Source organism: Pyrus communis, chromosome 13 (assembly GCF_041283825.1).
Source record: "Pyrus communis isolate YQ-2024b chromosome 13, ASM4128382v1, whole genome shotgun sequence".
NCBI classification, from domain to species: Eukaryota; Viridiplantae; Streptophyta; class Magnoliopsida; order Rosales; family Rosaceae; genus Pyrus; species Pyrus communis.
In genome coordinates, this window is record NC_142577.1 from 26,125,678 (window position 1) to 26,405,435 (window position 279,758).

The 279,758-nt window shown below is 36.5% G+C and overlaps 34 protein-coding genes, 1 long non-coding RNA gene, 2 other non-coding genes and 5 pseudogenes across 52 annotated transcripts; 17 read left to right on the forward strand and 25 right to left on the reverse strand.

The window, feature by feature from the left end:
• Positions 1–2,260: 2,260 nt before the first annotated feature.
• LOC137738217 (putative alpha,alpha-trehalose-phosphate synthase [UDP-forming] 10) lies at positions 2,261–7,195 on the forward strand. 2 transcript variants are annotated; one of them, XM_068477851.2, is made up of 5 exons: positions 2,261–2,441; positions 2,783–2,856; positions 3,984–6,056; positions 6,153–6,426; positions 6,533–7,195. In XM_068477851.2, exons 3-5 carry the CDS (start codon positions 4,072–4,074, stop codon positions 6,854–6,856), a joined length of 2,583 nt encoding a protein of 860 aa, XP_068333952.2. In that variant the 5' UTR covers positions 2,261–2,441; positions 2,783–2,856; positions 3,984–4,071; the 3' UTR covers positions 6,857–7,195. The 2 variants fall into 2 exon arrangements, with proteins under 2 accessions (XP_068333952.2, XP_068333953.2); XM_068477852.2 differs by having other exon boundaries at positions 2,268–2,690.
• A 3,053-nt stretch (positions 7,196–10,248) lies between these two features.
• LOC137737931 (uncharacterized) lies at positions 10,249–13,799 on the forward strand. Its single transcript, XM_068477518.2, has 7 exons — positions 10,249–10,678; positions 10,832–10,912; positions 11,024–11,200; positions 11,683–11,853; positions 12,185–12,397; positions 12,479–12,567; positions 12,914–13,799. Exons 1-7 carry the CDS (start codon positions 10,546–10,548, stop codon positions 13,580–13,582), a joined length of 1,533 nt encoding a protein of 510 aa, XP_068333619.2. The 5' UTR covers positions 10,249–10,545; the 3' UTR covers positions 13,583–13,799.
• Positions 13,800–14,127: 328 nt separating this feature from the next.
• Positions 14,128–16,180, reverse strand: LOC137737603 (NHL domain-containing protein). Of its 2 annotated transcripts, none has more exons than XM_068477139.2 (6): positions 15,892–16,180; positions 15,618–15,794; positions 15,366–15,527; positions 15,066–15,263; positions 14,884–14,981; positions 14,128–14,792 (listed from the first exon to the last, which is right to left on the reverse strand). In XM_068477139.2, the coding sequence occupies exons 1-6, from the start codon at positions 15,959–15,961 to the stop codon at positions 14,679–14,681; spliced, it is 819 nt and encodes a 272-aa protein (XP_068333240.2). In that variant the 5' UTR covers positions 15,962–16,180; the 3' UTR covers positions 14,128–14,678. The 2 variants fall into 2 exon arrangements, with proteins under 2 accessions (XP_068333240.2, XP_068333239.2); XM_068477138.2 differs by having other exon boundaries at positions 14,128–14,788; positions 15,892–16,040.
• Positions 16,181–16,831: 651 nt separating this feature from the next.
• On the forward strand, positions 16,832–27,769 carry LOC137737230 (AP-1 complex subunit gamma-2). The gene is made up of 18 exons (XM_068476655.2): positions 16,832–17,163; positions 18,821–19,123; positions 19,294–19,435; positions 20,354–20,527; positions 21,049–21,228; positions 21,742–21,896; positions 22,261–22,351; positions 22,491–22,654; positions 22,895–22,949; positions 23,154–23,276; positions 23,387–23,482; positions 24,215–24,342; positions 24,482–24,586; positions 24,717–24,976; positions 25,614–25,859; positions 25,944–26,119; positions 26,537–26,641; positions 27,195–27,769. Exons 1-18 carry the CDS (start codon positions 17,132–17,134, stop codon positions 27,288–27,290), a joined length of 2,631 nt encoding a protein of 876 aa, XP_068332756.2. The 5' UTR covers positions 16,832–17,131; the 3' UTR covers positions 27,291–27,769.
• A 5,172-nt stretch (positions 27,770–32,941) lies between these two features.
• Positions 32,942–34,645, reverse strand: LOC137738053 (RING-H2 finger protein ATL46). The gene is made up of 2 exons (XM_088682295.1): positions 34,494–34,645; positions 32,942–33,871 (listed from the first exon to the last, which is right to left on the reverse strand). The coding sequence occupies exon 2, from the start codon at positions 33,859–33,861 to the stop codon at positions 33,004–33,006; it is 858 nt and encodes a 285-aa protein (XP_088538421.1). The 5' UTR covers positions 33,862–33,871; positions 34,494–34,645; the 3' UTR covers positions 32,942–33,003.
• A 4,002-nt stretch (positions 34,646–38,647) lies between these two features.
• Positions 38,648–39,294, reverse strand: LOC148692014 (uncharacterized). Its single transcript, XM_088683209.1, has 2 exons — positions 39,142–39,294; positions 38,648–39,049 (listed from the first exon to the last, which is right to left on the reverse strand). Exon 2 carries the CDS (start codon positions 39,047–39,049, stop codon positions 38,828–38,830), a length of 222 nt encoding a protein of 73 aa, XP_088539335.1. The 5' UTR covers positions 39,142–39,294; the 3' UTR covers positions 38,648–38,827.
• Positions 39,295–49,598: 10,304 nt separating this feature from the next.
• LOC137735340 (uncharacterized) lies at positions 49,599–56,511 on the reverse strand. 2 transcript variants are annotated; one of them, XM_088682231.1, is made up of 14 exons: positions 56,419–56,511; positions 56,074–56,221; positions 55,914–56,002; positions 53,786–54,265; positions 53,607–53,651; positions 53,174–53,259; positions 52,506–52,709; positions 52,087–52,215; positions 51,467–51,747; positions 51,006–51,244; positions 50,661–50,879; positions 50,448–50,546; positions 50,283–50,363; positions 49,599–50,180 (listed from the first exon to the last, which is right to left on the reverse strand). In XM_088682231.1, the coding sequence occupies exons 13-14, from the start codon at positions 50,334–50,336 to the stop codon at positions 49,716–49,718; spliced, it is 519 nt and encodes a 172-aa protein (XP_088538357.1). In that variant the 5' UTR covers positions 50,337–50,363; positions 50,448–50,546; positions 50,661–50,879; positions 51,006–51,244; positions 51,467–51,747; positions 52,087–52,215; positions 52,506–52,709; positions 53,174–53,259; positions 53,607–53,651; positions 53,786–54,265; positions 55,914–56,002; positions 56,074–56,221; positions 56,419–56,511; the 3' UTR covers positions 49,599–49,715. The 2 variants fall into 2 exon arrangements, 1 of the variants encoding a protein (XP_088538357.1); XR_015954590.1 differs by lacking the exons at positions 49,599–50,180; positions 50,283–50,363; positions 50,448–50,546; ... (4 more) ...; positions 56,074–56,221; positions 56,419–56,511 and having other exon boundaries at positions 51,624–51,747; positions 53,786–53,956.
• A 6,754-nt stretch (positions 56,512–63,265) lies between these two features.
• LOC137737126 (threonine--tRNA ligase, mitochondrial 1) lies at positions 63,266–71,411 on the forward strand. The gene is made up of 20 exons (XM_068476512.2): positions 63,266–63,628; positions 63,706–63,943; positions 64,025–64,084; positions 64,559–64,648; positions 64,861–64,935; positions 65,059–65,187; positions 65,285–65,374; positions 65,633–65,721; positions 65,810–65,906; positions 65,984–66,070; positions 66,437–66,521; positions 68,107–68,201; positions 68,479–68,511; positions 68,626–68,712; positions 68,822–68,914; positions 69,506–69,598; positions 69,705–69,929; positions 70,561–70,632; positions 70,846–70,917; positions 71,135–71,411. The coding sequence occupies exons 1-20, from the start codon at positions 63,360–63,362 to the stop codon at positions 71,228–71,230; spliced, it is 2,175 nt and encodes a 724-aa protein (XP_068332613.2). The 5' UTR covers positions 63,266–63,359; the 3' UTR covers positions 71,231–71,411.
• Positions 71,412–71,667: 256 nt separating this feature from the next.
• Positions 71,668–74,055, reverse strand: LOC137737127 (protein RICE SALT SENSITIVE 3). Its single transcript, XM_068476513.2, has 7 exons — positions 73,836–74,055; positions 73,652–73,702; positions 73,365–73,565; positions 73,090–73,195; positions 72,835–72,876; positions 72,670–72,726; positions 71,668–72,453 (listed from the first exon to the last, which is right to left on the reverse strand). Exons 1-7 carry the CDS (start codon positions 73,970–73,972, stop codon positions 71,860–71,862), a joined length of 1,188 nt encoding a protein of 395 aa, XP_068332614.2. The 5' UTR covers positions 73,973–74,055; the 3' UTR covers positions 71,668–71,859.
• A 26,307-nt stretch (positions 74,056–100,362) lies between these two features.
• Positions 100,363–101,084, forward strand: LOC148692015 (WAT1-related protein At3g28070-like). The gene is made up of 2 exons (XM_088682708.1): positions 100,363–100,454; positions 100,687–101,084. The coding sequence occupies exons 1-2, from the start codon at positions 100,378–100,380 to the stop codon at positions 100,844–100,846; spliced, it is 237 nt and encodes a 78-aa protein (XP_088538834.1). The 5' UTR covers positions 100,363–100,377; the 3' UTR covers positions 100,847–101,084.
• Positions 101,085–106,223: 5,139 nt separating this feature from the next.
• LOC137738020 (WAT1-related protein At5g40240) lies at positions 106,224–109,260 on the forward strand. Of its 4 annotated transcripts, none has more exons than XM_068477622.2 (7): positions 106,224–106,599; positions 106,883–106,945; positions 107,032–107,145; positions 107,855–108,092; positions 108,211–108,369; positions 108,530–108,681; positions 108,886–109,260. In XM_068477622.2, the coding sequence occupies exons 1-7, from the start codon at positions 106,415–106,417 to the stop codon at positions 109,043–109,045; spliced, it is 1,071 nt and encodes a 356-aa protein (XP_068333723.2). In that variant the 5' UTR covers positions 106,224–106,414; the 3' UTR covers positions 109,046–109,260. The 4 variants fall into 4 exon arrangements, with proteins under 4 accessions (XP_068333723.2, XP_088538832.1, XP_088538833.1 ...); XM_088682706.1 differs by having other exon boundaries at positions 106,269–106,599; positions 106,880–106,945; positions 108,873–109,260; XM_088682707.1 differs by having other exon boundaries at positions 106,273–106,599; positions 108,873–109,260.
• Positions 109,261–110,294: 1,034 nt separating this feature from the next.
• LOC137737056 (WAT1-related protein At5g40240) lies at positions 110,295–114,076 on the forward strand. The gene is made up of 8 exons (XM_068476407.2): positions 110,295–111,124; positions 111,287–111,349; positions 111,490–111,603; positions 112,043–112,286; positions 112,380–112,538; positions 112,631–112,782; positions 112,919–113,125; positions 113,815–114,076. The coding sequence occupies exons 1-7, from the start codon at positions 110,946–110,948 to the stop codon at positions 113,070–113,072; spliced, it is 1,065 nt and encodes a 354-aa protein (XP_068332508.2). The 5' UTR covers positions 110,295–110,945; the 3' UTR covers positions 113,073–113,125; positions 113,815–114,076.
• A 1,120-nt stretch (positions 114,077–115,196) lies between these two features.
• On the forward strand, positions 115,197–117,897 carry LOC137736297 (WAT1-related protein At1g70260-like; annotated as a pseudogene).
• Positions 117,898–118,233: 336 nt separating this feature from the next.
• On the reverse strand, positions 118,234–121,204 carry LOC148692016 (putative LRR receptor-like serine/threonine-protein kinase At3g47570; annotated as a pseudogene). Its single transcript, XR_015954838.1, has 2 exons — positions 118,794–121,204; positions 118,234–118,676 (listed from the first exon to the last, which is right to left on the reverse strand). The product of XR_015954838.1 is annotated as a putative LRR receptor-like serine/threonine-protein kinase At3g47570 (transcript).
• A 3,357-nt stretch (positions 121,205–124,561) lies between these two features.
• Positions 124,562–125,509, reverse strand: LOC137738074 (MLP-like protein 423). Its single transcript, XM_068477677.2, has 2 exons — positions 125,174–125,509; positions 124,562–125,051 (listed from the first exon to the last, which is right to left on the reverse strand). The coding sequence occupies exons 1-2, from the start codon at positions 125,361–125,363 to the stop codon at positions 124,780–124,782; spliced, it is 462 nt and encodes a 153-aa protein (XP_068333778.2). The 5' UTR covers positions 125,364–125,509; the 3' UTR covers positions 124,562–124,779.
• A 1,560-nt stretch (positions 125,510–127,069) lies between these two features.
• On the forward strand, positions 127,070–129,682 carry LOC137737469 (putative serine/threonine-protein kinase PBL28). Its single transcript, XM_068476958.2, has 7 exons — positions 127,070–127,393; positions 127,495–127,685; positions 127,778–127,976; positions 128,102–128,265; positions 128,364–128,468; positions 128,802–128,924; positions 129,016–129,682. The coding sequence occupies exons 1-7, from the start codon at positions 127,324–127,326 to the stop codon at positions 129,253–129,255; spliced, it is 1,092 nt and encodes a 363-aa protein (XP_068333059.1). The 5' UTR covers positions 127,070–127,323; the 3' UTR covers positions 129,256–129,682.
• Positions 128,672–131,573, reverse strand: LOC137737470 (GCN5-related N-acetyltransferase 5, chloroplastic). Of its 3 annotated transcripts, none has more exons than XR_015954796.1 (4): positions 130,649–131,573; positions 130,080–130,385; positions 129,859–129,988; positions 128,672–129,341 (listed from the first exon to the last, which is right to left on the reverse strand). XR_015954796.1 is itself a non-coding variant. In XM_088682581.1 (2 exons), exons 1-2 carry the CDS (start codon positions 131,458–131,460, stop codon positions 130,115–130,117), a joined length of 1,083 nt encoding a protein of 360 aa, XP_088538707.1. In that variant the 5' UTR covers positions 131,461–131,566; the 3' UTR covers positions 130,006–130,114. The 3 variants fall into 3 exon arrangements, 1 of the variants encoding a protein (XP_088538707.1); XR_015954797.1 differs by having other exon boundaries at positions 129,859–129,983; positions 130,649–131,567; XM_088682581.1 differs by lacking the exons at positions 128,672–129,341; positions 129,859–129,988 and having other exon boundaries at positions 130,006–130,385; positions 130,649–131,566.
• A 1,075-nt stretch (positions 131,574–132,648) lies between these two features.
• LOC137737661 (xyloglucan O-acetyltransferase 1-like) lies at positions 132,649–135,218 on the reverse strand. The gene is made up of 2 exons (XM_068477204.2): positions 134,446–135,218; positions 132,649–134,300 (listed from the first exon to the last, which is right to left on the reverse strand). The coding sequence occupies exons 1-2, from the start codon at positions 134,690–134,692 to the stop codon at positions 133,207–133,209; spliced, it is 1,341 nt and encodes a 446-aa protein (XP_068333305.2). The 5' UTR covers positions 134,693–135,218; the 3' UTR covers positions 132,649–133,206.
• Positions 135,219–139,731: 4,513 nt separating this feature from the next.
• On the forward strand, positions 139,732–142,154 carry LOC137737664 (uncharacterized). 2 transcript variants are annotated; one of them, XR_011068834.2, is made up of 6 exons: positions 139,732–139,902; positions 140,021–140,181; positions 140,261–140,341; positions 140,797–140,920; positions 141,029–141,144; positions 141,803–142,154. XR_011068834.2 is itself a non-coding variant. In XM_068477207.2 (5 exons), the coding sequence occupies exons 1-5, from the start codon at positions 139,774–139,776 to the stop codon at positions 141,074–141,076; spliced, it is 543 nt and encodes a 180-aa protein (XP_068333308.1). In that variant the 5' UTR covers positions 139,732–139,773; the 3' UTR covers positions 141,077–141,247. The 2 variants fall into 2 exon arrangements, 1 of the variants encoding a protein (XP_068333308.1); XM_068477207.2 differs by lacking the exon at positions 141,803–142,154 and having other exon boundaries at positions 141,029–141,247.
• Positions 142,155–144,859: 2,705 nt separating this feature from the next.
• On the forward strand, positions 144,860–150,029 carry LOC137737491 (nucleobase-ascorbate transporter 6). 2 transcript variants are annotated; one of them, XM_088682962.1, is made up of 15 exons: positions 144,860–145,498; positions 146,286–146,423; positions 146,764–146,861; positions 146,983–147,159; positions 147,254–147,354; positions 147,655–147,730; positions 147,846–147,905; positions 148,024–148,208; positions 148,303–148,399; positions 148,547–148,633; positions 148,735–148,793; positions 148,896–148,987; positions 149,061–149,138; positions 149,230–149,390; positions 149,512–150,029. In XM_088682962.1, exons 2-15 carry the CDS (start codon positions 146,312–146,314, stop codon positions 149,728–149,730), a joined length of 1,602 nt encoding a protein of 533 aa, XP_088539088.1. In that variant the 5' UTR covers positions 144,860–145,498; positions 146,286–146,311; the 3' UTR covers positions 149,731–150,029. The 2 variants fall into 2 exon arrangements, with proteins under 2 accessions (XP_088539088.1, XP_068333087.2); XM_068476986.2 differs by lacking the exon at positions 144,860–145,498 and adding an exon at positions 145,578–146,068.
• Positions 150,030–157,109: 7,080 nt separating this feature from the next.
• On the forward strand, positions 157,110–158,421 carry LOC137738174 (uncharacterized). The gene is made up of 3 exons (XM_068477799.2): positions 157,110–157,629; positions 157,724–157,869; positions 157,966–158,421. The coding sequence occupies exons 1-3, from the start codon at positions 157,341–157,343 to the stop codon at positions 158,089–158,091; spliced, it is 561 nt and encodes a 186-aa protein (XP_068333900.2). The 5' UTR covers positions 157,110–157,340; the 3' UTR covers positions 158,092–158,421.
• On the reverse strand, positions 158,277–161,110 carry LOC137738175 (protein PLASTID REDOX INSENSITIVE 2, chloroplastic). Its single transcript, XM_068477800.2, has 3 exons — positions 160,855–161,110; positions 160,666–160,764; positions 158,277–158,618 (listed from the first exon to the last, which is right to left on the reverse strand). The coding sequence occupies exons 1-3, from the start codon at positions 161,065–161,067 to the stop codon at positions 158,424–158,426; spliced, it is 507 nt and encodes a 168-aa protein (XP_068333901.2). The 5' UTR covers positions 161,068–161,110; the 3' UTR covers positions 158,277–158,423.
• Positions 161,111–167,688: 6,578 nt separating this feature from the next.
• On the reverse strand, positions 167,689–171,345 carry LOC137737818 (cyclin-D1-1). The gene is made up of 6 exons (XM_068477385.2): positions 170,755–171,345; positions 170,324–170,410; positions 169,740–169,838; positions 169,374–169,575; positions 169,086–169,216; positions 167,689–168,972 (listed from the first exon to the last, which is right to left on the reverse strand). The coding sequence occupies exons 1-6, from the start codon at positions 170,998–171,000 to the stop codon at positions 168,718–168,720; spliced, it is 1,020 nt and encodes a 339-aa protein (XP_068333486.2). The 5' UTR covers positions 171,001–171,345; the 3' UTR covers positions 167,689–168,717.
• A 10,239-nt stretch (positions 171,346–181,584) lies between these two features.
• Positions 181,585–181,658, reverse strand: TRNAV-AAC (transfer RNA valine (anticodon AAC)). Its single transcript has one exon. It is a non-coding gene; the product is annotated as a tRNA-Val (tRNA).
• Positions 181,659–181,783: 125 nt separating this feature from the next.
• On the forward strand, positions 181,784–183,340 carry LOC137736300 (uncharacterized; annotated as a pseudogene).
• Positions 183,341–185,817: 2,477 nt separating this feature from the next.
• LOC137737400 (uncharacterized) lies at positions 185,818–188,241 on the forward strand. Its single transcript, XM_068476859.2, has 3 exons — positions 185,818–186,204; positions 186,331–186,498; positions 187,879–188,241. The coding sequence occupies exons 1-3, from the start codon at positions 185,916–185,918 to the stop codon at positions 188,100–188,102; spliced, it is 681 nt and encodes a 226-aa protein (XP_068332960.2). The 5' UTR covers positions 185,818–185,915; the 3' UTR covers positions 188,103–188,241.
• A 354-nt stretch (positions 188,242–188,595) lies between these two features.
• Positions 188,596–188,711, reverse strand: LOC137738508 (U5 spliceosomal RNA). The gene has a single exon (XR_011068954.2). It is a non-coding gene; the product is annotated as a U5 spliceosomal RNA (small nuclear RNA).
• Positions 188,712–189,004: 293 nt separating this feature from the next.
• LOC137737401 (uncharacterized) lies at positions 189,005–189,678 on the reverse strand. Its single transcript, XR_015954788.1, has 2 exons — positions 189,418–189,678; positions 189,005–189,350 (listed from the first exon to the last, which is right to left on the reverse strand). It is a non-coding gene; the product is annotated as an uncharacterized LOC137737401 (long non-coding RNA).
• Positions 189,679–190,076: 398 nt separating this feature from the next.
• Positions 190,077–193,514, forward strand: EMB3108 (DEA(D/H)-box RNA helicase family protein). Of its 2 annotated transcripts, none has more exons than XM_068476860.2 (9): positions 190,077–190,768; positions 190,942–191,232; positions 191,391–191,504; positions 191,599–192,020; positions 192,217–192,535; positions 192,629–192,781; positions 192,963–193,014; positions 193,211–193,276; positions 193,381–193,514. In XM_068476860.2, exons 1-8 carry the CDS (start codon positions 190,487–190,489, stop codon positions 193,264–193,266), a joined length of 1,689 nt encoding a protein of 562 aa, XP_068332961.2. In that variant the 5' UTR covers positions 190,077–190,486; the 3' UTR covers positions 193,267–193,276; positions 193,381–193,514. The 2 variants fall into 2 exon arrangements, with proteins under 2 accessions (XP_068332961.2, XP_068332962.2); XM_068476861.2 differs by having other exon boundaries at positions 190,321–190,768; positions 193,384–193,514.
• A 109-nt stretch (positions 193,515–193,623) lies between these two features.
• On the reverse strand, positions 193,624–194,013 carry LOC137736301 (UDP-glycosyltransferase 74E1 pseudogene; annotated as a pseudogene).
• Positions 194,014–194,439: 426 nt separating this feature from the next.
• LOC137737403 (cypmaclein) lies at positions 194,440–195,688 on the reverse strand. Its single transcript, XM_068476862.2, has 3 exons — positions 195,343–195,688; positions 195,167–195,209; positions 194,440–194,807 (listed from the first exon to the last, which is right to left on the reverse strand). The coding sequence occupies exons 1-3, from the start codon at positions 195,439–195,441 to the stop codon at positions 194,623–194,625; spliced, it is 327 nt and encodes a 108-aa protein (XP_068332963.2). The 5' UTR covers positions 195,442–195,688; the 3' UTR covers positions 194,440–194,622.
• Positions 195,689–197,360: 1,672 nt separating this feature from the next.
• Positions 197,361–202,923, reverse strand: LOC137737405 (uncharacterized). Its single transcript, XM_068476863.2, has 18 exons — positions 202,695–202,923; positions 202,344–202,611; positions 201,741–201,953; positions 201,304–201,362; positions 201,015–201,152; positions 200,817–200,891; positions 200,604–200,687; positions 200,442–200,503; positions 200,226–200,295; positions 199,764–199,839; positions 199,548–199,678; positions 199,018–199,077; positions 198,836–198,910; positions 198,641–198,745; positions 198,457–198,552; positions 198,285–198,365; positions 198,098–198,199; positions 197,361–198,004 (listed from the first exon to the last, which is right to left on the reverse strand). The coding sequence occupies exons 1-18, from the start codon at positions 202,734–202,736 to the stop codon at positions 197,936–197,938; spliced, it is 1,806 nt and encodes a 601-aa protein (XP_068332964.2). The 5' UTR covers positions 202,737–202,923; the 3' UTR covers positions 197,361–197,935.
• A 1,917-nt stretch (positions 202,924–204,840) lies between these two features.
• LOC137737406 (IAA-amino acid hydrolase ILR1-like 4) lies at positions 204,841–207,400 on the reverse strand. The gene is made up of 5 exons (XM_068476864.2): positions 206,635–207,400; positions 206,255–206,380; positions 205,792–206,106; positions 205,562–205,690; positions 204,841–205,382 (listed from the first exon to the last, which is right to left on the reverse strand). The coding sequence occupies exons 1-5, from the start codon at positions 207,019–207,021 to the stop codon at positions 205,005–205,007; spliced, it is 1,335 nt and encodes a 444-aa protein (XP_068332965.2). The 5' UTR covers positions 207,022–207,400; the 3' UTR covers positions 204,841–205,004.
• Positions 207,401–211,340: 3,940 nt separating this feature from the next.
• On the forward strand, positions 211,341–212,651 carry LOC137737408 (peroxidase 65). The gene has a single exon (XM_068476867.2). The coding sequence runs from the start codon at positions 211,484–211,486 to the stop codon at positions 212,483–212,485; it is 1,002 nt and encodes a 333-aa protein (XP_068332968.2). The 5' UTR covers positions 211,341–211,483; the 3' UTR covers positions 212,486–212,651.
• Positions 212,652–212,765: 114 nt separating this feature from the next.
• Positions 212,766–216,994, reverse strand: LOC137737407 (chaperone protein dnaJ 16). The gene is made up of 12 exons (XM_068476865.2): positions 216,403–216,994; positions 215,654–215,777; positions 215,384–215,466; positions 215,170–215,281; positions 214,984–215,088; positions 214,825–214,875; positions 214,204–214,293; positions 213,967–214,075; positions 213,706–213,854; positions 213,574–213,627; positions 213,213–213,436; positions 212,766–213,116 (listed from the first exon to the last, which is right to left on the reverse strand). The coding sequence occupies exons 1-11, from the start codon at positions 216,537–216,539 to the stop codon at positions 213,218–213,220; spliced, it is 1,233 nt and encodes a 410-aa protein (XP_068332966.2). The 5' UTR covers positions 216,540–216,994; the 3' UTR covers positions 212,766–213,116; positions 213,213–213,217.
• A 5,377-nt stretch (positions 216,995–222,371) lies between these two features.
• LOC137736543 (uncharacterized) lies at positions 222,372–223,563 on the reverse strand. Its single transcript, XM_068475794.2, has one exon. It carries the CDS (start codon positions 223,440–223,442, stop codon positions 222,651–222,653), a length of 792 nt encoding a protein of 263 aa, XP_068331895.2. The 5' UTR covers positions 223,443–223,563; the 3' UTR covers positions 222,372–222,650.
• A 4,190-nt stretch (positions 223,564–227,753) lies between these two features.
• Positions 227,754–231,855, reverse strand: LOC137737251 (uncharacterized). 3 transcript variants are annotated; one of them, XM_068476681.2, is made up of 7 exons: positions 231,417–231,855; positions 230,996–231,132; positions 230,680–230,696; positions 229,993–230,552; positions 228,907–228,987; positions 228,455–228,517; positions 227,754–228,091 (listed from the first exon to the last, which is right to left on the reverse strand). In XM_068476681.2, the coding sequence occupies exons 1-7, from the start codon at positions 231,468–231,470 to the stop codon at positions 228,020–228,022; spliced, it is 984 nt and encodes a 327-aa protein (XP_068332782.2). In that variant the 5' UTR covers positions 231,471–231,855; the 3' UTR covers positions 227,754–228,019. The 3 variants fall into 3 exon arrangements, with proteins under 3 accessions (XP_068332782.2, XP_068332781.2, XP_088539285.1); XM_068476680.2 differs by having other exon boundaries at positions 230,647–230,696; XM_088683159.1 differs by lacking the exon at positions 228,907–228,987 and having other exon boundaries at positions 230,647–230,696.
• Positions 231,856–240,360: 8,505 nt separating this feature from the next.
• LOC137738307 (protein JINGUBANG-like) lies at positions 240,361–242,100 on the reverse strand. Its single transcript, XM_068477945.2, has one exon. The coding sequence runs from the start codon at positions 241,836–241,838 to the stop codon at positions 240,531–240,533; it is 1,308 nt and encodes a 435-aa protein (XP_068334046.2). The 5' UTR covers positions 241,839–242,100; the 3' UTR covers positions 240,361–240,530.
• A 5,149-nt stretch (positions 242,101–247,249) lies between these two features.
• Positions 247,250–248,680, reverse strand: LOC137738187 (metalloendoproteinase 2-MMP-like). Its single transcript, XM_068477816.2, has one exon. The coding sequence runs from the start codon at positions 248,577–248,579 to the stop codon at positions 247,449–247,451; it is 1,131 nt and encodes a 376-aa protein (XP_068333917.2). The 5' UTR covers positions 248,580–248,680; the 3' UTR covers positions 247,250–247,448.
• A 6,040-nt stretch (positions 248,681–254,720) lies between these two features.
• Positions 254,721–258,441, reverse strand: LOC137737012 (uncharacterized). Its single transcript, XM_068476354.2, has 7 exons — positions 257,764–258,441; positions 257,422–257,562; positions 256,971–257,336; positions 256,088–256,330; positions 255,738–255,830; positions 255,328–255,528; positions 254,721–255,219 (listed from the first exon to the last, which is right to left on the reverse strand). Exons 1-7 carry the CDS (start codon positions 258,085–258,087, stop codon positions 255,007–255,009), a joined length of 1,581 nt encoding a protein of 526 aa, XP_068332455.2. The 5' UTR covers positions 258,088–258,441; the 3' UTR covers positions 254,721–255,006.
• A 163-nt stretch (positions 258,442–258,604) lies between these two features.
• LOC137736302 (uncharacterized) lies at positions 258,605–261,890 on the reverse strand (annotated as a pseudogene). The gene is made up of 11 exons (XR_015955160.1): positions 261,789–261,890; positions 260,880–260,993; positions 260,673–260,777; positions 260,534–260,580; positions 260,332–260,432; positions 260,004–260,091; positions 259,773–259,872; positions 259,428–259,599; positions 259,240–259,311; positions 259,033–259,146; positions 258,605–258,939 (listed from the first exon to the last, which is right to left on the reverse strand). The product of XR_015955160.1 is annotated as an uncharacterized LOC137736302 (transcript).
• A 14,779-nt stretch (positions 261,891–276,669) lies between these two features.
• Positions 276,670–278,063, forward strand: LOC137737681 (two-component response regulator ARR5). The gene is made up of 4 exons (XM_068477224.2): positions 276,670–277,018; positions 277,105–277,184; positions 277,272–277,420; positions 277,548–278,063. The coding sequence occupies exons 1-4, from the start codon at positions 276,862–276,864 to the stop codon at positions 277,870–277,872; spliced, it is 711 nt and encodes a 236-aa protein (XP_068333325.1). The 5' UTR covers positions 276,670–276,861; the 3' UTR covers positions 277,873–278,063.
• The last annotated feature ends 1,695 nt before the right edge of the window (positions 278,064–279,758 follow it).

The window sequence follows — 279,758 nt, forward strand, 5'->3', positions numbered from 1 at the left end:
TTTAACGACGGCATTGCTTCAAGACTCTTAGGATTTGGTTCATTGAGTTTCGGTGACATGGACTTTCAATTTTTGTACGGATTTTGTTTGTTTTGGTTTATTAGGTTTATTGTTGGAGTTTTTCTAATGAATTTGCTATTGGGGCTTTTGAATCTTAATGTTGAAAGAATATTAAAATTTAATAAAAACTTGATGTTAGATTAAATATTGATTTTAATCTTTTAATACGTACTTAATTCAAATTTATATTATAAAACAAAAACAGATATCTTATTTAATATCATTACATTAAATTTTAAATTTATTCTTATACACATTTTTATTCATTAATTTTATTTAACTTCCTATAATTAGTGTACCTAAACGTCTGTATCATAATGTATTTTACTAAAGGGAAGTGTTACTGCCACTTCAAAAATCTCATTATACACTCCTTACAGGTGTATTTTTGTTCCTAAATATAGAAAGTTTGGAGTGTAGAATGAGGAATTTGGAGTGTCAATAACAATTTCCTTACTAAATTAGTGTACCGATATGTCCATACCTAAATATATTGTAGTGAATTAGTGGCACATAAGAAATATGTAAAACCATAAGTGTACCAAAAATTATGCACCTAAATATATGATACTAAACTAGTGTACTGAAATGTTGGTACCTAAATATATTATACTAAACTAGTGTACCGAAATGTCTGTACCTAAACATATTATACTAATCTAGTGTACCGAAATGTCTTTACCTAAACATATTATACTAATCTAGTGTACCACAATGTTCTTACCTAAATATATTGTAATGAATTAGTGGCGCATAAGAAATATTGAAAAATATAAATGTACCGAAAAATCTCTATGAAAATATTTTCTTATATAAGATACTTACCATGATGAGAATTAAAATTTACAATATCTTCATAAAATTTAATTTATGAACACCATAAAATTATAAATAAAAAGGAGAGAAATTGAATATAGATGCTGGCATTAAATAGAGTTTTGGGACTAAAATCAATTTTTAATCTTGTATAAGATATATATTTTTCTAAACTTCATTTTATTTAAGAATTAAAATATAGTTCTCTGTTTACTATTTTGGATAAAATAAAAACTTTTGATCAATTCATTCATTTTATTTGTTCCACATTTTATTTTTCAAATTTTCTTTTGTCTTTACTAAAGTCATAGCCTGGTAGTTGTCCATCCATAGTCACATAATGAGTCAGACAAATGCGACAAATTTCTTATATATACAAGTAATATTAATGAGGAGAGAATCGATCATAAGATCTAAGGTGAAGAGGCAATGTTTTTAAACTTACAAGTCATTTATGAACATACAAAAAATGTGCGAAAAAGGTTTGAAAATAATAAGTAGATAAATTAATTATTACGAATGCCAATTAAAATTATGTTCCAATTCTATATTTTTCCTTATTTAGCTCGATTGTATAATGGGTGGAGTCGTGTGGCTCCACTCTCATTTTCAACAAGGTACAAATCCCATAACGAAAATAAAATGAAGATAAGATATGGAGGATTTTTGTGCTTTAAATGTTGTGTGATTTATTCTGTTCATAATAAATTGTAGATTGAAAAGTGTATATATCCTTATCCACAACATTAAAACATGTGACCTTTCCTGTACAAAATGGTACGTCTCAATAAAATACAAGAAATGCTTAATGATTACGATAAATAAGTCTCGTATTCAGCATGACACGTTTTAAACTTTGACTTTGGGTGTTGATAAACCACAAAATGAAAGTTAAGGGAAGCTAAAATACTTCTATAAATCTTCCTATCCTCCTAATAATGGACCGCCGTGATCAAGCCACAATTTTATTATTTTTTTTCAAAAAGAAAACGTTACCAAAAAACAAGAAAAACGCCAATTAGCTTCGTACTAGCATAAAACTTTTTTTAAAAACTAGTATATCATTCGTAACGCACTCCTCACGAACTTTTTCAGTTTTTATTCAAATTTAAGAAATGCTTTATTCGCAGGAAGTCCTACCGAATACCTTCCCGCAATCAGAAGAAGAAAACCAAAACTAACACAAACTGAAACAGTACTAACCAGTATCCAGGGGCATTATGGTCATTTAATAGTTTTAATTCTCAACGCTATCCAAATTAAAAATCCAACCCAACCCAATAGTTAAAATAATCTAACCGCGGTAAAAAAAAAAAAAAAAAAAAACTCACATGGACCCCAATCCCCTCTCTCCCTCTCTCCCTCTCTCCCTCTCCTCTCCATCATCTCTCTCTTTCTCTCTCTAAAAACTTTCTTACCTTGTTTATATAACATTCCGATCTTTATCTCATTCTTTATTGCAAGTTTGTAACGCCCAGCGCAGCCTCTCTCCTCCCAACGTTTAAAACCATTTCGCCGTTCTCCGATATCCAACGGACCCCCGTCGCCGGACTCTCACCGGAAAGGTGAGCTCTCGCCTTCCCTCTCTGATCTCCCGCTTTCTCATTACGAGTCGGCCTCTTGAATTTTCCTTGCGGTCTGTTCGGTTCCCGAGAATTTGTGTGAGAAAACCATGGCAAGTACGAGTCTTGATCTCAGTTTCCTGAATTCTCGCTCTTCACTTGTCTTCACACCACTACTAGCGGCCGTTTCCCGTTACGCACGAGCTTTTTATTTTCTCTAACAGTTTTATTTTCTCGGGAACCAAACAGACGGTATAAAGGCTTTAATCCGAAACGTTTTTTTTTTTTTTGTTCCGGCCGTTTGGTTTATTGAAATTTTGCATTTTTCTGTGTGATTTTTACAGATTTCGGGAGGAAGTTGTTGATTGAAGCTTCTTACGGGACTCTTAATTTCACATGTAAATTTCATTGGATTCGGGTAATGCTCACCTTTTTTTTCGTATTACTTTTTATATTTTTTTTTTTTCACTGCCATCTTCGTTTACTTGTTACTATAGCATAAAGCTTTCACAGCGTACTGTATGTGTTATTTTTGGTTAATAAATTAGCATTTTCAGGCTTCGAAAACAAGAAAGATTAGAATTTGAAGCATTGGTGTTTGTTTTGGTAGAAAAGCTCATTTTAGGGATTTAGAATATAGGTAGGTTACTGCCGTTGCTGAATTCGAAGGCCGGGGTTTTATCTGTTAGATTTGTGAACTATGATTGATCATTGATCTTCTTTTCGGTCGCCAAAGTTGATAGTAGTGATAAAATTTTGGATGCGTATTGTTTACTTTTGTAATATGGAATAAATTGACTTGGTTGGATGTTGCTGCCACTCCGAAAAGGAACGAAGAAAGAAATTTCTTCTTGTATACTCGTGTGTTTTGTTTATCGTTGGTCAATTTTCGGCATCAGATTCAAGTAATACGTGGAGAAAGAATTCGGGGTAGGACAATGGTCAGTGTCTGATGGTACAAGGGGCATTGTAGAGGCCTATAATTATTCTTTTTGTATGTCTGTATAACTCTCTTTGCTTTATTAGAAAAAAAAATCTTTGCGGTGTAAATTTCTTTTTTGCTATATCGGGATGCTAATGTGCCAGCTGTTGCAACTTCCTCTCGCCTTATTTATGCCGAAAAGGCATTTGTGCATTGGATGCTTGGTTACATAGTTATGTTCTACCTGTTTGCGTCGGTACTTTTTATTTTAAGATAAAGAAAGAATCGAAACTGGTGTATACAAACATGGGTTTCAATTTTCATAGCATGAGATAGATGTTCGAACATGGAAGTAAATTGACCATGCTTGTTAGTTGACTTCCATTTTTAGTATGTTTTCTAGTGAATAAAATTTCTGTATTTCTTATGTCGCAACATAAAATGTGAGAATTAGTGAGCCTAAGCATGCTCTATGGATCATCATTATTTTGATTCTGTTAACCAGCAATAAAACTGGAGTATGACTAGTTTTAATGCTTTTAACTGTTGTAAGCGTGAAAATGGATTTGTTCAGTGGCAGCTATTTACTGATATGATCACTCTTTCATTTTTGTTTTGCGAAGGTTTGTAGACTTCTCTGACCGTAGTCCAAAATCTTTTCCTGTACTGTGTTGTTCTGTATGATTCAAGTAAAAAGAAATTCTAGCAGTCATGGCGTCAAGATCTTGCAAAAACCTTTTTGATTGGGCATCTGGAGGCCTTTTGGATATTCCTTGTACTCCAAGGGCTCTTCCAAGGGTTATGACTGTTCCTGGTATTATATCAGATGTGGATAGTTATAGCAATGATGATGATTCGGATTCTAATTCATCCGCATGTCGTGAGAGGAAAATTGTTGTGGCAAATATGTTACCATTACATGCTAAAAGGGATCCAGAAACGAAGAAATGGCGTTTCAGTTTGGATGAGGATTCAATTTTGTTACAGTTAAGGGATGGGTTTTCATCTGAAAGTGAGGTTGTTTATGTGGGGTCTCTCAAGGCTGAAATAGATGCCAGCGAACAAGAAGAAGTTGCGCAGAAACTGCTGGAGGAATTCAATTGCGTGCCAACTTTTCTGCCTAGTGATCTCCAGAAGAAGTTTTATTTGGGGTTCTGTAAGCAGCAATTGTGGCCCCTTTTTCATTACATGCTGCCCATGTGTCCAGACCACGGAGATCGCTTTGACCGCTCACTGTGGCAGGCCTATGTATCTGCCAACAAAATATTTGCGGACAAGGTGATGGAAGTTATTAATCCTGAGGACGATTGTGTCTGGGTTCATGATTATCACTTAATGGTTCTCCCAACATTTTTGAGGAAGCGGTACTACCGAGTAAAGCTTGGGTTCTTCCTTCACAGCCCGTTTCCATCTTCAGAAATTTATCGAACTTTGCCTGTCCGAGATGAAATTTTGAGGGGTTTGCTAAATTGTGATCTAATTGGGTTTCATACATTTGATTATGCGCGTCACTTCCTCTCATGCTGCAGTAGAATGCTGGGGCTGGACTATGAATCAAAGCGAGGGCATATTGGGCTTGATTATTTTGGCCGCACAGTGTACATTAAAATTCTGCCTGTAGGTGTTCATATGGGTCGGCTTGAATTTGTGTTGAATCTTCCTGATACAACTGCCAAAATTAAAGAGATTCAAGAGCAGTATAAGGGGAAAAAACTGATTCTTGGCATTGATGACATGGATATATTTAAAGGAATCAGCTTAAAGTTTCTAGCTTTGGAACAACTCTTACAGCAGAATCGGGAGTTGCAGGGCAACATAGTACTTGTTCAAATTATAAATCCCGCAAGGGGATCAGGGAAAGATGTACAGGAAGCAAAGAGTGAGACATACTTGACTGCCAGAAGGATAAATGAGGCTTATGGTTTACCTAATTATGAGCCAGTGGTTCTGATTGATCGTCATGTTCCTCAGTACGAGAAGACAGCGTATTATGCTGTAGCAGAATGTTGTATAGTGAATGCTGTGAGGGATGGAATGAACTTAGTTCCTTACAAGTATATTGTTTGCAGGCAGGGAACACCGCCCATGAATGAAGCTTTAGGCGTGACAACAGATTCTCCTCAGACAAGCATGCTTGTCGTGTCTGAATTTATTGGTTGCTCACCTTCTTTAAGTGGAGCAATCAGGGTTAACCCTTGGGACATTGATGCTGTGGCTGATGCCTTGAACTCGGCAATCACCATGTCTGAATCAGAGAAACAGTTACGTCATGAGAAACACTATCGTTATGTTAGTTCTCATGATGTGGCTTATTGGGCGCGAAGCTTTGCACAGGATTTGGATAGAGCATGCCAAGATCATTATAGTAAACGATGCTGGGGCATTGGATTGGGCTTGAGGTTTAGAGTGGTTTCCCTTTCGCCAAACTTTAGAAAGTTGTCTATAGATCATATTGTTTCGGCATACAAAAGAACAAGCAGAAGGGCCATATTTCTGGACTATGATGGGACTGTTATTCCTGAAGCTTCCATTATTAAGGCCCCTAGCCCAGAAGTCCTTGCTCTTATGAATTCCCTGTGTAAGGATCCGAAGAACACTGTGTTCATTGTTAGTGGGAGGGGACGGACTTCTTTGAGTGATTGGTTTGCCTCATGTGAGACGCTTGGAATTGCTGCTGAACATGGGTACTTCTTAAGGTATGTTTGTAATATATGTTTTGAATGTTCAGTTAGCCCTTTTGATGTTTTTTTTTAAAACTGAACTAAGGTATCTTGTTCTGTTCTTTGGTGTAGGTGGAATAGAAGTTCCGAGTGGGAAACCAGTCCTGTTGGTGCCGATCTGGATTGGAAAGAAATTGTGGAGCCTGTGATGAGATTGTATACAGAGGCAACGGATGGCTCCAACATAGAAAGTAAAGAGAGCGCTTTGGTATGGCATCACCAAGATGCAGACCCCGACTTTGGATCCTGTCAAGCCAAGGAATTGTTGGATCATCTGGAAAATGTTCTTTCGAACGAACCAGCAGTTGTTAAGAGGGGCCAGCATATTGTTGAAGTTAAGCCACAGGTAAAACTGCTTTCACACAGTCCCTCTCCTCGCATGTGCATGTACACTTACACAAACACAATCTCAGTTGTGTAATTTGTTTCACTAATGCCTCTGATACATGCAGGGAGTAAGCAAAGGATTGGTTACTGAAAAAATTCTTTCGAGAATGGTCAACGATGGAAAGGCACCCGATTTTGTGATGTGCATTGGGGATGACAGATCTGATGAGGACATGTTCGAGAGCATATTAAGAACAGTTTCTTGTCCATCTTTGCCTTCTCCTCCCGAGATATTTGCCTGCACAGTCGGAAGAAAGCCAAGCAAGGCCAAGTACTATCTCGATGATGCCAGTGACGTGGTGAAACTACTTCAAGGCCTTGCTACTGCTTCGAGTCCAAAGCCAAGGCATCTCCCCCATGTCCAGGTTTCTTTCGAAAGCGTCTATTGATTTGAACGGTCACTGTATACTTGAAGTCCAGGAGGAAGTTTGGGATTCTCTTTAACCTCACAAGTGGTTCGATGTGAACGTGAAGAAGGTAACTTTTCAGTACGTGTCGGGACCGCGGGCTTGCCATTCTTGTTTTGTACATGGGGACATCAATATGGTATTTATCGGTGCCCAGGTAAAAAAGAGTAACCAGATGTTTACTGTTTTTTTTTATCGTTCGCGGGCACCATTTAACTTGCATAAATACAATGCTCTTTGTCGCAATAGGTAATGTCTGGTTCGATCCATCCTAATTGTTAACTTCAGTTTCAGGTATATCAAAATGTCAACGTTTTCGTATGGTGTGTGTGTATATTGGTGAACCGGTTGAATATACGCTCAAGAATTTATGAATTTTTTGACTCGGTATAGTGTACGTTCAAGAATTTAGAGAGATTTAAAGGTCCATCGGAGCCACCTAAGTGCAATTTGTATATAAAATGGAACACGCGTTGGACGTAGTTAGGTTCTCAAACAGTGACAAACTCTAAAGACAGGAAGAGGACAATCCAGCCTGTATCCATCATGAAGGTATCTGCCAATATTCAAAGTCAATGGTGGAAAAGTTAGGTGGTCCACGGTGACTTTAAGAGAAGCTTAGGGTTCGGAACTTTCTAGATCGACTGGAATTAGTAAGATCACGTGAGACATTATTTAAGATTCGAACACCCAACCTTGAGAGACTCGAATGGCTGGAGATGTCTCTGACGATCCAACCCAACCTTCATTTTTTAAGAGTCGAACACAAGACCTCCTTAACAGTCTATCGCACTCCTTTGTTTTCTCAAAGACACATCGAACTTCAAATTCAAATACTAAGATAAATGTTACTAAATATTTAAACTATAAATCTTTAAATTTTTAACCCTACGTTTGGTGGGCTGGCTAGTCCTGGACCTCCCAATAGTAGTGGGACTGTAGGATGCAAGCACTAGCCTGGGTAGGTGAAGATTGACATTTGCCAATCTAACATCGTTGGGCCTGGAAATGGGCCTCATGTTTCGTGACTGGGCCAAGGCCATAACTCACTTATCACTTCCTACACTTTTTGTTTAAATTTTGTCTCTAATGTGAACAACTATAAATGTTTTCCATGGGCTTGCTTTTAAGCAACAAGTTGGGTTGTGATGCTATTTCATTTGTCTTTCTTGTGATTTCATTTAAATGACCGTCTCGATTCACCTATTTCAAATCAAGACGCAAATTTAAATTAGAAAAGTAATTACTCTTCTCAATAAATTCATTATCAAAAACTGTCCATTTATAAAAGTTTAGGTGGCAACCGACTAAAAGTAAAGCTTATGGGAGAAATTGGCTAAACTAGAAGTTCATAAGAGAAATTAACAGCTCCTTACAAGTTCGTCAGAGGAAATATTCTATTATTTAGTGCATTTGAGTTTGATATGTTTTATTTTATTATCTTAAAGTTGGACGCTTGCGAATTTGTACCACGAGAATTTCACTGCTCTAAAATAAAGTTGGTGATTCATGTTAGGTGTTTTCAGCCAAAATAATTTATGATATTGGTATAACCTTTTATTTTGGTTCTTAGGATTTAAAATCGATAGAAATGCTTTATGAGTTCATCCACCGTCAATCATTTTTGTCACTTCATGAACAATCTCCGTTAAATAAGACCAAAATAATTAGAATATTCTTAAATTTTGTCAAATCATTTTTGCCCATTGTTTGTCAATTTGAGGTATTTTTGTTATTTTGATTCTTATTTAACAAAGATTTTTTATGAAATAACTAAAATAATTGATGGTAGACAAACTCAAGGACTATTTTATCAATTTTAAATCTCAAGAACTAAAGTCACTTAGTCCTACGGTCTGATGGTATTCCTCTTTACTTATAAGTGAGAGATCTTAAGTTCGAATTCCGTAGATAACGAATTTGATATTGAATTAAGCTGTCAATTGTATGCATGTGTTAGATATGACACTTTTACGTTATGGGTAACAGCTTCATCCTCAAATTGTCTCTTTCACTTTAATAGGTTGCAATTTGCATCGGAATTGCAACCCGTCAAAATGGTAGCTCTAGTACGGTCAAACTGTTGAAACAAAGTTGACAAAAATGAGCTGGATTCTACAATAAAATACCGTTGTATTGGACAAGCGGGCAGCTGATCCACTGGGACAATAATACAGATGAGGATTATCTTCGGATTCTTAGGGATTTTAGAGATCCTTATATTCTAACAATTTATCGTATATTGTATGTTCAGTTTTCGTTAGATACTATTTATATTTAATTTTAAATAAAAAATTCAAAATGATTTTTGACCTTACGATGTACGATAAATAGTTAGGATGTGAGGATTCCCATAATTTGGATCAGAATGAAATCCGAATCCCAATAATCGGACCCAAATCCCAATAATACTAGTTACACATCTTTTTTAAGTAATAATGTTAAATTATAATTAGGGAAAAAATTGTTCTTAAGCTTTAATTCAATTGGAGTACTAACTCATCTGCTAAAACTCCATGACTATTATTCTCTTAAATCATCAAAATGTGTAGCTATTGTTCTTTTTGTCAATTCCGTCAGAATTCCATAAAAAAGACTCATGTTGGAATGACTATTGCTACAAATAGGTTAAAGTTAATGAACAATTGCTCCAATTGTGTTAAATTTTGAGGGACCGTTGCTACAATTTTTTTCATTTGGTTTTCCATATTTGTCTCTTGATTCAGCCTCATGTACGTGACATGTGACTTATTTTGTCGAAAATTTTAACGGAATTGACGAAAAGGATCATAGTTGCATGTTTTGATGAATTAAAGGGACCACTAGTCCTAGAATTTAAAGTAAGAGATTATTGTTCCAATTAAGTTAAAGTTGAGAGACCATTACTTTAATTGAGTTAAAATTGAAGGATCATTGAAATAATTTTATCTATAATTACAACCATAAACAAACATTAATAATAACAAGTAAAAAACAAACAACGACAACAGCATGTTGAAAGTTGGATCGGATTAATAAAAAATTTATTCCAAAAAGGGCACATGCTGAGAATTTGGGTGGAGAATAACTGTTGCATGCTAGGTTGGATTCATACAAAGAAAAAAAATTACTTACACGCTACGTGAATTATGGATGTTAAAATAACGGTATTTTAAAATAATCAAACGTTAGTATATAAGAAAATTATACGTAATATGTTTTTTGTTATAGAAAATATGCGTAATATGTTGAGGACACCTCTCGACACTTCCGTTTCATTTGAGTTTTTACGATAATATCTCACCTATTGTCATATAAATTATAAATTAGAGTAATTTAAAATATATTACGAAAAGATAATCTAGTAAATAAAATTTCATGACACAATCACTCTTACAGAGAATATGATTCTTTCACACTCTCGCCATTCACTCTCGAGTCCCCACCGAGGCATTTGAGCTCTCTGCTTTTTCATCTCTTCTTCCCCCTTTGCCTTTTTCCTCTCTCCTTTTTCATCCTTTGTCTCTTTCATCTTTTCACACACAGTGGCTTTTGCACTCGGGAGGAGCACACTGTGTTTTTTTCCAAACCCAGAAATTATTTGAGGAAAAAAGCATCTCTCGCTTCTTACCACCCACATTTTGCAAAAACCCATATAGGATTTAGGGGTTCTCTCAATGCTGGCAGCTTGAATGTTTCAGCTTTTTGGTGTTGTGGTCTCCATTGGAAGAAAAGGAGTAATGGGTCGGAGTTTCTGGGCGGCGGCTCTCATCGTTTTGGTTATGTTTGGCGGCGTCTCGTCAGCTGCCCCTACTGCCCCAGCAAGTGAGCACTTGACTCTTGAATTTATGTATAGTTGTTTATATATATGTATATATGTGACTGAGCTCAGCTTCTGCATGATCTGCTTTTGGTTGTGGAATTTTGGTTTTTTTATTATTAAAAAATAGCTTTTTTTTGTTTGCTTTTTTTTTTCAGAGATTGTTGGTGGGTTTTTCTCAAATGCTGCGTCTGCATTCATGAAATGGCTGTGGTCGCTCAAAGCAACTACCAAAACAGGTCTAGATCTCTGAAGCCACCCACATTTTATTGTTATTTTCTTCTGAATTTTTGAGGGTTTGTTGTGTTGTAATCTGGAATGTTGGGGATTTATGAAATTTCTGTGTGCAGCGGTTTCGGGCCGTCCGGTGATGAAGTTTGAGAGTGGGTTCAATGTGGAGACGGTGTTTGATGGAAGCAAGCTTGGTGTTGAGCCTTACTCTGTGGAGGTTTTGCCAAGTGGGGAGCTTCTGATTTTGGATTCTGCTAATAGCAACCTCTATAGGATCTCTTCCTCTCTATCTCTCTGTAAGTTGCTTTTGTTTTGTGCAATGCCTTGGTAAGTTGGTTTTTTGGTTTTAATTGAACTTGCAATCTATGAAGTATGATTTGCGCAATGTGCTGCTTGGCCAAGTTACTGAGGGACTCACGTTTTCTTGAGTTTTGTATATATACTTTAGTCGATCTTTCGAGCCAGATGTCTTGATTAGCAAGTTTTAGCTTGTAGTTCGAATGCGGTTTTTCTTTGTTATGTTTGGATTTTTCTTCAAAATTCCTGGTTGTGCTTCCATGTGCAATACTATTTGTGCAATGAATCTCGTATTCCCTAAACTGGAAATTTCCTTTATCTTCATTAGAAGCATGCTATATTGTGTTGATGTCTTCAGTCTACTGCGTGATACAAACACTACTAGAAAATTGACTCTTGTATTCTTGTTTTGGATACATTGAACTTCTTAGAGCTTGCATATCTCCAATATTTTTAATCTAATTTTATTGGAACACTGCAGACAGCAGACCAAAGCTGGTTGCAGGATCTTCTGATGGATACCCGGGACATGTAGATGGGAGGACCAGAGAGGCAAGAATGAACCACCCAAAGGGGCTTACAGTTGATGACAGTGGAAATATTTATGTTGCAGACACAATGAATATGGCAATCAGGAAGATAAGCGATGCTGGTAATTGCTTTATTAGATTTCTTTGAGGAATTGGTTTATTTATTGATGTTCAGCATATCAATGAAGCAAATTTGCTTCTTCTTTCTTCATTGTTTCACTTTGACACGTACTAGTATGTAGCATATCCCACTATATATTTGTATGTGTAGCATATCCCACTGTATATTTGTATGTGTGTATATATGAATATACACATTTACGCTTGTTCTGTCAAGAATCATTACAATAGTTTGTTATTTAGTACCTGCCACCACCAACGTTATAAGATTTTTTCCAATTAAGTTGGTAGGAAGGCGTTTAATTTTGATGTCATTGAAATTTGTACTGTTAGGGGTTACAACAATAGCAGGAGGGAAATTGGGCCGTGGGGGAAGCCATGTGGATGGACCAAGTGAAGATGCAAAGTTTTCGGACGATTTTGATGTGGTTTACATTGGAAGCAGCTGCTCTTTACTTGTTATAGACAGAGGAAATCAAGCAATCAGGGAGATCCAACTACATTTCGATGACTGTGCTTATCAATATAGAAGTGGTTTCCCTCTTGGTAACTTATTTTACCCCAATGTTTTCTCTTGAATGGTGTAAATATTTAGAAATACATAGATACTGATTTTCATCATTGCAGGAATTGCAATGCTTGTTGGGGCTGGCTTCTTTGGTTATATGTTAGCATTGCTACAATGTAGAGTTGGTACAATTGTCTCTTCACAAAATGTGAGTACTCAGTTTTTTCTTCTGCCTACTTTATCGACATCTGTTTGTGGGGTAGATGTTGGCTTCTGTGAGGTTTGCGCCCGTTGTTCTCGCAGGAACTATTTGAAGTTGCTTTTGCCTTTGGTTTGTGAATAGGACGAGTGGATCCCGTAAATGTACGCTGACTTCAGATTTTGTAATTGTGTAGTATTGATACCCGAGAGAAAACTCTTTATGAAAAAGTACCTTGATTAAATATTATGCGCTACCTTTCTGACATTGCAACCTCAAATCATAAATCAAGATTTGTAGTATCTTATATGATAGCATGAAGCATTCTTATGCCTTTTATATTGCATTTTTGAAGGATCAAGAGCCAATGAAGACGAGCATTCCTCCAAGTTCATACCAGAAGCCTCTGAAACCAGTCAGGCCACCTTTGATTCCAACTGAAGATGAGCAGGAGAAGCATGAAGAAGGCTTCTTTGGATCCCTTGGGAAGCTTTTGGTCAATGCCGGGGCATCTGGTATGGAAATTCTTGGGGCAATATTTCCCGGTTTCAGGAAAAAGCATCTGAACTATCAATACCAAAGTCAGCAGCAACAGAAGTACTCAAATTCCTGGCCTGTGCAAGATAGCTATGTGATACCAGATGAAGATGAGCCACCTTCCATTGAAACCCGAACTCCCACCCCTCGCAAAACCTACCCATTCATGGCCAAGGATGCTGAAACAATCCATCAGTTGCGGCAAAGTCGAGTTTTCTCTAATGGGTGGGATAATCTTCAGCAGCAGCAGCAAAAACAACCGCAGCAGCATTATCATCGGTACCAATCATCAACCCCAAATACTATCTATCAGCAGAGTAGCGAAAATACCACCGAGGTTGTGTTTGGTGCAGTTCAGGAGCAGGATGGGAAGGGTGAAGCTGTGGTCATTAAGCCTATTGATTATGGAGCTCCATTGTTCAATCACCACAGTTTCAGGTCCCGAATCAATCCGAACGGCTATAGTTATACCCATGGATATTATTGATCATACACGTAATAAAGATGCATAGTTTTGACCTTATTATATCCTTCATATAAATCCTTCAAATTTTAGGTTATAGGCAGTAGCAACCATTCCTGGTAAGTTGTATGTGGAAGGTTTTCAGCCCTTTTGCAATGTGAGGTATCTCACTCTGGTCAAAATATACAAGGTTTTTGTTCAATAATATTGGTCCCCTAATATGATTTCTTTCTTTGTTCAAGGAATGTGGTGTTCTTTTTTTTATTTTTTATTTTGAGTGGGAGGAAGATTTAAACTTGGGTGCAGAAGAGTAAGACACTGCTCTAATAAACTTGGCTGCACTTTTAAAAGTGATACTCTTTGATGCTTTACTAAGGCCTTCCACAGTACGTCGAAAAAAGTGTGATACAAATAAACTGAACTCATAGAAATCGTACTTTATAGTGGGTTGGAACATTTGAGTGTGATGCCAATTTATTGAACTCACGAGTTCATGAGTTCGATATATCAAACTTATTAGTGTGGTATCAATATATTGAACTCACACTAGTGGTGTTACAAAAATTGAATTCAAGATGACAGATACCATTCACCTGAGTGTGGTATCAACATATTTATAACTGACAAAACATATTCAAAAAGTTCACAATCCTCACTACTGGAAATAAACTATATATACAACAGACGTCTTCTTGTTTTTTCACTTCATCTCCTTTTAACTAAACCCGAATTACCGCCCAAAACCCCATCCACCAGACTCGTTTCTTTAGCTCCCTCCACAAATCCCATAATATTACTGTCTATCAGACCCTCTATTCTTCCATGGGAGCTAGATAACACATCGCTCGTCCCATCACTACCGTCTCCTTCCTTCATGCTGCACAGTTCCAGGCTTCCATCGAAACCCGCCAAATCCTTAAGCTGATCCGCATACTTGGACGACGACTCTGTTATCTCAAAACAACTACTACTACTGTTATCAACATCGGAATCAAGCAAAGACACACACTCCTTGGGCGGAATCTGGGAATCCTCTACGTAGTTAATCCTAAACATAAGAGAAATATGAGAGATGCCCAACAGATACAGCTGCCTCAACAACGACAAAACAGGGCCATAGCTAGCAGTTGAGCCTCTGACGGCGAAGCAAAGTGTCTGTACTACTTGCTTCCCCAGAATGATTCAGCAGCGCTTCCATGTCGTGCGGGAGACGAGCCGCTTGCAGCCCTCCTCTCTAACAAATCCCAGTTAACAACATTAGACACATTGCGTTAAAGTTGTGATCTTGGCACTCAAAGCATCACAAACATCAATCAAACACTTACATTGGAGAATATGTAAGGCCGCATCACAAATCCAACAACAATTCCGAAAACACACGACAAGCCGAGACCCAAAATCCAAATCGAAGCTGCTCCAAATTCTGCAAATTGCATATTGCATGATGCAAAAGTTGAATTTCACAACTAAATTGCACGAAACTATTGCATTTGCAGGAAAAACTCACTGGACGGATAACTCCTGGCGCAGTCCTCCGGCTTGAGATTAATCAACCGGACCAACTGATTCCCGCGATCGGAGACAAGCAGCGCGCACTGATCGGCAGCAAAAGCGAGCTCAATGTCCGGTGAAAACGTTGCGTTTTGAGCAGGGCCGTCCTCGCGCCCAGGCTTCACCGAGTACCCTCCGGCAATCGTGCTCACACCTATCCATCCAATGCAGCAAAAACACAGAGATGAGTGAGTGACTATTTACGATTATGCCACGCTAGCTAAAACCCTAGAAGAAAGAGAGTCTCTCAGGTCACCTGAAGCGCTTATCTTCCGAATGACGTTATTGCCCTTATCGGCTACGAAGACGTTTCCTTTCGGACTCACGGCGAAGCTCCGGGGCTTCTTGAACCGGGCCGAACCCGACTCCCCATCCGAATATCCGTCGCCGTTGCCGGATAACCGTTTAATCACACTCTCTGAAACGTTACGACTCGTAGCTAAGCGTAAAAGTACGGTTCGGACTTCGGAACTCAGAAGTAAGATAGTTTTACTGTTTTGGAATTTACCTTGGGATCCGGGCGTGGGAAATGGTACGGCGTAGAAGGCGCTACCGGAAGAGTCGAGGAAGAGCAGATCGGACGATCCAGGGGGAGCGAGCACCGCGTAGGGGTTCACGCCGAGTTTGTGGCCGTCGATCACCGTCGTGAATGTGTACCCGTCTTCCAGCACCACGTCGGCGGAGACTGAACGGAAATAAAAGGAAACCGAGGGAGTGAAACGCAAATATAAATATGTCCATGTCATTTCAGGGCTTTTTATTTGAGAAAATTACGGTTTTACCTCGAGGTGGGGCGACGCTGAGGAGGAAGACGAAGAGAGCAACGGCGGAGGACTGGAAGCGCAACGCCATTGAATCGTGACAGCGACGGCAGTGGAAGCAGAAACTTTCTATTGAGAGACTTTACTGAACCAGGCAGGCGAATAGAGGACAACTTCTCATCTGGACCGTCGGATGATTAGGCACGGATTCACGCCACGTCACCACGGGTTCCACAGTTAATTCGCGCCAATCGAATCCACTGAGAAAAGGGATAATTATACTTTGCGCCCCCTTGGTTTTGAATCTAGTAACAATTTGATCCATGTTTTTCAAAACTTAGCAAAAACCACCTTTCTAAATTTGCAAAGTTGTTAATTTGTTGAGATGTTCAAATTATTCAATGCTACATGAATTACTCTCTATCATGTTGAGGAGCCTTTCGATCGCGAGGGGAGGATCTTTTGGCTTTATTAGGGTCGTGTGAAATTTAACTTGTTGAAATAATTACGTGATAATTCAAGTTCGAAATAGAGGTAGGAATTGGGAAAAACTACAATGAGGCTCACGTGATGATGCAATTGCAAAGTGAATATAATATCCTTCCTAAGACAAACGAGGAACGAGTGATCACAAGCTCTGCTAAAATGCTCAACCAACCAAACAAATGTAGACTTTAAACTACCTGTAATGAAATTTACCCAAAAAAATATAAAGGATTAAAGAATATACCAATGGCAAGGGTGGACCCATCCAACTCACAACAGCGGGTAACTCAATCACCACTCATAGAGAATTTATGTGCCGATTTTGTAGGAGGCAGTGCGCTCGTGTTTGGGTGTCATTTTTATCTTCTCATATTTTATGTGATTACAGTTGTATCATATAAATATTTTATATTAATTTTTTTATAGAGATAATTATTTTGGATGCATATTTTTCATTTTATTTTATTATTTTTCTGTTTTACAAAGACCAAAAAGGAGCATTTTCATCGTAAATGGAAGGAAGGGACCCTGAAACAAAAGAAAAGAGAGAAACTCAAAACACAATACTCTCTCTCAGATCCAAATCTCTCCTCTCTCTCTCTCTCTACACTTTCTAACCCAGATCTCTCCGGTAACGTATTCGGATCTCGGATTCCGAATTCGAACCATCCAATTTGCCGCCCGAATCAGTTGATTGATCGCCGCTGCTGCTAGGTTTGCCTCCCATTTGCGGATCCGATTGAGCTTTCGCGGAGCTTCAACCACGGACCCAATCATGAATCCCTTCTCGTCCGGTACGCGCCTGAGGTAACAATCCACAAAACCCTTGCTCATTTCCCAATTGTCAGATTACTTGTTGAAATTCATATGTGAATACGTACGTATTTTAATTTTGTAAAATTTGGTTTGTTTTCATTGCTATTTTTTGAGATTCGGGAAGATTTTCCGTCGCCGCAGTGTAATTGTGTAGTTAGGAGTGCATTGTAGTTGAAATTACTGGTTTATGATTCGATTCTATGATCTATCAGTTTTAGTACGTTTGGTCCAAGTAGTTGGAGCTGCTTTTATTGCGAAATGCGTGTCGGGTTTCGTTGCTTCATCAGGGGGTGGTAGTTTAATTTACCTAAGTAAACGTTGGAATGTGTGGGCTTGTACAGTACGTAGCTAATTGCATTGTTCTTTAGGTGTGTAATTGGTTTGCGGCATCATAGGCTGGTGTTTGCTTCTATGGAAGGAGAATACCTAATCTATAGTTCTTAAGAATTCCTCAGAAGGTGTAGAAGTGTCGGGTTTGTTATTGTCAAGATTCTTAGAAAGGAGCAAAGGTGTTGACAAGGCGATTGTCCGAGTTGGTTTAGTGAAAACTCTATGTCAGGGAAGCATAGTTCTACTCTTGAGTATGATTGGGATATATGTACATTCAAGGTGTTTGGCATTGTGGCTGTAGGTTCTTCTTGCGGAGTGGTGTGTTTTGGCTCTCTGCTTTGTCAGTGCATAGATATGACTTTTGAGTAAAAGGATACATCGGGCAGATCAAGGTTTTTGTATTTTGAGACAATCTTGAACATTTCACAGCTCAGCTAAGTTCTAAGACTTTTACCTTTTTGTCATTTCTGCCGCTTAGAAAGAGTGAACCTGATTTTTATGTTGGAAGTTCACATTATTAGCAAACTGTGGTACCTCTTAACATGGTCAGAGACTCATGAAGCATGATGTACCTTGATAGAGGGATTCCCTGGTATTCTGATGGTTCAATTTAGTGTCACCATAGTGGGTTTGTGATTTTGAATGCTTGCCAAGTGCTTGGAAGGGTGATTAGCTGCCACTAGGGAACTATTTACTGTTCTGAATTAGGTTTGCAATCCTAAAGTAATGTCAATAGTATTAGCTAAGCAAGTTGGCACATATTAGCCGTTGAAGTTTCTACATGATCTTTGAAAGATTCTAGGAAAAAAAAAAGACAAATTGCGATGTCAGAGTTCAAACGTATGTCAGATTCCATCTTATCTTTCTTTACTAAACAATAGTCATTATGATCTTACTTTCATTATAGATTAGTTCAATAGAAAGCTTGAAAGAATTGGAACCTAACAGTCAGCTGAAGTTAATGGCCCTTAGGCCATGAAGGCACAATGTTGAAGTATGTAATTTACAATGTGTCAAATCTTCTCATTCCTCTTAGAAACTGGGATTGGATGGAAAATGAAGTGATTTCAAATATTCAAGTCACTTTTGGGATTTCACAACCTATATAGTTTCCAAATCATAGCATTTATTTTTCTAGTTTTGAATATTTTTCCATGAATTTTGTTAAAGGCACTTCATATTGTTAGGAATGATGTACCTGAGTAAATTCTAAATAGTTATCACCTTGTTAGTATATTTTCTTTCACCCAAGATGATTGACATGCATAATTGTTGACCTAATCACACGTGTAATATGTTATGTATTGTTTATATGCAGGGACATGATTCGGGCTATACGTGCTTGCAAAACTGCGGCAGAGGAACGTGCTGTTGTAAGAAAAGAGTGTGCTGCTATTCGTGCATCCATAAACGAAAATGATCATGACTACAGACATCGTAACCTTGCTAAACTCATGTTCATCCACATGCTGGGTTATCCCACACATTTTGGTCAAATGGAGTGCCTGAAATTGATTGCATCTGTTGGTTTTCCTGAGAAGAGAATAGGGTATCTTGGCCTCATGCTGCTTCTTGATGAAAGACAAGAAGTTCTGATGTTGGTCACAAACTCATTGAAACAGTATCCACCTCTTAGATGACTATTTCATTAGAAAAAGCATTGCTCACTCTGATCTGCTTTTCCCCTGCTTTAATATCAATTAATAAGTTTGTCAAAGATACAATACTTTCACAAGCACACAAGATAGTGTAAATTTATGTTTCCTTGTAGCAACCTTAACTTATATGCAGAGATCTCAATCACACCAACCAATATATTGTGGGACTTGCTCTTTGTGCTCTGGGAAATATTTGTTCAGCCGAAATGGCTCGTGATCTTGCACCAGAAGTGGAAAGGTTGCTGCAATTTCGAGATCCAAATATCCGAAAAAAGGTGAGTTTTACTAATATATTTTCATCCGGCCAAGATTTTGTTGTTTTTGGAACTTGCGTATGGCATCATATGTTAATCTCACAAGATTGGAAAATATGGAAGGGAGAAGGAAGAGCTATAATTATTTTAAGCCTTGAGAGTTGAGATTAATTTTACCATTCCGGAAAGTGTTGACAATGACCTTCTTTGAGTGTCCTTTTTATTAAACTTTCTTTTATAAAAATGTATAGTTAATGGGTACTGGCCTGGAAACCATGACATGGTTTCCTTATCAAATTATTTCATAACTAGACGCAAAAAATATATCATATGATTTAATCTTCAAAGTTCATTCCTTGAACAATGCCAAGATTCTGCACTGTTTATTATACACATGGCTAAATTTCTTACATATTGTTTTGTTCAGGAATAAAACTAAATGTCCTCTTATGAATATCTGCTACATATTTAGTTAATGTCTTATAGTAGTTGTTATGGTCCGCAAACACTTGAGCTATCTGGTCATTGAGTTTCTGCACAAACCAACCTTTTTGTTGCATTGGTCTGCTTTTGGAACATGTTTTGACAAATTTTTGGTCCGTCTCTTTGCACCTAAAATGGAATTGTCTGAAGCTGTATTAATACTTATATGTAAGTTAGAATTTCTCATGCAGTTTGATTCCTAATTGCCAATGTTAAATTTGTTGTACATATCATCTTTTTCTGGTGGCTTCCCTTTCATTGTGAAGAGCAAAAACCGTCAAAGTGTAGAAATTTGACATTTGATCTTGTTGGGGAAAAATTACACTTGTTTTTTTTCCCTCAAATTGTGTTTGGTAATTTGGCATTTTTTCTTCTTATTTCTTTCCTGGATTCCTTATGTTTCATTTATCAGTTTTTTCTCTTATTTTGAACTGACTACCCTCCTGTTAAATGTAGGCAGCATTGTGCTCTATAAGGATTATAAAGAAAGTCCCTGAGCTGGCTGAAAATTTCATTAATCCTGCTGCTACGTTACTTAAAGAAAAGCATCATGGTGTTTTAATAACAGGGGTTCAACTTTGTACAGATCTTTGTAAAGTCAGTGAAGAAGCCCTTGAATATTTCAGAAAGGTAACTTGACTACCCTTGAATATTTCAGAAAGGTAACTTGACTATGGCCTATAATGGATCTTCTATACAACTTAAAAAGAGACAACTCAGAAATGGTGTTCTTATGCAATATGATTGTTATAATTGGGATTAATTTTGCTATGTTAACTAATAGGCTGTTTCTCATGCCTTATTGTAAGTTGTACAGTGTTCATACTGGCTAGTATGCATACAACTACAAATATCGTTTTCATGTTGATTCCTTGAGCAAGATAATTTAGCTTTACAATTGACCAGTTCTTATTGCGCTACAGTACTGGTTCTACTTTCAGGATTATTGTAGCAGATCTAAATTTTGTATGATGAACTATGGTTAATCTAGAACATATGGACTTTAGCACTTTATGTGTAATGGATGCTCCTATATAGAGTTGTTTATTATTTTAATTTGAAAGTGTTGTTTTAAGGAACTTTTGAAAAGTTAACCTGAAAAGGGGAAAAATGTGTTGTTTTCTAATAACTTGAACTAATTGTTAATGCAGAAGTGCACCGAGGGCTTGGTTAAGACACTTAAGGATGTAGTGAATAGTCCATATGCCCCTGAGTATGACATTGCTGGGATTGCGGATCCTTTCCTACATATTAGATTGCTAAAGCTTTTACGTGTGTTGGGCCAAGGAGATGCAGATGCTAGTGAATGTATGAATGACATACTTGCCCAGGTAAGTTGCTACAGAGTTTATTTCATGCCATCTTTGCTATTAGCCATTGCAAGCTATTAATCTTTAGTTATTACTGCTGTAAAAAGATTTCGTACCTTCAAAAGAAAATTTTCAACCTCTTGTGTTGATGATAATAAAGGATTAAAGGAAAGCAAGAGGAAAAGGGGGGAAAAAAAAAACCCTCACTAGTCACAACTAGCATATCGTAGCTAATTTTTCAGTATTGAATTCGGGCTGTGAGAACTGAGGAAATACTATCACATGCATTTAGTCCATGTTTCTGCAATATCTATTGCCATATAATAAGCTGATGTTTCTGCAATATCTTTTCCATTGTGTAACTATTAATCTGTAGTTATTAATGTTGTAAAAATATTTCAACTTCGACATTACCTACGAAAGAAAAACTCCAACAAGAATATTCCCAAAACTATTAACTTTGTTACCATTGTGTTTCGTAATTTGAATTATTCTGTGATTTTCTTTCTAAAGTTGACTCTCATTTTTTCCTAGGTGGCAACAAAAACCGAGTCAAACAAGAATGCAGGAAATGCAATCCTATATGAATGTGTTGAAACTATCATGAGCATTGAAGATAGTGGTGGCTTACGTGTGCTTGCCATCAATATCTTGGGAAGATTCTTATCAAATCGTGACAACAATATCAGGTCCTTTTATGATACCTTAACTTATGCAAAGCTTTAGTTCTGTCACCATATCAGTTTTTACCCTTCTTATCAAATCATGACAACAATATCAGGTCTTTTGTGATACTTCAACTTGGACAATGTTTTATTGTCTGCTACCATATCAGTGTTGAATTTTTCCAACTTTGGCAATTTTTTAGACATTATACTTTAGTGCATTGGGGTTCTCAACTTGGTTTGTCCAATTAACCCTGAATTGCTTACTGTTTCGGATAAATGTGACAAACCAATACTGAAGCTTTGTGATCATTTGACTTTATTATGTTCTTGCTTAGCTGTTTTCCTGTTTTGTTATTTCATTGAAATTTTATTTTATTCCTTCCAGATATGTTGCATTAAACATGCTGATGAAGGCTATTACAGTTGACGCACAAGCTGTGCAGAGGCATCGGGCAACTATCTTGGAATGTGTAAAGGTATATTGTTTGCTCATGTTTTATGAGAATTAAGAAGGCCTCTTTTTCCAATAATTGTTGACTCAAATGCCTTATTTTTCAACTTTTCTTTAGGACTAATGTACCACTTGAAAATCTTGTGACTTGAATGTTCCTTCAGGATTCAGATGCCTCAATTCGGAAAAGAGCCCTTGAGCTTGTTTATGTGCTTGTGAATGAGAGCAATGTGAAACCTCTAACAAAAGAGCTTATTGACTATTTGGAAGTCAGTGATGAAGAATTCAAGGGAGATCTTACTGCGAAAATTTGCTCCATTGTTACAAAGTAAGATATGCACTTTAGTCAGACAAAATCATAGAAGAAAAACTTATGCAGTTTAAATTTAGAGTGGGTTGTTTTTTCTTTTTAAATTTAGCGAAAGAGCTCATTGACTATTGGGGGAAGGGTAGGGTCGTGATGCTGCTCCGTATTGTAAGATTATTTTACAACGACAAGGTTCAGCATTTTATCGCATTTTTATTTTAGCAACTATTATTTAATGTACATTCACCTCTCATGATTTAGGTTTTCCCCTGAGAAGATTTGGTACATTGACCAGATGCTCAAGGTTCTCTCTGAGGTATAAATCCAAATGAAGTGTTGTCAGTATTAAGTTGTATTTGTGCTGGTCTTGTATCTTGCACATGTTTTTGGCATGTTATACCTAATGTCTGCTTGTTGAATTTCTTCATTTACTTGATGGTCATTTCTACTTTTATTTCTTTAAATACTGAACTGGGATTTTGTTTCAAAGAAGTACTGATCTTTATGTTATGCTTAGTAGGCTGGAAATTTTGTAAAAGATGAAGTATGGCACGCACTTATTGTTGTGATTAGCAATGCTTCTGATCTCCATGGATATACAGTTAGGGCATTATACCGAGCATTCCAATTATCAGCTGAACAGGTGATCATTGTCTTGCTTTGATAGGATTAATTATCAATTTTAAAATCCCTATTATCTCGAGTATCCAGGTTGCATGTCATTGATGTTTTTGAGTGTAATATTTTATACAGGAAAGTCTTGTTCGAGTAGCAATTTGGTGCATTGGAGAATACGGTGACATGTTGGTTAACAATGTTGGCATGCTCGATATAGAGGACCCAATAATAGTGAGTGCACCCTTTCCATGTGTTTCATTCATCTTTTAATTGTATAAAGTTACATGCAGCACCTGCATTTAGCAATTGTTATTTATTTTAACATGAAAAGCATAAAGAATCTGTGCATGCCCTTGTATGCCCAATATATGAGCTTTTAGTAGCGGAGCTGTCTTTTATTTATTTAAAACTTTTCTGAAGTCATCTTTCTTGCATTAGCATAAAATTAATCAAAGACTGCGCTGTTTTCATAAGTTGGAACAGTGGTTCAAGATCTATGATTATATTTAATGTTCTAGCCATCACTTCAAATCAGAAAATGGCTATTAATTTAGATATTTTCTGCAAAGTGTTTGTTTATCTTTTCAAGGCTAGAACATTAAAATATCTAAATGAATATTAGCCATTTTCTGATTTGAAGTTATGGCATAGTGAAACACTTCATATTTGATTGAAGACTCAAATTTTTAGTTGGTAGTAAAAGTTGGTGGTAGGGAATTGGGGTCCTATTAGTTTGCATGCTTTTATGTTTCTTCCAATTGGAGATACCATTGTTTCTGGTACAGAAGTTCCTATAAAAATGGGAAATGCCCTTTTGGTTCTCCCAGAAAAAAAACTTTCATTTTTTGAACCGATTTTTAAAGAACTGAAAAAAAAAAAATTTAAAAATTGCAAAAGAAATGTTTTATAATTCTTGGAATTTTTAACAAAGTTTCCTGACAAATTACTTTATCTGTTAAACAGGTTACAGAGTCTGATGCTGTGGATGTCATAGAAGTTGCAATCAAGCATCATACCTCGGATCTAACTACCAAATCAATGGGTTTGATTGCTCTGTTGAAACTATCTTCACGTTTCCCATCTTGTTCAGAGTATGTTTTTTTTTCTTTATAAAAAATTATGTTCAACTGTTTATCAAATTTCCCAAATGATGTGACATGGCGTTTAATATTTTAATCTTATTTTCCTTTATGACACAAAGCATGATTGTTATCTGAATGACTTATGTAGGAGGATCAAGGAAATAGTTGTTCAATACAAAGGAAGCCTTGTCCTTGAATTGCAGCAAAGATCCATTGAATTGAACTCTATTATTGCAAAGCATCAGAACATTAGGTATCCAGGTTTAAGAAGTTAGAACTATTTTTTGTAACAGCATAATCTATGTTCTGCTCTTTCTCCCTCTTCTCACCATGCTCCAGCAGCCCTTCCGTTAAACATGAAATCTGACAATGAGTTTGTGCAGATCTACACTTGTTGAAAGGATGCCAGTTTTGGATGAGGCAACTTTCATCGGAAAGAAGGCTGGTTCAATGCAATCTACTGTTTCTTCTCCTGTTGGTGCTTCAATCAATCTACCAAATGGAGTTGCCAAACCTTCTGCAGCTCCTCTTGTGGATCTACTTGATCTAGTTTCAGATGATGTGCCAGCACCTAGCTCCTCTGGTGGTGATTTGCTTCATGATCTTCTTGGTGTTGATTTGGCACCAGCTTCTAAACAATCTGGTTAGTTTGGAAAAGATAATGTCACTTTATGGGCCAGAAGTATTTAACTGAACCACTATCCTGATTCGTCATCATTACATGGAGCATCTTATATTATGTTTAGCCAAAATGTTAGCAAGTGGTAAAATATAAAAGGTTTTGGTACATCGGCTAAGTTGGGGTATATGTAAAACCTAAATTTAATCTGATATAATATCCCATAACTAGTTTTGTGGGCATGGGTTAGGTAGTGCTTTCAACTCTCTACTTTGAATCTGAAGTCATATCCCATAACTAGTTATTTTATTTTTGAGCATCGTAGTGCATTGAAATGAAATACTTAATTCTACCAAACCTCTCTCTGGTCCGTGCTTGTCTTTGAAATTTTGATTTAGTCCTATGAATGATGTAAGAAAACCTTATGAACTTATGAAGGGTAGTGCCTCCCAGCAACCCATAGTTAACTGTAATATTCTTCGTCTTAAATTGAATCTGTTTCTTGCTGTGGTGATACAAGGAATAATTTATATGGGACTTCAATTGTTTTGGTGTTGCTTTATATAGATATACCTATAGACAAAAGGGAAAGAAGAAAAAGTATTTGCATTATGTCTCTTTTCTCAATTCTCAATCCATGTATTGCTTGTTATTCTGTTAGGTGTAAATCATTCTCCAAATAATAATGGCACCGATGTTCTACTGGATCTCTTGTCTATTGGTTCGCCTACACAAAGCAGCTCATCTCTGCCAGACATGTTATCCTCCAGTCAAGGAAACAAAACACCTGTTTCACCATTAGGACTAGCATCTCCGTCTTCAAATTCAATACAAGCCACTTCTTCTGCGGGAGCTGCCCCTGTGATTGATTTGTTGGATGGCTTTGCTGCTAGCACCCCAAAACATGGTAAAATTTTATCAACCCGGAAAAGTTTATTTTTTAGATATGATTGGGTTTATTTCGTGATAGTCTTATTTTTTAAATAAGCAGAAAACAATGGCACAGCTTATCCATCTTTAGTGGCATTTGAAAGCAGCAACTTAAGGATGGTTTTCAACTTCTCAAAGCAGCCTGGAAATCCACAAACAACAGTGATTGAGGCTACATTCACGAATTTGTCCGCTAATGTCTATACAGATTTTATTTTTCAGGCAGCTGTTCCAAAGGTGATTTTGGTTACTTAAATCTATGCTGTAACTGTTCTTTCTTTTAGGTTGTCTGTTTTCAATGGGATTTCCCATTCTCATGTAGTTTAGATGCAAAGTTGAATGTCTCTTCTAGAATTCACAGAACTTGAAAACTTGAACCTTGCCTTAAGTGTATCCGAAAATAAAAAAAGAGAAACTCTGTGTGCTAGTAAATTCAGTCATGAATGAAACCCGAGTGGTCCTATATAGATTCCCACATCGTACGCACAAAATTCTTTTGTGCTTTGTTGTTGTACTCCTCTGATGGTATGGTAACCATTGAAAGTTTGCGCACGATTTTTAGTTGAAGCCTTTAATGTTCTCATGGATTCTGTTTATTTGTTGTTAATTTCAACTTGCTGTTCTGATTTTTTTTTATGTGCTTCCAATTTGCAGTTTCTTCAATTGCACTTAGAACCAGCTAGTAGCAATACTTTGCCTGCAAGTGGTAATGGGTCCGTCACACAAACTTTGAGAGTTACCAACAGCCAACATGGAAAGGTATGTTCTGAATTTGACTGCTGCATGTCATGAGAAAGCGAAAGCAATTCATTTCATGTTAATTCTTTTCATTCCTTTCCACCTTTTGAGAGTTACCAGCGGCTACCCAAAATTTTGTTGTTGTTTAGTTGTGCTTTTTCCTTTGTTCCATCCATCCCCTTCCATTCCTTGTATTATGAGATGCATGTACCAGATAGAGCCAGTCATCCGTAGGAGCTGACCATAAATGTAGTACAGCATGACATATAGTAAAAATTGTAGGGATCATGGAGCTGTTTTGACATTAATGGTTGAAATGCAATCATTGAGTAAATCCTTTGCTTACGTTAGGCCCCGTTGGATCACCTCCCTATATTTTGATATCTAGAACACAATGTTGTATGGTTTATATGTATGTTTGGAACCCGTGCTGTATTTTAGTAACCTCAACCCAACAAGTTTAGTCCAACGACACTGAGTTGGGGACGTAGATCCTTAACGTAAGAGCTACGGTTTATTTCTTTTTATCACCTTCATTGTTTGGTGGATGTTAAGAAAATTCACATCTTTTCAGAAATCCCTTGTCATGCGCATACGGATAGCTTACAAGATGAACAACAAAGATGTCTTGGAGGAAGGACAAATCAGTAAATTTCCCCCGGGTTTATGAGGTTGAGTAGTTTGCATAGATGGGTAAAGACAGAGATTCAAACAGACCGTGATGTCGGTGCAGTGTTTCCCTTTTGTTCATTTGCTCTGTTTGGGGTGGCATGTTCTGTGGCAATCGGGAATGATTTTTCTTCGGAGCGGGGTTTTATCGAGTGGCTCGGTACGTCGCCCGTTCCCATCCCCTTGTAGGAGGTTTTATGTACATTAGTACAAATTATTCTTGTACGAAATTGTGGGAATTAAATTTTGCTTTTGATGCACGAGAGGAGGGAGCTATGGTTTCTTACGTCGAGATCTTGAGGTGCTGTTCCTGCTTATATATTTTTTTTGTTAGTTTGGATTTGCTCTCGATTAGCGTTATTGTTTGAGATCATATGTTGCTTTTTAACAACAAAATCAGTTTATATATTCTATATATCGCTTTAAATGTAACAATCTTAAACAGTGTCATTAATGAAAGCTGATTTTGCTTCTTGTTTCTTTTCTATTGTACTCCATTTGTTAAGGTCGGTGTTGTCTACGTACTTGTTTTTACTTCTCACACATCATTCTTAATTTTCGGCTGTCGGGTTGATTGAATTGAAGATGATTCAATAGACATAAATTAACAAAGGTGTTGGAAGGTAAAAAAGAGACGTGTGAATAGCAGTACCATTTGTTAATTTAATCCTTTTATTTCATTTATATTTAAATTGTCAAGAGGAATAATTACCATTCTTCGGTTGATTTCCTAAGTTGGCTAGTAAAGCTATGTAACTAGAGATAAATGCAGGGTTACATACCGCAGTGATATTGAAATGGTCTGTGTGTAGAAGTGTTTTTAAAATAATAAAATAATAAAATAATAAAAAGCTTTTTATCTCAAAAGTGCTTCTGTCTATGTTTACCAAAAATGTTTTTGGTGTTCTAATGGTGCTTTTAGCTTGTGCAGAAGAAAAGGGAGCATTTTTACTCACAATCATAAACTATGTTGTATGTTTATCATACACTTATCATTTGTTACGTGTCATTTCATTTAACTTTAGTTAAATTTTTTCAAAATCCAAAAAATTAACATTTAATAGGAAAGTTAACTAGAGTCAAGTAAAAAACACGATGATTAGATGCATGATGAACATACACTATAATTATAATGGCGTACAAAAATATTCCTTGAAAATGAAGTGTGATTAGATGCAGGTTATGACTTATGGTACAAGTTGCTTTGTTTCTTAGGTTTTAACAACCTTTCGAAAACAGAGTTTCGAGGTGTTGGCATGTTAAGTCGTTTGAAGACGAAAGTTCAGTCTTAACTATCGATGTGATCAAGTGTTGAAATTCTGGGTTTTGAATGATTCAACCTATTGAAAAAATGACGTTGGGCGGGTAAAACAGAAAAGACCTTAAATATAAAAAGCCAAATATTCTCCTCTCCTCATATATATCTTTCTCCTAGACTTGCAGCTGCTGGTTGATCCCATTGACCCACTTTGCATCGGGCACGTGTCATTGTTTACTCAATCCTGGTAATCATAACTTTTGAATAGTGAGGAAACTCGCCGGATCCTTTTGTGAGGATTTCTAGAATTCTCATATTACATCTGATCATCATATATTATGCGATCATAAATTATTATAAATTTTTTATTTAAAATTAAATATAAACAGTATCTGACGAAAATTATTACATAACATATGATAAACAGATTTAATTAAAAGATTCCTAGAATTCTTATTCACAATGAGAATTCGACGAAGATCATCTCTCACTTTTAGTTGAATACTACTTGGTCAAATTAATAGATATTTGGTTAGGGGTGGGCACGGTGCGGTTCGGTGCGGTTCCACCCCTAAATTGGAACCGGAACCGAAATATATTAACGGTTCGATTCGGTGTGGTTCCACTTAAATTTATGACTAGAACATTACGGTTCGGTCTACACCGGTTCCGATTCGGTTCTTGCCGGTTTACGGTTCCTAATAATAAATTATTTGAACACCAAATCATTATGCATTCAAATACATCTTCTAAAACTGATTACATAAAGTTGCATACAACACATCTTTTTTAATGCAGATGTCTTTGGTAGTGGCACCAAGTCAACAAAAAGAGACAACTAAAATACATATGCACTGGTTAATCAGTCAACAAACAAAAAAATGATGAAACAAATTGCAAGTTTTCAGACTTCAGAGAGCAAGCAAGAAGCAGCAGCTCCTGTACACAATTTTTCAACCTATTTTTCAACCTATTATACCATGACATGTGTGTGTATATAATTTATTTATTTATTATTAATAAAACGGTTCGGTTCGGTTCGGCCGGTTCTTGGTCATTCGAAACCGGAACCGGAACCGGTTTGAACGGTTCGGTTCGGTTTTTCACTCAAAGTTGACTTTTCCGGTCAACACGGTTTTTTTCGGTTTTTTTTCTTACGGTTCGATGCGGTTTTGCGGTTTGGCGGTTTTTATGCCCACCCCTATATTTGGTAACGTAAACGTAGCAAAATTGCAATCATAGCAATTATTCAATCATATATTTAGAACCAAACACATGGAAGTGGAAGGGCCTTAATCCCTTGGATTCTTTCAAATCCCCATAAATTTCAAACGCCACCTATGACCTGTTACCTATTACCTATTACCTATTCCCTCACTGAACTGATGACGATATTTATCTGTTCATGTCTGTTGACTTTGTATCTCGTGGAGTTGTTATTATCGGCATCACAAGAAAGATTATCACCGACAACCGATGCCATCATATTCCATTTTTTATGCCCGTTTCGTGGCGCTTTGCAACATCACAAAGTATGCAAATCAAAATCATGAACTTGGGGCTACAATATCATCATCTCTAACCAAACCCACCTTCACATCCAGTGGTTCCCTCTCACTTCAAGGGCTCTACCCTTTATTAATATCAGAGAAATTCTAGTATCTGCTGTCTAGATCATCGGTTTCTTAACGTACACACTTCAGAAAACTCACATGACTCACCCCTCCAAAATTGAGGCTCACCCATGCGCCATTATTTGACTCATCTCTCTCTTTTGGTCTTGTCTGATGTTCCGACGAAAGAGTTTTTCTTAATATCGGGCATTCTATTTTATTAATCCCAAGCTCTTTGTTTACCAAAATAATAGAAAATCACAAGTTCTTTCCTTTTCACCCAACTCAGCTCATTTTCCGCAAGTGGCTCTTTACCACGGTGATGGAAAAGAGTTGAGCTCTTACATAACGATGTGAGTTCGAACTCCGTCGGTTGCTAATCTAACAAAATCTTTCGTTTGACAAAAAAAAAAAAAAAAAAAAAAACTCAGCTCATTTTTCGACAATACAATATTTAAGATTATTCTAATTTATGGGGTTTCAAATTTAAGACTTTTAAGTAGGGGTGGAAAAAATTCCCGAAAATCCCAAATCGAACCGAAAAATTTCCGATCCCAAACCAAAAATTTCCCAAACCGAAATTCCTGAAATTTTCGGGATGCTATCCCGAACCGATCCCGAAATTTCGGTACGGGATTCGGGATTGGCTTCTCAATATTTTGGGAATCCCATACCAAACTGAAAATATATATTATATATATTATTCTTTTATAATTGATGCTAGTAGTTTCTAATTCATGCTTTACAACCTGGAATGCCCTACACCTTGCATATTTTTCATGTTCTGTTTGATATTCATTTGGATTTTATTATTGTTGTTGTCATGGCTGATGATTTCAGAAGGCTTGATTCTTTTGTCTCTCAACAGATTGCCAAAATGGTTTAATTAATTTGAATTTTGACACTGATAAAAACAGTCAGTCATGCCAATGTTCGATTAAATGGTAGTGTGAATGAAATGACATTCCTAGTTCATGAATGTGTTCTTGAATTATATATTTGAAGAATAAATCATAATTTCACATTTTAATTTGGGATTCCCGATTTGTCCCGAAAATATTTCGGGATTCCCGAAAATTTGGTTTGGGATTGGTAATCAAATTCCCGTCTTGAAAATTTTCAGTTTGGGATTCAGGATACTAGTTTCGGTTCGGTATCCCATAACGAACCACCCCTACTTTTAAGAGTAAGGAGGCAGAGGAATTGTGCTAGTCATTTAGTTATCTAATTCATCCTATGTACATTTTAAAAAATTAAGTATTTCCTAGGAAAATACAAGCAATGGTTAAGCCTAAATTGTTGAAAGGAAAACTAATGAAAAATGTTTAAAAACTTTGAGTTTTAACGATAAGGACAAAATAAAGGGTAAAATGAATAGTACCATGATTGACTTTTCAGTATAAAAATATAGTTTTTCTTTAAACTGAACAGTACATTGAACTTTTAATTAAAGTTCCCATTGTTTAATGGTACAAGACTTCCCTAAGGATGGTCACATTGTTAGATTCGTAGAAGGGCACAAGAAAATATTAAGATCAATTGCAACTGTGTGAGTTGATCTTAACCATTCATATTTGTAAAAAACGAAAACCAAGAACGGCCAAGATCAACCCACGAATACGTGTGAACTCGTCTTAGCACATTATGGTTTATGACCCCACCCTTCACTTGTTCTTGTCAACGTTTCAATCCTAGCAGGCACACCTTCATCGGTCATCAAAACCACAAGAGTCCCTCATACCCCTTTTTCACGATCCCACCACCACTACCATCACTATTATATCTATCATCTCGTTTGAAAGTGTTTTTAAAATTATTAATAAAAATATTTTTTGAACCAATTCTTAATAGAAATGCAAGTGATTTTTGAAAAAGTAGTTCAAGTGCTTTTAGAATCCCTTTTTTTTTTTTATTTATTTATAAAAGCAGTTTCAGTCATTATAAAAACACTTCTAAACAAACCATATATCCTTCTTACAAAAAGATTTCACAGCTGGATCTAAAGAAGAGAAAAGAATGGAATTTTCCAAAAAAGAAGGAAAAAGAAATATATTCTAGAGACACCCAAAGCAGCCAAAAACCAACACTTTTGATATGAATTCCCTTTATATTTCCTACAAACCAAGTAATGCATGTAAAAAGGCTTCGGCTTCTTCTTTTTCTGTGTATAGAGACATCGCATGGTTTGATAAGACCCCATACTTTGGAAGAAATGACTGTTTCAAATAGACAAGGATTATCAGCCATCCCACTTCCGGTGCCCTCTCGTGCCCTCTTGTTTGTGTGATCACAGTTAAGCCACGTCAACATTTTATATTACTATTCATTTTTGTCTTATTAGCTCTATAAAAAAAATAATATAAAATATTGACGTGGCTTAACCGTGACCATATAAAACAAAAAGACACCGGAAGTGGAAGGGCAGACAATACTTATCCGTTTCAAATGCATGGAACTTGGAAGGTAGGGTTTCACATTTTTACAATGCATTATCAACGTTACGAGAAATACCTGGCCGTGATAGGAATATAACCCTTCCAGCCGTCACATGATGAGAGTATATATCCCCATCTTTCCATGCGATGAGTGCTACAAGAAAATGCTAAAATGAACCCCAGCGTAAGGCTAAAGTTTAAGGTAAAGTAAAAGAATTTCTCAAAGTCTCACATCTGCATCGAATTTTACTGAAAAGATAAAGTGCTTCTGCAGCAGCACGGCAGTGAAGGCATGAAATTTTGGAAGAAAAGCAAAAGCCAAGACTCCTTTTTTGAACAAAAAAAATGTAAAAGTAGATATTATTGATATATGGAAAAGAAAAATACATATTACAGTGAGAAAGTTCATCATGCACCCTGAGACCTATCACTCCATGGCAAACCCACAGTAACAGAGGAATTACCCACATGGGTTTCTGCAGAATTTGGAAATTTACCCTTCTTGGGCCACATCCAAATCTTAGACACAGAAAAGCTTTCACCTTTACTTGCACTGTTAATTTTCTTCCCTTCAGCATCTCCACCTCCAACACTGTAATTAGTAGAATTCCCATTTTGTCCACCTCTCCCTCTCACAAGCCTCACACTATCACCTGCCCTTTTGGGCCTCAAAGCCACCTGCAACTCCAAATCTGCAACCACATATTGGTACGATCCCATGGAGTAACATCTCCTTGCATCCAAATTGCTGCTGCTGGTTTCTCCCTCTACTCTCTCTCCTCCTCCTCCTCCTCCTCCACCACCACCTCCCTCCTCATTTGTGCTTCTAAATTTCCCTAGTCTCACAGAAAACAACTTCTTCTCACCAGCAATCTCATTCTCTGCAGACTTTTGACCAACCCCATTTCCTCCATTTCCCAAAGAACCATCTTGTTCGATCAGATCATCAAAATCGAAAACCGGATTTTCGATAGCAACCCCTGGCGTGTAGAGGGTTCCTCTACAAAGAGGGCAAGTCGAATTAGACAGCAACCATGTGTCGATGCAATCAATGTGAAAAGCATGACTGCAAGCTGGGAGCAATCTCAGCTGATCCTTCTCACAAAACTCACAGAGACAAACTGGACAATCAAATGGTTCTTTCAAACCCTTTATCTCTTTGTAAAGGAACACAGGGAGAGCATCAATGAAAGCTTGATCTAAGCCGGAATCGTGAAGGTGGAAGAGCTGCTGTAATTGTCTCTGGAAATCTTCAGAGCCAGGCATTTCTGGGTATCTGTTGGATTCAGATATGGATGAAGATCTATGCTTTGTGAGAAATCTAACAAGCAGGTGGATGATTCCGGATACGAAAAATATAACAGCTAGAACAATTATGATAAAAAGAACCGATGGGCTAATTTTACCCCCAGAGGATGATGACGTTGGAGAGGAAAGCAAAGTCCTTTCTCTGATTTGAGCTTGATTCCAAGACATTTTAGGGTAGTGGCATACTAAATTCACCATCAAATTCTAGGATTTTCTCAGAAACCAAACACCCTACACTTTCTCACCTTTTTGTAAAAACCAAGAGAATCAGATTCCTTGCTTGCATTCAGATCAAATCCAACTCATACTTCGAAGTAAGCAACACAACAAGCAACTGGCACACTATTTCTTGTAATATCAACAAACCCAATTCAGATTTAGTCAACAATGTGCAGAAAAATAAAAACTTTGACCCATTCAGAAGTCTACCTACTGCCACTGGTTCTAGAACCACCACCACCTCTGTGTTTTCTCAATTTTCAGTTCAGAAATGCAACCAAAATACTGGAGTTGAAGTTGAAGAACATAAAATATAAAAAAAATAAAAATAAAAAAGAAGCCAGGAGCTGTCCAGTTTGCAGTTTACCGACCTGAAAAACTGGAAAATCTGCCATTAACGGAGCCCATTTGAGTCTTTGACATGTGCTTCTTGTCTTGGACTTGGACAGTGTTGCAGGTGATGAAAAATAAAATAAAAAACCCTAAATAATATGATTTGGGCGCGGGGGGGGGGGGGGTACATTGAGATTTGAGGAGGGGTTTTAATTTATTTATGTTGGAAGGTAGTGTGGTTAGCGGCAACAAAAGGAGCCAGTCCGAGGGTAAAATTGTCAGTTGGAAATATAAGAACAGTGACCTCGTACGTGTCAATCATGGAAGGACCCAGTTTTCTTTAGATTTTTGCCAATTTTCTGGTACATGATATTTGGATTTTGTTGCCGATTTTACTGTGCAAGTTTGGCATCCCTGCCTCTGTGTTGGCTTTTTTACCAACCATTGTGATTGGATGGTGCCCATTTCTTTGTGGGTCCAAAATTATTTGGTCAATGGACTTTTGATAGTCCAATTTGAGGATCTTGCAAGTTGAAATGGGGCTCAAAAGCCCAATCACTAGATGCACCTGCCTATTGTCTGATTTGATTCGAATAAATTTATGTCAAATTCGTTATCTATGGTAGTTGAATGTAAATCACATTGTGTGACTTTAGTTTATACTTCTATTATGATGGAGGTATACAATGAATTGATATTATTCTGATTTTCGACTTCCCTGCACATTAAAACACGTAAAGAAGCAAAAGACATTAGTGGGTGACAAATTAAAATTAGTAATCGAACAATCAAGTATCAGATCAACTAGAAAGACGTAACTAGGTGTCTTTCTAATTAATAGCTTTTTCAATTTGAAATGAACAAAATCATGCATCTAACAAATCAGTGCTTATTGTACAAAACCAAGCAATAAATAAACTGTCTGAAAGATAATATTTAGGTACTAATTAGTGAATTTTTTGCTCTCTAGAAATAGAGTTTTATGTTTTTTTTTTTTTTTTTTTTTTTCATCAATTGTTTCAATGCATCTTTATTTGATCTTTTTCGTAAAGTTTCAAATTTCCAAATGGGTTTTCGAAGACCCAACGTAGCAGAGGCCAATGCTGATGGAAGATTTCCTTATTTGATCTTTTTCGTAAAGCTTGTTTTTCCTCTATAAGAGCTATTAGAGTTTTAGCTGTAATATACATGAGATAAATAAGGAGTGACAGTAAGTTTTAATTATAGGGTGTGAGTTTAATTATAAATTTTAATTTTATTGTTAATTTCATCTTATATTTTATGATAATTATACAATAGAGTAAAAAATATAATTAACGTTTAAAATTTAAGTTGAATAAAGAACAAAGCATATGAATTCAAATAAAATTTCCTTAATATTATTGAACAAAATAAAAAAAGTAAGTACTCAATAATAAATTCTGAAGTATTATTCCGAAGAAATCAAACAAGAGTCTATAGGACCTGGCTGCTAAATCACAATCACTGTCTTCCCTATATATACCTCCAAAACTGACGGGATAAAACAAGCAGAGAAGCCAGCTGTTGCAGACACTTGATAAAATGGCCAATGGGTGTTGTAAGTCAAAGATCTCTTGATATTTCAACCGGCTCCATCTTCTTCAATTGACACCTAATATTGTTTTTGCATGTATATATTTGCCCTATTTTCCATTTTCTGTGCTGTCGAAATTAGCATCTGCGCACTAATTAATCAAATAGACGCAAAATTAAAACCCATACATTTGAGTGCTTGATGATATCTCACATGTAAATGTAGAGAGATATAGAGAGACGCAAATGATTCCTCTTCATTGATGAAATGACAGTTTTTAAGTATGATTTATGTAGTATTAGAAAATCACTTGTGTTATTAAATGTACATCGAGTTTGTTTTTGGTTACTTTCAAGGTTTCGAACCTCGTATCATTTCTTCTCTGAGAATCCGACCTATTCCTCGTAAGGCGCCTACTATTCTTCATGTGATTTGGTCTCTTCCTTGGTTTACTTGGATTTTAACTTAATATAGATGGTTTGTCTAAAGGAAATCTTGGTTCTGTTGCATGTGGAGGAGTTTTCAGGGATTGCCATGGTTAGTTTTTTAGTGGCTTTCGCCAATGCATTGGTGTTCACAACTCTTTTTTTTTGCAGAATTATTACCAATTATTATTGGCGTAGAGATTGCATATGAACAGAGTTGGTATTATCTTTGATTGGAAAGTGATTATTTGAGTGTTATCTCCACTCTCCAATTGATTGATTTTGATCCTCCTTTAGCCATATGTTGATTCACTCATTCATATTATAACACGTGCATTAGTAAAATCACACAGTGATTCGACCGTCACGCCAAAAAAAAATTCTCCATGTGGACCTCATGCAATTATTAGAATCATGTACAAAAGCTCAAGCCTGGTCTACGTTTTATGTCTAACTGAAAGATGAAGTTGCTTGTATATATCTGAAAACCAATGAATTCAGTTCTGTACATATATTGCTGGAAGTTAATGACGAAGCTCGGATGGTAGGCCATGGAATACCACGTTCTTTGGTCTGGCAGTTGTATCTTTTCTGCCAAGCACTTGTTTAACTGGTACAAACCATGAAACTGAGTACTTTATGTGACCTACTGGAACTTTTTTCTTTTCATCTTGAGTTACTTTGTTACACAGATTTTGTAGAGCACATATTCTGCATGAAGAGATTAGATACACACCAAATGGTGTAGAAGTAAAGCTCCTTACAGACATGGCTGGCCACTTTAGGAATGTTTTATTTTCCACCCTAACATACTTTAAATTAATTTGCTTCGATCAGTTAAAAATAGATGTAGATTAGGTTAGTTGCAGTATATTTGGCCTCTTGCATCCAAAGCTTGAAGCCCCTCCTTATAAATTTCATTAAGAATGTTGTGTTAATAGAAAATAATGGGAATTAATTGGCCACATAATCAATTTTCCCATCCTACTTGCTGAAAATGATTAGAGTTCAATCTGTTGTCAAAATTTGTTCGCAATGTCATCAATTTTTTACAACCAGCTCGTTGATATGCGATGAATACGTCGTCTATGTTTGATTTTAATCATTTCAACAATTGAGATTTGATCTCCAATCATTTCAGCCGATGTTCCAAAAAATAATTGACCTTATGGAAGCCAAGTTAGGAATTAATGTAGGAATTGTGGTGGATATTACAACCAAAATAGAGACACTAACTTCCCAACTGCTTTAGAAGTTTCTTTCATAAGATTCGTAAATATAATGCTGGGTTCGTTTACTCTTCTAAGTGACTTGTTGTCTAGGGAACAAAAAATAGCCTCAACATCTCTCTGTCTTTTCATTGCGTTGTTGTTGTGATTTAACCTCAAACTTGTCCAGGTTAGCCAAATCGTAGTAAATAAAAAATCTTACATGTAACACTAAATTTTCACTTATCCAAGCGCTCAAAACGCCCATCGAGTTCCACTCAAAAAATTGCTCAAACTCTTCATAGCAGCAATGATAGTGCAGTATCATTTAAGCCTTCCAAGCATGTAAATTATTAAGTTGATTTGGGGTTCCCATATTATTTTTGAAAGAGAGCTACGAAAAGGATGAAAACAAATATTCAAAAATCGTGGGGTTTCAATCTACTGGAATTCAACTCGGATTCAGTTCAGCCTTATTCGCCGCAGACATAGATTACCTATGGCTTATACTTATTAAATCGCTGCAGATCATCCGTGGGTTCCTCTTTGGTGGTATCAGACGTATTATTCAGGATACAATACAATCGGAATATTCTAACATGTATGATATCTATGCCTATTGAGCAACAAACACAGTGTATATTGAAATGTTGAATTCTGCAGGCTTTGCCAATTTTTCCACTAGTGTACGTTGCATAGGAGAGATTACGCAGTAAATAAGCTGGGGTAGCTAAACTCCCTCCCTTAATGAGAAAATTATATATCTCTCCAAATTTTGATTGAATTGGCCTAAACCTCAAACCTGCAGCATTGCGTGCAGGGAAATCTATGTTAAATTCCAAGCGAGGTGGATCATCAGTTCGTGGTAATTAGAATAAAGTCTCAGGATCTTAAAAAGAAAAACCCTAGCTAGAAATGTTACAAGCTGCGGCCAGCAATAGAACAGAAGAAACGAAATTCGATAATTATCTAGAAAACATCCTAGCTACTTCAAAAAATCAATATATGGAACCAAATGGCATTCGATCAAGACCATACATATATATAACAGGCATGGAGGAAAATTAATATATAGTTATAAGGATTAGGAGAACGAACACAAATTTAATTACCATCATACATAATTTAATAAAACCGATTAAGATCGAAATGCATGGCATCACAAATTCACAAGTAGACTCATCTCATAGCTTGTAAATCTTGGAAAGCGCTTGCAAAACATTAAGTTGCAACCTCAGCTGAAGTATATAATCCGCGGTTTGAAGAAAAAGCCGGTCCGCCTTCAACCCTCTCCCTCCTGGAATCAACATTTGTAGCTTCTTCACCTTCACTTGCACCATCGACATGCCTCCTCTGCCACGACCTCCCACCGCCTGCCTCCGCCTCCTCATCTTCATCGTCTTCATCTTAGATGAAGAAGAATAACCTCTCAGGCCATGAAAATTATTCATAATGTATGGTAGTTTCCAATCTTGCTAGCAAGTACAAATAATGTTACCTGTACAAAGGCAAAGGCAACACAAAAATTGCCAAAGAAACCCAGAGAAAGAATGATTCGTTGAAAGTCTGATACCAGAATTGAGAGGGATGATGAATGATGGGAGAGGGCTGAAGGCTATGCTCTATAAATGAAGGCAACACTAAATAGGACGACGGGGCCATGTGAGCCGAGCAATTCATGCCTTTTTTTTGGACGTGTGTGGGCCGAGGGACACCTTCGAATTTTCTCTCACGAACACAATTTTGTTGTCGTTTGCAGTATGGGGGGACCCCCTTTAGACTTTACCTCCAAAGAGACCCATACACGTGTCTGCCACTCTCTAGCTAGGTTTTCGATATGACTACTATACCGTGTGGAAGAATACAAATTTTTTTATAGTGGTTTATATTCAACTTTTAATTGCATCAAGAATGTTTGTCGTAAAATTTCACGCTTAGTAAAATTTACACACCTATGTAAGTCTTTTTGGTCTCCAGAAATATGGACTGTAGTGACGAAGCCACCAGTTAGTTCATTTTTTAAAGAAAAAAAGTTGGAAACAAATATTTGATTCAACTTTTAAATTTTTAGATGTACTAAGGTTTTTTGTAATAAGATTTCACACCTAGTTCATTGCACATGTAATTAAGTTGGAAACAATATAAGTGTAATTAGTAAAGAGTCGTTGGTTAATCTCTCAAAATTTTGACATCATGTAGCATTAGTTATCCTACTCAAGACTAAAATGGATTGATTTAGTATTAAGAGAATTGTGAATCATGTGGTTGGAACTCCGAAAAAAAATTTGCCCTTCATTTCTTTTTTGGTACTCATCAAGGAAGAACATATGATGTTTTCCATACTCTAGATTAGAATTTTTGTTAGGTTAGTATATCAACAATGTCGTCTTATAACATATAAATTAATAATACTAATTAAGTTAGACCAATGTCGATCACACTCGAAAAAATTTCTTTTGTTCACTCGGACATAAAATTCTCAGACAACGCTCATATAGTGATAAAAAGCCTTACGCTGCTAGAAATTTAGACATACTTGCATGTAATTAGTGATACGAGGGAATTTGAGAATCTCTCTCGCCACACCACTCTAGGTACTACGTATAACCTTTTGATTTCTAAACTTGTACTCGTCCCCGAATCCCGACGGTTGGCATCCCCACACGTGTCCAGATGTAATCCTCCACGTCACCCATTTCTCGAACACCCATATCTTGGGGCTCATAATTCAGCACACTAGAAATTTAGTATTTAGTTTGGAGGTAATGTTAGACAGATTTTTTATTTAAATTTTGTTTTTTTAAATTATATGATGTGATAGTTGGTTGTTGAATTTTTTGTTTAATTATTAAATATATAAATCAACATCAACCGTCATATTATATGATTAACAAAATATGATTAAAAAATATAATCTTCTTAGCATTTTCTTTAGTTCGTTGTCCAAACTAGGTTCCAGGAGAGATCTTAGGTATACACGGGATGTGAAGATTTAGAATAATAAATTAAGGGTAGTGCTATCTATAAACTTATTTTTAATTTCACATCTTTTTTTCAAGTTTTGACAATTGGATCGAACGAATTAAATAAAATTAATAAAATTATGAGAGGTAAAAATAGGCGTATGAATTGCACTATTCTAAATTAATTAATTAATTTGTGCCATAATGTGTTGGCTGGCGAAAATTTGAATTGAAACGTAACCAATGTGAACGGATAATTTATCAAGTGGGTTTTGTAACGTGGTTGGACCCAATAGGGCATGTTTCCTCCTCATTGTGTTCAAATATCCATCTTCTTTTTCAAATGAGTAATACTAGGAAGACTTAATTTGTAAATTAAATAACATGGAAGTTGGTGATTGAATTATTACTTAATTGTTGATAAATGTGTTCATCATTTTGTATTGATAACATTTCATTTGGTTTGCTAATTTAGTCTCCCTAGCATTTTTCTTTCCAAATATATTATGGCAGATGAGAAAACATGTGTTATGTGATGAACACTATTTTTCTTATTTAGGTAAACGATGATTGAAATCAGAAATATGTATGAATGGAAAGAAGGTAGTATGGGCACGATCTTTGCCAACTTGTCCAATGTCCATAATCATCGATGAATAATTATAGCAAACAATAATGTTTCAACATATCACATTTTCATATCACATGATTTGATCAGTGATTTGTACATTATCTTATTAGATCTTGATCGTATATATACACCACTTGCTTCATCACGTGGTATTAAAATATGACACAAAAATGCAGTATGTTTAGTTATGAAAGAACACAACGTGACCTAAACCCTAACGCTATAGTATTACATAACAATTTTATACCACATTTTACTACTTTATTATGTGTAAATGCATATCAATTAATAAACATATCTTATTGAATATTATCTAGCTACATATATCATTTATCACGTTATCTGATATAATTACAATGTGATCACCCTTTGAATCGAAGGCCTTATTAAGGCTAAAATATTTGAACTTGGAGTATACAGATCAACTTGATATTGTTCCACCGGAACTACAACTGGAGTCTAGAGTTTATGCTCAGGGAAACAAAATAACTTGGTTTGGCATTAGTCCATGCAACATTAAAACAAAACAGAGGATTAAGTGATATTAACCTTTTGAAGTAGGAAGATGTGGAATGTGAAACGTCGATCCTCCTATCAGAATGTAGAATACACAAATTCTAACCACGTCTCGTGTATATGAAACTAGCAAGGCCAACCCTAGCAAAAATGTTCGGGTTTAATTGCACCCCTCCAGCTAGCCTATGGACTGCATAAAAACAAATCTCGGTGAAAAGATGAATTAGCACACCAGCTATTTTAGTATATATATATATATATATATATATATATATATATGTATGTATGTATGTATGTATGTATGTATGTATGTATGTATGTATGCCCTAGCGGTCCCCAGGCCGATCGGAAAATTTTCCAGGGCTTAAGAGCGACATTGAACACAAGCATGTGAGGTATGATGATGACATATGTATATATACACTTCATGAATGCATGGGGTTTTAAAATCCATACAGCCAACTCCACTTAGTGAGATAAAACTTGATTGTTGTTGTTGTTATTTGTATATATATACACACATGTGGCTCGTGGGTTGAGTTAATGCAAACAAGTCGGCCGGGGGTTGAAGAAAAGGATGGGATTGAAGAAATCATATGCATTGTCGCAGAGAGAAGCCAATTATTATTTAACATTAAGAAGCATGCTTGCTGGCAATAATCTGGATTTATATTAAATACAGCGTTCGAAAATAGATGTTTGATCGCATTGACATTACTTGACTTTTAGTCTGAACCGACTAAGGAACGGATCCGGTAGGCATGTCATGTCACCTTCCATCTGGTTGCGATAGCCATTTGATGTTGAATGAAGCATATTGCAGGCGACATATGTATTGTGGCAATTTGATCATGTTTAGTTGAGCAAGAATAGAAATTGAGAGATGATATGCACCCTCTTTTTAGCCTCTTACACATCTATGTTTAATTTGGGTAGTTGATTTCGTTTGATTTATTCGTTCTGATTGCCGAAATAAAGATGGATGTGTGAGAAGCTAAAAAGAGTGTGAAAATTACTCTTTGCAATACAAGAATTTGCTTTTTTAAACACAAAATTTTATATATTACAAGAGATATAACAATTCCAAGTTATAATACAAAAGAAAAAAAAAAAAAACTAAAACACAATAGATTAGAAAAAATTATTATCTACTGAGGCAATGCACCACTTGCTACAATGTAGTTAGAAAAAATGGGAGACTTTTAATGCAGTCTCTAGCTATCAATGTTCATTGATTGAAACCTTGTTGGCTTTCAGTTTTTTATCGAAGTCTCTGACATTAATGTAATGATGTATTTCTATGTGAGTTGTTATATTTTTCAAATTAAAAATTGAAATATGAAGTTGTTTATATTAATGAGATTTTAAATAAAACACATAATTTGTGGGATTAAAATTACTAAAGGATAAATTATACTCTCCAATATATTATATGTATAAACATAGGTGCATTCATCAAAATTAACAAAAAAATTATTGTACCAAAACTATTAACAAACTAATAGCTGAGCTGGCATTGCTGATGTAACTAACCACAAAAAAGAAAACATATATTAGGCTTAAGATCATTAAATTTCTTTGATTAAAATTGACATGGATACATTTTCAAATTAATCAAGAAAATAGAATGTACCCATATAAGTCTAAAAAATGGATAGAAAAATATTAAATGGATTTTATTTCAAAAAATGGGTACATTTTATATTAAAAAAATGAGTACATTTTATATTAAAAAATGAGTACATTTTAATATTAAAAAAATGATACATTTTACATATAATAAATTGATATATTTAAGAATGGATACATTTAAGATTAAATTAAAAAAGTTATATGAATGTACATTTAAGATTAAAAAATTAAAAATCTTTTTATTAAAAAATTAATGTGTACAAACTTATTCTAATTTATGTTTTTATTTTGAAAATATTTGGAGTTGAAATTTAATTAGAAGATTAATAAGAGCGTGAGTATTAAAACTCTAAATCAATTACCTATTTTTATTTTAAAAAAATTATGTAACTTACATGCATGTAAATTCATCAACACATTCATGCTAGGAACTTCGATTAAAATCCAAAAACTAATAATGTCTCAGTCAATAAACATTAGTAAATAAGGACCATATTCTAATTTTTCTTAGACATGAAAAATGAATATAAATAAAGGAAAACTAATGAAAATGACTTGAAAACTTTGAGTTTTAACGATAAGGACAAAATAAAGGGTAAAGTGAATAGTACCATGATTGACTTTTTAGTGTAAAAATGTAATTTTTCATTAAAATAAACAGTACCGTGAGTTTTTCGTTAAAACTCCCTATAAATAACTTCATATATCTACATAATACTTGGAATATATATATCCAATGACGGATCTACAGAGGGACCTGGGAGGTCCCAGGACCCCTCAGCGCCCTAAATCGCTGCTAGAAATTTTTCGGGGACCCCTCGTACTCGAACACGAGGTCTGTTCAGGGTGTTCTGTAATTTCTGGGTTTGGTGGTTTTGTTCTTGCGAAGACGAAAGCAGGAAGAAGATGATTAAATGAGTCTTTATCATCCCTTCATTCCCACGTGACCACCCTCAAACTTTCCCATTTAATGTATTTTTTAATTGGTCCAATCACGTTTGGACAGCTAACATCAAGTTGATCTTTCCAAAAAAGAAAATGGGTTGTCAGTCCCTAGGTGTATTTTTGCTAATTGGCATGGCTGCCTCTTTCTGCGTCCAGTGCCTCATTTTACTTTCTACACCCACATATTTAACACACTTATTTGTCTTAAAATTCAATATCAATCAATATGATCTCTAAAAATATTATGTAAATTATTATGAACTTGTAATTATTTGAACTTTTATCTTATACGTTAAATTCGATAAAATACTAAAGGTATATAATAAATTTACTTAAATTCACCTAGTTCGCCTAGATCGCAAGCGGAGAAGAAAGAAAATAGGACCCTTTTTAACAATTGGTATATGTTTTGTGTTTTTTTTTGTTAAATGTGTAGTTTAGAAATAAAAAATATGGAGATATTTTTCAAGCCAAAGACAATAGCACCATCTATTTGTTCATTGAGAAAGATAGTTGAGTGACTTAATTAGTTATTTATATTGAGAAATATGCTTTTTTATGTACTGATAATGAAGCTATCATAGAACATTTTCAGACTATGAAACCCCATCGTGGACGCTCAAATTAGGATTTTATAACTTGTAATGTTGTTTTGCATATGATTTTTGAATGAAATGTATTATATTTAACTTTTCAATGTTAATGTTGTCTATAAAAATTTTTACCTTTATTAATGGGACCCCCCGAATTTAAAATCCTGGATCCGCCACTGTATATATCCACATAATGCACGACTTAAAGCTTTGACATAATTTTTTGGAGGTCAAATTGGTGGCCACTTACATTCTGGATTCCGGAACCGAATCCTTTCTGAATCCCAATAATTTGAGTCCAATAATTATTTGATCCGAACTGTTAAAATTTGATTCAAGGACTAAAATTATTATAACTTTTAGATGAGCCCCTTATTTATAGTTATTGGATCAAATTTTAACAGTTCGGATCGTTTGATTTTTAAGCTTAGATTATTGGAATTCGGATAGGATCCGGTTCCCTGCATTCCATATACATGCACGTGGCATGTCAACTGATCTGTTGTCACTATTGATTCCATATTATGGCCACAAAAGAAGTTGTCAACACTAAACCTAAAACTATGATCATTGACATCATATTTGTTTTAGAAATTTCGCGATAAGTTGTTGCGAACATTCCATCGAGTCAATATAATTAATTGATCAGGTGAAAACCAAGGGAATATAATATATAGAAATCATTTGACTTCTTATACACAGAGAGCAAGTTTTTCGTGTATCTAAATTATCATACCAATTTACTTTTATGATTTTATGAATTAATTACAGACACACACACACTAGATTGTAATTTACACGTAAAAATGAATAAATACATATAACACCTGACAACATTCTATTATATTTCTCTGCTTATTAATCAGCTATTGGTGATGGTTTGGTATAACATAAAGACTGGACCAAGATTCTCTCTGGAACTCGAAGTTTGGAGCCAGTAGACTTAGAGATTTGGGCGTTCAAGGGGAGATAGAGATTCGGACTCTTAATTTGCGTGAGGTTGGCCAATAGGATGGGCTAAGGGGGTAGAGGAGGGCACAAGATTTAAAATGAGTTGTCAAGATCTCGAAGTCCGCGGACTCTGAGTACAGAGATCCGAAGACAATGTCAATTCATAAGGACTAACTGTGTGGTTAGATATAATAATAATCCTACTGTAATGAACAACTGTAGACGCACCACGTTCCATCGAGACAACGTTATGGAAATAGAGAGATCGAGGTACACGAGCTGCAGATCGTCAGGAATAAAAACCAAAAACAAAGTCACATGCACATGCGCAATGTGGTGGGGGACCTCATATAATATGAATTACAAACCCATATGAGACTTGAGTCTAGTAGGGTACCCAATAGTAGTAGTGGTAGATCGATCAAGCTAGTAGCTTTTCGAGATCTAGTGGTTGAGGGATTCAAAGGAGTCTCTTTGTCCACCTGTCTAGCTATATCTAAGCTTAGCTTATCTTAGCGAAGTTGGTGCCTCTAAGCTGGTTGAAAGGTACCCAAAACTCACAAGTGTAATGAATTTGATTAGATAGGACTGTAATTTTGTAATGCCATGGATTACATTTGACTGGAGAAGATAAGGTTGATCAAATCCTATATTTTGTGTTACACATGACTAAGAGGATAGATTGAGTTTGACTTTCATGTGTATATGGTGGCTTCGGCGTACAAAGTTTCTTGAGCTGAATCATAGGCTTTAGGGTTCTCGAGTTGAATCATAGGTTTTAGGGTTCTCGAGTTGAATCATAGGTTTTAGGGTTCTCGAGCTGAATCCTGTACTTGAATCTCATGTATGGTTCCAAGGTTGGAATGGTGGGGTTAGGTCATCCATAATTGATCAAACAGAAAATGTACGTCATTAAACTTTTGCGAGATTGTTCATTATCTTTATTATTCAATTATGGTGTTTATACTTTGAAACGATGACACATCGTGATTAAAAAATGAATGATCGAGGTCATAAACCTAAGAAGTATTTGTCCTTAAACGTATCCAACCACTAGGCTACTACTTGTCTTGTCCACCAAACGAGAAGCTATAACTAGCAGTAGTACAGTGGGCGCCGTTGCAATTTGGTACTTAGCTGGAGTAGCATTTGTGGTGGGAACGGAACGCACATGGTTGTACTTGTGTCCATATTGATGGACTCCGTTGTGATGAAACCCCGTAGTAGACCCACGACAAGACAACTTGGTTTTTTTATTTGGTGCAGGCAATTCCAATGCATGACTTATTTCTTACTACTAACCTGCATTCCCAAAGTTAATTTGTACGATGCCCCACTTCAAATTTTAGCATGCATTTGTTTGTCCTAATTCCACAACTCCATTTAGGTTTTAGCCTTATAATTGCACAAAGGACACTTGAGGAGATTGGTAACACTAGTCGATGTAGAACAGACAGCAGAGCTGATCGAAGAGCACCTCGAAAAATAAAAAAAATACTTTCGGCAGCAGACGAAACTATCAGCGTATATAGCTGCGGTTCCAAAAACCAGATACTCCCCCTTTAGATATATATAATTTTCTCAAAAAGCTCCGAGAAGCACATCCTTATATGTAGGCTATTCTCCCCGAAAATTCCCATAGCCTGTTCTCTTTACAATGAGAAAGTTGATGCGATCCTAACTCATGGTGTTAAAGAGTGATCTATAAAGATCCTCGGTACGGCAACGGGAGATACCGAAATTTAGGAACTCAGTACAAAAGCCCTCGGAGATCAACGCATTATATAAAATCAAACTGAAGGCCAGTGCAGACTCCCGGTTTGTACTTTTTATCGATATTTTTGTTGGCGTTCAGCTTCGTGTGCCCACGAAGAAAGCAATTGGTAAACAATCTCAAGCGCATACCTAAGACGGGGTCTGTTTGTTGATTCTGGGTCACGATAAGCCCAGCGAAGGATATTCAAGATTATGAAATCTGAATAATTCAGCGTCGGTGTATCTAGGTACCAAATCCCATCTAGAGATTACCGAGGTCGAGCATGTCCGGTGGTCGGCTCTGCTAGTGGATGGTCTAGCAACCGGTGGAATCTATTTCAATCTCCAAAATGAAATTGTTTACCGCATTACAGTCTGAAAAAGTCAACTTCGACAAGGGAAATTTTTTAGATTGATTTGTAAGTATTCTACGTATAATAAGGAGGATATTCTTGAAATATTTTGGAATAATGTATACAAAGAAATCAAAACTGAAAACAAATCTAGCAATATTCATAGTAATATAATTAATTTATTGAAATGTAATTATTGTGATCATATACTGCCTGATACTTTGGTAAAATTACAGACTGAAATTGAAAATATTACTTTAAATTGCGATTATCAAAGTCTTTATAAGCACTATCCTGAGTTGATGCGTAAATTAATTGATAAGGAAAAGCAAACTGCTAAGGAATATCTAAAGAGTCAAAATCTATCCGAAAACGATTTTATTTTGATTAATGACTTAGGTCAATATACACTAGAAGCAGTAGTTCTGAATGTACTAGGGAAAGTGTTCAACGGTTTTGATCATTTTTTCGGTTGTTAAGGTTGCTACTATGCTTGAACAGATCCAATCAGCTGTACAGATAGAAACTAGATACAACAAAGTTTATAAAGAAGATGTTAATAATACGATAAAAAGAAATTATGTTATTGCTAAACACTTGTTAAACTTCTTGTGTACGAGAGGTTTGATATCTTATGAAAATATGAAAATTGATGAAGCACCAAAGATAAAAGGTAAGAATTGTTATAAAACGGCATATTGTTATGCGTTGTTCAATTTCGACTTATCCCAACTCGCTCTTAAATTAAATATACCCATGATTTCTATGCCGTTAGCTTGGAATCTAAGTTGTTTCACCTTCAACGTTAGCTGATATGCAAGGGGGGTACTTAAGTGGAATTACGGGATTCTTATATAATAAGTTTCGTTTATTAACTTCACGTGACTATAATAACTTCTATATTAAGTTGAAGGATTCAGTAAGTGTGTGCAATGTTTTGAATAAGCTTCAGTCTCAACCCTTTGAGATAAACAGTAAGGTATTGTTATTTATTTTGAAAAATCGTGATGCCTTAGAAAAAAAAGGTCTTCTTATGAATAGAAAGCTAGCTGAGTTGAATATAAAAAACGCTTTAGACATATTGAGGAATTGTTACTAAAGACAAATTATACTAGTACAAAAAACACTTTGCGCGACGCAGGTCCATCGTCGCGCAAAGTCGAAAACCGTCGCGCAAAACTTAGCTCAACGCACCTTCGTCGCGCACTAACCGTCGCGGCAAGGCAGTGACAGAAGGGGTTTGCGCGACGAATATTCCCCCTACGTCGCGCAAAGTGGCTTTGCGCGACGTATGGGTATGCGTCGCTCAAAGTGGCTTTGCGCGACGTAGGGGCAATGCGTCGCGCAAAGTGGCTTTGAGCGACGCATCCCCTACGTCGCGCAAAAACTTTGTGCGACGAAGATTCTACCTACGTCGCGCCACCCTCTTTGCGCGACGCACGATTTTACGTTGCGCGAAGTGGCTTTGCGCGACGTAGGGTCGTGCGTCGCGCAAAGAGCTTGGCGCGATGAAGATTCTACCTACGTCGCGCAAACCTCTTTTTTTTTGTTTTGGTAAAAAAAATATTTTTTTAATTTTTAATAAATATCTTAATTAAACTCTAAACGATAATTAATTAACCAACGAAAAGTATTTAGTTATAAATATATGAAAATATACATACAAAATGTCCAAACAAAAAAATAAGAAAAAACTACAAGTACTAGTCTTTTAGGTTTGATACATCAAGCTACTAGGTATCGGTAGGGCAAAGTGGCTCAGAAGTCGAAGGTGTAGCAAGATCAGGTACTGGTAGTGAGATTTGGAGGCCAGACATTTGTATGGCTCGTACAAGGTCTCTCATCTGCTCGCCCTGGGCCTTAATCTGCTCGCCCTGGGCCCTCATCTGCTCGTCCCGGGCCCTTATTTGCTCACTCTGGACCGCAAGTTGACCCTTTAGGGTTGTCACTTCCTCCTTCAATGCACTGACCTCTCCTGTGTTTGATCTGGAAGAAGAGGCACCCGTCTCACGAACTCGCGCTTTTCCCATACCCCGAACAACTTTGCCAGGACGACGACCGAAGTTTTGATCCATGACATTAGTCAGGATCTGAAAACCTGCATCCTCGGGTATCGTGGCGTCCTCGATCGAGGTCTCCGGGGGAAGTTGTGATGTTGCTTCTTGGAGAACAGTAGTGCGCTGTTCCACCATAGCATCCTGTAATAATAAAGGAAAAAACATATAATGTTTAATAACATAATATAAATAATATTTGAACGATTCATACATATAAGAATAATAACAATTACATATACTTACATGAAGCTGCTTAGCTATCTCATCACCAGGTCGAACGTAAACGTCCTCGAACATGTCGATCTCTGGGAACTTAGAACCTTCCTGAAGAAACAAACATTAAGAAAATTTTATTAATAAATAATAATAAATAAATTGTATAAAATTTCAAAATTAATATACTTTTACCTGACGTCGTGCCTGAAGCCTATACGAAAAGGGCTTCGAACCAGAATGGTGGAGAAGTGTCTTTGAGTCCCGAGCTATCTTGCCAGCAATAGATTTCTTCTGTTAAACACACAATAAACATGTTAGTGCGATTATTTAAAATAAATTAATAAAGGAAGCTTAAAAAAATAACTAAAACAATAATAAATTATTATTAAAATATTATGTACATACCACAAATTTTGGGTCCGTAAAATGTTTGCAGAGCCACTCCCAATCCTCCGGCCGGTCCTGCAACTCGGTTGGGCAACCATGTAGGCGAGCAAACTCCGGATCATCCCATCGCTTAAAATGCGTGTGAAGATAGTTCTTCCAATGTTTGTACCGATTTGCTAAGGTATCCTCTAAGTAGGCCAAGACCTCAGGGGATATGTCGTCAAGATCAAAATTGACCTACGAATATGAAAAATAATAAAATAATAGTAAGAAATTTAATAATATTAAGATAATATATTTTGGTTTTTAATATTTGTAAACAAAATTAAAAAAATGATAAAGGCTAAAAATTAATATACTAACCGACAAGTTTTCTCGCACTAGTTTCTTCGTCTCCTCGGGAATTTCTGCCTAAGACTCCCACTGCATAGGACAATTTTTTTTAATAACAACACCACAACTACTAGCGACGCTGTTATGCTGCTGTGAGGTAGCCGCTCCACGATGTCGCGGGTCATACTCAATCTTGATCCTGGAGTTGGTCAAACGTACGCTTTGTGCCTCCTTCAACATTCGACTAGGCCCCCTGGTGTTTTTTTTAGCTGGCCAAAAATAATTAAATGGTGAAATCCCTAAGCTTAAATTTACAGAAAATTCGACATAACCTCACCTAATAGTATAGCATTTCCCAAAACCTTAAAATAGTAATTCACAACCCCCATCACATTGTCACATTCCAGCAAATTTTCACCATCATAAAAATAATAATTTTAAAATGATAAAAGAAAAATACAACGTAGTGATCGAGAATTAGAAAAAACTACCTGGCTGGGAGGCCTCACCCTCGACTCTGGATGCCGAGGAAGTGTGATCAGAAGGCTCCGGCTCGCGGCGGCGTCGGTGAGGCCGTCGTGCACTAAGCGGCTGAACTGACACTGATGATGTCGATGAGACGGGCACCTGGGACGCCATAGGAGTAGGCTCAGTAAGGGGTGTAGGCTCCCCAATCAATGGAGCACTCATGCATGGAGCAGTAGATGTTGATAATGCAGGAGGCTCATTGGTCACACTCCGACGACGAGTGATCAACCGCGACATCTATACACTTTTTGAACCATAAAATTATAACATTAGAAACTAATCCTTTCTTGCATTTGAAACTAATCAATTAGCAGCCAAAGTAGTAAGTAGGTTACCAACATTCTTAATTTCAAAACATGAGGAAACTACTTATCCATTTTCATAGCCAACAAAAAAAAAGTGCATCAAGTGAAACAAAAAAAAAAGGGTAATATGACACTAGGATTACCAAACATTGTAATCAATCAAAGGTATCAAAACTTCATTAGACTAAATGATCAAAGTACCGTACAAAAACAATTTACTTCATACAAGTCATTCAACTAGACACATGCCACAACAAATGAAAAGGCAATCTACTTACCCCCACTTGATTTCTGGAATTGGATCCTTTGGTTTTTCTTTGGTGATAACTCTGTCTCTTACTTCTATCAAATTTGGATTTATATGCAGCACTGCTTTGCTTTTTGGCTTGTGCTTCTCCAAATTTACTCTGTACGGAGGTGGGAATTTTTTTTACAAAAGGACAGGTACATAACTCAAAAAATGATCGAATGGGTTAAAGAAGTAAAGGGAAATCTGTTGAAGTGGTTGTGCTTGAGAATGACACAAAAGCATGCAGCCCTAACATATCTTCATTGAATTCGTAAACTAAGGGAAAACTGGGACTATTTTTAGGATTTAGTTGCCTGAATGGAAGACCGTATGCCAAGCATTATACATCAGGTATTATCCAAGTCTAGGCATGATAATAAGTTACCCAAACTGCACAGAATTTTATACCTGTACCACTTCCTCTCCTTTGATGACCCGTCCGAATACAATTAGCTTATCATTTAAATCTGGTATTGGTGCAGTTGTGATAACAAGCTCAAATTCTTTGTTGTCTGGTCTAGCCTTGTAACAAGTCCTTGGGAACCACCCCCTTTGATTATATAGTGCTTGATCACGTGACTGAACGACATCCCCTTGAAGTGTCCCTTTTGACTGCAAAACTAATGCCTTAGAAGTGCCATGAGGGCATAACACACTATTGCCCTTACAACCAACAAAAACCAAGCAAGTCTACTTCTGGATGCTACTGCTACTCAGAATATTGAAATGATTTCTAATCGTCCAAGTTCTAATTTTATTTACATTTAGCCTCGATATAAGTCAACTAGGCATCCATATCACCAAGGCTATATGAACCTTTAACCTCCTGTTGTGTATTTGATAATTTACAAAGGAGTTACGACAAAATATACCCCTTGGCTTATAAGATGATAAAAATATTAAATAATACACCCCTTGGATGCGAGCAATTTTACTAACAGCTATGTACAAAGTCACCCCGTCCCATAATTTTAACTTTATTCTCTTACCCTGTAGAGAAATAGCTTCAAATAGACATGATTTAATATTACTACAGCAAGTATGTATGCAAGATACATGTGATGTCGAATACTCACCATAAGTCAATAAATCTATCCACAACCTCTGGAGAACCATCCTTGAAAAGTTCCACTGTGATAGGACCTTTTGGTGTATTTAGAATCTACAAAATACACAGGGAAGGGGGGAGAAGAAAGAAAGTGAATAACTACAATTGTGGAAAAGCAGATAGGTGACTTACACTCTAAAAATAAAACATCAGCAGAGAGACCAGGAATGAAATAACACCGAAGGAAACCGGTGCAGCAATCCTAATTGTTAAATTTTCCCAACCCAGATACATTCCGAGAAAAGAAGTTTATTGATAAACTTTGCTGCATAACAAATTTAACAGCCGCACCAACACCACAAGGTACACAACCACCCCGCTACGTTAATTCTAGAAGTCGAAAATTGCAGGTTTATGCAATGTGACACCAAATAGAAAGATGGCAGTATGAAGAGACTTACAGCATAACCGGGAAGATCGCCCTTCTTGACAAACCCATCAAAGTCCTAAACAAACAAACAAACAAAAACCCACCTAATTTAACCAACTACGCATTTACGCATAATTATTATGCAAACAAGAAGATTAACTAATTCTTAATTAATTACACAAATGGAAAATACCCATTCCAAATTAATACCTCTCGATTAGATAACTCCGACCCAGATTGGTCTAGCGACCTACGAGGGCAAATTAGCGCGCACAAAATGAGGTCCACCGTCTCGGTCACCACAGCGGTACCAACCACACCATCAAGTACAGTCTCCACAAAATGAGGCGTATGGATAAACATCATTTACAATATTCATAACTTGTTCACTAGGATCCATATTAGATTCAACAGTCTCCACTCGTGTCACATATGAAGACGAAGCTTGGTCTAATCGTTCTCCATGATGATACCAAGTAGTATAGGTCTCCAGCATCCCATTTCTTACTAAATGAAATCGAACATTTTCGAATGTCTCCCACATTAAGTTGTTACACCTCCTACACGGACATCGGATATGAGTTGAACCTTGGCTGTGTCTAATTGCGAATTTAGTGAACTCTTCTATTCCATCCAAGTACTCAACATCACATCTATTATGATTATGTATCCACTGTCTGTCCATTTTGTCTGCAATCCCAATAAAAGTACATGAGTTACAACAACTTCAACTACTGTATTGTCACCTTATTTCTCCGGTAAGGGCCCTATCCCATTTAGGAATGCATAGTTATGTGCCGTAAGTTACGATTGCAATGGATTAAATTTCGACGTGGGCTAATTTCGGCAGCATCTCCTTACAGTCCTTCAAGTGCACGCCGTAGATACATAATATCCACCGTGTACTCGAAGAACAACAGGAAATGTTACCAAAATTTCCACTATCGAAACCTAATCCGTGAACCGCACACTACAACACATAACTATGCATTCCCAAACTGTCCATAAAATGGGACAATTCAAGAATTAATTGGACCGCAGTCATGCTTTTGCATCCATACACGAAATCCAACTAATTCTCAAATGGGAAACTAAGTTTTTCTTGACAAAAGTGTACGAAGTTAAGTAGTATTAATTTCGTACAACACAAAACAATTTTGTACGTGACGTACAAAAATTTGTGCATACAAATAAATTAAATCCCAATAATTACTAAAGCTAAATAAACTAGATAAAATTAATAAAGATCAATTACAAATTCAATCCCAAAAAACTCTAACATGACCTAAAAAGGGCATAGCACACAGGCAAAAGTACACAATAACAAGTATAAGGAATCTGAAGTTAGTTGCTCAAAAATTGGTGTTCATATGTGATCAGGGGAAATAATATAGCTATATAAAATAGGTTAAAAGGAAAACCAAACTCTTCACCGAAATTTTAGATCTTTACAATCTTCCTTAAAATATTGCTTTTGCTTTTATTTTTTTATGGTAATTTAAAAAATTTCCTATCCATGAGGATTAAAAGCTCCTTTGCACCATTAATAGATTCCGTAAATCTTCATAGAGGGCATGATATGATATGCTATAAACTGTAAAGATGAAGGGATTGTTCATAAATTTCGAAAGAGTGTCCTGTTTGTCCACCATTCTTGTTTCATATATCGAAGTAGACAGCTATTTTATAATGTCAGTTTTGATTTATCAGTAGTCCAGTGATCATTTCGTTTAATTCAGATTGTTTGTTCATGTAATGGTATTCGACAGGTACATTTTCTTGTGGGACACTAATATCTGTCATATGTGTGATTTAGAGTGCTTAAGTAAGTCGTATAATGTTTATATCCATTATTTGTGCCTTTTGTGAATAAGCTTTTAGCTGTTTAGTGGTTGCTTAGTTTTATTTGTTTCTGTGCATTATGTGTTCTAGGGCCTTAAGTATGTCATGCTATTGTTTTTTGTTTAATTCAGTTGCGCAAACTCAAAAGAGCCCATTATTTGCAATCACCTTAATTTACCAAACTTTTTCAAATGAATTTAATTTATGATGATTTGAAGTAAACGTCATTTTAATTTCCATTGTTGGTAGATTCGCACAAGACATGTATGCTTGTATTAGGCTATAAAATGAAAAGTTTTCCCTTCGTTCAATTTCACGTTTTTGCTCACATTTTAATCTCTCTTCCTTGCGTTGCCTCTCACGCATCAACCTCTCTTTTCTTTTCATCTCTCACGTTTTTCCATTTCCTTGTTTTATAAACAGAACAATCAAAATATCAGCATATTAATTGCTATATATGCTTTAGAAAAAATTGTTTAGGACTTAAAAATAGAACCTTTCTCCTCAGAATTTCTTGTTTCTCCAGCTCCTTGCGGATCCGCAACTCATGAGCTTCAACTTCTTTAGCGATTCTCACTTCTTCACCTACAAGATGCAACTAGTTAAGTCCTTGGTTGACAAAATATACTATACTAAAGTTAACTAAACAAGTATACCTTGCGTTTCCTCTCAATTCTCAGGATAGAGTCATTAATTTGGCCTTCAGATAATACGTTAGAGTTTTCTAGTGCAGGTGCAACAACATGGGGATCACTAAACTGAGTATTTACCCTCACGTTAGAGAAGGAGTCCCTTTGTGCTACACTGCCATCATCAATAGGAGATCAAAATTTTCAATATATTGGGAATTTACCAAACTGAGTATTTACCCTCAATCATATATGCATGATAAGAACAAAAAAGATCAAAATTTTCAATATATTTGGTAATATTAACAAAAATTTCAATACAATCATATATATAAAAAAAATGGATGAATAACATAGATGTTTTTAAATCACCTGAGTGTGATCAGGTGGCTACGGAGGTCTGCAGGTCAGGAATGGAGGTCTGCAGGTGAGGAAGAGGGGAAGGCAGGTATGGAGTTTTGACTTGGTTTAGAACACTGGAAAGAAAGACAAAAAGGGATATTTTCGTGTTCACTTTGCGCGACGTAGTGAACCTGCGTCGCGCAAAGTTGGAAAAAAGCGGTAAAACATCCATAGTTTGGCGGCAAATCTTGCGCGACGCATACCTACGTCGCGCAAAACAGGTTTGCGCGACGCACTTAAACCTAGGTCGCGCAAAGTTGGAAAAAAGCGGTAAAACATCCATAGTTTGGCGGCAAATCTTGCGTGACGCATACCTACGTCGCGCAAAACAGGTTTGCGCGACGCACTTAAACCTAGGTCGCGCAAAGTCCCTTTTTTTTTTTTTTTTTACCCGTTTTGCTTATAAGTACAAAATAAATAAATTAAAATCTACTTAATAAATACATATACCATTGAATTTGATAGGAAACACATTATCCGAAATTAGTTTCAATGATCCAACCGTCAAACTTGTTTGTATATACTTGGAGATCCCATACGCCAAATATCACAAAAAACAAACATGCAGAGATTAAGTAATGAGACAAACCATTTCGACGGCTATAAACGAAAAATCACGATTTAACGGTTATATTAACTCCGATTTTGATGATTTTTGACGACCTACACTCATTGACCCTACATGAATACAACAAACTGGTTCGATTTTCAATTTAAAATATTTACAAAAGTGGATACCACAAAATATTATGTTATACTTAATGAAAGTTTAAATAAATTCCAAGTGTTAGTGAATCTATTGTTTTGATGAGATACGCATTGTACAAAACTAGTTTCAACGATCCAACCGTCAAACTTGTTTGTATATGCATTGGGATCGCATACGCCAAAAATCGCAAAAAAAAAACTTGTAGAGATCAAATAACGGGACAAACCTTTTCGACGGCTATAAACGAAAAATCATGATTTAACGGTTATATTAACTCCGATTTTGTTGATTTTTTACAGCTACACTCATTGACCCTATACGAATACAACAAACTGATTCGATCGTCCATTTAAAATATTTACACAAGTGGATACCACAAAATATTATGTTATACTTAATGAAAGTTTAAATAAATTCCAAGTGTTAGTGAATCTAATGTTTTGATGGGATACGCATTGTACAAAACTAGTTTCAACGATCCAACCGTCTAACTTGTTTGTATATGCTTTGAGATCGCATATGCCAAAAATTGTAAAAAACAAACGTGTAGAGATTAAACAACGGGACAAACCTTTTCGACGGCTATAAACGAAAAATTACGATTTAACTGTTATATTAACTCCGATTTTGATGATTTTTTACAGCTGCACTGTTTAACCCTATATGAATACAATGAACTGATTCGATCATCAATTTAAAACATTTACACAAGTGGATACCACAAAAGAAAAAGGCAATGCAAGAACCCCAAAAGAAAAGGAAAAGGCAAAAAAAAAAAAAACAGAGGACTTTGCGCGACGTAGGTACAATTACGTCGCGCAAGCCTGTTTTGCGCGACGCAGTTGAACCTACGTCGCGCAAAGTCCTCTGTTTTTTTTTTTTGCCTTTTTTTTTATCCGTTTTGCTTATGAGTACAAAATAACTTAATTAAAATCTACTTAGTAAATACATATACCATTGAATTTGATAGGAATTGCATTGTACCAAACTAATTTCAAAAATCCAACCGTCAAACTTGTTTGTATATACTTGGAGATCCCATACACCAAAAATCAAAAAAAAAAAACATGCAGAGATTAAGTAACAGGACAAACCTTTTCGACGGCTATAAACAAAAAATCACGATTTAACGGTTATATTAACTCTGATTTTCATGATGTTTTACAACAACACTCATTGATTCTGTATAAATACAACAAACTGATTCGATCTTCAATTTAAAATATTTACAAAAGTGGATACCACAAAATATTATGTTATACTTAATCAAAGTATAAATAAACTCCAAGTGTTAGTGAATCTAATGTTTTCATGGGATACGCATTGTACAAAACTAGTTTCAATAATCCAACCGTCAAACTTGTTTGTATATGCTTTGAGATCGTATATGCCAAAAATTGTAATAAACAAATGTGTAGAGATCAAACAACGGGACAAACCATTTCGACGGCTATAAACGAAAAATCACGATTTAACGGTTATATTAACTCTGATTTTGATGATTTTTTACAACTACACTCATTAACCCTATATGAATACAACAAATTGATTCGATCTTCAATTTAAAATATTTACAAAAGTGGATACTACAAAATATTATGTTATACTTAATGAAAGTGTAAATAAACTCCAAGTGTTAGTGAATCTAATGTTTTCAACGATCCAACCGTCAAATTTGTTTGTATATGCTTTGAGATCCTATACGCCAAAAATTGTAAAAAACAAACATGTAGAGATCAAACAACGGGACAAACATTTTCGACGGCTATAAACGAAAAATCATGATTTAACGGTTATATTAGCTCCGATTTTGCTGATTTTTTACAGCTACACTCATTGACCCTATATGAATACAATAAACTGATTCGATCGTCCATTTAAAATATTTACACAAGTGGATACCACAAAATATTATGTTATACTTAATGAAAGTTTAAATAAATTCCAAGTGTTAGTGAATCTAATGTTTTGATGGGATACGCATTGTAAAAAACTAGTTTCAACGATCCAACCGTCATATTTGTTTGTATATGCTTTGAGATCGCATACGCCAAAAATTGTAAAAAACAAACGTGTACAGATCAAACAACGGGACAAACCTTTTCGACGGCTATAAACGAAAAATTACGATTTAACGGTTATATTAACTCCGATTTTGATGATGTTTTTCAGCTGCATTGTTTAACCATATATGAATACAATGAACTGATTCGATCGTCAATTTAAAACATTTATACAAGTGGATACTACAAAAGAAAAAGGCAATGCAAGAAACCCAAAAGAAAAGGAAAAGGCCAAAAAAGAAAAAAAAAATGACTTTGCGCGACGTATAAAACGTCGCGCAAAAGGCATTTGCGCGACGAATCTTTGCGCGACTATATATGGCGTCGCGCAAATGCCTTTTGCGCGACGTTGTGTGTTTTTGGTCGCGCAAACATACTTTGCGCGACGAAAGTTGATCCGTCGCGCAAAATACGGTCGCGCAAACATGTTTTTCTACTAGTGTAAAGCCAAGAAGTGCGTGACCTTCAAGTTTTATTAATGGATTTTATTAAGTGGTTGCAGCAAGCTAGGTGTAAAGACTTCGTAATAACTCTTTCGAGTGCATACTCGGGTTATAAATTTTATCTACCCGCATTCGTGGACTCCCGTGGTAGCATCTACCATGCGGTTGTATTGCATTTTCATGAACGTGACTTGTCAAAAAGTTTAATTGTATTTTCGAGTGATGCAAATATTAACAGAAATGCAGAAAAACACAGAAATGTAGAAAGAGCATGTATCAAAGAAGAAAAGAGAGAAGGGAATAAGAGAGAGAGAAAGTAATTGATTACATCGATACTGAATTAATGTTTACAACTATGAGAATACAGTTTATATAGCCATCATAACTAGCTTGTGTTGAGAATCAATGTCAATTGTAGGTGAAGTAGATGGATGTTTGTAGGTGAAGTAAGTGTGTGAGGTTGGTGAAGTAAGTGTGTGAGGTTGGTGAAGTAAGTGGAGGTTGTAGGTGAAGTAGGTGGATGTTGTAGGTGAAGTAAGTGTGTGATGTAGCTTTCATTTGGTTTGCTATAAATACCCAAGTCCTCAAGCATTGTATATCATCCAAGGAGAAACAAAGCCTAGAGCTAAATAAGAAAAGCTTTGCTAATTAGTTTGTTTTGTGAGCTTTCTTTAAGAGTGTGCTCTATTTTCTTCTTCTTGGGATCATTAGAGTTATCTTGGATACTCTTCTTATTCAACAATTGGTATCAGAGCCAAGTCGGTCAGGGATCGTTCTTGGTAGAGCATTGGTTGTAAAGTCTCTTGAAATTCCGAGTATGCTCTGTGGTTGCAGTTTTGACTGATCTTCCACATCAGAAAAAATTTCTTGAGATTATTGCTGGGGTTATCACAAACCTTGAGAGAGAGCTTCTTTGTGTCGAGAGTAGTGTATTACTCTGCACGGTAGTCACTCAAGCTTGTTCGGTGTAGTCAAAGTCTTGCCGATACGATGGGTGATCTTCAAGTTGTTGGAGGAATCAAGAAGCTCAACAACCAAAACTATAACACGTGGGCAACGTGTATAGAGTCTTACCTTCAAGGTCAAGACTTGTGGGAGGTTGTCGGTGGTAGTGAAGTTACACAACCGGCAGCGGAAGATGTTAACGGCGTCTTGCGGAAGTGGAAAATTAAAGCAGGCAAATCAATGTTTGCCTTAAAGACCACAATAGAAGAAGAAATGTTGGAGCACATTCGAGATGCTAAAACGCCAAAGGAAGCATGAGACACTTTTGTTACACTCTTTTCGAAGAGGAACGATACAAAATTGCAACTTCTCGAGAATGAGCTGCTATCGATGGTACAACGCGACATGACGATTGCCCAGTACTTTCACAAGGTGAAGTCGATATGCCGCGAAATTTCAGAATTAGATCCAACAGCTCCTATTGGGGAAACCAGGATGAAGAGAATGATGAAGAAAATTAGATCCAACAGCTCCTATTGGCGAAATTTCAGAATTAGATCCAACAGCTCCTATAGGTGAAGTAAGTGTGTGAGGTTGGTGAAGTAAGTGGAGGTTGTAGGTGAAGTAGGTGGATGTTGTAGGTGAAGTAAGTGTGTGGTGTAGCTTTCATTTGGTTTGCTATAAATACCCAAGTCCTCAAACATTGTATATCATCCAAGGAGAAACAAAGCCTAGAGCTAAATAAGAAAAGCTTTGCTAATTAGTTTGTTTTGTGAGCTTTCTTTAAGAGTGTGCTCTATTTTCTTCTTCTTGGGATCATTAGAGTTATCTTGGATACTCTTCTTATTCAACAGCTTGCAGCCTAAGTTATTTAACTAACTAATTCGATAACAACTCTAACAACCTTTCGGCACGTGGATATTGCCAACAGAAAAATCACCTGAAAGTAAACTAAGAGAGAAGGAACAATATACTCTAAGAATGAATTTAGCAACGGCTGCGGCATTTAAGTATAAAAAATTCGATTCGGAAGGTGCTGCTCTTGATTGGTATCTAAAGAACTATGAAAAAAATCAGTGAATCGGACGAGTGTTTAACTCTGCACTACAAGCTAGTGATCCATTTCAGTTCATAGCTAAGTTGCTTTGTAACGAAAGAGTTAGTTATACCGAAAGAATTAAAGGATTAAATATGATTCCAGTGACTAAAGATGCTGCTGCTGGTGCTTATCAAATCATAAGTTTCTTATTAGTTAACAAAGAAATAGCTATTCTAACAAATCTTCTTCCTCCTTCTCAAAATGAAGAATCTCTTAAAATACAAGATTTGTATTTGAATTTGAAAGACGAACTTCTGGTGTTCTTGGGTTCAAGATTGGAACATAATAAGTATATCATTGTAAAATCTCTGTTGACGAGAAAGCTCGTCAAAGCGCTATTCATGCCGTTAATATATGCTAAGACTATTAGAACCATGATTCATGATATTCGTGAGGTTTGTGGTTCATTGCTAAGTTATCAGGATTCCGATCAAATGGGTAAGCTTTGCTTAGAATTTTGGAAAAATAAATATCCTGACATAGTCAATTTAATGAATTTGATTAACCTAATTGGGTGGTTTTGTTCAGTATTGGATAAACCAGTGCACTATAGCATACCGTTCTTCACTACAGTGCAGGATTATATGCGTAGCGATACTGCAAAGATCTGGGTGTATGATAGTGCTACCCCGTCTTAGGATGTGCTTGAACCAAAATGCGAAAGACCCCATGTATCATATACTTCTTTCGTCAAAGCATTTGCATGTTTGAAGGTACGCACGTGTTTCTGTTGCATCTTGTCATCTGCATGCATATATTTTGTTCGTGTGTTGAATTACCCTATGAAGTGTCATTCCAGACTCAAAGATCGCCGGAGTTTACAATGAGTTTATGGCAAATAAAAATCTCGAAAATTACACGACCTATTGCCACCCAAAAATAGGGTTGGGCAGATGGGTCTAGGATCCGTTGGGCAGGTACGGGACAGGATTGAAGTTTATAAACTCAAAACGGGATGGGGCGACTCCAAATCTCTGAAAAATTGGTCCCTGGCCCGGATTGTTTTCACCGTCCATCTCCATCATATGGAGATTAAATATGCACTGTTTATTTCTTTAAGATCGGGTTAGGTCCAGTTTTATTTTTAAAAATTAACGACCCGTCCTGTCCACTTCATTTCCAAATGGATCCGGTCCAGTTCCTCCAAATTTAGACCTCGCACGGCCGGTGTCCACCCCTACCCAGAAACGACCAAAAACTAGTGTGGAAAAATCAGGCCTAGTTAAGTCACACAACTTTTCAGCCCATTACATGGAATCGGGATGGGACTGGACTGACCTGGACTCAGTTCAGCACAGCCAATCCATTTCCCTAATCAGCGGACAAAGAAAAAAAACAAGGGAAAGGTCAAAACACTCGGCAACGAATTGCTTGATGTCCACGCTGCCCCTTCCAATTTCAAATCCTCCGTTTGGAGAGATTTTTTAATGTGGCCGACATACGGGATGATACATTATGTATTATTATAAAAATGGTAAGATATGTGTGTTAAAAAATTATTAACTTAAAAAATAAAATTTCCCACCACTTATTTAAAAACATACGATGTATCATTCGTGTTCCCGTTACAATAAAAAATTTCTCCTCCACCATTAGGAGAACATATTCCAAAAGGACCAATCCCGTGAGGCCCAAACTACACATCCATCCCTATGCAGCTGGTCCCCCTTTCTAAAACCTGGCCACCAGCAGCAGCTTTCTCTTTCTTTCTCCGCCGTAACTCCTACTCCCCATTCTCCTCACTCTCCACTTCTCCTCCTCCTCTTCTTCCCCAGCTACCTACGGACAGTGCCGTCATGGCGCCCCACTCGAAAGACGACGCGTATCTCGAGGCCGTAATCCCGAAGCGCATCAAGCTCTTCGAGGCCATCCAGGCTCAGCAGCTCGCCCACCGCCAGTCCCTTCCCTCCGATCCAATCAAGTAAGCACTAAACCCTAAGCCCTAACTCTTCCGGGTTTTGGGTATTTGAATTTTGATTTTTTGTTTGGGTTTTGTAGGATTACTTTGCCGGGCGGACAGGAGAAGGAAGGGAAGAGGTGGGTGACTTCGCCATTTGACATTGCCAAGGATATTTCGAAGAGCTTGGCGTCCAGCGCTGTGATTGCAAAGGTCAATGGGGACCTGTGGGACATGAGCCGTCCTCTGGAAGGGGACTGTGAGCTTAAGCTCTTCAAGTTTGAAGACGATGAAGGGCGTGATACTTTCTGGCATTCTAGTGCTCACATTCTCGGACAGGTATGAAAGTTGTCGAATTTATGGTTTGTTGGATTGCATTTTGAGGGTTTTATAGTGTTTTTGACTTTCGATACGTTGCAGGCACTTGAGGTTGAGTATGGATGCAAGCTCTGCATTGGTCCGTGCACTACTAGAGGAGAGGTTTGATTATGTACCTTTAGCCTTGGATATATTACCATGCTGATTGACTTTGAGTTTTTGAGTTATTAGTTTGTTTATGCTATGTTATCATGTGTTTTCATTTGTATGACTTTTGGATTATGCCAGTTCTGGTTCTTCAAATACTGTGTAAATTTTCTCGTGAAAAGTAATTTAGTCTTGGAGACGATTTCATTAAAACTTTTTATTTTCAAATTTACCATGCAACACGTCTAACCGTGATATAATAGTTGTTTTCTGTTGTCTGTACATGCTTCTGTACTTGTCTACTCCGTGGTTGACATTGCTGTTTGGATGAAACTCTATGTGCTTGTGTTGTTCTTTTCATTTGCAATTTTATCACATGGATATTGAACTTTTGTGCTCCCACTCTTGGAAATGAATTTGTATAGAGTTCCTTAACTGCTATCAGTTTCTGGATTACTCATTTGGCTCGCTTGTGAAATTCAATAACAGGGTTTCTATTACGATGCGTTCTACGGTGATTTGGGCTTGAATGACGAACACTTCAAGGACATTGCCTCAGCGGCAGACAAGGCTGTTAAGGTATTGTTTGCACTCTTGTAGAAAAGTTAATGTACACCTTTCTTATGGAGGAATTGCTTGCTCCTTTACGGGTAGCAAAATCAATAAGTTGTTGTTTCAACATTTTTGTCTTTCTTGTTGAGATTCCTTGATTGATTGCAGATTGTTGCTTCAGTATTTTTATCTGGTTTGTTGAAACTCCTTTGACTGGTTTGTTGCATCTTTATCCCCAGGGTAAACAACCTTTTGAGCGTATTGAAGTCACAAGAGAACAAGCCCTTGAGCTTTTCTCTGATAATCAATTCAAGGTAAGTGAAGCTGCTCAGTTTGTTTCTCATCAGTAACTGATTGTTATCTACTCTTCTTATCTGCATTCCATACTCTCAAATAGCAATATCAGATGTGTTTTTTTCTTCACTAATTTTAATCAGGTTGAAATCATCAATGATCTTCCGGCAGACAAAACTATAACAGTATATAGATGTGGCCCCTTGGTTGACTTGTGTCGTGGGCCCCATATACCAAATACTTCTTTTGTCAAAGCATTTGCATGTTTGAAGGTATGTGTTCTCATGACATTTTAGATCTGTAGAATATGTTTATTCTTGTATGCATGCATTGTATGTGTATGTTTAACTTATGAATGTGTAACTTTAGGCTTCTTCAGCCTACTGGAGGGGAAATAAAGATCGTGAAAGTTTACAGAGAGTCTATGGAATATCATATCCTGATAAGAAAAGTTTGCAGGTGATATTTTATTTTTTTAACCTTTTATGGGGTTTTGGATTTTCTTAGCAGTATCTGAAATCTTTTCTCGTGATGTTCACCTTATATTGAAGTAACAAATACCATATCAAAAGATGTGGCAGGTCTGATGATATTTATAGAAATTGAGAAGTAGTCAGGTTATGAATTGTATTGGATAGGACTAGAACCTATGCCAATATCTTCTATTGGATATTGGTCTTGGATTATTTTACTTACCATCATCAACTTTATCTGCAGCTATATATCCAGAAGCTGGAAGAAGCAAAAAAGTATGACCACAGACTGTTGGGTACAAAGCAGGAGCTCTTTTTTTGTCACCCACTTAGGTATGTATGGAGCTAATACTTCCTCATTCTATAAGTGATCAAGATTCCCCATGATTTCCATTTGATTTTTTCTTCTTGTCAAACTCAGCCCAGGAAGTTGGTTCTTCCTCCCTAATGGAACTCGGATTTATAACAAACTAATGGAGTTTATAAAAAATCAATATAGAGAACGAGGCTATAAAGAGGTGACAATTAATGTTCGGTTTTTACATCATCCTAGTAATCTTAAATAATTTTTACCTAATTTGCTATTCTTTGGTAGGTTATATCACCAAACATGTACAATATGCAACTTTGGGAAACATCTGGTCATGCTGCTAATTACAAAGAGAATATGTTTGTATTTGAGGTGAGTTTTGACATTATAGTATTGTGATCAGTTATATCATCTTTATGCTTAACTTAAAAGAACTGAACTTACGATGACATATTTTATTTTTTCTGGATATGACTAAAGAGTGAATACCAAATTTTGGCTACATACATCTTAATCTGATGATAGCTAATCCTGTGCCACCTAAACTTGTCTGATTGTTTACGGGAACTTTGTATACCTGATGTCATGAAGGGGTCTCTTACATATGATTGAGATTTTCATTGAGTAGTTATTCTGTGTGGCTGAGCAGGACTATGTTTAACTACCAGACCATTACAATATTTGCTGTGGAAATGAGCAATATGTTTAAACTGCTGGATATTGCATTTTCTCTTGCAGATTGAGAAACAAGAATTTGGATTGAAGCCAATGAATTGCCCAGGGCATTGTTTGATGTTTCAGCATAGGGTTCGCTCATATAGAGGTATGCTTTTTAACAAAATTTTCTTTACCTTTTCTTTCGAATTGCTTGATAAGAAAGTCCTCTGTATAAGGAGGTCATTTTATGGATGCCTGCGTGATCTTTTACTTGGATTTGTTTTCTTTTTCTCTAAGGATGTAGTTTAGGGGCCGTTTGATAACCATTTCGTTTTCAGTTTTCAGTTTTTGTATTCATTTTTTTTAAAACTGAAATCTTGTTTGGTAACTACTTTTTGATTTCATTTAAAAAAAAAAAAAAAACTGAAAACTACTTGAGTTTCAAAATTTGGCCTTGAGTTTTCACTTTTCTTTTTTTTTTTTTTTTTTTTTACTGAAAACTGAAACTGAAAGTAGTTGCCCAACAAGTGAAAACTGAAAACCAAAATCTAAAAACTGAAAATGAAATGGTTATCAAACAGCCCCTTAGTTTGGCCTTGTTGGCTTGGACCATCTCCTAAGGAGATGTCAAAAATGCCACATAGACGTATAACAGTAACAATTAACATACCATTTACTCCAACCGAGATGTCAAAGATGACATGGACAAAGAGATGTCAAATTTGAAGCTGCCTTCAAATTTGATTTTGCTATTTCCAAAGGCATTCCACTTTCCTTACCTTAAATGCTAGCATTTTTTTAGTATTTTATTATTATTTTTAAACCGATAACAACCCAACTATTATTAATTTTGTTTAAAAAAAACATAAATAAAGCAATAAATTTTGGCATATTGGGTGGAAGAAAAATCTTGACAATATGTCAAATTGCCAAGTCATCCATCAAATTGAAATTTGATGTTTCCTTTGGAGATGCTCTTAGCAGTTTTCTTGTTTCTCTTTGGTGTAGTTTGGGGGCCGTTTGATAACCATTTCGTTTTCAGTTTTCACTTTTTTTGAAAACTGAAATCTTGTTTGGTAACTATTTTCAGATTTCATTTAAAAAAAAATGAAAACGGAAAACTACTTGAGTTTCAAAATTTGGCCTTGAGTTTTCACCTTTCATCTTTTTTATTGAAAACTGAAACTGAAAGTAGTTGCCCAACAAGATTTCAGTTTTCAGTTTTCAATAAAGTGAAAACTGAAAACTGAAAACCAAAAACTAAAAACTGAAAACGAAACGGTTATCAAACGGCCCTGTAGTTTGGGCCTTGTTGGCTTCTTGAGCAGTTTTCTTGTTTCTTTTTGGATGTTCTTGTCTTTCTTTATTCGGACAGATCTCTTGTACATTTTGTGTTGTACGCTTTTTTAGTCTCTAAAATATTTCCAGTTCAGCAAGAAAGTCATTAGTTTACATGATTGAGTTCAGTATAATTTTGAGTTGTTACTTTTGGCTTGAGTCTCTCGGTATGAGTTGTTTCTATGTTGCATTTTTCTGGTTATTTCTTAATGTAACATGACTATTAAAGTTTTTTTTTGTTACAAAGAAATTTTAAAGTTTTTATTGGGATGCGGGTGCTTGGTATTTTTTTTACCTTATTAAAGTTGTGATAGCCCATGCTTTGCTTCTGAGTACTAGAAATTGCTACTTTATGTGACATTTTTGCACCATACGCATTTTCATCTGTCTTTTTTTTTAAACCTTGATGACAGAACTTCCACTTAGACTGGCTGATTTTGGTGTTTTGCATCGCAATGAGGCCAGTGGTGCACTGACTGGATTAACACGCGTACGGAGATTCCAGCAGGTATACTTTCAATGCCTTGGTTTTAGCTTAACCTAGCTGTTAATTTAGGTGTCTCATGTTCATCCTGAACCTGCTTTGTAAACAAATAAACATTTTAGATTATCCTGGCTTCAGATTTGTTAGTTCATTAGGAATAGGAGTTCATATTTCTTTTATGCTTGCCAGTGCCCCTAATGATGCACTTTATTATCGGAAGATTTATATTTTTCGTCAGTTCTCTTCTATTAATTTTCTGATTATATATACTCTTCTGACATGTTTTAGTAATATCCAACAGGATGATGCCCATATCTTTTGCAGGGAGTCCCAAGTGAGTTGAGCTTAATTAAATTGTACCTACTGTTTACAACTTGACCTTTTTTTTTTAATTTTTTTGTTTTGTTTCGTTCTTAAGACTTTTGGTTTTTGGTGCTTCTGTTGTCAGGTGAAAGATGAAGTAAAGCGTGTCTTAGATTTCATCCAGTATACTTATAACATTTTTGGCTTTTCTTTCGACCTGAAGCTATCAACAGTAAGATTCTTATTACCTGGGCTTAAAGCTTCAAACCTCTTGACTTCATTACTTAAGGATGCAGATTCAAATTTGTTGTGTTGTACAACATCTTGTACTTATGTTGCAGATGCCAGAAAAACACATGGGAGATCTGGCAACATGGGAGAAAGCTGAGGCTGCTCTTGCAGATGCATTAAATGAGTTTGGCAAGCCTTGGCAGGTACTTTTACCTTGTGCTTTAGTCGCTCTCAAACATGGTGGAGGATTCTCTCCCTTTCCCTCCCCTCCTGTTTAAACAGTTATGATTAAGTCACGTCAACATCTTGTATTGATTTTTTTTAGAGACAAAAAAAAAAAAAAAAAAAAAAAAAAAAAAAAAAAAAAAAAAAAACTATGAGAGGAGGGGAGAGAATTTTACTCCCTCAAACATATAGTGAACTCCTCATTTGGCACCTTATGCAGTATGAACATAAAGTTTATACAATCTTCATTGTAGGTGGAGCCAGGGTGGTTATATTTCTTTTTTAGTGCAGTCCAACCTAGTTCAAACCTCATTGCAGCTGAGCAGCATATTTAATAAAGCAAAATTTGTTTCGCTGGAACGTTGTATTGAATGGATAGATTTGACTCATTAAGCCATTTTCTACTCCACCATTTTACCATTGACATAAATTGAACTGAGTACTTTCTGTTATTGCTTAGTTGCCAATCTGGTCCATTATCTGTGCTTTGTTTTCTTTAGCTATGTGTTAATGGCCCCTGAATTTCTTGCCTTTGTCTGAATGCTTACATTGTTAGTCTTGCTACACAGATAAATGAAGGGGATGGTGCATTTTATGGACCAAAAATAGATATCAGTGTATCTGATGCACTGAACAGAAAATACCAGTGCGCAACACTACAGGTACTAATGATCAATTCTTTGATGGTTACACCGCTTTCAGTTTTTCTTCTTGTTGTTCCTCCTATGTAACTATCTAGCTATCATTGAAACAATATTCTGGTTGCAGCTTGATTTTCAGCTTCCACAAAAATTCGAGCTGAATTACTCTGCAGAGGGGGAAGAAGGCAAGTTGGAGAGACCTGTTATGATACACAGAGCTGTTTTAGGCTCCGTTGAGCGTATGTTTGCTATACTGTTGGAGAACTACAAAGGGAAATGGCCCTTCTGGCTTAGTCCACGTCAGGCAATTGTTTGCCCTGTCTCAGACAAATCCCAACCTTATGCTCTGGAGGTAGTATGTTAGTGCTTTTCCGGTTATTGGTTGACCACTATAAGGTTCTATGAACTTTTTTCTGTTCCCCTTCTGGATCTTAGATCTATATAAATGCAGTTGATGATGTATATACACTTGCTGGTTTTGATAGTTGATGAAACTGAGGGCTGGTTTGGTATTGCTGTGCTTTGAAAAAAAGTTGCTTCTGCTGTGCTGTGAGAATAAGCAGCTGTGAAATAAAGCAGCAGAGTGTTTGGTAAACTTTTTTGTAAAAGTGCTTTTGAAAAAAAAAAAGCCAGTATTATAGTGTTTGGTAAACTTTTATGTAAAACAGATGTGAAAAAAAGCCGATTTTTCAAAGCTGGGTTTTGCAGCTTCTTGTTTTTGGCTTTTTTTCATCCAAAAATGTGAAAAAAAACTGAAGCTGAATATTTACCAAACACAAAAACAACTCCCAACTTTTTTTGATACCAGCTTTTTTCAGAATAACCTCAGTACCAAACCAGGCCTGAATATACTGCTCAGTTTTAAGTTCAATTTATCTTTAAATGCATCATGTTATGGGTAGTATAAAATGCTTGAGTGAGATTTACGGCGGTTTAAATTATTTTATATTATATTGTGTAGAAAAACTGTTGCAATTTTGTAGGTTCGGGATCGTATCCATCAAGCTGGTTATTATGTTGATGTTGACACTACTGATAGAACCATTCAGAAAAAGGTAAGAATTCATACTGTTGTCCTCTGCACCAAGCTTGACTTTTTTGGTCTCGTTTTGTTTGTATTTTTACGGGTTATTGGACGTCCGTTGGGCTTATTAGTAGTTCCGTAGTGGGAGCTGGCTCTCTCACATCTCATAAACCCGGCCAACTCTGGTGAAAACAGGATTGGTTCAATGGATTGTTTTTTGTTGCCTGACTGTTTGGCTCTGCAGGTACGAGAAGCTCAGATAGCACAGTACAACTACATTTTAGTTGTGGGCGAGGAAGAAGTCAAGAGTGGACAGGTTCTCTTCATTTCTATTTCTCTAGATTATTTAAGTTATCCTTCGACCGGTCTGTTTTGGTTAATTTACATGATAAACAAAACTGAAAAAATTTACTTCGAGAGCATCAAACAACACGGGTCACGGGTCACCTTAGTATCTGGTTCCTTCTCGTGTTAGTTATGCTGAACTTCTGCTATTCTGTTGAGAAGCTAATCTTTGATTCGTATTGTTCCAGGTGAGCTTACGGGTGAGAGACAAGGGAGATGTCACCGTAATGACTATGGACAATCTACTCCAGCACTTCAAGGCCGAAGTTGAAGCGTTCCATTAGAAAGATTTGCTTTTTAATTTTCTTATTTAAGATTAAGATTGATGGTGGGTGACTTCAGGAATTTAGAATACTATGAATGCGTTTGTTGTTTTACCATTGTTCTAACGATCCTTTCCATCAGCTGTACTGCCCATATTTGTTTTCAATTTTGTATTTATTTATAAAGTTTCTGTTCCCACAACTCAGCTCTCTTCATCAAATGTATACATCCTCTTGCCGTTTGCAGTTGTCCTATTTTCTGCGAGCCTTTGACTCGTCCACAGACGAAGTAATTAAACAAGTGCATTATTCATTGGGTGCATTTTTGCTCATCTCCTCAAGTGGCGATAATGCTTACTACTCTAATTGTAACATTGGATGTGTTTAAGTTTTGAGATTTGTGGCTATCTCTTCTACTGATCTCAAAATTTAAACTCATCTAACGGTGTAAAGTAGGGTGGCGAACTGAAATACTCCCTTATTCATAAGATCAAGATCGCCCTTACATTATAGTGTAATATTAGGATTATATATATGAGAGCTTGCTAATTAACAATGTTAGAAATAATCAATCTGCATTCCTATATATAAATTAAGCTGACGACCAAATAAAAGCAATTAAAAACTACTAATACTTGCTTAATTAATAATTAGTCGTGATGGAAATGCTGTTGCTGTTGACGGGAATAAGCGGACATAGAATTGCTGGTTTCACCGACGTTTTGGTAATCCGACGGCCTATATTCTTCGTTACGGTCATGACTGTCATCATGATCAGTAGTCTCCTGCTTGGCCGCTTTCTGCTTGGTCATTGCCATGAAGTCCACAGGTCCATGAGATAACACAAACTGGGATTGATCGTGCGGCTGTGGATGATGATGATGATGATCGTCATTCGTCGGCACGACGGAGGGAAGCTTAGAGAGGAGGGCTTCAAGGCTGCTCATAGAGGGGGTTATGTTTTTCAGTGGAACTACTTGACTAGGGTTGAGATATTGGGGATGATCATACATGAAGTCATGAGTTGGAGGTGGTGCAAGAGGGTTTGTGCCACCTTGGAAATGCCATGCATGTTGAGGATGATTATGATAATCTGGGGTGGGACCGTATGCATAGCCATGATGACGATCAGGCTTGAAGGGGAAGGATGGAGATGATGGGTGAGGGAGAAGCACTCCGGGGATGCTTTCGATGTAGCTGAACTTCTTTCTTAGCAGAACTACATAGCTCAAGTCTTCAATCACCTGCAGGATTTGCAAACATGCAATAATATTTTGCAGTCTTTGATGTACGGTTAAAGTTTATCTCATGATGTCGTTTTGAATCAATTTATGTACAGTTGCTTTAGTTTAGAGAAAGAATATCGTTTCCTATAAAAAAACAAACATTCAATAGCATTCAATAGTACTTGAGAGAGAGAGAGAGAGAGAGAGAGAGAGAGAGAGAGTCCAGAGCCTCACCTTGTGAACAGCTCCTAACTGAACGACACCTTCTCTAACTGCTATCAGGGCTATGGTCTGCAGGATATTTTAATCAAAATCAAATCAAACATTTAGAAACAAAATTATTATAAAAAGATTTTGGAATTTTTGTGATGTGGGGTTTAAAAATGCTTAATTAAGTACCTTTATGCCAGACTGGAATTGGGCTTCCCATGTTCTAGGTTGCTGAGGCAAAAAAAAAGTAAAAATTAAAAACCTAATGACATGTACAGACAAATTGTATTGAAACAAAACTGGGGATCGAGGGTGTAGTTATATAAAAAATTTGGATGTAATTAATTAGTATATGCCACATGAAATGACAAACTGAATCATATATAGAACCATTGATCAGGAGCAGTTAAATTAATTAATAAATTTCGTATTATATTTATATACCATGTCTGCTGAGTTATGCCATCCTGATAAGAAGTTGATTTCTTGATCATTTGGTTCTTTGTGTATCCACTTATGACCATGATCTGCCGCCACTTTCCCGATCAACCTATATAACAACAATCACCAGTTGATTAATTAGTATTGTCAGAGATCAGTAATCCGGTACACCCAGAGAAAAACAAAATTAAAACCAGTCCAATATTTAATTGGTTAATTAATTAATCATATATATATATATATATATATATATGTTTCTTCATAACTAGGTTAATTACCCTTCTCCATAGTTGTAGATCTCATGGGACATCTTGAAGAAAAGCTCAGGTTGCAGGCCATTGTATTGTTGAAATTGATCGCTTAAGTTGCTATACATTGATGAAGGTCCCGCAGGGCACTGATCAGAACTGGAGTTGATCTGATCATGAGCCGGTGAGGAGGCACCAAAGTTGCAGAATCCATCTTCCCAAACCAATATCCTGCATGTACACATATATAAACCTAGCTATGAGTCTATTTTATACTATCAAACTAAATTAAAAAAATTGATTAAATTAATATATACCAGTTCCTTCTGTTTCCTCTTGACCTATCATAAGCTCCATGACCTTCCCATCTGTTATAAAACCAAAATTATTAACTAAAATATCAATTTTAATATACTAAGTGGGAACTGTAAGAAAAAGTACGAAAAAAACCATTTTTCTGTAATTATTTTGGAAACATTTTCAGTATTTTGGTCTGCTTACTTGGGCGGTGGATAGTTTCTAGGGAGGATCCTCCAGAAGACTGCATAAATCCACTGAGAGTTTTCGTGATTGCACAAGCTTCTCAGGGTGTGTTGAAGCAGATGAGTCACAGCGAAGGGGTTCAGATGTTCTTCCATATCTCTCAAATGTTTTCCTTAATTACCTTCTTCCTTTCTCTCTCCTCTTCCAATCTTTACCTATCTTCAAGAGAAGCAAAACCCCAACGTCCTATCCCCCTTTATATACTCTTCTCTCTCTGAGTAGTGTGAAAGACTGAAGTGAAATAATTTTTTCTTTGGTTACTTTTACCAAAATGTTTCCCTGAGGCCCCACCTTGTATTTCTTCCCGGTTCCCGACGGTCTTGATTTCTACCCCTTGATTCAAAAACTACCATCCCATCTCATGAGCAGTATTAATTATTACCTCATTCAAATTATGATGAACTATTAGAGAAACGACCAAACCTTATTATTCTCATCAAACTACATCATGAGTAGTTTCAGTATCATTTATCTGACTTCTGACACACTTATTTCGAAATGTGAAGCTGAAGGAAGTTTGCATTTTATCGTAAAGGGTGTGCTATCTACACATCCTATTTTTACTTCTCACAAAACTCTTGTTAATTTTTGTCATTTGATTTTCTTCAATTCATCTGATTCAACGACCAAAATTAGAAGGTTTTGTGAGAAGTAAAAAAATGTGTGTGAATATCACACCCCTTGTCGTAAAATAAACTGATCATATGAGTAGTACGTAAATTAGCTATTTATAAGCACATGCAAGGTCTTTCAGTTAATTGACATGAGATTCACACTCTCAACAATGACCTCATCAAATGTGCAATCATTAAAGTCAAACACATGAACAATACATACATACATATATATATATATATATATATATATATATATATATATATATATATATTAGGTGGTGTGAGAGCACATAGGCCATTTGGCTCAACACATGAGTTAACCTTCTTTAACTATTAAGGAAGTTGAAATTCCACAATAACCAACGAGTAGGGAGTGATCCAACTCTTTATAAGCACATACAAAGTTTTTTACTTTTCCGACGTGGGATTCACACTCATTAGGTACATGCATGCTGACTTGTAGCTAGTGTGCTATATATTTATATATATTATTGCTGCTAGAGTCCGATAGAGATATTGTACATGTAGTCAAAACAATGGACGCAAGAGCTATTAGGGTTTGAGTAGGATAAGGATCCTCTCTAGATCTTCTTTGTAGGGATCTGGAAGATCAATCAATCACGACAGTTTATCGTACATCGTGCGGTCAGAAATCATTTTAAATTTAAATTTTAAAATTGAATATAAATAGTATCTAACGAAAACTAACCGCACGATATATGATGAACGGTTGTGATTGATGGATCCCCCGGATCCCCACAAAGAGGATCCACAGAGGATCCTTTTCCGTTCGAGAAACCTTAGTCCATAATACACGTACAGAGTTGCAGCTTGTAACAGTACTTACCTTCCGTTACTTCATAATGTCACTTTTACAATTATTAGAGGGACGGCCATTACCAAGCTTTGCAGATAAGGTGGAAAAGTTGGAACCAGTTTAAGAACAGTACTCGATCTCATCGCTGAGACGAACCATGTTACATAAAAATGTTGACGGTAACAATTTTCGCACTTTTGAGTTTGACGCTTTCAACGTTTCAAATTGAATATTTTATAATTGGCCTAATTGGATTAATAGTTTTTGTGGTGATAAGGTAGTTGAAAGATAACTCCTGTGGTGAAAAAAATTAGGATTTAAGTCCATGTGGTAAAATCTGTTAGAATTTATGCACTAAATTAAAAATTCCGTCAAATTTTTGTTAATTAGTAGCACGTGAGCCGCACATATTAGGCTAAAGCAAAACTCTCCATACACGTATTAGGCTAAAACGGACTTCTCCATTAATTGTTAACGTGTAGGGTTAGCTCACGTGCTAATAATTAACAGAAAGTTGACGAAACTTTCAATTTTAGGCATAAATCCTAACAAACTTTACCACGGGGGCTTAAATCCTATTTTTTTTTACCACATGAGCTATCTTCCAACTACCCTATCACCACGGGGACTATTAATCCAATTAAGCCTTTATAATTTTTTAACTTTAGTAAAGAGTGTTAGATTTTTAAAAAGGAAAACTAATGAAAAGAGTTTGAAAACTTTGAGTTTTAACGATAAGGACAAAGTAAATGGTAAAGTGAATAGTATTAGGATTGACTTTTTAGTGTAAAAATGTGGTTTTTCGTTAAAGTAACTAATATTGGGAGCTTTTCGTTAAAGTTTCTTTTTAAAATTAAATACAAATAGTATCTGACGAAAACAAACCGCACAATGTACGATGAACAGTTAGAATGTGAAAATCTCTAAAATCCCCATAATGTGGATCCGGATAGGATCCTCTTCCTTCCTTCGTAGCTCGATCAGATCAGTCTCAGTTAGTTAGAGAATTCAGATAATAGATTAAAAGAACAAGCGCAGTGCAAAGTTGAAGTGCTTGAGGCTTTGAGCTCCCTCTCTCTCTCTCTCTATCTCTTCCACTGTTTTTGTGTGCAGAACATGATGACCAAAAGGAGCTATCAGTGGTTTTATTTCCCCACCCTGACACAAAGGAAATTTTGACAGAAACATTGTACCGTCCCTTTGACCGCCCTTTTCTTTTTAGTAGAAACCGTCGTCTCATTAACGCCATGCAGTAAATGTCATGTGTAAATTTTAGTTACAGCAAATAGCCAAACATTTGATAGTGACGGACATTGCCATCTCCATAATTTTCTCTGTGGATTCTTGTCACCAAGCCAACCCCTCATGTATGTACTGTCCTCTATGAGAGAGAGAGAGACAGAGAGAGAGAGAGACAGAAGAAGAAGAAGAAGAAGATTATAATTCATAAATGGGTTCTTTTATTGTTATTTTTGGGATCTTATAATGCATGAATTTACGAGTAAATTAATAATTTGGAGACAAAGTCTGATGGTGGTGATGCAAGCAAAAGGAGGGCAACAATTGAATGGAATTTGGATTTTATTGGTGGTAGTAATGGTTTCTTGTCTACACTATATATTTTTGTTCTGTTCAATATTTGAATAGCTCTCTTCCAAAAATTGATATTTGGGTTAGAAGAGATGGTATGGAAGCAAAGAATGGCACAAGATAGTGAGAGTCCTCATGGTCAAGGATAAATTGTCCCATCCCCTTCTCCCATTTTAAGAAGTGGAATCTCTGCTCTTCCCATCCTTTCCACACCTCCCATTTGACATATTTTATATTTTTGGTTGGTGCATACAAATTTTTTTTTGGACAAGATATATGTTCTTTATTAAAAAATAGATTGTTGATATAAAATATTGATAAAACATTTACAATTAGTAGAAAGTATACTAGTAATCAACGTATCAAAGCAAGTGTCCACGTTATCGATACAAAATCCTTTGTTTCTACACAAAATATTTTGGGTAAATTACACTTTACTACATCAGGTTTGAGATCTATTACAATTGCATACAAAATCTTCAAAACATTTGATTTTCATACCTTACCTACTATTTTATTTCAATATAGTACATTCGTTACATTTTACATCCATTGATCCGTTAAGAGCTGACGTGGAAAGAGCTGATGTGGCTGCCATAGTTGTGCCATGTGGCTGCCAAATTTATGCCACGTGACAAAAAATATTTTTTTATTCATTTAAAAATAATTAATTAAAGAAAAGGAAAAAAAAAAAAAAAAAAAAACCCAAAACCCATCTTCTTCCCAGACCCCCCTTCCCTGCAACCTAAACCGTCCATCCCACCCCACCCCACCTCCCCCGCAACCCCCCCACCCCACCCCATCCCCAACTCCCCGCAACCCCCCCACCCCAGCCCACCCCCCTCCACCGCAACCCACCCCACCGAAAACCTTCAAAAAACCCAGCTGAGTTTTTTGGAGCGAGAGTTGCAGAAGACACGCAGAGGTGCCCCCACGGAGACAAGGAGAAGAAGACGGGTCGGGTCTTGTAGCTGTTTTCTCCTTCTCAGTCCACTTCTCTTCACTCACTCTCACTCTCTCTCTCTCTCTCTCTCTCTCTCTCTCTTTCTTCTTTCTCTCTCTAGAATTCCCTTTACTTTGCCCTTCCCAAAACCCCTACTCCCTCATTTCGTCTCGGGAATTCAATTCCCCCTTTTGATTTTGGGGTTTTGGGTGGGGTGGGAGGTGGGGGTGGGGGTTTAGGTTGCAGGGAAGGGGGGGTCTCATGAAGAAGATGGGTTATGGGTTTTTTTTTTTAATAATTTTTTCTTTAATTAAATTTTTTTTGCCACGTGGCATAAATTTGGTAATCATGTGACACACCTATAGTCACGTCAATTCTTAACGGATCAATGGATGAAAAATATAACGGATGTATTATATTGAAATAAAATAGTAGGTGAAGTATGAAAGTAAAATGTTTTGAATATATTATATGCGATTATAATAGATCCCAAATTTAAGATCGTAAAGTGTATTTTACCCAAATATTTTTGTATATATATATATATATATGTGTGTGTGTAGCTTTGTTAATTTGTATGGTGATTATGAGACACTAAGAGACAGTATCTTAGTAATGCATACACTAAAGCGGGCATATGATCTCCCTCTCCCACCACACAACTTCGGTATATATTTAAATTGATTACTTTATGTGAAAGGTTGGTATAGGAGCAGAGAATGGGAGGTGGGGGATCAATGTAATTTGATCTTGTTTGGAATGTTTGATATTGTATTTTATTTTTAGAGGTGATGGGTTATTGCATTGGGTAGATTGCCTATTTTGTCTTAAAATGGCAGAAACATTAACTAGGGCTCAGTTATTTGGTTATTTAGGTTCCCTGTGATTTTTTAATGTCCAAAACTCTAAATTTCAGGTTTTCTTGGAGTGATGAAATGTCTTGTCCATTTAACCAAATGATTTGTTTTCACATTGATTAATAAAATGGAATCCACACTCCCAAAATGCTTGTGTCACAATTCGGTGGTTTTTTTTTTCCAAGAGAAAGTGATGAGTTACGTTCATAAAATAAAAGCATTACTGTCCTGAGAGAAAAAACTTTATTCATCATACCATAAGGAATTAAGTGCATCAATCTACACTAGAAATTGCGACTACTAATACAACCTATATCACTTCTACTCAGAGCAATTGAAAGGAGACACGCTTCCGATGGAACGATATTTGTTTCCCTAAAATATACAAACTTAAGAAAACCCATTTAATTATTTGGGTAATTAACTGTATTTTACATCATAAAATTTGGAATCATTTGCAAAATGAGTTACATTTTTTTTTTTTTTTAAATTTTTGCATAAAACCCCACGTGGTACCACTTTAACCTCTACGTGAATTTTATTGTTTAGTTACGTGCTGATGTGGCATAGACTTAACACATATTTTAAGCACTTGTTGACCGTCAATTTCATAACAGGATTAAAATAGTAAAAGAGTAAAGTACTAAACATTGAAATTGACGGTCAACGAGTGCTTAAAATGTGAGTAAAGTCTATGCCACATCAGCACGTAACGTCTAATTATTAGACGATAAAATTGACAAAGGGGTTAAATGGGTGCAATTCAAAAACCATATGGTGAAAAATGTAAAAATTGAAATCTTGTGGCTTATTTTCCAAATGACCCCAAAACCTTGTGGTGTACAATACAGTTAACCCTAATTATTTATATAGTCATAATCCTCAAGTAAGCATTTAACGGAAAGTTTGGAATTCCTAACTGAAGTCTCTTCATGTCAAGAAACATTCCAAACTGAACTAAACGGTGAGTCATATATATTTCTTTATCTATTTTTTTAGGCTTGGTTGATCTTTAGATCGAAAGGCTTCTTTTTGTTTTGTGCACAACCAATCAACATACATGAAACTATTTCTTTCATTTAGTTAATGCATTCATAGTGTAGGGTGATTAAAATGCGGGAAGAAGATGCCGTAGAATCCAACGAGAAAGAAAGTGTCCAAAACTAGGGTTTTTTTTTTAAATTTTTTTTTATATAGTGTGACAGAAGTTGGTCAAATGCATCAAAACACTTGGAGTTTTTTCCCTTAACAAAGAAAAACTGCAAGGCACCACGTGAAGGCATAACTGGTCACAATTTTGGCGCAGGAAAGCTTTTATGTACACATCCAATAACGAAAAGGAAAAGGGAGAAGATCAAAGAAAGATATCCCTTTTCTGGTAGCTTTTCTAACCTTTTTCATTGCTGTAAAATTGAGTCTGTCTTTCAAAGACGAAATATTCTTGGCTCCCACGCACCCCCAACACCCCCACACAGCCAAGTTTCACATATCATCAATGTAGCAAAAAGCCATCCATATATAGTACCAAAAAAGTGGCTGTAATTCAAACCTGCAATCACAAAATGGAAGATGCCCTTTCGCTCTTGGCCGTCCATCACAGGGGACGAATTAATCTAAGGTGTAGAAATACATGAGAATATTAGGGGAAAATTTTGAAAACTAGTTAAAATTCCTGTTTTTTTAGACTTAACAATTTTAACTACTCGGATGGAGATTCGAGCATTGCTTGAGAGGCGTTGAGATAGCACTCATGGATAAAGTGTGTTAATCACTTCGCCCACTCAAGCTAAACCTGGCTACTAAACTCGCACATATTAGTCCACTAAGAGATTCTAACCCCAAATCCCTATTGAAAAAATTAGGTTGCCCATCTCACAAAAAATTTCTGAGTCTGCTTGAAAGGGATTGCTCGAGCGGCCTTGAAGAAGGCTAAGTTTTTAATCCGATGGTAAAAACGGTTAGTTTTCTAAATTTTCTTATGTTATTTAGACATTTATATATATATCAAGAAATGACTAATACTTCCCCCAATCCATTGTTTTAGGTTCACAGCGTTCTTGCAAATTGAAGGGAAAAAAAATACAAGGGAAGAAAAAAAATTAAAACATGCAAGTGTGTGTGTATGATCGTTTTTGGGGCTGTGAAAGTCAGAGAAAGGATATATTTTTCAGTGTAATGGGAACATAGTCCGGTACATCAAGTGTCATATTACAAATGATTGGTATTTTTTTCAAATATTCAACCACTTGTATTATAATACTTGATATACTAGACCGTATTCACGCTACACACTTGTATTATACTCATTGTTTGCTTTTGTACTTGAAAGAATGGAAAATGATTCATCACACCGTGAAAGTTTGAAGCATGTCAATCTAGTGGACGACCCATAAGAGGATCCACCTACCCTTTATTGTGAATACAGATGTTCTACACAATTTTTAATCAATCTTTGGGGCCTTGTAGAGATTCATCCAAAATCTCCTTCCTTCATCACCATCCCTTTCACTATAAATATCATCATCATCATCATCTCATATCATATCATCCATCAGCATCATGAATAAAGTGACTCGGGACAACCAAGACACAACTAGTATATATTTCTACTGGTCCACTTATAAGCTGTCATCAAATGTGTGACATCCTTAAGGGAGTAGTTAATTAGTTTCATTATCCTCAGTGATTAGCTAGTTAAGGGGCAGTTTGATAATTATTTTATTTTTACATTTCAATTTCAATTTTCACTTTTTTTAGTTAAAAACTAAAAACTTGTTTGATAATGAAAACTAAAATTAAGCCTAAGAATGGACTGATTTTGGAAAGCAAAACTCATTAGAGCTTAATTTGGAGATGACGTGAATATATATGCTTAATTTAATTGATGAAACTTGGAGGTCTCCGGTTTGAAACCCGCTTCTGGTTTGGAAGCCAGACTTGTGGTCATGGGAGGCTAAAATGCCTATGTGAGTCTTTCTAGCCCCTGAAAGGGATGGATAATCGTAGTTTACCACCAGTTGTCTCCGTTAAAAAAAAAGGACAAAAATAACATGCATGCATGCAGAATATTCGAATTAGGTTGACAATTAGAATATGCTAATTAATCGCTGATTAAGGTTAAGTGAGATGCATGGATGGCCATGATTGCACTCATTTTAGTTGCCCCATAGAGCTTAAGTTGGAGATTACAAAAATATGTATACTTTAACTGATGGAAACATGCATGCAGAATGTTTTGGATTAGGTTGACAATTAGATTATGCTAATCATTAATTGATTTAAGGTTAAGTGAGATAGATATGAATGGCCATGATTGCACTCAATTGAGTGGGGTTGAAGGATGATGTGAGCTTCTTTGGCTAACAGAAGACTGAAAGGGACTAACAATCATAGAGAGATGGAATAGCTTAGGGCATCTATATCTCTGCAGTTGAGGACAATATGACTGAGATGTGTGGGGTTACATGGAGAAACAGAGATGGGGACTTGATGATCAAATCACACAGAAACTGCCTCCTCATCCCTTTTCTTCTCAGTTCACTAAAACCCTATTTCTCTCTCTCTTCATCTTCTAGACTGCTTTTAGGGTGTCTTGATTTATGTTCTTAGTATTATTATTGACTCATTGAATCTCTCTCTCTCTCTCTCTCTCTCTCTCTCTCTCTCTCTCTTAGCTGGCATGACACACACACACATAGTTGTATGGCCAAAGTGAAGTGAGATGTTCCTTGTTCTCTACTTTCACAGAGCAAAATATAAATAACATATTGCACATTCAGTACGTACTAGAGGAAAAAGATTTAGGACGTCAGTCTAACGATTAGTTGGATTTTCATACATGTTCACAAAGAAACGGGCTCCATTATGCACTCACCCTTTGTGAGAGTATCCTGACTACTATATATTTTCTCGTAACATATATAGGCATTAGGGTTGAGAAAAAGTACCAGCAAACTGAAGGATCAAACCGAATTTCTAGTTCTGTTCATTTTTTTTTTTAATATACAATTTGACCTATTTGGAGCTGAATGGAACCAAGTTAACCGGTGAAGTTATAGTATCCTTACATGCATCATGTGTATGTGCATAATTTTTGCAAATATAAGTTTAACAAACTAACACAGAAAAACATGATACATGACGTGTAACCGGAAACAGAAAAAGAAAACATGATACATATGTTTGACAATGGTTAGTTGGTTACAAATGTTGATAGGTTCGTGCAGATGCTTATCTAATATCTAGTTAGGCTGTTAACTTTGTACTGTGGGACATGGACCAATCAAAGCAGCTAAAATATGATCCCACATCCTCTCAAATCCCAACAATCCCCATTCAGGATTGTCCAAAGCTATGGCCCCGTTTCTTTGGACTTTATAATGCTGGGGTTGGCAACAGTCAATTCCCATTTTCTGACCGACCCATCGATAGTATGATTTTTCAGAGATACACACACACACACACTCATTACTAGGCAATATGTCCATGAAAAAAAATATAATAATTAGTCATTTTATTTCACCGCAAATTAATCAAAATATTTTGATTGTTTTTGTATGGAAATCCGGTGGATATGCCACTATCAAAGTCTCTTATCAAGGGTCCCTCGTCACTCTCTCTCTGAAGCTTTCTTTTTTTCTTTATTTGCATCAGTCAGTGAAGGAAAGAGAGGGAACGTACTTTGTACTAGTAACCAATGGCTTGCACCAACTTGTCCTTCTCCGTCTCTCTGCTAGTGCTTTCGGGTGGTACATCAACCCTCTTCTTCTAATTCTATAATCGAAATTGATGCAGCACGTTGCGAACAGAAAGATGGTCTTGTGGATTCTTACTATTGAGAATGATCAAGAACTATTGCACAAGGTTTATCTTCAATCTATTGCATTATTAGGGTTAGAAAATCGTTGAAGATGTAAAAATTTTGTAATTAGGTTAGAAAACATGACTGATACAATAAGAGCATTTTTGTCAGGTTTTTGTTTAGTCTAGCTACTGAACGTATGTCAGTCATTTTATTAAACGGCTTATCAATACATCTTCAATAATAAGTTGATATCATTTATTGTAAATAACAAAACGTATTAACTTGTTATTGATACATTGTCAACAATATCAATAGTATATTGAGTCTTTATTAAAGAGCGGACATCTTATTTCTAGTTTACCTAAGGCAGAAGTTTATTGAATAAAAGAGAGTATGTCTTAACCAAGTGAGCACTACCGAAATGTGCTCTTGCCATTTTAATTATCTTGTCTATTTTCTTTTCCAATTCTCAGCAGACAAGAACAACATCAAGGAATTCCTGAATGTTTGGCAATCTTGTATTAGACGGATATAAATTCCAGCTAGGTGGAAAGTAATAAGCTTGAGAAGTCCTAATTGCTCAAGGGGAGTGCCCGGCCTACCTCGCTGATGGAAACAGTACAACAACAACTTTATCTAGTTTGTAAGATTAATACATTAGAGTCAAATTGAGGCATTAATTCATGTAGCTTTTCTTCTCCAAAGTTATGCTCCCTCCAATTATATCAAGTAAGCATTTTTTTTTTTAAATAAAACAGTAATGTCGCTTTCACTCAGCAATCAACATTGTTATCAAGGAAAAGACACTGCTGTGAATATATTGAAGAAGAAAAAATAAATAAAGATATTGAAAAATTGTTAAGGTTCTATTATAAAATCAATTGGTTATGAGGAGTAGCTCAACTTACTTATAAACTCATGCAAAGTCCCTTCTCTGATCAATATGGGACTCATTCTCAAGACGTCCCGCATGTGTGGTGAATTTTAATGTCTAACACGTTAACGACATAAACTGGGTGATGTGGACCACGTGTGGCCATTTGCTTCACGCATGAAACAACCTGCTCCTATACAACAAAGGAAGTTGAGGTTCAACCATAAAAATTGGCAATATGGGGAGAAACCCAACTTACTTTCAAGAACATGTAAGGTCTCTCCTCCCATCAATGTGGGACTGATTTTCCACAGATACAATAAGTTAGTGGGGTCATGAAACATTACTCTAACAAGATGTAGAAAACTAACAAGATGTAGAAAACTATTAAAAACACCAATTAATTAAGACAACTCCTAAGAGAAACGAAACTTTGGAAGACCCAAAATATTACGAGCAAAAGACGCAACTGCACACGGCGGACAAGAATCCCACCAATGAACCCCAACATGATCAACATCAAAATTTGCTAAACAGTCCGCCATTTGAATTCCTTCGCGATAAAATCCGAATATGCATGGAAGAGAGAATGGTACAACAATTTGTCCAATAAACTGATAAACGCCAAGGCACATGAGAAGATCCATTACAAAGAAATGGCACTACCAAAGCAAAATCCCACTCAATCCAAATAGAATGCCAACCCCTCTCCAAAGCCATATAAACAACATGAATAATAGCTTTAAGTTTCGGCTCCAAGGCAGCAACAATGCCAAAACATCCTAGACAATGACCTAAGTGGTCATAGAAAATACCACGAAAACCAGCCATGCCTGGTGAACCACGAGCTGCAACATCAGCGTTAAGTTTAATTTGGAAAGTGCAAGGAGAAAGCCAAAAAACCTCATGAATTATAAGCGCCCTTGAAGGCCTTCTATGCACTACAAGCACTTTGAGAATGCAACGCTCATCAACTGAGTTTAACATAAAACTCATATCCCAAGAATTCACCTCACAAACTTGTGAGTGAATGCCACTAACCAATTCATCAACTGTAAGCATTTTTCCTTCAACATAGATTAAATTTTGAGCTTGCCAAAGTGAGTAAAAACATGCCCCAATTATACTTTACCATATAATAACTGAAGTTCAGTACCAAAACCACGCCTCAATGGATAAAAAAAAAATATATATATATATATATATATATATATATATATATATATATATAAAATATTGGAGAATAACGTAAAAACGTGAAATAAGACAAACTCTACGCCAAGCTGCCAAAGAAAATGAGCATTGACATCACCCTCTCATCATTGCCAAATGGTTACCTCCCCCACCTTGTAAAACTGTGAAAATCCAACATATGGAGATGCACGCACATACGTAACAATTAGGAAGTGTTTTTTTTTTTTTTTCGTGTGAAATGGTTTAGTGCCAAAGCCAAGAATTTACACATAATAATGAATAGAACTCTAGCTATAAGCCTCAGAAGAATCAACACACTTAATATTGAGGTGCTTTTATAAAAAGTGGGTTTAAAAAAAAGCTGAGTTCAAAAAGGTGTTTGGTAAACACTTAAAAACAACTTATTTTTACAATTTTGGGTGAAAAAAAAAAGAAGCTAAAAACGTGAAGCAGCAAAAATGAGCTTATTCTCACAGCGCAGCAGAAACAGTTTTTTTTTCAAAGCACAGCAATACCAAACCAACCCTTAGAGAATATATATGAGCCAAAAGCCCTAGATGCCAAATTTTTGAATCTTCTTTGTAAGATTTACATTCATAATCTATCAATCAATAGAAAGAACACTAGAAACCTCAATGTACCTAAGATGATCTGTGATTTCTTGATACAACCAAATGTGATGCCCGAACAAAATCTATCAATCTTGCAGGATTGTTGGGGCATGTGCATTTAATGACCTCTTGTTACCTTAAGCCATTGGAGTTAGTCTAGTGGTGAGGGTAGGTAGGAAGATGAGAGTAGGAGTAGGCTAAGTCTAGAGTTCAAAACTCTCCAATGTACTAAAAAAATGACCTTATGTTACCTCCGTTATGATAATAATTGCAGGATATGAGTAGCACAATACAAATGGTCAACTCGCCATTGACACCCTGCAACTATGCCGCAAGATTTGTCTCACGTGGGATAATGAAGTATGAAGGCCACATTTGGAAAGTAGGATTGGATTGGATTGTAATAGATAAGTCTCCAATTTCAAGACAAATTGAAGGTAGAAGTAAAATCGTTTCATTTAGAGGGCATTAAAAAGGATTAGACATTAAGAAAACACATTCCTTCTAATCCTACCATTTTAGATAGGATTGAAATGGATAAGTTTTCTTCATGAATAGTCTATTTTCCATCCTCTAGTAGGTCATAATTTTTTTTTATTTCTCCTCTCAACATGCCTTAAAATTAGAAAGTTATTCATTCTAATCCAACCTTAGATACTAAACCAGCCCAAAGTTGCAGAAGTGCCCAATGATGCCCAAACTTGGTCAATTATCATTCATAATATTGGACAACCTTATAAAACAACTGACCTGCTTGAAAGGTTGATAACCATTCATCCTATGCCATGATATATGCTGGCATGCTGCTAGTTACCTGTGGTCTATGGGCTTGGGCCCAAAGTTGCAGAAGTGCCCAATGATGCCCAAACTTGGTCAATTATCATTCATAATATTGGACAATCTTATAAAACAACTGACCTGCTTGAAAGGTTGATAACCATTCATCCTATGCCATGATATATGCTGGCATGCTGCTAGATACCTATGGCCTATGGGCTTGGGCCTTGGGGTTTAAAAATTTTATTTCCTCAGACTCTCAATCCATAGGGGACCTTGTTAGTAGCAGTAAATTTGTGGGCTTAGGATAAAGAAGAAGCTTAAAGAAGTTCGTGGACTTTGTCTCGTAAGTCACTCTGAGTTGAACTGGCTAATTTTAAAGGACCCCAACTTCTTCCTATTTTTTTTTGTTGGGTAAATCTCAGTTTATTACTCTCATATTTCGTGGTTTTCAATATTTAGTACATTAAATTTTTTTCGTCTCAGAGTCATACCTAAAGTGTTAATTTTGGGATAGTCTCATACATCCGTTAGTCAAACAATTAAATATGCCGTTAACTGATGATGCGGTACCCATGTAGACAATGACTGAGCGCCACATGTCATTAAGGGGGCCACGTGGATTTTTTTTTTTTGAGAAGGGGTTCAAAAAAAAAATTCAAAAAAAAAAAAAAAAAAAAGTGGTTCCTAAAACTGCAGCAACCATGGCTTAATCTTCATCATCCCAAACCCCTTCTCCTAAACCCATCTCAATCTTTATCTCCAAAATCCAGAAAAATCAACAACCCTACAAAAATTGAGCTAAAATTTTCAAAACCCAGATCAAATCTTAGCCCCAAATACCCCCTAAACCAAGAAAAAAAAAAAATCAAACAACAAAGAAATCTGGAAAATCCAACAAAACCCAAATCCAAGTTTTCGTCGATCTGCACGCAGAGCCATGAAGATCCGAACTTTGAAGCTCTGAGAGGCCTATAAGCCCACGAGCAGCAGCGGGGGGTCATCGTACTGCTCGGTGCTGTGGGACCAGCAGGCCTACCATGTCGTGACGGCCTCCTCCTCCGACCCCATAATCGCCATCCAAGACTCTTTTATCCTGTCTAACCCTCCCAAGCTCCTCCGCCACCACCATGACGGCGTCACGGCTCTCACTCTCAGCCCCAACTCCACCTACTTCACCTCCATCTCCGTCGACCACTCCGTCAAGCTCTACAAGTTTCCCGGTCAATATGTCTCAACCAAGTAAACAAACAACACCCAGATCTGAATTTCCATCCAAAATCAAATACAACAAATTAGGGTTTCGTAATCTGAGAAATTGGGATATGAGATTTGGGTATAACAAGGAGAAAAATAACAAATTCATAATAAATTTTGAAGCTTTTAAATATACAAATATGCACAAGAATGTAAATGGCAGGTTAATAATACAAGGACCCATATATTCAAATTTTGGATAGAGAAAGAGAGACAGTGAGAGAGGAGAGAGAAGAGATGAGAAAGGAGAGAGAAAACTTACTCAGGTGGGTGTAAACGACTCTTTAGGGTTTTGCCCTTTTAGCGAGAGAGAGAAAGAGGAGAGAGAAATCTGAGAGATAGACAGAAAGAGAGAGAGAGAGAGAGAGAGAGAAACTTATGAGATAGAGAGAGGAAAGAGGAAAGAGGAGAGGAGATAGGAGAAAGTAGAGGGAGCAGTGGAGATGGAAGCTGGCGCGAGCGAGGGGGGCAAGGGGCTTACCGTCGCACCAATGGGGAAGATGAAGGGGGAAGGAAAAAAGGGGGAAGGAATCTCTCCCTTTTTCCAATGGGGAAGATGAAGGGGGAAGGAAAAAAGAGGGTTCTGTTTTTTATTTATTTATTTTATTTTAAGTACTTTTATGTAATTAATTTTTTTTAATGACACGTGGTGCCCAATCATTGTCCATATGGGCGCCACGTCATCAGTTAACGGCAGACTTAACAGTTTGACCAACGGATATATGAGACTGTCCCAAAACTAACACTTTAGGTATGACTCTGGGACAAAAAAAACTTGATGTACTAAATGTTGAAAACCATGAAACTTGAGGGTAGTAAATTGAGATTTACCCTTTTTTATTCTACAAAGCGATATTATCGTATGTGTTAGCCACATACAAATGCAGAATAATAGAATTGAATTATTGTACTTAGAAAGTTTATTTTTATTTTTATAATTCATTTTTGTTCTTGAGGAAGAGAATGTTGGGTTCAGAATCAGTAAGAGTGATGATGATTGTTAGATTAAATGAAAGTAATTCGGAGTTATCTTCGTAATTATTGTGTGTATTATAAAAATGTAATTTTTCGATTGTAATTGGTATGATTTCTACCTAAATAGACATTTACATCACTATATATATTGTAATATTTTACTCACATTAGTACAATGAGTCATATTTCTCCATATTATGAGAGCATGGTGTCTCAGGTGTGAAGCTCAACGGCCACATGTCATCCACATCACTCGTTTTTTTTTTATTATTCCATGTGTTAAACTTGAAAATTCGCCACACATGTGAGGGGGTATGTTGAGAATATGAATCCCACACCGACGAAAGAAGAGATCTTATATATATCCTTGTGTTCTATAGAAGGAAAATAACTACATATTTTTTTAGGCTCTTACACATCCTTGTTTAATTTGGCCGTTGATTCCATGGGATTTATTCAATCCAATAGTAGACATAAATAAAGAAGTGTGTGAGAAGCTAAAAAGTGATGAAAATCACTTTCCTTTATAAAATTAGAGTACAAAAAAATCTTTTTGAAGTACCAATAATTATTTCCTCCTAAACTCTCTATTTTTTTCATTTATCTACAACTCCAAAATAGATTGAACCATAACCTTTCATTTATGGGGGAGAGATGTGATTATAGGTGCTTCATCATCAATAGTAGTATAGTGCTTATGCTAAAGAGTAAAAACATATCTTATTAGTTGTCAAATAATTTGCATGCTTTACAAGTAACATGAAAATTGGAATAAGTCCAACTTTATTTTAAGTGGGGAGCAACCTAGCTACGTGGTACAAGAATAAGGTTCCCCTTCTATTATGGTTTTGGCATATTTCATTTCCCTCTCTCTCGAACAAGAAAATTGGACGGGACCAAAAAAAAAGACACTGGAAAATAAGAAATGAAGTCAGATGATTGTTCCTCTTCTATATGTTTGGTTTTAAATTTTAATTGGTTCTGTATCAAAGAGGTAACCAAAAGATTAATTGGTCCTTATGTATCCTTTGCATTTGTTGAATAAGTACATTATTTGTCACATCCCGGCCCGGGGCGGATCACTTCCCGGGCCCGCTCCACCACCGTAGCACGATATTATCTGCTTTAGGCTTACCATTCCCTCACGGTTTTGTTTTTGGGAACTCACGAGCAACTTCCCAGTGGGTCACCCATCATGGGATTGCTCGTGAGTTCCCAAAAACAAAACCGTGAGGGAATGGTAAGCCCAAAGCGGACAATATCGTGCTACGGTGGTGGAGTGGGCCCGGGAAGCGATTCGCCCCGGGCCGGGATGTGACAATTTGGTATCAGAGCCAATCCCTGGCCGTGATGTGCCGACGAGGACGTCGGGCCCCTAAGGGCGGTGGATTGTGACATCCCACATCGCCCAGGGGAGTGATCCTTAAATGTATATTCCCATCCCTACCTAGCACGAGGCCTTTTGGGAGCTCACTGGCTTCGGGTTCCGTAGGAACTCCGAAGTTAAGCGAGAAGGGGGCTAGAGCAATCCCATGATGGGTGACCCACTGGGAAGTTGCTCGTGAGTTCCCAAAAACAAAACCGTGAGGGAATGGTAAGCCCAAAGCGGACAATATCGTGCTACGGTGGTGGAGTGGGCCCGAGAAGTGATCCGCCCCGGGCCGGGATGTGACATTATTAGGATGTTGGGTCTTCACCTATATGTTCTAAGTAACACTTTTTCATTCAGTAAATTATTGTGATAATTTTAAACCCTCTTCCTTTTTTTTAATAATAATTAAAAAAAAATAAAGCTTCTTATTCTTATCACGAGCAAACAATGTAGTGGGAACAAAGCAGCTTTTAGCATTAAAAAGTGAAATTATCACACATTATTCACCAGCCCATATCTGTTCTCCTAAATTTAGTGTTCAAGAAAATCGTGATTATTTATTATTTAATTTTAATTTACAGTAGGAGGTTATTTAATTTTGTTGTTGTAATTTTATCTTTTGTTGTAAAATTAATATCAAATGGGGTGATCACAATTTTCTAAACTTTAGAGTTTAAAAAAGAAACTCCTTATTCACTAGTAGAAAAAAAAACTTACAATGACCGGAAATAATCATGACAATAAACTCTTATATTCTTTAATAATTACGCTCACAAATTATTATATAAATAATTATGCTCATAAAAATACGTACCTCCTATCCAATAATACACGTTGGACAAGGACATTTCCAAAATGTCATGTCAACCATGCATTTCCTTCACTAGAACAAATTTACAAGTAAAACTGTGAGGATATGCATGTGTACCTCAGTTCCTGTGTTTGTGACTTTATTTTAGAGAGAGAGAGAGAGAGAGAGAGATAGATAGAGAGAGGGGACGAGGATGAGCATGGAGAATTTTCTTCCATTTATTGGAATGGTGACGACGATTGTGGCTCAGACTGGGAATATGGTACTAAACAAAGCAGCTATGTCCAAAGGTACCAACGCATACATCATCGTCGTCTACGCCAACGCCATCGCCGCCCTCATTCTTCTCCCTTCTGCTCTCATCTTCCACAGGTTAATTATTTGATCAAATCAGCTGATTTAGTATATTACTAGAAAATATGCCGCACGTTGCTGCGGGACTTGAATGCATCACCTTTAACTACATGAATAAGACACATTTTACCTGAATAAATTCAATATAATCATGAATGAACAGAGGGATAGATGAGTGAATGGGATCGGTAAGATATGCAACTTCGTTTTTATATACATTCAACTTAGCTGACATGAAAAGATATTTTACAATTAACAGGACGAAATTGAACATTCTGTTTCCCTAATAAACAGAAGAAACAGAAGCAACATCCAGTTCACACAAAACTTGCCCTTGCAGTCAAGGTGGCAAAATATACATCCTGTAGGTTAGACACATATTTTAGCAGTTGTCAAAAAAAAAAAAAAAAAAAAAAAACCTGTTTTGTTCTTATTCTGGCATCTAAGTTTTCAAGCACAAACGTGCAAAGCCAAAAACATGTAGGGCACCTGTTTCCATAAGAAACAGAAGTCTGAGAAGTGTATTTTAGTTTAGAGAACATGCATGTATTTTCTAACAGCGAAAACATGAGCAAATATGATTGGGCAGAAACATGAGAGTAAAAAATCCAAACCTCAAGAATATGATTGTGTCGTACTCGAGGATCAAATGGGGACTTGAGATTTTGGTAACTGTGTAGAAGAAGAAGAACACCAATGGAACATTCCTAGAAACTAACCCTCAAACCCATCCAATTCGGATCAACTAATCAACCAAATTAGCCCAATCAATAACCCTGATAGGATTAAAAGCACACCACAAAGTAGCACACAAATGTCCTATTAATTTTCCTTATTAACAATAATATTTGTCAATTGTAGCATATGAAAATAAGGGTCTTTCCCGCAGAAGATTGTTTTATCTAACTACTTAAAATGTCACAAAAACTGGGCTGTTGTCCCTACTGACTAGCCACCGAAAAATAATTATTAGACCGACTTACACTTATCTAAAGTCTACGAAATTTTATATGCAGATACTAGACACACAGAGCTACACTCACACAAATTTTTGGGATTTTTGGAGTTGATTTGATATTTAAATTAAAGCGAACAAAAACAGAATAGAAACAGATTTTAAATAATAAAAATAGATTGTAGTTCACAAGCTAAGAAAACGAGTTAGGGGAATTGCTATCCACCACCAAATAATCATGCAAACATGTTATGTTTCATTCAAATTCCTTCTATTTCCGAATGAAGATGCTCAAGTTGGCTCAATGTTAGAACTCAACCTATTACTCTTTCTTATGTAGTATGTTAAGAGAATGGTGTTTTCAACTTAACTTAGTCCCTAACATGCAATCTAGAATGGCGTGTTCATAGATTTAACAAGTAGAAATCATTAAGAACGAAAAGAGTTTGAGTCATCACAAGGCATCGTAAGTACTGGCGTTGTCTTACTTATCCTAGAAATTGGTTCACATGTTAATCGCAATTAACAGGTACTACTCTAGAACATATGTAGGTCCTCATTCAACAAGGGCAGACACACACATATTCATAGCATTAGAATCCTAGATATGCTTACTAAGTATGCATCCATAGAAAACATATAAAGAATTCATCAATGAGACAAGTAGTGAACCAATTTTCATCCATTATAAAAGTAATTCAAACGAAATGTCATAACAAACTGGCAATCATATTCGGGGCTTCAAACAGCCCCTAACTACTAAAAATTTAGTCACACAATCCTTAAGTTAAAACAAAAGATAGACATGAGTTTGAGAAAATAGAACCGAAAGAAATCGAATAACTAAGGCTCTCTCCCCTTCCTTCATTCCCCAATGCTACTTTTAAACCAATTCTTGCTACATCATTTTCTTCTCCTTAACTCACCCACTAATAGCCATTTAGTGATGACAATAAGTGAGAGGAAATTGTGAAACAATTGTAACTCCTTGGGTAGCCTTTATGCCAATAACTTCCTCTTAATCCTCATCTTTAATTTCATTTCCTCTATTATTTGAATAGGTGTCAGCTGGTTTGTTCTTGATTGCATCAGTTTTGGCTGCTAAATTTATTGGATTTATTGCTTTCAATGCTTTCTTGTCAGTTACAAACTGCTCAGCTTGTTGGGAACCTTTCAGTGTTAAAATGGCCATAACTTCTTCTAGAAAAATGATATTAACAATCCGCGAAATTTTCCAGAAAATAGACATCCATAGCTTTCCGAGCATATAAGGCTCATTCTCTAATTCGTTCTGAGCTGTCTGCAACTTAATTCCAAAGTCAGCTAACGTGCACAGGCAGTTTTGACGAATTTATTACTTAAAATTCCACTTGTGTTATTTTTCTTTTCTTTACTTGACAAATCCTACAAAACACAAAAACAAAGTAAATAACTCAAAAATATAAGGAACTAAGTAAGAAAAAACAAGTGAATTTGATATCAAAAAATATATAAATATGAGCTTGTCAAATATTCCTAGAAACTAACCCTCAAACCCATCCAATTCGGATCAACTAATCAACCAAATTAGCCCAATCAATAACCCTAAATTTACTCAACCAAATTTGCCCAATCAATAATCCTTAAGGATAAGATTATTTTTAACCAAGTTATGAAATACGAATTTAAAATGTAACTATTTACTGTGTCTATAATGAATCTGTGAAATTAAATAGTTAAACCCTAAAAAGCACCACTGCAAATAGCATAAGAAAATCGAAATTAACCCCAAAGAAATTGGGAGAGAAGATTATGAAAAGGGAATACCTTTCGGCCCTTTGAGCTATTGGAAAAAAACCCAACAGAGCCAAAGCCTCCAACTCAAGACTGTTGTGGGATTTTGAAGAGAGAGAGAGAAAATATCAGAAGAAATAAAGAGAGAAAATACCAAAAGAAATAAAGCAAGAGAGGGCGGGAACCATAAGGGGGAAGAAGAAGAACAAGAAGTAGCAGCAGCAGCAGCAAAAACGAAGCAGAGGAAGAAGAAATAAGGGGAAAAAAAGGACGATTGAAATTAATGCATCAACCGACGATTGAATCGAGAGTTATGGAAGAAATTTGTACTTTACCGACATGTAGATAAGCTCGGATCTTTGAAGCGAAACAAAGACGATGAGTGGGTTGCGGCAGAAGCCGAGTTCACTCGGAGCGGATTCATCGTCGCCCTCCTCCCCAACCTAAGATGCGCTCAAACGTCATAGCGGATAGATGGTTACAGAGAGAGTCGGGAGAGAAAAAGAGGGAACGATTTCGACAATTAAGATGACAAAAGTATCCTCCAAACTTTTAATCCGGACCGTCCGATCTTAACCCTAGATTGGCATTCCCATCATTTGAACACCCAAAGGGCCGATCTCATCAACAATTGAGGTAAGCCCAGCAAACACAGCCCAAAACGAACTAACCCAGCCCCCTTCACTTAGTGGCAATCTTGTAAATAAACTGAAATGTCGATCAAAACACTGTTCATATGAATAGTACCAATTTCCCTCCTACTTTAGACTAAAGTAATTGTACTTCTGGTCCGTTCCTCTCTAAAGTAATCACAGTATTATTGTTAGTGAATTCCACATCTAGAACATGAGAGATTTTATATGTGCTTATAAATAACTTTGGTTACTTCTCGTGTTGTTAATTGATTTTACGGTAAAATTTATCTGTCTTCAATTTTTGTTTTCCTTTTTTGTTTTTCTTCTTGCTTTGATTTTCTGGCCACTAGCAGATCGGAGCGCCCTCCCCTTACATTCTCCATACTTTGCAGAATCTTCTTGCTTGGCCTATGTAAGAAGGATGAAGTTCAAGAGTGTGATCCAAGTGAGGAAGTTATCAATGGTCAAAACAAAGCCACTTGTCAAAAGATTAAATAGGTTGTTATACATATAGTTGGTTAGTTAGAATCTGGTGCTTTGGTTAAAGGGAGTTGGTTGATATAAAGAGGTAGTTAAAGAGGAGTACTTGCTCTGCAAGTTTGGCATTGAAAACTTCTATATACGTGAACAATGCAAATCGTATAGCTTGCTAATGAAGAAAAACATTTCTACTGATACAACTTTCTCTCATCCCCTTTATCTCTCTTTATCTTAAAAAGTTGTTATTGTAGCTATCTTAACATGGTATCAGAGTTTTCCATACTCTTCTGACATTGGATCATCTTTTCTGAGTTTCATGTTGCATTAAAAGCTTGCATTAAAAGCTTTTATTAAAAGCTGTTATTAAGGCATGAAATCATCTCATTTTCAATCATCTTTTCTGAGTTTCATGTTGTTTTCTGATATTGGGGTTCAATACTGTTAGAATAAGTATTTTGTTGATGGTTTGTGGATTTTACTCTCAATTGGGTGATTCTTGCTGTCCTGCTGGTGAAGTTACTCATGGTCCTTGATAATGCAGCTGTTGCTATCATAATTTGTTCTAAATGGGACTTAGTTTCAAGATTATATACCGTAAGTCCTTGAATTTCTGCTATCTCTTCATTGGGTAGGAATTGTTTTGAAGCTTATCTCAGCCTATAATCTCAGAGTCTAACCAGCTTAGTTGTAGCATGTATCTACTAGAAGTCCGGTTGTATGTTTCTTGAAGAGATAAAGTTTGAAGAAGTTGTTGACGGTAAATCCCACGAAGGGTAATCCTGTTTTATGAGTAGGTAAATCCCACAAAGGGTAATCCTACATAGATGTTGATTTTCTGTTGTTGAAATTGTGAAGGCCGATGCATTGTTCAAAGAAGTTGTTTCTAGTAAAATCCACAAAGGGCGAACCCGTGATGCTATAGTTAAGGCCGATGCCACACTATAGTTTGTTAATTTTCCGTTTTTGTAAATATTAAAGACTGAAGCCAATGTTGAATGAGATTGTTGACGATAAATCCCACGAAAGGTAATCCCGTAAGAAGTTGTTATACCGGCATGAGGGTATGCTACAACTACTTTATAGAAGGTTGTTCTTGTGTAAAATTCCCGATAGAGGCAGAGGAATACATGGTGTCTTTATCTGTAAGGCAATGGAAGAAATTTGGACTGACAGACATAGGTTTTTGGTCAACAGCTACAAAGTGGTCATGGGGTACACTTGTTTGATTCAGGGCTTTGGGAAAGCTAGAAGCTTCAGTGACAAGGTTTGAGTATTTTTTGGCATAAGATGATAGGCTTTGTGGGTCACACGCCTCACCGAGTTTAAGTCACTAGGAAAAGTTGCAGTTAGGCTCATCTTTTTTCATGCAACGTCATGTGGGTTCAAATGCAATTGGTCTCTATTGAGATGGGTGTCTGCCTATGGCCACTCAAGGGTGGGAATGGACAAGGCACATAAATTGATATTCATTGCAGCTCATTCGGAGCTTGAAATGTGGGATTTTTCCTGCGACAAAGACAAGGATGCGGAGCTACTTGTCTTAGCAAAAGTCTAGCTCTTGCAGTCTTTATTTGCCTATGTGCGGTTCTTAATTGCCTATGCACTTACTCTCTGTCGTATGGTCGTGTGAAGAAACTAAGGATGAGGATATGGGCTTTCTTGTTTGCAGCAGGCTAATCCAAAGTGGTGACTCTAGTCAAAGTGCTACATATGGACAGATGTTTGGGTATCAATCCAATGGTGGTTTTCCCAAGTCTACACTTTCAGCGCTACCATGTCTCAATTCTTCCAATCTCAAACTGGATTTCCCCAGTTGAGATTAAGGGGGAGTAATAAGGGTACAAGTCATCAATACAGTTAGTAATACAGTTAGCAAGTTTGTTAGTATTTGGTTAGAGTTATTAGGCTTTCTAGTATAAAAACAGAATGTGTAATCTTCATTCTTTGAAGTCAATATACAAATCTCATATTTCTCTCTAAAGTCTCTCTAGTTCATCTTTCTCAGTTACTCCTCAATTTTCTTCGATTCTCAAATATTTCAATGTAGTTAACATGTAGGTTGGTAACATACTTATTAATTACATGTGAATTATAATTTAATTACAATTTTTAAAAATTTAATTAGAGATCATCAAATATGCAGTTGTTCATCGCAAATATTTGGAAATATTGGCATAGGATACAGTTCTCCCACGCTTGGCACGGCCATGCTTAAGCTCATCCCGGCTTTTACTTTCATACTTGCCATCATTTTTAGGTACTAATTTTCCTTCCCCCTTTTCTTGATAGTGGACCAGTACTGATGGCAAGTACTGTTACTGTATGACTAGGACTAAAGATATTAAACTCTCTTCAAAGTTGGTGATGAGAAGTAACGTTTAATATACCTCCTCTATTCCAATTTACTATACTCGAAAATTTGAAGGGGGATTTCATGTTCAAAACTAAGGTGTGGAAAATGACTTATTACGACAACTTTTATTGTAGTTAGTAAAGTACACGACGAGAAAAAAATGAATAGTGTTAGAAAATGAATCTTACATTGATGAGAGGTAGGACTTTGCATGTTTGCATGTGCTTATAAGCAGTTGAGTTACTCTCTATATTGTCAATTGGTTTATGGTGGAATCTCAACTTTCTTCATGGTATCAGAGCAAGTTGGTTCAAGTATGAAGCCCAATGGTCACACGTGCTCCACGTCACCAAATTCGTGTTGTCCACATGTTTGACTTAAAAAATCACCACATGTGCGGGGACGTGTGAGAATGTAAAGGTAAAAGAGTTCCACCTTGGTGAAAGGGCCACACGTGAGGAGGCACGTGAAAATGTGAAGGGTAAAAGAGTTACACCTTGGTGAAAGGGTAAAAGAGTTCCACCTTGGTAAAAGGGCCACACGGGAGGGGGACGTATGAGAATGTGAAGGTAAAAGACTTTTACCTTGGTGAAAAGAAAAACCTTGCAAGGGCTTATAAGAGGTTGAGCTACTCTCCATGTTGCCATTTGGTTTTATGGTAGAACTCTAACTTCTTCATGGTATTAAAGCAGGTGTGGCCGTTGGGCTTCACACGTGGGCCAACCTAGCTCTGATACCGTGGAGAAACTGAGTTTCACCATAAAACTAATTGACAATATGGAGAGTAGCATAACTACTGATAAGCACATGCAAGCTCTCTCGTCTCATTACCATGAAGAAATTGAGGTTCCACCACATATAAAACCAATTGGCAATATGGAAAATAACTCAACTACTTATATACACATACAAGGTCACTCTTCTCATCAATGTGAGATTCATTCTCAACACGCCCCGTGATGTGTGACCATTTTCAAGCCTAACACGTTGACAACATAATTCGGGTGACGTGGAGCACATGTGGCCGTTAGGCTTCACACATGGGACAAGATGTTCTAATATCATGAAGGAAGTTGATGTTCTACCATAAAACCAATTAGCAATATGGGGAGTAGCCTAATTACTTTAAGCACATGCAAGATCCCTCCTTTCATCAAGGTGAGATTCATTTTCAACAAATAGAATAATAATTATGTGAAAGCAAAACACGTAAGAGGTATAATACGTAGTATGTTTGATTTTAATCATGTACTTTTCCGCATCGTTGATATGCGAGTACATAAAAGTATTTTTCAAAAATGTAAATTTGTGCGTATAATTATAAGCTTGTTCTATATAATTAACTTGGGTTTTTATTACTTCCTTTTGGTTGAAACTTTAAAGAGTCAGCTGCCTGCATGGCTGTATGCTCCATTGTTTTACTGATTGGAAGAGAGGATGAAAATGAGTGAATTAGATTAACATTTTATGTTACGTAGAAGTAATTAGCATGCATTGCTCAAAATGGGTATTTAGGAGGAAACTTTAGGTTACATTTTATGTTACGTGGAAGTAATTAATTAGCATGCATTGCTCTAAATGGGTATTTAGGAGGAAACTTTAGGTTTAACATTTTATGTTACGTGAAAGTAATTAATTAGCATGCATTGCTGTAAATGGGTATTTAGGATGGAAATTGTAAACTGGAGAAGCTCAAGCAGCCAAGCAAAAGTTTTTGGAACCATAATATCAATCGGAGGAGCATTTGTTGTAACATTTTACAAAGGTCTAACAATCATACGGCTATCTTCATCACTCCATAATTCAATCAATCAAATCTTTTTCTCATCGGGATCAAACTGGATCCTTGGAGGGCTTTTTCTTGCAGCTGAGGCCTTCTCAGCTTCTTTATGGTACATTCTGCAGGTAATTAGCCCAAATATTTAGTCCTTTATAGAGCTGAAAGAAAAGAACAAGCAAATTATAACAAGGTTTCCTTCTTTTTGTTTTTTTTTTTTTTTTCAAAATTTCGAATGTTTGCATTGCAGGCAACGGTCGTTAAGAAGTACCCCGCAGTTTTGCTCATAGTTTTTTTCCAATGCTTATTCACAACCATTCAATCTGCAGTATTTGCTTTAATTGCAGTTAGAGATGCAGGTGCCTGGGAATTAAGGCTGGATGTGGGGCTGATTGCTGTTTGATACTCTGTAAGCAATTTTTTACACTGCAGCATTTATTCTATATATTTGGAAGTGATCTAGCATATATAAGCACTTAATTTAAATTCTTGCACTTCTTCGGTAATTGTCAATTAATTTTAAGTTGTATGCATATATTCTAGCGTATTTGAGAATACGAGCTGGTCATTATGTTCAAATATTTTTTATCATGATACAGGGAATTATTTCGACAATTCTCCATTTCAGTGTAATGGTCTGGTGTGTTAAGAAGACTGGAGCTTTTTATTGTTCTATGTTTAAGCCACTTGGAGTAATTTTTGGTGTGATCATGGGTGCCATATTTTTGAAAGAGTCAGTCTATCTTGGAAGGTATAAATTAATATTATTCTTCATATCATTTCTTTCATCCCCTTAACTTGTGCAGTTCAAGTATTTGATTTTTCTTTTTCTTTTTCATAGATTTAATCATTGAAAAGTTGGTGAAAGCTACGGCTTGTTGACATAGCCTTTGGTTTGTTAGAAAATCTAGCTCACGAGTCATGATGAAGAAGTAATACAGTCTTATTAGCAAATTAATGATGATTATAGAACAACTTTGCAGTTTGATTGGTGCAGCCATAATTGTTACTGGATTTTATGCCATGATGTGGGGGAAGGCCACAGAAGGGAAGCTGATTGAAATAGAATCACTGGACCAAAATAAGCTCCCTTTGCTACAAAACGGGATACAGGACACAAGCAGCAGTGGTATTACTGCATAATTGTATTAAGATAGTGCTGTTCACATACTCATTTTCACTTTTTACACACCTTTTTAATTTTCTGTCATCAGATTAAATAAATTGAAGAAAATCAATGGCAAAAAATTAATAAGAGTTTGTGGGAAGTAAAAATGAATGTATCAATAGAACTATCTTTGTCTTATGTAAATACACACTTCAACTGTTTTGGCTCCCTGGTTCACAGGATATTATCTTCACTTAACCATTTACATCTAAATTCTAGTGAACTTGAAGTGTTTCATCTTATAAGACTTGGATGCAACACAAACTTTTAACTTATAAAATGCAGATTATTATCATGCTCCTTTAATCTAAGACTTACACATCATGACTTATGCTATATAGAGCCAACCACACCAGCAACATGAGAAGTGGTTAAAACATTATACCATGAAAGAAAGTCGGAATAAAAGTGTGAATCTCTAGTTGGATGCATTTTATGGCTAATAAAAAAAATTAGAAATGAGATGCATTTTATCAAATTCAAAATGTGACATCGAAGAAAAAGTATGAAATTCAGGGAACATTTCTAAATATAGAAAGGGGTTGAATCTCACAATTTAGAAATTTTTTAATATTTTTTTTATCAAGTTGTTCATAAAATTTTAATATTTTTCATAAAAAAGTAAAAGAGTGCAGTTAGACTAAATGATGATGTATCACCATATTAAGAGATTCTCTTATGCAATTAAAATAGGGGATTGTTATTAACACTCCAAAAATCACATTCTATACTTCAAACTTTCTATATTAGGAAAGAAAAATACATTTGTGAGGAGTGTGAAATGAGATTTTTGGAGTACCAATAATACTTCCCTTAAATTATTGTTATTGTGTCATTGTCATTTAACACGTATTCATATAGTGTACTATCGGAAATGGATTATTTCCGGATCCCTTCCATCCAATTCTTCTCATCAAATAATTCGGGCTTTTGAAATTTGATCAAACGGCTAAAAACACGGGCCCACTCTAAAAGTTATAATAACTTTAGCCGTTGGATCAAATTTCAAGGGTCTGGATTGTTTGATAAGGAGGATTAGGTGGAAGGGATCCAGAGAGAATCCATTTCCTGTACTATCTATTTAATAAACAATTATCACGTAATAAAGTGATTACATAAAAAAGTAGTGTTATTCACACACTCATTTTTACCTTCCACACATCTCGGTTAATTTTTGTCATCATTTTCAATTCATTCGATTCGACGAACAAAAATTAAAAAGAGTGTGAAAGGTAAAAAAGCATGTGTGGAAGGTAAAAAAGCGTGTGTGGATAGCATCACCCATAAAAAAAAAGGGTAAAATATGACTTTAAGCCCTCAAACTCAATTTCTTTCATATAAAACCCGACATAACCTTTTTATTCGAATAAAACCCAATGATTAGACTCTACATAAGCAAATTCATTAATTATGTAACATCCCACATCGCCCAGGGAACTGATCCTTAAATGTATATTTCCATCACTACCTAGGACGAGGCCTTTTGGGAGCTCACTGGCTTCGGGTTCCATGGGAACTTCGAAGTTAAGCAAGTAGCGCGCGAAAGCACTCCCAGGATGGGTGATCCATCGGGAAGTTCTCGTGTGAGTTCCCAGAAACAAAACCGTGAGGGCGTGGTAGGGGTCCAAAGAGGACAATATCGTGCTACGGTGGTGGAGCGGGCCCGGGAAGTGATCCGCCCCGAGCCGGGATGTGACAAATTGGTATCAGAGCCAATCCTTGGCCGGAAGTGTGCCGACGAGGACATCGGTCCCCTAAGGGGGGTGGATTGTAACATCTCACATCGCCCAGGGGATTGATCCTTAAATGTATGTTCCCATCCCTACCTAGCACGAGGCCTTTTGGGAGCTCACTGACTTCGGGTTCCGTAGGAACTCCAAAGTGAAGCGAGAAGGGGGCTAGAGCAATCCCATGATGGGTGACCCACTGAGAAGTTGCTCGTGAATTCCCAAAAACAAAACCGTGAGGGAATGGTAAGCCTAAAGCAGACAATATCGTGTTACGGTGGTGGAGCGGGCCCGGGAAGTGATCCTTCCTAGGCCAGGATGTGACAAATTATGTTTGACTTTAAACATTTTAAAATTTTTGAATACCTAAAATACCCCTTTTTGCATGTTTCATGTGCACAATTAAACATATACACATTTTTAGGAGGATTAATGATTTTATAAAAGTAAAAAAATAAAAAAAGCACTAATATTCTAAATGCAATGCATGTTATGTGAGAATTCAAGATTTTCACGTTTTGTAATAATTTGGCTGATTCATTTTTCTCTCACTCCATAAAATTTGCTTCTAATTTGATGTAGGAATTCATTTGGAAAGTTTTCTTAATCTTAATAACAACTTTCAATTTAAATATAACTTTTTAGTGAAATAGTCTATCTTTTGAAATATTTATCAATAAAATAATGTACCTATATACATATATATATATATATATATATATATTTTTTTTTTGCCAACTATAAATTTATACCATAATTTATCCATCGTATCAAATTTGTGGAGTAATAATGTACCTATTATTTAATTTTTACAAAACTAATGCATCTTCAAAAATAATTTACTTATTGTTTAGTTTTAGCAAAAATAATTTACCTACTGTATATAATTTGCGAAGCTAATGATGTATGTAAGATATCCCACATCACCTAGGGGAGTGAGCCTTATATGTATATTCTTATCCCTACCTAGCACGAGGCCTTTTGGGAGCTCACTGGCTTCGGGTTCCGTAGGAACTCCGAAGTTAAGCGAGTAGCGTGCAAGAGCATTCCTAGGATAGGTGACCCATCAGGAAGTTCTCATGTGAGTTCCCAGAAACAAAACTGTGAGGGTGTGCTGGGGGGCCCAAAGCGGACAATATCGTGCTACGGTGGAGTCGGGCCCGGGAAGTGGTTCCACCTGGGTCGGGATGCGACAATTTGGTATCAGAGCCTAACCCTGGTCGTGGTGCGTCGACGAGGACGTCGGGCCCCTAAGGGGGGTGGATTGTAAGATCCCACATCGCCCATGGGAGTGAGCCTTATATGTATATTCTCATCCCTACCTAGCACGAGACCTTTTGGGAGCTCACTGGCTTCGGGTTCCGTAGGAACTCCGGAGTTAAGCGAGTAGCGCGCGATAGCATTCCCAGGATGGGTGACCCATCGGGAAGTTCTCGTGTGAGTTTCCAGAAACAAAACCGTGAGGGTGTGCTAGGGGCCCAAAGCGGACAATATCATACTACAGTGGAGTCAGGCCCAGGAAGTGGTCCCACCTGGGTCGGAATGTGACAATGTACCTACTGTTTAAATTTTGGGATAAAAATTTACCTATTCTTATTTAACAATAATGTATCCACAATTTTATTTTTGTATGAATATAATTTACCTACTTTTTTTTTACAACAGTAGTGTATCTGTAACATCCCACATCGTCCAGGGGAGTGGATCATATAAGCCTTATATGTATATTTTCATCTCTACTTAGCACGAGGCCTTTTGGGAGCTCACTGGCTTTAAGTTCCATTGGAACTCCGAAGTTAAGCAAGAAAGGAGCGAGAGCATTCCCAAGATGGGTGATCCACTGGGAAGTTCTCATCTGAGTTCCCAGAAACAAAACCGTGAGGATGTAGTAGGGGCCCAAAGCAGACAATATCGTGCTACGGCGGAGTCGAGCCTTCCCATCTGAGTTCCCAGAAACAAAACCGTGAGGGTGTGGTAGGGGCCCAAAGCGGACAATATTGTGTTACGACGGAGTCAAGCCCGCCCACTGGGAAGTTTTCATCTGAGTTCCCAGAAACAAAACCTTGAGGGTGTGGTAGGGGCCCAAAGCGGACAATATCGTGCTACGGCGGAGTCAAGTCCGGGATGTGGTGGGGGCCTGGGCTGGGATGTGACAGTATAAACAATTTTTTTTTTGTATGGATATAATTTAGGGAGTTTTAACGAAAAGCCCACGGTATTGTTCACTTTAACGAAAAATCACATTTTTACACTAAAAAGTCAATCATAATACTATTCACTTTACCCTTTATTTTGTCTTTATCATTAAAAATCAAAGTTTTCAAGCCCTTTTCATTAGTTTTCCTTATAATTTACCTACAATTTAACTTTTCAAAAAAATGTATCTTCTATTTTATGTTTTACTATTATATATATGTTTATGTGTTCGCAAGATAATTTATCTAAAGTTATATAGTTAAGAGATATGGTAATGCATTATATTAATTCATTATTAGACTGGTAAAGGAAATTGTTAAAAACGTTAGCAATAATGGTTGGCTAATAATGGTTGTATGAGAATAGTTATAGAAAGTTGTGGCATAAATTGTAAATAACTTATATTAAAAGATTACTTATTTTCTTATGTGGAAATTTATTTAAATTTTGGGTTTTTATTAGATGTTTATTCATAGGTGGGTTTTTATTCGAGGTATATGAGCTGTATGTGCTTATATTTAAACAACCCTAAAAAAATCTCTCCGTAGCATGGGTAACAACATTATTGATTGGTTATTTGTGAAATTTATTCAATCTGATAGTTACAAATAATAAGAAGTGTATAAAAAATTAAAAAAAAAAGTGTAAAAATCATTTTCTTGAAAATTAGAGTACAAAGTAATCTTTTTAAAATACTAATAATTGTTCACTTCTAAGTCTCTCCTTTTCCATTTATCTATAACTCCAAGATTGAACCATAACCTATCATTTATGGAGGGAGAGATGTCGCAGTCGGTGCATCATCATCAATAGTGGTATAGTACTTACGCCAAAGACACAACTTATTAGTTGTCAAAATAACTTGCATGCTTACAAGTCCAGCTTTTATTTTAAGTGGGGAGAAACCTACGTGGTACAAGAATAAGATTCCCCTTATATTATGGTTCGGCATATTTCATTTCTATTTCTCTCTAACAAGAAAATTGAATGGGGAAACTGGAAAATAAGAAATGAAGTCGGATGATTGTTCCCCTTCTTGTTGGAAAAGTATAAATGTATGTGGCTGGTTTTAAATTTTAATTGGTGAACAAACAACAAAGCTTCATATTCTTTTCAAGAATAAACAATGTAGTGGGAACAAAGCAGCTTTCAGATATGTTCTCCCCACATTATCAGACATTATTCATAATTTAAATTTAACTTTATAATAAGTGGTCATTTTAATTTTATTTTTTTTTTCGTATTTTTTCTTTTGCCGTAGAATTAAGATCAAAATGGGGGGATCACAATTTAAAAGACTTACAATGATCGAGATGTCATCGTGACAATAAACTCTTGTATTTTTTAATAATTATGGTCACAAAAATATCGTAAAAATAGTTATGCTCGTAGAATATCTACCTCTTATCCAATCGTACACGTTCGACAAAGAAAGAGATTTTTGCCAAAATGCCCATGCATGTCAACCATGCATTCCTCCACTAGAACAAATTTACAAGTAATAAAATTGGGCTAAAAAAGAAAACTATAAAGTAGATTATCGCAAAATAATTAACAGGGATGTGAGAATATGCATGTGTACCAGTGTTTGTGACTGTGTTTCTCAGAAAGAGAGAGAGGATGAACATGAGCATGAAGATTTTACTTCCCTTTATTGGAATGGTGATGGCGATTATGGCTCAGACTGGGAGTGTGGTAGTAAACAAAGCAGCGATGTCCACAGGGACCAATGCATACATCATCGTCGTCTACGGCAACACCATCGCCGCCCTCATTCTTCTTCCTTCTGCTCTCATCTTCCACAGGTTAATTGTAGATAATCCTTCCTTCTTTCGTGCATACAAATTATTTGATCAAATCAGCTGATTTATTATTTTACTGTACTTCTGCTCCGTCTCTCTCTAAAGTCTTGACAGTATTATTGCTCAGAGCGAATCCCAAATCTGAGGGACTTTGCATGTGCTAATTAGTAAATTGGATTACTCCTCATATTGTCAATTGATTTTATGATGGAATTCCAACTTTCTTTAACCATCCATCCTTTTCTTTTCTTTTTTCTTCTCACTTTGATGTTCTGGTTACTAGCAGATCGGAGCGCCCTCCCCTTACATTCTCCATACTTTGCAGAATCTTCTTGCTTGGCCTGTTTTGGTAGGTAACATTCTAATTAATTACATGTGAATTATAATTTAATTACATTTTTTTAGAAATTTAATCAGAGATCATCATATATGCAGTTGTTCAGCGCAAATATTTGGAAATATTGGCATAGAATACAGCTCTCCCACGCTTAGCACGGCCATGCTTAACCTCATCCCAGCTTTTACTTTCATACTTGCCATCATTTTTAGGTACTAATTTTCTTTAGTGAGAGAATAATAATATTTGTTTGAATTTGGGGGGGACCAGCACTTTATATAGTGCTTCTCAGTAAATATGTAATTAAGTTCTTTTGAACTGATGGCAAGTACTGTTACTGTACGACTATGACTAAAGATATTAGACTCTCTTCAAAGTTGATTTTCTTATAAAATCCAATTAGAACGGGTGTATCCATCTAAACACAGGAGTTGGTGATGAGAAATACTGCTTAAGTACCTCCTTCTCGACTCCAATTGGCTATACTTGAAAAATTTATAATAGATTTCATATTCAAAACTAGAGTGTGGAAAAAGACTTATTACTACAACTTTTATAGTAGTAAGTAAAGTACGGGATGACAAAAAAAATTGAATATAATAATAATTATGTGAAAACACGTAAGAACTTCAATACATAGTACGTTCAATTTTAATCATGTACTTTTCTGCATCGTTGATATACGAGAGCATAAATTATTTTTCAAAAATGTGTATGTGCATCTATATTATAAGCTTTTCCTATATAAATAGGGTTTTTATTACTTCATTTTAGTAGAAACTTCAAAGGGTCAGCTGACTGTATGGGTATGCATGCTCCATTGTTATACTTATTGGAAGAGAAGATGAAAGTGATGGAATTAGATTAACATTTATGTTACGTAGAAGTAATTAGCATGCATTGCTTCAAATGAGTATTTAGGATGGAAACTGTAAACTGGAGAAGCTCAAGCAGCCAGGCAAAAGTTTTTGGAACCGTAATGTCAATCGGAGGAGCATTTGTTGTAACATTTTACAAAGGTCTACCGATCATACGGCTATCTTCATCACTTCCTAATTCACTCTATCAAATCGTTTCCTCATCGAGATCAAACTGGATCCTCGGAGGGCTTTTTCTTGCAGTTCACGCCTTCTCAATTTCTTTATGGTACATTCTGCAGGTAACTACCCCTAATATTCAGTTACCCTTTATAAAGCTGAAAGTAAAGAACAAGAGAATTATAACGAGTTTTCCTTCTATTCGTTTTTCTTTCAAAATTCCAAATGTTTGCATTGCAGGCAACGGTCGTGAAGAAGTACCCCGCAATTTTGCTCTCAGTCTTTTTCCAATGCTTATTCGCAACCATTCAGTCTGCAATATTTGCTTTAATTGCAGTTAGAGATGCAAGTGCCTGGGAAATAAGGCTGGATGTGGGGTTGATTGCTGCTTTATACACTGTAAGCAATTTTTTACGTAGCATTTACTCAATATTTGGAAGTGATCTAGCATAACCCCTTAATTAGAATTATTAATTTTTGAGTTGTATGTACATATTCTAGCATATTTGAGTATACGGATTGATTATAATGTTAAAATATATATTTTATTATCATACAGGGAATTGTTGCGACGGTTCTTTATTTCAGTGTAATTGTCTGGTGCGTAGAGAAGGTTGGAGCTTTTTATTGTTCTATGTTTAAGCCTATTGGCATCATTTTTGGCGTGATCATGGGTGCCATATTTTTGGGAGATTCAGTCTACATCGGAAGGTATAAATTAATATTGTTGTTCATATCATTTGTTTCAACCTCTTGTGTTTGATTTTGTTTGATATTTAATCATTGAAAGTTGGTGAAAGCTAAAGCTTGTTGACAACGTCTTTGGCTTGTTAGAAAATCTAGCTCACGAGTCATGATTAAGAAATAATACATTCTTATTAGCAAATTAATGATGATTATAGAACAACTTTGCAGTTTGGTTGGTGCAGCCATAATCGTTACTGGATTTTATGCCATGATGTGGGGGAAGGCCACAGAAGAGAAGCTGATCGAAATAGAATCACTGGACCAAAATAAGCTCCCTTTGCTACAAAACGGGATACAAGACAAGAGAAACAGTAGTATTGGTGCGTAACTGTCCTACGTAAACACACATCTCAACTCCTGGTTCACAGGGTATTATCTCCACCTTAACCATCTAGGTAAAAAGTCTAATGAACTTTTCATCATATAAAACTTCTGTGCAATTAGGACATAAACTTTCAACTTGTCAAGTGAAAATTATTTTGTAAAGTGTAAATTATTATCTCGCTCTTTTAATCTAAGACTTACACATTGTGACTTATGCTATATCCACCCACTACATCTGCAACATGAAAACTAATTAAAAAATTGTAACATGAAGGAATATGTGTGAATTTCTAGTTGGATGCATTTTATGGCTCATAAAAAATTGGAAATGAGATGCATTTATCAATTCAACATGTTGTGGATTCAAATTTCTTCCTCCTTGATCTTGGACAAAATTGCACCTACAAAACAATTAACATCTTACGGTCAAGGTCAAGAGCCTCACACGCCCACGATGAATTTGGGGGGGGGGGGGGGGGGCTTTGGCCGAAGAACTTTCGATATCAAAGTTAGAATTTAGAGAGAAAAGTGTTTAGAGAGTATTTGGGATTTTTTTTTAAGTGTGTTGGAATCATCTTTTGGTGAAAATGGGAGCCTATTTATAGGGATAGGCCGGTCCTCTTTGGAGAAAGAGTGACCAGCCATTAGGTGGGTTTTTGGGTTGAATTTTGGTTTAATTAGCCAATTTTAATAGGTATTAATTGGCTAATTAAACGTAAGGGGAATGTTTTGGTGGTTACAGAATATTTAGAATAAATAGATAATTAGGTTATATAATAATTAGCTAATTGATTTAGCTAAAAAAGGAAAATTAGGTAAAAGATATATGGGGTGAAATAAATTTTAGGAATTACCTTGTAGAAGGATTTGATGAGATGATTTTTTGAATTGTTACCTTTTTTGGACATTTTTGACTTGGTTGAGGATGATCGCCCGCTACTCGGGCGCAGAAATCCTGATACACCTTAAGGGTATTTTTATCTTTTTTATCCAAAGATCCACTTGTCACCTAATGAATATTTCTGATTCCACACATGTGACATCAAATAAAAGGTATGAAATTCAGTGAAAATCTCAAAAAGGTACATAAAATTTTAATATTTTTTGTAACAAAGTAAAAGAGCGCAGTTAGACAAATAACGATGTGTCACCAAGGGATTCTCTCGTACAATTAAGATTTTGTTACAGTGTCAATGTCGTTCATCACATGTTCAAATAATATCCTATCCATTTAATGAACAATTATCACATGACAAAGTGATTACATAAAAATAGTAAGGGTGTTCGCACAATTTTTTTTTACTTTCCACATATTCCGTTAGGTTTTGTCATTTGATCATTTTTATCTATTCGATCCAACAGTTAAAATTTCAAATAATATGTGAAAGATAAAATGGTATGTAGATAGTACCAACCCTAAAAAAATATCTCGGAAGCTCGTAAATTTGATTCTTCCCATTTAAAATAATTTCTTTTATCTGTTATTTGATACTATGATATAGTGATATTTCTCTTCATTTATAAGTGAGAGGCTCAATTCTATTCAAATACTAATTTGAATCATATTATTACTAACCTATTGTGTAATAATATTATTTGTTAAAAAAATAAATAATTTCTTTAATCTAAACAAAAAAACAAACGATGTTTCGGCTAGATTCATAATGAACCTAACGAGATAATGAACAAAAGAATCATTTCACGTTTTCGACGGCTTCCCACCCACTTGACTACGCCACCATCACCATGCAATTGGGTGCTTAAACAATCAAATTCTAATTAGAGTTGTCTTCACCCCCCACATGATTTGATTGAGCCCCCACTAGACTCGTCCTCTACGAACTCCATGTCTGCAACTTCCTGTAAGAAATTTTGGTTCTGAAATTGAAGAAAAAAACAGAGTTATGGGGAGGATCGCAACACTGCCCATTGTTGGGATGGTGTTGGCTGAGTGCGCACAAGCTGGGCTAATTATAATAAGCAAAATAGCCATGTCGAATGGCATGAGCAACCTCATCTTCCTCTGCTACTCCAACGCCCTCGCCGCCCTCATCCTCCTCCCAATATCTCTAGTCTTCCACAGGTAATTACTTAAATTTCACTCTTACTCAACTACCCAGAAGCCAAAGATGTAGTTTTTCAGTCGGGTTTTTTACTATGATCACAAAGGTAATCAAATAATCTCACTGTTTCTCAACTACCCAGAAACCAAAGATTTGATTTTTCACTGTGGTGTGTTTGTTAGATCTGAGCGTCCTCCTCTCACTATCTCGATAATCGGATGGTTCTTCTTGCTTGGTCTAATTGGGTAAGTTAATAATTTCATCTGTTTGATAAAATCCCATGTTAGAAATTACTGAAGGTTGCATTTTTATTTTGTTTGTGAGTGTGATTAGTGGGATTTTGTTTAGTGGGTTTGATTGATAATTTGATATTGGGGTTTTGCAGATTCACGGCGCAGTTTCTTGGGTATGCTGGGATTAATTATAGTTCTCCTACTCTGAGTACAGCTATGCTCAACCTCATTCCAGCTTTTACCTTTGTACTTGCAGTTATCTTCAGGTTATGTCCTCCTCTTTTTACTCATACTGCAAATTGTGATCACCCTGGTTTTTTCTTTAGACAAGACAATATTTTAAACTACTCTAATGATAATCCATGGGGAGGGGAATTCGAGCTCGGGTGCAAGTGGGGAGGGTATGCTGCTTTGGCCAGCTGACCTTAGAATCCTTGTTTTTCTTTTCTTTGTTCTGAAGTCTGATTTATCACAATTGTCGTATTTTGTTAAGAGTCCTTATCTTAGCAATGTGTAGATCTTCTGTTCTCAGAGGTATTTGTAGAAGAACCAGTGTAAATATTTGATTATCTTGTTTGTTTCCAATGAGAATTTCAGCTGATGAGCTTTCTCTCATTAAAGATACAATAAAATTCTAAGACAGTGGTAGACTGGTAATCTTACACTGTCACCGATTTCTAAATTCGTTGAACTGGGTGATTTCAGAATGGAAAGAATTGACATGAGAAGCTTCAGTAGCCTAGCTAAAACATTGGGAACAATAGTTTCAATTTCAGGGGCTTTCATTGTGACTCTTTACAAGGGACCCCCAATTCTGAAGACATCCTCAACTGTTATGACTGATGTGTTGTCTCATAAACAACTTATCTCAGAACGGTCAAACTGGGTACTTGGAGGAGTGTGTGTAGCGGCTAATTGCGTGTTGGCCTCAGCTTGGATTATCGTACAGGTGAAATCTGTAAAATTTACTTAAACGCTCATGAAAGGGTGGAATTTGGTTAGAAACTAAGACTGCTTCCTATTTCGTTTTTCTGTGTTTCAGGCATCAGTCCTAAAGAAATACCGCGCTGAGCTGATCATGGTCTTTTATTATTGCTTCTTTGTTGCTATTCAATCTGTAGTAGTCTCTTCAATTTTAGAAAGAGACCTGCGTTCGTGGGAATTAACTCCTAAAATCAGGTGGATCGCTGTTCTATACTCGGTAATTAGATAACTAAACCCAGCCTTGATATACCTATCGGATGTAATATTTTCCAACACATGAACCTAAGTTGCTAAGTTATACTATTGCAGGCAGTGTTTGGCTCTGCATTCCAGGTTGGTGTATCTACTTGGTGCCTTAGAAGGACAGGGCCTGTTTTTGTAGCTATGTTCAAGCCTTTGGGGATTATCGTTACAGTTTTCATTGGTGTTACCTTCTTAGGGGATACTTTCTACCTTGGGAGGTAGGGTTTCAATCCTTATTCCCTGTAACTACCTTATCAATATGTCGTCAATTGAGAGGCACCAATTTTGTTCGTGTTGAAAATTGCAAAAAGGACATAATTTAGCTTCTCAATTTACATTTGCTAAATGCTGCAGTTTGATAGGAGCAATTGTTATTGTCATTGGATTTTATTCTGTGATGTGGGGCAAAGCCAACGAAGAGAAGATGGATGAGGATGCAGGGGAAGAGAGCCTGGCATCAATCAAACAGCGGGTCCCTCTATTGCAAGGCCACATTGAAGAAATATAGAAGTTTTTTTTTCAGTTGATCACCCTGTGAGGTCTCTCTTGCCAAACAAAATGGTAATCTCTGTTGCTTTTGTCAGTTCTTTTAGAATGTTACCCTTTCCTTGATCCCCGAAAACTGGGATATGTTATTGTGGGAATTGGTTTGCTCAGGCCGTGACTAGTGAGCATAAGTCACCCTACGTAATGCAGGTGCAATGAAGATCCATTTGTTATTGGAATCATATATGCATTGATTCAAACACAGTGTGTTGGTGTAAACTGAGCATAGCTGCAAATTCGCTGCAAAGGTGAGTTGCCATGAGAAGCATGCCATGCCCATTGGCACTGATACTAACGAAATATTATGACTCCCCTGTTTCAGTTTATATATTGCCCAAGAGAGTAGAAATCTCAAAAGACAATGCAAGCTCATGTATCTTACATTAGCTGTCTCCTCCTGCAATGAGGAGCCAGTTTTCTTGCCTGGCCATTGATCAACCTTTTGAGCTACTAAAGCGTTTGTGAATAATTTGTAGAGTTTCTATGTATTTTCTATTGTCAACGCACTGGTATCGTACTTAAACTTTGACAATTTTCCAATGAGTTGCAGATATGTTTGATGTTTTCCTGCATAGATATTCTTAAGAAAGTTTGCTTGTTAGTTTTGTTAAGTCTTCTTCATAACATGCGCTGATCTGATGGAAAAGGTTTGCGAAAAGAATATTAAACAGGAAATAACAGTTGATTTTCCATGGATAATATAGGGTCATCATGGACATGGGGAGCATAATCACAGATATCAGCAGGAGGAGTTGAACGTTGAGTTTGCAGGGTCAAAGCTGTCTTAAGATAACCACAACATAACGTGCATGTGAAAAGCAGCTCCTTATTTGGAAATGAATAGATGTATGGCAAAGGCCAAAGTTATTGAAGTTCTATATTTGATTGTTTACACTTAATCAAATAAAATATGAAGATTGTATAATCTTATACCATTATTCTGATTAATGACTAGTAGTGTGTGCATAGGCTTTTCGTACTTTCAAATATGATAGCCTGCTAGGTGAGTTCAAATTGAAATGCAGGGTTATCTGGACATAAAAACGTATTCGTGCAGTCCGGAATTCGGTTGTGGAAATTTGCTAATCTGTTGAAATGGGGGTGTGGGATTCAGCTCAAGAATCTGCCATTTTCTTTTAAGAACAAAAATGCAGGAGAAAAGAATCAAGGAAGAGTTACTGCTATTTTCACAGTAAATCCTCCCGAAGCCTGAGCTGGGCTTTAGAGGTTGACATAAAATCACATCCAAAATATTATCAGAAAAAACAAAGCACCGCCATTGATCCTTGTTATAGCTGAGTAATTGGGTGGACTTATTAGCTTTAGTTTAACAACATTTCTTGGCAAGGCTGTTTGAAATTTTGTAAGGAAAATCTCCAGGAGTAGTGCAGGCCAGGACTATTTTTCTAGCAGTGAAAAAGAAAAGAACAGAAAAAAAAAATAGTGGCAATAACACAATATAAACATATTATTAAATTGGAATTGCTCCACTGAAAAGTGAAAACAAATAGACTGAGAGGCAAATGAGTGGCTAGCATGCGTCCTGGTTGGAGAAGATTTTTAGTGTCCACGCTGTATTAATATTATTAGTTCACTTTTATTATAATACGTACTTTTAATCATTAATATTAAATTTAATGTTTATGAAACATTAATCATGTTATCTACTCATATTATCTACTTATATTATAGTACGTAGATTAATAACATTGCATGTCGGTATCATTCTCATACTGATTGGCAATATCATGTGTTAGTATACTCGTTATAATCAAAATAAATATATTTGTGACAATATGAGTAAATTATTAACTTCACCTGTTTGCACTTAAAATAGGTCAATATTTGTAGGAATCCTTTGTCCAAAATAGGTCAGCTTCCCTTGCATTAATAATAATAGTGATAATAAGTATATATCCGAGTAGCTATTTCTCCATTTCAAGTAGCTTCAACTTTTCATTAAGGGTTGCCCCCAGTCGTCATATACATAAATAGAGAGAGAGAGAGAGAGAGAGACCTCTTGTTTTCTTGCTAGCTTTCTAAGGTCGTGCAAAATTAAGAGAGAGTGGGAGTAATAGAAGCAGTGATGTGGATGATGAGTAACCTCAAACTGCAGGAAACTGTGCCGTTTGCAGTGACGGTGTCAATGGAAGGTTGTACCATAATATTAACTATTTGGGCAAAAACTGTCATGACAAATGATGGCATGAGCCCTTTTGTTTTTGTCGTCTACACTCACTCCCTTTCCTCTCTCTTCCTCCTCCTCTCTTCTCTCCTCTTTCGCTGATGCCGGTAACTCTCTCTCTCTCTCTCTCTCAAACACATACTATCAAGTTATCTGGCAGTACTTGTTCGTTATGATATATTATCGATGACAGATTAATTGACAATATGTTCTTTATATTATTGCATGAGCAGAAGAGATTCAACACAACAATCAGTCTTAATCTGGGCTCTCTTCGTTCGATGCTTCCTCTTGGGTCTTACAGGGTATGCACTTCATATTCTTCCATCTCTTCAACGCATGAATCCATGGATTCTCCAGTTGACCTCAGCAAGCCTTAGAATAAATATTACTATGACACGTATATATAATCAATTCAAACATGTTGCAAAACATATATAGTGGTTATATATTACACCTTGAACGTCTACCACAGTAACGTGAATCCAAAGATATCAGGTTAGTCGATCAGGTCGATGTGTTCTCCCTTGCACTTAACTTTAAACTTTTCTTATTTTGTAAATTATTTATGCCGTGTAACTATATATTAGAGCGATACGATAATTTTTCAAATAAATATTCATCCATTCTCAACCTTCATATATATAGTTGTCTTATATTTGTTATTTAAGTCGTGAAATAAAATAATTGTATAAATAAAGTCTATAAGTTATGTGCACTAATTAATTCTTTCTTATGGAACCATCCGACCTTTAAGAAGAATAAAAATCCTTGATTTTGTTTATGTTTTTATTTTTTATTTTTTATTTTTTTTGGGTAGGATAACAGTATCTCAGAATCTTGGATTCCTTGGCCTCAGTTACAGCTCTCCAATTCTTGTGTTTGCCATGGGCCTAATGATCCCATCTTTTTCCTTCCAGCTCTGTATCATACTCAGGCTCGTAATTAATCCATAATTACAATCATTAAAATCGAAAAAACACTACTAGTATAAATATTGCAACTTTGTTTTTTTTTGTTTATATTTTTTATAAAAAAAATACTTTTGATAAACTTGTTGACGTGTTGATAACACCTCTTTAAAATTAACTCAGTTATCCTTATTACAGGACGACAAAGCTAAATTGGAGAAGCTCAAGCTTCCAGGCCAAAGTAAGTGGCACATTAATATCAATAATCGGGGCAATAGTGGTTGAACTCTACAAGGGCGAATATATAAGAAAATCTTCAGTTTCCTCTTCACATTGGAATAATCTTCAACTCCTGGTAGAGAAAGTAGGCTTAATTTTCTCCTCAGAGAAAGAGCATTGGGTTGTGGGTGGCCTCTTACTGGCAGCATCGACTTTATCTGTCTCCGTATGGAACATTATTCAGGTAATTAAGTGATGTTACTGAAACTTTAAAAAATCATCTTAAGTGAAAAAAAAATAAAGCGAGAAGTGCATGATATGTTTCATATTAATCTCATTTTTTACTGTTTAATTCTTGTTTTGAATTGGCAATTGAAGTACTTGTTCTACTTTTACTCTGTTGTGATTAGATGGGGACTATGAAACTATATCCACAAGTGGAAGTAATAGAAGTGGTAACTTTTTATAGCTTGCTTGGGACAACCCAATCTGCAATACTATCTTTGTTCCTAGAAAGAAACCCAGGTGCTGGGAAATTAAAACTCAACAGGGAGCTCCTTCTCATTGTTTTAACAGTAAGCAATTCGCACTGAAAATATGTAGTTAAATTGTAATTAATCATCCCCGTGAACTTCATCGTTCGGGCTCTTTGTTGTAGGCAATTTTTGGGGGTCTAGTTCGAAGCCGTGTTCAACATTGGTGTATGAACATGAAGGGCCCATATTATGTGCCATTGTTCAAGCCACTTGGGATTGTTTTTGCAACCATTTTTGGTGTCAGTTTATCCGCAACTAGCCTTAGTTATGGAAGGTAATTAATTAGTCTTTGTTGCTTTTGAATTTCCTTCTTATTTTGGTATTCTAATTAACAGAGCAGTAATCTTGCAGTGTGATGGGAGCAGTGATAACTGGAATGGGGTACTTTATTATAATCTGGGGATAAATCAGAGAAGATGAAATACTTGATCAAGTTCAACAATGTGTTGATGAGAATCTGGAATCTAGTTCTGAGAGGAAGGTCCCTCTCTTGCAAGAAGAAAGTGCATAGATTAATATTTATTCTTAAACGGGAAAATTTACCCAGCACCGGGTGTATCCTTTTCTATGTCTCTCCTCTCACGTGAGAAGGTATGTATACCTCTTTCTCTGTGTCTTTCTTCTCAAGTTACTTGAGGAGAGAGAAAGAGCAAAATGGTATACACCTCGTGACATGGGACTTCTCCTCGAAAGACCAGAAAGCTTGAGACAAAAGAAGGCTCCTACACATTAGAATTGCCGGATCTGTTATGGCCAGTCGTGGATGCGCAGCAAGTTCCTCACGTTTGATGCATGATGTGCAGGGATTAAAGATCAATTGTATATGTTTTATGGTGTCAAAGAATTTTTCACAGACGTTTTTAATTTCATACGTAGCAGTTTGGTTTATAGGGGAAAGAAATTTTTTTTTTTTTTTTTTTTTTTTTTGGGGGGAAACCTTGATGGTACGAGGGAAATTTTATTGATAACGAAAAAAAAAGTTACACATAGTCAGGACGGGACATAAACCTTACCCCTCATAAAATAGAGATAACAAAAACAATACACAAAAAAAAGGGGAGGAACATAAATCGTACCCTTCTAGAAACGAAAATAAGAGAGATACAAAGAAAAGTGGGGGACATGAAACCTAACCCCTCTAAAACCAAACCTAAAGGTCTAAACCTGCAAAACAAGTTGAGCAACACCACAAAGTTAGGAAAAGAAAAATAAAAAAAGTGAGACAAACCTAGATGCCAAGATGCACATTAATGCACAAATGAACAAATTGAAATGTAAAAAATACCTTCATTTACTCAAACACACTTCAACTGTCAATTACAACATCATTGATATCATTTGGGGTCATCACAAAAGTTTCTGGCCAAGGACAAGGTCCCTGATGGATTGCAACTCAGTTACCACATCACTCATATCCTTTCGGTCTCTCGGGGATTCATCAGAACACGAGATTCCGATTTTAAATATTGAACTCAAACACACTCGGATTTTTTCAGCACTCATGATGCTGCTTTGGTTGGAAGTAATAGGGTCGAATAGTGAATCTGCAATTTCTGCAACTCGATGTGGCAAATCCACCTTGACAAAATTGTGAAGGTTCAAGCCGTCACTAAACATAGGGTCGGTGGGTCTCTTCCCTGTAAACATCTCTAACAAGAGAATACCAAAGCTGTAGACATCCCCACATGTTGCAATCTTGCTTCCCATGCCATACTCTACAATTCGAACATCACAAAAGAGCAACATGAACTCGTTAGTTAATTAACTTTATTTTTCCAGCCAAGTAAATGAATGATCAAAATGAAAACAGAGAATCACATGAAGATGTTTACCTGGAGCAGCATAACCAACCGTTCCTCGTATTCCAATGGAACTTGTTTGACTTCCCACAACGTTACTGGTCAGAGAAATCTTGCCAGTCCAAAATCAGAAACAAGTCCAGTCAAGTCGTTTGCCAAAAGAACATTGCTAGGCTTGAGATCACAATGAACAATTGGTGCCTCGCAATGATTATGAAGATAATCCAATGCACAAGCAACATCAATGGCAATGTCTAGCCTCTGAAGAAAACTTAAATTTTTGGGTGTTCCGGCAGTTGGATGTAACCACTCCTCTAAGCTCCCATTGTCCATGAGCTCATAAACTAAAGCCTTGAAATCATTACCAGAAAAGTCCACACTTGAACAAGACGTTACAACCTTGACAAGATTCCGATGTCTGATATTTCTCATCGCCTCACATTCGGCTATGAAACTCTCAGAGGCTCCCTGGCGTAACATGTTAAACACCTTGACTGCAACAAGCTGACGAGTTCCATTGTCAACATCAAGAACTCCCTTATACACAGACCCAAAGCTGCCCATGCCAATCAGATTAGTTGAGGAGAACCCGTCGGTAGCCTTCAAGAGAATGTTATATGACACTTGTAAAGTAGAGTTCCCCAAAGCACTTGGACCTGCTCCTTTCCCTTTCTTTCTTGATGAACAAACAAACAGTAATGACAACACTATAACCATTCCCAGAAAGGCAAACCCAGCTACAAAAGAGATTATTAGTTTCAATCTAGGGGACAATCTGCCCTTATTCTTGCACTTGGGAAGTTGGAGATTACCAATATCGATACAGAGCCCGGTGTTTCCAACAATTGAAGTTGCAGTTGCATTTTTGAAAACACCTTCAATCGGTACTGCTCCCAAAAGTTGATTGAAAGACAAGTTGAGGTTCATCAAGACAGCAAAGCCCTCCAGAAAGTGTGGAATGTCACCGGACAAATTGTTGCGAGAAAGGTCTAAATCCTCAATCCCTCTCAATGAACCCAAAGATGAGGGAATGGTAGCCTTTGGCATTTCCCTAGATTTGAAGGGATGTCACCATGAAGATTATTTCCTTGCATCTCAAGTTTGGCCAACATTGGTAAAAAGAATCAACCTCTGTAGCATTGCAAGCTTTCCTATGTCAGTTGGGATATTCTCTGTCAAGTGGTTATTCCCCATACCTAATAATTCCAAGTTGACTAAATTGGATATCCCAGATGGGATGTTTCCATAGAGTTGGTATGCTCCAACCCCAAGCATTTTAAGCTTGGTTGAGAGATTGAATAAGGATGTTGGAAGCATCCCTCCAAAATTGTTATCCTGGATAAGAAACAACCTTAACTTCGTGGCATTGCTCAAGCCCGAAACAAAACTCAAGTCACCATCAGTACCGGTTCCAAGGCGGTTTTTAGTGTCTCAAGGTTACAAAGCTTTTGTAGATTTGTGGCATTGGATATTGACATATAAATGGACCCGGAAGATTGATTACCGGCAATGTTAAAGCTTTCGAGATTTGGAAAGATTGTAGCCAATTCTCTGGGAATCCCTTGACTTAATCGGTTGTATGAGACGGAAAAAGTAACTAAATTAGAGAGGTTATAAATGGAGGGAGGGACGAAACCAGACAACTTATTTAAGCCTAATGAGAAAAATATCAACTTTTTCAACTGACCTAGGGAACTAGGGATGTCACCTGACAAGCGATTGTCGTAAAATGCAAAAACATCAAGTGATGAAATGTTCCCCAAGGAATCAGGGATTGCTCCTGACAAAGTGTTGCGTTGACGAACAAGTTTTTCAAGTTTAGGGAAGGAGCCAAACTCTATAGGAATTTTACCCACCAAATGATTGGAGCCCGAATAGAAACCGATGAGGTCAAGACAATTGGACAAATTGACAGGAATAACACCAGTGAGTGAGTTTTGGGTCAAATTTAATACCTGCAATCTGCACAAACGCCCCGACTTCTGGTGGGATTTGACCGACAAACGGTTGTTGCTCAAACGTAGTACCCTGAGGAAGCTTAGATTTCCTATGTGTGGGGATATGGTACCCACCAAGCTTTGGTTCCCTAGGCTTAACCTAGTGATCCTTTGTTGATGTTGTTGGCTGCATATGACACCTTGTCATAGGCAGAAGTAATATGATTCGTTCCATGAACTCAGGAACTGAGCGGGGTCCTCCTTTATCTGAGCTTTGATGGCCAACAACGCCATCCTGTCTGTTTCGTTCCCGCCTAGTTTCGGATGCATGGAGAAGCTGAAGCAGCAGAGAAAGACGTTAAAAAGTGAGCGTCGACGTCCTGTTTCTTATCTTTTCTAACTGGAAATTGTGGTTCAGTAAGTTCCCACCCAACAACTAGGTTCAACAACAATCTAGAAAAACTTAACAAGTCGAAACTTCAACAACAATCTAGAAAAACTTACGAGTCCAAACTTACAATTGTGGTTCAGAAAGTTCCCACCTCTTTCTTTTTTAACGTTATTAGTGCTCAGAAATATGATGTCACCTTCTTGCCAACAGTGACGAAGGAGGGTGGTGCTGGAAAAAAGAACTTTGTCGCTCATGCCTATCCTCCCGACTACGTTGATGGGTTAATTTGCCATTTATAGGCCTTAAGTCTTTGTCTCCAAGTCCTATATTTTCTATCTTTCCATATGTGTCATGGTAGTGGTGCTCTCCAGTGTGTAGGATACACATGGGAATTGAACTAGCTTCTAAGTTCCCTCGTGAAGGATGTTTTTGGACAAAGGCCAAGTCTTCTTGAAAGAAAATTCTGAGTCTAACAACATTATTATGGCCGAAAAATCTCCATGGAGAGATTCAATTGCGACATTTGATTTACATGATAAATAAGACTTAGACAAAAAGCAACGTAATAAACAAGTGGGAAATTGCTAGGTTCACGCATGGACCGACTTGACTTGTTGCAGTAAACAGGTGAAGTCTAGGTCACGAGAGAATAATGCTTAGGGTTAGGGCATCCGAGCAAACGAAATAGTTTTCAAAGAACGAGGATTCTCTTCGGATCCTCTCATCGTGTCAATTCATCGTACATATTTTAAATATTTTTATTTAAAATTAAACAAAAATAGTACTTGATAAAAACTAACCGCATAATGTACGATGAATAGAAACGATCGATCTTCACAAAGAAGATCCGGAAATGATCTTCATTCAGTATTCAAACTACCTTTATATATATTTTTTTATTTTTTTAATTTTAGATTTTAGTTTTTGTGTTTCTGTTTGGAACTATAGTTGACAAAACTGAGTTTTGATTCAACGTACCATGTGAGCTTAATTGGAAAAGGATTCTTGCCGGATCCTTTTTTTGGGGATCTTAGGGATCCCGTGATTGTGATCGTGATCATGCTTCGTATATCGTGCAGTTAGAAATCATTTCAAAATATAAAATTTAAAATTAAATATAAATAACACCTAACGAAAACTAACCGCGCGATGTATGATGAACGGTCACAATCAAAGGATCCCTAGGATCCCCAGGAAAAGGATCCGGCGAGGATCCTTTTCCAACTTAATTAGTCTAAATTCATAGCACAAAATCATCGTGCTTATTTTTATTATTATTTTTTTTAAATGCTAGGTGGATTATCTCAAAAGTGGGATTCATTATGAACTCTATGTCATCTTATATTTTTGGCATAATATCCTATAATGTTGACATAAAAATTGACATTAAATTGTAAGGTAGCAGAAAGCCTCTTACAGTTTAACTATAATTAGTCACTCAGTACTACGGTCTGGTGGTATTCATCTTCGCTTAGAAGTGAGAGGTCTTAGATTCGAATCTAGTAGATGACGAATTTGATACCAAATTAGGCTGCCTATTGTGTGGTTTAGCCGAACTCCCCCTTTCTAGTGTAAAAATATCGATGTACTAAAAAAAATACTATAATTATTTCATACTTTTATTTTTGCGTACATCTATCAAATTCACATTACTCAATATGCACAACTAATTGAGCACAATAATAATTTTGAGTTATGATCTTAAATTTTTGTTCGAATCTTTCTTTTTATATTAAAGCTTATAAATAAGTGACTCCACTCAACCACTTCTTTTCTTATTGACTTATCTTTAGAAAATAACTAAGCGTAAGAAAAGAGGTAGGCAAAAGAGGAAATAAATGTGATCCAAGGTGGTTGGTAGGCTCCGACTAGGGAATTGATCATAGGGTACAATGAGGTGGAAAGAGACTCTCTCCAGATCTCTTCCACCAACTTTATTAGATCAAGTGATTCGGATTTTTGAAATTTCATCCAGCAGCAAAAAATTATTATAATTTTTAAGGGATCAAAATTAGTGGGCCGTTAGATGAAATTTCAAAAACCATATCACTTGATCCGGTAACTTTGATGGAAGAGATCCGAAGAGTATCTCTTTCCCAATGAAGCAACTCACTCTGTCCTTTGTTAACTTGCCTCCAAACTTAAAAATTAAAGTAATGATGTGAGTTTTTTCGACCACTAAGGCCCTGTTTGGCAGATCGGATAAAGGATCGAATAGGATTAGTTATACGGACTCGGGTGTTTGACGTTCACTCGTACTAAATAAGCGCCGGATTAATTTAACCGGTCGGATAGGATAACACGGTATACACCCGCTTAATAAAACCAACCAAAACGCCCGGATTATTTAGTCGGGGAAGAAGAATATGGGAGAGAAAGGGAGGGAGTTTGGGGGGTGTAGCGGAGAAAGCTGGGGAACAATTATTTGGGATTCTTCTGCAGTCGGGGAAGAAGAAGGGAGAGAGAGGGAGGGTGTTTGGGGGGTGCGGAGAGATCTGGGAACAAAAAAATGATTTCACTTTTTTTTTAAATTTTTTTTTTTAAGTTTGATTCCTCCTATCTAGTATAATACCAAACACAATATAAATAATACGGTCACTAGTCCAATACTGCACCAAACACCCGACTAATTTAGTCAGTACTATCCGGTGGCTATTTATTCTATCCGACAGAAATAGTCAGTACAGTCTGAGCTGCCAAACGAGGCCAGGTTGGATTATCATGGTGAAGTAACCAGTTAAATCTTTATATTTAAAAAAAAAAATCAAAAATAAATAAATTAGAAAAAAAGTACTGCTATTCCAAATGGAGTAACTTTATTTATACCATATTTTCATACCACATTTTCATATCACCTTAGGTGGCATTTGATGTGGACAGCCACATCATTTGAATTAATCATATTTTTAAATTTAATTCATTATTTAATAAACTAATAATTAAGAAAAACTAGTTAATTATGAGTAATTCTATTCATACCATGTTTTTGTACCACATTTTCATATCACCTTAGGTGGCATTTGTTGTGGGTAACCACATCATTTGAATTAATTAGATTTTTAAATTTAGTTCACTATTTAATAAACTAATAATTAAGAAAAACTAGTTAATTAAATGATGATTGTGATATACGAGAAGTATTTCTCCTTCCTTTCCTTGGGTTTTGCAAATTTTTCAAATGATATGGTTGTCCACATCAAATGCCACCTAAGGCGATATAGAAATGTGATATAAAAACATGATATGAATAACATTACTCGTTAATTAAATGATGATTGTGGTATAGAATGAGTCTTTCTCCTTCATTTCCTTGGGTTTTGCACATTTTTCAAATGATGTGACTATCCACATCAGATGTCATCTAAGGTGGTATAGAAATGTAGTATAAAAATATGATATGAATATCATTACTCTTCCAAATGACATGTTTTTCTTTTTCTTCTTTCAAATTGTACGTGCGATAAAAGTAAAAGTGAGGGGACACAAACATTGAAACATTACTAGCATATAAAAGTACAATATCCAAACCCAAAATATTATAGGGTGCAATCTGCTTACAGATTAGGGTTTAGATAAAACCAGCTTTGTGCATTAGCATGCACACTTCGACTCATCTTATTTATTTGGCCATTATTTATTAAGGAAAAACTCCAATGATCTCCAAAGCTAGCTTATTTAAGCTTGCAAATAATTAATTAGCCAGAACATAGGCATCGAGCTCCAGGAAGTTCTTGGCAGCAAAATCCTTGATGATGCTTGGTTCGGGAACCTGTTCGTGTGCTTTCTCATACACAGACGACCATTTCACCAAGCTCCCGTCTCCCTTGGGAGTCACGGTTAGGGTGCACTTGAAGCTCTTGTAGTACTTGAGCAGATCTCCGTCGATCATCTTATAAGCAACCGCCTTTCCGACTTCATCCACTGCATCGATCGTCTCCTTTGATACTTTCACAAGTGCAGAACCTACCGGCAAGGAAATACATTAATTATAAGGAAGTGTTCTCTCGTCAAGCTGTAAATTTGTCTCAGACGTACGTGAATTTATAATTTAAGTACATAGTAAGATAATATATGCATGTAACTACCTTCAGCATATGTAATAAGCCGAACGGATCCAACAGCTTTGCCATCGCCTTCGAGGACATCGATGCTTTTGTAGTCATGAGGAAATGCCTTGGGGAAGACAGTGGTGGAGTCCCTAAGGGCTTCCCAAAACTTTTGTGCAGGAGACTTCACCTCAACTTCTACTTCAAGCTTTCCATCACATGAAGCCATTTTATATATATGGATGTGGTAGCTTTGGCTAGAACAAGAATGTAATTAGAGGAAATTGACTGATTTTCTTAAAGAATTGCTTGAGATTTCTGAGAATTAGGGATCCATATATATACTAGTTTGAGTGCTTTGGAGGTCTTAAATTCAGTAGGAATAAGCTCAACTGCCACTTTATTAACCTCCCTCAGAAACACCACAAAAACTGATAGCATGCCATTCACGTGCATCATGAATGTGCAAGGAATGGGAGAAGGGCCCAATACTTTAATTGGTGTTTTTGGTTTGCAGGCGTCAGTTAAAAGAAATAGGAAAATGTTAAACCTAGCTACAAATTTGTCGTTTGGCAGTGTTTTGCTATATGATAAGATATTAATTAAAGGAGCATTCACATTTTCAAATCAATTTTCACAATTATTAGAAAATTGACTGAAATGGTGAGTTTACAAATTTCAATTAGTGAAATGTCTTAGTATTGCAAGTGGTTTGTAGCTCAACTGATTAAGAACATATTCGCTCTTTGACTTGAAGTCCCGTGTTCGATTCTCCTTTTTTGTAGTTTAGATGAATTTAGTGTAGATTATCTTATCGTTCGTCAAATTGTTTTATTGAAATGTTTCACTTTTCAATATTTGATTGATCCGTCGTTAATGTTAATCGATACATTATTAATGTTTGATCAATTTATTGTCAATATTCGATTGATATAACGTCAACATATGTATCGTTAGTATTTAAGTTTGATCCGTTCAACAATTGAGTTATGTAACTTAATCATTTCATACAAATTTTCAACATTATGTACCTGTTGTATAGATGATATTAGCTGATTAGGACGACTCACCTAAGTTAGAGGCGAGTTTGCTCGACACTGCAACCATATATGAAATGGAAGAGACGGTTTTCAAATGAATCATTAATGTTATGCGTGAGGACACATGAAAAACATTACTAATGTTAATGCTATCTTATTTCTTTTCACTTGTCTTGATGTTGCATTTTTTTCGCTTTGTTTAGTAAATTAGTCTACATTTGGTGTGTCAGAGATACGCCTTGCATTATTTACCCATCCAATAAACACCCAATTGGATAATCAATTATGTTCGATGCACAAATTAATCATTTAACTAAATATTTAATACAATTCGAAATATCAAACGAGACGTTAGGATTTACGTGAGCATACACATTGTAAAGTCCTGGCCTCCTTTTCACACAACCAGAAAAGAATTGCTATTCATTTGGTCTAGAATCTAGAAAAAAGTTCATCGTTGGCACACACACAACTATCACTTGTGGGATTCTGGATAACCTTATTACTTTTTAGCACTCCATCGATCGATATGTGATGCTTTTGAGTAACTTCAAAAATATAGGAACTGGGAAGTAACTTCAAAACGAAAGATTGGAATAATATCAAACTTTTGGGTCCCATTTGGGTGTTGATTGTGACTGACATCATAATATTTCTCCATGTCAAATTTTCAAAAATTAGAAAATAGTAACAAATAAAACAACAACAAAAAAAAAAAATGAGATGAACAGATATGAAAGCACCCTCTCAACTGCAAACCCTTCTTTTATTTTTATTTTGAGAAATTAAATCGTAAAAATGTAAGGAACAAGAGATGTTGCAGTAGCTTCAATTTCCTTGTCAAACAACTTCCTCATCATCCAATATTAAGCAAGCAAAAGCAATGCCCAACTTTCCCTTTATCTTTTTTTTTTTTTTTTTGAGAGCTACCGTTTTAGGGTTGTTGGCGGATGATTTGTTGAGTACTCTCCTCTCCTAATTTAACTTCACTTGCTCTATACGTACACTCTCGACCCAATTCTCGTAATATATATTTTTTTTTTCTTCTGTAATTTTCAAATTACGAAAATTTCGATTTCGTTTTCTACCCTCTCATGCATTTCAATCCTCAGTCCTGAGAAAAAACTGGATCAAACTTAAAGAGACATTATGCCTTTCGGTTTAGTTTCGGCATGGAACAAGCGTCGGCGGTCGAAGTCCCACGACCTTACGGACCCTTGTATGTTCTTTCTTCTAATTGTTCTTCTCTTTCTTTGCAGCTTTGTTTGCGGGTGTTCATTGCCAACGTTTTGTTATGATTTGCGTGTGATCCCTTTTCAGGGATTTATAAACCGGTGGAGTACTGGCAGCTCGAGGATCAAACCCCCCAACCGACGAAAAGACACCATCATGGCTCGTCAATTTTCACACTCAAAGAAATGGAAGAGGCAACATGTTCCTTCAGTGAAGAAAATCTGCTCGGGAAAGGAGGATTTGGGCGTGTATACCGGGGAACTTTGCGGTCAGGAGAGGTATGTTTCGTTGCAGGAATGAGTTTCTGGATTTATGAACAACTCAGTTGTCCAGGAGCATACTGATGTGTGCTCTGTTTGGGAATGTAAAGGTTGTAGCCATCAAGAAAATGGAGCTGCCACCCTTCAAAGCAGCAGAGGGAGAACGAGAATTTCGGGTGGAAGTAGATATCTTGAGCAGACTTGAACACCCAAATCTGGTTTCTTTGATCGGCTATTGTGCTGACGGGAAGCAACGGTTTCTGGTGTATGAATATATGCAGAAAGGGAACCTGCAAGATCACTTAAATGGTTGGATTTCAACTAGGAATGCATACATATGCTTAATTCACATGCGAATAACCAATCAGTTTGCTAATCTTCAGAACAATTAATCAGTTTGCTAATCTTCGGAACAATCTTTAATCGTACGACAGGGATCGGGGAAGCGAAAATGGATTGGCCTCGACGGCTCAAGGTGGCACTTGGAGCAGCAAGGGGACTAGCATATCTGCACTCTAGTTCTGCTGTTGGGATTCCTATTGTCCACAGAGATTTCAAATCCACCAATATTCTTTTAAGCGACAACTTTGAAGCAAAGGTAAAAACGTGTTTGCTTGATTTGAAATTTTGCCTCACGTTGCCTTTGAACTTTGAACAAAACATATAGAGCTCAAATTTAATCACGATTTCATGTAGATATCCGATTTTGGACTCGCCAAGATGATGCCGGAGGGCAAGGAAATATACGTGACTGCTAGAGTGCTCGGAACATTCGGCTATTTTGATCCCGAGTATACATCGGTACGCATCTTTGAACATTCCATATGGCTGCATTAAATTTTGTTTCTCAAACGATATAATGCATCGAAATTCATGCATTCTGCAACTTCTATGCGTTCAGTACTGTAAAAAAAGCGAACAAAAACAATATAGTTTGACACGAAGGCGGATTTTCTGCAGAAATTTCATAACCGGCATGTTTATATGCTTGTGATGCACGCTGCTTGCTGTAATTTTCACTCTTATTCATTTAATTCACAACCACCCATCTCAAATGAATGCTTGTAAGAAATTTTGATCACACTATTCATGGAAAAACCAATGTTACATAACAAGAGGTGTATTTGGAAACAGACTGGAAAACTCACTTTACAAAGCGATGTTTATGCATTTGGAGTGGTTCTTCTTGAACTTCTGACTGGACGTCAAGCCGTTGACATTACCCTGGGACCAAACGATCAAAACCTAGTGCTACAGGTAGAGTATATATTTTCTCACTCCTACTTATTATGCTGGTTAAGTACATTAGGTTGTTAAAGTAAACATGACTAAAGTTCATATGTTTCAGGTAAGACACATATTGAATGATAGGAAGAAACTGCGTAAGGTGATAGATTCTGAGTTGGGTCGAAGTTCATACAACATGGAATCTATAGCTATGTTTGCAAACCTGGCATCAAGATGTGTGCGTCCGGAGAGCAGTGAGAGACCCTCCATGGCAGAATGTGTAAAAGAGCTCCAGTTGATTATCTATACAAATGCGAAAGGCTTGGGAGTGGCTGTGGCTCCTAATAAACACATGTTCTAATTGCAGGATGGAGACAAGGTACAACATAATCGAAATCCTTTACTTCTGCTAATAAAAGAATTGTTGAATCTTCATAGCTTGGTGACCTATGATCTCAAAAACAAGACCCACAAAGAGAATTCGATAAGGATTGAGAAATACAAAATGCAGTTGAGTAGATATATTAGACAGAGAATTCATCACAAAACAATCAAATTGAAGTTGGTTTTCGTGTACAAGATCAAGAAAGCCTACGATGTAAATTAATAATGAATGAGATTCCAATCTAAGAGGGGATCATTTTCTTGTATCACTATGTTTGGAAACTTTGTAACCTTTCGTAAATTATGTATTGTAAACTGAGAGTATATGTAATTTGTACTTTATATGTCTTCCATACGAGCCTACAAATCACAAGGCGGAAAGAATAATACTACTGTTTCATATATCTCTATAGTTCCCTACTCTATTTACTTGAATCCTTCAATATCTAACTCACATGTACCAAAACGAGAGTGGATATGGTCATTGAACTATATGTTTGCATTAAGGTTAGAAGTCTAGGTCCCTAGGACTACATACAACATACAACATACAACAAATAGAAATGACTGATGAGATTACCTGCAACAAACCAAGTCTCTACCATACACATTACAAAATGCAAGCAATCGGCACATAGGATCAAGCATTCTACGCAAAAGACAACCCAGCTGGATAATCTTGACAACCTCAAGGCCTTTAATCATCTATCCTGAGCAAAGCAATGGATTTAAGGAACAAGGCAACAGTATGAGATTTTGCTGCATAATGATTTATCAATACAAAGCAGTAACTGCATGTACCTCAGAGACACATATTATGATTTTCACATAAACACTCATCGTGTTAATTCCTCTTCAGAACAGAATGTATCCGATTCTGAAAAGTTGGTTAACACTGGAAGTTTCTTGCACATTAAGTGCTTGCGCCTCTGCAACAGCAACAAAACCAAAATGGTATTCGTCTCTACAATGTCGTATCCTGCTTTTTTATACATGTTGAATGGAGCTGTATCAATCATCCTGCAATGCAAGTACACCTCTCTTGAGGAACTCATCTGCGAGATTAGTTCCTCGCTTGCCTTCAAAAGATGCCATCCGATGCCCCTCCTGAAAATTTACGAAGTCATAATCTTATATCAAGTCTCGTTTGTGACACAGTGAACTAAAGCTTTGTCTTTCTGAATCTGGTGTTATATGAGTGTAGTTTTGTAATCAGTCAGTTCAAAAAACAATACAATTACGAAAACCAAACGCATTCAATCTGCAAATTACGACAAGAATACAATGCAATGCAATTACGCCGAGAACATAACATGCCCAAGAAACAACAATTGATAAAGTAAAACTTCACTTGGGGAAGCAAAACAAACCTCCGAAGCGATTTTTTCACCGCCATGTTACTAATATAAGGCGAATTCTTGGGAGGAGTTGGTGTAGGAGGCGAGGCAACGGCACCCTTTTTGTTAAAGCAAACTTCCACCGTCCCCGCCAAAAGCTCAACTTCATCTTCTTCTTCTACTTCTTCCAGTTGTTCTTCTTCTTCTTCTTTGCCCTCTTCTTTTCTTCTTCTGTAAAACGCGATGAGCGTGGCGGTGTTGGGAAGAAGCTCCATTCTTTCAAACAAGTACTGCTTGACCAAGTAGCCCAGCACAGACACATACCCAGAAGGCAAAAGCATCGACTCCGCGAACGACTCGGCGAGCAACCCGACGGTGACGTCCAACTCCTCCGGCCTCATCACCCGAACCCACATCGACCCAGATTCCAATTCCTGGTAGTACCTGAAATCCTCGAGGCGTTTGAGCTGCTCGAGCTCTTCACTGCTCAGAAACTTACCTGTTCTAAGAGGGTATTCGAGAAATGACGAAGTTGTTGAAGTAGTAGTATCGGAATCAGTAGTGGTGGTGGTGGAATCGGTAGTCGTGGAATCAGCAGCTGTGGTGGTGGCGGTGGTGGTGGTGGGAGAATGAGATGGGGAGGAGGAGGATTTGAAGGCGAAACGGTCTGACTTGGGGAAAATAGAAAGTGAGTACTTGGGGAGAACAGTTGAGGAGGTAGAGGGAGTGACGGGAAGGTTTTGGTGGGGTTTGAAGTGGTGGGTGACGGAGAAGAGATGGCAGTGGCGGTGGTGGTGGTACCGCTGTGGATCTAAAGAGAAAGAGAGCGAAACAGTTGCAGCCATGGAAAGAAAAACAGTAGCTCAATGTCTACTTGCTTGCTTCTATTACTTGTTTGTATGGAGTTGAAATCTTCTGTAATCCCATTTTCTTCTACTTTTCCTATGGATTTTCCTGTCAACTGCACAGAAAAAGCTGTTATTTCTGCTCCAAAAGATAACTTATTGCATAAGCCCATTGGAGTTTGGAGAAATATTTAGGGAAAAAGCCCAAAACACAAGCAACGTAAAGTTAACTTTGGGCCTGCAGTCCTCTAAAGTCCCTTCACAAATGGCCCAAAAACTTTTGGTAAGAAAGAAAGATATTTATTTTTATGGTCGTCCAGATTGAAGAATTTATTTAGATTTAAAGATCGTTTAGATTTAAGAATTTATCCCCAAACATTAAAAATGCTCAAAATTGTCATTTTATTGTCCATTTTTTCATACAAGCAAAATCAAGAGGTAGGGATTCGAACCCAGGACATTGGATGATAGATCTATTGAATATACCATTTTAAGGGTGCATATGTTAACATATTTCTGAAGCAAATTGAAGTAGCAAACTTTGGATAATTGTGGGTATGTTGAAATGGTAGAGGGCTTTTTCTTTTACCAATTGGAAGGTGAGTTTCTTTTGTGTGTACGAGAAATTGAAACTACTCCATATTATTACATGATACTTTGAAACTTTAAGGTATTTTCATTTTTTTTCGTTGAGAAATGTCCATAAAAGTTGGGAAGCAAGACACGATAAGAAAGATACAAACTTGCAACCACACAAATTCCCAAAAGGAGAAATGCTTGGCTCCTTATGAATGAGGAGTTCCTCGTGATCAATACCATTTATATTATATATCACTCTATAAAGATCAATTAAAACTACGATCGTTTAGTCAATCGATAAAAGTAGATAAATAGACGATTTGTAATTCTTTTATATAATTTGATGATTAAACAATCTCATATTTTACTGATGTTTTTGCAAAAATGATCTTTACAGTATAATTAATAACAAAACGGTTTTAATCATGAGCACAAAATTCGGTGAATTAGTCCTTGATTATCTTCAGGAGGATCTCCTTAATCTTAAGGATTCAAGTTAATTATTTCCGAAAGGCTTGGAACACAATTTGAAGGCTGAAAAATTGTAGTAAAGGTGGCAAGATTTACGGTATATTTGGAGTTCTCAAACAAACTGCAGGGACTTGCCAATTATCTATCAAAATTCTATACCACTTCTTCCAATTCAACTCAATCGTACACCTTCCAACCATATAGATTGTAATCTGTGGAACCCTTAATTTTGTTTTTCTTTTGACAAAAACTAATCTAATTTACGAGGAGGAGATCCAAACTTGGATGTAACGAAGCAAGCACACCAACCGGCCTAACTCACGTCTTCATTTGTTCCCCCCTCAAAATTTCTCCACCACATCTTCAATCAACTCATTCTTGTTTTCTTCCATTACAACAGAGAGCCCAAACAAAACAAACAATCGATGCAGATTGTCTTCCTCTTCTTTGGCCTTCTCGCAGCTTCATAACCACCACACATACTGGGAACAAGAATGAAACAAACAAACAAAACCGACCAATGATTCTGTAATAACTCATTTTGCTCTCCTTAAGTCTTGAGAGGAACTTAACCACAACGGGGATGCAATTGCGTCACTGTTCCCAACCAATCAGGAACCCAATCAGCAAATGGAAGTGCGGCTTGGAATACCGTCACAATAGCATCACCGTTACGTGGAAGTTCTTCTCCTCCATTCACTTCCCCTGATTCCATTTCTTCATGACCTCCAGCAGAATCTCATTCCATGTGTCAATAGGCCCTGGCAAGCACCAATGCACACAATCATTCTGCACCCTCTCAGGAACCCCATCAGCAAATGGAAACTTATTCATGTAGGGCCCTGGATGCCCATCTGGCCTCATCAAGGACAATTTAGTCACATCCAATGCCTCCAGCCTAAACCCTACAAATTTCTCACCATTTGCCCTAGCAGCCTCTACTTCTTCCACCTCCAGCTGCCTCATCTCAGCATCCATTCCTTCAAGCTGCTTCTCCCCCTCCTTGTAGGGTTTGGTCTTTGAACAAGCCCCATTCTTGTCCCATTCCCCTTCGAAATGCGCAGGCGAAAACGTCGTCAGAACCACATCAATCCCATTCCCATTCCCTCTCCTCTCAATTATGGTATTGAAAGTAGTCCTCACAGCTTTCCTCAACACATCATAGAATTCGATCTCAGTGTGATTTAATCCAGGGCAAAAATGGCACCCCAGAACATCATCCCCCTCAAAATACACTGCTGGGTGCAAAAACCAATGCCCAACTGACAACACAATCATATCAAATCCCCCCAAATCTGCAGCCCACCTTTCATTAACTTGATCCAAATACAATTTATTATAATTTGGACCATTTGGTGATTTCTCAACCCCTTTCACAAGAAATGGTGACCAATAAACTGACACATTGACATCGTGGGATGGAAAATTCCATCTCCTAAACTTGTTCTCCTCCCCATCTGTGTAAACAAGGTTGGGAGGAGAGGCAGTGGCAAGCAGGCAGAGGAGGGACTCCAACTGGTTCCTGGCCATGGAGTCCCCCACAAAAGCTATGTGCTTGTTGCTAATGAGATGGAGAAAAGTGCTGGGTTCAAACCTGGGAAGCTGGCACTTGCTGGGTTTCCACCTCCAGTAGAGATAACCCAAATCAGTTCTTCCATGGGTGATGCAGTTCTGACCTTCCTTGATTGTCCCACAGGTTGTGCCATTGTACAAAGGGCCCAGCTTCTCATGGACCCATTTGCCCCTGGTGTAGTCACATGAAGGTGTAGTTTCTTTAGCCTTTTCCTCTTCTGCAGAGAGAAAAAACCCAACAAAAAATTCAGGCAAAATATTTGTTATCTATGATAAAGATTCAAACTCTAAGTACCTAGAAGAAAAACCAACCGGAAAAATTAAATAAAAGCTAGTGCAGACAAAAGTACTTTTAGTAAGTACCTTGAGAGGAGGAAACGGGAGGCAATGGGGAAGGAGAGGAAGAAGAAGAGGAGGAGGAGGTTGAGATGGTAATTTCAGTGGAGTGAGGGAGGTGATCTGTGGAGGGGAGAGAGGGGGAGGGAGTGTAGAAGTACAAGCGGATTACAGCAATGGGGAGGAGGACATAGATTGCATAAGGCAAGAGCTTTTTAGCAAGAGATGATGAGTGATGATGTTGGTCTTTGAAAGGGCTTCTTGTTGTTCCCATTTCAAAAACTGTTTTTTTGCTTTTCTTTCTGGCAAAATGCTTAATCTATCAGCTGAGAGGAAGAAAGAGAAGTGCTTTTTTCTTGAGCTGGATTAAGGTTCTAGAGAGGAAGTGAGTTTTTTTTTTTTTTTTTTTTTTTATGGCTTTTCTTTCTGGTAAAATGCTTAAACTATCAGCTGAGAGGAAGAAAGAAAAGTGCTTTTTTTTTCTTGAGCTGGATTAAGGTTTAAGAGAGAGAAGGTGAGGGGGAGAGAGAGAGAGAGAGAGAGAGAGAGAGAGAGAGAGATGCTTGTTTGTGGGGTGATTGATTCAGTCGAAGACACGTAGAGAGAAACCCCATTATCTCTCTGGTTAGCCAACTAATTCCAAATCCAGACCATTTTTTTGGTTTTGTGATTTGTTGTCTTCACGCCTCTTCGCCAGCTCCGCTTCTGCTTTGCCCTTTCTTTTTTCAGGTTTTTATTTTTTTTTAGAGACCTTTGATTTTTTTATACATTCATTTTTGGGCTGGCTTTTTTGTTTTCTTCAGACAAAAGAATATAATTATTTGTTCCGTTTCCTTTTGTCTAGGATGTGTAGGTATGTAAACTGTTGGTAAAGTTCCTATACTCTGTACTTTGGGACAGTAAAAACCTCAAATTGCCCTTCTTTTAGTGGAACATTCCCTTATAACCAGAGGCTGCGTGAGGATATGATCGTCTTTGAGCCGTAAAGTGTGTTCTCTAACCATTGCAATTATTGATAGCTTTGAGCCCTAAATAGAATTACCTTAGACCAACTCCAATGGTGGGCTAAAAGCCTAAAAGCCAAATTACCCCCTAAAATTTCCCCCCAAACTCACTCCAACCCAAGAGAAATTTTGAGCTAAATGCTAAATGTTAAACCAATGCCAAATTCCCCTCGAAATCTAGCCCAGAAATCGGGGTGGACTCTACCCAATATTTATCGGAATTTAAATTTTTTTAGATTAAAATGTTCATAAAATTAATTTACGATAGTCTACATATTTATTTTTTTTTTAAAAATTAATTTAACAAAAAAAAATAGCCTAAGTTCATTCTTTAATAATTCCGGGCTAAAATTTTAGGGTAGAACGGTTGGAGTAGAAAAGTTATTTTTGGACTAAAAGCTAAATTTTTCGGGCTAAAAAAATTTGACTTTTAGCCCAACCATTGGAGATGGTCTTACAAGTCTCACTATTTTCGTTAGTTGTTTCATCATTCTTAAGAGGATTTTGCTCCATTGTAGCTGAAGCAAGATGCTGGACAACATATCAATAGTCATCAGATAACACATTGACAAAATGTGGAAATATGCCAAAATTATATCAATAGGTTGTAAAAACAAGTTAACATCCATATCAACACCATAGCAACATCTGATATCGACTATATATCAATAGTATCTGATCATATATAGGCAACAAATTAAGTATTCACCTTCAGCAACAATCAGGTGAAATCCCACTTATGAAGAGGGAGAGTTTTGAGTGAAATTGTTGTATGTGACAGCACACTCAAATGAGATCGAAACTATTAGTATATGAAACCCTTTTGGTACATGTCAATGACTTAATGTTGATACGGATTGTTCGTTGGGTCATAACCCTAAATGGATGGTTAAAGTTTCTAGCCAGTTCTAGATCCTTCATGGAAGTAACTCCTTGATATTGACTCTTAGCAAATTAATTACCATACCAAAAACCCACCTACTTAATTTTTTTTCCAAGTAAGGCCAACCATGTTATTTTAAAAATGTATCTACAAACTATCCGACTCATAACAATCATGTGAAGCTAGCTAGATAACAGCCTAAAGAGAGGGATATTTCACCTGCATCGCATATCATATCATTATTTATCCAACAGCTACTATTTTTATCGTATCTATTTATCATATATCGTACAGTTAGTTTTTGTTAAGTATTGTTTATATTTAATTTTAAATAAAATTATTTAAAATAATTTATAATTGTACGATGTATGATGAACGAGTATGATTCACAGATCCAACGATGGTCCAAATTCATTATTTATGTCACTCTCTTACCTAAACGATACATCAAGCTTCACCCTTACCCATCATCATCACTTTCACATCATACATTAGGACGTATATATTTTTCACATGACTAAGCCATTAGAGTCGGTGGAGTATTTTAACATATGTCAACCTCAAATATAATGACACGTGTAGTCCTCCTTAATTGTTAGCCTTTTGTATCAAGCACTCAAATTAACATAATTAAAAGTAAAACATGTTTTATTGGACAGGACTGCTTCTTAATTAACGAGAAGAAATTCAAAAATGATTTGTGTATAAAAATACCAATACAAAAAGGTCTTAAACAACAATTTTAGAGCTCGTTTGAAAAGTGTTTCGAAACAATTGAAAATCTTTTTAAAAAAATGTTTTTTAAATCAAATCTTAGTAAACATGCAAGTTAATCATGGAAGAGACACCATATATGTGTTTCTTATAAGAAATACTTTAAGTGTTTTTGAACCAAAAAATATTTTCTTTAAAAACACTTTCAATAATTTAAAAGCACTTCTCCAATGAGCCATTAAACTGTAGTGAAACACATAACCTTTCATTTTCTTATTAGTCATGCTACGGCTCGCCTTATTGACAATTTGTAGTGAAAAAATAGTAAAAATGATTCAGATGCAATCTAGGAAAGGGGCACAGATAAAATACCATAAGTTCCGCAATATCTTTTGATGGTGATTTAGTTTAGTGACGTTCAATCTGCATATTATAAAGTAATATCTGAGTTCAAATTATGAGCTGTAGTTGTTAATTAAAAAAAGTTATCAGAACATCTTATACATGAGAGTAACATCAGAGTTCTACAATATTAGTTGAGTTGATGAAGATTTGACATAGTGACGCTTAATCTACGTACTATATTAGAAAACAAGTAGTAATTAAGAAGACGTTTTAGCATCATTGCGATGGCTTACACCGCCGAATTTGACTTCCTTTCACCCACTCGAGAGCGAAGTTTCTTCTTCCCTCTTAAGTCATAATTTTTCAGCATGGAGTCCTCTGATTTGGAAATTTATGATTAAAAAAACTCCCACTAAACTGATCAGCTCTAGCAAGATAGATCCATGCATCTTGATATGGAACACTTGCAGGAGCCATCTAGCTAAGCATGTGTGATTTGATTGGCCAGCTAGTCAACCATATATATTAATATATAGAACACAAAAATTAAAATCTAATTATTACAAATATATATTTCATACTCCAAAACAGCATCGAATTTGAAAACCCTAATTTTATATATATTGGTCAGTGAAACCCTAGTTATATAAACATGGAAAAACAAACATAAAGCCATGCACGTTGTGCTGGCAGTGCCGCAGTAGACCCAAGGGGAACCAAGCCATGAGACGAATAAATAAATGAAAAGCGTTGTATCGACAGAATTCAGAATCACAGAAGCTGCAAAAAAGTACAGCAATAAGTTGAACTGATTTTTTAAGGTATGTACAAAATTCAAAAAGAAATACTACCAATTAAGTCTGGAAATAAATATTTTCGTCTTTTTTTAATCCAAAATATTCTAGTCTATGAGCAATGATTTTTTTTTATCTAATGTGCAATGAATTGAATTATATCAAACATTGAACGCCATGCCCGGATGTATGGAGTGGTGGCCAGCTCAGATGACCCACGATTAGACGCAGAATGTCAAAGTGATGGGGGATGTGGGGGCATGTCTTTTTTTTTTTTTTTTTTTCGTATGGAAACGAAACTTATGTCCAACGAACCATTGAGAGTGTAAATTCAATGTTTGAGATGCTAGAGATCTTGACATGTGTTTATATAGAGTTGCATTATTCTCGATATTAATAATTACATTCAAATTAAACATGATATTCTTTCTGAAAAACCGCTATCAATGACGTCTCATCCCACAAAAACCCTTCTCCTGTATTCGATTTCACATACGGTCTAATGAAATGTATATAAAAGAAATTGAAATAAAAGGGAGAGAGAGAAAAGAGCTTTACTTGCTTGCCTGCCCCCAAGTTTTGTGGAGGAGGAGGATTTTCTACCCTCTTAATCTCTCTACCATTCTATGTTTTCCTATTTGAACGTCACAGTTAAATCACATCAACATCTTATATTGATTTTTTTATAGATATAATAAGGTAAAAAATAATGTGTAAAAGGAGTGGATGGAAGGGGATGAGAATAGGAGGGTAGAAAATCATCCTCCAAAATTTGTATTGTGAAGGAGAAGGACCACTGCTGCAGAGTGATGCCGAGGTGAAGAAGATGAGAGAGTGACAAGACATATTTTGCTTCAAAGCACCGTCGAAGGAACCAAAGCAAAGGATTATTGATAGCTCTATTTTTATTTATTTATTTTTTTTACCGGATTCTTGATAAACAAGTAGAAATGAAGTACAAGAAATGAGAATCCAGTTCAAAGAAATTTAATACTGAAATATCTTGGACTAGGATGCCTGATTATGTAACATGTCCAACCATCCAATATCAATACATGTTACCAACATATCATTTATATATACGATTACTCATTGTAACAACACTTCAATTACATAAATTGTTAATATGCTTGTCATTTAAAGTCTTAAGTAAAATGTAAACGACCCAAAATCTATTGCTTCGTACAAGTATCATTTATCCCATAAAAGACATGAATGAATTTGAGTAAAGCTAGTGGTTAGGGCAGACTTTCGCCATCTTCTACCATCATTTGTATTATCTCTTTAATAAAGATAAAGTATTTTCTTAAAACCAATTTTTAGTTGAGTATTTTGGTAAATTTAACATTGGATAAAATGGTGTTTGAAATAAGAAAAATTGGTTGGTGACTTGGTGTCCATGGATAAAAAGTGTACAAAGACCCACTGTAATTACCAAAAAAAAACAAAGAAAAAAGACCCACTGTAAAGCTAATGTTTTGCATTGGATCACAAATATTTGGGCCAAGTGCAAGCCCACCTTGGATCAGGAGCCCACTAAAATATTAGGAGCAACGAAATTAACTAGGGCTTCTTTATCACAAAATCAGAACTCCAATCTGGGGAAAAATAAGGCATGGCCATGGATGGCGGCTTCACAGAGGAGTTGGCCATCGGGTGCTTGGTCTCCATCAAGACCACGCTAAGCGACGAGTTCCAAGGCCAAGTCATCACCTTCGATCGCCCCTCCAACATCGTCGTCATTCATATCCTTTCACCGTTCGCAATTTATTAATTCAGTCAGTAATTTCGTTTCAAATTTTTCTTAAAACCTTAGAAAAAATGTGATCTTTCTTGCAATTCTTCTTTAACTTTTGGGATCACAAGAGGGTTCGAAAGGCGGAGCGCGGCGGAACATACGGCTGCTGAAGGCCAACTATATAAAGGAGCTGTTGTACTTGGGCCAGGCGGAAGACCCACTTGATATCAAAAAGTGTTACCTTGATCTCAATAGTCTGCGAGCCAGGGAGGAACTGGCGATTAGGTAATTGATTTGATGATCCAATTGGGAAATGTCTTTGAGTGATGATTGCTGAAGTGTTGGGTTTTGTGTTGGGTTGCAGACAAGCGGAGGCAGAGTCGGAGAGGATAGGCGTTGGGGTCACTGGCCAGGCGCAGAACATTTTCGATGCCTTGTCTAAGACGTGAGTTGTTTTTACTCAGTTCTTGCTGATTTAAGTTGCAACTAAAATTATGAGGATTGCTGTTTCTGCATCATGATATCAGCAAAAACAACCCATTTTACTGTAAAGTGCAAATGTTGTTGCATGAAGCTGATTGTATTGGAGCTTCTAATAAGAATTGGACTTTTGAGTAGCTTAAAGATTAGGAATTTATGAGGTTTTCGGTCAGAACATCTGAGGAGAGACGATCATTTTTATGGCATTTTCATTTGTTTAGAGAACTTTTGAATGATTATGAGTCTTGCATGAGAACGGATGAAAAATATAATATTTTATAGCATTAGTTGCAATGTAAATCAGTCCTAGGTTTGGTAAGAAGTTTATATTTTAAAAGTTTGGAAATTTACATTTTGTGGACTGAGTGCCGTTGATGATGATGATGATCACTGGGTGCCATTGATGATGGTGATGATCAGGCTTCCAGTGCGCTGGGACAAGACTGTCATAGTTGTGATGAATGAGGTCCGTGTAAGCAGTCCATATACTCCCGAGTCTGTCAGTGGAGGAACTCCTGCTGCCAATGAGCGGGTGAAGAAAGTGGTAAGATACTTGAAAAATACCACTATATTTTAGATTTATTTTTCATAAGGGAAACATACGCATGAGCACACTGTGTTCCTTTGCTAATATATTTGATTTTTGTTTTAGCTTGAGCTGGAGAGGAGGAGGTTGCAAACTCGTGGTGGTGGTCAATGATGGTTTCATGTTTGCACCTGATTGCCTGATAGGAAAAGACTTTTCCCTCGAGGGATAACTCATGATGGGTATGTTTGTATACTTGGCCTTCTCTTCGGGGAACTTGTTATTTGTTCTCTTGACACAGTTGAACGCATGAATCAAAGAATCAATCTAAATTCTTGCATATCATTAGATCTGTTGCTATTTTTTGGTCTTTCCAACAATAGGCTTGTCTTCTGTGTTTGCTAGTGCTGTTCATTTGACTTTGAGACAGTTTGTTGTGCTCACATTGAGTTATATACCAACATCGTTACACTTTTACCTATTGAATGTTTGGGGACATGCTATCTAATTGTGCATATCTCACAATTGTTAAAAATAGGAACAACCGAATAAATAATCTGATAGGACTTGGAAAACTAGAATGAGTTTGGATTATTTGGCTTTTATGTTCTGTTGAAATAAAGATAACCGCATGCCGCAGTCTAACCAGAATACCTTTCAACCTTATGGCTCGTCCACACACAACTTCAAGATTAGCAAAGTGCGGTATAAATTTAACTAGAGAAAATGGCAAAAACCCAACAAAAGTGATTTGAAAGGAAAGAAAGAAAGAAGTCAATTTAGTCTATTCCCGAAGGCAGGTTGAACTTCTTCTCTGTTCTAGATTGATGTAAAATTTGCATTTTGGTTTAGTGGTTCTGTTTGTTGGTTATATTCAATGTTTTAAAAGGCTTGCCTCAGGGGCGTGAGGGTTGCTGCCTCTGTTTTGAGGGAGTGGGCGGAAGGTGACAGAAGGCGTCGCTAGAGCTGCCTAGGCGGTGGAGGTGCGCCTCAGGACTTCCAGGCGTCTCTGTTTGGCTGCTTTTATTTTATTTTTTATTTTTTTTATTTTTTTATTTTTTATTTTTTAACGCCCAAACCCAAATTTTGGGTAGGGTTTTAACTGCCTCATATATCTTCCTTGCACTATCGTCTCTCTGCCTTTTTTTCTTTTCTTTTTTTATCTTTTTTTACTTTTTATTTTTTATTTTTTTATAATGGATTTATGTGTTGTCTGCGTGCATTGTTGTATGTGTGTTCATTGTGCTTTTTATCCTCTATTTAATATATATATATATAATATAATATATGTATATATATGTGTGATGATTATTGATGAATAATCTTCTTTTTTTAATATAATATATGTGTACGTTTAGTGTGTATGTTAAAAAATTTAGGTCCCATGAGGCGGCCTAGGTCGGGCTATCCCTCGGACGCCTCGCTCACGCCTTACGCTTTTAATACACGGGTTATATTCTCCTTTGGTGTTAGTCAAACAGCACTTTTGTTCAAATGGGGTTGAGGTGGTGAGGAGTGTACCAAAGTTGAATATGTAAAAGGTTTTATAGCTGGATGTCAACCGGCTTGTGGGATTTGATCGTTTAGTTGAGTCTAAAGAAATTTAGTGTTGCTACTTTTGAGGGTCGACTTTTTAGATATCTCGATTCGATTCGACGGAAGAATCCAACGTCGTGGATGCAACAAATTAACCAAATGAATACTCCATTCTTATTTTGGGCTTGAAATTGTGGTCACTCCATCCTGTTTTGGGTTTCTTATGGACTAGGTAGACAAATGCGGTGATGGGTCATATTCCAACACAATGGAAAGAAATGACACGTAATTTGTCGACACAAACGAATATATTTTTACGTATGAAGAGCCAAGTATTTTTTTTTTAAAAGAAAACGCGTGCCAATTGGTATTCCATCTGAGACGGGACGAGGTATGGATGAGCTTGAACATGAAGGGGAGGGGCTATTAGGAAATAAGTTAATAGGAGCCGTCGAATTTTAATCGAGTGGTTCAAATTTTCAGGTGTGTCGACTTCGGAATGGAAATCCAGAGAAAATTTCAATTCCTTGGGAATGCTCTGATAGGTGTTTGTATGGAATTGATGTGCCTGCATCTACATAGTAAGATTGATTTACTATCCAAAACGCAAATTTGTGTGCCAAAGGTCAAAGCAGAAGGTGACCATGGTCAGAATTACGTGTTGCCGAAAGACAAGTGTAAAGTTTCCTTTAGGCTTTAGCAAGAGATTGGAATTATGATGAAGGACGTTTGGACACATGTTCATCCGTGATTGAGTGTAAGCAGGACCTCCTCAACATTTTAGCAGCGAAGTCTTATTGTATGATGAATTATGCTTATGCCACTGTTTCTGACGGCCACCGCTCAGGCTACAGCTTTTAAGGACAAGGAGGTTTTCATTCATTCAATTATCTCCCAACCAACGGACAGTTAGGAGAAATTTAAGTGCAATCGGATTTATATATTTTTATCACTGAGAAGAGAAATATGCATAAAAAGATATACACACAATTACACTTACAATTTTAATTATAATTCGCAAAGGAATAAACTTTTAGGTGCGTCTATTTAGACAATTTTATCGTTTGACCGTACTCACAAACCGTCCTATCCCATGTATTTTGGGCCACAATCCATCCTCTGGTCCCACTCAATTGTGTCTGGTGCCCTAAATATGTGATCGAACTTAAGAATGATTATAGGATTATGATGTTGATTTGAGACTTAAAATCTTTCCAGAGGAGATGATTATAGAATTATGGTGTGAATTTAACTAAGCAAATCTTAGCAATCATTCTTCTTCAAACTATGATGAGTCAGTTTTACTTGTTGGTGGAGTCATAGCAGATGGGACACTCAGTTACATGAGAATCAATTGCCATCCCTCACATTTTATATGGCTGATGAGCAAGCTTTTCTTGTTTATTACTCTTTTCTCTTTTCTCTTTTCTTCTTTTGTAAAGTTGATTACTTAATCTATTTATATAATGTTTTTGGGGTTAGGGAAAAGAAGGTAAAGATGGGGCCGTTTGTGGGGGCTTGGGAATAAAACTTTTTCCCATGTTGCTATGTTTTTAATGGCGTTTCAAAATATGAAAAATACCAGGGGAATTCTTTCATAAGTTGTAAATTTATCAGTGTGTTGGAAACACAATTCAATATATCAAGTGTAATAATATAATTGATTGAGATATTTTCTTTCAAGAGTCTTACTGATTATATTATTACACGTGGTATACCGGACCATGTTCACGACACATTGAAAATCTTTCATCAGAAGTGGGACTCTCTATCCCCTCATTTTTTTAACAATGTTTTACAATGTTAACACAAGAATTAATGTTAAACTATGAAGTAATAGAGTAATCATGAAAATTTTCACTTTTAGAGAAAATTCTTAGCATTTATCAAAATATAAAATACCTTGAATTTTTTAGCAGTTATATTTTAATTGTTATGTTTTTGACTAAAAATCTCACGGTTAAAATTTTAAAATATTCGATATTTCAAACGATCTCTTTGTGTTTTCCTTTATCTACTTGGAAGGAAGGTCAGAATCATGAAAAGTTGTAGCCGAGTGCCAATACTCCTCATCAATTCATGAATTGAGACGAGCTAGATCCAAACTTAATAAAAAACAATTTCAAACTTTTTATCCAGTGGAAATTATGGGAAGCTTCACATCAAGAAATAATTTAATTATATCTAAGTGGAACTGTTCAATGGTTTGGAATTCTGGATATATTCCCATGCAAACTCCACGAACAAAAGTTAGGGATAACTACGACATCCTATAGGCTTTTTAGGGTCGCTAATGGAGCATTTTCTTTGGCATCTTGTTCTTAAAAACTTGGGCATCCTTCAACCCAACTATCACCGATCCGTGGCCCACTTGGTCCCAAAGTTGATACATTAAACACAGTTTCTCATCTGGTGAGGACTATGGAGAAAGAATCTGTCTTGCGGTTTTAGTTTCTTACTCATCACGTGATGAGAGATAAATACAACGAGATAGAATCAGGAATGCAAAAGTCTAAAATGTTCATCAGGTGAACCTAAGTCTAGTTAGAACTTGGATCCAATGTGAAATTAATTTGTACAAACTCATGTACAAGAGTAGTTTCATTTACAAATTTGTATTTTTTATCAACGGAGAAGATCATCAAATTTACATTCGATCGAGATATCAAGTTATAGTATTTGATAAGTATTATGCATTTTCGTGTTTTCTGACTTTCTAACTTCTCGTAATTGGTTTGGATTAACAATTTTGGTGTTCAAATAATCGAATTACATGTAGATTCTTGTACACGCTATGATAAAAGATTTTGTGAAAGCAAATTTTGCGTTGGAGTTCATACGTGAGAGAAAAACAAGGTGGCACTGTCTCTCTACGGACAGCTCAGAACTTGACTGTCCAAGTGTCATGTATGCCAAAGCCCTGAATCAAAAGTACACTCAGAGACAAATCGAAGGAGACTTCGATCTGTCTATGCAGTTTGACAAATACTTGAAGAAAAACAAAGGGACTGAAAGTTACTGATCATTCATCACTCTCAGAAGCTCCTGCAAAAAACTAAGGTATGGAAAATAAAAAATTTGACCTCGCTTCTCTCCTCTGCAAATTTCAATATTGTAATCTGCATACTCTGCAAAAAAAGAAACTTCTTTTACCAACGAAATTAGAAAAGAAAAAAAAAAAGAACAGGGAATTTCTTTTACTTCCCAAAGAGCTTTAGTGGCAGTAAAGAACGGTAAAGGTGACGGTGGAGAAGCTGCTTTTACACAAAGCTTCATTCTTACGTATTCGAGGAAAAAGAAAGACGACCGACGTTACAAAAGTTAAAGATTATGCATTTGAAGAGATTCGATTTGGGTCGGAGAAGTGTTTTTATTTTTTGAAGGGGGAAGGCTCTCAATTTCTCTCCTGCTTTTGTTTTCTCCACTTCTTCACACTCACTTTAATGTTTTCTTGGAGTCCAAGTGGGACTCCTTTGGGTTGTAAATCTCTCTCTCTCTCTCATGCCACCTTTCATCAGTGTCTCTCTTCCTCGTTTAAGCTTGAGCAGCAGAATTTCTGAGACCAGAGTTTTGGAGTTCTTCTCAATACAAGAACTTGCCTTCTGAATTTTCGATTTAGTTCTTCAAAAAGTAATAATCTTTTTATTTTTTCTTCCTCTTGTAGTAATAATCATTGTTTTCTCTTTTTTTTTTTTTTTTAAATTTTCAGTCTTGGTGTTTATTTCAGTGGGATTCAAGTTGGTTTTTGGTGCTTTGAGAATTTGGTTTTTTTTTTTCCCTCTGGAATTTTGGTTGGCATGCTGAGTGATAAACCGATAATTAACTGAACTTTTTGGATGTCTTGTAGAGAGGGGAAGGAAACAGGAGAGAAAAATGGCAGGAGGTGGACATGCACCGCCACCGAAACAGGAGGAGCTACAGCCTCATCTGGTCAAAGATCAGCTGCCTAACGTTTCCTACTGCATTACCAGTCCTCCTCCTTGGCGTGAGTGCCTAATTCTCTTTCCACATTGTTGACATTTTCTCTTTATAAGGATTTGCTCTGCCAATTTGGAGTCGTTTTATTTCGTTGATACTTTGTTATGTGGCGCTAATGGTGATGATCATTTTCGCGTCTAGTATTCCCTCGTTGAGTTTTATGAATCTCAGTTAGGTTTCTGCTTTTGTATGTATGCTTATGTTCTATTTGTTGGGAGTCTTGGTACACATTTGGAGAAAATGAAAGTTCTTTCACCTTCATCGGTTTTTATTTATTTATACTGTAACCCGCATTTGTATACCGATGTGATTATTGTGTGTGATTGTGGAATTATTTCTCAATGCAGCTGAAGCCATCCTACTTGGTTTCCAACATTACTTGGTGATGCTTGGCACGACGGTTCTGATTCCCACCTCTCTCGTTCCTCAGATGGGAGGAGGAAACGTAAGGCTTTTACAATGATAGTAGCAATCAACCATTTTCGATCATTCTTCTCTCTGACACGCTGATCTGTTCCTGGATCATGACTCTTAGGTGTCTAACTAATTTTTTCACCATCTGATAGGAGGAGAAAGCAAAAATGATTCAAACTATACTCTTTGTTGCTGGATTAAACACACTGCTTCAAACATTCTTTGGGACTCGTTTACCTGCAGTGATCGGAGCATCCTATACCTATGTGCCAACAACCATTTCGATTATCTTGGCTGGTCGGTATAATGACATTGTGAACCCCCAGGAGGTTGTTCCATTGGAATCTCACTAGTGCTTTTCAATTACTATTGTCCTTTATGACAGCATAACAGCGTCTGACATGTTCCATGATGGATATGCAGAAATTTGAGAAGATAATGCGTGGAACGCAGGGTGCACTTATTATTGCCTCAACTCTGCAGATTGTAGTTGGCTTCAGCGGTCTTTGGCGCAATGTGGCGAGGTTTGTTAAGACTCTGCCAGATTATTAGTGTTAATAAATTCTTTTCAGTTGCGTTGTGGTATTTTGGCCAATCTAATATTTTCTTCAGGGTGTTTTTAATATGTTCATTAGTGAGCACCTATGTCGATTGCATCGCTTTCAATTTTTGCGTGTTCATTGCAAACACCAAGTTACTTTACAATTTAATGAAACATTCATGATGATATGGGTTGCGATTTAAATTTCATTTTTGTTTTATGATTCGCTAAGCCTCTTAAACATGTGTTGTCGATTAATTATCAATTCTTTCTACTTGTCCAGGTTCCTAAGTCCACTTTCTGCTGTTCCTTTGGTCGCTTTGTCAGGATTTGGGCTATACGAGTTTGGTTTTCCTGTGGTATGCGTTTACATTTCCTTTGTTGGTTACACGATTACCTGTTAAAACGTTCATTTGTTTTCCCACCCTTCTTTTAAACTTTACTAGGTTATTAACTTTGGCTTTGGATGTGTAGTTTGCGAAGTGTGTGGAGATTGGGCTACCGCAACTGATCATGCTACTTATATTTTCACAGGTAAGCTTCGATCATTTGATATTTTTTTTCCCTTCTTTCTTGGTAAACAACATCAACTGTGGATCACCTCAGTTGAAATAGTTGTATGGAAGTGTATTAATCTAGTGAATTTTTCCAGTACATCCCTCATTTGTTGCGCAGTGAGACGCATGTCTTTGATCGCTTTGCTGTTCTATTTTCGGTGGCCATTGTGTGGATTTATGCTCATCTGCTTACTGTGGGTGGGGCCTATAAGAACACAGGACCCACAACTCAATTAACCTGTCGAACTGATCGTGCTGGTATCATAGGTGCTGCTCCATGGTAATTCCCTTGTGGTGCTTCATTCTCGTAACTTATGATGCTTTATACTACATCATTATGCATTTTCGATGCTGATTGTTCAACACTTTATCAGGATAAGGATTCCATATCCCTTTCAATGGGGAGCTCCCACATTCGATGCTGGAGAAGCTTTTGCAATGATGGCTGTTTCATTTGTTGCTCTTGTAGAGGTTTGCATACCTCTATACTTGTTCTCATTACTAAGATTTTTATAACTTCCCAGTAGTTATTGTCGATGTGTTAATATTTGGAAGATCGAATTGATGTATCATTCCTTTTGATTTGCTTATTGTAACGTAAGTTTTATGGTTGAACAGTCCACCGGTGCCTTTATTGCTGTGTCAAGGTATGCAAGTGCAACTCCGCTGCCACCTTCTGTTTTAAGCCGCGGTGTTGGTTGGCAGGTAATCACATATGATTTCATGTTTCATACTTAGAACTTCAAGATTAATCTTTATAAACTTAGCAAACATATTTATTCTTTATAACGTTATTTTGAGTTTAGGGAGTCGGAATTCTTTTCTGTGGTATATTCGGCACTGGGAATGGAGCTTCAGTATCTGTGTAAGCTTCTTTTGCACCCGTACATATCTAGAAATAACTTAGGAATAATTACCTGACTATCTTCCCAATTGTCATGAAAACTGTTGTTGAATTTATCTCCAGTGAAAATACCGGTTTGTTAGCATTGACACGGGTTGGTAGCCGAAGGGTGGTTCAAATTTCAGCCTGTTTCATGATCTTCTTTTCCATACTTGGTAAGTGACTTAAGGTACAATTCCTGCGTTATATTTCTGCTTATATATGTGCTAAACAATCATTGGTTTTCAGGAAAATTTGGAGCTGTCTTTGCCTCAATTCCGGCACCCATCATTGCAGCATTGTATTGCTTTTTCTTCGCTTATGTCGGTATGCGTTGCCAACTGATGAATCCGCTTTTGATAGTAGACCTTGGTGGGAAGGTCACTTAATGTATTTCTCCATAATTGTGTATGAGCAGGTTCTGCAGGTCTTACCTTGCTTCAATTTTGCAACCTCAACAGTTTTCGGACGAAATTTATCTTAGGCTTCTCCATTTACATGGGCTTGTCGATTCCACAATATTTCAACGAATACACCCTTATTAGAGGCTACGGCCCCGTGCACACCGGAGCAAGATGGGTACGAAACAAAACCATTCCTGTCTTCTTCTAAACTCCTTAAAATTACTGTCTTTTCTTGTTCGAGTCCCATACCTCATGCAAGAGATTGGTGACTCATTTTTCCCCATGTTTTTTTGCAGTTCAATGATATGATCAACGTTCCTTTCTCGTCCGAACCATTTGTGGCCGGTTTCTTGGCAGTATTCTTGGACATCACGCTACACCGCAAGGACAGCGCTACAAGGAAAGATCGCGGCATGCATTGGTGGGATAGATTCCGATCTTTCAAGACGGATACAAGAAGCGAGGAATTCTACTCCCTGCCTTTCAACCTCAACAAGTTTTTCCCCTCAGTGTGATGATATTCAAACCGTCTCAAATGCTCCGGCATGATCTCATTGTCTGTACCAAACTAGAACATGAATCTTGTTTTCCCTCCTTTTCTTCTATTTACCCTAAGGAAGGACACACCATATCACATATATGAAAATCTTTGTCCTACTCCTTCTAGCAGCCTCATCCAGACTCTGACTGAACTGTGTGGACGTAAAGAAGTAACATGGGCTTGCATTGGGCCTTAGGGTTTATAGCGGCATAAGTCATTTAGTCAAGACAGTGTATTCAACTTTTGCATTTAGTTTGATTTCCTCTTTGTAAATTGAAATAGTTATGTATCTTCTTGTAAGAAAACATGAAAACAGACTCCTTTTAAGGACTTGAATTTTTTTATCAGCTTTTAAATACTTAATTGAACAAAACAAAAACTCAAAAACTCAGGACGTACCCATATGGACATGGCAATGCCACATGGCTCCTACCACCACCAAGGACCTTACAGAAACTTTCATAAATTATAAATGACTTCTGAAATTTTAAGAGGGCGGTTTTATTTACACATATTTTTTACTTTTTATAAATTTCTTGTTAATTTTGGTTCTTTAATCTTCTTCGGTTCATTCAATTTGATGATCGTAGGAGGATGAAGGTAAAAAAAGATAAAGTGGATATTACCACCCTTTTAAAAGGGACAAGGAGTCCTGGATTTTAGTTCCATTCCACCATTATTTAGGGCAAATTAGGCAGAAAAATAAGGGACTGGGACACTACACACTCAATGGGGGCCTCCTGCATTGGTCATGCCGACAACCTCTCTTCGCAAACCTCTTTGGGTACCTCATGTCTCTAACAGCTCGGTCATGAGGCCTGGTAAGTGGGGGGAGATTCTTGGCCACCTCGCTCTTCCTATACATATTCTTGGCCGTCACACAATAACAAATTTTCCATTATATGTTAGAATGATAGAATATATCATGATTCACACATATTTTCGATTATATTTTAGAATTTCTCTCGAGCCATACCTCTCGTCATACGACTACATATTTTCAATTATATGTTAGATCTAATCTTCCACGAGCTGAAATATAAACTGTAATAATCTTCGTCACATTCATGAAGTAAACTAAGAAATCCCAGTTGTATATTGCGCTTTGAGCTTACACTACCATGTACATACCTCTGTAGAATAAGCTTAGCAGGGTGGACAAACCCATTTTGTAAAAACCAGTTGTTCCTGTTAAGGGAAGGAATCAGCCTATTATGTTCATAATATGTCTCCAAAAACTAGGGCAGCCCCAGGTGTAGATGTGATTTAAGCAAAAGAATCACAAGGGTGACAAGCTGGCCACCACAAAATGGTTGTGTCAATTTCTAGTTTCTCAACACCATGGATGGTATCTTTCTGCCTAATCAAATAATTCAATTTGATCTCAACTGTTCTTTCCGACATGCAGATTTATACCAAGGAAAGGAACCATTTGCACTCATAAATCATAAAGTTTGAAAGAAAAAAAAAGTGTAAACATCAACAAAAGATGCATGCAGCAAGACTGTTTCTGATAAGTCTCAAGAGAACATAAATATGTTTATATCCATATTTATCCAATTATTCTTGGGAGTGTGACATAAAGAAGGAAAAAAAAGAAAGGTGGTCGAACATTGAGACCTTTTTCAGTAAGTAAAAACTGAATGTTGCTAAACTAACCGATCATGCGTGTTGATATAAAGTTTATTCTGCTAATTGGTGTATATTCTTGTAAGTGCATTTACAAATTAAAAAACTTCTTGAGCCGATCAACCATAGTTGACCAATTATGATTTTAGAATTAAAGTTGTCAAAATGACAATACTGATCTGATACATATCAAAATAAAAGCTTAGTGCTTAATTAACAATGTTGCTGCATCTTTAATAATTATTGGCTTGATACAGATGGCCACCTTTGGAAGAAAAAAAATAATCTCATCCTCCGGTCCTCGTTGCTAATTAAGACCGAGTTAAAGTTATATCCACTAAGAAATTAAATAAGTTAAACTAGTAAATAAATGTAAGTTTAGGGGCTAGTTTAGAAGTACATTTAAAATGACTAAAAGAGATTTTAAAAAAAATGTTTATGGGTTCTAAAAACACTTAAAAGTGTTACCAGCAAGAAACACCACTTATGCATTTTTTGTAAGAAGCACTTCAAGTGTTTTTCTAAAATTCACTTACATTTTTATTAAAGGTTGGTTCAAAAAACATTTTAACAAAAAACAATTTCTGCTATTTTAAAAGCAGTTCTAAATAACCCTTAGATCCACTAGGTGGAGTGCAATGATGTTGCACTTGCACAATCTAGTTGAGAACCATTAGATGCTACACTACTAGATTAGACCATTAAAGGAGTGGAGAATATAGGATGATTGATTATTCTAGGAGAACATTAGATGCTACACTACTAGCTAGATTAGACCATGAAAGGAGTAGAGAATATAGGATGATTGATTATTATATCATATGCTTATAATAATGTGTTCTTCAAGAGTCCTAGGAGAACTTATGACAAACAAGCAGTCAAGTTTGGATTATGTAGATAAAAGCATCTTATTCTAAGATTTTATTGTAAAATTTGGTTACCACTTATAACGCCGTGAAAGTTGATATACTAAAGATACTCCAAAGCTTAAGTTAGTCAAATATAATTAGAAAAATTTATGTGTTTGGCTAAGTAAGATGAGATTACATTGTTAAGGCAAATAGTGGAATGTTGTGATGTCGATGTGTGTCTTTAAACGTCAATAGGATGCAATTAGGGAAAGAATAAGCGTTGTATTTCTTATGTGGGCAAATGTACGTCAACCCGTGGAGTAGCTCTTCACTTCATGGTGATTGGTAGGTTGCTAGTCGACTAGGGTTGATCGTTGAACGATCGATGTTGATTTGGTGATCCTGTTGCTCATACGTCCATGCTATAAGGTCCCTTAACGATCGATCGCCAGAAACAGGTTGCTATGTTTCCATTTTGTATATCAAGGGGACTTGGGCGGATCGACAAGGCGAAATGTGGCTGCCCGCTCAAGTGGTTTAATTCGTCCAACTTAATATTACTTGTATGAAAGTATTAAAACCCCCCAAGAAAATTGAGCAGGTTGACTATCGGTCAAGCAAGCGTGCCACCAACAACATGCAAGTGAATAACTAGCCCTCAATGTTGACCTTTGAACGCAAGGGCACCCAGGAAGAAAAGACCTTTCCCATGGTCCTAAATGGCATTGACATGCTTCCCTACGTGATCGTCAATGAACAATGTGCCGTACAATGCTTCTTCCACAAAATTCCCAAGTTTTTATTTTTTTTTTCAAACTAGATAACTTTCATTTATTAAAATAGCTAGTACAAGATATGGAAAATCCAAAAGGCAATCTAAATACAAGCATATTTTGAAAAGAAAATACAATAAACATGCTCAAAAAGAGCAAACCACAAAAAGCCCCAGATCTGAAAGACTGCTGCCTCCACCACACCGGTTGCATCACCATCGCAAATCCTCCACCACGACCAAGAAGAACCCACAAACAAATTGAATGAACAAAAAATGGGGGTGAGTGAATCGCCCACGTAATAACCGCTTTATCATCTTACCAAATAGTGCTAATAACATTTTAACTGTTGAGAATGAATCCCACATTGATGAGATGAGAGACCTTTCATGGGTTTATAAGTAAGTTGGGCTACTTCCTATATTGCCAATTGGTTTTATGGTGAAATCTCAACTTTCTTCATGGTATTAGAGCATGTTGTCCTATGTGTGAAGTCAAACGGCTCCACATCACCCATTGTGTTGTTCACATGTTAGCTTGAAAATTTCGCCATACGTGAGGGGGTGTGTTGAGAATGAATCACACGTTGATGGGAGGAGGGACCTTACATGGGCTTATAAGTAAATTGGGTTAGTCCCCATATTACCAATTGGTTTTATGGTGGAATCTCAACTCTCTCCATTAACAACCATCCAACACTAAAGTGTGACAAGGAAGAGAAGCACCTGATAATTGACCAGGTGAAGAACATCAGAGGAAGAGAAGAGCATAAAAGCCTAGATCTAAAACAAGCTCAGAAAAGTTGAGACAAAAACTCAAACAACACTAGAAATTATAAGGACCAAAATGAAATAGAAATGGCAAATGAGATGAGAAAGAAGTAGTTGCGATTGGCAAGTAATGGGAGTTGCCAGTGACCCCATCCCAAAGTAGGAGCCAGGGGCAAGGGGAGGGGGTTAGGGCTTTTTTTTTTTTCCTTTCACTATCGGCGCGAAATAGAAGTCGTAGAGGTTAGAGAGAAATATTTCAGTATGTTAAGAAAACAATTCGGTATACAAAGTGTCGTAGTACAATTCACTTGTATTACGACATTTAGTGTACCAAACTGTGTTTCTGGCATACTGAAAAATCTATGCGTCAAAGAGGTTAGGGCCTTTTTTTTTCCGCTATCGGCGCAAAATAGAAGCCGTAGAGGATTAGGCTCGTTAGAGAGAAATGTTTCAGTATGTTAAGAAAACGATTCAGTATACTAAGTCTCGTAGTACAATTCACTTGTATTACAACACTTGGTGTAGTAAACCGTGTTTCTGGCATACTGAAAAATCTATGCGTCAAAGAGGGTGCACTTTCAATCACAAGCTCTTCCTAATTAAAATACAATTAATTATAGTTCCTCCGTAAAAATTGTACCGACTCCGTATTCGATCGAAGATGATCCTGATGCATGAACAAAAACGGAAACCAAGTGACATCAGTTACAGTTCCTCTTCTTTACTTAATTGTCCTTTTTTGTTACCCTAATGTCGTCGGGATCTTCGACACTTCGATTCGATCCATTGTTTAAAGAAAATAAGTTTAAAAAATTAGTTAGAATGGATAGTTTGTGTTTAGTATTATGGTGGGGGGGGAAGAATGTGGTAAAAGACACATTGAAACCCATTTGTCCATAACAAGAAGAAAAGAACAAGACGAACAAACCCTACACCAATTAAACAAGACCCTGTCAGAGTCCACTGGTTGTTGGCAAAGGTTTAAACTTTAATTAGATTTCAAGAATGTATTCTTAATACAACGATATATATTTACAATAAGCGGTGAGAAATATGGATTATATCACAAAATGAACGGTCTATAATAATTTAGTATCAAACTCACCATTAACATAAGCCGAACTTAAAACCTTCTACTTACACTTAAAAATAAAAAATAAAAATAACAGACAACATTTTTAAGTTCGTGATTTCAAGAATGTTTAAAGGCCAACGAAAGGAGGAACAGACATTCAGGACCTAATCTTTGCCTTGCCGCCCCCACAAGCTGCAATCTATGAACATCAATATTATTAATTATTATTGAAAATTTTGAAACCCATCCACTTCTTATATTTAAAGCTGTCCAAGATTATAAAAAGTGAAGGGATTTATAATTTAATAAAAACCAATTATTAAAAATTAATGACTGTCACACCCAACGCCATAAGAAGTTAAGGCCATTTTGCATTTAAAATTATTGGGGTGTCAACTCCTACATTGAACAAGAAATAGTCCGTTTTTCATTTAATATTTGAGCAAAAATAAAAAATCTCCCAACACCTCGCATGGCATATTACACACACTGACATTAGCCAAAAGGGATGTTTATTAATCTCATGTTTATATAGCTTAATTAAACCAGATTCACATTAATCGTCAAAGACTGTCAGAAAGATTACCACTTGTCTCTTAACTTGGTTAGGATTTTTGCTCACTATCCAAGGATAAATATTTTTAATATACAGACCAAAAAATTTTACAATTTTCGTTCTTCATTTGGTCAAATTTTACGTTTGGCTTGTGTAGCTGATTTAGGGTTCCAAATCGACTATGTGACAACAATTCTAAATTTGTTATGTCTTGTGTCAGAATTTGCTCCCAAAAATTTAAACATGACTTGATGTGGCAGTCGACTTCAGTAATCATCTTTTCTTGTGGGTAAGATGTGATATTTTCATCTTAATCCTTAATACAAAGAATTATAAGTTTATTAGGGGATTGAAACGATTGTTTTTGTTGTACATGCATGTCGATGACCCAAGTTCTCATTCTTTGGAATAGTAACCATGACTAAACCATTAGAAGTCAAATTAGAAAATAGGTTACATATTTTGAATTATAAACGAAAACTTACAACTCATTTTTATGTTTAAGTAGTGAAAATATTTAGTGCGACAGTTTGAACAGTCAATTACAATATTGAAAGATGTATTTGTATGGTGTCTATTATTACATGAATACAGCCGAATTTATTTCTTTGTGAAAATGTCTGATCATTCGACTAATGAGGCTACTTTACCCAAATTTTTATTTTTAGGTATCATCATCATGCAACGTGATATGAAAATAATCATCTAGATTTTCGTAATTCTAATTGTGAGAATATAATTTTTGAGATAGAACAAAAATTAAAGATGAACAGGTAGATAATTTGATAAATAAAATAAAATGTGCAAGTATGAACGCTCAAATTTCTCGTTAAGTATTTTTAGATGTCACTTTGGTCCAATCCTACTCAAAATTGCGTTGGACACTGAAGCTTGTACGAAAAGTTGTGCATAGTGCTTAATAATATTTCCCGCACTAAACACACATTAGTGGGTTGCTTTATGCGTAGAACAGCCCCCATGTTGAATGAGTACTACTCTCCTCATACAGAATTTCAAAAATTAATTACACAAAATAAATCATGCATGATTGGCAGTGGACGCAACGTGTATAAAGAGCTCCGATCGCTCTGAATTTTTCACATTCCGGAATCCATCTTTCCTCCCATTTTCTTGGCAACCAAACACAAAGTTAGAACCTCACCAAGATATTGTGTGATGGGATGTCGTAGTCGACTGTCCATACTCAAAGCAAAAGAATCTTAGCACACGCACGCACTGCCCCATCTGCCGCCTTGGTCACATAATATTTTTCTTACATTAATCTGTAGCTTCGGTTTTTCCTAAGTCCCTAAACCTTGACCCCGTCGATACCGCGGAGCGTGTCCTTCCAAACCACTACCATCTAACATCTCTCCACGTGGCAATAAACTCGCTTCGTAATCACCAAGCCGGTGCCCCCTTACTCGTTGCTTAACTGAGCTCATAATCACTATTAGTACTAATTAAAATAATCCGCATTGTTGCTTGGGAGATGAAAAATACGAGTGGTACACCATTTTTATGTAAGTGATGAAAAATTTTATATTTTAAGTTATTAACTTTTTAACACACATATCTTATTATTTATATAATAAAGTGTACCATCTTATGTGCCGATTACACTAAAAAAATCTCTCGTTGCGTAGACATGTTTCAGTGTTAATTAGGTTTTAAACTAAAGCACGCAGCATGAATTCGTTGGGGAAGAGAGAGGGAGAGGGAGAGGGAGAGTGAGGGAAACATGGTAAACCTTCGCTTATATCTTTGGGTTTGCGGGTTGTGAACTTATGGGAGGAGAGCTGTACAGAAAGTGACTTCTTTCTTCTTCCTCTTCTATTTCTTCTCTTCCTCTTCTATTTCTTCTTCTTCCTCCTTATCTCTCTATCTTCGTCGTCGTCGTCTTCTTTCGTAAGTTTCTAGAGAGAGAGAGATGGGGAACTGTCAAGCCATTGATGCAGCAGCTCTGGTGATACAGCATCCGAGTGGGAAGCTAGAGAGGATGTATTGGCCTATAAGTGCGAGTGAGGTGATGAGGTTGAACCCCGGTCACTACGTTTCCCTTATCATTCCGTTGCCGGTTTCCGAACAAGATCACGAACAAGTAGCAGAAAATAACGAGGAGGAGCACGGCAAAGCGGTGCGCTTCACTCGCGTCAAGCTTCTTCGGCCAAACGAAACTCTCGCTCTCGGCCATGCCTACCGGCTGGTCACCACTCAAGGTTGGTCTTTGTGTTCATGTTTTTTGAGGTTGTTGTCGGGTTATGAAAGTTTCCGTGTGCTGATGTTTGTGTTTTTTTGGGATGGTATTTGTAGAGGTTAAGAAGGTTTTGAAGGCGAAAAAGAAGAAACAGCAGCTCGAATTGCTCGAGAAGTTGCGAACGGGGCAAGGGAAGGAGAATTCGGGTTGCGAAGAGGCAGCAGAAGAAGTGAAATCTGATGACAAGGAGAATATCAAGCATGTATGTAGAATTTGAACAACCCTTCTAATCTTTTTGTATCGACAAACTTGTGTCATCGGTAGGTAATACTAATGCTTTAGCTGTGTCGTAATTCAGGCTTCAAAACGCGAAAGGCACCGATCAAGGACATCATCAGCGAATGCTGCTGCTGCTGCTGCAGCCGCACTGAGGTCCAAGTCTTGGCGCCCCTCGTTGCAGAGCATCTCCGAGGGCGTAAACTGATCAGCGGTTTCCAAACTTCGATAGCGAACAAATTGCAAAGTAGACAATAGAGTGCAAAAATGCATCGAAACCCCGAAATTCATGGAGTCGGGAAGGAGTTTTCTAATCCAATGTCAATCACATCCCCCCCAAAATTCATCCCATGTTGAAAGCAATAATCCATCTGTATAGCAACACACAGAAAAAAAGCACTGAATCTGACATTGTATTAGAAGTGTGAGTTTCCTGGTAGCCAATGGGTCTCTTCCCCATTTTTTTGTGTTTGAAATATAAATGATCTGGAGAAATACAAAACCAAAATATAAATTTGTGTGGATTACAAAAATAATACATCATTTCGGTGTTTTCGAGTTCCAAATTTCCCAGTCTCGATCGAGGTAGCTTTGAGCCCATAACAGAGATGTTCTTGCAGCCAAAGGTGCTCCAGGTAATTCCTTTTCTTTCAGAGCAACCAACATATCAGTGAAAGGCTCTACCAACAATGTCCCGGGTCCTCCATACCCCCTGTGCAAGAATTCACTGAATATCTGGTTTGAAACAATAGGTTAAATTAGTTAATTGAATTCTGAGTGATTCAAATAGTATGCAACTCCAACTTTTCAGACGTGAGCGTAGCCAAATTGACTACAACGAATGTGTTCTACCCTATGCACCCGGGTTTTAATGCACCACGTATTGATATTGTGGGTAGGAATAAGACAACATTCGCCAGAAGGTAAACGTGCATAGATGGTATGAACTATTTGATGGAAGCTGTCTGGAAAATAGTACAGGGGAGTGAGGTCAGATTTTTGTCCAAAAGGCTCAATTATTGTACTGTTTTACAGGTCAGGCAAAACTCATAGCCTCACAGGCTCACTCACGCACCATAGAAATTAGAAAAGAAAGGAAACATCTGATTCACATAAAGGGTTGGCTTGCACCAAAAAAGTTACAACCCCACCATCTCTAATGGTTGGGCTAAAAGTTAAATTTTTTTAACCCGAAAAATTTAGTTTTTAGCCCAAAAACATTTTTTTTACTCTAACCATTCTACCTTAAAATTTTAGCCCGGAATTATTAAAGAATGAATTTAAGGTTTTTTTTTTTGTTAAATTAATTAAAAAAAAAATGTAGACTATCGTAAATTAATTTTATGAACATTTTAATCTAAAAAATTTAAATTTCGATAAATATTGGGTAGAGTCCACCCCTATTTCTCGGCTAAATGTCGGGGGGAATTTGGCATTGGTTTAGTATTTAGCATTTAGCTCAAAATTTCCCCTTGGGTTGAAGTGCGTTTGGGAGGAAATTTTGGGGGGTAATTTGGCTTTTAACCCACCATTGGAGTTGGTCTTAGGCCCCCAGTATTAATCTTTATCATACAATTGGGTAAAAGAAATTAAAATTTGAAAAGGAATCCCTCAATCCTTTCCCCCTCCAGCCGGCCATGGCTTGAATTTGAAATTAAAATGGGGAGAGGGATTCCAGATCAACATTTTCTATGCCAATAGATCCATCATTCCCAAAGACATCACAGCTTCAAAACTAGGGCTCGTCTGATAACCATCTCATACTTTGTCCATTACATTGTTGCCATACCTCTTCGAGGGAAACATTTTCCCCCACCACATTGATTGCCGTTAAATCACACTAACGACAATCAATACGCTGGTTATGTGGTGACCGAAAAAATGCACTCCTCTTAGAATGAAGGGTCAGTTTCAGATTACAGGTCCTTGTACTTAGTTGTATATAATTATACACATTACTTGTGTAATCAAAGTAGACAGTTCTTCCAATCTTCACAAATCACATTGTCCCAGGGTTGGAAAAATTAGGTGACTAGACCTAGCCATAAGTGAGTCAGAAATCAAATCCAACACGCATATCACAGACCACAGATGCAATGAATGCTAGGACCACATGTCAAATAGGTAATCAAAATCTATGTCTCCACCGGCCACCAGGAAGTCCAGAATAATAAATGTAAACCAAACATGAAGAAAAGAACCCACTTGCAATCGATCAGGTCTCTATGATGCAGAATCCGAATGTTCTCATTACCATATCATAATTATATTCTCTCATTAACTTCTCACTGGAATAGGCCGGAATCTGAAGTCCAAGCCCAGTAATTTTGCCCTAGAGAGTTTTGAATGCACCAGAAGTTCACAACCAAGGCCTATTTCTAGCACGAGATGGGCCAGCTACTGCTCATAGACTCATGTACATATTCAGTGTTCATCAACCTTTTTATTATACAAGCAAAATTGGGTAAGGGATCCAAAATTTCGAACTCAGGTCTTTAGTTGCGGGTTGAATACTTTTATCCACTTGAACTACGAGAGAGCGGGTGCATCAATCATTTGCAACTCCAAATTGGTGAAACAATGGCATTCTATTAGCTACCCTCAAATTCATAAATACGAGCTAAATCATATTCTTCCTAGAAGCTAACGTGGCGGCATATGGTTTTGTTACGTTAGGACACAACTCCCTCAAATTACACAACTAAAGTTATCATTTTTATCAATCAACTGTTCAACACAGAAAACGGGAAAAGAAAACCCATTAGAGATATGAGTAACATACCTCTGCACAGACGTCTACCACACTATGGAGGTCATGCCCAAAAGCCTCCTTCTCCTTAAGTAACCTCCTGGAAAGCTCTGCCCTGAACTTCTGAGTCTCCTGCAACAAACAAGTCGAGCTAATAACACAGCATAAACATGCATTCAGATCAACTCCACAAAAAAGGCATAAATTCTCAAGCATACTTACAGATTCTGCGAACTGGGGAATTGGGTCAGGATAAACATACTTGTGGGGCGTCGCCGCAGTGGCTCTCGGCGGCTTTACGGCGGAGTTTCTGAATATGGGTTTTAGTGGCGGACGAAGAATATGAATAACGGTGGACATTGGGGTTTTGGAGGGAGGAGTGAGTGCTGGGCTCGAAACGAGAGGGCCACAGCCACAGGGTTTGTGGAGCGCCATTGTTAAGGAGTACGCAACGACATTCAGATTGGCGGATATGATTCCAACGAAATCAAAACCACAGCAACATTATTTGAATTGGGCCGGTTGGCTTTTTCGTAGAATTGTAATGGGCCAGCATTTTAAGATCGCTGGCTTACGCTTGGGTTTCAGATCTTATGGGCCTCTATGTAAGTTGAGTTCTTCCCCATGTTGATAATTCGTTTTATAGTAGAATCTCTCTATTAGAACTGGTTGTCTCACGTATGAAGCTCAATGATCTCACGCACTCCATGCCATCTCATTTGTGTTGCTCAAGTGTTTGAGTTGAAAATTTGCCACACGTGAGGGGCGTGTTGAGAATAAATCTTAAATTGATGGGAGGATGGACCTTGCAAGAATTTATAAGTAAGTTAGACTACTCCCTACATTACCAATTCATTTTATAGTAAACCTCAACTTTCTTCGTATTAAGAATAAGCCGCACTTTAATATTCCGTTCTTTTTTTTAGAATTACTCTATCAATGACGTAGCCGGGGCCAACTACACAGGTTTTTCTACATGACAAGCATAGAAGAAAATTTTTTAGGGAAATAAAACCAAAGAAAGGTTGTGTTATTGTGCGTGCAAAATAAGTGGTAGAGTGAGTTTCCCAACAAAAAAAGAAAAGAAAAGTGGTAAAGTGAGAGAAGTTTTGGATACAAATGGAAACTCAAAAAACTTAAAATAAAATGAAAATAACAAAGTTTTTTACCTTTAAAATAATAAAGTTTTGGATCCTACACGTTATTGTACTTTGCTTAAACCACAAAAGTTCTAAATTACTAGTTTACTACCACGTTGGGAGGAGACAGTCAAATGGGAAAAGGCAATTAACATAGAGAGAAGTGCTTCGTATTAATCCCTAATGCTAATTAAAAAGTGTGTCTACAAATTAAACATGTTCATCCTCAAACAATGTGAACTTTCTTTTCAACTTAATTGCATTAATAAATCAAACATTATGGAGGAAGTTTTCTGCTAAACAAAAGCATCCACCCCAATTAGCGATTGTTGGCCTATGGATAAGTTTACATCCAATTCCAAACCCTACATTATGTTTTCTTTTTCCCTCATTTTTTTTATGATTCTTTTCGAAAATCAATATTTTGATACGGAAGAGTTGAATACAAAATTTCAAGCGAATTCTTAAATTGGTTGAGATACAAATATTCTGTCATACTCTTGACGTTTCGCCTTAAAGATTTTTTTGTTTCTTCTTTCCGTATGGGTTAATGAAGTGGAATGCACTAGAATCAATTGTTTATATGCATTCGCCCTTTATCTTTTTCTTTCTGTAACATATTCCCACATGCAAAGACAGAGAGGAGAACTGATATGGCACTTAAGAAGTAGCTAGAATATGTTCATGAGGATAAAGAAACTAATACGAAATTAAAACAGGAAATATTTGAATTATCATTTGAATTGTCATTAACCAACAGGAGCATATATTTCAATTTGTACCCAAGATAAAAGGGATCTATGCCTTTACCCCTAAAAAATTTCAACGACCACAACCTTTCACAGTTGGTGTTCTACACCTAAACATAATTAGGCAATTTTCTAATCTTGTCTTTGTCCTGGTTATTCTTTTAATGCAGTCTGAGTAGAAGCTTTCGGCTAACGTCCTTTTCGGCTAAGGCACACGACTTACTAAACTCAAGTCACATTTTCCATTCGTACTTGGTTATGTATTCTTTATGCAATTTATTTGTCTAGTGATTTATTAATTAGTCTCATATGTATGACAAGTTTCTTTTGTCACATTATATATGACAAGTGAAATTGTAGATTGTTTACATGCATTTGTTGATTAGGGTTTTGAGATGATCATGGCTCAATGTATTTTTATGCAATCTACTTTGTTTAGTGATTTGTTAATTAGCCTCACATGTATGATAAGTTCATTTTGACACACAATATATATGACACGTTAGAATGTTAACATGCATCGTTGATTAGGGTTTTGAGACGACCATGGCTCAACAAATTTTTTGTGCAAAATCTACTTGTCTAGTGAGTTGTTTAGCCTCATATGTGCGATAACTTTATTTTATCACTTAGTACGACACATTAAATTGTCATATTGTTAACATGCATTGTTGATAAGGTTTTGAGACAATCATGCCTCAGTACATGCTCCTTAATTTCAACTATAGCAAAAGACATTTTGTTTGCTTTTGATCAAATTATGACAAGAAAACAAAAATGTGTTGTGTTATGTGTACATATATAATTAATAAGATGCATATGCATGATATGATCTAAACGAAGAGATGGTAGCTGTTTAATGTATATTGATGATTAAACGGACGACCCTTTTGTCTCCACTCTTGAAAATGGAGGTCCAGCTTCAGGCACTATCAAAAAAGCAAAAGAAAGAAGAAAAAAAATATCAGACATACACGCTCCCTCGATAATAGCCAACCGGCCTTCGTACATCGGCTCCTACCCCCTTTCAACTTCTTTTCGTGGCATCCAAAGAGTCCTCTCCAATTTTGATTTGATCAAGTTGTAAAAATAAAGCCAAACACATGCACTAGGCCTCCCCATACAGATACCACGTTTACACATATCTGCATGTCGTCATCTGTTCGATTGAGCTGGAAGATCATTTTGAAGAGACAACATGAATTTTACAGGCGTTGGAGGGGTATTCGATCAAATTTTGTGGAAAATTAGCTTAAATGACCAAAATCAAATTTCACCATTAACTTATTGATGACTTATCAATTAAATATCGATAACATACTGATATACTGAAAAACTGATCATTTCAGTAATTTTGTCCGATTTCCCAATTTTCTGTTTTAATTTGAACATCTTTTCTTTTAATTGATTTAATTCTTTTACACGGGGGATGGTGACAATGAGTATTTCAAGGACTTGAGAATGGTGGTGTCTTGCATTCAGCATAAAATCAAAACCCATATCTGATATCCGAAATATTCAGCATCATTCTAGCTTTTGAACCCTTTAGTCTAAGGGGCCTATGGACTTTTGCAGAAACCCCACGAGCATATGGTTTTTACAACGAAAGATGACCTTTAAAGGATGAATATTTAGGGTCCTCTATCTTTGTCATTGGCCTCAAAAAGTTCAAAATTCCGCAAGAAAAAGAGTAGGTAAAGAGCTAGATTCTGCTCCCTACACCTCCAAACCTCTTACTTTTGAGCACTAAGAGAGAAAAAGAAATTTTGGCTTTAGGGTTTATACTTAGGATTCCTCACTTTAGAACCCCATTTTGTTTAGAGAAAAAGAAGCATGCGGACAAGTTTTCACCACTGAAAAATAAGAGGGTTGGGCCCTTGCAATTCCATTCCCTCGTATACAGTTCAAGAGAAACAAATTACATGGCTATATTGATATAATCGCTTACAATTTAAGTGACAGATCATGTATTTTCATTCTTAAAATAAGTGATCGATCGAGTTTAATAGCATGAATCTTAAACTTGATTTGTACTTGGGAAAAAGTAATAATCATTTGCCACTAGTTACTCTAATTATTTGAGTTATACCCATGTGATCTCTACCTCATTGATCTATGATCTACAGTAATCTCAAGTTTCTCAAAAATTCAACAGTTGATGCATGATTGTCAATTACCACATCTAATATTTCAACATATGCTCGGTATATAATAGGTGAATGATAGCAACATGTTAATCATCCCCACACTTTACTGCTTGGTCTTGATCATGATGGGAGGGATAAATAATGTTGGAAAGAAATTGCCTACAAAATCCAAATTCACAGATGCACCACACCACCACCTTCCTATTTCTATTAGAAAAAACAAAGTGTATACAGAAAAAAAAAAACAAAACAAAACGTTTTCACCTTTTTATATCCAATGAGAAGGCGTCGCGTCACCATCATGTGTTCGATATAGTGCCATCGAATTATACTCAAGGGACCCTGAAAAACCCTACTGCTCAATGCTCATGTGAGTTAGGGCACTATAAAAAGAATATAATATCAGCACTGCATTTGTATCTACTGTTGTAAACAGCACCATCTATGGCTGCGGCTGTGGAAAAATAAAAGTATATGATCTTGGATAAAGATGAATCATCTGTATCTATTTTGTGTGATTAAAATTGTTTGATGGCAATGTCATTGCGCTCCTCGGTTTGTCCTATTTCCCGTCAGATTTATGTTTTAATTAAAGTTAAGCTTTTTTGTCACATATCATCCATAGGGCTAGGAGGTGGGCTAATTGTGATTAAATTACACCAAACCTGCGGACCTGCATTTTGTCTAATGGGTGACCTTTTTAGTGGGGGAAGAAGAAGAATATGGTGGATCCGAATTGGCATTTGGTAACGGATCCGTGTGGTCCAAATTAATCTTCATGGCTCCCACCAAAAAAAAAAAAACCCTAGCTAGCTGGCCCTAATGAGGCAATTCCATGTTCCATGAATTGATTAATTAGCAAGTTCCATTCATAATTAACTAAATTACTAAGTGGATTCCGACAGCTTGGATCGATCAAGGGATCCACATTGTCGAAACAAACTTAATTAAATCCTTTTGTAAAGCAGCAAGGAATTACCTAGCTAAGCTTCATCAATGTGAATAAATTATCTAAACCTATGTTTTTCTCAACTCAGAATTTACTTAATTTATTTGTTCAACACTTGTTCATCAAATTTAAACATTCAACTTTCTAAAACATAGTAAAACCTAAATACACTGTAGAAACCCTAAAATTTAATAATTAATATGGTAGCATGGATGCTTTTTCGCAATGTCCTCGATGGATGATGGCATTATTATACCCTAAAAGGGCAACCATCCAAGAGGAATTGGAGAAAGTGTACTTTCTTTCCAATAATTATCACTACGTTGGTTGTTTTATTTCATGGTGGTCCATTTAAACAGCCATATTGACATAATTTAGATGTGTGTGTGCAAGGGCGAAGCTAGAAATAATGTTTATGTGAGCACAACTAAGCAATGACAGATACAAGTCTTCATGGAATTTCAAAAATAGTGCAGTGGCAATTTTTTCAAATTTTAAGTGAGGCATTTTGCCGAGCACTTGTCCAATTCATACCCATTGTGTGCTTAGCCATTTTAAGTGTATTTTAGGGTCAATATTGTTAGAGTGAACAAATAGATAAGTTATATACGTATAGGGCTAGGAGGTCAAATTTATTAGACGTATGGGAGATAATTCTTCTTCTTTAGCTACTAGAATCAACTATACAACTAACAATATATGTGTTGGAAAGGGATCCTCTTCAGATCCCTTCCTTCTAATCCACCAAGTCTGGAGATCCAGACCATTAAAATTTGATTCAACGGCTAAAGTTATTATAACTTTTAAAGTGGATCTCTATTTGTAGTCATTTGATCAAATTTCAATAGTCTGAATCCTCGAACTTGGTGGATTAGGAAGAATGGATCTGGAAATGATCCCTTTTCATATGTGTTAAACCCGCCTCTTTGTAATTCAGCATGAGGAGCGAGAGATAAAGTTAGTAATGGTGGTGAGTTAATTATTATTCGTTATAATTTGATCCAATGTCGCATTGACGGAAAATGATTGCGATTTAAACGGAGCCTTCGTACTTGCTCAGACCACTTTTTTAACTGGCCAAAAACTGGGGGGCCTTAGTAAGTTTTGGCTCTTGTGTGTGTGAGTAAAACTAAGAAAAATAAAAGTGACGTAGGAAGATTTGAGAGATGATGGATACTCGATCGGTTTGCATATTGCCACCTGGAAAATTAATCGAGAAGATGATGATAAGATTGCATGACTATGCATGCAGTTGCTTTAAATGCATGGTCACCTTTTGAAAGCCATATGTACATAAGGGGCCATAATGTATGATGCTACTACATGCAAAAATAATATACCCCATGTCGGGGATCTGTGACTAAATGACATGCTCGTTGGCCTTTTTCTATTTGTAGTGAGAAGCTGTAAGGGCTTAATTAAAAGCACCTTTTCAAGGCCTTGGCTTTTTCCCACCATATCATCTCATCTCAGCCTAGCGCCCACCACAGCATACACCCCCACCTTGTTAACTTTCATATTAACGAACTGAAACCCTACTCGTTTAGCTGATCATCAATAAAATACAATTGTGAAGGTGAAATATCACTGCATATCAGGCAGGGTTGTCTGATATCTGGTAGAGATATTAGAACAGCCACGGGCCGATCATGAAATAACTTGCCTTGATACCAGAGATATACATATGTCTGTGTGTATAATTATATATATGCTTGTGTGTACAACTAGAGATATCTCCACTAAACATCTATCACATGACTTACTCAAAGTGACGCAACAAATTTTTTTCATCCATTTAAGTGAACAACATCTATCACGTGACTTGCTCACAATAACTCATTAGATTTTCTAATCGTTGGTCACGAGAGGCGTTCATATGTGTGAGGATGTGAAATCAAATTGTCTATTAATATGAAGAGTCACGCTCAATGAATGAACGGTCTTTATTGATCGCGGGACCAAATGTGGTCTTCACTTTGCAGGAGCTACAATCACTCACAAACTTCCACACAGTAAATAAACATAAAGCACCAAGCTACAAATTATGTATTGTCAATGATGTGCCAGAGAGATGAAAGAAATCTTGATGATATTTTATTGATGATGAATCAAATACAACACACATGAAAAGGCCCCAAAGACCTTTGTATTTTTTTAGGACAATATTAAGGAGGTTTCTTCTCCTCGTGACTTTTTTTTTCTTCAAATAAAAAAAATCAAATCAATGAAGAGAAATAAAAACGGTGTAGACACGAGTGACCATGCACCACCCGTGTGAACACCAGAGTTCATCAGTATGGTTATAGGCCCACCTCAAGGCTAATAAAAGAGGCAATTTCCCGCCAAAAATGCACACATACAAAGGTGTGCAACACTCACTCTGCCACCAAAGCAGTGTGAGAGAGCACACACACCACTCAAAAGTCTAAAATGGGTGAAGCCACCGATCGTATTCAGTCTTCACCTCCACCCGTTCATTTGGTCTTCCCGTCAAAAAACGCACGCGGTTGAGGAGTCAGAAGCAATAATCAGCCTAGATGAGGAGAAAAATTTGGGCAACGGTACACGAATCATATTATCTTTGTTCCCAAACTGCATCGTAGCGCTTACAAAAGCATAAAATTCTTGTATTTCAATTTCATTTGACTCCATATTGGTCTCATTCAGCAAAAACTGCTCAAACTTCAAAGCTCGATCCCTAATTTTGCCAACCCTTTCTTTTCTTTCCTTGTTTTCATGTCCCACAACTTCAATGAGGCCTTTGAATTCAATCCCACTTCATTCACGCTTCCATGACTCCACTATTTTTATATATCATATCTCTTTACTAAAACAAATCCCCCTCCCTTGGGAATCGGCAAAGCCATTATATAATGAATAATGGCAATGCCCACCAACAAAAACAACAAATAAAATAATAAAAGATCTCCAAAACTCACCAAACTCTCATACATACAGACATTATATATACTATAATCTACACAAAACCCCACGACCAGGTCAATTTTTAATCCCAAAACCCCGCCTAAAAATATGAGGTTTCTAGACAACTTTTGGACCACCATTTTCATTTCCCTTTTATTTATAATTCCCATATCCCCTTACTCGGAGTTTCCTTTGTCATCATCTACCCACAAGCAGTTATTTAGTTTCCTCCTTTTATATGATATTGGTGACGATGACGATGGCGAAGATAATGAGATCGATGACGAGGACGATGAGTCCGAACTCGACCTCATTCTACCCCGAACCGTAACTCGGAGTTGGAGTGGTAGCACATTGGGTGATGACTTTTTATTCCGACTATTTCCAACCACTAGATCTTGCATTAATCGATAGCATCGGATTATTTTCTCCTGCAAATTAATTAGAAAAATGGATATATTTCGGAATTTGCAAATTAAAGTAAACATGTAGATTAGAATAATTTAAAATATAATGTTGCAAAGCAATCATAATCTGTGCTTACTTTGCTTAGTCCATCACACCATGATTCGGCATGTTCAGGGTTTTCAAGTGACAGATTCGGGATTTCATCGGCTGCAGAGAGTATTGCTGCCGCAGCAATGCATGATGGCCAATATTCAAGAAAGCTAGATTCTGCGGATCGACATAATTATGAATTAAGTAACAACAAAAGTCAAGAATAACAGCTAATTAATTACAAGATCACAATGCATATACGTACGTACACCTACACAACTGTATTACGTATATATATACAAATCTGCATGTAAATATTACGTACAGTACGTACCCTGGATATTGGATAAGATGATATCCGTGGCGCGTGAAATGAGAAAGCCAATGAAAGTTGCCGTTGGATCGAGCTTGCATGCAAAGAAAGCGATGAAGCTGAAGGGTGTTATGGATCGTAGCCTCCAATCCAAAACGCTCAGCACCAGAAGCTCCATCCTGCGGACTGTTCTGGGTTCGAATATAAACTTGGCACCTTCCACCTATGACACGTGTACATCTTACATTATAGTGACATGCTAGCTGTTTTATAATATTATTGCCATAACTAAACATTAAAATCAATATTCCAACCAAAAAAACACATTAAAATCAATAAGTCTAGATTAAGAAAAAATTAGGATTGATTACGTATAATAATTAATACCTGAAGATCCAACAGCGAAGGAACCAGAGGTTCCTCCATCTTAGCAGCTAAGGACAAGCAAGCAACGCTTAAAAGTTGCATCGGCCACCCATTTGCTTGCTGATCAAACAATAAACATACAAAACGCGTATTATTACAAAAAGTATTATCGTCATCATATGGACTTAATTAATTAAGATTCCTGTGCAATTTGTTGGTTTGCACTCGATACACAATGCTAGAAGTATTAGCACGTGTCAGAGACAAAATAACAAAGTTAATATTAAAAAGACATGTAATAATTAGTATCATTGTACTTTAATACTGTAGTAATTATACACTATAAAGTCAGATTAACCTAATAAAAAATTTGGAGTTTAGTTTAGAGGATCGTAATCGTAATTGTAATGGAACAGTACGTACAACGAATCACCTACTGTCCAGATTGTACAGTGGACTTTTTGTTCTGTTCGATTAATTTCACGTACGTTTGAAAAGTCTATACGTACTTCGAATAGTCAATAAAGTAACTACGTCTTTCACCAATAATTAAGATATAATCTTAAATATTATTCAGCTTAATCGCTAAAGAAGATTAAATTTACCGGCAGGCGGCGGGAGTATAAGAACCGATCCAAGTAGTTAACGGAGAGATACGCCGTCAGTGGTTGAAACCCATAGTAACTTTGGACCTACATACAGAACGTAATATTGATTAACTGATATTACAAGGGAAGTAATCCAATTGAGCCGCCAGTATTCGTCCGAAACTGAAAAGCAATTTACAGATAGATCCGGCGGCTGATAAACAGCGTCTTCGCCTGACGCTAGCAATGCAAGAGACACTAAAGATAATAGATCTAAAGCTCTCACGCGCATGCGTTTCAAGAGAACTGATTTTTTACACTATTCATTTGACCTGAATCGAATTTGATTAATTTAATTCCATGTAAACGGAGGAGAAAAGGACGTAGAACGATCAGTTCGTTCACAATGGTCTACATTAATTATATATTAAAGTTAGCCGCCGATTTACCTTGAGAATCCATGCAACGGAGTCGGCTCTGGCGGTGACGTCGAGCGACTGAGAGTGGAAGCGAGACAAGTAATCGAAACCGGGGACGAAGTGGCGCTCCCCTTCGATGAATCCGGCGATGCATTCTTCGCTACACGCCGGAGATTCCACGTCCGACGAGCATTCCGGCGACTCTCCGGACAGTATTCCGGAGTCTTCCGCGCACAATAGGTCCGAAAAACAGTCCGAGCTCCATACAGTCGACATGATGATGATGATCGCCGTCGTCTCTGATCGCTTGAGTCATTGGTTACCCATCGCTTATCGTCGTCGGAGATTGATCCGAGAAATCGCCGGAATGCTTGTCTCTCTGTGGAGAGATTATGTGTGTGTGTGTGTGTGTGAGAGAGAGAGAGAGAGAGAGTGAGTGAGAGAGTGTGGGAGCGAGGAAGATGAGTAAACTTGAGATTTTGATTTGGAGACTATCAGTTTCGTTGGATATAAATATGAAGTTTTTGTATTTATTTTTTTTCTTTATTTTTCGTTTTCGTTGGAGGTGAAATTTCGAGAGTAGGAAAAAGGAAAAAGAAATAGTGATGTGATTTTCCCGGGAAATATATGTAGTTCTGTTTATGGAGGAAAATATTATAATTACGTAAAGAGTGCGTGACGGCAACTGGAGTTTCATCACGTCATCCATGGGAAATCCTAGTTATAATTCACGGATTTGGATCCTCTCCTGATCATAGGGTCCAAATCCTGCTGACCAAGAAACATGGACTGTTGGATCAAAATTCAACAACTACAAAAAGAATGATCCTCTAAAAGTTATAATAATTGTAACCATTAGATTAAATACAACGGTCCGTGTTTCTTGATCAGCAGGATTCGGACCCTCTGCTCAGGAGAGGATCCAAATCCATAATTCACAAGTATATTGTGATGATGCCATGTGGCCCGTTTGATTTGTTGATCAAATCTAAAATATTTTATTTTTTGTCAAAAAATTAATTTTGTTTTGGGGAGGGATTTTTCAAGTATCAAGATATTGATGTCAAATTGTTACAAAATGTTAGGTACAAAATATTGAAAATACATACATGTATTACAAAGACATGCGAGATATATGATAAGTTCATACTCGAAAAGGGTCGTTATCTCTCTTATATATACACCTTTATAATATCTAATATAATATTTTATAATCTCTTTTTAATTGGGCATCAATCCCCCAAAATTTGGAAATTTCTCAGCCAAACGTAGCCAATTAAGTTTTTGGTATCCTCCCATTTCGTTATTGCTTATGGCTATATGTCACATCCCGTCTTGGGGGGACCACTTCCGGGGCCCGCTCCACCACCGTAGCACGATATTGTCCGCTTTGGGCCCCGACTACGCCTTCACGGTTTTGTTTCTGGGAACTCACACGAGAACTTTCTGGTGGGTCATTCACCATGGGAATGCTCTCACGCACTACTCGCTTAACTTCGGAGTTCCCATAGAACCCGAAGCCAGTGAGCTCTCAAAAGGCCTCGTGCTAGGTAAGGATGAGAATATGCATATAAGGATCAGTCCCCTGGACGATGTGGGATGTCACACTATATATTCCGGATAATTAAATACTCCGTCACTTAGAGTATGTAGATTTAATTCAATTGTAGTCCAATTTTCTTTAGTAGCTATACTTTAGATTGAATCTAAAGACTTTAAGTGGAGAAATATTCATTACTCAAAGTATTGTAGATTTTCTCGTTTGCAATTTTTCATTTCAAAATCAATATTTTGTAGTTCTTTTGATGACGGTAATGGAGTAAGCAAGAAGTTTGTTGGAAGTGTGAAACCAATTTTAGATCAACACTTTGCTAATTCTGGTCTATTCTCTAGCATTAATTTTTTTTTTCTCTTAACAAAACGATATGTATTCTAAACTACTTCAACTCACATGTAAACAAAAAAATAATTGGATTGAAGAAGGCAGACATTCTGTCCTAATCAAATGCTTTTTATTATTTAAAAATAAAATAAAATTCTAATTTTTAGCTTAAAAATGTGTTTACAGTTTACAAGGTTGGTTTCCAGATGAAACAAAGTAGTCATTAGAAAATCACAAACTGGTTGGTTCTTCCGCATAGTCTACCAAAATTATTCATTTGTATATATGCCTTGGTAATGGAACTAATTCTTAGTATCTTTTTGTTTTTTTTTTGTTTTTCTTTTTTTTTTTGTCTTTAAATTGTTTTATCCCCTCCCTTTAAATCTTCAACAATTGCATATATTAGTTATATAGTGTGCCCTAGAAAGTGTAGCTAGGAACGTATGGAGGAGGATCAGGATTGACAGGACATAGAATTATATTGGTGGACCTTGTGGTAAGGTACTGTAATTATATATTAAAATTTTTACAGTATCTAATATTGGCCTAACTTTTCCATTGAATCTAATTAAATAATTAAAGGAGATAATTTGGATAAAAGAAAAAGAAGCATAACTGCCCCAGTGAAAGAGAATGGGTCTGATGGTACTGTGGCACTAAGAAAAAGTAAAAGGAGAAGACTGCGCACCAGTTAGACTTGGGATACAAGAAACCAAAGGATCTCAATGCTTAAACTCCTTGTTAATAGTGTTTGTTCCTTGTATTTAAGTTCGAATATACCCTTTTCAATAAATTATATACAGTAAGTAATTATTGTATGTAACAAATAAAAGGGGGGCAATTCTTTGAAGCAATCAGGTTGTTATTGGTTGGCAGCAAATTAATACATTTTTTTCCCTTCTATCAACACCCGCATCCGTTGGAGGATTAACTTGGGATTTTTTTTTCAACTTTGGGAAGAGAAACACCATTAAAATCAGAACCAGGTGATAAGAGGATAATTTGATTTGTATGATAACAAGAGAAGAATTATTGTATGTGCCGATTATATATGTATAATATATTCTTAGTTATGTACATGTAAAGTTTATTGTTAAACACTGAATACGCCCAAAGTTTAATTGTAACTTTAAGTGGAGCATAAGAGAATGCGCAAAGTTTAACTGTAACTTTAAGTGGAGCATAAGAGAATGCAAGATGTAACATATGAAAAATTGTGGATTTCTTTGGTTTTGTTTTTTATTTTTATTTTTATAGGAAAGGTGGATTTCTTTGTTTTGATAGGTCACAAAAAGAAGAAAAAAAAAAAGTAAAAACGAAACTCTCTCTTTCTCTGTGACATCATGATTTAACTTTTTGAACTTGTAAAAGGTTGCAATACTATGGGATATTATAGGTGGCTTTTTTTTGGGTAGGTTACTTGAACCTCAACTTAATCTCACTTTTTCTTTGAAAAAAAAAAAATATAGTCATTTTGCTCTCAGAAACTTGATTTTTGCTCAACTTTGCCGAGATTTTGACTATTCTTTCAAAATGTGACTGATGTGCTGATATGACATAAATATTGCTTATGTGGTGTCTATTCAAGCATATAAGATAATGGTCTTTTGGTAAAATTATCATGTCTTGTTCCTTCTATTCGAGTTACTTCCATTACCAGTCAAATTAAACAATCATTCAGTCTCAAATTCATGAATGATGATGCTTGCGACTTCATACTGCATGCCAAAATTCGTCGTTGAGTCTTCTTCCTTCTCTTCGATTTTCTTCCATTGGCAGTCAAATTTCAACAAATACTAAATTACTCTAAAATGTCAATACATTCTGTCACATTTTGACAGAATCTCAATAAAATGTTGTGAAATTGCATTTCGGCGTGTAAATTGCCGATATTTTTGTTTAAGAAAAAATGGTGAGATTAAGTTGGAGTTTAATGGCATAACAAAAAATAAGCCTATATAGATTATAAAACGTCAATAATTAAAGTAGCCATTCTCGGATAGCCATGATATAATGGGAATGATTTTCCAATTAGATGTGGAATTATTAAATTAACTTTTTCATGTTGATGATGACAACCCCGTCCCATTCACGAATTCACAATTTCAAATTCGTGTGAAGGTGAATAATTCTAGTGGCTTAATTCACAAAATGTCTAGATCAAGAGAGGTTGCTGCTTCGAGAAGATATTGTCAAACGAGAAATGCTTAAGAGACTCTTAAAAGGTAAATTATTTATGAATTATTTATTACTTTATATTTTTGACATAAAATTTAACAATATGACATAAAAATTAACGTTAAAATATAAAGTGACATAAATTTATAAAAAAAAAATTACACTTTAAAGGACTCGCTTTAACTTTTCTCTTGTCAAACAGTATAAAATGTACGTTAACTCGCAACAATAATAAAGGTATTTAATATTTATATTTATAATGTCCGCTCGTATTTGTCTCCGGTCTGAACTCTGAAAGTCACTTGCCATTTGAGAACAACCAGGCAATGAAATTGTTGGGCCGGGTCCCAGCTAAACCAATTAAATATGATCTCACGTCAGCCCAGCTCTGTGGTTATTGACTGGTCAACAAGTCAAGGTGGGAACTGGGAAGTACTGACGGTCAAAATATGTAAGATCCAGAAACCCTACCGCCAGTTGCAAACCAACAAGAAGTAGCCTAACGTTAGCCCTGCGGGTTAACGTGAAGGGTTGAGATAAAACGTCTGACATTTGATACAGGTTTATGGACCATATTTGAATTTTAAGAACGTTAGGGTTCATCGTACACAAGCGCATACAAATCGTTTATATTTGCGTGGGATGATTTAAAGTTTTTTTTTTTTAACAAACGATATTATTTGCGCTAAAGAATGAAAAGGCGGGCTTAGTCTCATAATAAGTTAGTAATAATGTAGTTCAATTCAGTTTTAACGATAATCAAACTTAAGATCTTTCATTTACAAATAAAGAATAATTCTACTAAATTATAGCACTATGTGATAAATGATTCAGGGTTATGATTCAACACTATTAAGTAAGCAACTGATCATGGCATTGTTCTGTACTCTGTTGAAAATGGCATTAAGTCGCATCAGGTTGTTGGACTGTATTGTGTTTTCCTCAACTACACATAATGAGTAAGTTGACTCACTTCAAATCCAATACGGTGGTAGCTTTGGCCATTTAATTGAGTCATATGACACCGATATGTGTGTGGAAACACATACTGACACACACACATGTGTATATACATTGGCTATTACTTATTAGGAGACAAGGATAAACGTTATATATTTTTACATTCATTTTTTTAGCCAACTTCTTAATGTATTTTAATAATTCGAACTGATTATATTTTAGTCATTTTTTTTTTTGCCAAAAAAATTAGATAAATTTAAAATCATTAAAATATTTATTTTGTTGTGAAGAAAATAGACGAATATAGTTCTACAAAAAAATATTAAATTTAATCTCACGATCATATGATTCTAGATTTTAGTGATTTTGGGCTCGTTTGGAAAGTGCTTTTAAATGATTGAAAAGCGTTTCTAGAAAAAAAATGTTTTTGAGTTTCAAAAGCACTTGAAGACTTCCTGAAAGAAGCACCTGTTATGTGCTTCGTGCAGAAAACACTTCAGTGTTTTTTCCAGAATTAAATTTCATTTTTACTAAGGATTTTAAAAAATATTTTATCTAAAAACACTTTCAGTCATTAAAAAAAACTTTCCAAATGAGCCATTTAATTTGTAAATATGATCTTTAAGAAAATACCTAAAAGATAGACAGTTTGGATCATTAAAGTACATTTTAGAATGAATCCTACAAAAAAAACGTGTGTCCAAACTGTGTGTATTCAGAACCTAACCATATACACACACACACACAACTATGTTTCGACATCATGCTTTGGAATGGAGGCAATGGCACTTAAAGTTGGCTTTTGATGGTACATGTCGTGTGGAGGGGATTGAATAAACGATCTACAGCTGTATATATAGGTGTTTCGATTAAAAGAGATTGTAATAAATCTCTGTCATTATTTATTGATAACGAAGATTCAATGGATATTAAAGACTAAACAACGTTTGAATGAATTGTAAATCTAGAAAGGTTCATTGATCATTTTACAAGTTGTAAGAGTAACTCCAACATTGCAAAGGCCCCTAGGACAACTTACTATTGGATCCCCTCATTGAACAGTAACTGCCTTTAATGAATAGTAACTGCATTTTGCTCTCCACATCTAAACTGAATAACCATGACAATAGGTAATAAAATATTAGTGTTTTATTGATAACGAAGATTCAATGGATATTAAAGACTAAATAATGAATCTCTGTCATTATTTATTGATAACGAAGATTCAATGGATATTAAAGACTAAACAACGTTTGAATGAATTGTAAATCTAGAAAGGTTCATTGATCATTTTACAAGTTGTAAGAGCAACTCCAACATTGCAAAGGCCCCTAGGACAACTCACTATTGGATCCCCTTAGTGAACAGTAACTGCCTTTAATGAATAGTAACTAGCTTTTGCATCTCCACCTCTAAACTAAATAGCCATGGTAATGGGTAACAAAATATTAGTATTTTTATTTTATAAAATAATAAAAAATAATTTTATTTCAAATTTCGGATATGATTTTTAATCGATCTCGTTGTACCACGTTTCATTAAATAAGAAATTACAACCCAAAGTATTTGAGAAAATATAAAATTGTGGTGTAAGGCGGAAGATAATGATAAGATATTTATAGAAAAATTAAATCTTTTTTTTTATTATTTTAAATTTTTTAAATTTATTTTTTACATTTTTTAATTAATTTTATAATGTGGCTGACATCAGCACCAATTCGAGCCGGGCCTCTCACTCGGGCCTCCCCCGAGTCCCATTGCCTACATGGGTTGGAGCAAATTGCTAGGACTATCGGGTCATTTTTGTCGCCGGTCCATCGAGCTTCAGCTCCCGCTAGAGTTGCTCTAAGGCCGATTCATAGAACCCGAATTTGTCTTCTTTCCTCTTTGATGTACAACAACTTTCGGAGCTTGTTGCTCGAAAGAATAGGTTAATTACAAAAAAAAAAAAAGGCTTGTGGATTGGCTGTCATCAGTGTCACGGATGTGTACTGCACTTGCACTAGCAATGTCGCGCGATCGACTTTTTCCAATGTCAATGCTAACATTATCCCCCCTACTATGCATCACCATAGTCACGAACCCCATCATTACCACCGTCGTCATGACGTACCACCGTCGTTTAAATTCTCACGTTAATTTCCTTATATATATATATATATATATATATTATATGTATATAATATGTATGTATATGTGTATATATATAGGAAAAAAGGAATTGAGCAAGTAGCTGGTTGTAAAATGGTAACTGTGTGTGCCCGGAATGTTAGGTGGCCATTTGAAGTTTTTTAGACTTTTGTGAACTCGCTGCTGTGCATGCATGCCCCATACATGCAGCAGGTTGATGTATATATCTAGTTCACAGCCCTACTTTCCATGGCCCAACCCTCCCTGAAAATTCAGCTCAATTCATCTGTCTCTTGTCCAAAATAATTGAACCCTTGTTTTCTTCCTTTTATTACTTTTCTAACGGACAGCTTAACAGTAATACAAATTTATTGTATGATCTAAAATGTCAGAAGACTTCACTCTGAAAGTAAAACTATGAGTTCCTATTACGCTTGTTGCATGCATTACGTAACGAGTGTTAAAGAAGAAGATACATCGCGATGAAATAAGTATTATCAAGAATCACCATGTTTGCGATGAGAAAAAAAAAAAAATCTGATGAGTTCTCTACGTGTACCTTATTTCTTCTATGCACTTGGTCAAAGGTTACAGCCTCATAGGTACCACTGCTAGTCTGCTAGCTCTGTGTGTATGTCCAACTCTGCTGCCCCATGACATATCCTAAAATTGTAAATTAAACATAAAGTGGGTTCAGCACTGTTTTTTTGCTTTTGATTTTTTCTCCTTTTTATCCGCTTCGGCCTTGTATTATCTACCACTCTCAGACAAAGATTATTGGAGAGAGGGCATTATTTTTCCTTTTTTTTTTTTGGTTAGAATGATTGAAGAATAAGCTAGATTTGGGATGAATAGACTCCATTGATGCTGAAATTAATTAATTAATTAATCAAATAAAATAAAAATCAAAAGAGTATGTTTTAGTGCCTTTGAATTCTGGTATCAGTTCCTTTCTTAGCTGTGCTTTTAGTTTTAGACTCAAACACAGGACCCATAATACACTTCCTTTAGAAGTTTTGGTCTTTTTTTTTTTTCACCAAATGATATTCTATTCTAAATTTGAAAAATGAACCTCGAACTTGGCTACAAAAGAAAGCACACAATATTTTAACCAAATGACTTAAAAGACTTACGTACGTAAAACTATATGTTTTGGAATATTAGCTAGGTTTGTAAGAAATTTGATCATTGCTTAATTCTAAACTCTAGTGCAACTAATCATGATTTTGGGGAATATGTATCAATAAGTAAATGATTCCATAAGGACTCTCAAAATTAACAACATGATTAACAATCTGTCTTCTTTGTGAATTGGCTAGAACTAGGTAGTAGATTAATTATGTTACCTTGATTTATTTTAATTTATATTTGAGTTGATGGGGTCAAAAGCCCCCATACGCCAAAATAATGGATTCAGAAGTTGCATCTTTGTCATGCAACTGACAAAACCGGCTTGTCCTTGATTACAACTCTTCTCATGTTTGATAGAAGACAATTAAATAATGAAAATTGCTAGTAGTGTTATAATAACTAATTAGTTGTTAACTTGCTTGCTGGATATTGGATAAGAAAGCTCAAAACCAGCTTCATTTGAAACGATTAGTTTTCAGTATATCATTGATATGTGAATGTTATTTTCATTAATATTTGATCGATATGTCATTCATATTCGACCAATATGTAGTCTATATTTGATTATGATTAGGTCAACAATAGAAATTTGATTTCTCATCGTTTTTAACCGATTTTAGATAAAAACTAATAGAGCTAGTAGTGCTTCATTTGAAACAATTAGTTTTCAGTTTATCATTGATATGTGATGGTTATGTCATCAGCATTTCACTGCTATGTCATTCATATCCGACCAATATGTCATTTATATTTGATTTTGATCAGTTCAACAACAAATTTGATTTCGAATCATTTTAACCGATTTCTCAAATAAAAAACTAATAATTTGGTATATAGAAAAGAACAAAAATACTAGACCTCTAATTATGATTTATCAGTATTTAGTATATGGATGATCAATCATATTCATACGTTTCAACTAAAATGTCAAACAAGTGATAATTAAAGATTGGAGAGCGATGGAAAGCTGTCACTCACCTAATCCTAATGCCAACAAGTAAACATGGTTGGAAATGGAAGGTGGAACCATGACCCTCAGCACCGGGGGAGCGTCTTGCTCTATTTTTTATATTGCCAAGTCCATGCTTGATGCTGACTTCTGTGTTGTTTGAGTAAATTGTAGCAATAGTCTTTTAATTTTAACTCAATTGGAGCAATGGTCCATCAACTAAAAATTCATTATCATTGGTTCCTCAACTCATCAAAACGTGCAGTTATGATCCATTAACTAAAAATTCATTACCATTGGTCCCTTAACTTTAATCTAACTGAAGAAATGGTCCCTCAAATTTAACCTAATTGAAACAATGATCCCTCAACTTTAATCCAATTGTAGCAATGATCCTTCCAACATAACTTATTTTGACAAAATTCTAACGAAGTTGACAAAAATGATCATAGCTGCATATTTTGATGAGTTGAGGGACCAATCATAATGGATTTTTAGTTGAGGGAGCATTGTTCCAGTTTGATTAAAGTTAAAGGAACATTGCTACAATTTACTTGTGTTGTTTCTACTAAACAGTGTTTGAAATATCATGGATATGTTTGATATTTCCACAGAAATATCTAAAAATTTAGGGAACGATATGACGAGAGGGGTGGAAGTCTAAACTTCACCTCATATCCAGGATATTTCAGGAAATCAGTCAATTTCCTCGATATTTTTTATATTTCCAGAGAATATCTAGTGTTTGCAGACAATTTGCAAAAAGTTTGCAGGAAATATCCATGAGCCTATGCATTCTTTATTTTTTTAATTTCTTTCTTTATGGTATTAGCTTACTTCAATAAAACTTGTGCTGCTTTCATGACGAAAATTTTAATGAAGTTATGTATAATTTATTCTTTATAGTGAAATGCTTTATTTTATTACTTGTCATCATAAGGAAGTTTTTCTTCTCACATATCACATACTTATTGTTTACACATTATCTAATCATTAATTCTTGATTCATACGTGTGTTGTGACTTCATATGACATTCCCTAAAAAATAATTATAAATTTCCATGTTTTTGAGAAAATTTTCATCATTTCCATCAAAGACAATTGATATCGATATACGATATATCCATTGATATTTCCACAAATTTACCTATCAATATTTCTACCAATACCGATATTTTAAACAATACTACTAAATAATGCCTTCTGATTCTCTGATGAGTCGACTTATTTTCATATCAAAAAAATAAATTTGAGAATAGAAAATATTGCCAAACAAGGCAGAGACTGTGCGGCCTAAAGGGTAGAAAATAATATTTTCCTTAACGTCTTAGACATTAACAAGCTTGCAGATGATGTTTTATCACAGTGAAAGAAGGTAATGATGCATATGTACTTTGGTGCAGATTCGATCTTTACTAATTCTCCTTCCTTCTATCAACTAACAATTTAATCTATAAACAATGTCGTTTGTCGAAAATAAAATAAAATAACAAACCTTGAAAAATTGGTTGGGTACCGTATGAAAGAGCAACCAAACCCAATAAATAATTCGTTTGCTCTAAACCCAGCCCAACTGAAGAAAGCCTCAAAAGAGTCCAACTCAAAAAATTTGATTTACTTTCAAAATTCATGGCTTCGCCCGGGTTCGAACCGGAGACCTTCAGTGTGTTAGACTGACGTGATAACCAACTACACCACGAAACCTTGATGCAATTATTTCTCAATTTTACTATTAAATTATATATATGGCTAATACCAAAGCGGTTGATCCACTTGCTCAGTAGCAGGGTGAGCAAAGAGAAACAGGAAGAGGGGACTGAGCGGTAAAGATGATAAGCACCGGCAGGTTTCCACCTCCGTGCACTTCCAAATCCCTTCTCGCTGCCGCCCTCTCATTCCCACCACACAAATCCCAATTGGGTTTCGTCTTCCCGCACCCATCTTCTTCAACTGCCTCCCTCCACACCGCCATTTTCAAAACCAGCTTCTTTCGACAAACCCACCACGCGCTTATCGGTTTTCTTGCTGTCCACGCCTGGAGAAGTAGCGGGTCGGGAGTCTCCGGTTTGGTTAGCATAAACCGTGCGGTCTCCGGAAACAAAACTAAGGACCCCATTTGTAGGGGTTCATTTCAAGACGGAGAACGATGCAACTAGGTATGTGCGGGTTTAGGGTTTATGAAATGGAATTCTAATTTGAGAATGCAACCATTGAATTGTACCCGCGTTTAAATCCCTTTAATGTAGATATAGAGTTCGAATCCCGTCATTGTGAATACAGTAGTTTAGAATGTCGTCTCTTTAAAAAAAGAAACATAGTGACTGACAGGAAGGGTGCGGAAGTTTTCGGGCTATGTGGATATGTGTGGTTGTGAAATACCTGATAGGGCACCGTTTTAAGTATGAATGTTGACAGTTGAGAATACTATCAAGCATATGGATACCAGCATTTACTTTTGAATCTTGGTTGTATGCATTGTGGTCTAAATTTTATTACAATGCCGGTTTTCTGTTACATACGAGTTGATTGGTTTTTCTATCATGGCAGTTTCGTTGAGATGTTTTCTTCGCAGAGTGTTACATTTGGTAAGATTCAAAAGCAGATAAAATGTGAGCTTAGATACGCCACCGCTGAATGTGAGCTCTCCCACTAATTGTTTCTGGATTGGAAGAAGATCATAAAGCTGATTTTGACTCGGACAATTGTTCCATGGACACATCGGAGGAGTCTATCCTTGATGAATATGAGGGCTCTGATGTTGAGATTGATGGACCAGAACTGGAAGACGCCATAAAACAATCATCGGATAACGATAATGCTCGTCAACTAACTGTTTCTGAATTGGAAGAAGATCAGAAAGCTGATTCTGACTTGGATGATTCTTCCCTGGACACACGGGAGGAGAGCATAGTTGATGAACACGACGGCTCTGATTTTGAACTCGATGAACCAGAACTGGAAGATTCCATAGAGAATCTGGAATCTATCAGTGGCTCAGACCTAGATGGACGAGACAGAGATAGCATGGAATCATGGACGGAATCCGAGTCTTTATCAGCAGATTCATCCTCCTCTAACCAGCTACTTGTTAAAGCTAAAGAAGAGAAGCTTCCCCGCCAAAAGCCAGTTGTGAAAGGGAAAGTAGAAAGCTCCCCTAAGAAGAAGAAGCAGCTTACTGGCGGATCCCCCAGGAGGTAATCAGCTTCAGCTGCATATTTACTGAGACTTTTCAGTCTGGTTTGTTTTTTAAGGGACAAAATTAGTAAATTACATCAAGATTGTTTCTTGTGCTGTAGGCTAAGGTGAAGGAGAAGGCTGTGCTCGGTGACGTGTTCGCAAAATATGGGTCCAGAGAAGCTGCTTTGGCTTCAAAGGGAGATAGCTAACCAGTAACCGAAGTTGACTTTAGACCATCTCCAATCGATGGTTGGCGGCTTGTTTTAACCATCTGGTCATCTAAGATATTAATATTTTAATGAACATTACATGATCATATTTGCCTTCGTTTCCAACCGAGGGCCAAATGGCTCGTTTTAGCCCTGTCACAAAAAACAGTCTCTAACCGAGGGTCAAAGGACCAAATATAATTTATTATTTAAATTTAAAAACTACAACGGTAATTAGCCCAAACAACCAAAAAAATTATACTTAAATTTAATGAATGATATAGGTATTTATAGGGAAAAAAAATTAGAATTTTTAAGATTTTTTTTTTTTTTTACAAAAAAAGTTGATCCCAAAAAAAAATAATGAATGCAACGGTTAGTCAACTAGCCGTTGGATTCAATATTTTGTTTAAGCTATAACTGACATGATTTTTTGAACTTTTTGGCTAGCCCTTTCAGATACCATGGGGCTCACGAGCCCTCTGGCCTAGCCCTCGGTTGGAGACGGTTTTCGGACTATTTTTAGCCCTCTGAACTTTTCGGTTGGAGATGGTCTTCGCAAATTAAACGGTGAAAATTGTTTTAAAGGTCGGACTATTTGGTAGATTGGACTACTGAAGACAAAACCCAAATTACTGAGGCAAAAAGTCTATACTACATAAATTTTTTAGGATAATTCAAGTGGTGAGGGTGGGTGGGTGGACAAATGGTTTAAAATTAAGTGAGTTTTCTTCCATTATAACCAAAAGAAAGAAGGCATGCACAACATTTTGGTTTATACATGAAAAATGAAAATGGCAAAAAATTTCTGTGCAGGATGTTCCAACGCGTCATCGTTTTTGCTAATAATGACAAACCCAAACATTAAAATTGGGTTAGATTGTGTTTGCCATCCAATTTGTCCAACCCGTTCGAATTGCACTCAAATTGAACCAAGTAATTTTTTATTTTATGGCTAAATTGGATTAATGGTCTTTGAGATGAGAGGGTAATCGGAAGATAGTCCTCGTAGTGAAAAAATTCGGATTTAAATCCTTGTGGTGAACTCCGTTAGGATTTAAGTCAAAATTAACATTTATGTGAACTCTCCGTTAACCCAAAATTAACAATCACACCCTTTCCCCAAAGATTTCATTGGATTTTAAATTTTCTGGTCCAAAGCAATGTCACTTTTTGTGTTCTCTGGGTTAATTCAACCCGAGCAAGTTTTTAAATTTCAGCTCTTTCTCTAAGTAGAATACCCAGAAGAAAAAAAAGGAGCTTTCTTTACGATAAAACCAAAAAAAGGAGCTTGCTTTCATGCTCAGGGTGGCATCTGCGGCTGAGATTTGATATGGGTTGTGAAGTTTTAAGCTTTTGGCTCCAATCCCTTGTTATTTATTAACCTTTAGATTTTGTAAAGTTTGAGTAAGTTAACATTTACCACCCAAATTGCGGTTCGTTCTTATTTTTACAAAATCCTGAAGCTTCTTTTACTGCAGAGAGGCTCCAACCACACCATCCTCAATCTGTAGGTCTGTCACATCCCAGCCCGGGGCGGATCACTTTTCGGGCCCGCTCCACCACCGCAGCATGATATTGTCCGCTTTGGGCTTATCATTCCCTCACGGTTTTGTTTTTGGGAACTCACGAACAACTTCCCAATAGGTCACCCATCATGGGATTGCTCTAGCCCCCTTCTCGCTTAACTTCGGAGTTCCTACGGAATCCGAAGCCAGTGAGCTCCCAAAAGGCCTCGTGCTAGGTAGGGATGAAAATATACATTTAAGGATCACTCCCCTGGACGATGTGGGATGCTACAAGGTCAATTTTCACAACCCAATATTTCATTTTTCAGTATTTGAATGGAATTGAAGCATGGATCAACGAATTCATAAAGGTTGAATGGATTAACAGACAGACGAGAAAGATGTTAATTTTGGGCTTAAATCCTAACGGAGTTCACTACGAGGGTTTAAATCTGAATTTTTTCACCATGACGGCTATCTTCCGACTACCCTCTCACCACGGGGGTCATTAATCCGATTTAGCCTTATTTTATTTATAAAAGCGATTTTTTTAAACACAATGTATTCACATTAAAAAAATGGGAAATTAATTAATTTTAAACAATTATTCATCATCACAAGATTTAAACTTAAAATTTTTTACATACGTAAGAGTGAATATATATGTGGAGTGTAAAATTAAACTAATAATCCGATCTAACCAGTGTAGCTACGATTAAATGTGTGAAACAAACAAATTAATTGAGTCAAAATGTTCAGCCCAAAACTTGGAAACCAAGCAAACGGATGGCCCTAGAATGAGAGAAATTTTTCATTGTGACGGGAATACGGATGTGGTACATCTGTTTTTATGTAAGTGGTGGAAAATTTTATTTTTAAAATTATTAACATTTTAACACATAAATCACAATATTTGTATAATAATACGTAGTATATCACTTCTTGTACCGAACACATTGAAAAATCTCTTCCTAGAATGATCTGATCCCATTTTCTTTCTGTGGGAATACAAACTTTGAACGACAGTCGGGGCCGCCGCTAAAAGCCCTAAAAAACCAGAGCCAAAGATGACGGCGGCAAGGCTGATCAGATTGTTGCCGAAACTTACAAAAGCAAGAGCTTCACTTTCTTCTCCATCTCCTTCGTTCAAATGTCTATTTTCTTCCAACTCACCGTCTCCCCGCGACGTCGTTTCGAGCACTGCCGCCAACGTCGTTGATCTGGGCGAAGAAGAAGATGATGACGTGCCCGTCTACAGTAACCCGACTGCTTCCGCGGCGGCGAAGATCGTGCAACCCACTCTCCTTCAGCCAGGCGTCGTGGTGTACGATGGGGTCTGCCATCTCTGCCATGGAGGTATTTCAGAAACCCCATTTCCCCTTTCTCTTTTCTTGTGCGTTTTGAGGGATATGAATTTCTAGGGTTTTCAATTTGATCGGAAATGGGAAATTGGGGTTTGGTCTGAAATGTTGTTGAAAACAGGGGTGAAGTGGGTGATCAAAGCGGACAAGTACAGGAAGATCAAATTCTGTTGCGTTCAATCGGAGACTGCTGAGCCTTACCTGAGATTATGTGGTCTGGATCGAGAGGACGTTCTTCGTCGATTCTTGTTTGTCGAAGGCCCCGGGCTTTACCACCAAGGCTCTACTGGTTAGAATCTTTCGGCTTTCTCGAACTTTGTAATTGTTAATGTGCTTTAGAATTCATATGATCGCATTGCGTATTACAAATAGTTAGCAATTTTCCATTTTGGTTCTGGGTTTGAAAAAATAGTTCATTGTTCCGTTTACCAACTCGGAATTTATGAAGTGACAAGCTAAAATTGGGTAATGCAAAGTGATAGGAAGCAAATAGGGCTTGGTTTTCTTTTTTGTTTATACATACACGTGATATTCGTGGAGGGGGATTTGAACAGAGGACCTCGAGTGCAGGGGCATGCGCTCCTAACTAATTGAGCTACAAACCCTTTTGCGAATGCTTGGTTTTCTTAATATGGTGCGGTGAGGAATAATGCAAAGTGATTATGAAGTATCTTCATAAACAACCCGTACTAGACATCCATATTCTTTGAGTGTTGTTTCTGGATTGTACATGGGGAATCCATTAGATTGGTTTTTTAAGCAACTCTGTTTTAATGCCGTGTCATAATTTGTTGACGCTGTTTGGTAAATAAACTCGATTAAGGAAATTATGATGAAAGAATGTATATCATATGAGAAGACAGACACAAGATTGGAAGCATGCTGCCTAAGGTCATTTAAGTAACTTAGGTTTGTACTAATGAATTTACAGTTTATAAACTTTGGATTTGTACGGAGTTCCTTTGGCTTGGACCGGTGTATGGATCATGGGTTATCTATTTGGTAGATTTATTCTGTACAGCTATGTTTTAAAACAGAATGAACAATTTCTCTTCCCAGATATTAGGAGTTAGCTAGAAAACTTTGGTTTCTTGCTATTCTTCTATAAACACAAATGTGATGTTAAACTGTCCATCTTGTATGTTATTCTTTTCCTTTTTGTATTAGTAACAGAAAATCCAGTCGTATCGGAACCTTGCCATAGTCCATCCTTTCAAATCCAAGGATCTATTAATAGCATTAAGACTCCCTTGGGATGATGTCTTTAATCTTCAAGGAATTCTTCTGTTGTTTTTTTTTTTTTTTTTTTTTTTTTTGTTTTTTTTCTTTTTCTGATTGTAAATAGTAGCAACAAACTTATTGGATTTTCGAACTTTGTTGATCGAGAATACTAGTCCTATGTCTCCACAGAATACTAGTTCTAAGCCTCGTTGATTTGGACGAATTTTCTGCTCTCAGCTTTCAAGGAACAAGACTTTAAACATGGGAAGATTTTATGCATACATATTATACATTTATGTGAATGTCAATCATGTCAATTGCGATTGCTTTTCCTGTTGGCCTGCATTTTATATTTTCCCCTTGTAATTAGCTTCTTAAAATATAGTCTTAAGTTTTCAGTTTATTTATACAGTTGAATTCCAAAATTTCATTTGATATGATTCTGCAGCTGCACTGAAAGTTTTGTCGTACTTGCCTCTCCCTTACTCTGCTTTGAGTGCTTTCATGGTGATCCCAACTCCTCTGAGAGAGATGGTTTATGATTATGTTGCCAAGCGGCGGTACGACATCTTTGGCAAGTCTGAAGATTGCTTAGTTTTGCGAGAAAAAGAGTTGTTAGAGCGTTTCATTGATAGGGAAGAGATTATGGATCGATCTCCACCAGATTTGTAATTAGCTCCCCGAGAGCTAATCATCATCCACGTATGTTTTGCTTACGAGTTGGATGGAACGAAATGAAATATGACTTTGTGTGTACAGCCTCATGAATTACAGCACTATCCTGTTACATGGATCAAAACTTTTCATATTACCACGTTGTGATGCAACAGTTTAGTCCTTCGTTGCAGCTTAGCTTCGGGGTACGCATTTCTACATTCTGCTTTCTTTTTATTTCCCTTTTACTAAAGGCTGCTGTTTTCGAAGCGGCAGGCTTCGATGTACCTTCTGGCGTATAATCCTTTGACGGGACAAAATGTTGCATCGGTAAAAGCATTGGTCCTCGGCTATTCGGCATCATCAAAAGTTATGGCTGTTCGGGGCATCTCAAGAAGAAAGATAGGCAGCTGCGAAGGCGTGGATATTCTCCGGTTATAGCCGCATATCCTTCCACATTTCACTTGTCACATTTTACTATCGAATATTAGACTTTAATTTGTAGGGCATTTCAATATAGAAATACCCTTACAAAAAAAAAAGGCGGATGCCATTATTGGCGGTGTGCACACGGTATTCTTTAGTAAAAGGCGAAAGAATAGTTCGCTTTGTGCTCACCACACAGCTCCGTGAGTAAACAATTGGCTGGAGAAGCACTATGTCGTGGCTCTCCAGTGGTTTGTGCGCTTCTCCTAAGCGATGTGGGACATCGTGGCAAATTATTCCTCAACACTTATACTCTGTCTTCGTCTATGTTCACCGAAAATCACATAGGCAGTATGAGACATTTATTAATATTTTGGTGGTTTTCGAAAGGGGAACTGTTATTAGCAGTTCTAAAATCTTATTTGGCGCTCCTCACAACTGTACATTTCCTTCTAAATATAGAAAGTTTGGGGTGCTAAATGAGACTTCTGAAGTGCCAATAACAATTCCCTTCTAAAATGAACTTGTTTATTTCACAATTATACATCCATTAACTAGCTTTTAAGCTTAACAACTGTCTATTTAGACCCTTTACTGTGAGTTCGTCCAAGAGAAGAAACGAACTATCAGTCTTCCATCGGTTGACAAAGATAAACATGATTGTATACAATTGGTGATTAAAAAAAATCTACTCGCCTAAAAAGATAATTAAGTCAAGTTTAAATCCAAAAGTGGTTCAAGTACCTCAGTGCAGATCCCTACGATTTCTTCAACCGAGTCTTCATACGTTTCTTTCTGGGAGAGCTTGTTCAAGAGATGGGTCCTCAACTTTTCTGTCTCCTGCACCCGAAGAATCGACAAATAGATCTTTTGGGAAAACTAACGAGTAACTTACACAAAAACTTACGGAATCAGCGAACTCGGGAATTGGGTCGGGAAATTTGTATTCGCCCGCTGCTCTGCATATCTGCTGCTTTCTTAACGACAAAAATGGCGAAGTAGAAGAGAAGTGTATGCTACTGGTTGTTAAAACCCGAACACTTGGAATCGAAGACGTCGACCAAGAAGGAGAGAGGAAGGAGGAGGAAGGGTGCAGCTTTGGAGGAGGTAGTGATAGAAGCGGAGTTACACTAGCCCAGCTCATTTCTTTCCTCCCCCTTCTCGTATCTAAAACGTCCTCTAAATCCTGGTGTCGTATATACTCGTCGATTTCTCCTGAGGGCCTTTGACTGTTCGGAATTTACAGTTGAGCCCCATGACTGAAGGGGTCATTGTGAGAGAAAGACATCTTCAGACATGTGCTTATCTCGCGTTACTAATTTATCACGTGTCAATAATTTACTTAATATATAGCACAAGTGGCAAACATTACCGAAAGTAGACATTACCAAGACTAAACTTTTGATGGGTGGCAATCCAGTGAATCTACAATACGTTGAGACGTCCTATGTCAATAAAACAAAGGCACATGAATAAAAACGTGCATATGTACTTGTGTTGGAAAAGAATATCACTGTAGTGATATTGGTGCTATATAAGTTATCCTTGTGGGTTAGAGTTTAAGTCAAGAAAAACATGAGTAGGGTTTTTCGAATTCGGATTTTTTTTGTGAGAATTCTGAAAATTCATAAATCGTGTATGTTCATCATACATCGTGCATTCATATATTATTTTAAATATTTTTATTTAAAAATAAACATAAAGGCTATTTAACAATAACTGATCGTACGATGTATGATAAACGTATACGATTCACGAATCTCTAGAATCAGTAATGTTCTAAACTACTCACTTGATTAGCAAGTGATCCAACGGACCAAAATGCGTCAGTCACGAAACACGCCCGCTTGTTGCTGCCACCGTATCCGCCTCCTAAACTTCTCCCTCCATCTCCAAACCCAATCTTCACACAGCAACAAGGGTTTATCCACATTCCATAAACCCTAATCCCAAAAACCCATCGCTCCGCCACAAAAATGCTTCCGTTCTACAAACTCTCCTCATCTCCGCCCAGGTTCCTCTCCCAGTTCCGGCACTCCTTCTCTCTTCTCTCCAATTCTTCGTCTCCGTTTCGGATCAGCTTGCTCTGGCTCAGTCACCCTCGCCGTTTCGGAACCGCCACCACCGCCGCGTACCGGAAGGAAGGCGGAGATACGTTTTTTACCGAAGAAAGCGTTTCGTGGACGTCCCTCGGCGTATCCGATAAGGTTTCTCAAGCTCTTTACAATGCCGGCCTCGGCCAACCGTCTCTGGTTCAGGTGACAAGTTCAGTCCTAAGACTTCCAACCCTAATTAATTCTTTCATTTCTCAATTTTCTCCATTCGGGCAGTGAAAACTCGAACTGGGTTTTCAGATTATTGATCCCAATTTGTGAAATCGCTTCGAAGTTTGAATTTTTATTGATGCATTTTTGTTGTATTGGGAGTTTAGGCCGCTAGCATACCATCTATACTTTCAGGGAAGGATGTTGTTGTGGCAGCTGAAACTGGTAGTGGTAAAACGCACAGCTTTCTTGTCCCTTTGATTGATAAGCTGTGCAATGAGCACGACGAGTCTGCGAATGTTGCTTCTTCTGATCAAGGAGTGTCCCAACCCCGAAAGATTTCTCTTGTTCTTTGTCCAAATGTGACACTTGCAGACCAAGTGGTTCGGATGGCCAATGGTCTTTGTGGCGAAAATGGCGAACCACTTCTGAGTGTTGTATCTCTTTGTGGGAGACAGGTATTGATGTTATTGTTATTCGGTTTTGGATATAGAATGATGCACTTGTATGGTGTTACTTGTATTACTAGATGGATGTGGTTCACCTTCTCTTTTCTCTGTGCCTATCAAATGTTTGTGATACTGTTCTCTCACAAAAAAACAAACTTTGATTGCAGGGATGGCCAGTTAATGAACCTGATATTATTGTTTCGACACCAGCTGCTCTTCTGAATAATATTGACCCAAAAAATTTCCGTCGTACGGATTTTATAAGGAGTGTAAAATATGTGGTATGTTTATTTCTCCGTTCAAAATCACATATCTATAATTGCATGCATATAGAAAAAGGAATCACATGATTTATGGCCAATTTGGCATTGGCAGGTATTTGATGAAGCAGATATGCTTCTCTCTGGGGGTTACCAGAATAAGGTTATCCGTCTCATACACATGCTCCGGTTTGATGAAAAGCTATTGTCACGGTCAAGTGAGGAGAATCCATCAGAACCCACTTCCTCACATTTCAGTTCAGAAGATGAAGACAATCTTCAGACTGAAGACGTATTTGAAGAAGAGGGAGATTCTGAGAAAGATGGCGACGTACATCAGGAGGAGGTTGAGGCTGGGCACGTAAAAAGTTTAGACTGGAGGAGAGTAAGAAAAGTTTACAAGCGCAGTAAACAGTACGTTTTTGTTGCAGCTACTCTTCCAGCGAATGGAAAGAGAACTGCCGGGGCAGTGTTGAAGAAGATGTTTCCAGAGGCCGATTGGGTTAGTGGAAACTACCTCCATTGCCACAACCCCAGGTGGGACGCCTTTTTTTTATCTACCAGTTACTGTTTATATTCTCCTTTGCTCCCCAGATAACCGCTGTAGTGCTATATTGTGCTCATTTTGCTGCATTTATGGGGATTTGTTTGGAGTCAATTCTGTTAATAGTAGATGTTTTAACATTGATGTGTTTGTAAGTGTTGTTAATTTGTTGCTTCTGTTATATTTCAGATTGAAGCAAAGGTGGATTGAAGTTACTTTTGATACTCAGGTGGATGAACTTATAAAGGCTGTGAAACATGGAATTGAGACGAGATCCACTTCCGGTCAGTGCCGAACTATGGTGTTTGCAAATACTGTTGAGGCTGTGGAATCGGTGGCAAAGATATTAATGAAAGCTGGGATTGAATGTTACCAATACCATAAAGATTGCTCCTTGGAAGACCGTGCAAAGACATTGGTTGATTTCCAAGAGAAAGGTGGCATTCTCGTGTGCACTGATTCTGCCGCACGTGGCGTTGACATTCCAAATGTATCACATGTTATCCAGGTGTGTCTTAAGGTTTTTATACTGTTTCAAGTATTCATCGGGTATTTATTAGTATGAACAGAGCTAACTCTTGGCGTCAATTACTCATTTCAGGCAGATTTTGCTACTTCTGCTGTGGACTTTATACACAGGGTTGGTCGCACAGCCAGAGCTGGTCAATATGGACTTGTAACTAGCATGTATACAGAATCTGACCGTGACCTGGTTGCTGCAGTTCGTAGAGCTGGAGAACTTGATCTGCCTGTGGTAAGTATAACAACATACAATTCGAAACAAGATATTCTTAATTATGATTCAACCGTTTTGCTTCGACTTAATCCTCAGTTTTGGACAACGGATTGCATATTGCTGTGTTTTTACTGCTCTGATTGACGATGGAGTCTTTTTGGTGCATCTTGGTAATTACTAGTTTGCTTTCTTATTATAGGAGACGGCATTTAGCAGGAAAAGAAGCTTTCGAAATAAGCTTAAGAAAAAAGGTAAAAGTTCAGATCTTCAACTGTCCAAAACTCAGGAATACAAAGTTGAGATAAAAATCAAGTGTACATGCTCAAAAAACTGTAGTGCATTAGAAGTTCATTAGAAATTTGGTTAACTTATTCGATGAATTGTTATGGTTGGAAACAGATTGGTTATGATATATGGGGCCTGATTCTATCATTTTTGTTCTTATAGCTGCTTTGCGGAGGATCAAGGATTCATCATCGAATGAGGAGAGCGTTCTAGCATAAGACTGGCTAGGTTAGTAGAATACAACTTTGCATCTTGAATAATTTCGTTATGATTTGAGTACATATTGGTTATGATACAAGGGACGGTACTGATTATTATGTTTATACTTTTAGCAGGTCTGCCGAAAAATCACTCTCACAGATGTTGATGAGGATGTTGTAGCAGAAGAAAGCTAGGCTGCGAGGAAACTGATGTAAAAAGAAGCACATTCGATTCATATTTATAGATATTTAACGTTTTCCGACTATGCCATGGTGCTTCGGTAAGATTAACTTGTCAATTTTATTGACAACATCTCTCTCCGCTTCTCCTGTGGTGATCGATAAGAAATAAGCTCGTAAGAGGCATAATCTAGTTCAATCTGTGCCGTTCATAAACTCCTTTACTTCTCCTTTCTTGTTAGCAAGCCTCAGATGCTCTACAAAATCACCAATGCTCTTGATAGAGCTCCCCCCTTCACTTAATTCGTTCTTAGCCATCTCCCTCCATTTACTCGAATTCTTCTTAATGTCCTTGCTTCTCTCTTCCTCCATTAGTTCCTTCAAGCACCCGACAAATGCTTCTTTCCTCATCACTCCCTCCTCGTCTTCCTTAGCTCTCACGCCAACCTCCCATATCTCCTCCACAAACAGCTGATCAGCCCACTGAGGCACAGCCGCCATAGGCACCCCAAGGCTATCGAATTCCCCCCGCAATGAGTCACAAAGCACCCAACTGCTCCATGTGCCAGTGCTGGGTTGCACCATGTCGGAAACCAACCCTTTTCTTTCGCCGAGTAGATGATTTCACCGGGCAGTTTACTGCGTTCCGATTCTCTTACCATCCACGGGAAATGCACTCCACTTTCTCAATCCCAATGCCAACTACTCCATCTGCTTCGGAGTCAAAGAAACCATGCTTCCGAAGGAAACATACACGACGGATTTGGGTAGCTTTGCTTCTAACCATCTGGTGCATTCTTCGCTGAGAGGCTTGCATGCCTCTCAGCATTGGCTCGCTCCATATTATAGTGAAATCTGACTAAACTAATCTGATAAAATTTGTTTCCTCCAACATGCATTCAAAAATTTACAAACTTAAGTTGTTAAGAGCATTTAAATCATGCTTCGTGTTTTGAAGTTACTCCAAATGAAATTGCATAATGAAATAACGTGTATTAACAATTTTCGGCATGCTGAAAACTCACTCTTGTAGTATCAATACACTTGAAATAAATTAACATACATTCACATGATTAACATCGACAGAAAATACAAATAACGAAATACATATACAAAAACATCATACAGCATATAAGTTTTCTGAAATTTATTTATTCCCGATTAATTAAGGCGGTAATTGATAACTAGTGGTAATTAAGGGCACTTGATGTGGTGGTGGTGAGTAGTCATATCAGTGTAGCAGGTCCCGCAGGCTTCTCTGTTGCCGGCGGTGCCGGGAGGAACACACTTGCACCTCATGCAACAGGTCCCACATGCCCTCGTGCACACGTTTGGCCTCGAGTGCTTACTGCACCTCTGATTGCACAACCCTTCACAGTCTGCAAATTAAAACAAACACACATGCGAACCCTATTCATTAACACTAATTAACAATTGATCACTATGTACTAAATCAATTGAATAAGTCACGCACAAATATATCCATGCACATTGTTTAGAGCTGATATGCTTCTCGATTCGAATACTCCTTCTCACACCATTTAGATCAATTTATAGTAAATAAAATAATTTACATACACTATTTTTCTCTAAGCGTTCAGAAATCATTTCCTAAGTAAAATATTGCTTATAAAAAAGAAAAAGCTAAGTCATTGATTTTTAAGTTAATTAACTACACGCAGCAATAGAAAGATTTAAATTTTGAAAGCAAATGAAAATTAAGGCCATGCATGCATACTCAGGAATGGTAAAAGCCTTCTGTTAGCTCCTTTCACCACCGCCTACAAGAAACACATAAGTAATTAATAACTGGTAAGAAATAGTTACAGAAATTCCAGAAACAGAACCCAAAGAGAAAAAACGAAAGCAGTCATGCATGACCAGTGGCTGGTGAGTGGTGACTAATTAGTTAACCTGCGTTTCATGGTCTTCAATGGTAGAATGTTGAGACGGAACCACCGCCATGCAGCCGAAGAGCAAAACCGCCACAACGAGAAGCAAGCGTGACGACATTTTTTTTGTGACAGTATATATATTTACTCTCTCTGTTTAGCTTACTCACAGGCTCACAGCAGTCGAAACTAGTGTTTCTGAAAACTTAAGTCTTGAAGTACATAGAGAAAGAGTTGTCCCCTTTTGTTTATATAGTCGTTCTCGTCTTGGTAGAGTTACGTCATTGCCCATGTCTCTTGCACCGTATTTGCATGCCCCCATGCCCTGCTGTTCGGCATGTCTTGAACTAATACGACGCCATATCGGTGTCTGAACCATGACGGACCACGCACTTTGGTGACATAAAATATTTGTCGATATTTCCAAAAAAAAACAAAACTCGATTTTAATTTCCACTTCAGTTCTTTGGTGTACGTGGCACCCAGCTAGGTTCTTTCTTGATAAATCATTCATGAATATCGCATGCAGGTAGAATGCGGCTACTTCTTTCGATTAACTCATGGCTTAGCCTTGACGGATATCCACATATGATCCTGTTGGTGCTGGACCCTTTTAGTCGGGAAAAGCGTTTATGAAGGTCTTTCAGGACCTTTATTCAATGAGTGTTTCATGGAATGTCTTTTTAAGAATATTTTAATAACATTTAACAGGACGTGTACCATATTCAACAGATTGCTTTAGCATTTGTCAACATCAGTGAAGATGAACATATGCCTATTAATTAAATTCTGGATCTTCCGGAACTAGTATGCATGGCATGCACACGGGCATTACACTTTTCTTGATTCTGCTTAAATATATTTTTTGTCTCTTTATTCTGTGTATCGGTTTTTTCACTCCAAATACATGAAATAAGTGCAGAAGTCAGTATCGATAAAACCAAGGGCAAAAAGAAGAAAGGGCCATTACATTTCCATGAGCACCAACACGCATGGGTCGTGGGATAAGGAAGGACATGGATTGTTCATGGCCAATGAGGGGGATTGAGATTCTATGAATGCATGCATGCATGAATGAATGAACGAGTCGGTTGGAAAGCAGTACTGAAGCCCAGCTGGATGGAACTACTTATCAATAATAATTATAATTTGATTTCGTATTCAGCAGAGGACAGCTCAAGTCCAGTTGGATGGATTGATATCAAGAGAATGGGAAGTCACTCTCTTTGTACTATAACGCGTACGAGAAAAATTGATACACGAGAATGAAATTATGTCGATATTTCAAGTCAATTTATATTTTGTACATCAAATTTTTTCATATAATAATGCATCATTGATTTGAAGTACCGTAAGGGTATAACAGCTCTTGACACACTGCAATATTAATCTCATGTTGAGCTGGAGGAAGCCTTCACCTTCTTCTTACTAAACGGACGCCCAAAAGATTCCTGCATTTCTGTTCAGGACATTTTTTCAAGGGTGTTATTCACTTTTTTCGTACTCTTTTTGAAAAATAATTTGCATGAAACGTGTTTTTCATTATATAAATTTAATTTAATAATATAATGTTATGCGTTGAAAAATTTATTATAACAAGATGCTATGGTAATAATAACGGTTATATGTAAATTTTTTTTTTCTTGAAAATAAAAAAATTGTGGGTCAGGGGTAGGCACGGGAACTGAAACAGTGCGTCGTCCAAGGACAGCCACGAAGTACCAGTCCGACTGCCATGACATGAGTGTTGTTTCCAAGGACAGCCACGAACTCTGTTCACCGCTTCCACGTCATAAAATAGACAATATGGACAGTGGGAGACAACTTTCATGGCCTCATACACCGCCACCATGTCACCGGAATTTTCACGTCATGAAAGTTCTCGGATAGTGGCACTTTCAAATCGGTTCAAATATAATTTAAGCATTATTTGGTTCCTTAGTTGTACACAAAATAAGACATTGAAAACACGAAAATATTATGTGCACGTGTTAAACTAAAATTTACGATAAATGAATTAATGCCGCGAGAAACCAAGTATTTTGCTGGAGAACTGCTAAGGAAACTCTCACAGTAGGACTCTTCATAAACTCTGTCACCTCATAGTTTAACATTAAATCTCATACAAATATAAAATATTGTGCCAAAAACATGAGACAGCAGATAATTCCACTATTTAGACTCTCCTTAGTCCTTCCCATTTCTCATTTTCCTACAAGACACTAGTCATCTTTAACACAAAAATCTTTACAAAACTTGTACGAGTATTTATCAGTTCATTTGACAGATACAAGCTTGCAGAATTATTTTTAACTCGAGTGATGAACACCACCTCCCACTCCCACCCCGACCTCCAAATTCAAAAAAATAAAAATTGACAACCTTTTAAGAACAAACAATGCCTACCACTGAAGAGCTAACTATGATCTCTCAACGTCAAAATTTCCAATTGTCAATTGTTCCTGGTAAGTTGAAGTTGATAAGAACTCAAAAACTTCAACCAATTGCCTGGACTTTCGAGTTCCTGCCGATGCTTCCAAGGGAAAGAATGAACCGCGAGAACGGTGTTGTTTCGAGTTTCTGCATCCACATTTCTGGTCTACAAAGTAAGCCTGCTAGAAAAAAATGTTGATTTCCTTTTCACTCATCTCGTACACATGGTCTCTTGCATCCGTCAAAGCACTCTGCAGCATGAACCAGAACACCGTTGTACAGCGAAAACAAAATGGCAAACATAAATGGTGAAACTCGAAGATCCTTGACGCCGAAAGGGATACCTGACCGAATTTGGTGAGGAAGTTGCTGGCTACGTTCAGAGATGTAACCGTCACGTCTTCATTAGCCTTGAGTGCTTGAGCGATTGCAAAAGCCCCGTCGTCCTGAATACAAAACCAATGTCAGATGGTGTGCAAAAGACCACTAACATGTGAAGGGGTAAACAGAAAACACAACGCCAATACATACCCTAATTTCGTTGAACCCTAGATCCAATGAAGTTAAAGCTTCATTAACCACTTTTAAGCTACGAGCCAGGCACGATGCACCCTGCATTTTTAACGTATAAAATAACATAAGATTGAGTGATCATAAAGGGTTAAATGGAGTATGAAGACATTGTTTATCTACATTAACGCACTTCATTTCGAAGTCCATTCGCCCGCAAGTCCAGAACACGGATGGTGGTATTATATTTTAACATATCTGCGATGAACTCTGCACCTTTTGCGCCAATCTGCAAAACAAAATTTACAATACACGTTAAAAGCTCAGATCCAAGAGTTTGATGTACAATAGATAAGCGCACATGAACTATAGATTACCTGGCACCAGCCAAGCTTAAGGGTTTCTATGTTTCCATTAAATTTGAGAACTTCGGATAAAGCCTTCACCCCATCAGGTCCCATGGGATTGTAACCGAGTTCCAACTGAGCGAGGAAAGAAGTGTGTGCCATTACATTCATGAATAAAAACGGAAAGATGGAAGAAAAGGTAGTTGACAAAGATTAAGGACTTACAAATGTAATGACGGAGTTATCTTTCAATGCTTCAGCTATTGCAGTGACTCCCTCGGCATGGATGTTGTTTCCCCCCTGTAAGAACGATCCCCATGTTTACTAAACTAGCACGTTAAGGACACCGTTTTTCACAGATACATTGAAAAAAAAATGCTGCTAACAAAGACGCATGCTCTTCTCACCATGTCTATGGTTGTTATCGTCCGGTTTTGCTTCAAAGCATCTGCAATTTTTTCGGCTCCCTAGATATATGAACAGGATTTATACATCAGCAAGGAACTTGACATGGTTTTTGTAGTTATAAAACTCTAAACTTGTCAATGAAGTACTGTTTAGTTACTTGGTATGTTTTATAGCACAAACAATGTACCAAATTGCAGAATGGAAATACTAAAACTAAGTCCAAACTTCCTTTTTGTGTTTTTTTTTTTTCTCGGTCGGTCAAATTCTCTGTTCTGTCTTAAGACTGTGAAATGCCAGAAAATCCAAACAGTGATAGCGTAGCAGTAGAAAGTTCAATGCAAGCTGATAACCTTGAAATGAAAAACATATGCTTAATGACTTCATTCATCATAATCTACTTTGTACACAAAATTCCCAAATATTCTAGATTGGCTATTGATTAATTTTCACAATTGAAAAGGAAACCAGACAAATTCTGAATTCAGATAATTGTGTAGCAGAAGTGATCAACAACTTGAAAATACTATACCTCATCGCCTATATCATTCATGTAAAGGTTCAACCATAACAAGTTTTTGGTCTTTTTGATATATCCACCAACATGGAAAGCACCTTTTGCAGTAAAAGAGTTGTTGCCAATGTCCAGAAGTGTAAGTTTACCTAAGAAAATATGCATATGAGATAAACTGCAGGAAACCGAAGAAGTCTGACCAAAAATTGGCAATTAATATAGTGAAACACAAACCTTTATGTAATGATAAACCTGACATCAAAGCATTCACTCCTTCATCTCCAATAGAATTTCCATGCAAATGAAGTTCCTGCATATATATCATAGCTATTAATACCAGAGCCCTCTCAAAAACTTAACCAAATCTGTTGCAAGCTCATATATTTTTATGCAGCAACATTGTGGCAGCTAAAAAGAAGAATAATAAGCGGTGTTTCTTGGAAACAATAAACAGAGTTCCGTCAATCTTTAAAATTGCTTAAGAATAGATTTTTGTGGATTACTGTCACTGAATGTCTTCCTCAGGCTTATTATCGTATGAAAATTCACTTATCTAACTTATCGTATTTCCAGTTAACAAAGATGTAAAATACCTTGAAAATTTATGCAACATTCAGAGATCATCAACATAGAGCAGTAATTTAATTTTGTCGCATTGCAAAACAGAAAGATGAGTGGTAGTGAAGAGACAGGTACCCTTAAAGATTTGTTTCCCTCAAGTCCTTTAGCTAAAGCATTCGCCCCCAGGGCGCCACCATAATTGCCACTTCAATCAAATAAAAGATTGTCAGAAGAATTTCTTTAAAAGAAGCCAAAGCCATAGCCAGGCAATACGCACGAACAAGCGTTACATAAGATGATAAAAACCAGAAAGGTTGTGTTATATGAGAAAAAAAGGGGAACTTGACTAACTTCAGATGTATATTCCGTAGTGTGTTATTCTCAGCAAGAGCTCCAGCAAGACTTGTAAATCCCTACCTCCATTTTTGTAAATTATAAATAGAATCAGTTAGTGAACTATGACTGAACTCATCGAAGATTATTATCTTAGAATATCTGGAAGCCATTCCTTACAGAGTAGTCGATCATATTGTTGTTAAGTTCGAGAACACGTAAGGTTGAATTTTTCTTCAACATTTCGGCAATAGCCTTTGCACCCTGCACAGTGAAATGAGCAGCATGCATCTTAAGTGTACCATTCATGAACAAGCCTTTCCTCTTCCATCTTTTGAAAGCACATGAATGTAGTCATTAGGACACCAGCTTGGATAGAAGCAATAATCTAACCTCATCCCCTATGTCAGTACTGTTTAGCTGGAGCTTTTCAATACCATCATTATTCACCAATACATCGCATAGGCACTGTGAACAATAGTACACCACACAAACAATCAGCTCTCTAATTTAAGAAAGCACAACAATGTACAATTGTAAGTTGTGACTGAGGTGGAGCGAATAATGTTAGTGGGAGGAATTTGTACTGACCTTAGCTCCCTCATCTCCAATAGGGTTTCCAGAAAGATTAAGAGTTTTTAACATGACGTTAGATTGAAGAACACCATCAAAGGCTTTCATTCCAGTTCCAGTTATTCCATTTGCAGCAAAACTTACTTCTTCAGCAGTCTGAAACACAATAAAGCACACAATAATAGTCCACAGTTACAGTTTCTTAGTAAACTAAAAAGATAAACAAGAATATATATATATATATATATATATATATATATATATATATAAAACAGAGAGCTTTAGTGTTTGACCGATGAACTCAAACCTGATTGTAACCCAAGCTCTCTGCAAGAAAAAACAATCCTTCATCTCCAAAGTTACGACCTGTCAAAACAAAGTGTTGCCAGAACATGCACGAGTTATTACATTTAGTTAGTAGATATATTAGAACCTTCAAATGACAATGACTGGCATACTAAACCCGGTTTAACTCCAACAAAAAGGAAGGTACAATCAATGAGGAAGTTAACAAACAATAATAAACCTCTAATAAAAAAAAAAATATCATACAACATATGATTTCAAATATCAATTGTTCCAGAAATTAGTGCGATTCCAGTTGGTATTCGGATAAAAACTGGTATAAATAAGGAAAAAAACAAAAATAAAGCAGAATACGATTTTTTTTTTTTAGCTGGCTAGTGTTCTCCAAAAGGCTGGCAAAGATAGAGAAACTACGTTCATGAGTACTACAGCATCTACCTGACAGGTCAACACTTCTGAATGACTTAAGTTCCTTGGCAAAGTCATTGAGCTTCAGCTTGGACTCTCTTTCAATCTTTGCACCCAGACCCGATAATAAATTCGTACCAGCGGCAAAAGACCATTTCATTCCTTGTGCGGGCGTACTGCTCTCTACCGATGAAGTCCTCTGCCGCTTTGGAACAAGGATTTTCTCCACCAATTTCCACAAAACTGTCAGCTGAAGACATAAATTAGTGCACCAATTTGAGCGACAAGGCAAATATAATGACGAAACAACAATGCCGGACCACAAATGACTCTGATAACACAAGCATAATAAAGGTATCTATTGATTATGACAAAAATTTAAAGCAAATGCCATTTTCCAGTAGAAATTTGCTAATAATTAAAAATAAATGCATTCTCTATTCGACATTTCAAATTTTCAACCAAGTTAAAGTTTTCAAATTTCTATCCAACATTTAACCAAATTAAAGTTTTTCAATTTCTACCCCACATTTTAACCAAGTTAAAGTTTTCTAATTTCTATCCAACATTCAACCAAGTCAATTTTTTTGCTGAATAGACAGTAGAAAAGGCAGTTGAAAGCAAAAGCAGTACCAAAAGTGACGGCGAAGAAGGAGGCGACGGGAACGACGAAGGAAGCGAGCTGCTTGACGGGAGCAACAGACAATGAGCTCCCACTCTGTGATTCTCTGTACACTCTTCGAGCACCGGATGGCCTAGAAGCAGCTTTTACCGCCAAGCATCTCCTCGGTCGCGGAAGGATAGGAGGTAAAAACACGCCCTGCGCACGATACCCAAGCCAAGCACTTCCCGGACCTTGGGATTCGAATTGAGATTGCAACCTCTGCGGCCGCAGTAGTATCTGCAAACCCAACACGAATTTCAGCACTCAAGTAAGAGAGAGAGAGAGAGAGAGAGAGAGAGAGAGAGAGAGAGAGAGAGAACCTTGGGACGAGAGCAGAGAAAGATGGCGGAAGTGGAGCCCATAGGGTGAGAGTGAGTGGGAAGTTAGAAGGGCATAGAGATATATGTACGGATACGGCTATGGAGATTCTGTTGTTGTTGCAGAGAGCGAAAGCTGCGGCGGGGACTCTGAAGATTGTTATCGAACAAACGAGCGAGCAGACGATCACTCTATCAACTAACAATACACCTTTCCATAACATTTGCTTCCGCTTCTTGAAATTTGTTGGGCGTTTTGCCTTTACGGCCCAAAACGAACAGTCTCAATTTGGGCCCTTTGCGATTTCTCTAACACTGGTTACATGTACACCCAAGTTTCGTTTATAGACACCCTGTTTATCCGGACACCCAAATTATTCCCACAATCAACAACGATTTGAATAATAACTACTTAGTTTGAGCCTACGAAAGGAAATTCCATTAGAACATATAACATAAGCGTGAATGGGGGAATATGATACCATAAGAAGGAATAGAACTTCATATTCTACTACCTGAAGGAGGAGGTATATGACAAATAGCCAAGTTTACGATAAAAGAATAGGACAAAAGTATGTATTAGAAGTCTAAAGTTGCTAAGTCTTTTATAGTAATTTTATATGTAGGCACAAGAGTTTCTTTTAAATAAAATTAATAGGTGTCTAGAGATGAAATTTGAGCGTATAAAGAACCATTCTTTCTCTAATTTTTTTACTAGTCAGGTCCGATTGATAATTCATCTATAATGTGTACATTGTATTTGCTACTATAATACCGAAACACTATCAATGACATATTGACAATCAGCTTTGAACCAAGATATTACCGTTTGGATTATTTCATTTAGGCCTCTCATCACTAGCTTAACTTAACCAAATCAATCCATCCATTCAATGGTCTTATTGTAGGTTTGAGATTGTTTTAAAATATCTAAAGACAGTTCTCAGATGGTGAACTGCTTGTGATAGTGATTATCAAAACAAAAAAACAAAAAAAAAAAAAAAAAAAAAAAAAACTTAAAAAATGCTTTTGGGTCACTTCCAAATGAATTTCAAAAAGCACTTGGGAATTCACTAAAAAATTCACCGTTCTTCTAGGAAAAAACATAATACTTGTAAGCAGAAGTAATTCCAAAGAAACTCTTTAAACAAAAGAAATAATTAAGCAATTATTCCCAACTCAACATGTTACCATCACGCTTAAAATTTCCTAGATAAAATTGACAAACCAGCAAGCAACTACTGCAGGCAGAAATAAATTTGACAAAACCATAAACCTAGATGGGTACAGAAGGTGACAGCTTCTAGCCTTGTACATTTCTCCCTAACAATTAACGAGTTCCTAGAAACGACCGGCCAATCTAACCCCTTCATCTTTTATATATAGTCTCAGTCCCTGTATTGTTGTAAGCCATAAACCAAATAGTCAACTGCAAGTCTGCAAGTCTGCAAGTCATCATTCCATATATCAGTCATGGCCTCAAGGGCAACGTATGCTCTGTGCTTTGCCCTACTAGTTGTGATTGCTACTGCAGCTGACATGCCGGGTATGCCCGGTATGGCGGCCCCCCCAGCAGCACCACCCTCTGGCAGCAGCTACACATATCCATCCATGGTTGTTGGATTCCTAGCTTTCGTTGCCGCCGCGGTTCTTGTCTAGAGGGAGGGAGGAAGGTTCTGATCGGCTCTACTATTCTTAGTCTTTTGTTATCTGTATTATTATGTAATTTGGGGGAATTTCACATGTCGTAGTTTATGTTTTGCTTTTGTAATTTTGGTTGACATGTTGGTGTAATAATGTATGCTCTCTAAACTTGTTCAAGCATTGATCATCGAATCCTTCTACCGTAAAATAAAGGTCTAAAATAATAAAATCTGGAATGTGTTAACTTGCCGTGATGAAAAAGTAAAAATAAAAGGAAAAATTTCATTTACCATCCGACTGATGTGATTAGACCTAACAACTTGTCGTGTTTTACTATAGTCATGTAACGCGGTGTTAATTACAGTTTAAAATTTTGCCAAACCCAATACCAACTCTTTAACTTATCGTGTGCAAACATATAAATTAAAATCATGTACATATCAATGGAATCGTATTATGTTGACCCGAACAACTGCAAATTTAATTGCCATTTTTGCAAACTTGGTTATCAAGCAAGTAAATCCAAATGAAGTCAGTCATTGATCCTTTAAATCATAAATCACAAGATCCTATACACCATTTCAAGACAATCTGGATGCATCGATCTTTTTAATAACTTTTAAGGATGACACAAAATGAACATATAATAAGAAGATGGACTTTCAGAAATTATTGCAACTTTGCAGTTGAATCTGATAGGAAAGAATGGGCAAAAGCTGCATGAATGGCAGCCCCAATGGGAAACACATCCTCATCGATGATGTAGTTAGGACTATGTGGTGCATGTATGGCTCCTATCTTCTCATTTCTTGTGCCTAAAAACAGCATGAATCCAGGCACCTTGTCTAAGTAAAAAGCAAAATCCTCACTCCCCATGGAGGTATGAGCTAATTGTATGTTTTCTTCTCCTACTATTTCGCTCGAGATTCCCCTTACTTGTTCATAAATTCTCTCGTCGTTTACTGTAGGAGGGATGGTAGGATGTTCCTTCCCTAAAAACTCGACCTCAGCGGAGCACCGGTGCACGGCTGCCTGCCCTTTTACAACCTGTCAGCAAGAATGAATTTCAGTTGTCTGTTTACGCTTAGTTGGACGCGGTTACAATTTGCTAAACAAACAATAACTCGTACATAATAAATCGGGTTAGCGTTTCTTTGTTTCTGTTTAGTTCATATGCAATTTTGAATTTTGATAAAAAGTTTGCAACCGGTTCTATATGTGCCTACCTCTTCGATTCTACTCATGAGTCCTTTGAAGTTCTTCTTGCTAAAAGCTCTAAAAGTACCAGAAATTGTAGCAGATTCCGGGATGACATTAAAGGAAGACCCCGCTTTAATCACAGCAACAGAAACCACCTGCATTAATGTTCAAGCAAAATCCTGCATTTTCTTCAAAATAATCACAGACGAAATTACACAAAAAAAAAAAGAAAAAAAAAAAGAAACAGTATACATACCTGGGAATCTAGAGGGTCCGTTTCTCTCGAGACGATGCTCTGCAAACTGATTACAGATGTTGATGCTGCCAAAATCGGATCAATGGATTGCTGAGGAATTGCTGCATGACCCCCTTTCCCGTGAATTTTCGCTTTGAAGCTCCCACAACCGGCTAGAAATTCTCCAGGCCTCAATCCAACAACGCCAGTCGGATAATCAAGCACTATGTGCATCCCAAAAACTGCCTCCACATTATCAAGCACCCCTTCTTCAATCATGTCCTTTGCGCCGACACCGCGTTCCTCAGCCGGTTGAAATATTAGTACAACAGTTCCCTGCAATAATCTGACAGATTTAAAATATGACATACGTGCCGATAAAATGAGTGGTTAGCGTCGCATTAATTAGTTAGCTTTCAGCGTTCGAGCGCTTGTATATATCGGCAAATGAGTTTTTATTAATTAACTTAATATTTCACTTCACCTGCAATGTGTCTTGCAGTTGTTTTAGTATTTTTGCAGCGCCAAGAAGCATGGCGACGTGGCCGTCGTGGCCGCAAGCATGCATTTTTCCCTCCGCTTTGCTCTTGTTCTCCCAGTCCACCATTTCCTATACTCATATGCAGAAAAGTGCTGTCAACATGACAGTGCTTTTTTAAAAAGCATCAATTTTTTTTTCAACATTCCACTTTTAATACCTTGTTACAAACACTTTGATTAAAAGCCAGTGAAAAGGAATAAAGTAGCAACAGAATATATATCAATCAATCTGATCAAAACCCAACAATTTAAATTGCCTTTGAGAAAAGAAGGTTAAACAAAAAAAACAATTAAATTAAATATAGTGAGAAATAATTAATTAACCTCAATAGGCAAAGCATCCATATCAGCTCTCAGAGCAACAAAGGGAGGAGAGCCAGAGCCAATCGTGGCTACAACGCCAGTTTTAGCCACGGGCCATTTATAAGCAACACCGAGTTTTTCGAGCTCGCGGCGAATGAGTGCACTTGTTTCGAATTCTTCATATGAAAGTTCTGGGTTCTCATGCATTTCCCTCCTCACATTTTTCATCCAATTCACTGTGCTGGGTTCATTGGCCAGCCTAACTATCTGATCTTTCACTGAAGAAGTCTGATATGTGGAGGACAGTTTGAGATGATCGGTTGGGTTACTTTGGAGTTTCAGAGAAAAGCACAAGGGCATGGCGATGGAGATTATTAGGAACAAAAGTTGCAGAAGAAGAAAGTCCATGTTGCACAAATTGCAGATGGAATAATGAGCAAGTAGCTTTGCCAGGTATAGTCAAATATATACATCTATATATATATATATACACACACACAAAATTAAAATTAAAATGATACAGTGATTTGCAAGACTTTTCAGCTTTGAAATGAATGAAAATGACACCAGCACCGAAAAAAAAAGGAGAAAAAGAAATGCTCTTTCGTTGAGGAAAATCAAATCTCAGGCTTTTTTCACAATCACTTTCGTACTTTATTCTTCTTCACCTCGAAGAATTTATAGTAAAGTAAAAGAACAATCGTAAAAATAAATTCAAACGATAACCTAGAATCTAAGTGGAATTAATATTAAGAAATAAATCTAATCCACACAACAAAAAAAATCTGAACTTCAAAAGAAAATATAGAAAATAAAACAAAATTCCCAATTTTACTCGAACTTAAAAGGAACCAGAACCCTTTCGGATCAAAGGAACTAAGCTTACTATGCATCCGAAATATTGAAATTTGATCTAACGGTTACAAACAGATGATCCTTTTAAATTTTACAATAATTGTAATTGTTAAATCAAATTTCAATGATCTCGATTTATTGATTAGTGTGCTCAGTTCTCTTATATCCGAAAAAGATCCGGTACCAACTTAAAATATCAGAGATGATGTAAGCATGGATTCTACTTAGTAAGAGGTATTCATCAATTTCCCCCTTGAACTTGTGACCATTGGCCAATTTTCCCCCTCAACTTTAATTTTGGCCAATTTCCCCCCTCAACTCTCATAATTAGTCAATTTTCCCCCTCAACTTTAATTTGGCCAATTTCCCTCCTTAACTCTTAAAATTAGTCAATTTGCACCCTACTATTAACTTTTTTTATTTTTAATTTTCATCTATTCTTTTCTTAATTTTCAATCTTTCTAATAACTTCCAACAAAGTACTAAAATTAACATAAACTCACCTGCATAATATAGGGTAAAATGTACAAAAACATAATACAATTAGTATGTGATATGGGTTGATTATAAGAAAAAGTTATGAATCGGGTTTAAAGCATGTAGAAGAAGAAATAATAACAAAAAGAAATAACAATCATAAACTCATGGATCATACCTATTTCAATAAAATGGGTTATTCTTAATAAGGAGTCGAAAATTATGAATAGACTAGCCATTTTTTCACTAAATCTCGATTCTCCGCAATTTACTTGAACTTAGCTTTCATTTTTATAAAGAAAATTGTATTCACATACAAAAATTTACACATCAATCATTTTCGTTATCAATTTTGTATAGTCAAAAATCAAATAAAATTACTCCATACTGATTTATCATGACTAATAATACTATCTATGATAAATTGTAAAATTCTAAATTTTAATCTATTTGTAATAGGATAAAGATATAGGAACATGATTAACATACATCTTATTTAGTTCCTTACACACACTTGTTTAATTATGATCAAATTAAAAAATTAACAGTAGGGTGCAAATTGACTAATTATAAGAGTTGAGGGGGGAAATTGGCTAAATTAAAGTTGAGGGGGGAAATTGACTAATTATGAGAGTTGAGGGGGGAAATTGACCAAAATTAAAGTTGATGGGGGAAATTGGCTAATAGTCACAAATTCAGGGGGGGAATTGATGAATACCTCACTTAGTAATGGTAATACGGTTTCTTTTTCTTGTTTCTCTGACTTTATCCACCATAGGTCGGCTGAGGAATTGAATGGTGGCTGTGGTGGATTGGACCCGACCGCATTATGTGGAGCAGATTGGAACAGCAGGGAGATGCATGCAACTGTACTGATTAGGGACTACCTACCTAAGAGGGGAAAATAGGTCACGTGTTGAAATTTCGATTAGTGGACTTCTCAAATGTAAGAGAATTTTCGTGTTGAAATTGAGGGACAACGATTGTCTGCCTTTCTATTTTCGTTGTCATTTTGTGTCTTTCTGTTTTGTGTATCATGATTAAATCATATCAATATTTTATATTATTTTTTATAAAAATAATTAGACAAAAATGAATAGTAATATAAAATATTGACGTGATTTAATCGTGACCACACAAACAGAATAATACAGAAGGGCATATGAAGTGAGAGGGTAGACAATTCTCGTTCGAAATTGAGACATCAATCGACCGTGTTACTATTTTATTTAAAGGGAATAGATCTATGACATATTTTTTTTACATAATTTTGTACATACATTTTTGTTGAGCTTATTTTGTATTGTATTTTATCGATTTGAACACTTTATTTTTTAGTTCTTTTTTTAAAGATTATGTCTATTAAAAATCACTCATATCTAAAATTATATGACTGTTGGATTAAGGGTTTAGGGAATCTTTGTAGAATCGTATTCTTCTATTTTCTTTACTACAAATGAATGTCTCGATAATTTTTTATTTGTCTAATTTTTTGCAAGAAAAATTCATGAATGATGTTTTAAAATATAGACGTTCGGGTTGTTAAAATACATTAGGAAGTGGGTCTCACAAAAAACATGTGTAAAAAAAATTATCTAAAAAAACGATGCCATGAATCCGCCCCTTACTTAAATTATAATGTACGCATGTATTTTACTTTTAAATACATGAACTATTTTGATCATGGATTATATTATAGATAAAGTAATGCTATATTTACTACCTATTTGTATTATCATTGTACCATCTTTTTAATAGAGGTCGAGTCTGCCAACGCATGTAGGTCTCATTTTTATTGGAAATATGATGTAATTGATAGTATAAATATGTGATAAGAGTATCATTTTTGTTAGACATAACATGTGGAATATTGATATGCAATGTAACGAATGTTCCCTAAAAATATAATTAAGAAACGTGTATTACATGGATTGGAAAAATCGCACGGAATTTACCTGGAAGAACATATGTAATTTAGCCTAACTAATCCAATACGCAAGCAAGATGATGTGTTAATTTGTAGCGTTTTCAATCTCTTGTTTCTCTTAATTTCAGTCATAAAAAACGTGCGATATTTTCCAGTGCATCCATCATCCGATGAGTTAATTGTCAAACTTAAGTTGGACCTTTTTTCAATTTGCACGTGAAGAAAATGATTCACCTGCGCATTTTGTAAGAGAAAATCGTCTGCACCAAGTCAATTTCAACTAAAAGCTCAGGTATCACGGCGAAAGAAAAAACCACGGGTTGCATATTTAACAACAATGAATCGTGCACCATTTTCTGAGATTTTTCATCGTCTATATAAGGTTCAAAATATACTCAAAACCAAAACTTATCATCACAATTGTATTTAGTTTCAGTAATTTTCAAATTCTATCACAAAAATACATGTATTGTGATTGTATATCTGCTAGAATCATCGTACAGTTCCAACTTATTTTAAGGAACTTTAATCAACGTATATGTTTGAGTACTATATATTATAGGAAGTCTTAATGAAACAGTTTTGATACTGTTCACTTCTAACGTTAATGACATTTTTACTCTAAAAAGTCACTTATGGTACTATTCGCTTACAACACATTTTTATCCTTTTTGTTAAATCTCGAAGTTGTCAAACCCCTTTCATTAGTTTTTCTAAAATTATATCATCTATCTCAATGTTTGGTGTCTCATTTTCTTAAATAGAGGTAAGATGCACATAACTTCATATGTCAAATATCCACACGTAATTGGGTCTTATATTTAGTGGAGAGATAATGGAATGCATCTTTTAAGGGCATTCATTTTGGCGAAGAGTTGGAATTTGAATGTATTATAATGAGCGCAGAAGTTAATACTCTTAACCACTTATGCAATATGTCATTCTTTCACTTCTACTCAAATTTTCTTCAACTTTTGATCGGTTATTGACATCACTGATTCTTTGAAGGTGTAATATAATCACCTAAAGCTTAGGTTTCTAGTCTAGGATTTCTTAATGGCCTCATAATTTAAAAGTTTTTGTAAGATGTCTTGCCTTTCTTAAAAACATGACATTATCTTGTACAAAGAATTTCTGTTGCAAATCAACATTGATATAATCATTCAGTTAAGATGGTATAAATACAAAATGTAAATCTCACATTCGTTTTATCAAAGAGTTGAAAAGTAAACGTGGTCCAAATAATAATTCCGCTTTGTCAAACAAATTCTTGGGCCTATAGAACTATAATCATGGTCCTATAGACCTATAATCATGGTGCACTAAAAATGGGGACTTACTGCGAAAATAAGGGAGTAGAAAATCATGCCCCCTCGCAAGTCCAACCCAAATCCATGCACATAGAACAGAGTCGACCGCATGCATGCACAGCCCTCCCTTCCCCTGTAATTCCTCTCTTCCACAGAAAACAATTCGCAACACTCTCTCATACCTTCTTCTCCCCACCCTCCATTCCCCACCCCGCACAAACACAAGAAGGAAACCCAACATACATTCCCCCCATTGATTCCTGCACTTCTCCATCTCCAACATCCCTCTCACTAACCAACCATGGCATTCCATTCCCATTCCCTTTTCTCCCTTCTCACCCTAGTATTTCTCATTCCCACCCTAACAGCGACCCATGCCCAACTCTCCGAAAACTATTACGAGCAAACATGCCCCAAATTCCACGAAACCGTCCACCATGTCGTCATCGAAAAGCAAATGGCCACCCCCACTACTGCCGCTGCCGTCCTTCGCCTCTTCTTCCACGACTGCGTCCTTGAAGGCTGCGATGCCTCCCTCCTGATCGCCTCCAACTCCTTCAACAAGGCGGAGAAGGACGCCGAGATCAACGCCGCCATCCCCGGCGACGGCTTTGACATGATCACCCGTATCAAGACCGCCCTGGAGCTCCAGTGCCCCGGCATCGTCTCCTGCTCCGACATCCTCGCCGCCGCCACCCGCAACCTTATCAACATGGTCGGGGGACCCCACTACACCCTCCTATTCGGCCGCAAGGACGGCCTCATCTCCCGGGCCGATCGCACGGAGGGCCACTACGCCAAGGCCAGCATGACCGTCTCCGAGCTCATCAACCTCTTCGCCTCCATCAACCTCTCTGTCCAGGACCTCGTCGCCCTAAGCGGGGCCCACACCATCGGCTTCTCCCACTGCAGCGAGTTCGCCAACCGCATCTTCAAATTCAGTCCGACGTCGGAGATTGACCCCGCCCTCAACCGCAACTACGCGGAGGGGCTGAGGAAGCTATGCGCCAATCACACGACCAACCCCGGGATGTCGGCGTTCAACGACGTCATGACCCCGGGGAAGTTCGACAACTTGTATTTCCAAAACTTGCAAAGGGGGCTAGGGTTACTGGCGACAGACCATGCCCTGGGGACGGATCCTCGTACGAAGCCGTTCGTGGATCTCTATGCCACCAACCAGGCAAAGTTTTTCGAGGATTTCGTCCAGGCAATACAAAGGGTCAGCTTGATGAACGTGAAAACTGGGAACCAGGGCGAGGTCCGCCGCCGATGCGACGCCTTCAACAACCTCAAGACTTGAACAAGAAGAAAAGAAAACCTTCAGCTTAATTTGAGCTCACCTATTGCTGTTGTAACCAATGTAATTTTTTTTTTTTTTTTTTGGTAGAGTTTACAAATACGAAAATGTTGCGTCTCCCAGGCATGTACCTGCAAATTTTGCAAGCAATTAAGCGTATCTTATGAAATTACAAGCTTACAAATTCATAAACAAAAAGAAAACTACTTCTAATGTAATGTCTGTTTCGTGTGGCGAAATCGCGGGTACAACAAAATAAACTTAGCAAAGAACAGTTGGGAGCTTGTGCAGAAGCAAATACAATCCTGCCATACTTTTTCATTCCTTAATCCAAAATGACTAGTACCCACGCAACGAGTTCATCGGACAAATTGTGCCAATTTACATGTGTGATTTGATGACAATGCCGACGCAAAAGGAACAGGATAAATAACAAGCGCATTAAGAAGAAAAAAAAAATTAAAGAATTTTACATTAACAATGAGCTGCCGTCATCATGCCATGCTTGACTAATGGAGCCAAATCATATCCTTACGCGGTTGTTTAACGCAATTCTGGTCACCTTGTACTTTGCTTAAATGGATGCCAAAACCACCAGAACCAAGAACTGGAAAGAGACTGCCCGATTGATTCCCTGCAGCATTAGCATACATAGCGCCTCTTAAAGTAAAATCAAGGTATCATCGATATGGAAGGCCGCAAAGCTAATAAAAGAAATTATGACACTCACCCCGGTCAGCAAGGTTTTCTTTTGTCAACCTTTAAGTGAAGGTTGAACCATTTGCTCTTCTTAGATCGATCTCTAAACGAAGGTTTCTTATCTCTCACTTGACCATCTTCTTTGACCTCCTTAGGCTGACCCTTATTTCTACTCCTACTTGAACTCCGCTTCATTGGAGGAGCAAGAGTATAAGAGGCATGAATTTCATTCCTCTGCCTGAGAAGCTCGTCAATCTGAGAGACCCAACGTAAAGAGGGGGAAAAGGAAACAAAATGAAAACAATGGAAACTGAGTGTTGTTCAATATTACCAATATGCTTGAACATTGACATTCAAATGGAGTTCACATAAAATTGGATAAAGAGTGTCACCTCTTGCATTTCTTGTGTGTATCTGGAGGTCATCTCTGTAAATTGTGCTAGAACCTGTCAACAAAGCCATGCGAAAATTAAGGTGAAGGTATTTAAAATTTACAAAGGGTATATGCAGTGTCATGTACAGACCTCTCTGTACTCGGTTTCAAATTTGGACAGCTCCACTCTTTTTGAAAGTATTTGAGCTTCCACCGCCCTTAAACTTTCCTTTTCTTCTGCAAAAGGTCCACAAGAAAGAACTTCTATCGTGTAGCTTGCACTTTTAAAAAAATTGTCACCTACAATCAAATTTGCGATGAAACCGAGGTGGTAGTGAGCTTTAGCAGAGTACGGTATAACTAATAAACATAATAACCTGGACATACAAGTCGTTAAACAGAAGTAACAAACCATAAACAGCAAACACATGGGTGCCTGCTTTCAGTTCGGTTAATTCACATGGCTGAAACCCATCCAGTTTTTTGAAGAATGCAGCATCAGGATCCTTTGCACTAGCCATCTAGAGCCAAAAGATTTCCAGAAATCATAATAAGAACAATTAGGATAACAAACCTGAAACCATATCAACAAAAACTAGAAACATGGAATTCCAAGGTAGAATTAATAATTACGACTCCAACAGCTCACCGAGTTGGATGTTTGATCCAATCGATATACAGGGAAACCAAGAAAATACATCCCAGCAGATGTGACCTTCCCTGTTTTTGCACTATCCTCCTGCACCAGAAGTAAATACAAATGAGCAACTTAGACTAACATGATAAAACAGGCATATGCCCCAGCCAACATTATAGACATGAGAAGTTGGTAGTTAGGACAGTATTGTCTAGAATGAAACTAACAGTGGCCATAACAATTATTCATAAGAAGCATTGTGGAAAGTTCCCAATATAATATTGCAGCTGATATGCAACTGTAATTCTTACGCATATATTAGTCAGTAATTGAAAATAATAGCACTGTAGCCCCACTTTCATTCTCCCTTCCACGCCTCCAACTCCAAAGAAAGATCAATTAGGAAAGAAGATGATATTAACATGCAAACCCTTGATTTTACATGACTTTATCTAAAAGAAAGACCATGTTCTTTTAAGATAAGAAACCATCCCGCTCTTCAATTCGTCCTATCTGCCACCTAGCTCTATATCTAAATTCTATAGTTCAGTCATAGGAAGAAGCTTATTGTGGTGCCTGGCTACACTAATGATTCATAACCCAAACAAAATTAAAGGTGAAAAGTCTTGGTACCTGTAGGCAAAGGCTCAATCCACCCGTCTCTTCCTGATCAAAATATAATAGCTACAAAAAGACAATTTCGTCCACAAAACTTGATAAGTTAAAAGAGCAGAACATAAATGAATAGTTACTTTCCAGGTAAACCATGTGTGAAGAGATCTAAGATTTAACCTTGAACTTGCTTTTGTCCGACGATTGCACTTGGCACACAAATCCAGCTCTTGCTTCTGCTTCCGTTATTGTAACAGAATAGAAGTGAGCACATTGCTTTTCAACCTGTTAAAAGACAGAAATATAAATGAATAAATAGAAAACTATAATTAAAATAATAAACCAGGCCAAAAAAGGATAGCTTACCTTTTTCGTTATAGAGTGCCCCAATGGAAGTGGACGGGCAGTGACCATGCCATTTAGTGCCTCCTCCAAGACAGTAGCTGATACGGTGGTCTTTATTGGCACTCCTAGTTTACTGATGCGTAAAACATTGTTACATCATCAGGAATTCTTTCATGAATTCAGAGAAGAGAAGAAAATTCTGAAGATCAAAAAGAGCAGAATAAACCAACCAAACCTAAAAAGGGCAGCAAAAATGGTATTTACAGCACCCAAACTTGAAAGATCTAGCTCCAAGTCGTGGCTTTCTGTTTCAACAGCCTAGACAACCAACAAAGAAATCATGTCCAACAAAAAATATTCATGTTAACCAAAAGATAAAATGCATCGACATAATCCCATAGTTCACAACAGGCCAAATTGTGGGATGAATAATTTGACTATGATTAAAGCAAAGGTGAATGAATCTTCAATAGTGCACAACAATAAGCACCCCAAAAATTCTCACCTGAAAGCCGGCTGTGTCATACTGACGCCGTTTGTCTGGATCAGACAATATATTATAAGAAAACGTGACCTCCTTGAAGATATCAGCTGCTTTAGGGTCATTAGCATTTTTGTCAGGATGGTACCTGAATGATACAATGTAACATTTATCAATAATTTTTCTCTCTTTTACTCTGTTAGATTTGAACCCACTCAAGGCACCAAACTACAACATGGAATCACGGACCAAGGCCCAGCTCAATTTCAAAATCCTTTACATTATACAAGATTGTCGAGGAAAAACATATACGAAACTGCTATCTGATGCCTTAAACTAACCCATCACATAAATTGAACATTCAATTTAAAACCATATTTTGGATAGCAAGCTCATTGACCTCACGCAACAACGTACCTAGGAAACTTCTATCTTTCTACTGTAAATCCAACACCTAAACATCTGAAACTCATGCCTTTGTCTTTGTTTGCATCTAAGTTGCATTTGACTTTGGAATACGCAAATTACCAGCATTTATTACAATCCAATTAACAACAAGAATCTGTGCGGCCAATTTCACACTCTGGTATTCTCAATTACATAAGCTACAGCTCAAATTTAGGAAATTAAATACAAATTAGCTTCAAAAATTACTGCAGCCATAAGCTCGAACTCATCGAAAAATAAATAAACAAAGTCTAACAAAGTACCTCAGAACTCAAAAGCTGATAAAAAAAATCGACAAATAGGAATAAAATGGAAGAAGAACATACTTGAGAGCCATTTTTCGGTAAGCACTTTTGATTTCCTGGTCGGTGGAATTCCTATTGAGGCCGAGGACCTCATAAGGGTCTCGCCGGAGATGCTTCTCAGCTTCCTGTTTCTCCGACTTCGATCCGCTGCCCGGCATTTTCGAAATTAACGGCCGATTTCTTCACAAAACCCTAGTAATTTCCTCTCGATTACCTCCGAAACACCGAATTCACGACTCCGGGTTGAAAATTTCCCTCATTTCAAAGAAGTGGCGGAGGCAAATCAACTGTCGCACAGCACCGGAGCATCAGAAAAACCTAGAAAACCAGGAGGCAGAGAGACTCCATGCACATCCAAGCTGGAGCCTTGCGGGAGAGAGCAGAGAGAAAGAGACAAGAGAGATGGAGGGAGGAATTAGGTGTCATATGGTTTTTATTGTTATAAAGAAATGTGAACTCCTGACAAATTTGAAAAGCAGGGGTTTGCTGATAACGTAAGCCGGGGTGCGTAATACGCACCGGCAAAAGTTAACGTCCTTTCCTTTGCACGGTAGCGTTCGCACGCGATCGGCGTGTGTGGTGTACAAATCCCGCATGTTTTATGTTCCTTTTCAAGATTTAATTTTCTTAATGCGACTACTAAATTTTTTGAAAGCGATCACAAATTCACAATCACAATTAGGTGTGTTGAATGTGAAATATTCGTGATGTCATTTTGATAATATTTCAAGTAAATAACGCATTGTTGAAAAATAATTAAAATGCATAATAATTTTTAATTGACTTTGATACCTTAACAATATAATCCCGTTTTGTAAGTGGATTTTTCACATCAAAGGAAGACAATCATCACTAAACAAAAGACTAATCGATATTGGTATAAATTCTTGATGTTCGTTCGTTTGTATTATGATATTTTTTATCTGATACAGATGATAGTAGAGGATAGAGATTTGAACTTAGAATCTTGCGTACGAGGGGAATGTTATTGGCCAACTAAGTTACAAACTCTTTGCAAACTTACATTATTGGTGAGAAACTTCTTAAGTCTCAAGGGATTGAGGTCAAAATTTGCAAGGGTTTGATTACAAAATATTATAAATGAATTAGAAATGCACCACTTGTGCATCACAAAAACTAATCAATTTTAATATAAATTTATTATGTTTCGTTTTATGGCATGTGCCAATACAATTGATGACTAAATGTACAATCAATTGCAAGAATCTTGTGTACACTATACGTCGGTGCATACTCTGCATAATAAATTAAGTCACCCAAAACTTTGTGCCTTTTTAAGAGGGACCTGGATTGTATGCCCTCCCCATCCTATACCTTTTCCATCCTTTTCTATTTATGTGGTCACGGTTAAGTTATCTCAAGATTTTATATTCTTATTGTTTTTTGTCTTATTATTTCTATAAAAAAAATTAATATAAAATATTTACGTGATCTAACCGTAACCATAAAAATATGAGAGGATGAAAAAGGTATAAGATGGGAAGATGTCCTTTTAAGAGTGCGCGCTGCGCACCAAGTGCAAGATAGACACACCTATTCTTGAGGCTCATGGTGATAGGGAGCTGGGTTGGATCATTGCCTCGTTGGCATAATCAAAGCTAAAAAGGCTATTAAGGGATTCAAATCGCAATCAGTGGGGTGGGATTGAGTTAGAAACTTGACCTCACGCTTTTATAGATTATTTATTAATTATAATTAAAATTTTATCGTTTAAAGTTGATAAAATATTTATTCTTCCTCTTTCTGGGGAAATTTTAAATTATTAGTATGATTTATGGACCCTTCAAACTCAAGCATATAATATCATCATATGATCCGCTTGCTTCATACATTGAAATATAATAATATATAATCTATCATCACCCTTTTTGTTTGAAAAAAAATTTGAGAGCGGAACATTTTCCTTTTATTTTCGTTTTATTTATTTATTTTATTATTTATTTCTTGAATTAGAAATGCCGATATGATTAAACATAAATATGACAGGCTTGAAATTTCTTGTTGTCTGCAAATTACTGATTGGTGTGAAACTACAATTTTGTTGTTTATTCGATTAATATTTTATAATTTATTTTGTTTTAAAAAATATAAGTACAACGGTTTTGAAATTTCTTGCACGACCTGTTAATTTGATATGAAAATAATAAGTTTCGGGTACTCTTTAACGAGTCTGGTCATTATCGATTCACACGTTAATGATACATTAACAAATCAGGTTGTTATTGTTTTACTGGTCAAGAACCAGTTAAGATAATGGGTGTGACACGAATGCAACATGTTTGTAAGGTTTAGACATTAGTCATGTCAATTTCTTGTTTGACTCGTTAACTTGACACAAACCGACACAACTCATTAAGGAGTCAGGTCGTTATTAAATTGCTTGTTGAGAACACGTAACATAACGAGTTTGACACAACAAAATCTATTAAAATAAAGAATATGACGACAAACACGATCTGTTCGTTAGACCTACGTAAAACAAAGCAATAGGTATGAATGTGTGAGATATATTTGGGCAAAGTATGGAGGTGGCACCAATAAAAGGTGTTAGGATGCAAGAAAAAGTTTGATGAGGGTGGATGGCTTGCATAATATAAGCCACATGCAATGCCCTGCAAATTTTAATTATTTGAGCATAAATGTATGGTAAAAAAATCATTAATTTATAATTACAACTGAATTCTATATGTAGCTCAGAGAACAATGGAGAGATATAATATGAAAGTTTACTGTCATGACAGAGAATAAAAGGTTAAGTAACAATAGCCAACATCGGCCAGCATCATGAGGGATGTGTATTTACCTACTAAGACGTATGCTTTGCTGGACTTCTCATATAATGATAGATACTTTTAATTATTTGAGTTACAAGTTGCGGCATTTTTTATATTATACATGTGTTTAGCTATTTTTTAATTATTTATGTGCTTGGGTGGTTTAGTTAGAATTTTGTGGGTTTAGTTAACAAAGAAAAAGACTAGCAGATGAATATGAGTTGAAAGAAACATAAATTGTGTTCTCAAATTTTGTATGGTTTTGTTATATATATATATATATATATATATATATATATATATTATACATGTATATATTTTTTTTTTGTGAGCTTTGGCATGAAGGTTTCTTTCTTGTATGGCGAAGTCAGACCGTTAAGAGGGCGACCCACTGCCTAATCAAGCACTAAGGAATCAACTACTGTCACTAAATAATTAAGCAATCAATTTTGTCTTATTAGAATTAATCTAATGTGTTAGTGTGAGACAGCGAAAATGAGAGATGTAATGTAACACCTTCTCATCCTTATCCACGTCACATTGATCCATTCTTTTGACAATTCCAGAAAAATATATCATATGAAATGGAGTATTCATTCATACATTTATGTCATATGTTCAGTTCTCTATCTTTTTATTCAGAAGATAAAAAAAATATATAAATACATCTTTTTAGCTTTTGACACACTCACATTTAATCTCGGGCGTTATTTCTGCTTGACTTATTCAATATCAAAAATCAAAAGCGATGTGTGAGAGCCTAAAATACTCCTGAAAATCATCTTCTTAAAATAAAAACTCATGAGACTAGTTCGTTTAAGTTGTCCAGGCCCATATTGTAGAAAAAGGTTTTTGAGGCCCAACTGAATTTTGATACGAATTTAAAGATTTGAGGCCCATTAGGCTATCATTCCAAGTTTTTGTATTTGTTGGGGTCTGGATTTCATTCAAAGTTGAGTGTTAACTTTATATGGGCCATCTAGACCACTTTCAAGTTGAATATTATTTGTGTCAATGAACTAACTGGATATTTTAGTCATTTCAACTTCGTCAGCTGAACTAAAACTCCAACGTCGACACCTCTTCTTTATGCCCAAGCCGCACTCATGACTTAAATTGTAATTTTTCTTCAAAAGGATGGTACTAATTTGTTAGATTCTAAAAAGATAACACGAGCTAATTGGGCAGCGAACAGGGCCTAAAGCTTAAGTAGTTTTTTTATTTTAATTAAATTTATTATATAACATATATATATATAAGTTTACTTATACTAAAAAATATATACTTACTTATACTAAAAAAATATATAATTGTATTGAGAGTATAAATTGCAAAACAGAATGACGTATAAATTATAAGGTAATAACTTATGAAAAAACATGAGGAACAAGTATATAACGTGTGTTCATTAAAATATTCAACAAATCTCTTATAAATTGAAAAAATAAAATGGATGATGAAAGTTATTTACTTTTTGTTGAAGAGTTCATCCAAGTATTCAATAAGTCTCTTAATTTCAAACATCTAGAAATTAATCGGACATTTTTAGAACAATGATTTTCCTTTGTGCATGGTACTCTTTTTCCTTCGACCATATTAAGAGTCTCAATAAGATTTTAGCGAGGTCATCTTGGTGCTTCGTATCTTCTTATGTATTTTTTTAATAAAAAATAAAATAAACACAGAATACGGGATCAAAACTGATAAAATTGAAACCACGCCAGGCCACTGAATTTGATATTTGTGACCAAACATATGTACCATAAACAACACAAATGCTTATTTATTTATTTAATTAACAACTTGTACATACTTATTAAGATATAAAATTGCATTCGTTAATATTTAATAAATATTAGAAGAAAAGAAAAGGAAAAGGTTTCGTACGTCACGTGGGTGTTTTTATATGCAATGTGCATGGAACGCGTACCAGGCTTAGTTTCTCATCGTTTAAATAAATACTTGCATTACTTAAGATTAAGAAGGCAATTAAGTCAATCTATAGATAATTAATAATTTAATAGATATGCTGCTTTAAGTAATAGTGTGAGCATATCTGCAATTAAAAAATCAATTAGGTGAGGAGGGTTATTGGACCGATCGACTACCACCACTACCAGTTTTAAATTTTATTAATTAAAAGCATGATTAATTTTGGGATTTAGTTTTGATTAATTTACAACCATATGAACTATATGATATGATCAGACGGAAGGAAAGCTTCATCGTAACCGTGAATCCAACTCCATCTTATTATATTAGCAATGACAAAATGTGAAAGAAAAGCCATCGAATCAAAGCCTTTTATTTGCCACTAGAAAAAGCCATCAGCTTTATTTCAGTGACAAGAATAATTCAAACAAGTTGTTTATAATTAATTACAAATTAAGGTTGTTCAAACTAACACTTATGTTAAGAATTAACTAAGACATACTTAAGTGTTTTTAATTACTTAATTAGTAGACGACTAAGCAGTGTTCTTTGTTTATTATAACATCCATATATTCCATGATCTGAATTCAAGATCCTTTCTAGAGTATTATGATTATACTGGAATGGGTCAAAACCAATAAATTAGAAGAAAAAAATTACAAATTATCATACATTAACCTAGTTGTTTAGAATTGTTTTTGATGTAATAAACAAACATGCGATGTCACTAATCCACACGCTATAATATTGTACATAGACGGCAATTGATATACTTCATAGGGCTGTTAGAGAAATAGACGTTTTGTAAAATGAGAGAATTGCGAAAACACCAAAATCGCACTAAAAAAATTTGTTGTTATGCTATTCGAAATATTTCACTTCGAAGTTTTTTATTTTTGTTGAAAGAAATTACTGTGGGGCTCACGATTTTTGTTTGTTTGTTTTTGCTTTGTTATCATTAACGGAGATGAAGAACTTCTGGTGATAGAAAAGAAGTATTATTAGATTAAGACCTAGTTCATCACACTTGAAAATAAAAGAAAATAATTCTTGTAATTAGTTGACTCCTCGAGTCATATAAAGAAAATTGAGTCGGATATAAAGTGGCTACAATCAACTTTCACTTTTACACTAGGTTTTTTTTTTAAATTAGATCTGTTTTAGGGATGCTAATCTGGATTTCAGAAAGAAAAAGAAAACATATATATAGCACGCGCATAACAAATAAAGAACATATAATTTTCTCCATATCAACATATCAAATTTAAACGATAAGAAAAAAGTCCTTTAACATTAGAACTTGAGAACAGAATGAAGTGCAATATCCGGTTATATATCCACGTACACAAGAAATCTGAATTTAAATTCTGAGTTAGTATTCAACTGCTAATACAGTACAAAACAATTGTCAGCAAACTATATATATATATAATGCAATCCATATATTTTTTCTTTGTTTCAAGTTGGAAGATGTTAAAGTAAAAATAAAAAAATCTCAAACTACTGGAGAAGAAATGGCAGCGTTTGTAATGAACAACCATGCTAAACCTCACTTCTAGACGATCTCTGAATCTTCGCCGGCGAGCTGAGCCCTAACTGAAGATCCAACGGCTTACAGCTCTGATGAGTCGAAGCAGACAAAGGGGAAGGCGTGAAGACGACAGGCCTGCTTTCTCCCGACCTGTCCGTTTGCGTCAACGTAAACTTATTAGGGTTTGTAAGATGATCTTGTTCTCCTGTCTGGCAAGGAGGAAACTGCTGCTGAGGTGGCATGGAATACCAATTGGAAACCTTGGAGTGGGACCCGCTCGACGACCCATAATTTTGATCGAACGGGATGAAACTGATCTGGGACTCTTCGTGAAGGGTGAATGAATGGTCAGAACTGAGACACGAGGAAGGGTCGTAGAACCACGACGCTGCCGCTGTAGAACCCTGGTGGTGGAAGGTTTGGAAAGGCTGGAGGTAACAGTTGATGCTGGCTTTTCTGGCTTGAAGCTGAAGCCTTTTCTTCTTCATTCTCTCCTTTTTGTGTGCATTTTGATGTCCACCGAGTGCTTGTGAATTTGCAAACTCCTTGAAGCAATATTGGCACTCGAATTTCTTGTCATCTGGTTCACTTGTTGAGCCCTTCTCATTCTCTCTAGATCGTTCCAATTTTATCGGATGTGAGACAGAGTTTGATGAATTTACACTTTCATCCCCACCACCTTCTGCTGATGACCCTCCTCCTTTGATGGAGGTTTCTTCATTCCTAAGTGGATTCAGTTCAAACCCGAAAAGCCTGAGCTTCTTCTCAACACAAGATCCTGCGGAATAGGTTTCCGATTGCATTTCTAATTTTGTAATGTGGGGGAGGAAAAATATAGGAAGAAGATATTTTGAGTGGTTGTTTTGTAGGGATTAGTTGTTTGGGTTCTCTTCCTTTTATAGTAAACTCTATGGGTTCCAACGATGCACTGCATCTCAAATTATATTGATTTTTATAATGTTCATGATGGTATTAAGTAATGCACACCAGGCGCCAATAAAAAAGACAGAAAAAAGAAAAGTCAGATCGGAGAAGCCGTCTCATGCAAATATCAGTTTTTTAATCCCTTTCAAATTAAGTTAGATGTAGAACAGTAGAAGTAGATGCACACTTGGAAAAGTATGGAACTTTTCTCCAATATCATCATCAAAGGATTCATATTGTACGTTTGCATTGTTAAGCAAGAAAGAAGTCTATTTGTTTGGTTCTGACTAATTTATGTGCGGTTTCATTGTTAACATGAAATAATCTATTTATTTATTTATTCGAGCAATTTTTTAATTGAATTTTTGAACTTTGGGGAGAGCGATTTTAAAATTTTGGCATATGAGAAAGATATATTGCGTAATCAATTGAGCTATGTTCAAGTGTTTATTCATTAAACCATAATTAATGTGATATAATTATAGCATTTAGAATATATAAAACATGCCATCATAAACCCCCACTTGGTTTACCAAAAAATAAAAAAATAAAAACCCCACCTGAGGCGTTTTAAAAATGTTTTTTTTTAGCCAAAATGGTCCAAAGATTGACATAACTTCTCACTTTGGTCCTTGACATTAAAACCGATAGAAGTGATCCTTAAGTTTGTCCACCGTCAGTCATTTGGTTTTTCTATGAAAAATCTCTACTAAATTGAGGGTACTTTTTGTCCAATCAACCCTTCCATTTGTTTTTCTATTTGAATGAGATTTTTCATAGAAATACTAAAATGATTGACGGTGAACAAACTCAAAACTATGAAGCAAGGGTTAATTGCACATGATTCGTTGAAATGGCAAATCTTTTCGAGAATGAATAACTTATATCGCTTTTTAATATCAGATATCAAAGTAAAGAATTATATGAATTTCAAATACCATTTTAGCTAAAAAGTCCTTTAAAAACCTTTATTCCATGCTTAAAGTTACTGAGAACATAATTAACTGCATCTAATTAACAAAAGTCAAAGAAAGATGGGAATTTTTAAAAGAAACAGGAGGTTAACTTTGCAACAACCAACAAAATCTTTTTCACTGTACTCAAATGCATATCTTAGATTATGTTACAACGACTTAATGAGTCATGCGTGGATTCATGTATTGTCATCTACCAAAGAACCCTAATCATAATATTTAAAAAATAATAATAATAAAAGAGCATTAAAATATAGTTTATTTTACAGGTGTTGGTGCCCAGTCCCATCCACCCCAGGAAACCAATAATGTAATTAATATACAATTTTGGGATCTGTAGTTTTGTGATTAATCAGCACTAAAATGAAGCTTCTTGGTAATTAGAATGATTATCCTAAACCAACAAACACAATTAAAATATGTGTATTTTGACCATGTTTCTGAATTAATATATACTTAATAGGAACATAGCAAGGCAGATTAGTTGCTAAACAAAGGGAATATTTAAGAAGTGGGCAATGAGGTCAGCATATATACTAATTAGGGTCTTGGATGAGATCTGGGCATATCTTGTTAGAGCAGGCAAAACCCTAATTTTTCATACCCAAAAAGCATATGTTTTCAGGTGAAGCAAGTCATCATCTAAATATTATTTTTATGAATTAAGAGAAGCATTTGGGGTGGACAGGTGTTCTGTTTGGACCCCAGATTTTGTAGCTTTGGGTTACACAGATTTTATAAACTTATATTGTGTTGTTATTCCGTCGTCTTTACTTGAGATCTTGTTCATGGTGGACTTCTTCCACCAATTGATATTTTTCTCATGCTCATCAAATTCTCACTCCTTCTATTTCTTTCCACTCTCTCTCTCTCTCTCTCTCTCTCTCTCTCTCTCTCAAATCGTGTTCTCTTGTCATTTAGTATTACGGTTTGGGGTATTCCTTCTTACTTGTAAGTGAGATATCTTAGGTTCGAATTCGTAGATGACGATTCGATACTAAATTATGTTGTCCATTATGTAGTTTAACCGAACTTTATCTCCTCTTAATCTAAAATATATAGGTGTACTCAATCAAAAAAGCCATATTCTCTTTCTCTAAATTTCAAATCTTTTTTCCTGCTTTTGGGAGAAGAATTCACAATTCCAACCAGACATGCTGTCATCAAATCATTTTCAATCGTTTGTGGAATAAAAATCAGACCATATAGAGATGGTGGGTTGGTTTTGAATGGTTGATTTCATATAATTCCATTTGATTTGTCCATAATTCGATTCATATTTTTAAACTTGATGTATGATCACAAATGGTGGCCCCTAAACCACCCTATTAAAAAAAAAAACCTATTTCCATCCACTACCCTATATTGCTTTGCTTCCCCTTCTGGACTATTTCCCAAACTAATATTCTCTCTTATCTTATTAATCTACAAAGAAAACCAAAATTGACTGAGGCCAAGTAGTTCGTCATGAGAAATAATATATGGATTACCTGTTTAATTAAAGATCAGAACTACTAAAGTTAAATGAGAGAGTGACAGTTTATATATGTAGTTAATTGGATTGGATGTTTGTCCCTTGAGGAGAAATTTTTCCATAGACCAGGATGTCATGCTGACGGAAATACACTAATTAAAGATATTTAAACATTGTTATATGAAAAAGTTAATAGTAGCATCTGATTCGTGCCAACTGGCGTTCCAGTTGCATAAAAGTTCTTCTCATATTTTTAACTCTATTAATAAGAGAGATCTGTGCCATATAATGTATACACATGATTACGTACAAGACTTTCTATAGCTGGTACAACTGAATTTGAATCCAAAAGCCTCCGGAGTACAAAGGAAGTTGCGTGGCTATCTGCTGCATAAACAAATTAACCAATGCATTAGAGATTAAGTGCCTTTTGGTTAGAAATTTGTCACCCATATTTTCATGTAATAATTAATTCAACCATTACTTGGACATAGTTCATGAAAGTGATGGGCAATTGGGAAGCAACAAGCCTGTGTCCAAACTGATGCCGCCTTAGTCATTTCAAGGAAAGAGCCAGGTGTGGGGAAACTTATCTTCATATAAGTGGACCACAACAGTATAAACACGTGCCTTTATCATTTTAAACTATTAATTGTATTCCTAGTTAATTTTGCATTAGGGTTCGAAGAAAAACCAGTACTGATAATGATAGAAGAAACTTCATATGATTTGAACTTTCATCAAAATAATGAGCAGTAGAATATGCACTAGCAGAAATGGGTATTATTTTTTGTTTTGGTACATTCCTTTATAAATATGTATTTTAAATATGCTTTTAGAGTAGTCATGTTAAGAGTGAATCTCACATCAGAGAAACAATGAATGTTGTAGGTGCTTATAAGATATTGGGCTACTCCCACCTAACTTTTTTATGGTATCAGAACAGGTTGTCTCATGTGCGACACCCAACGACTATTTATAGACTTGAAAATTCGTTACACATGAGAATGCTTGTAAAGAGTGAATTCCACATCGGAAAAAAAATGAACCTTGTATATGCTTATAAGAGATTTGATCGGCTACTCTATAATAACAACTAACATTATGGTAAAACTCCAACTTTCATCGAGTAAAAGGTTGACTTCTGGCCTTTTTTCAGCCGCAGGTTATCCAAGTCCAAATATTAATCTGAAAGAGTAGGTTTAGGCACAGAGCTGGGTACTGCCGACATCTTATGTATGTGTATATAATATGCAATAACTCGTCTTTACATAACGCGTGCAACTTCCAGGTGCTTGGCATGTATATGATTAGGATAGACCGAAGCCAAAACTAAATTACTTGGGGCATTTGAATATCTAACATGGAGTTTCTTATTTTAAAGTCTCTCACAGCTTCTGATACTCTGCACCTTGAACTGCAATAGCATTCTAATTGCTTTGGGTATGTCACTACTTTGGAAACGTTGAAATTGCATTTTGACAATCAAAATCGCTTCTAACAATGTACAGTACGTAAAAATTAAATGTGCATGCAGATCATAAAAGCGCTCCTAGGAGAAGCAATTTGAAGTTTTTCTTTCTTTTTTTTTCTTTCCAAAAAGCAATTGAATTTTAATAAAAATTTCCACGTATTTATAGTAAAACGAACTTATGAGCGAAAGTATAAAACAACAACCACATTTTGAAAGATCATTTACATAAAATTCCAGAAATTTAAGCAGACAAGTTGTTGGTGAAAACTTTAAAGCAATCGAATTTTCCAATTAAAAGGGGAAAAGGAGCAAGGGACAAATCATTCTACATCTCAAAAATTTTCTGGTACCATCTATTACTATATAAACCAACAACGATCTCTAATCCAAAAATGTGGCAACTGGTTGAAGGGCCAGTTTATAACACCCCGATTGTGAGCAAGTACATTATGATCATTTCATAAAGAAAGGAGCTCTCTAATATGCGCTTTCAATCACCTAACAGTAACTGATGGCCCCAAAATATCTTGGTTTTCAACGTATATTTGTAGTTGATGGCCGCTTGGAACGAGGCAGGAGGGCAAGAAGAAGCTTCTTCCTAGGTCCCTGCAACAAAATCGATCTTCATAAGAACCATCAATGCATTATATTTCGAGCAGGTTACCTCTGTATTCTAAAACGAGAACCTCTAATACATTCACAACCCACATGCAAAGGTCACAAGGCAAAACACAGACACGCACCCAGACTGCTGACGAGGTGCCAGGTTGATCCACATAAAAGTGGGGATTTGAACAAGTACCACAATAAGACACTTTCCTCGATAGTACCATGCATGCAACACAATGCTACTCGGAAAACTAATAAAGTAGGATTAAACAAAACCCATAAAACACCTGAGTTGGACATCATTTAAAAGTAAACTAACAAGAAAAGTGAAAAAAAAAAATACTGGGGAATGGCAAGTACCATAGGTATTCCCAGCTCTTTGAGGTCATATTCTCCCATCTGCTTCAATGCAGTCATATCAATCTGTGTAAGATCAGATATATCAATTATAAGTTGAATCCGAGAGAAGCTATTAACTTATTTATGTCCACAGCAAGCACCCAAACTCCAAAAGTTAGCTATCTGGGCAAGTCTTATAAAGGTTAAAACACTTCCAAACATTATTTTAGAAGCACGTGCTGTTTCACTCATATGGTTTAGAAACAATGCTTATAAAACGAGCGGCGCTATGCATAAAAAGTGTGATGCCGAAGAAACAAAAAAGGGTTTCACTGAATGCAAAACAATCTATAAACTTAGAAACGGAAAAAAATGCATTAGATAAATTATAAAACTACAGGCCAAATGCTCATGAATTTCGGGTTAATGTAACCAAAGAAATAATTAGAAAACAACGATATGAAGCAACATACTTCCTCAGCCTTAAAAATAATGGCATATTTTCCCAACCCCAGCGCATGTAGCAAGCCATCTACAGTCTGTTGTTCATCACTCTGCAAACACCAAACACCCAGAAAGTTCCTAAGTCCATAAACTGAGGTGGTTATCAATCCAAATTTGAAACATGTCAAATAATACACATTCTATAGCAGAATATCACTTTCAGGTACAGACTGAAGAATATGTAGTTTAATACATAGCCAACATTTAGGTAATTATAGTTACAGAGCATAAAAACATTCAAATACAGCCATAGAAAAGTACTTAATTTCCTACTGCTTCCAGGAACCAAGGCTAAAAAATAGCTGCCATAGACACAGGTGAGACACAAGCATGGTGCAATTTCTCATGTCGTTAAGAATTTTAACCTTAAAACTACTAGTGAATATTTTGGTGGTTTTCAAAAACATACCACAAACTCTTTAAACTGGTATCTGCTTCGAATTTATGGCCTGACTGGACCTCTACATCTAAAACCACGTACAATGATTACTCATCCTCCAAATGCATGGCAACATAAGGGCGTGGACTAACAAATTCCATTTTGTTCAATTGGTAGTTTTGTCAGTATTTCAGACTGTAAACTAACAAATAGCTTTTATGGTGATGGACCAATTTTCTAGAAAACAACACCAACTTTTAATAGGTTTTTGTATTTTAAACAAACTTACCTCTCCAAATTCAATGATCTAATTTCAGCAAGAAATTGAGTCACTTAATCTATCTAATCTTGACAAACTGCCTAACCACTGTTTTCTTTATCATGCAGGCAGAGCAAGTTTTTGCATCATGAAAGATAGAAAAGGTTCTAATTTTGTGTGAGTGTGTTTTGGGGGGAGGGGGAGGGGGAGGGAGGGAGCTTTGATACAGGCATGAAAATGATGATGATAAGATCAGCATTGCTGAAAACACAATTTGGCCCTATAAGCATAGACAAGTTTAAAGAGTTTATTCTTAGACATTCAATTCAGTTACTATTACATACAGCTACAAATGCAGAGCATATTTGGAATTGGATATAAAATTGAAGAAAATAGCGAAAGGCAAGTAGCATGTACCACATATGAACTTTTCTGTGCAATGCTGCTCAGAGGAGGAATTTGGCTCAAATGAGGTGGGGGTGGGGCCACAGGCTTCGCAGATACAGGAGGCAATGGAGAACTGGACATGAAAGGAGTTGTACTTGTAGGCCTTGTAGCATTTAGAACATCTTTGCTCATATATGGAACCGATCTGACATCATCAAATGCCCTACTTACTGGCCTTCTCTGCAATTCTTTGGGATTCCTCGGAGGGGAGAGACCCCTCGAAGTGACTACAACTCTATCTGGGGATCTTCGTCTTATATGGTCCAGTGTCCAAGGGGAATAAGAATTTCTTAATGAATCCACACGAGGTAAATCATCTGCCCTTGAAGAAGGAATTCGGCCCATAAAGCCAGTCTCTTTTATTTCGGAATGGTGCTGACATGGGTCATGGCCAGTAACAGGGCGCTGAACTGCCTTTGACAGCTTTTCACGGAGGTCCCCGTGCCTATGACCATCATCACTCTGAGCTCGTCTAAACGCATTTTTTTGCATGAGTTTAATTCGAAGATCACCTTTACCAATGCGTGCATCTTGGAGATTTAAAGCAAAGGTTAGAAAAAGGAAATTAATTCAGAAATACAGTACTGCAGCAATTTTTCAATTGCTCCGGAGTAAGCTTATTACCATCATAACCATTGGAACTCATACTTGACCTACCATTGTCTCCTCGCTGGCTGCAAAAAAGGTATGATGATAAATTATTTTGAAAATTTGACTTGTTTAGGGAATTTCTGACACATTGGATGTAAGAACTAAACATATGAAATCCCTTTAGCTCTGTTTCCAACTCATACACAAATTTTGCAACTTATACCAACATTTCAATTTAACTCGATAGGCATGTTATTCAATTTCATATCAGTAGTATAATCTATAGGAACACAACCACTGAGTCAGACATGACAATATTCCAAAGCAACAGTAGATTTCAGCAGCAGATAAAATTTAACTTTATAAGTAACAAGGGTCACACCGTTTATTGCTGTGTAGGCTTCCGTGTGACAAAGCACCGTCTACATTACCTCCTAACCTATCTCTAACAGAACGCTTGGCCCCAGCCGCAGGTATATGATCAGCTAATGAAGACCCCGAAACAGACCTCTTCACCACCTGTCAAATGGTGATACAAGTCATTGCACTTTCAAGAACAAGAAAACCAGGAAGAAAAAAACTTCAAACTCTAACCAATTGTTGATATATAATCAAGTAAACGCATAAAATTTAATTACTTTACTTCATGTTTCTATACTTTCTCTTCACTAACTCAAAAAGTATGCTTATTTAGTTCTATAAATCCCCCAATATACATATTCATACATATATACACACATAGACACAAACATACACATGTACAGGTCTCACTTTTGTACAGGAGAAAATGAGAAATTGGATACCTGACCACCGCGCCCAAGCGTTATGGTGACTCGGCCCCTCGAATTCCCTGACATAGTTTCAAATCAGAAACCCTAGGTAATCAATCGGCTAATCAAGCTTTTACTGCAAGGCATCACCGCCGCAGAAACCCTAATCCGATAGCCGATGCCAGGCAAAGCGAAGCTCGGGGAGATTGATTGATAAGCGCCTGCTTGTCTGCGACGTCTGGGGAGCAATTAGGGTTAGAGAGAGAGAGAGAGAGATTGGTGTTTTTTGGGTCGAAAATTCGAAATGAATCGAAAACGATGACGCAGCGTTGCAGTGGAATATCAAAAGGCCGGAGTCGCGAAAATCAGAGAGAGATGGGTGTTGTTATTGATCGGCCAATACGAGCCGTCTGATTACTGGCGCACTCTAAGCTCAAGCTTTTTTTCTTCCACAAAAACCACCTTTTTCAGTGTTTTGACCCCTTTTCAAATGAAAGGCTTAAAATTAAAAATTAAAAATTGAAAATGTCCTTTTTAGCAAAAAAAATCTTTAGATTAGCATAATAAAAATGGTTTCTAAATTTGTTTATCATCAATTATTTTGATTTAATTTTTTTTTAAATAAGAGTCAAAATGATTTGACAAAAATTGAGGTATTTTTATCATTTTATTATTCAATGAACATTTTCAAGAAGTGACCAAAATGATTGATGGTGGACAAACTCAAAGACCACTTCTATTGATTTCAAATCTCAATGACTAAAGTGAACAGTTATGTAAAACTTAAGAACCATTTAACATTTTGACTAAAAAGTCCTAAAAAAAATATTTATACACGCACAAATTATAAGAAATGCAAGGAAAGTAGAGGACCATGTTTTCTTTGGTAAATAGCCTTTTTTTTTTTTTTTTGTCATACTTTGGTAAATAGTTAAATAATTATCTTATTTTTTGTAATTAAGTCGCAAATTTGCATGAGACATAATTATACTTACAACATGATTTTTTTTAATCCCTAAAAATAAAACCACAAATCAAGCCACTCATTACTACGATCTTTACTTGTAAGTGAGAGGTCTTCGATTCAAATATCGTGGATGGCGAATTTAATATCAAATTAGGTTATCTATTGTGTGGCTTAACCAAACTCTCATTCTTCTTAGTGTAAAAATATAAGCTTGTACCTAAAAAAAAAAAATCAAAACCAGAAATTACATGTAAATTTGTTGCATTAAGGGCCGGTAGTCTCATCGGACTTCATGAATATAAAAGCCCACCATAAACCTACAAAGCCCAACTCAACGTCAAAACACAACTCAATTATCAGGAGAAACTTCAATGTTAGAGTAGGCAAAGAAGAGTTTTCATGCAACGAGAATTTTTACTGTGAAAGTATGTCTCTCTGTTCTATCGCTTTCTAGCATTTTAATTGGTACTCGAATATTGTTCGTTCATTTAACCTTAGTTAAATCACTTAATTGCAAGTTTACGAGACTGTCTTCTTAATTATGAAAAAGTGCACATCAAATCATTGGTAACGTATAAAACAATCATTTAGAGTTCGATTGTGTATGCTTTCAGCTACTGGACTCTCCCCATATAGGGTGCAACACTCCACCGCTTCGCCTAGCAGCACAACACTTGTATTGTAATGAGCTCCTTCTAATGTGTGACTTCCAGTCACACAAAATATGAGAATATATAAAGAGACGGAATCGAATAAGATTTAACTTAAACTTTTTACATCACATTACACAATACTATAAGACCTTGTTTGGCACGATGTTTGAGACACTCTCGTATTAAATAGTCACCGATCAAATAACATTTTTGTATACATGGTAGGTAAATTATTTTTCATGTATTATTACATATATTAGCCTATTAGGGACCTTTTTTGGTAAAAATATATAAAGTAATATGTATATGATTGTTTGTAGGTAAAAGATAAAATCAAAAGCATGATCCAATTCCTAAGTTTATACAATATTTTGCATAATTGGAAATGAACATTTCAAATAGTAGGTAGATAAATTAATATGGTCTAATTATATAAGTACACACAAACATACACACACACACACACACACACACATATATATATATACATATTTATATACATTTTGAATCAAATAACATTTTTGTACATGGTAGGTAAATTACTTTTTTTTTATTAAATATATATTATATATATATGAACTCATAATGCCAGATACATAGAATTAAGCCAACAATTCTCATATTTGATATAATATGCAATGAATTTTTTAACATTAACGTCTTATTTTTCTTTTTGCAAAATCATTAACTCTCTCCTTACAATCTGCATAGAATTAATTGTGCACATCAAACATACAATAGGGGCATTTTAGGCATCTAAAAATGTAAAATATGTAAAGTAATATGTAATTAATGAATTCACTTAGGTAGATCCTAGTCACTAGGTTTTTTTTTTTAGTAAAAAAATTATGTCGAATTTTATATGAAAAATTTTGAATTTGAGGGATTAAAGTCATATTTTCAGTTTTTATAACTCTATTAGAGTTCTCCCGTTTCCACTCTTCGGACTCATTAAAGCAGCAGGATGATCGTATGTAATAAAATGATTCCAATTAACTAGTTAGCAAAACTATTTAGCTCACACTAATTGATGATCATATCATGACGCAGTTATATGATCATCACCGGAGAGCAACAACCATGAGGAAAGGAATCATGACATCATGCATGCAGTCATCGGCTTGAAGAACTTAACTAGATATATATAAGCTAGCGTTAGATGCATGTGCATGGAGTCACATCATCATCATCATCACCATCATGCTGTACTATATGGAGAAAATGTAAGCTAGAAATAGAAGGCATATGGTCAGTCCTTCAAAAAATGTCATGATTAAGAATCCTAATTAATGATTAATACTTCCTTAAGTATAAATGTAAACTGTGCTAGGATCTATATTGAGATTTAGAGGTCTAAAATGTGGAAATCAAGTGAGCCATTCATGATTCTCCTTTTCTCTGTAAATATGTAGAGATGAAAATTCGATGAATCAAAATTAATAAGGATCGACTAATTAAGCCAATCAAACCACTCATGGTTTCCAGTCCAAGTATTAGGTCAGAAAACAAATTTGATTAAGATACTTTGAGGCCCCTAAACGAAGAACAAGTAACAAACCCTAATGTAATCAATATATTGCAGATCGAGCTTATATGATCGCTCGATGGATGTGCAGGCATACGATACAACTCTCTCGAAAATTGAATCCACTAGCATCCAACAGGTGACAAATAACAACCATAGATTCATAGAATCACAATATTCATTTGTAGGAAGAGATCGATCGAGAGAGAAATAGAGAGAGAAATTGAGAGAGAACGTACATAATATTCTTTTACAGCATAAGCAGCACACAACACAACATATGGTATATTAGTTATTCAATCAACCAAACTTTAAAGCTCAAAACATACATACATACATATATATATATGTATATATGACTAACCCTTACAAATCCAATTAAGAGACCAACAAATTAAAAGCAATCCATCGTTCATATAGAGAAAACTTTCAACCTTGCGTAGAGATTTGCTTGATCTAGCAAACAATCGGACCACAACGCTTCAATTCCCCAAGAGATCTCAAAAGAAGAAAGAAACTAACATCAAAATCTGCTGCTAGTCTATATCGATCCAAGAAGAAGATCAGGGGAAAGAGCACCCTAGCTAGCTAGCTAGGGTTTCTTCTTCTTGAGTGAACCGATATCTTCTCAATCTAGTAGTCGTCTGATCTCTCTCTGGCTTTCTTCTTTCGCTTTCTTTGAGTGGAGTTGGAGGTGGAGAGCGGTCTTGGTGGGTGGTTTAAGGAGGAGCACTGGTGATGATGATGAGAGTGAGGAGGGGTTAATGATGAGAGGAAGAGGGGAGAAGAAGACATGATGATTATTGCTGAGCTTGTTGTGGTTATTGTGTTTTATTTATTTATTTATTTATTTTTGCGTTGAAGGGAGTGAAGAGATTTAAAGAGAAAATTTGATGGCTAATATTACTTGTTGTTCCACATGGATAGGTAATTATCACAATGCTATACCATCACACTGTCGACTTTCTCTCTCCGAAACTCCAGAAAGTTTTTGATCTAATAACCCTTTGTTGTATTGTACTTCGACCACCTAAAAGGCTAAAAGAGAGGCGGTGTTTTTTACTGTACAGAGAAGAGAGAGAGAGAGAGAGAGAGAGTAGGGCACCGGAGAAATATGCTTGTGTTTTTACCTTTACAATCTTTTGCCTCATTTTCTGTTAATTATTATTATTTTTTTTTTAAGATGGAAACATTACTTAATTAATTGGACATTGATAGCCTTGTGCTTGTGAAGTAATTTTTTTTATATTGTTCCTTAATTTTTTTTTATTTTTTTTTTTTTTGTTGGTAGATATTTTCCCTTTCAAAAGTAATTTGTTAACGCGGGTTTCTGGAATTACTCGGCTCCACTCTTGCCATGTCATCATTATGAGGGAAGACTCTTTGACTTAGGACCAGGTCAATGTTGTTGGATGGAGGAGACTATTTGACACATGATAGACCATCTCTTCCAAATGATTAGCTCTCTAATGGCCTACTCTCTAGTGGTCGGTGTTGTACCATACAAGGGTGCTCCACTGAGACCACCAGACCAGGATGCTCTACTGAGACCACTAGACCAAGGTGTGCTACCAAGACCACCAGACAAGGGTGCTCTACTGAGACCACAAGATCGCCTCTCCCGAACGCTCTATTGAATGAATATCCGTTAACCTAGACTACATATTTGTTGGTCTAGATATTTATTGGGTGGATATGAAGAGGCTGCATCTTGCCCGACGAATATTTGTATCTGTCGGCAAACATATCTTAGGACAGCTTTTGCGTGACCAAGTTTACCCGACGGAAGTCAGTCGCCTTAATTGCTTCGCAACGAACGTTGTCCTTAAGACATGAATTCTTTTTGTCTCCTAAGTCGTTTCTTTTGTTGGAGTTTGAGACCCTCTTGTCCCACATTGGTCAATAGTATTTTTTCATAAGCCTTTATATAGGCTTATTCCCTTTTCTTAGTAATTAGAACTTGGACCATTTGGAAATGGATTGAAGGCTTGGGCCTTATGGTTGTGTGAATTAGGCTTGAATATAATATAGCCTAAATACAATTAATATTAATTAATCAAGACAAGGGCCTTGGGCCTTGGGGCCTTGGAATCTAAAATTAATCAGATTCATTAATTTTAATTTTCGGATTAAAATTTTTAATTAATTTATTAATTAAAAAACGTTTTGATTAAAAGACACAGCTGTTAGAAAGAGTTGTACTTTTTGATTAAAAGATACAGCTATTAGAAAGAGTTGTGTGCTTTCAAATACACTGAACAGGTATTTGAAAGGGTGTGAAACAGCCTATATATTTGTAATCACATATCCAAGTGAGAATCATCTTTTCTTCCTCCTTATCTTCCGTACAAAATTTCCAGAGAGTAAACACACAAAGCAATTCGCTAGAGTTCTGTAATCCGGTGCGGGTTGTAGAATTTGGTAGTTGTATCCTGGTCGAGCAGACGTTGTAGAACCACAAGCACAAGAGTGGGACGAAAATACTGTTCGAAGGACATAGTTTTTACGCTAGCCTCTACCTTCTGTGATCAAGTTAGTATCATTGATATTATTATATTAGTTTATGTATTTATTGTATAATTTCATTCTGCACATCAAGTATATTTGGTAAATTAAAATATTAGAATTTCAAGTTCTGTTTATTTCTGTTATATTTGTTTATTTCTGAATTGTTCTCCAACATCTTTTTGTAGTGAAAGCGCACAAAAATAAAAAACTGAAAAAGAAAAACAAAATGGTTATTCAACCAGCCTTTAATTACTTAATTTTCTATATATTTGCCTTTTATTAGATATCTGCTACAAATTATTACATTCCAATTCGATTCAATATATCTACGTTGTATAAGTTCTATTACATATTGGGCATAATTTGCTCCTATATGATTATGAGTCATGATCCGTATATGGTTAGAAAACAAAGTTTCATCTGTACAATGAAGGTAGAGTTACAGAAATGAGAAGGACTGGTTAAAAGGCAGATAAAATGACTGAATCACTGGATTTTATCTAATATATATTAATTGTCGTTTTTGCCCTAATCATGAAATGTTGATTGCGATGAGAATAATTACAAAACTGAATGATTATGGTTAGGACCATAGGAAGCTGAAGATAATTAAGCAATTGAAAGGAGCTGGATAAAACAGATCGAGATTAATAGCTCAAGGTGATGATTTCAGCTCCTGATTGAGGCCAGTTCTTCTGTCATCTCATTGATAAAAAGTGACCAGATACTTAAGTACCTTTTGTTTCCTTTTCTTTCTGCTTGCTAGCTACGAACTTCAACAAAGTTGAAGGGGGAAACTTAATTAAGCAAAACATTTGGTGTAAGGGTTAATTAGGTTCTACAATGCAATTAACCACGTTTTATTAAATTACAGAGATTTAAGACGAACTTCACAAAAATGATTGAAGAGCAAGAATGTACAAGAATTTTGGCTAAGCCATATATAGAAGGGGAAGCATCAGCATGTGAGGCTCATTAATCGACTGTTCATATAAGCTACATAAATTTTTGCTGAATTTAAAATCTTCCAGACCTACAAGAAGAAGGTGATCATCATGTCAATACATTTAGTTACTTTGCCACGGCTATGATTATGATTCCATTTCCTGGGCCAACCCAAAAAGTCATACTCTTTGGAATCAAATTTAATCCTTTTCATAAATTTGGGGGAGCCATGGAGTAGAATACTGCATAAAGGTTAAGAGAAATGTTATGGGGCTCTCTTAGACGTGAGATTTTTTATGGACTCTCTGATGCTTCACAGTTTAATATCAATTCTCGTTTCAACATATAAAATATTGTGACAAAAACATGAAATGACAAAGAGTCATAAAGAGTCTCATCTTATAAAGAGTCCCCCTAGCATTTCTCAAAAAGTAAAGACCCGGCAGCCACCATGTCGGGCTCCACAACAAATTTACTCCAGCCCTAGGTAATTCTTTCTTTCTTTTGTTAAACTTCAAAACCAGTTAAACCAAAGGACTATAGTTTTGATTAAAAATAGAGCTTTGAACCATGCATTTCTGGTTTATTCTTACCCGTTATTATATTCACCCTCATCAACGGACTAAATAGAATAATTTCTGCAAGGGAGGAAAAACGGAAGTTATAAAATGGACTATTTCATAAAATGGACAGAGATTTATGACTGTTATGATTACTTAGCCAGAAATTCAATTATTAAGGGGCCAACGATCATATGCTTCGGTCCATATTATGAGTCATCCCACACTAGTCAAATTTCTCTCACGAGTATAATCTCTTACGTAAGATTGCACCAGCACAGAGGTATTCATCTTTTTTGTCTCTTTACTTCATTTTTCTTTGCTTATGAGGAAATTTTTCTTGGTAGATTTGGAGGTGGGGACTAACTAGTTTCATTCCTCATCTCTATCTTTAGGACAGAAGAGAGGAATTTGCGGTGCAATGAGAATGTGGGTTAAAGTTGGACATGATTGTTGTGTGGTAGAGATGATAACGTAGAGTGTGACTAGAAAGCAACTAGGAACCGAAACGAAAAGGAATAAAAAGTCAAACCACTTGTTGACTTCACACCATACTTCGTTTTTACTTCTTTGTCGGCTGACTCGAAACGTCTTCTCAAACAGGTCCGAAAACATAGCCAAATAGCCCAAAATTTGGGATCATGGGACGAGACATGCAGCAATGAGCTCAGCCCAAAATATTTCCAGTAGGGAATGATTTCCATTCCGGTTTTCTCCTTCTCACATTAAATAAACAAAAAAGAAGATTTGAAAAAGGAAATCAGAGTGCGAAAATAACACACAAATAAAACTCAGCAATAATTGAGCCACTAGGTTTAATTAATGTTTGTCCTCATAAACATAAAATATATGGCACCAAACTGCAGTTACTTAAATTTGATATTCATAGGATTAATCTCTAATAAGTTAAGAAGTAGGTTAATGTCAAGGTTTAAGGAACTTTGTTATGAACAGGCACGTAAGCATTACTTGCATAATTAATATTATTAATCTTTTCTACTATTATATGATATTGTGTTAGGTTAAATGGTTTCTCCGTCCATTCTCAAACAACTAATCGAATATTATTTTTCAACACGCACGTACTCATGATTTGACAAATTGTGGACTTCTTCATTTGCAAAATATATTTCAAATATTTAAACCTACGTTAGGTAGGTTGAACCGAAGGTTAGGTTGAATTTTGAAAGTGGTGATTTTACTTTATCAAATATAGAAGTATTTAAAAACGCTTAATTAGCTTTCTTCATGTAATTAAAAGCTTTGAATAGAAGACATTGTATATGGGTGCAGTAGTATGCTAGTGTTTCAACGTGCATGACAGCTGATGAGGGTGTTTCAAGAAAATGGGGCAATGGATGTTTGGCATGTTTTCTAAAAATCAAGTAAATATGTTAGGTAGACTAATTTTCTAGACCGAATTTACAGATTATGTGATGTTTCATCAATAAGAAATAAACATGTTAATCAACACTTAAATAATAATCAAATTATTAACAACTATGTCATATAGTTTACAAAATTTGATTTAAATAGTTGATTTCCTTAGCATCCTCCAAAAGTTCATGAGTAAAATAAGTTATCTTTAAGAGGAATATTATCAATTGATTAGATGGGGTTATCATATTGTCTCCCAAAATTCCATCTCCAGAATCTTCACATGTAACAACAAAGAAAAGGAAAACTGTACCACTTATTCAAAAATTAGGTTCAATGGATTCTAACCTAATTTCAAGTAATTCATCACTTGCTTAAAAAAGTAATCAGTAATGTGATGAGTAAGTTTGATTGAAATAGCAGCATTATGTATATGTTAATGGCAAACGCAAACTTTGTAGTACTAGTTTTATTTTCTCGATGGTTTTGTACAGCTTTGGAGAGCTATATACATGAGGATTTTTTCTCACTCTAATAATATGTAGAACCAAAATAAATAAAAAATTGTTTAAAGTCCAGAAAAAAATATTGTAGAACCTAAATAAATACAAATTATGAAAAGGGGACCCGTATTTGCCAGACCTTAATATAACAATCCAAGCTGCCACTATAAACAAAATAAGAATCACCAGAATAATCAGAATCAGTATTATCGACAGCTGCAGTCAAACACTTCACCGGCCGCCTGTGACCTTCCAACACAGCCAAACAGCAATAACTCCTGTTACGATAATCGCCAACTAGCCCTGACGATAATCTCCTCCAAACTCTAACACTATAATCTGCCGACCCACTACACACCAAATCTGCCACCACCGACAAACACAATACCGCCTTTGTGTGTCCCCTCAACGCACCCACCACCACCATGTCCCCCCCACCGCCGTCCGCACCACCATCTCTTTCCCAAACCAAAATCGACCGGTCGCAGGCACCGGAGTACAGCACGGACCCGTCGGTGTTAAAAGCCAAGGCATTCACAGCTGACTTGTGCTTCTCTAGAATTCCAACAAACCGTACTGACATTGACTTGTCTTTCTTCCACGTCCACACCTTTATTTTCTTATCCGCGGAGCCCGTGTATACAAACCTTCCATCACGTGATAAAGTTACGGCGTTGATGGCGTCGTCGTGGGCGTTGCTCACCGACTCCAAGCATTTAAAATCGGAAGTCCGCCATATTTTGAGTGTCCGGTCCCATGAAACGGAGTAGAGAAACGACCCGTCGTTGGATATGGCTAGAGCGGAGACGGTGTCGACGTGGTGCACCCAGGTGTACTTCTTGTGGCGCCGGATTTGCACGTAGTTCTTGGGGAAAAAGAATCTTGTGGCACGGTCATTTAGAGTTGGGAGTGTGGCTATACATTTTAGTTTTTCATGCGTGTCGGTCGTGTTGATTTTCCAGACTCGGATTTTATGGTCTTGGTGAGCACTGAATAAGAGCTTGTTGCGGTCGTCCCCACTCCCAACAACCACCAGAGACTTTACAGTGCTGGGAGTGGCTACCACCTTGTTGTACTGTGGATTTGAAGGATGTGATAGGATACTACTCCACGCTGTAATCCGGCCGTCGGATGAGCCACTGTATAAGAAGTTTCCAGAAAGGGCTAAGGTACAGATGTATGACTGGGATTGGAGGGTGGCTATGCAGTGGTGGTGGACACTTGGGGATCGCAGTACTTCTAATTGGCTGGATTTTGATGGAGTAAGAGAAGGAACAGAAGGGAGACTTGGCTGGGACGATAGGGAGGAGGAGGTTGATGACACAGAGTGAAGACCGGATGTCGTGGAGCTAGAGGTTAAGGATTCTTCAGTAGATTCTTTTGTGTGACAGGGCAAGGGGAAAGGAACAAGTCCCATAATATTGAAAAGGAAAATAGAGAAAACGCAGCTATAACTATATGATGGAGTTTACATTCTTATACAGAGATCGAAATGACCTGAAACGTAGAGAAGCTTAATTTGTCGATCGAGTCTCGAAATGTGCAAGTACCTTCTTTTGAGACGCTAGGTTATTATATATATAATATAGAATTTCAAGAGAAAGCCAGATTCTTCCACCAAAAGTAGGTACTGGTGTAGGATGGCAGCGAGGGGGGCAGATTCTCTGCTCTCCTACTTTTTGTGTCTTTTTGTTTGTGCGGTAACGATTAAGTCATGTTAAAATTTTATATTACTATTTCTTTTTATCTTATTATCACTATAAAAAAATAATATAAAATATTGATGTGACTTAATCGTGACCACACAAAATAGAAAGGCAAGGGAAGTGAAAGGGCAGAGAATCTGCCTCGGCAGTGAGATGTCCTATCGTATCAATCGGCCGTGCCTAATAATTAGTTAAGGATTTATGGGTTCACGTACGATTTGATGAACACCAGTGGCTTTGTATGCTGGTGCTAAGGGTTGGTTTGGTATTGCTGTGCTTTGAAAAAAAACTGATTATGCTGGTGCTAAGGGTTGGTTTGGTATTGCTGTGCTTTGAAAAAAAACTGATTATGCTGTGCTGTGAGAATAAGCAGCTGTGAAATAAAGCAGCAGAGTGTTTGGTAAACTTTTTTGTAAAAGTGCTTTTGAAAAAAAAAAACAGTATTATAGTGTTTAGTAAACTTTTATGTAAAACAGATGTGAAAAAAGCCAGTTTTTCAAAGCTGGGTTTTGCAACTTCTTGTTTTTGGCTTTTTTCACTCAAAACTGTGAAAAAAAGCTGAAGCTGAATGTTTACCAAACACAAAAATAGCCCCTAACTTTTTTTTATACCAATTTTTTTCAGAATCACCTCAATACCAAACCAGGCCTAATACAGCTGAAGTAGCAATATTATGGGGTCTGTGTAGTCCGTAGCTGATTAGGTTGAAGCGCTTAGAAGTTGGGACATATATACATCCCATGTGAAATTGATCCTTTGAAGATGGGCTGTATTCTATACTTTAACATGTAGCGTGCTTTGGATTGTTTCTTAAGAAACACTAAAATCAACTCATGAAGGTGTGAGCTGACCTTTATAAAGGTATTCTTCACTGAAAAAACAAAAAAAGATTATTAGATTAGTTTGCACTGATGCACGATTGATCTATATATGTTCTCGTCTAAAACTGAAAAGGTTGAATAATCTGGTGGACGTGGGTCCAGTGCTTTTCTTCTTTCAAACTCTTGAACTTGTCGACCAAGTAACATAATCAATATCATTTCACACTGTTTTTTGTAAGATTCCGCTGGTATATATTTTCTTTACCGGCTGCCAAACTTTGGCTCATTGAGGACGACCAGTTGTACCTAAATGCAAAAGAAATTAGTTACCCTTAATTTCGTCAAAATTGAAGAAGAAATAAAGGATAAGTTAAGATCGAAGGTTCCTATAAGATCAGCTGCGGGGATGCCCAGGAGTCATATATTACATGTAACCAGGATTAGGGATCATTCGTTGTAATTATTATTATTTTGGGAAAATTAGAATACCTTACAATTTTTCTATATATATCATTTAGATTAAACATGTGTGTCTTTTTTAAATTTGATTAAAGTGCTTTGATCAATAGTCATCTCTATTTTTTAAAATTAAAATAATTTCTGAATTTATCCTTTTATCTGCATGATGCACTTTTCCTTATTTAGTGGAGATATTAGTAATTAAACTATATCTTCTCTTCTTCCAAATATATTTTTTCGATCACAGTTTTTTTTTTTTTTTTGGTTATGCAAACATTTAATATTATTTTTTTTCCAAATGGTTTTTTCTTTTTCAAATAGTTGGTGATCAACATAAAAGCTTTGTGTAGTTTTTTCAAATTTTTTGTGAAATTATATATATTTTTGCTGTTTTTTTAATTATAGTTGTTGATGAATTGTTAATAGGTACAATACATTACGTATATATTATATGCAGTTATGTTTGAATTTACAAAAATTATTAATTGGTACGTTTATTTGCAATTTTGGTACGTTTGATTTAATAGATATTGTTAATATTGGTACATTATGTGACATCCCGTCCCGAGATTATTAAAACGTACGTGCGAAATGACCTTTTTGCCCCTAGTTTGTTTTCGTTATGTTGTTTGGTTGTTTTGTGTGTTGTGGCATGTGCTGGGCCACACACACACACACATTCACACTCCCTGTCTCTCTCTGCCCTTCTCTGTCTCTGTCCCGTGTCTCTCTCTCTCCCTTCCCATTCACCATAAACGTACGGACAAACACACACTCACTCGAACGTTCACAGATCGAGGAAACCAAGGACACAGTTGAGCTTGTGAGGTCGAGGGGAGCACAGCCATACCATTTTCAGGTAAGAAATTCGTCGTTTTCACGTCGATTCGACGATGTCCGTTTTGAGCACTGTTCATGCAAACATTGATCTAGCTCGTTTCTGGGAATTTGAAGCTCTTAGATGTCTTAGTGAGGTCCTAAGGAGCATCGGAGTAGCTCGTTGGACGAAATTGGACGTCGGAATCGTGGGTTTCAAAGTTGGCCGGTTTTTTAGTTTTGAGACAGGTATGATCTCGTGAATTTTAGGCTTTAAAAGTAGTCTATCGTGATTCTACAAGTCCTAAGCTTCATTTTGGTTCAAGAATCATGAAAAATGGTTGAAAAACGAGTGAGAAAACACGATTTGAAATTTTTCCAGTTTTCCGGCGCCGGCGACGTCGCTGGAGAAGGTGACGGAATATTCCGTCAAATCTGACGGAATATTCCTGACGCCGTTGACGGAATCCGTTAGAGATAACGGAATATTCCTCACGGCGTCAGTTGACGCCGTCCGTGTGCGCCGCACGTGCTTGCGCGTGGCCGGCGTGTGTGGCGGAGGAAATTTTTTCTAAAAATATGGTTGTGATCCTGAGGTTGTGTAGAGCACGTTGGTATATTCATTTGACCATTTTGAGCAATGTATGAGAAGTTATTACGAGAAGTTGGTTATGTGCTTTAAAGTTAACGTTTTTATAGTTATTTCGCATATAGGTGACACGTACCCCGAGGACGAGCGTTCGCACTCGAGGCAGGGGGGCTACGACCCTTCCACTTATCAGTGAGTGGGCTTTTGTTTTCCGTATATACCTATATACATTTATATTCCCAAAAATTGATTAAAAAGGGTTATTTACGTTATGCCATGCACCATATTATTATTGTTTATGAATCATCACATGCATTAGTAGTGACATACATTTATATATACGTATTGGGTGCCGTGGACGCACAGGTAAGTGCCAGGTAAGTGGTATGCATGTTTATATTCAGTAGTAGTTTGAGATGCTTAGAGAGCTCATAACCTGCACCCCCGGTGTTAGTGCTCCCGCCCAGAGTAGGGCACAGTCCTTCACGTGATGTTCACCTCCTGCACCACACGCTCAGCTTGGATCCAAGTTAGGTGCACAGTCCTGTCGTACAGACCACTTTAGGTGGTTTCGACTCGTAGGTGACCCGCGATTATTCGCACAGCCTTCACGTGATCGTAGCACTAGAGCGTACATATATATTACACCCAGGCCTGTCGTACAGACCACTTTAGGTGGTTCCGACTCGTGGGCAGGTTCAGTTATTGAGTTTGAGATTTGAGCTCTATATGCAGCCGTACAGGTCACGTTAGGTGACTCCGGCTGCCAGATGTTATGCTTTTGATGTGATTTATACCTGAGCACTTGCATTTCATTATGAGGTTCTGACATGGCATATTCTTGAGCATGATTGGCATACCCTTGAGCATGTTTGGCATATTTATACATCCGTATATATGTTTATTTTATGGGAAGTATACAGGTTTTACGGCGAGGGGTTAGAATGTATTTTGCTAAATGGTTTTCAAAGAGCTTTGTTTTTGCCCACTCACGCTTTTGTTTTGCGCCCCTCCAGGTTCTAGTTGATTAGCAGTCTCGGTGGTTTCCCAGAGGGCTTGTTCGACATTTCTGACAGATACTCACCAGCGTAGGGTCACCTTCGGGTGTACTTATGTCGCAATTTTTCTTTTGGACTGCTATAGTCTTGCTCTGAATTTGTATCTCACTTATGCTAGCACTTGTCTTAGTACTTTGTATGCTAGTTTTTAATTATTCGTACTTTTATATTACTACTCTATTAGCTTCCGCACGTGCACATGGTTACGTTACCTTCGTGTGATGGCCAGCACGCCCTGATCTTGGTAGGGGTGTGTCACATTATTTTTATTTGTACACATTGTGTATTGGTACGTTTATATTATTCTCAATCCTATTTTTTCTTAAAGTACTAAAAGAAAATTTTCTTTCGGTACGTTTGATTTTGGGGGATTTAAAAATATTTTAAATTATTTTGGAAAGAAAATATCTTAAATCGTAGATAATTATTGCTAATGTCACATCCCGGCCCGAGCCCCCACCACATCCCTGGCTCGACTCCACCGTAGCACGATATTGTCTGCTTTGGGCCCCTACCACGCCTTCACGGTTTTGTTTCTGGGAACTCACACGAGAACTTCCCAGTGGGTCACCCATCCTGGGATTGACCTCGCACGAACTCGCTTAACTTTGGAGTTCCTACGGAATCCGAAGCCAGTGAGTTCCCAAAAGGCCTCGTGCTAGGTACAGATGGGAATATACATATAAGGCTTACAAGATCCACACCTCTGGGCTATGTGGGATCTTATAGGTAAATTGTAGCATTATTGTGAAAATAATTTTGAATCAAACCAACTTTTTTTTTTAAATTTTTTTTTTAAATTTTTTATTTTTACAATTATCTCTAATAGAGGAGAGTGTAATCAAAATGCTAGATTATAGGAATTTTGTTACAATATAATGTGCATATAGAACCAAAATTATGACAAAAAAAAATTGTTTAATCAAATCACTAAAATGCATGAATGTTTGATCTAGAAAATGCAAAATTGAGGCGCCTATATCAAAAGATCTCTATTATTTTTTCAAAAAAGGGCTGATTAAATCAACGTTATGTTGTGTTAGCTTTCATTTAAACAAAAATTTAAGAATAGTGTTAAAGAAAAAGTAGAATATATAATAGCACAAAAATCAGATTGTTTAAATATCTATATGAATTAAAGAAATTAACAGTTATGATCATAAGTAATATTTTTATGATTAACGGGTCAATTTTTTTCTAATTCATTCGAACGCTTAAAAGTTACTACGTAAAAAGAACAAATGACTTCAATCATAACATTTGTAGGGCTAAATGATGTAATATTATCAAAGAAAAACATTTTTCCTTGTTACTGAAAATGAGAGGACCAATTATTGGCTCGGTGGACAAGTCACGAACAAGCAAACATTGTAAGGATATTGGTGGAAGAAAATAAAAATATAATTTTCTTTATAAAAAAATGAAAAAACTGTATATTCAACTATACTGCTGACAGTATCTGTTCGTCCTAACTGTATTCAACTGTATCTGTGTACGGTGCCAAATCCAAACCAAAAAATGTAATAAATAATCGGTAAATCTAATCCTAGTCAATAAACCAGAAATTAAAGAGAAAAACTAAAACAATAGTAACAGGAATCCAACTGCCAACACGACACTGGGGCCCCACAAACGCGGAGCGGAACCCAGGTGGTCCCCTGCAGCAGACGTGTCCCTCGCCTGGTTGGACGGCGTAGACGAACTAGTCGTACCGTCGTAACTGGGATTGGCGCCGTACAGCGACTGGATTCCCAAGACGTCGTCGTTTGCTAGCTCAACCTTCTTCGTCCGCGACGCGATCGTCGGGTACATAATCGCCCCCTCCACCGACGAGTGCCCCAACCCCAACAGATGTCCGATCTCGTGCACCGCGACGGACTCCAGATCAACGGCCGACGTCACGGAGGATTTGCTGATGTCACCGGTGATGACCCAGTTCTCGTCGCCGTCCAAGTGGAACCTCCCGCTCGGGGGCGAGAACGCGTGCGCAAGAGTCCCCAAAACCCCGTCGAACGGCTCGCCGTCGCCGTGGTCGCCCTTAAAGAATCCTATCTTGATGTCCGCCGAGTCGAAAGTGGTAGTTTCTGTAAAAGTCAACGTCGTCGCCTCCGACCACCGTTGGAAGGCGCTGACGAACACGGCTTTTACAGGGTCGGAGAGCTCATTCTCTGGCACGAAAGCGTAAGTGAGGTCGCGGCGGTTCTGCGGCCAGACGGGCGTGCCGGGGAAGAAAGTGTAGTGAGAGACGGTATGGAACTTGGTGGCGTTGTACGACGCTGGTTTTCCGGAGTTCATGGTGGTGGTGCCGTTGACTATGTCGGGGTTGCCGCATCGGGGTTTGACGAGGTGTTCGACGGTGGGGCCGTCGAGCTCACCGGTGACATTGAGGTTGAAGTTCGTTTGGTAGGTTTTAAGGGCGGCTTCGAGGTCGTCGTCGAAGTCGTCGGTGAGGTTGGCTGTAGGTAAATTTGGAATGTAGCCAAAGCGGTTGAAGTACTTTTTGAGCTTACCGAGGCCGTCGACTTTTTCGCCGGCGTGGCAGTTGCCGAAGTTTTTGAAGGCGTCCCAAGCACCAGGAATGGTGGCATTTGGGACGAGGTAGGATGGTATGGAGGAGATGTTGGGGAAGAAGCGAGCTGAGGTTTGCGAAAGTGATGAGAGGCATAGGGCAATGGCGAAAAGGTGGAGTGGAAATTGGAGATTCGTCATGATTAACTTTAGGTTTTTTGTTTTGTTTGGATTTTTGGTGGTTGTGAGGTTTTTGAAGATTGATTTTAAGAGGGAAGTTTGGAGTTTGAGAAAGTAAGAGTGGAGAAGGAGATATTAAAAAGAAAAGTTAGGGGCGGCGAAGACTTTGTGTAGGGTTCAATATTTGTCCAACTTGGTGAATATGTCTTTAGAAGTCTTTGTCAATCAAAATTAGTAAATTGAATTGCGTGTTTGATTTTTATTTTCTTTTAGGTGTGGGTTTCAAAACGGAGCTTCGAATGCTTGTGTGATAGAAGCTTCTTTGTAGATTCTTATAGGATTTTTTTAGCATGCTATAATGTATTTTGCATTCGAATGCTCACGGTTACATCATTTGTTAAGAACACAACGAACACGATTTGATGATAAAAAAACTCTACACCCTGGAATTTGATAAAATACTCAACATTATTTTTAAGAAAGTTAAGTATGCACAACTTTGAATAATTTGGTCTTATAGGATACTGCACTGATTTTAACCAATACCAACATGACCCTAATTAAGTGACGCTATCCGAATTAATTTTTATCTAATTCTACGTATTTTTATTGATGAGAATTAAAATGATGGATACAGTATATGTGTGAAAACAAAAAGAAAAAGAAAGAAAAAGGAAAATGAATGGAAGATGGATATATGTTTTGACTTGGATCGTTTAATTTAGTGATGATATGCGAATTGAAAGCGAAAAACGGTCAAAGTTGGGGGTTGAACTGCTTTTGTACTCCTGATCACGTAACGATCGATCCCCAGGAGGAGTTGTGGATGTTGTTGAGCTTATAAACGTCGACGTGGAACAAAATAACTGATTAAGAAATGTACATCTGGTTGGCCCTATCCCCGAAGATTCATCTTTCTATATCAATCATATTATCAGTTGGTCGCGCACACAGCCAATCATGTTATGGGGTCTTTATGTAGGTTAACTTGTTCAACTAGTATTTGGTACGTATTTGTATATTTTATAAAGCGATTTCAATTACAGTAGCACGTTCATATATTACTAACAGTCGTTCATGCAACAGTCTCTTTGTTTATTTTGATTAGTTTATCGTCTGCTGCACTTTTGGGATATATGTGTCCCAGTCAGCACAGTTTGGTTCTCTCCATTTGCATGTTGGACATTATTAAGGAGTTTGTTTATCTGCACACCAAAACTGATCATTTGTTTTCCCCCTTTTCAATTTCTTCCGTTCATTGCGAAAAAACCACCGAGTAATTTCATTCTCCCCATTCGTGCATGATAAAACAAAAAAAGATCTTTTGTATGCGAGAAAACATATGCGGAAAAGGCTAGTTTCTAAAGTTATCATTTTTTATGATATTTGTTTGCAAGGAAGGCCGCACCCCACCACCAAGATGTATCTTACTATAGACTTGTCCTAGGTCAGTTTCCTGTTTCTTGTGCTGTCTTGGGGGACAAGTACATGTATATTTCTAAATTCCTTCTTCTTTTTTTCTTTTTTGCTGAACAAATATATAGTTAGGACATGTACCAAAGTGAGAAAGCAGCCATTTGCATTTGGCTAGTTCAACCACATATATAATTGGGGGGCCATTCGACGTTGTGTGTATATACATCTATATCCTTAAATCCTTGTCATTTAGGGACTGACGCCGTATCAAAAGGCATAATACTACTTTCACGAGAGATTTTTCAGTGTGATATGTGTGCACTACATTTTATTATACAAATTGTGGGATATGTGTGCTAAAAAGTTAATAACTTAAAAAATAAAATTTCTCACCACTCCTATTAAAACACATGGTGTACCACTTGTGTTTCCGTCATAACTAAAAATTTCTCTTACTTTCACATTGAACCAATCAAGCTAGACCGCATGAGAGAATAAGAATATACTTTGGAGTGCGTAATGACTTTTTTAAAGTATCAATAACAACTTATTAAGTAAAAAAATAACGGTAATGTCAGCTAGACTAAAACTTTAAAATCCGAATCCTTGCCGGATTCTCTTTGTGAAGATTATTGGGATTTGTAAATCATGTTTGTTCATCGTACATTGTGCGGTCAAAAATCATTTTAATTTTTTTATTTAAAATTAAACACAAATAGTACCTAGCAAAAATTGACCATATGATGTACGATAAACGAACACAATTCACAGATCCTTAAGATCCACTCACAAAGAGGATCCTATGCAAATCACATGATGTGTCACTAATAAAAAATAAGCACGTTAATCAACATTTAAGTAATAATCCAATCATCAATAACCACATTATTTAGTTTCAAATTTTGGTTTTCCTAGCATCATCCAAAAAATAAATATATATAATCTAATCTAGATTAGTAGGCGGTATCTTCGTCTTCAACCCAATTGTTTTTCAATTTTAAACGCTCCTCCTCCCCTTGGTCTAGTTTAGACTTGTAGTATCGCTTTTAAAATAAAAAATTAGCCAAAATTAATTATTGAAAAATTAACAAATGTTTTTATTTTTTTGACGAAGGGTAAATTACATTACAACAAAGAACAAGTACAACAGAGACCCAAATACAATTTAAGCACAAAGAAAAGATGGCCGACAAAAACACAGAGGACAAAGCCTAAAGCCAGCCTTTGAGCCCAACCTGCACAATAAAAACAACACATAAATAACCCTAAATTAGGGCTTCACGCTCTTGAAGCTGCAGCCGCCGTCTCCAGAACACGCAACGATCAATACGAACCATCACCTCCCACTAGCACCTGAGATCACACCAGCAAGAACCCCATTACTAAAAAAGAAAAAAGCCGCATCATCCTCCAAGGACCAACAAATCAATTGCCACCACAAAACCGACGAAGCACGTAGGAAGAGAGGTCAATTGTCGAATCAAATTAAGTGCTTATTGCAGCCGATGATTGAAGATGATTGTAGTATTTATGTAATGTTCTATATGTGTCATTAAACAAACATGAAACCTTTAAAGGGATAGATCCTTATTTTTGTTATAAAAAATGAGGATTAGTTGTATAGTTCACACCACATCGAACTTTAACGATCCAGATCATCTATATTTTAAGTTGCCCCTCATAGACTATCCTTGCAAAATATTAGCTAAATCGGAGATGTTTAAGACATCTAATTGAGTTCAAAGAAATTAACGAATACTTTGTTATATAAGAAACAATGAAATTTTATCTTGATAATTAAATAGGTAAATGGTTTCAGATTGAATTGAATTTTTGCAAGAATGATCTATAAATCGAGACTTACAAAATAAACGGTTCGAATCATTAAAGCTCGATGTGAAATAGATTCCACACCTAATCCTCATTTAAAAAAAAAAAAGAAAATCCTTTTGCATAAAGTGCCTGAACAAACATATATGCCAATATGAACACAAACAAGCCAAAGAATTATAAGAAAGGTCAAAAGTCTTGGTTTCCATCATAATTCATTACTTTATTACAACCGTTTGTATATTCAGTTAAACATCATCCATTGCGTTATATACATACATGTAGAAAATGGAACCTTCGACAGCAGTAGTCCATATTTGACAACTTCCACGGTTCCTAATCAAATTATTTCTTTTTTCTTAATCCCCAGAAGGTTCCAAAACCTCACTTATTTAAATTTAATTAATTGTTTTCCTGTAATTAGAAGAAACCCTATCTTGTAATCAAGCGAGTCGTCGTCACATGAACAACGTGTTCGCCTTTGAAAATACATGGAAAGACCGCGTTTTCAATTCAGGCTGCCACACAAACCGTATAATATGTGGTTATATATAGACCTAAATCCCTCCCAAACCAAAACCATCATTATTTTTACTTACTAAATTGGAAACAATTACTCAGCGAGCAATGGCAAGCATCCCGAACCACGAAAACTCATGGGCCGATCAGTGGGACTACAACCCCGACCCTCTTCCTGCTTCCTACACCAAGAGCTCCGGGGGCGGTGCAAAGGCGAAATATGGTAAAAAAGTGGAGGAAGGGTTTGGGAAGACGAAGGCAGTTGCAGCAAACGGCATGAACAAAGTGAAGGTCGGGACTCAATTTGGGTTCCACTGGATCAAGGACAAGTGCCACAAGACTACCGGAAAACAGTAGGGCTAAGTACATAGCTACACAGCTTGATCGTTCTTTGATTTTAGTGACCTTCTGTTTGTTGTTTTTGTTGTATATTTTGTACACGGATTTGATTGTTTATACTCTGGTTAATAAATGATTTTTTGATTTGTATCCGAATAGGAGTAAGAATTTATGGTTTTTTTATACAACTTTTTACTCAGTTTATGATTCGAATTCTTTTTCTTATATATTACTACTGAATTTAAACTAGTCGACGCCAAACAGAGCTTTGTTTCTTGATCACTAATCAACTTAATTAGTTGATTCATGAAACCTAACAATCTCCGGTACTGTGGATCAAATCACAATTTATCCTTCCACGACGAATCGTTTGAACTATCCGTTGTTTCTAAGCGCCATCATTCAATTAGTTGGAAAATCTCATATACGATTCCACCCATCGGACCCATCCGTTGTTTAACAAGGTGGTTAAATTGAGGACGATATAAACACTATACCGGATTTTATACTGATTTCACCTCGCTCTGATGCACAGAAACAAAGACATTATAGAAAACTTAATTGAGGAGTTAACCTACACAGTATTAATCTATGCGTATTGCTGAAGCTCTCCGTACTTGCACGCTTCTGCAACAAGAAATATAACATAAACAGCCTACGCAATTATTAAAACCGATTTGCTTATTTAACAAGAAAACGTAATTTCAAAATAAACTATATAATCTGTTAGTAATTAAGTTGGGCATGTTCTTGTTGACATATCGTTAAAAATTGAACCGTCTTTGACCCCCCAAAAAATGTGGAACCTTCCACAAGGCCAAAGGTGACAACTGCCACGGTTTCCTTAACAGGGCTTTATTTCCTTCCAAGAAGGTTCAACGTCGTCAGTTATTTAAGAGGTGTTTGTTGATTTATCCTTTGAACTTGTATGCAACTGCTAATTTCTTCCATGAACTTTAATTTTAGCCGATTACCCACTTGAACCTTTTCAATTAGCCAAATTCCCCTTTGAACTTGAATTTTAGCCAATTATCTCATGAACTTTTTATAAATATCCAATTCCCCCCTCGCGTTAGATTTTAAAAACTTTCATTCAATTTTTCATCCTTTTTGCTCTCATACAGTTGTCATGTGTTGTTTCCGTGATCAAGATGGATGGAAAATTGGATGAACATTTTTAAAATCTAACAGGAGAAATTGGCTATTTATAAAAGTTCAAGGAGGTAATCGGCTAAAATTATAGTTTAAGGGGGAAATTGGCTAATTATAAAAGTTCAAGAGGGTAACCAACTAAAAATAAAGTTCAAGGGAAAAATTAGCAGCTCCATACAAGTTCAGGGGGCAAATCGACAAATATGCCGTTATTTAATTGTGTGTGAGAAGAGAGAAGGTTCTTCTGTTCCTTTGGGACACTTTCTGTTTTCTGTTATGTCACAAAAATAACCGCAAATTCAGGTTGCCATATGCATATATTAGAACCAACCCCCTCACAACAAAACGGATTACTTGGAATACAAGCAAATCTACTCACTCCCAAGAAAACTCTTAGTCTGCATTTCAACTGAGTGTGGATGGAATCGACTGGCCCGAATCGGACGCCACGGCCAGATCAAGGGGACAGCAGCAACCAAGACTCGGCTCCTGTTTCCGAGACCAAGACAAGCTCCGGTGACGGCACCAAGTTTAGCCATACTAAAAAAGTGGAAGAAGGGCTTGAAAGAATAAAAACTGCGGCATCAAATGGTATGAATAGGGTTAAAATGGCAGCTCATGTGGGCATAAATTAGATCAAGGGCAGGTACAAGTCGAGCCGAAAGCAGTAGCAGCAAGCAACCATTGAAAGAAGAAGTCACCCACAATTCTTCGATATTCTCCTTTTTAATTTAGGTTGGTTGTATATTTCGTACGGATTTGACCTGTAACAGTTGGTTGATTTCTTTGTTTCCAAGTCACGCCTTGATTCATTTTGCTGTTGAAACTTGTTTTTCTTGGCCATAAACAGAAGCGTGTGAGGAATGTATGCCCGGTTGCATGATAGAATCTCTTAGACTACACGTCTTAACTCAAAATAAATAAATATCTTGCATAACCAAGTCAGACACAGTATGTGCGAAAAAAGCAAACTATACAATTACAACCATTTTGATATAACAAAGTTTGTAAACATATTTCCTTCCTTGATCCACAAATTATATACATTTATTTAGCTAAAGAGAAACAAAGAAAGAAAATGCCCGGCTCCTTACTCATACGTCTTTTGAATTTTTTCTCAAGACACCAGCAACTTGATAAATTATGTCATACATGCCAACGAGGGACGTATAAATCTTGAGGGAATTCAGATTTAGCATCGGGTGGGTCTGTCGTAAGTAGGAGGCAGGGAAGGGCAGTGCTCATTCATGTTAGCGTATGGCTCTAGGGTGTTATATAGAGGTAGTTCCATCCGGTATTCACCAAGGATCTGGCAGAATGGGAGCTTTTCATCCTTACTGTTGCACCAACTTGGCAAGCGGGTTTGGTTATCCTCAAAAATCTTAAGCATGTATGCATCACGAATCTGCGAGCAAGTGCAATAATATGACTTAGAGAGTGAACTTATGAAGTAATATTGGCATGGTGCATTTATGAAAGCGAATGAAAACAAATTAAGTGCAAAATGACTTACAGTGAACTCAGTAACTTGTATAGAGTTGGAAATAGGACCGAAAATCCCAGCTTCTTTATACATTGCAAGAATAAAAGCAACACATGTGGTAGATTTTCCATCACTATATACCCATTCATCTTGTTCAGGAATTGTAAGCAAGTGATCAAAGGCCATTTCGCGGCTTTCAACCTCAGCTAGAATCTCATACAGGTCCAAACCCTACGAGGGAAAACACAAGTGAAAATTGAGAAACAATTCAATATGAAGCAAGCAGATAAAATACTTGAATAAACATAAAAGATAATTAGAATTCCTAAGCAGACCTCTTATCATTCATTTCTAAAAAATAAAACAAAAAAGAAGTAAACAGATTGGCGTACGATGTGAAATAACATGATATATAGTAACCTCAAGTGAAGCACAGTTACCTCTGTACCAAGCCGCTTGTTGAGAGCCTCATTCCACATATTTGCAGCATATGCAGGCTGCATTCTGGTCCACATAGACATGACAGAAACAACCTGAAAACAGGAGCTTCCATTTAGGATAAAAACTTAATAAAACCAAACATGCTACATCCAAAAAACCATACATACCTACGTAGTACAAGTGTGGATACTAATCATAATACGCATTATGAAGCTTGTGTGCACATGTGCGATAACAATATAAAATAAACTGACAACCAACACAATGAGACTGCACTTCATTTACAAACAATTTCTATAATGCTTATTGTACTAGACCATATAAATTTTCAAAGAAGTAAATGCCATACCAAGTGAGTATCAAGAGGAGGAGGAAAGTTGTCGGCCATGGTGTCAATCCAGCTAAATATCATGTTGTGATAACCATATGGCTTCCCTGACATGCTCCGAGCATATTCCCATGCTGCAGTAGAATTGAATTTTGCACGCAACTCTGGATGCAAGGGAAGCAAGGCTATTTGGGGATTAGAACTATCCTTGAGTGCCAACTCCCACCACTCATCCCATGGAACCACTGCTATAATCTCTTCACCCTGCAATATTAATAAATGTAAATTACAAAAAGAAAAAAACTAAGCACAATAACTCTACAAAAAGAAACGAACTGAGCAAAGTTGAAGATAATTAAGAATCTGTGCTAGGTTGTCATCTATTTAATTTTGTCCCTAAGCAAACGCTCATCATATGCTTATCACTATGATCCTAATTCAACTATCACCACTCTTAGCAATAACCAAAACATTTAGCTTAATTTCTATTCCAAATAAATCCAAAACCCATGAAATGAGTTGCTTCCATAAGCTTCAACTCAATGTACAATTGGTCCTGAAACCGTCACTTGTAGAAAACTAGGGTAATGCCAATTGATAATAAGGGATAAAAGGCAACAAAGAAACCTACACGATAAAATCCAGACCCAACATGCAAAAAAAAACATGAAATGTACATGGTGATCTTTATTTACTAAAGCTATGTACCATAGGGTGAACTTGTGCCACCCTATCGTCAACATTTTTTCCTTTATGAGCTACAGTACGTCCTTAACCCAATTCAAATTCATAACACTGTTTGAACACAAGGACAGTGCAACCATTAGTACTATAATATACTGAAAAAAATTGTGACATACTAGTCTTTATATTTAACCACTATGTAAGGTCCTCGATGTGATACCTTTTCATTCTCATGTCCAGATTCACCAACCCATAGATTGCCCATCTCATCCTTCAAGCACACTGATGTATGGCCAGCAAATGCTCCCGTTACCCATTTTTCCAATGTCTCAAATCCACCCCATCTACCACGGATCTTTGAAACTGCTAGAAAATCACCAGAATGAACATCTGCGGGATTTACGGTTGTTTGCCACGGCTGAGAACGTTTTTCAAATGTTGCACCCATGTGCTTCTTCAAAAAATCCAAGTTTGCATTTTGACCCCATGCAGTGTTAGAAAACAGAGGCAAAACATCTATCAAAGACAGCATTGTCCCCAGCATCCCTGATGGCATGAGAAACACAGAGACCCCGTGCTGCTTTACCTGCTCAACAGTCATCACAGTGTGTCAACTCGAATTAAATAAGTTTTCCTAGCTTATCGAAACAGATTACAGATGAATTTCATACATATTCCAACTCTGCAGATTCTTCCCACGAGTCGAACTTCAAAGTATGTTCTCGAGCAGAGAAGTAATAATCCCATGTAATACGATACGGTGTTGCAAAAACATAAAGATCCATACAGGCCCAGCTGTGTGCCTCAGAAGTCTGCAGATTAAAATTTGATAAACCATCCCCATCAACAATAAATTCTACAACTTAAAGTCCAAACCATGAATACCATAAACTGATTTCAGCTTGCCATTTACTCAGTTGAAAACAAAACCAATGAAAATTGTCGGAAATGCATTCAATTACCCAAACACTACCAAATTTCAAAATTTATAGAACAAAAGCAAAAGATCGAACCTTTAGATAGAGAACGCCACCTCCCAAATCGGATTTACCCCGATCGCCTTCGGTGAACTCGAGCCGGGCCTGGTTACCGGAAAAGCAAGCCCCTTCCCATTGAATCGAGCTGTTATCAGGAGTCACCGCCCCAATAAAAGAAGGCAACAAATCCACAGCACTATGGAAATTGTTGAGCACCGGCCACGATATCTGCCTCGGCAGAACCGGAAGCACGTCCTTGATCCTAAGGGGCACCTTCAGAGCGTCCCCAAAGCCTAACCCTAACCCTAGTAAGCATAACAGAACTAATAGCAGCCGTGGAATGGGGGAAAATAGAGACATTGATTGGTGGTTGGATGGATGGGATTTTCCGGTAGAGAGAGCCCTAACCCTAACCCTAACCCTATCCCTAACCCTAGAATCTGGGGACGTGAAGCAAAGACGTCGGTCAACAATGGAGTTGAAAGAGGTGGTGATTATCCATGTTGGTTCTTGCTGGAATTTTTTAGAAATTATTTTTGGAATTTTGGGTTTATTTTTGGATTTTCATTGACCGACTTTGCTTTTGTTTTGGGTAGTTCGGACGTTCCCACGGGAATGCTGGCTACGTTCTGTTAGGTCCGTTGGATGATCAGTGTGAAACGACACCGCTTCTCCATAAGTATTCTGAAGTCCTTAATCGTGAAAATCAAGAATGACTTCATCTTTAAAAATGCGTTGTTTGAAAAACTTTTACGTAAAATAATTATAAAAAACAACGCGCACACATTTTTAATCGAAAAAAGCTAAAAGAAAAACACATTAAGTTTCGAGTTTAGTCGATATGGTGAACTAAGTAGAGAGATGAATTAGAATTACGTGAGGCAAACTGAGTTAGTTAATTTTGACAGGAATGTACTACATCAGCCAAGCTCTAACTGCATACAATAGATATATACATCATGAACTGAACGTATACAATTGATGTCATACAAACTGACCACCATTCGAAGAGAACATCGTTGCGAAACGGGTCTCATCTACCTTGATACCTTGCCCTCCTTTTCGTCAAGAGACGCGGCGATCTTTAAAACAATGCATACGATTTTAGGCCGACCAATTTGACATCCCATAGAGGAATCAATTTGAGTAGCAAGGAAGAACAAGAACACTGTCTTCCACCGCCATCGGTTGCCTGAATGGATTTAACTGAATCTACAAGGCAGAGGCATGAATTTTGGTATGATCAGATTAAGCAGTTACGGTTTAATGCAATACTATAATAACAGTTGAGTAAGGTTGACGCACAGGGATATCGAGGGGATGGCCAGTTACGCTGCTTACGCAACGAGCTCCAAGATGACAAGCTTCTTTGCAGTAATCGGAAAATACCGCTGGGATGTTCATATTCTTTATTAACTCCTGAAACACACAGCCATGCAACCAACTAAATTAAGAGAAAAGGATTAAAATAACGGAACCAAAACAAGAGATGATTAGGTATCAAAAACTGACAATAGTCGGTGACCAGCTTGAATAGGCAGCATTTTCTGCATTTGGAGCAAGGACTAAGTGAGGGGATAAATCCTACACACATTTAAGAAGTCATGAGAAACTGCAAAATGGAAAACCGATAAGGCTAAAGAGAAAACACATGATTCTTAGCATGAATTTATGTCCATTGAAAGAGACAAGAATACAACCTTAGTTATATCCATGTAACGGTCATGATAAAAGCCGCTTCTAAGGTGCAATGTAACTGCTGAAGGTTCGCTAGTATGTACATCCCCGCTGGCAGTCTCACTCGAGGATTTACAAATGCAATCTCTATCAAGGCCATGTGCATAATTGGATAACGTGACCATCTCGCCATCCCTATCCATCTCAAAGAGTACAGGGAGAATCAAATATGAATGAGAGATCATTTCTCCACAAGATTGCAAACACAATTAAGCAATCCTTGTTTTATCTTCATGAGTGAAGTTCAATAAAAAAAAGGAATGTGTATGAATACCAAGCAAAAAATCATATCAAACTGTAGAACCAACCTATGCTGTGGAATGGAAGGCCCAACAAGCTCTATCATGTTGGGGAAAAGCACACGCAACTCTGAGAAGACAGAAAGCTGAAGAAGCTCTTTCTCAGGGCCTGACAAGTTCAGTTCATGTATTGAAATTTCAATGTAACAATTATAGTAAATCATAGATATCAAACCCGACAACTTCCATGATGACAGTTAAAAATTTGTAATAAGTTAGAAATTTCAAGGAAACACATACCAAGATAGTGTATGTACAAGTTGTTGCTTATTCCAGAAGTCCAGCTTCCCAAACCAGCCACTTGAGTGGCATAGTAAATTGTACGAGGCTGAAATGAAAAGCCGGATGTTAATAATTTTAACAAATATCCACACATCCCAAAACGAGCAGGTCTACAGCATTTAAATTGGACTCATGAATTTGGATGGGAGCAAAACTTAAATTAGACTCCCATGTACTCCAGCCAACTAGGTATCTTTCCTTAATATGCATACTCCCAACTGGTTACAAATTGTTCGGTTTGATTTTATACACAAATTCTAACACTCAACTAAAACACCTATCATACCCAATGGAGAAGCAACGCAACAGGTGAATGCAGCGGGATGGACCTCCACTCACAGTTCTGCTTCCAACTGGTTAAACATTCAGATATCGTAACAGAAGGATCTGCATGTTGATATTATAAATAGAGGATCTGCAAATGTAAGTCATAAATCCATAAACATCAACTTCTCTTAAATTATCTTATAAGATGAACAAGACGATACCAGTACAAGGGCAAAATATATTCGAGAGATCCCAAGAATTATTTAACCTGCAAATAGTAAGATATAACGGACCGGAATTAGAATCAATGTGGAAAACAATAGAATACAGAGAAATTCAGATGTACCAGGTAGAAAGAACCTTAAACAATCAAATGAAATAACTGAATCCCCACAACCACATTCCCATTTGATGGACCCCTATTTTTTCCAAGACTGAACACCTCCTCTCCTGCTTTACACACACCTAACAAGATCACACCAAAAGAGATATTATCAACGACGCCACTCAGATAACAGAAACGGCACTACTCAATGCTCTCCGTCTTACATAGAAATTGTTGATTACCTGAACAGTAGCTTGTTGAGTAAAAGTGAAAGGAAACTCATTCAAGATATCCATATGCTTCATATGTTGCTCTAGCCTTCCACACTCTTCTTTATGATCAGGCCAATGCGCAATCTAGGAGAAAAATTTATATGGTCGAAGAAAATCATGTCAAGCATATGAATTTTAAGCCATTGAAAGTTAGAGGTAAACGAAGCCTCACCAAGTGAACAGCGTTCAACACCAATGAATTACAATACGCGGTAAGGCCCGTTAGTTAGAACAGTGTGCCCGCCCCTTTGTACCCAAGTTCAAAACCTCCCCTTTGTAGATTAAAATAGTTTAGAATATCATATTATTGGAAAAAAAAAAAAAAAAAAAAAACTTTTAACAAAAATTCTCGAAACTGTTTACTTTAACGAAAAATCAAATTTTTACACTAAAAATTACTATTCATTTTACCCTTTATTTAGTTTAGAATATCATATTGTTGAAAAAAAAAAAAAAAAACTTTTAACGAAAAATTTTCGAAACTGTTTACTTTAACGAAAAACCATATTTTTACACTAAAAAATCAATCATAATACTATTCATTTTCCCCTTTATTTTGTCCTTATACTTAAAACTCAAAGTTTTCAAGCACCTTTCATTAATTTTCCGAAAAAGAAAAAAAATAATGAAAAAAGAGAAGTAAGGAATGAGCAGTCCTACTAGCTCAGCTGCAATACAATTTTGTTGAGAGCTGCATTACCAAATCAACACCCCAAGCCCAACTCAACAAATAATTTAAATCCATTTATCCTTTCCACACAGACCATTTCTGCAGAAATTAAGATTAACCCAATTGCTATTATCTTAAATTAAATCTAAAACCATGATTACGATTGCATGATTTACTTAAAGCACAAAAAATCGAAGAGAGAGAAGTACCTGGTGAGATACGGAGCAGAAAGCGACGGCTCCACAGCGAACACATCATCTGGTGGGTGGGCCCGTGCACCGAGTTCCCAGTCACTTGCCGGCACACTCCATCGTTTTCGCAGGAACTCTGCCCTTCCTCCGTTTGAACTTGGATACATTTATACAGTGCGGAGTCCGGCCCACGGACTTCGTATTGGACAATCCTGGGCCTTTTGGAGTCTACCCATATTTTTAATGAAGTTTGAAGCCCATTAATGTTTTGTTTGAAAGTGTTTCTTTACTGATTTTTTTTTCGTACGAAAGCGCTTTTACTAAAAGTATTATATTTAGTAGCAGGATTTTTTTTTATTAAACTTCAAAAGCTTCCTAGAGCAAGTGTTTCTTTAAAAAAAAAAAAAACACTTTCAAATGCTTGGTAAAACTCAAGAAAATAACCTTTTGTGTAGAAAGTACTTCAGGAAATTATACAAGAGCATTCTGTGTTACTAAATAGGGCGTCTACTCTGTGTAAATTAGGAAGATGAGTCAATAAGCAAAATATATATCCCACCTTTTAAGGGGTCGATTTTAGTGGCTGTTACAAGATTCTTTTAAGCTTTCGGTCATTTTCCTAATAATCAAACCCAACTGCTGATTTGAGTGATTAATTAGTTTAGTAGTTTAAGCATGCACAAACAACACACTAACTTTTCCCACCAAAAAAATAAACAGTTTTGTATTTAAATCAAATGAAAATATATCCAATTACGAACATTATAGTAACAACTTCTTAGTTCTCACAAGTGCCTTCATGTTTGGTACAAATATTATAGCGTGCGTCCGCTGTATTGTGCTGAGATTGTATGTTTAGAGAATTAGGTAATTGATAGTGTTTATTCTTTTTCGTAGACAATTGATATTTACTTTACACTAATCCAACTTACAGAAAAAAGAGTTTGAACTCAAAGTTATAAAAATAGCACATCCACTCTAACCAATGTTTGTTTGGTGTGCATTGTTTAAAAAAAAAAATAGTGATCCCAAGTTAACAAGGTTCCCCGCTTTGCAAGGATCAAAGAGAAACTCCTATTGTACGCAGCTTTATCTTTACTTTACAAAAAAACTGTTTCCACAACTGAAACCCGTAACCTTATTGTATGCATTGTTTATCTAAAGAAAATTCCTAGCCTACGGCCTACCACATGATGTTTTCACCCTTAATTATTCAGCAGCACCATCCCTAAACGCCATTAGAGTGATCAGATTCCATTTTCCTAATCTTATTGAATAATAATATTTTATATTCACATAGTATCCCATTCCTCAGTTCAGTCAATTGTTCCCCTCTCAAAAACTTTCATTGTGGTTGAAAAATAGCAAAGGTGTCCTCATTGCCTGTTTGGCAGACCAAGACAAAAATGCCCCAAATCACACTTCCATCCACATTTAATATTACCGTCTAGTGATATTTTTCTTAACTTATAAATGAGAAGTATTCGGATCGATTCTCACCAAAGACAAATTCGAACTAAATTATTATGGCTAATACATTACAAGTCTTAGCCACTTCCCAACCCCTCAATGTAGATAATACGAGTATTAAAAAAATCACACTCCTGTTGCAAAAAAGTGAGATGCCATATCTTTAAAGAAAAAGAAGGATCATTCACAGCGTGATTCTATCTCTTTTTACTACCAAAAGACACGTATAATATTAATTTCTATTCTTGCATCTCTTTTTAGTATTGTGAGTAAGATCCATAAAATAAAAACACTTCTCATTAGGGCAGATATTTTACGATGGAGGTGTAACATACATCATATATGATACTTTTTTTTTTTTTTTTTTTGATGAAATATATGACACATTTTGATAGATTGCAAAGAAATGTATTTACCATATGGTTACTAACGCTAATATATGACATTATTTTAAGGCTTAAATGTGAAAATGGTTCCTATGTTTTAGTCATTAGATCAATTCAGTTCTTGTGTTTTCAATTTGGTCAATTTGATCTTTGTGTTTATCTCTGTTAGCAAATTAAGGACATTTCCATCTAATTTATGTAATTTTTTTATTTATAAATTATTATAAACTTATTTATGAAATTATAATTTATTTGATTTAAAATATTTAAAATGAAATAAAATTAAAAATTAAAAAAAAAAGTATTCTCCTCCCAACTCTCCGACCTCCTGTCTAACATTACCCCATATCTTTTCTGTGTCAAAATCTTAATCATTTTTCAGATTGGAAGTTTTATTTCTTGTAAGTGTTATTTCTCATTGATTTGCATTTTTATGTAAAGACAAAAGGTAATAATTTCTCATACGATTTTTCCTATAAGTTTTTTTAAAACAGATTGAATGAAATGTCCTTAATTGGCTAACAAAGACAAACACAAGGATTAAATTAGCCAAATCAAAAACACAGGGACTAAATTGGCCATATGACTATAACACAATGACCATTTGACATTTAAGCCTTATTTTAATGTCATTTAAGGGTAATTTTAGTCTTTCCAAACTAATGTGAAACGAAACAAAAGTTATAAAAGATAGTGCTATTTATCTTCCACACACTCTTGTTACTTTTTGGTCATTGATCTTCTTGAATTCATTCGATTTGACGGTCGAAAATTGAGAGGGTTATATGAAAAGTAAAAATAGATGTATGGATAACACTATCTATTCTAAAATGGGCTCATTGCATGGACGATGGTCGTAGGATCTAATAATTAAAAATTCAACGATTATGGATCATAGTCTGTGGTATGTGTCGATCCATAATAAAGAAACTTAATCAAACAATTATAAGTAAGAGTTTTGAGTTCAATTGTAATTCGTTTTCAACCTTAATTGCATGACCGAATATGCTCCACTTCATACATCTAGTTATGGTGAACTGGCATATAGGCTATCCGTTACCTTCCATATTCTAACCCGTATCGACCCAGCTTGACCCGATGAATGTATTTGGGACAATGCCGAGTTACGACCCCACATTATCAACGGTCTTTTGATAATCATGTAAGAGGAATGGTGACAGATTCTTTTAAAAGTGAGATTGTTTAATAACTTGGTACTATGGTCTAATGGTATTCTTATTCACATGTAAGTAAGAGATTTTAGGTTCAATTCTCATCAAATACGAATTTGAACCGCATTATTGCTAACCCATTGTAAGGGTAAACCCACCGAGTGGCGGATCCAAGAAATAATATTATGGGGGTCAGTAAGAATAGAACGTGTAAATTTTTTTTTACTAAAAATAGCATGCATGTTGTCATTTCATCGAATCTTGGTAGGCCTGAAGTCATTTGGAAAGGCATATGCACACCTGTTAATGTATGCAAGGGGCAGCACCTAAGGTATCCATGAACATTCACTGAGTCTTGGTAGGCCTGAAGTCAGTTGGAGGGCATGTATGAAGCCAACTCTAATCTTCAAAAGGTCAGCACCCAAGGTATCTATAGACATTCACCAAAATTCAGAGGGTCAGCACCCAAGGTATCCATAAACATTCACCAAAGTTCGAAAGGTCAGCTGACCCCCCCTGGGGGCCCTCAATGCATCCTCCACTGAGCCCACACTCCCCTTTCGCATTGAAAAAAAGTGAGAATTTTTATAGACTTTCTGACACCACACAACTTAATGTCAAATTTTTTATACCAATATCATAAAACATTGTATCAAAAGCATGAAGTGACATAGAATCAATAGAGAGTCTAGCATTTGTCATCATGGAAAGGTGTAAGGGCAATATAATTTTGTGGGACCCAATTGATTCCCTAAAGTTGAGTTTAAGTTTGACTAATATGAAATATAGTGTTATTTTATAGGGTCTAATTGTACAAAAGGGATCAGGATCCTCAGATTCCTTTTGTAGGAATCCCAAGGATCCAATAATTATATCAGTTTATTGTATATAGTGTGGTAAAAAATTATTTAAAATTTAAAACTGAATATAAACAGTACCTAACGAAAGCTGAACGCAAAATATACGATGAACGGACATGATTGCTTGATCTCCGAGATCCCCACAAAAGGAATCCGGTGAGAATCCTGATCCGTAAAAAAAAGCTTGTCTAATGGAATGCTTTTCATGTTTACAAAGTCAACCAATTCTTATTAATAATACGTGGCAAGGGGAATATTAGAAACCTTTGTTTATGTTTCTAGTTGCTTTAGAATATTTCAAGCCATAATTTTTTATTTTTTGGGTCAAATTCAAGCTATAATTCAAGACACCATAACAATACGGTTGGTGTAAATGCATGCATCCACCTCGTAGTAGTTGTTGGAATGCATGCGTCCTCAACAATTTTAAATGAGTACAATGTAGGTTTTATTCATGAAAGGAACTAAGAAGAAGGTTTATGGTTTATGAACTGTGAAGACTTGTTAACTGTGTTAACACATGATCCTTTTTTACTTTCAAAATAGTACAAGCCAGACAAAAAACCTAGAAAGGCCTAATAAAAGACAAGGCCCAAAGAAGAAAAGGAAATCCAAGGCCCAATGGAATTGGAAAGAGGCATTTATGAGCGCTGTAGTAGACCGCTCATCAGTCTGGTTAGACCAAGTAACATAAAACACTTTTCCAACCGACAAGAACACGTGAGAAGACTGACAACGTTATGGCACAAGGCTCTAGGAACAGGCCTACTCAAACACCAATCAGGCCATGTGTTGGCCACCAATCAAATGTAGAAGTTTAGGACATGGCATAAGGTGGTCAGGCCACTACTCGGAAAAGACATTATTGACTACTCATGGCCTAGCAAGTCGTTTGGCATGTATTGACCTAGAAGAGTGTGCGATCCCGACTGAACGATTGTCACTTCATCGCTGAATATTTGTTGATGGGTGAAAAGGTTGCCAGCACACCAGTCTACATAGCCAGCATATTAAATGCTAGAAAAGTAAATGTAGTGAGCCCAAGGATTTTTGGGTTCAGTGAGGGCCTATATAAAAAGGTGAGAACCTCTTGTAATAGGGTCGGACGATTGAGAAGAGAGGGAATACTAGTCTTTAGTCGAGCATTACTTGTAACCTTCAAATCAATATAATACGAATAACACAATGGATGTAGTCCAGTTTTGAGGGGCGAACCATTAAATTTTGAGTCTATTTATTTCATAACTTTGATCCAAGCCCACCAAGGGCTAATTGTTCTAGTTTGTTTGTTTTTTTTTTTTTTTTTTTTTTTAAGGGACAACTGGTGGCATGTCATGGTTATCCATCCATTTCGGGGGCCGAGAAGACTCACATAAGCATTTTAGCCTCCTCCTGACAACAATAACATGGATTGAGGTTGGTTCAATAATAAAGGACATACCGTTTATGTTATATATAATATGTCTATATCACTGCAACGTTTTCTCTTGTTATTACCCAATACTGATACCAATTTGTCCTCTAATAAGCGACAGACAATTGAAATAAGAACTTTTGCAAGTGTACAGACTAACAATAGTAACTTAAGATTTTATTGTCTCTCAATGACTATTGATCAATGATGCAAAAGATCTTACCATACATCGATGACCGATCCACAAGAAGCATGTTGAAGAGCAACTCTGACCAGGGGCGGACCGATTGAGGGGCAAGGGGGGTCGACTAATCCTCCGAACTTTGGTGAATCTTCACGGATGACTTGGGTGCTGCCTCTTTGAAGGTTAGAGTTGCCCTTCATATGTGGCCTCCAACTGCTTGATAAAATGCGTTAGAGAGGTGCTGCCCTTTACAATCTAGTCTTAATATAATTTATCTTTGGCTTATTTGTTGCTTATGATTACAATTGTAAGAAGAAGAAAAAAGAACCAAGTAAAAGACTATCCAAAAATGCAAAATAAATGAAATGGTAATTTTAGAGAATGAACAAAGCATCATCATTCTTGGACAAACATATTAATGGGGTGCAATGATATTAATCAATTTGTTAGTGTGTTCAAAATGATCTTTTGTTACGCATTTATATGGGAGCAGCGTTGAAATATATTAGTTACCTACACAAATGAGACATTAACAGGTGTATAATATGCCTTTGCAAATGACTTTAGGCTTACCAAGACTTGATGAAATGACGATATACATGATATTTTTGTTTAAAAAAATTTGCGCGCTGCACGTGCTATTCTTACTGACCCCCTAATAATATTTCCTAAATCCGCCACTAACTGTGACTAGCACAACTCAAATTGATTTATATTATGATTAAACAATTTAGTTTGGGGTAAAGTAATGAACAAGTGTGTACCAAACGTTGGGGGTGAAATTATGTCACACGTTGAACCAAAATCGGATGAGACATGGTGAGGTGATCAAATTGCTTGTAAGAATACAATTACCCAATAATCCGCCCTATTTAGCGGTAATAATAAAATAAATAAATATATACATATGTGTGTGTGTGTGTGACTACAAGAGAGATGGAAAATCAATCTTGGAAGCGATGGTGATATCCCAAAAGATTTGATATTATACAGTATCTGAAAAGAAAATAATTTTTAGAATTTTGGTAGCAAAACTCAGGAAAAAAAGCCTATTGTATGGAAAATAGTTCAAGAACTTATGTAAGAGCATCCCGTGTTATTAAATAATGCGTCTAATCTGAATAGATTAGGCATACAAAGTGTTCCAACTCATTTTAGTAGAAGAAGCACTTTTTTACATCTGAAAAAGCTTTTAGCAATTCTAAAGGTCCAATAGTAGTCATTTTCATGCCCTTTTATGAGGAAGATGAGTCAGTAAGCAAAATATATATCCCACCTTTTAAGGGGGTCGATTTTAGTGGCTGTTACAAGATTCTGTGCTTTTCTTCTAAGCTTTCGGTCATTTTCCTAATAATCAAAACCCAACTGCTGATTTGAGTGATTAATTAGTTTAGTAGTTTAAGCATGCACAAACAACACACTAACTTTTCCCACCAAAAAATAAACATTTTGTATTAAAATCAAATGAAAATATATCCAATTATGATCATTATAGTAACAACTTCTTAGTTCTCACAAGTGCCTTCATGTTTGGTACAAAAATTCTAGCGTGCGTCTGCTGTATTGTGCAGATTAAATGTTTAGAGAATCAGGTAGCTGATAGTGTTTATTATTTTTCAGAGACAATTGATATTCACTTTACACTAATCTAACTTACAGAAAAAAGAGTTTGAACTCAAAGTTATAAGAAGAGCACATCCATCATAACCAATGTTTGCTTGGTGTGCATTGTTTTAAGAAAAATAGCGAACCCAAGTTAACAAGGTTCTCCGCTTTGCGAGGGTTGAGAAAAAATGTTTATCGTACGCAGCTTTACCTTTACTTTACAAAAAGCTATTTTCACGACTAATGATTGGAACTCGTAACATTTTGATGTGCATTGTTTATCTAAAGAAATTGCTAGCCTACGGCCTACCACATGATGTTTTCACTCTTAATTGTTCAATAAGAGAGATTTTTCAATGTGACGGGAACATAGGGTAGTACATCATGTGTTACTATACAAATTATGGAATATGTGTGTTAAAAAGTTAATAACTTAAAAAATAAAAATTTCCACCATTTATATGAAAGCACGTAATGTACCATTCATATTTCGATCACAATAAAAAATTTCTCGTTCAGCAGCACCTTCCCTAAACGCCATTGGAGTGATCAGATTCCTTTTTACTAATCTTATTAGACAATAATATTTTATTATTCCCATAGTATCCCATTCCTCAGTTCAGTCAATTGTCCCCCTCTCAAAACTTTCTTTGTGGTTGAAAAAAAGAGAAGGTGTTCTCGTTGCCTGTTTGGTAAAGAGATATCCATTACTCGTACAAATCAAGACAAAAATGCCCCAAATCACACTTCCATCCACACTTAATATTATTGTTTAGTAATATTTTTCATCATTTATAAACGAGAAGTCTTAAAGTCAATTATTGTCAAAGATAAATTCGAACTAAATTATTATAACTAATATATTACGAGTCTTAGCCACTTTTCAATCTCGTAATGTAGATAATATAAGTATTAAAAAAATCACACTCCTAGTACAAAAAAGTGAGATGCCATATCTTTAAAGAAAAAGAAGGATCATCCACAGCTTGATTCTCTCTCTTTTTCGTACCAAAAGACACGTATAAAAGTATTTTCCATTCTTGCATCTCTTTTTAGTATTGTGAATAAGATCCGTTTTATTCTCATTACGGCAGATATTTAACGATGGTGGTGTAACATACATCATATATGATACATTTTTCTTTTTGATGAAATATATGATACATTTTGATAGATTGCAAAGAAATGTATTTACTAAATGGTTACTAACGCTAATCTATGACATTATTTTAAAGCTTAAATGTTAAAATTGTCACTGTGTTTTAGTTATTGGATCAATCCAATTCTTGTAACGTTCCAAAAATTTTACTTCAGAAGCCAATTACTAAGATAGGCCCAAATAATTCATGGTTAATAAATCTACTCTTAACCACCATAAATTAAATTCAATCCTATTTTGGCTACATCTAACCATCTTGTTAAACTACCTAGGTACCCTACGAAGGGATCAAGTCATTCGTAGTTCACATTTTAATTTCAAATCATTTCCAAATATATTCAATTAACGGAAGTGTTCCACATTAGTGTTAAGTTATCAAAGCACTTCAATTTTATTTCAAATACGTAAATTAGAATAATGAAATATGCATCAAATGGAGGTGTCGGCCCCCTGGCCACGAGCCGCCGCGGGTGGTGGTTGGTCGTCCCGACACGTCGAAAAATATCAACTATTTCTAAAAATTCTCAAATTTCACAGAAATAAATATCTCAACAAGTAGAGCATGTTTTATACATGTGACCAAGTCCAATTTAGTTGGGAAAAGCCCCAATTTCACTTAAACCCGCCGGACCCTAGAGTTTGGGTGGCCTCGATCCTCAACCTCCGGTGTTCCGCCACACCAACCAATATTTGGGCTTTGTTCCTGGCCCCTAGAGAAGTGTTTTGATGGTGCTAATTGCAGGAACTAGCTTCAGGATATGAGGATTTATCACACGAACCCGTCGCACCCACCGACGGTTCATCACCAAATTTTCTTCTAAATTTGGTTGGAAATGGAAGAGAGAAGGGTTAGATGATGATTGCAGGTGTTGGAGAGTTATGGTTCGCCGGAAATAATGGTGAATATCACCAGAAATGGCTCGGGGAGGTCCGGGCTCTCCTCGGGTCGAACGGGTCACAGGGATGAAGGGCACGGGTTTGGTGTTTCTCACTTTCCTCATTTCCCTCCCTGATCTCCCTTCCTGATTGGTTTCTCCCCATTTTCCCCTTCTTTTCCCCCCTTTTCTTATCTTCCCTAATTGGTCCCCCTTCCTTCTCCACCAGTCCCTGTGGCTTCCCCTTCTCTTCCCGTGTCATATTTCCACTAAAACAAAATCTGGAGCCTTCCAGATTCACGGCAAATGATTATTTTGCCCTTACTTTCGTTCGTTTCCATTTCATTCGTTATGATTCCGTTTCACGAACGATTTTCACCCACACGCTCGTAGGATCGAACTTTATCCGAATGTGTCAAGAAATTCGATAAAATATACGAAGATAAAATACGTCCTCGTAAAATTACGTTTAGCCCCCTAGGGCATTTTCGTCATTTCCACTTATCGATAAAAATTTCCACATAATCATATATATTTTAAATTTTCTAGGGTATTACAGTTCTTGTGTTTTCAATTTGGCCAATTTGGCCATTGTGTTTATCTCTGTTAGCAAATTGAGGACATTTCCATCTAATTGGTGTAATTTTTTTTTATAAATTATTATAAAGTTATTCATGAAATTATAATTTATTTGATTTAAAATATTTAAAATGAAATAAAATTAAAAATTAAAAGAAAATTTATTCTCCTCCCAACTCTCCGACCTCCTGTCTAACATTACTCCATATATTTTCTATGTCACAATCTAATCATTTTCAAATTGGAAATTTTATTTCTTATAAGTGTTATTTCTCATTGATTTGCATTTTTCTTTAAAGACAAAAGGTAATTATTTCTCATATGATTTTTCTTATCAATTTTTTGAAATAGATTGAATGAAATGTCCTTAATTAGCTAACAAAGACAAACATGAGGATTAAATTAGCCAAATTGAAAACACATGGACTAAATTGGCCATATGGCTACAACACAAAGACCATTTTGACATTTAAGCCTTATTTTAATGTCATTTAAAGGTAATTTTAGTCTTTCCAAACTAATGTGAAACAAAACGAAAATTATAAAAGATAGTGTTATTTATACATTTATTTTTATCTTTCATACGCACTTGTTACTCTTTGGTCATTGATCTTCTTGAATTCATTCGATTGTACGGTTGAAAATTGAGAGGGTTATATGAGAAGTAAAAACAGGTGTGTGGATATCACTATCTATTCTAAAATGGGCTCATTGCATGGACAATGATCGTAGGATCTAATGATTAAAATTCAACGATCATGGATCATAGTCAATGGTATGTGTCGATCCATGATAAAGAAACTTAAACAAACAATTATAGGTAAGAGCTTTGAGTTCAATTGTGATTCGTTTTCAAACTTAATTGCATGACCGAATATGCTCCACTTCGTACATCTAGTTATGGTGAACTGACATATAGGCTATCCATTACCTTCCATATTCTAGCCCGTATCGACCCAACCCGACCCGATAAATGTATTTAGGACAATGCCGAGTTGCGACCCTACATTATCAACGGTCTTTTGATAATCATGTAAGAGGAATGGTAACGGACTCTTTTAAAAATGAGATTGTTAGTGGTATTTCTATTCATATATATAAGTGAGAGATTTTAGATTTGATTCTTGCAAAAGGCGAATTTGAATTACATTATTGCTAACCTATTGTAAGACTAAGCCCACACCACTCCCGTTTAGTATCGAAAAAAAAAATGAAACTTTTTATAAACTATTTGGCACTACACAGTTTAACGTTAATTTTTATACTAATATCATAAAATATTATATCAAAAACATAAAGTAACAAAAAGTCTAACATTTCTCATCATGTAAAGGTGTCGGGGCAATATAATTTTGCGGGACCTAATTGATTCCCTAAAGTTGAGATTAAGTTTGACTAAAATGAAATGTAGTGTTATTTTATTGGATCTAATTGTAAAAAAAGAGCTTGTTTAATGGAATGCTTCTCATGATTACAAAGTCAACCAATTATTTTTAATAATACGTGGCAAGGGGAATATTAGGAACCTTTGTATATGTTTCTAGTAGCTTTAGAAGATTTCAAGCCATAATTTTTTATTTTTTGGGTCAAATTCAAGCTATAATTTAAGACACCATAACAGCAAGGTTGGTGTAAATGCATTCATCCACCTTGTAGTCGTTGTTGGAATGCATGCGTCCTCAACAATTTTAAATGAGTACAATGTAGGTTTTATTCATAAAAGGAACTGAGAAGAAGGTTTATGGTTTAATGAACTGTGATGACTTGTTAACTGTGTTAACACAGAATTCTTTTCGACTCTCAAAATAGTACAAGCCAGACCAAAAACCTAAAAAGGCCCAATAAAAGACAAGGCCCAAATAAGAAAAGGAAATCCAAGGCCCATTGGAATGAGGAAGAGGCATTTCCGAGTGCTGTAGCTGACCGCTCATCAGTCTGGTTAGACCAAGTAACATAAAACACTTTTCCGACCAACAAGAACACATGAGAAGACTGATAACGTTATGGCATAAGGCTCTAGGAACATGCATACTCAAACACCAATTAGGCCATGTGTTAGCCACCAATCAAAGGTAGAAGTCTAGGACATGACATAAAGGTGGTCGAGCCATTGCTTGGAAAAGAAATTATTGACTACTCATGGCCTAGCAAGTCGCTTGGCATGTATCAACCTAGAAGAGTGTGCAATTCCGATTGAACAATTGTCACTTCACTGCTGAATATCTGTTGATTGGCGAAAAGGTTGTTAGCACACCAGTCTCTATAGCTAGCATATTAAATGCCAGAAAGTAAATGTAGTGAGCCCAAGGATTTTTGGGTTCAGTGAGGACCTATATAAAGGGGTGAGAACCTTTGGTAATGGAGTCAGACGATTGAGAAGAGAAAGAATGCTAGCCTTTAGTCGAGTGTTACTTGTAACCTTCAAATCAATATAATACGAATAACACAATGGATGTAGTTTAGTTTTGAGAGGTGAACCACTTAAATCTTGAGTCTATTTATTTCATAGCTTTGATCCAAGCCCACCAAAGGCTAATTGTTCTAGTTTATTAACCTGCAAATTTTGAACATTAACAAACTATCAATTTGTGTATCAACAATTTATACCTTTAACTTTCGTATCATAAGTTTATGAAAACATTACATACAAGCTTTTCTTGTTGTAAGTGTATGGAAACATAATACGTATTGAGGTTGGTTCTGTAATGAAGAACATACCGTTTAGGTTATATATATATATATATATATATATATATATATAATGTGCCTATATCACGACAACATTTTCTCTTGTTATTACCCAATACTGATACCATTTTGTCCTCTAATAAGTGGCAGATAATCTGAATTAGAACTTTTGCAAGTGTACAGACTAACATTAGTAAATTAAGATTTTAATGTCTCTAAACGACTATCAATCGTTAATGCAAGAAATCTTACCATGCATCACAACTCAAATTGAATATATTCTGATTAAACAATTCAGTTTGGGGTAAACTAATGAACAAGTGTGTACCAAAAGTTGGGGGTGAAATTATGTCACACGTTGAACCAGAATCGGACGGGATCCAGCGAGGTGATCAAATTGCTTGTAAGAATACAATTACCCAATAATCCGCCCTATTTAGCGGTAATAATAAAATAAATAAATATATACATATATGTGTGTGTGTGTGTGTGTGTGACTACGAGAGAGATGGAAAATCAATCTTGGAAGCGATGGTGATATACCAAAAGATTTGATATTATACAGTGTTTGAAAAGAAAATAATTTTTAGAATTTTGGTAGCAAAAGTCCAAGCATTAGGAAGGGTAATGTCGGTCCCACCTCAGATTATTTTCGGACTTGCAAATCTCCTCAATTCTATCTATTGTCTCTTGTTTGTATTATTTTATTCAGTGTATCAAGTTGTATTTTTGTTATATTAAAAAATTTATCGTTCCATCAAAAAAACTTTGGCAAAAAGTCATTTCGATTAAACAATATTTCCTACTTCCATGCTTCATGGCCATAGTGTTGTACGATGGTATATAATAATTAAGGGTCGTTTAATAATAATTTTATTTTGAATATATTATTTTATCGCTCTATTATAATATTAGATAACTTTGATTTAATCTATTCATTACGTAAATTTTGAAATTTAAATTTATTCAATAATAATTAAGAATGATGAGCAAAAATATTTTCTTTCAATTTTAATAGTTAGTTTTTGTTAATTCGTTCGGTAACAATTTTAAAGATAGTAAGACTTGAAAAATAAAATATTAAGACCATCTCCATAGAGATGTTAAATTCCATTTTTATAGCTGATGTGACAAAATAACATTTTATAAAGATTATCATACGGATCCTTAATAATTTAGTATTACGTTCGAGTGATATTCTTTTTCATTTGTATAGAAGATGTTTTAGGTCCAATTCTCGCGAGAGACGAATTTAAACCACATTATTCCTGCTAGCCCATTATGAGGCTTAGAACTCACACACACTCGTAGTGTAGATAACACCTTAATCACGATGAATTGTTTAATGTGCTAGGAACACAACTCGGTAAATCAAGTGTCATAAAATAATTGATTAATTTTTTTTTTTTTTTGTTTAAGTTTCAAACCAATTGTATTATTACACTTAATGTATTAAACGTGTTCTGAACATACTGAAAAAATATCTCCCTAACCACAACAGTAAGTTAACAACAACAATTACCAATAAAAAGTAGTAAAAAAAAAAAAACCAATATTAATACAAAGTTGAGAAAAAATGGAAAGCACTTACGGAGCACGAGGTAGCACGTGGAAAGAAAGGCGGTGGGGCAATCCAAAGATTCGCGAGGAGATATTGCCTGCCAAGTCTTTTAATTACAACAAAATAAGACGCAGGAACCACTCGGGGAAGCTCACAGGGTCACTCTGTACAACCCTCACCTGTCAATGCCACCGGCGGAATCCGGTCCCCCTTATTTTACCCGTTTTCGCGCGCCGGTCCAAATTTGCCAAATTCCGCCCCTCGCCCCAAGGTTTTGACGGCGCGGTCCACCGCTGACCGCCGGTCAACGAAAAATAGGATTATATGTAATAAATTCATCAAAATTAAGAAGAAAAAGAGAAATAAAAATCAAAGTATAATTAATATGTGATGTAAGTAAATGTATGATCACATGGACATTGAGCCGAACGGATTAAAATTAGTTTGTAATCTTACACAAGATTGTAGTATAAAAGTGATCATTTTTAAGGACTAAATTAAAATTTTATATGAATTAAAAATTAACAACCTAGCAATACGAAACGTATCGATACAAGATTGGTCGAAAATAAATATCAATTGTTAAACTGTTACAGAATCAAGAACGTATCGATACATATAACGACTCAAAAGTAAAGACAATAAGTTTGACAACTTTAAATTGATTCGTGCATATGTTTTGCCGTCGATAGTTTTTAAGATTTTAGTATAACTATCCTATCATCTGTTAATAAAAAGTTGACAACATAACAATTTGATGTCGATGACATATTATAAAACTGATTGTTTTAAGAATTGAGAATCGGAAACTGATGGTTTTGACCGTGTATTATTTTTTAAATGGTTTTGATTGGGGAAGATGGCACCAAAGTGGATTTGAGAATCTCACCGTTTAATAAATTAAAATTAAACAAATATAATAAAGTAGATTTTGAGATTTGTTAGAGAGAAAGATTTGATTTGGCGAAAGAGACCAATACTATATTAAGAGAGAGAAACCCCCCACACTCTTGTGTCTGCGACGCTGACAGACAACTTCCACCTTCGCCATTTCTCTCCTCCATTTTCTACTGTATAAAACACCGCCCGCAGAAAGCACAGCAACCCTCGTTTCGTTTGTCTGATTCCAATCCGTACGATGGCGAGGAACGGCGTCGTTTCATGGCGGAGGATGTCGGAGAAGCTCGACCTCTCGCCGCCGTTGATTTCGGAAGAAGCTCACGTGCTCGCCGTCGACGACAGCCTCGTCGATCGCAAGGTCATCGAGCGGTTGCTCAAAATCTCCTCCTGCAAAGGTAGAATCTGAAAACAGAGTTACATTTCTGGAAGCGTCGTCGTTTTTTGTTTTCTGTGTTTTTGAACTCGATCTTTTTTGGTACAGTGACGGCTGTTGACAGCGGAAGAAGAGCTCTGCAGTTCCTCGGCCTGGACGAGGAGAAGAGCTCCACCGTCGGATTCGACGTAAGTTCGATCAAAGACTCCTAGTTTCCATCGGTAAAATTTCAAAATTTTCGAATAAAATTTTTGATTCTCTGTAATTATGTCCAGGGGTTGAAGGTGGATCTGATCATCACGGATTACTGTATGCCCGGAATGACCGGCTACGAATTGCTCAAGAAAATCAAAGAATCTTCCACATTCAAAGAGATTCCCGTCGTGATTATGTCATCCGAGAACGTTTTGGCGCGCATAGACAGGTAATTTATTTTCCCCCCAAAATTAATGTTTAATTGATTAATTATCCATTTTTTTTCGAGGTTAATTGGTTCTTGCAATTAATTTTGATTTTAAATTTAAATTTTGGGTTATTTTTGTGTTCGCCAGGTGTTTGGAAGAAGGCGCGGAGGACTTCATAGTGAAACCGGTGAAGTTAGCTGACGTCAAGAGGCTGAAGGATTACATGACGACCGCGAGGGATGTCGGAGTGGAGGAGAGCGGCGGAGGAATGAACAAGAGAAAGCTACGGGAGCCGTGTGATCTGATGATGCCCACATCACCGCCTTCCATTTTACCATCGTCTCCTTCGTCGTCCTTATCGTCGCCGTCTAAATCTCCGTCGCCTCCTATGTCATCGTCGTTCTCGGCTCCATCGTCGCCCACGTCGCTTGATTCTCCGATCCGACGGTTCAAAATGACCAACGCTGATTAGATCAATCGGACCCGATTGTACCGTAATCGCGCTTTTTTTTTTTCGGGGCCGAACTGCAATTACCCGTTTAAACGGTTTTTGATGAATTACTTTCCTTTTTTGTTTTCAATTTTTTTCTTTGGCTATGATTTATTTTGTTTGTTTATATGACTATTAGTAACAATATTAATACTAATGATTAACTAATTACATTTCTGGTCTTCAATTCAAAATTTAACTCCGTCTATTTTCCCCTTGAATGTATTGTGTAGGATGGATACTGATTATTTTTTTTAAATGTCTACTTATTTATGTTAATTTCGTATGTGTTACTAAACGAATAAAAATATACGAATTGTATGTGTTAGTAAAAAAATACGAAAAGTCAACAAAGGGAATAGTTCGGTGCTTTTGAATCTTAACCTCTCGTGGTTATTCGAGGAAGTATACCCCTTTTAGTACACAACGTAATACAAAATGTTCTTGTATCACGATTTTGGCAAAGATAAATGTTCTGATGCGAAATTGCTTTTACGATACATACATGTTTTGGATTAGAGTAACTTTGAATATCGCTTTTGTTAACCGTGATAAATAGCAAGCAAACATTAGAGAACGTTAGGTTTGCTTCAAAATTCAAACAAATAAAATTAAGAAAAAAAAGAATAAAGGAAGAGAAGAAGAAGAGGGAAGTGGATGTGCATTTGTAGAGAGTGGGGTAAATCGGCGGGGATTGGAAATTAAAAAGATATAGAGATTTGGTATGGATTTGGTTGAGTTGGAGAGATGAGCCTGCAAGATCTTGTCTGGTAGAGAGAATATATTGGAATGGGATTGTGAATTGGACGTGTTTGAAATGCCCCTGAGCTCAACTCCCCTGTTTTGTCTCTTTGTCCCTCTGGAAGTGGGCATGCTTACCGATTTTTTTTCAGGCAAAATTTACTTGAAACGATAGAAGTTATAAATGAGTTTGGTTTTCGTAGTCAAGCTTGCTAAGTAATTTGATCTTTCAAATAATGTACACTTTGTTTTTTCAGAATCAAACTTCATTGTTCATCTTGTGGACTAGTATTAGGCATGAGCTATTGAAAGGCTTTTTAGCCAAAATTGTTTATGAGATTGGCATAACTCTTCACTTTTGTTCCTGAGATTTTAAATCAATATAATGGTCTCTGAGATTGTCTACCGTAAATCATTTTGGTCATTTCGTGAAAAATCTCCGTTAAATTGAGGATATTTTGGTCAAATCAACCCCTCCACTTGAGTTGATGGTTTCTTCAATTTAACAGAAATTTTTCACAAAATGAACCAAAATGATTGACGGTAGGTAATCTCAAAGATTAAAGTGAAGAGTTATATCAATATTAGAGACCATTTATTTTCTTAAAGTCTCTTTCCAATAATTTGTTAACAATATTACATAAAACTTAAAATTGGAATTGAATGGAAGAGATTATGTGATATATGTAGGAGTGGCTAATCTTTGAGAAAATATCATTTGGACCCCCACATGGGAAGTTGAGAGGGAGAGAGAAGACAATGCAGAGCTGTAGTTTTTGTTTTTGAATCTTTTTGAATGTGAATCAAGAAAAAGAGAGGAAGTGGGTCTAGTGGTTGTGACTAGTTTGGCTTTTGGTCTCACCAAAGGCATCAACTTTTTTATTCTTTAAGGTGCCACCAAAGCAACAAACAATCAAATGTAATCAAGGAAAAATTGATCCTAATATCCTTAAAACTATATCCTCAAGACTTTGGTAAAACGATATAGTTTTTTTTTTTTTTGACTTTTGCCACTAGTTAGGCGTAGATGATTCTAAACCGTTGATTTAGGTGAGATTTGATGTGAAAATTAAAGACCCACGACAGCTGTGAATGACACCCATTTATGCATGGACAAAAGAGGTTGA

Bases quoted from the DNA above. Each gene is read 5' to 3' on its own strand.
- LOC137738217 (XM_068477851.2), top strand. From the start codon at position 4,072: ATGGCGTCAAGATCTTGCAAAAACCTTTTTGATTGGGCATCTGGAGGC. The intron at 6,057-6,152 runs GTATGTTTGTAA...TCTTTGGTGTAG, and splicing joins GAACATGGGTACTTCTTAAG to GTGGAATAGAAGTTCCGAGT. The intron at 6,427-6,532 runs GTAAAACTGCTT...TGATACATGCAG, and splicing joins TTGTTGAAGTTAAGCCACAG to GGAGTAAGCAAAGGATTGGT.
- LOC137737931 (XM_068477518.2), top strand. From the start codon at position 10,546: ATGTTTCAGCTTTTTGGTGTTGTGGTCTCCATTGGAAGAAAAGGAGTA. The intron at 10,913-11,023 runs GTCTAGATCTCT...TTCTGTGTGCAG, and splicing joins CAAAGCAACTACCAAAACAG to CGGTTTCGGGCCGTCCGGTG. The intron at 12,398-12,478 runs GTAACTTATTTT...TCATCATTGCAG, and splicing joins TAGAAGTGGTTTCCCTCTTG to GAATTGCAATGCTTGTTGGG.
- LOC137737603 (XM_068477139.2), bottom strand. From the start codon at position 15,961: ATGGCGTTGCGCTTCCAGTCCTCCGCCGTTGCTCTCTTCGTCTTCCTC. The intron at 15,795-15,891 runs GTAAAACCGTAA...ATTTCCGTTCAG, and splicing joins CAGCGTCGCCCCACCTCGAG to TCTCCGCCGACGTGGTGCTG. The intron at 15,264-15,365 runs GTGACCTGAGAG...TTGGATGGATAG, and splicing joins TCGGAAGATAAGCGCTTCAG to GTGTGAGCACGATTGCCGGA.
- LOC137737230 (XM_068476655.2), top strand. From the start codon at position 17,132: ATGAATCCCTTCTCGTCCGGTACGCGCCTGAG. The intron at 20,528-21,048 runs GTAACTTGACTA...TTGTTAATGCAG, and splicing joins CCCTTGAATATTTCAGAAAG to AAGTGCACCGAGGGCTTGGT. The intron at 24,587-24,716 runs GTATCCAGGTTT...GAGTTTGTGCAG, and splicing joins GCAAAGCATCAGAACATTAG to ATCTACACTTGTTGAAAGGA.
- LOC137738053 (XM_088682295.1), bottom strand. From the start codon at position 33,861: ATGCCTGGCTCTGAAGATTTCCAGAGACAATTACAGCAGCTCTTCCAC.
- LOC148692014 (XM_088683209.1), bottom strand. From the start codon at position 39,049: ATGAAGACGATGAAGATGAGGAGGCGGAGGCAGGCGGTGGGAGGTCGT.
- LOC137735340 (XM_088682231.1), bottom strand. From the start codon at position 50,336: ATGTTCGAGGACGTTTACGTTCGACCTGGTGATGAGATAGCTAAGCAG. The intron at 50,181-50,282 runs GTAAGTATATGT...TTATTATTACAG, and splicing joins AGATAGCTAAGCAGCTTCAT to GATGCTATGGTGGAACAGCG.
- LOC137737126 (XM_068476512.2), top strand. From the start codon at position 63,360: ATGCAGCTGGTCCCCCTTTCTAAAACCTGGCCACCAGCAGCAGCTTTC. The intron at 65,188-65,284 runs GTATGTGTTCTC...GTGTAACTTTAG, and splicing joins AAGCATTTGCATGTTTGAAG to GCTTCTTCAGCCTACTGGAG. The intron at 70,918-71,134 runs GTTCTCTTCATT...GTATTGTTCCAG, and splicing joins AAGAAGTCAAGAGTGGACAG to GTGAGCTTACGGGTGAGAGA.
- LOC137737127 (XM_068476513.2), bottom strand. From the start codon at position 73,972: ATGGAAGAACATCTGAACCCCTTCGCTGTGACTCATCTGCTTCAACAC. The intron at 73,703-73,835 runs GTAAGCAGACCA...GTTTTATAACAG, and splicing joins AGAAACTATCCACCGCCCAA to ATGGGAAGGTCATGGAGCTT. The intron at 73,196-73,364 runs GTAATTAACCTA...GTTGTTATATAG, and splicing joins ATCTACAACTATGGAGAAGG to GTTGATCGGGAAAGTGGCGG.
- LOC148692015 (XM_088682708.1), top strand. From the start codon at position 100,378: ATGTTTAAGCCACTTGGAGTAATTTTTGGTGTGATCATGGGTGCCATA. The intron at 100,455-100,686 runs GTATAAATTAAT...ACAACTTTGCAG, and splicing joins GAGTCAGTCTATCTTGGAAG to TTTGATTGGTGCAGCCATAA.
- LOC137738020 (XM_068477621.2), top strand. From the start codon at position 106,415: ATGAACATGAGCATGAAGATTTTACTTCCCTTTATTGGAATGGTGATG. The intron at 106,600-106,879 runs GTTAATTGTAGA...TCTGGTTACTAG, and splicing joins TCTGCTCTCATCTTCCACAG to CAGATCGGAGCGCCCTCCCC. The intron at 107,146-107,854 runs GTACTAATTTTC...ATGAGTATTTAG, and splicing joins ATACTTGCCATCATTTTTAG to GATGGAAACTGTAAACTGGA.
- LOC137737056 (XM_068476407.2), top strand. From the start codon at position 110,946: ATGGGGAGGATCGCAACACTGCCCATTGTTGGGATGGTGTTGGCTGAG. The intron at 111,604-112,042 runs GTTATGTCCTCC...GGGTGATTTCAG, and splicing joins GTACTTGCAGTTATCTTCAG to AATGGAAAGAATTGACATGA. The intron at 112,287-112,379 runs GTGAAATCTGTA...TCTGTGTTTCAG, and splicing joins CAGCTTGGATTATCGTACAG to GCATCAGTCCTAAAGAAATA.
- LOC137738074 (XM_068477677.2), bottom strand. From the start codon at position 125,363: ATGGCTTCATGTGATGGAAAGCTTGAAGTAGAAGTTGAGGTGAAGTCT. The intron at 125,052-125,173 runs GTAGTTACATGC...CCTTGCCGGTAG, and splicing joins GCTTATTACATATGCTGAAG to GTTCTGCACTTGTGAAAGTA.
- LOC137737469 (XM_068476958.2), top strand. From the start codon at position 127,324: ATGCCTTTCGGTTTAGTTTCGGCATGGAACAAGCGTCGGCGGTCGAAG. The intron at 127,394-127,494 runs GTATGTTCTTTC...ATCCCTTTTCAG, and splicing joins CCACGACCTTACGGACCCTT to GGATTTATAAACCGGTGGAG. The intron at 127,977-128,101 runs GTTGGATTTCAA...ATCGTACGACAG, and splicing joins CCTGCAAGATCACTTAAATG to GGATCGGGGAAGCGAAAATG.
- LOC137737470 (XM_088682581.1), bottom strand. From the start codon at position 131,460: ATGGCTGCAACTGTTTCGCTCTCTTTCTCTTTAGATCCACAGCGGTAC. The intron at 130,386-130,648 runs GTTTGTTTTGCT...GTAAATTTTCAG, and splicing joins GTGAAAAAATCGCTTCGGAG to GAGGGGCATCGGATGGCATC.
- LOC137737661 (XM_068477204.2), bottom strand. From the start codon at position 134,692: ATGGGAACAACAAGAAGCCCTTTCAAAGACCAACATCATCACTCATCA. The intron at 134,301-134,445 runs GTACTTACTAAA...TTCTCTCTGCAG, and splicing joins TCCCGTTTCCTCCTCTCAAG to AAGAGGAAAAGGCTAAAGAA.
- LOC137737664 (XM_068477207.2), top strand. From the start codon at position 139,774: ATGGCCATGGATGGCGGCTTCACAGAGGAGTTGGCCATCGGGTGCTTG. The intron at 139,903-140,020 runs CATATCCTTTCA...CTTTTGGGATCA, and splicing joins CCTCCAACATCGTCGTCATT to CAAGAGGGTTCGAAAGGCGG. The intron at 140,342-140,796 runs GTGAGTTGTTTT...GGTGATGATCAG, and splicing joins TTCGATGCCTTGTCTAAGAC to GCTTCCAGTGCGCTGGGACA.
- LOC137737491 (XM_088682962.1), top strand. From the start codon at position 146,312: ATGGCAGGAGGTGGACATGCACCGCCACCGAAACAGGAGGAGCTACAG. The intron at 146,862-146,982 runs GTAAGGCTTTTA...ACCATCTGATAG, and splicing joins CTCAGATGGGAGGAGGAAAC to GAGGAGAAAGCAAAAATGAT. The intron at 147,160-147,253 runs GTTGTTCCATTG...ATGGATATGCAG, and splicing joins ACATTGTGAACCCCCAGGAG to AAATTTGAGAAGATAATGCG.
- LOC137738174 (XM_068477799.2), top strand. From the start codon at position 157,341: ATGGGGAACTGTCAAGCCATTGATGCAGCAGCTCTGGTGATACAGCAT. The intron at 157,630-157,723 runs GTTGGTCTTTGT...TGGTATTTGTAG, and splicing joins CCGGCTGGTCACCACTCAAG to AGGTTAAGAAGGTTTTGAAG. The intron at 157,870-157,965 runs GTATGTAGAATT...GTCGTAATTCAG, and splicing joins ACAAGGAGAATATCAAGCAT to GCTTCAAAACGCGAAAGGCA.
- LOC137738175 (XM_068477800.2), bottom strand. From the start codon at position 161,067: ATGGCGCTCCACAAACCCTGTGGCTGTGGCCCTCTCGTTTCGAGCCCA. The intron at 160,765-160,854 runs GTAAGTATGCTT...TGTTTGTTGCAG, and splicing joins TTCCCCAGTTCGCAGAATCT to GAGACTCAGAAGTTCAGGGC. The intron at 158,619-160,665 runs GTATGTTACTCA...GTTTCAAACCAG, and splicing joins TGGTAGACGTCTGTGCAGAG to ATATTCAGTGAATTCTTGCA.
- LOC137737818 (XM_068477385.2), bottom strand. From the start codon at position 171,000: ATGTCGACTGTATGGAGCTCGGACTGTTTTTCGGACCTATTGTGCGCG. The intron at 169,576-169,739 runs GTATTAATTATT...CACGTGTCATAG, and splicing joins CTTCGCTGTTGGATCTTCAG to GTGGAAGGTGCCAAGTTTAT. The intron at 169,217-169,373 runs GTACGTACTGTA...GTCGATCCGCAG, and splicing joins CATCTTATCCAATATCCAGG to AATCTAGCTTTCTTGAATAT.
- LOC137737400 (XM_068476859.2), top strand. From the start codon at position 185,916: ATGACGGCGGCAAGGCTGATCAGATTGTTGCCGAAACTTACAAAAGCA. The intron at 186,205-186,330 runs GTATTTCAGAAA...TGTTGAAAACAG, and splicing joins CTGCCATCTCTGCCATGGAG to GGGTGAAGTGGGTGATCAAA. The intron at 186,499-187,878 runs GTTAGAATCTTT...ATGATTCTGCAG, and splicing joins TTACCACCAAGGCTCTACTG to CTGCACTGAAAGTTTTGTCG.
- EMB3108 (XM_068476860.2), top strand. From the start codon at position 190,487: ATGCTTCCGTTCTACAAACTCTCCTCATCTCCGCCCAGGTTCCTCTCC. The intron at 190,769-190,941 runs GTGACAAGTTCA...TTGGGAGTTTAG, and splicing joins GCCAACCGTCTCTGGTTCAG to GCCGCTAGCATACCATCTAT. The intron at 191,233-191,390 runs GTATTGATGTTA...CTTTGATTGCAG, and splicing joins TATCTCTTTGTGGGAGACAG to GGATGGCCAGTTAATGAACC.
- LOC137737403 (XM_068476862.2), bottom strand. From the start codon at position 195,441: ATGTCGTCACGCTTGCTTCTCGTTGTGGCGGTTTTGCTCTTCGGCTGC. The intron at 195,210-195,342 runs GTTAACTAATTA...TGTTTCTTGTAG, and splicing joins TTGAAGACCATGAAACGCAG to GCGGTGGTGAAAGGAGCTAA. The intron at 194,808-195,166 runs GTATGCATGCAT...TTTAATTTGCAG, and splicing joins AAGGCTTTTACCATTCCTGA to ACTGTGAAGGGTTGTGCAAT.
- LOC137737405 (XM_068476863.2), bottom strand. From the start codon at position 202,736: ATGGGCTCCACTTCCGCCATCTTTCTCTGCTCTCGTCCCAAG. The intron at 201,153-201,303 runs GTTTGAGTTCAT...ATTGTGTTTCAG, and splicing joins AGAGCTTGGGTTACAATCAG to ACTGCTGAAGAAGTAAGTTT. The intron at 198,746-198,835 runs GTAAGTCCTTAA...TTCCTCGCTCAG, and splicing joins ATAACTCCGTCATTACATTT to TTGGAACTCGGTTACAATCC.
- LOC137737406 (XM_068476864.2), bottom strand. From the start codon at position 207,021: ATGGACTTTCTTCTTCTGCAACTTTTGTTCCTAATAATCTCCATCGCC. The intron at 205,691-205,791 runs GTATGTATACTG...ACATTAATGCAG, and splicing joins CGGACCCTCTAGATTCCCAG to GTGGTTTCTGTTGCTGTGAT. The intron at 205,383-205,561 runs GTAGGCACATAT...TCTTGCTGACAG, and splicing joins TCATGAGTAGAATCGAAGAG to GTTGTAAAAGGGCAGGCAGC.
- LOC137737408 (XM_068476867.2), top strand. From the start codon at position 211,484: ATGGCATTCCATTCCCATTCCCTTTTCTCCCTTCTCACCCTAGTATTT.
- LOC137737407 (XM_068476865.2), bottom strand. From the start codon at position 216,539: ATGCCGGGCAGCGGATCGAAGTCGGAGAAACAGGAAGCTGAGAAGCAT. The intron at 214,876-214,983 runs GTTAAATCTTAG...GTCTTTTTGTAG, and splicing joins CGGACAAAAGCAAGTTCAAG to CTATTATATTTTGATCAGGA. The intron at 213,628-213,705 runs GTCTGTACATGA...CTTTGTTGACAG, and splicing joins TTGAAACCGAGTACAGAGAG to GTTCTAGCACAATTTACAGA.
- LOC137736543 (XM_068475794.2), bottom strand. From the start codon at position 223,442: ATGCAATCGGAAACCTATTCCGCAGGATCTTGTGTTGAGAAGAAGCTC.
- LOC137737251 (XM_068476680.2), bottom strand. From the start codon at position 231,470: ATGTCAGGGAATTCGAGGGGCCGAGTCACCATAACGCTTGGGCGCGGT. The intron at 231,133-231,416 runs GTATCCAATTTC...ACCATTTGACAG, and splicing joins CGCTTGGGCGCGGTGGTCAG to GTGGTGAAGAGGTCTGTTTC. The intron at 230,553-230,646 runs GTAATAAGCTTA...TAAATCTCCAAG, and splicing joins GAGTTCCAATGGTTATGATG to ATGCACGCATTGGTAAAGGT.
- LOC137738307 (XM_068477945.2), bottom strand. From the start codon at position 241,838: ATGGGACTTGTTCCTTTCCCCTTGCCCTGTCACACAAAAGAATCTACT.
- LOC137738187 (XM_068477816.2), bottom strand. From the start codon at position 248,579: ATGACGAATCTCCAATTTCCACTCCACCTTTTCGCCATTGCCCTATGC.
- LOC137737012 (XM_068476354.2), bottom strand. From the start codon at position 258,087: ATGTCTCTATTTTCCCCCATTCCACGGCTGCTATTAGTTCTGTTATGC. The intron at 257,563-257,763 runs GTTCGATCTTTT...TTTAATCTGCAG, and splicing joins GTGGCGTTCTCTATCTAAAG to ACTTCTGAGGCACACAGCTG. The intron at 256,331-256,970 runs GTATCACATCGA...TTAATATTGCAG, and splicing joins CTGGACATGAGAATGAAAAG to GGTGAAGAGATTATAGCAGT.
- LOC137737681 (XM_068477224.2), top strand. From the start codon at position 276,862: ATGGCGAGGAACGGCGTCGTTTCATGGCGGAGGATGTCGGAGAAGCTC. The intron at 277,019-277,104 runs GTAGAATCTGAA...TTTTTGGTACAG, and splicing joins CAAAATCTCCTCCTGCAAAG to TGACGGCTGTTGACAGCGGA. The intron at 277,421-277,547 runs GTAATTTATTTT...TGTGTTCGCCAG, and splicing joins GTTTTGGCGCGCATAGACAG to GTGTTTGGAAGAAGGCGCGG.